The following is a 288,358-nucleotide window of genomic DNA, read 5'->3' as shown; positions in this document are numbered from 1 at the left end:
CTGTGGGTTTGTCATATATGTCCTTTATTTTGTTGAGGAAAGTTCCCTCTATGCCTACTTTCTGCAGGGCTTTTATCATAAATGGGTGTTGAATTTTGTCGAAAGCTTTCTCTGCATCTATTGAGATGATCATATGGTTTTTCTCCTTCAATTTGTTAATATGGTGTATCACATTGATTGATTTGCGTATATTGAAGAATCCTTGCATTCCTGGGATAAACCCCACTTGATCATGGTGTATGATCCTTTTAATGTGCTGTTGGATTCTGTTTGCGAGTATTTTGTTGAGGATTTTTGCATCTATGTTCATCAGTGATATTGGCCTGTAGTTTTCTTTCTTTGTGACATCTTTGTCTGGTTTTGGTATCAGGGTGATGGTGGCCTCGTAGAATGAGTTTGGGAGTGTTCCTCCCTCTGCAATATTTTGGAAGAGTTTGAGAAGGATAGGTGTTAGCTCTTCTCTAAATGTTTGATAGAATTCACCTGTGAAGCCATCTGGTCCTGGGCTTTTGTTTGTTGGAAGGTTTTTAATCACAGTTTCAATTTCAGTGCTTGTGATTGGTCTGTTCATATTTTCTATTTCTTCCTGGTTCAGTCTCGGCAGTTTGTGCATTTCTAAGAATCTGTCCATTTCTTCCAGGTTGTCCATTTTATTGGCATAGAGTTGCTTGTAGTAATCTCTCATGATCTTTTGTATTTCTGCAGTGTCAGTGGTTATTTCTCCTTTTTCATTTCTAATTCTATTGATCTGAGTCTTCTCCCTTTTTCTCTTGATGAGTCTGGCTAATGGTTTATCAATTTTGTTTATCTTCTCAAAGAACCAGCTTTTAGTTTCATTGATTTTTGCTATTGTTTCCTTCATTTCTTTTTCATTTATTTCTGACCTGATCTTTATAATTTCTTTCCTTCTGCTGGCGTTGGGGTTTTTTTGTTCTTCTTTCTCTAATTGCTTTAGGTGCAAGGTTAGGTTGTTTATTCGAGATGTTTCCTGTTTCTTGAGGTAGGCTTGTATTGCTATAAACTTCCCTCTTAGCACTGCTTTTGCTGCGTCCCATAGGTTTTGGGTCGTCGTATCTCCATTGTCATTTATTTCTAGGTATTTTTTGATTTCCCCTTTGATTTCTTCAGTAATCACTTCATTATTAAGTAATGTATTGTGTAGCCTCCATGTGTTTGTAGTTTTTACAGATCTTTTCCTGTAATTGATATCTAGTCTCATAGCGTTGTGGTCGGAAAAGATACTTGATACGATTTCAATTTTCTTAAATTTACCAAGGTTTGATTTGTGACCCAAGATATGATCTATCCTGGAGAATGTTCCATGAGCACTTGAGAAAAATGTGTATTCTGTTGTTTTTGGGTGGAATGTCCTATAAATATCAATTAAGTCCATCTTGTTTAATGTATCATTTAAAGCTTGTGTTTCCTTATTTATTTTCATTTTGGATGATCTGTCCATTGGTGAAAGTGGGGTGTTAAAGTCCCCTACTATGATTGTGTTGCTGTCGATTTCCCCTTTTATGGCTGTTAGTACTTGCCTTATGTATTGAGGTGCTCCTATGTTGGGTGCATAAATATTTACAATTGTTATACCTTCCTCTTGGATCGATCCCTTGATCATTATATAGTGTCCTTCTTTGTCTCTTGTAATAGTCTTTATTTTAAAGTCTATTTTGTCTGATATGAGAATTGCTACTCCAGCTTTCTTTTGATTTCCATTTGCATGGAATATCTTTTTCCATCCCCTCACTTTCAGTCTGTATGTGTCTCTAGGTCTGAAGTGGGTCTCTTGTAGACAGCATATATATGGGTCTTGTTTTTGTATCCATTCAGCCAGCCTGTGTCTTTTGGTGGGAGCATTTAATCCATTTACATTCAAGGTAATTATCGATATGTATGTTCCTATTCCCATTTTCTTAAATGTTTTGGGTTTGTTATTGTAGGTGTTTTCCTTCTCTTGTGTTTCTTGCCTAGAGAAGTTCCTTTAGCATTTGTTGTAAAGCTGGTTTGGTAGTGCTGAACTCTCTCAGCTTTTGCTTGTCTGTAAAGGTTTTAATTTCTCCATCACATTTGAATGAGATCCTTGCTGGGTAGAGTAATCTTGGTTGTAGGTTCTTCTCCTTCATCACTTTAAGTATATCCTGCCACTCCCTTCTGGCTTGCAGAGTTTCTGCTGAAAGATCAGATGTTAACCTTATGGGGATTCCCTTGTGTGTTATTTGTTTTTTTTTCCCTTGCTGCCTTTAATATGTTTTCCTTATATTTAATTTTTGACAGTTTGATTAATATGTGTCTTGGTGTGTTTCTCCTTGGGTTTATCCTGTATGGGACTCTCTGTGCTTCCAGGACTTGATTAACTATTTCCTTTCCCATATTAGGGAAGTTTTCAACTATAATCTCTTCAAATATTTTCTCAGTCCCTTTCTTTTTCTCTTCTTCTTCTGGGACCCCTATAATTCGAATGTTGGTGCGTTTAATGCTGTCCCAGAGGTCTCTGAGACTGTCCTCAGTTCTTTTCATTCTTTTTTCTTTATCCTGCTCTGCAGTAGTTATTTCCACCATTTTATCTTCCAGGTCACTTATCCTTTCTTCTGCCTCAGTTATTCTGCTATTGATCCCATCTAGAGTATTTTTAATTTCATTTATTGTGTTTTTCATCATTGCTTGATTCCTCTTTAGTTCTTCTACGTCCTTGTTAAATGCTTCTTGCATTTTGTCTATTCTATTTCCAAGATTTTGGATCATCCTTACTATCATTATTCTGAATTCTTTTTCAGGTAGACTACCTATTTCCTCTTCATTTGTTAAGTCTAGTGTGTTTTGACCCTGCTCCTTCATGCTGTGTGTTTTTCTGTCGTCTCATTTTGCTTATCTTACTGTGTTTGGGGTCTCCTTATCACAGGTTGCAGGTTTGTAGTTCCCGTTGTTTTTGGTATCTGTCCCCAGTGGCTAAGGTTGGTTCAGTGGGTTGTGTAGGCTTCCTGGTGGAGGGAACTAGTGCCTGAGCTCTGGTGGATGAGGCTGGATCTTGTCTTTCTGGTGGGCACGTCCACGTCTGGTGGTGTATTTTGGGGTGTCTGTGTCCTTATTATGATTTTAGGCAGCCTCTCTGCTAATGGATGAGGCTGTGTTCCTGTCTTGCTAGTTGTTTGGCATAGGGTGTTCAGCACTGTAGCTTGCTGGTCATTGAGTGATGCTGGGTCTTGATGTTGAGATGGAGATCTCTGAGAGATTTTTGCCGTTTGGTATTACGTGGAGCTGGGAGGTCTCTTGTGGACCAGTGTCCTGAAGTTGGCTCTCCCACCTCCGAGGTACGGCCCTGATGCCTGGCTGAAGCACCAAGAGCCTTTCGTCCACACGGCTCAGAGTAAAAGGGAGAAAAAATAGAAAGAAAGAAAGAAAGGAAGGAAGGAAGGAAGGAAAGAAAGAAAGAAAGAAAGAAAGAAAGAAAAGAAAAGAAAGAAAGAAGCTATAATATAGTGAAGTAAAATAAAGCTATTGTAAAGCAAAGCTATACAGACAAAATCTCCCCCAGAAGCATATACATATACACTCACAAAAAAAAAGGAAAAGGGGAAAAATTAATATATCCTGCTCCCAAAGTCCACCTCCTGAATTTGGGATGATTCGTTGTCTATTCAGGTATTCAACAGATGCAGGCACATCAAGTTGTTTGTGGAGTTTTAATCCGCTTCTTCTGAGGCTGCTGGGACAGATTTCCCCTCCTCTTCTCTGTTCGCACAGCTCCTGGGGATCAGCTTTGGATTTGGACCCGCCTCTGCGTGTAGGTCGCCTGAGGGCGTCTGTTCCCCGCCCAGACAGGACGGGGTTAAAGGAGCAGCTGCCTCGGGGACTCTGGCTCACCCAGGCCGGGGGGAGGGAGGGGTACGGAGGAGGCGGGGCGAGCCTGCGGCGTCAGAGGCGTCGTGACGTTGCAGCAGCCTGAGGCGCGCAGTGCGTTCTCCCGGGGGATGTTGTCCCTGGATCACGGGAGCCTGGCAGTGGCGGGCTGCACAGGCTCCCGGGAGGGGCGGTGTGGAGAGTGACCTGGGCTCGCACACAGGCTTCTTGGAGGCGGCGGCAGCAGCCCCAGCGTCTCACGCCCGTCTCTGGGGTCCGCGCTGTTAGCTGCGGCTCGCGCCCGTCTCTGGAGTTCGTTTAGGCGGCGCTCTGAATCCCCTCTCCTCGCGCACCAGGAAACAGGGAAGAAAAGGTCTCTTGCCTCTTCGGCAGCTGCAGACTTTTTCCCGGACTCCCTCCCGGCTAGCTGTGGTGCACTAACCCCTTCAGGCTGTGTTCACGCCGCCAACCCCAGTCCTCTCCCTGCGACCGAAGCCCGAGCCTCAGCTCCCAGCCCCGCCCGCCCCGGCGGCTGAGCAGACAAGCCTCTCGGGCTGGTGAGTGCTGGTCAGCGCCGAGCCTCCGTGCGGGAAGTGCGGGAATCTCTCCGCTTTGCCCTCCGCACCCCTGTGGCTGCGCTCTCCTCCGTGGCTCCGAAGCTTCCCCCCTCTGCCACCCGCAGTCTCTGCCCGCGAAGGGGCTCCTAGTGCGTGGAAATCTTTCCTCCTTCACAGCTCCCTCCCACTGGTGCAGGTGCCGTCCCTATTCTTTTGTCTCTGTTATTTCTTTTTTCTTTTGCCCTACCCAAGTACGGGGGGATTTTCTTGCCTTTTGGGAGGTCTGACGTTTTCTGCCAGCGTTCAGTGGGTGTTCTGTAGGAGCAGTTCCACGTGTAGATGTATTTCTACTGTATCTGTGGGAAGGAAGGTGATCTCCGCGTCTTACTCTTCCGCCATCTTCTCTCCTCCCCCCAGAGGAAGGAATACTTCTGAACTCATTCTATGAGGCCACCATCATGCTAATACCAAAACCAGACAAAGATACAACAAGAAAAGCAAACTATAGGCCAATATCACTGATGAACACAGATGCAAAAATCCTCAACAAAGTACTAGCAAACTGAATCCAACAATACATTAAAAGGGTCATACACCATGAACAAGTGGGATTTATCCCAAGGATGCAAGGATTTTTTAATATCCACCAATCAATCAGTGTGATACACCACATTCACAAATTGAAGAATAAAAACCATATGATTACCTAAATAGATGCAGAAAAAGCTTTTGGGCTTCCCTGGTGGCGCAGTGGTTAAGAATCCGCCTGCCAATGCAGGGGACACAGGTTCGAGCCCTGGTCCGGGAAGATCCCACATGCCGTGGAGCAACTAAGCCCATGCACCACAACTACTGAGCCTGCGCTCTACAGCCCGTGAGCCACAACTACTGAGCCCGTGTGCTACAACTACTGAAGCCTGGGCGCCTAGAGCCCGTGCTCCGCAACAAAGACAAGCCACTGCAATGAGAAGCCCGCTCGCTGCAACAAAGAGTAGCCCCTGCTCGCTGCAACTAGAGAAAGCCCACGTGCAGCAGTGAAGACCCAACATAGCCCAAAATAAATACATAAATAAATTTATATTAAAAAAAAAAAGAAAAAGCTTTTGATAAAATTCAACATCCATTTATGATAAAAACTCTCCAGAAAGTGGGCATAGAGGAAACATACCTCAACATAATAAAGGCCATATATGACAAACCCACAGCTAACACCACACTCAATTGTAAAAAGCTGAAAGCCTTTCCTCTAAGATCAGGAACAAGACAAGGATGTCCACTCTCACCACTTGTCTTGGAAGTCCTAGCCAAGACATGGAAGTAACCTAAATATCCATCGACAGATGAATGGATAAAGAAGATGTGGTACATATATACAATGGAATATTACTCAGCCATAAAAGAGAACGAAATAATGCCATTTGCAACAACAAGAATGGACCTAGAGAGTATCATATTAAGTGAGATAAGCCAGACAGAGAAAGACAAATATCATATGATATCACTTATTTGTGGAATCTAAGATACAAATGAACTTATATACAAAACAGAAATAGACTCACAGACATAGAAAACAAAGTTATGGTTACCAAAGGTGAAAGGGGGTGGGAATAGCAATAAATTAGGAGTTTGGGATTAACATATACACACTACTATATATAAAATAGATCAGCAACAAGGACCTACTGTATAGCACAGGGAACTGTACTCAATATTTTATAATAACCTATAAAGGAAAAGAATCTGAAAAAAATTTTATATATACATATGTGTGTGTGTGTGTGTGTGTGTGTGTATATATAACTGAATCACTTTGCTCTACACCTAAAACTAACACAACATTGTAAATCAACTATACTTCAATTAGAAAAATAAAACTAAAGAGCTATACAATGTGGGACTCACTAGGAAGTCTTACATATCTAATAAAACTCAAAAGTCTGTGTTTGGTTCCTTGGAATGTACTGCAAGACAGTTAAAAAGTGTCTATCTGCAGACACCTGACAGAACACAGAAATTTGAATGGAAGTTATTTCATACGTCATGAGAAGGTTTGCATATCTAAACTAAGAAGTTGATAACATTTGAGTGCTCTTTGAAATGACCTTCATGTCTGTTGACTCTCATTTACCTTTCAACCCACTGGGGAAAAAATTATCTTCATATTAAAGGGTCTAGGAAGTTCTATTCACTCAATGAAGCAGAAGTTATTGGATTCAGAGGATACATATGTAAGTTATACAGAGTTTTAAATAGAGCAAGAAAACAATGTTAGTTAACCAAAAAGGGTTACTTTAGAACACTAATGTTACCATGTTTTTCAAACAGTTTAGCTGGTAATAGATGTCCTCACCATTTGGGGACATTATTGCATGATTAAGGGTATTATTGTAGCTACTCATAACTTATATGAATGATTTGGGACACTGTTTCGTAATGTAAACATCTCATTATTATGATGAAAATGTATCAAGTCCAAAACACCTCTGCAAACACTAAGTGGTAATGATAGTACAGTTGTAGAAAAACACTTCCCAAGAATAAGTTTAGAATGGAAATTAGATATTATAAAATGCTGTGAAGAAGGACCCCAAAAAACGTTAAGCTCAGAGATGCAAGATGAACACTGCTACAATACAGTTGGTCCTAAGTCAAACTATTGTTTGAATTTAGTATTTTGGGGTGACCTGGAAAAAGGCAACAGTAATACCAAAAGTCTTACTACAAGTATTTATTGTGCTTTAAATTTTTGACGTTCCTCCATTTCTGTCCACCAACACATCCATCTTGTCTTATTTTGTGGGGATAAAAATAAGTCTTTAATTAGTTTTGAAATACGAGATCTGCAGCAAGATTGTTTCCTGCCCTCATCCCACCTACAGTGAGGCTATGGCTAGAAATGCCTAGGGCACCACCTGGGGCCACTGAGAGCTTCCCACAGACATCTCCCCTTTCAGAACCAAGGTCATGTCTGGCCCACTATTGTGGTTTTTCTTAGGATTTCAAGATGCCCTCAGCAATAACCATCAGGAAAGTTTGAAAGACAAGGGTTCTTACTCACAGGTCCTGGAGGGTACACAGCATATCTAGGGCCACATAATGAGGTCACAGGTAGAAAGGGAGCCCGGGCCTGGGGTTCTGCTTTTATTGGGGTCCAGGGTTGGGGACCTAGGTTTTTGCAGACACACCCTTTATTGATGAGTTTATAACATTAAGAGTAGGAATTAAAGAGGCCAAATGGTCAGTTATCTAAGTCAATGAGAGATGGGGCCCGACTCTATCTGGTGATGTGTTTTTTTGAGATAGCCATCTTTGAAGTGGATGCATCGGCAATCAAAAGCTTAAGAAGTCAGGCACTTGTATTATAATCCAAAAAACTGTCAGGAGTTTATACTACAAAGATATACCTTATATAATGTAGAGCTAGCCTATGTAAGCTAAGTGGGTGAAACAAAACCAAAAGAAGAGTATTTCATGACACATGAAAATTATGTGAAATTCAAATTTCAGTGTCCATAAAAAAAAAGTGTTATTGAAACACAGACATGCTCATTCATTTGCATATTGCCTATTGCTACTTTTGAGCTACAATGACAGAATGGTTGCAATAGATATCATGATTTACAAGGCATGGCTCACAAAACCCAAAATATTTGCTATCTTCCCCTTTCCAGAAAAAGTTTGCCAACCCAACTGGAGTGTCCTGTATAGAGGATACCCCAAGTACATAAATGAAAACGGAAAACTCACTCTTCATCTCCTACTTTAGTAAATGCCCTCATTCTTAGTAGAAAACCTACTTTTCCCTCATTCTGCATTGTTTGAAAGCAAAATTAGTAGCATAGCACCTTATTACAAAGACAAATTCGGAACAAGTATTTGGACTTTATAAAAGCAAAAAGACAAAAGTGTGAGAAATGCATCCTACTCTTACCTGAATCTCAATCTCACAAGCCATGACAGGGTAAAAACAAAACAAAACAAAACAAAACAAAAAAACCCGCCTCAAATCAGTCTGCCAACTCATGGGTCACTGGACCCAAATATAATTCATTGCCTTATACACATTTTTGAGATTCAATCTCCTCTTCCATAACTAAGAAAGTAAAAGAAGTCACATTCTATCCCTGTTGAAATAGAAAAATATCATGTTGCAATTCTGATCCCCTTCCCCAAAAGTACTCAGGGAAACTCAGCACAGCCAGGTGACAAGAATTAAGAACTATTCCAGTAAAGATGAGTGATCCCCACCCATCGGCACACAATTCTCATTCTTCACACTCTTACTTCTTTTCATCCATTAAACGCTCCCCCTTCCACCAAAAAATTGTACCCTGGAAAAAAGATTCCTTCCCCCTTTTCTGTGTCCATGGCTGAAAATTCCATACAGTGGATGCTCAGTACATGTCTGTTGAAGTGATGAAGCGGTACCCAAGATAGCATAGCCTAACATCAGAACTAAGACTAACACCGGGGTTGTTGGCTTGGTTCAACCTGAGCCCTTGTTTGGCTCCCTCTCTGACTTGTCCAGGATTGTGTATCTATTTGCCTACTTGACATGGCCACTTGTCCAGAATTCATCTTTCTCTGCAAACTGTTCATCATTAAGCGGCATCATAATCCACCTGACTACCCAGGTCCCAAATCCTAGACATTATCTTTGATCCATTTCCTTTACTCCTTCACCCTCCATACCTAGTCCACCAACAACTCCTGGTCACTGTGCTTTTCAAAAAGATCCCAAGTCTGTCCACCTGTGTGGCCACATTGACTTCCTCTTTGTCCTTGGATGGTGCCATGCTCTCTTCCATATCAGGGCTTTTTTTTTTTTTTTTTCATATCAGGGCTTTTGCATTTTGTGTTCCCTTAGCCTGGAAGGCCCTTTCACTGAAGCACTGGTGGCTGGCATGCTCTCATCCTTTCTCAGCTTGGACATCACCCCCTTAGTAGGCCATCCCAGGGCATGCTGCTTCTAAGCCCTGCCCTTCCCCACCCAGTTTCCATTTTTACCCACCACTATCACTTTAAACTACTTGCTGCAATATGAAAGTATCAATTATTTGTTTATGTGTTTATTGTTTATCTTCTATGCCAGAAAGTCAGCTCCATGAGTTCCGTGGCCTTGTGTTTCCTGCCAACTGCATATCTCCTGGGACCTAAAGCAGGGTCTGGCATTGAACAGGTGCTCAAACATTGTTCATTAATATGTGGGAAAGAGAAGAGTTTGACAAGAAAGGAAAAATCACCCTTGTGTTTCCCCGTGTTCAGAGAAGAGAAATAAAAGGCGTACAATATCACTTTGAAGAAAAGGAAAAAAAAAAAAAGATTTTCTTGGTTAGTGAGTTGGTTCTTGAAGATGAAAATCTCTGCTGGAAGAAAAGACAGCCTCTCAAGCTAGACTGGAAATACCTCAAGGCTCAGACCTTTTCTTTATACTCTAGATCTTCATTCTCTGCCCCGCTCCCCTGCAGCATAGACTAGGACCCTCCCCTGCCCACTCCACGAATACACAGGCACACACACAGGTGATCCTGGAGAGACAGCAGTGAGCAGTCCCAAAGAGAGATCTCAGTTCCCTGCCCAGGAATTCAACCTGTGTAGCCTGGATGAAAACCAGGAATCCTAGCCACTAGACCACCAGGGGCTAGAGGCTAGAAGCCAAGTTCCCCTGGCTCTTACCCCCATTGAAAGCAAGAGTGTTTCAAGGAGGCAAAAACTGTAAAAACAGGTCCAAAGTTTATTATTAGAGACACAGCATAACATCTGGGAGAGCACACAGAGAAACTGTTTAAGTCAGAAACAAGGCAGAAAGGATATGGGCGTCCTCTCTAATGAGGAGTGCAGTCCTTCCAGGTCTTTGTTTACATTTGGCCAATTATCTTGTTTCTTTTTCACACCTGACCCGTCCTAGGACTCTCCCCAACATACATGTGCAACTTTTTGCTAAGATGGATCCCACTGCAGAGGCCTATGGGTGCATGTCCACACTTATTATGGGGTGGCACCCCCTCCCCTTTTGTTCCCCAAGGAGCCTTCCCGTGCATGTGCAGACAGGGAAGTTTTCCTTGACCTCAGGAGTGGTCATCTTATCTCTTTATTCCAGCAGAGCTCAGCTTCTGCCACTACCTTTGTCCTTGGAGTGTCTGGGTGAGAACAAAGCTTCAATTTTGCTCCACTTGACAAACACCCGCTGTCCAGCCCAGGGGCCCATCTATCTCCTACCTCACAGGGAAGAAAAACAAATACTGACTTCTCTGGGGACTTCACAACCAAACCAGACATCATGAGCTGCCTTCCCTGCAGATGGCACTGTTTCATAGGATTAGAAGGAGCCATGAGGGCCTTTTGGAGAAGAAAAAAGTCAGGGTGAACTTCCATTCGCTCATTTAACAAATCTTTGAGCATCTGTTCCAGCTGTTTCCTTGAATCTAAGATTCTTCCAACTTTAGATACACCATTATTTTATGGACCACTAAGATTAAAGAAGCTACCAATTAATCTGACACATTTCGGTACTTAATCTTGGAATCATTCTATGCAAATTAAAAGAGCTCTGTGGACATTTTTAATCATATCACTCACATGCTACATACAAAAACAAATGTAAACAAAGTAGCTGGTGAAAGTAAATCCTAAAATATTTTCATCATGAGTCTGCGTCTTCCAAATCGCATCCTGGCTCAGAATCATCAGTCCCTGTTTTCTCACATAATTATCATGCTTTGAGCCATCACAAGCATGGATAATGCAATATCTCTTAAAAGAATGCTCCACTCTTATCTCCAGAATTGCCTGTCCATGGGTGACCCCTATTTCTCAAGTTTTCATGCTGACCCTCTCTGATCTTACCAGGAGGTGTCAACAGAAAATTTCAGATCAAATTCTTCATGTGCAAGTGATCGCAGCTACAGCACACCTGTCCGCCAGCCAACTGGAATGTCATTGATTATAAAGCCTCTAAAATTCGGATGTCTTATTATATGAAAAAAAAATGTGCTTGTTAGAATGAGTGAAATATGTTATATGCCAGGTTCTGTTCTAGGCACTGGAGACACAGAAGTGGGGGAAGGAATCTCCTGGAGCTGATACTATAATGAAAGGATACAGAGAATATGAAATAAATAAGTAAAATATGTATCATATTAGATGGTGATAAACACTATAAAAGGTTTAGAGCTGTACATGGGATAAAATTTAAAATAATTTTCTCAGTCAAGGAAGGCCTCACTGTATAACTGAATCACTTTACTGTACACCAGAAACTAACACAACATTGTAAATCAACTATATGTCAACAAAAATTTATAAATAAATAAATAAAACTTCACAGCACAAAAACAAAAGGCCTCACTGAGAAAGTAACATTTAAGCAGAGACCTGAAGTTGTCAGGTGAGCCAGCCATAGAAGAATAGGGGGCAGTGAGAATTCCAGGCAGATCATCAAGGTGCCAAGGTCCTAAGGCAGGAGCATGCCTGGCCTATTCAACGAATGACAAGGAGGTCAAACAGCTAAAACAGAGTGAGGGCAGACATAGAGAACAGATGTGTGGTTGCCAAGGGAGAGGGGAGCAGGGGAGGGTTGGACTGGGAGTTTGGGATTAGCAGATGCAAACCATTATATACAGGATGGATAAACAACGAGGTCCTATTGCATAGCATAGGGAACTATATTCAATATACTGGAATAAGCCATAATGGAAAAGAATATGAAAAAGTATACATATGTATAACTGAATCACTTTGCTGTGCAGCAGAAACTAACACAACATTGTAAATACTTCAATAAAATAAATTTTTAAAAAATAAAGTAGAGGGCTTCCCTGGTGGCGCAGTGGTTGGGAGTCTGCCTGCTAATGCAGGGGACACGAGTTCGAGCCCTGGTTTGGGAAGATCCCACATGCCGCGGAGCAACTGGGCCCGTGAGCCACAACTACTGAGCCTGCGCGTCTGGAGCCTGTGCTCCCAACGAGAGAGGCCGCGATAGTGAGAGGCCCGCGCACCGCGATGAAGGGTGGCCCCCGCTTGCCGCAACTAGAGAAAGCCCTCGCACAGAAACGAAGACCCAACACACCCAAAAATAAATAAATAAATTTATTTAAAAAAATAAATAAAGTAGAGTGAGGAGGATGGGGTAGCCTGGTAGGAGCTGAGTGCTGGCACTCCCTAGCCCTCTTCCCTGGAATATAATAAAACCAGACTGCAGAGTGCTTCCTGGGCCATAATTAAGACTGGAGCTTTTACGGTGAGTCAGAATGGATGAATAGGCAGAGTACAGAGGTTTTTTAGGGCAATGAAATTATTCTGTGTAATACTTTAATGGTGGACACATGTCCAAACCCATAAATGTACAAGAGTGAACATTAAGGTAAACTACAGACTTCGGGTGCGTATGATGAATCTACGTTGACACATCAACTGCAACAGAGGTGCTACTCTGGTGCGGGATGTTGACAATGGGAGGCTGTGCCTGGGCGGGGGGGGGGGGGGGGGCAGGGGTTTATGGGAAATTCCTGTCCCTTCCTCTCAATTTTGCTGTGAACCTAAAACTGCTTTTAAAAAATTAAATATTTTTTAAAATATAAGAATACATATTATCCCTCTCTATTAGTAGTATTTAAAAAAACACCTTTACACATATTTTTTCCTCCCATTCTCTTATTTTTGTGCATGTGATTAGAACACTTAACCTAAGATCTATCCTCTTAGCAAAATTTTAAATGTACAGTATTGTTAACCACAGGCACTATGGTGTACAGTAGATCTCTAGGACTTATATAGCATTGGGATAACCGGATATCCACATGCAAGAGAATAAAATTGGACCCCTATGGTACACCATTCACAAAAATCAACTCAAAATGGATTAACGACTTAAATATAAGACCTGAAACTGGAAAACTCCTGGAAGAAAACACAGAGAAAATCTTCTTGACATTGGCCTTGGCAATGATTTCTTGGATATGACACTGAAAGCACAAGTAACAAAAGCAAAAATAGACAACTGGGACCACATCACACTAAAAAGCTTCTGCACAGCAAAGGAAACCATCAACAAAGTGAAAAGGCAGCCTATGGAATGGGAGAAAATATTTGCAAACCACATATCTGATAAAGGGTTAATGTCCAAAATAGCATAAATAAATAAATAACCTGATTTTAAAATGGCCAAAGGACTTGAATAGATATTTCTCAAAAGAAGACATACAAATAACCAACACATATATGGAAAAGTGCTCAATATCACTAATCAGGGAAATGCAAAACCACAGTAAGATATCACCTCACATCCGTTAGAGTGGCTATTATCATAAATGAAATATAACAAGTGTTGGCAAGAATGTGGAGAAAAAGGAACCCTTGTGCACTGTTGGGGGGAATGTAAATTGGTGCAGCCATTATGGAAAACAGTAGGAAGAGTCTTCAAAAAATTAAAATACAACTGACATAGGATCCAGCAATCCCATTCTGGGTATATATCTAAAGGAAATGAAAACAGGATCTCAAAGAGATATCTGTCCTCTCATGTTCACTGAGGCACTATCCACAATAGCCAAGATATGGAAGCAACCTAAATGTCCATCAATGGATGAATGGATAAAGAAAATATGATATTTACATACAATGTGATATTATTCATCTTTTAAAAATAAGGAAATCCTGTCATTTGCAACCACATGGATGAACCTGGAGTACATTATGCTAAGTGGAAGAAGCCAGACACAGAAGAACAAAAAATACATGACCCCACTTATATGAAGAATCTAAATAACCTAAGTAATTAAACTCATAGGAGAAAGTATAATGGTGGTTACCAGGGACTAAGGCAGAAAGGAGATGCCTTCGTCATCTAACAAAGAGATGTTGGTCAAAGGGCATAAAGTTTCCCATTGGCCTTTGTTATTGGGAGCAAATACTCCTGTCAAAGCCACCACGCTGAAGGCCCGTCACTGGCAATCATTCAATTAAATCACCATCAACCCAATATTTCTCACCTATTTGGCAACAGCCCAGACCTAGTAAAAATCAAGGGACTAAGGAAAAGCAGCTCTCTTAATCACATAGAGGCCTTCATCTTGATAATGAAGACTGCCAGCAAGGACTGTTCAGGAAACAGAAGGTGAAGGTTTAGGAAGCCTCGCAAGATTTTAGGCCTGTGCCTGTGCTCAGGTGCAAAGAGTTATCCACCAAAGGAAAACTTTTACAGCACGATCACTCAGCCTCCTGAAAGGAACATTTTTATGACCGCTCTGGTACTCAAAAGTGTATGTAGGTCTCATACAATTAAACAGCTCTTTTCCATGTTCGTGGACCTGGGGGATCTCTGAAATTCCTGAGAGTTTGTCCTACATAGGTCAAGTGACTTATAGGGGGCTTTGTGGGATCAATTTAGGGATGCCACAAAGCTTTGTCTTAACTGATGGGGTTCTTTGATTACATACTCGAAGTCATTATTTCAGATTTAAGGTGAATCCTCCAAAAATATTTTGTTAGAATGCAATTATCTCCCTCTGGGGCACTGAGGGGGGCAGCTACAACAGACTTGAAGGCTTTTATCCACCTAGACAGGCAAGTTGAAGGGGATTCAAACCTAGAGGACCATCCTAGCCTGCTATGGAAATAAGCTTGGTGGAATCCCACCCTCCAAAGTGAATTCTTAATTAGCTTCAGATCAACTGAAAGTACTGTCAAATAAGAAATCCAAAACTCATTAGAAAAAAATATTATCAATTTCCCTTGTTCCTAGAATCCAAGAATGAAAATTAACCTCATCCTATTGATCTTGGAGAAAGGTAAAGAAATATTCTTACTACAGCTGTTCCCAATAGGCCTGCAGTGTAGTCAAGCTTTGTATTCTGTCTCCTTGTTGACCCAATGGTGTTCATTTCCACCATGGCTACTAAACCTTTCTTAAAGGACTCAAGCTACCAACAGTAAAGGATTATTATGTTTCTACTGAATTGAAAATATGACGTATCCACAATTCAGAAAACTGCTAAACAGTAGAACACTACTGCCTGCATCTGCCAATATTAATAACATCTGTGGAAGATTAGAGTATAAAAGACACCATTCAGATCTGGCTTTGCTTCTTGCTAGCAAAGTGAACATGGCGATTCCACCTCTTAGGCTTTGTTCTCTGATTTGGAAAGTGAACTTGATAAAGAACACCTTGTAAAAGTGCAGACATACAAGCCAATGTTATTCGGGCTCTATATTCAAGGTGTAATTTATAAGAAAAAGAAAAGAACTTTTCAAACAACTGGAAAATTAAAGGATATAACATTTATATGCCCACCACTCAGCTGTAACAGATTTTAACATTTTTGTGTTTGTTTCAGATATATTTTAGAAATCAAACATTACAGTGGAGATCCCCCCCACCATGTGCCCCTACTTAACGTAATTCTCCTTCCCTCTCCTGAGATAGTAACCATCATTCCCATGCATGGTTTTACACTTTTACTAAATGCGTATATATAGATAGCGTTAGTTTTACAAATATAGCGCATTTGCATATTTTTAAAGCTTTACAAGTGAGGTCATGCTAAAAATATTCTGCAACTCATCTCTAATAGTATTAAACTGACAGACCTATGGCTTATTCATTGTATCTGCTCCATAGGACTTAAAGTTTGAACATAGGTTGTTCTCAAAGTTTTCCATAAATTCATTCATTTAGTCATTAAAACAGTCCTAGGAGGTAGATATTATTTTCCTCCAATTATACAGATGATCAAGTGATACATGGAGGAATTAAATAACCTGCCCTGAGCCACACAGCTAGTAAGTGGCATGTAATGTGCATAGGATCAGACTCTGAGATAAGGGTTCAAAGCTCAAGATTGGTTCAAGAGGAGCACAGTAATACAATAGCTAATATTGAGGAGGGTTCCTGGTGGGAAGTTGTGCTTAATTAAGTGACAGGTGGAACCACTCACTCACCTTTCTGAAAGTCCTTTATCAACTCTATCTTTTCCAACTTCATCTTCACTCACCATAAGAAGTCAAACTAAAAGAATCTGAATGCGTTACCAAACTACCAGTACCTCTGTGAGTGGTTTATTGAATGCTACTAACAGCTGTGTGGGTGACAATGACCCTTCCACACCAACATCCCAGCTTAGGCCGGCCCTATTTTGAGGTTATTATTCAGACATCAAGAAGTATAGCCACAAAGACACAACATGTTTTATTTGTAAAATCATCTCTCCATAAAGATTATATATTTATATATATCTTATCATAAGAGAATATGCAACGGCTACATTGCCACTTGTTTATAAGAAACACTTTTTAAAAACATAAAGCAGGGCTTCCCTGGTGGCTCGGTGGTTGAGAATCTGCCTGCCAATGCAGGGGACACGGGTTCGAGCCCTGGTCTGGGAAGATCCCACATGCCGCGGAGCAACTGGGCCCGTGAGCCACAACTACTGAGCCTGCGCGTCTGGAGCCCGTGCTCCGCAGCAAGAGAGGCCGCGATAGTGAGAGGCCTGCGCACCGCGATGAAGAGTGGCCCCCGCTCGCCGCAACTAGAGAAAGCCCTCGCACAGAAACGAAGACCCAACACAGCCAAAAATAAATAAATTAATTAATTAATTCAAAAACAAAAACATAAAGCATTAGGCACTACCTGAACCCTAACTTCTAGATGACCTCTCAGGACGTGGCACAGAAAAGTTCCAAAATCTATAATGATTGGTTTTAAAATTAAAGAATGCTATCGTAACAGAGTTATCAAGATTGCCACAGAATAATCTAGAACAGAGCTACATTTGGACTCTCATGAACTAAAGAATGAGGCATTTTAAGTGGAAGTGACTGATGGGATGGCTTTACCAGCGGAATAAAAAGACAGGGAGTTAATAAACAGCTGCAGTGTAGTTGCTGACACACTCGGTACAGAAGACACATTGACTAACACTCTGACCACTGAATATTGAGCATCTACTCTGTGCCAGTCGTCAGAGGGAATGGTTGAGGAGATTGAGACCCTTGACAAGTTTTATCCCAGTAAAAGCTATTAAAAGTAAATGGTTTGCTTATCAGATTAGGTTTAAACCAGACTGGAGATTTAATGAATCTGATGTGATAACTGGGGTGAGGGAAGATTTATCAATAAGACCAGAACATATATAAACACATGGAAACAGCATTTTTTTCCAAACATGATTGTAATTAATGCAAGACATCACGTAGACACCATTTAAAACAAAAACCAAAAAACCAAAACAAAAACACTAATTAGCAGAGCTTTGGGCTTTTTCTCTCCTTATATCAAGCCCAGCACCTGCTGCCTGTTCTAAGGATCCTCACCGAGGAGTGTTGGAAGTATGGAATCCAAGGCAATGCAAACAGGCAAGGGCTGGTTAAGTTCCAGGAAGAGCAAGAACTGGCAGAGGGAATATCATTTTTGAACTTTGTAAGATTGTTGTTGATAGTGCTTGGAGTGGTATCCAAAAACGATGAGCTACAAGTTTTAAAGAAGAGAAAATCTGCATGTCAGGTTAAATTTAAAAATAAACCATTGGTGGGGCTTCCCTGGTGGCGCAGCGGTTGAGAATCTGCCTGCCAATGCAGGGCACACGGGTTCGAGCCCTGGTCTGGGAAGATCCCACATGCCGCGGAGCAACTGGGCCCGTGAGCCACAACTACTGAGCCTGCGCGTCTGGAGCCTGTGCTCCGCAACAAGAGAGGCCGCGATAGTGAGAGGCCCGCGCACCGCGATGAAGAGTGGCCCCCGCTTGCCGCAACTAGAGAAAGCCCTCGCACAGAAACGAAGACCCAACACAGCCAAAAATAAATTAATTAATTAAAATAAATAAATAAATAAATAAATAAATAAACCATTGAGTCTCATTTTGGCTGGACTCATTGTTGTCCACCCTACTTTAACAGTCATCGGTTCAAGACCACCACCACGCTGCCCCTACTTGATTTTTTAAAAATTTTATTGAAGTGTAGTTGACTTACAATATAATATTAGTTTCAGGTGTACGATCTATTAAAAATTGCATATTTTTCTAGATTATACTCCATAAAAAGTTGTTATGAAATATTGACTATTTCCCTGTGCTGCACATTACATCCTCGTAAATTATATTATACCTTGTAGTTTGTACCTCTTAATTCCCTTCACCTATGTTGCCCCTCCTCCCACTCCCTCCCCTTTGGTAACCACTAGTTTGTTCTCTGTCTTCGTGACTCTGTTTTATGTTTGTCTTATTTTGCAGAGTCCACCCATCAACAGATGAATGGACAAAGAAGATGTGGTACATATATACAATGGAATATTAGCCATAAAAAAGAATGAAATTTTGACATTTATGACAACGTTGATTTTGGGGGAGGGGGAGTGGGAATAACACTAATTCTTAATAACATTAAGAATTCCCCCTCCGCCTCCCAATGACCCACTATTGAAGAATCTATTCCCCATTGTAGAGAATGTTAGCTCTGATAGCCTTATGAAGAAGTTATCTAAAGACAGCTCTCACTAGCATAAAGTAAGAGTCCTAGATCTTTAAAATTTTCCACTCATAAAATACTAGAACAGTAAAAGGGTTATTTCATTGATCCTTAAAATATAAAAAAAAAGTTTAGGACGTTTTCCCAAAAGCCATAGGGTCATGGTATCTATATTAAACAAGCACCCGAATTCCCTTTTAGAAAAAAAACTTTTTCAATCCAATTATGTGCATTTGGGTGTATAGGATTTATCTAAATTACCCAAATTGGAAAACATTAGGTCTTGTATAGAATAAAGAATTATAAACTGAAGTCAGGATTTAATTTCGTCTAAATGTTTGGCCTTAAAGAGTGGACAATGTGTACTTTGTCTACCATTCTTATTTTTCCAAGCATCTCCAGATCTTTAGAGGCAGCTATATGAGACGGTGTGTTTAGGTCCTGACTTGCCATCTCCTAACTACATGATCTTGAGCGTATCAACCTTTGAGCTGTATTAACCCATTTTACTGTCTTTGTAGTGTTCCCCCAAAGCAGAATCTGACAAAGAGATTTATATACAGGGGATTTATCATAGAAGTGCTCCCAATAAAGCAAAGAGGGAAACAGAAAAGGAAGATAAAGATAACAAAAGTGTGCTATTTCGGTCAAAGTCCTAGCCTCAGGAGAACCTGCAAGAAAGCTTTAAAGTCAAATCCTGCCTCACAGTTTGTCCTTGAATCAGGCAACAGAGCCAGGCTTTCATTAATAGGGGCAGAGGAAATTTTGTAAACTCCCAGGCCCAGCTGGGGTCAGTAAAGGCCAAACTGCACAGAATCAAGGGGTGGAGCACACAGAAATGGTGACGACAATCCAAGGGGATCTGGGCAGAGCATCTGCAATGAACAAATGACATGGATAAGTATTTCCCTGGACTGAGGAACTGTGCCCACCAATCATTCTAGGACTTAAACTGCACTGAGCTTCACTCTCTAAACATTTTTTTTTTTTACCTCTAAATCTGGATTATTATTATTTTTTAACATCTTTGTTGGAGTATAATTGCTTTACAATGGTGTGTAAGTTTCTGCTTTATAACAAAGTGAATCAGCTATACATATACATATATCCCCATATCTCCTCCCTCTTGCATCTCCCTCCCACCCTCCCTACCCCACCCCTCTAGGTGGTCACAAAGCCCTGAGCTGATCTCCCTGTGCTATAAACATTTTACTTTTAACAAGTAGTTCATAGAAAGTAAAATGAGAACCAGCTGGCCCGTGACACTCCCCTGAAAACAATACACCTTAAAGGAATTTTTCCAGTGACTCCTTTGTGCATTATGTTACAATAGAGAACTGAATAAAAAATCACTCCCCTGGAGAAAAGCTAATGGGACAAAAAAGACTTTTTTAATTGAAGTATACCATCTCACACAGGAGTTTTAATGAAATTTGAACAAGAAACAGATCAATTCAAGATGTAAGATCTTTACACTAAAGTCTCTTCCCATGGATTCTGAAGAGACTGTTTCCACAAAGACCACTAAGAAAATGCCAGCTCAGGCTCTGGACCATCGGTGCCACCAGTTAGCGTTTCTGGAGACTGAAATTGTGAAATTGAAATGATGAATGGCCAGGCTAGAAACAAAGGCTACAGCTTCTACTTAATAATTTTACTCTGGAGATTTGGCTTTCAAACATTACCACAGTGCTAGAAAGATTACAGAGAAGCACTTGTATTTAAAGCCATAATTGGAGTTTTGTGTCTTCTGACTACAATTCAATGGGGAGACATTCAAAAACACTGTGTTATGGCAAAATAAAAATTTCCATAATCCTAACACAGGGACAACCTCTGTAAACACATTTAGGTGTATACTTTTGCTATTACTCATTTTTAAATTGTCATACTGGATTACCATTTTTCAACCTGTTAATTTATACAATAAATATTCTCATGTAAATAAAATATTTCCAAGGACATTTAACAGACATATAGCATTCAGTAACATGTGTTGCTATTAAATGTGTTATTTCAGTCAAAATTCTATCAATTGTATATAAAGTATGGAAAATGGATACTATGTGCTCCTTATTTCTCTTATTAATTAAAAATGTATTCAATAGTAAGTTCCAGTATAGCAGAATAAAGATCACCAAAAATTCACTTCTCCAAAAGGGAACCCTCCCTACACTGTTGGTGGGAATGTAAATTGGTGCAGCCACTATGGAGAACAGTATGGAGGTTCCTTTAAAAACTAAAAATAGAGTTACCATATCATCCAGGATTCCCACTCCTAGGCTTATGTCCAGAGAAAACTCTAATTCAAAAAGATACATGCACCCAAATGTTCATAGCAGTACTGTTTACAGTAACCCAGACGTGGGAGCAAACTAAATGTCCATCAACAGATGAATGGATAAAGAAGATGGGGTATATACACACAATAGAATATTACTCAGCCATAAAAAAGAATGACTCATTGCCATTTACAGCAACATGGATAGACCTAGGGATTATCATACTAAGTGAAGTAAGTCAGACAGAGAAAGACAAATATCATACAATATCACTTAACATGTGGAGTTTACAAAATGATACAGATGAACTTATTTACAAAACATAAATAGACCCACAGACATACAAAACAAACTTATGGTTGCCAGAGGGGGAAAAGGTGGGGTAATGGATAAGTTAGGAGTTTGGGATTAGCAGACCCAAACTACTATATGCAAAATGGATAAACAACAAGGTCCAGCTGTATAGTACAGGGAACCAGATTCAATATCTTGTAATAACTACAATGGAAAAGAATCTGAAAAGAATATATATATATACATATATAAAACAGAATCACCTTGCTGTACGTCAGAAACTAACAACATTGTAAATCAACTATATTTCAATTAAAATCAAAAAACAAAAACAAAAATTCACTTTTCTAAAAAATAAAAGACAAAAAAAAAAAAAAAAAAACTGGCAGAAACTGTCAAATTTAACTTTCTCACAATTCTAGGAATTAACCTAAGGCTTGCAACCATCCAAGGAGCATGTATTCAAGACTAACGGTGGAATCTCAGTAAGAACAATGAGCTTTGTGACATTCTAACTTGTTCTATGCCAATTCCTATCTCCCCAGCTCCAGAGTAGTCATGAAAACCCACAGCCTAGCAGAACCCGAGGAACACAGAGCAGTCTGGGGCTCCCTGAAATCCCATCCCCGGAGAATCGTCATTATTTGAGCTCTCTGGAAGTTTTCCTGAAATCCTGGTCTTAATTTGACTTAACTCAAAATATGTTCAATTTGAATAGACCTAGATCAAGTAAGCAGATTGAATTAATAATTAAACACTACCCACAAAGAAAAATCCAAGCCTACATGGCTTCACTGGTGAATTCTAGCAAACATGTAAAGAATTAATACCAATGCTTCACAAACTCTCCCAAGAAATAGAAGAGGACAAAAACTGCTCAACTCATTCTATGAAGCCAGTATTACCCTGCTACCAAAACCAGACATCACAAAAAGAACTACAGACCAATATACTGTATGAATGTAGATATGAAATTCCTTAATAAAATACTAGAAAAGTGACACATAGACAAATGGAAAACAATAGGGAGAGCCCAGAAGTAAACCATTACATATATAGTCAATTAATTTATGACAAGCCAAGAATACACATTAGGGAAAGTACAGTCTCTTCAATAAATAGTGTTGGGAAAACTGGAAAGCCATATGCAAAAAATGAACCTGGACCACTATCTTACACCATATGTAAAAATTAACCCAAAATGGATCAAAGACTTGAACGTAAGATCTGAAACCATAAAACTTCTAGAAGAAAACATAGGCAATATGTTTCTTGACACTGGTCTTGGCAATAGTTTTTTGTTTTGTTTTGTTTTGTTTTGGATCTGACTCCAAAAGCAAAGGCAACAAAAATAAAAGTAAGAATAAACAAGTGAACTACATCAAACTAAAAAACTTCTGCACAGCAAAGGAAGTCATCAATAAAATTAAAAGGCAACCTACTGAATGGGAGAAAGTATTTGTAAATCATATATCTGATTAGGGGTTAATATCCAAAATATGTAAAGAACTCATACAATTCAATAAAAAAAAATCCAATTTTTAAAAACAGGCAGAAGATCTGAATAGACATTTTTCCAAAGACAACATGCAGATGGCCACCAAGTACATGAAAAAATGCTCAATCATCAGGGAAATGCAAATCAAAACCACAATGAGATATCATCTCACACCTGTTAAAATGGCTATTATCAAAAAGGCAAGAAATAACAAGTGTCAGTGAGGACGTGAAGAAAAGGGAACAATTGTGCACTGTTGGTGGGAATGTAAATTGGTGCAACCACTATGGAAATCAGTATGGAAGTTCCTCAAAAAAAATTAAAAATAGAATTACCATATGATCCAGAAATTCCACTTCTGGGTACTTATATGAAGAAAATGAAAACACCAATTCAAAAAAATTTCTGCACCCCACCATGTTCACTGAAGCATTGTTTACAATAGCCAAGACATGGAAACAACCTAAGTGTCTACTGATGAATGAACGGATAAAGAAAACATATACACACACCTACACACACACACACACACACACACACACAAATGGAATATTATTCCAGCATAAAAAATAAAATCTCACCATTCACAACATGGATGGACCTTGAGGGCATTATGCTAAGTGAGATAAGTCAGACAGAGAAAGACAAATACTGCATGATCTCACTTATATATGGAAAGTATATATAATATACTTAAAAAGCAAAAACAAACAAAAAACCCCAAGCTCATACAGAGAACAGACTGGTCAGATTGGTGATTACCAGAGGCAGGGATTGGGGGTGGGCAAAATGGGCGAAGAGGGTCAAAAGGTACAAACTTCCACTTACAAAATCAATAAGTGATGGAGATGTAATGTACAACATAGTGACTCTAGTTAATAATACTGAATTGCATATTTTCAGTATACTTTTAAGTATATCTTGAAAGTTCTCATCACAAGAAAATGAAATTTTGAAGCTACATGTGGTGATGCATATTAACTAGACTTATCATGGTGATCATTTTGTAATATATATATAAATATTGAATCATTATGCTGTACACCTGAAACTAATGTAATGTTATATGTCAATTATACCTCAATAAAAATTTTTAAAAAGAAAGAAATTCATCCTATAAGTACATTAAAAGATACACAATATCATTAGTCACCAGGGAAATGCAAATCAAAACTACAATAATACCATTTCACACCCCCTAAGGTTACCAGAATCCAAAAGACAGAAAATAGCAAGTATTGGCAAGGATGTGGAAAAATTGGACCCTCATACACTGCATGTAAAATGCGACAGTCACTTTGCGAAAGTCTGGCAGTTCCTCAAAAATTTAGCGTTACCACATGACCCCGCAACTTAACTTCTACATATTTACCCAAGATAATTCAAAACTTGTGCACAAATGTGCATAGCAGCACTATTCATAATAGCCAAAAAGTGGAAACAACCCAAGTGTGGTATATCCATACAATGAACTATTATTCAGCAATGAAAAGGAATTGAGTATTGATATATACTACAATATGAATAAACTTTGAAAACATGCTAAGTGAAAGAATTCAGTCACAGAAGGCTACATATTACATGATTCCATTTATATGCAATGTCGAGAATATGCTAATTTATAGAAAGAGAAATTAGATTAGTGGTTTCCAGGAGCTGGGGGAAAGGAGACTGTAGAGTGACTGCTAATGGATACAAGGTGCCTTTTGGGGCTGATTAAAATATTCTGGAATTACATAGTGATGATGATTGCACATCTTTGTAAATATACTAAAACCACTATATTGTACACTTTTTAATTTTTTAAATAAACTCTTCTTCCCTACTCCATGACGTGTAGTTAAACCGAGTGATAAAGCCCTGCTTTTTTTTTTTAATATTAACTAATGGAATTCTAGATGCTACCCTCTGATGGAAAATCTTCATAATAAATAAAAGTAAACCTGAGAAAGAAATGAAGCCACCAAGGAAGAGATCCTTTGTACCATAAAACTTGTTCAAAGAATCTGACTTGGTAAGGTGTTAAACCAAAATCCCCCTCCCCCACCCCTCCACCCACTCCTGGAACTTGAGAATTTTCAAAACCGTAAACCAAATTGTTCCACACATACAAATCTATCCTTGAAAGTATAATTTCAAAAGGTCTTGTAATACTGAAAACTTTAAAAATGGTTTTCATGCCCTGAGAAAATAACCTTTAAAGAAATCTGTAGCTCTGATGGATTGTTTCATTTCATAGTTTTTTGTCCCTATAAAAACATTGTAGTTGATCTCTGCATCGCTCTTAGTATCTCTTATTTAATTGTATAAACTTTGTAAAGCCATGCTATCAATCTTTTAGCCTTTGTTGTTTTTTCCCTTATGCCCATAATAAGTCATGCTTTGAAATATGAGAAAGGTACATGAAGGCAAAAGAAATTAGAAATATGCGTACTTCAAATAAAGAAGTTGAGGGCTTCCCTGGTGGCACAGTGGTTGAGAATCTGCCTGCCAATGCAGGGGACAGGGGTTCGAGCCCTGGTCTGGGAAGATCCCACATGCCGCGGAGCAACTAGGCCCGTGAGCCACAACTACTAAGCCTGCGCGTCTGGAGCCTGTGCTCCGCAACAAGAGAGGCAGCGACGACGAGAGGCCCGCGCACCGCGATGAAGAGTGGCCCCCCACTTGCCACAACTAGAGAAAGCCCTCGCACAGAAACGAAGACCCAACACAGCCATAAATAAATAAATAAAAATTAAAACTTAAAAAAAAAAAAAAGAAGTTGAATTAGCAAGTTTTGTGGATGCAAAGTAGTAAATTGAAGGAAACTGGAATTGTTTATATCACTCACAAACCACACACCTCTCAATAGATAGTTGAGTTATTCTCCACATAATGTTTCTCTACATACATATTTTTTTAGCTCATGTTGTAAAACCACTGCATGTTAAGTGCAAAGTCCACTTTTTCTCCCTCCACCAAAGGTCAATGTTGAATTGCCTGAAAGTTCCTGTCAGAAAATCCAGGTTCATTCCCGCTCTCCCGTTCCCTAGTTCTATTACCTTAGACAAGTCACCTAGACTTGACTTCACTCTAGCTGTATAACCACAAAGAAAAATGAAAAATAGGAGGTTTTACCACCAAGGATCAAAAAGTTACAATCTTAGCCAATAACTCCAAGGAGTATATTTGAAAGGGCAATTATAGACCAAACTCATTCACGGACAGAGATGTAAAAATTGTCAAAGTACTAGCAAATTCACCTCTCATCAAACATTCTCAGATCTTTCCTTCTGAATCCCCCAGTGCTTTGTATCTCTGACATACATTGTGATCCACAATTTTCCATTGCCTCCTTCTTCCAAAGAAGTATGTAAATCTCAATTTACCAATATCTAAGCTTCAGTCCTTCCTCTTTTGGACAGCTGCATGACTTTGGGTAAATTGTTAGCCTTTTTTAGCCTCAGTTATTTAATATGAAAACTGGGAATGATATCTTCTTCTCAGTGTTTCTAGACTTTAGGAGATCTAAGGACCAAAGATGTACGAGTGGTTGAAAAGTCATAATAAAATATACTGCAATGTATTCTCCCCAATGGGCCATGAGCTCTTCAAGGCCAATTCCTGGGTCCCATTGGTCTTTCTATTCTAAAAGTATCAAACTCAAGTGTCATAAAAATGAGCAGGTTCTTCACCTTTGGCTTTGACCTTGACTCCACCCATCTTGCACCAGCTAAGCACAGCAGCCACTGCAAGGTAAGATGGGGGGGTAGTTTGTTATTTTGAAATGGTCACAGCTCTTACCTTTTTCCGAATCCCACACTCAATGACAAGATAATTAAACTCATACCCCTTCTCAGTTATGCTGGTGACAGGAGAGCCAGTTCCCAGAGACACTTCATCAGAATGCAAGAGGTGGCCTTGACCAAGTACAGTCAATGGAACAACAGCCCAGAATGTAGAAGAAGTACACCCTATGGACACTGTTGAAAGAATCCAAAAAAGAAAGATTCAGATAGAAATTTTTGTCCTAGAGGACACTGAAAGAAAATCTGAGCTTCTTATTATAATATATATAGATAGATACATATATAGATTTATCTATGTATATGTATATATACCCCTTAGAGCACCCTTGACAGATGCAGTGTGATTGTTCAGATAAAGCCATAACAGTTGTGAGTGAAAATTAACCTCAGGTCAGATTTGCAGGCTTATCTGGAGACAACCTCCATCTCCTTCACCCAGTGCCATTTCCTTAAAAACTACACACTGAAGCTAAACATGGGATGTTGTCTCTGCTTCACTTGCTGTGTGGGACTGCCCCCAGACTGGGGGAGCCTCAAGCTGGTGTGATGGCCTTGGGTCTACATGACAAAGCCAGTGTACCTATATGGGAAAAGAATCTAAAAAAGAGTGGATACATGTATACGTATAACTGATTCACTTTGCTGTACACCTGAAACTAACACAACATTGTAAATCAACTATACTCCAAAAAAATTTTTTTAACTAAATAAATAAACAAAAAGAAGGGGACAGGGGATGACCAGAGACAGGGGGCTGGATAATGAGTAGATCAGGATGGGACATGGAAAAGAAAGCTGAAACTCCAAGCATGGAAATCTTTTCCCCCAGGCAGGGTGAATGGGGTGGAGAGCTGCACAGTGGAAAATACCTACATCTAAAAGGAAAAATAAAAAATAGCTCTTGACATCCACCCGAGGGCAGACAGCAGAAGAAAGAAGAACTACAATCCTGCAGCCTGTGGAACAAAAACCACATTCACAGAAAGATAGACAAGATGAAAAGGCAGAGGGCTATGTACCAGATGAAGGAACAAGAAAAAACCCCAGAAAAACAACTAAATGAAGTGGAGATAGGCAACCTTCCAGAAAAAGAATTCAGAATAATGATAGTGAAGATGATCCAGGACCTCAGAAAAAGAAAGGAGGCAAAGATCGAGAAGATGCAAGAAATGTTTAACAAAGACCTAGAAGAATTAAAGAACAAACAAACAGAGATGAACAATACAATAACTGAAATGAAAACTACACGAGAAGGAATCAATAGCAGAAAAACTGAGGCAGAACAGCGGATAAGTGACCTGGAAGACGGAATGGTGGAATTCACTGCTGCGGAACACAATAAAGAAAAAAGAATGAAAAGAAATGAAAACAGCCTAAGAGACCTCTGGGACAACATTAAACGCAACAACATTCTCATTATAGGGGTCCCAGAAGAAGAAGAGAGAGAGGAAGGACCAGAGAAAATATTTGAAGAGATTATAGTCGAAAACTTCCCTAACATGGGAAAGGAAATAGCCACTCAAGTCCAGGAAGTACAGCGAGTACCGTACAGGATACACCCAAGAAGAAACATGCCAAGACACATAGTAATCATATTGGCAAAAATTAAAGTCAAAGAAAAATTATTGAAAGCAGCAAGTGAAAAATGACAAATAACATACAAGGGAACTCCCAGAAGGTTAACAGCTGATTTCTCTGCAGAAACTCTACAAGCCAGAAGGGAGTGGCATGATATACTTAAAGTGCTGAAAGGGAAGAACCGACAACCAAGATTACTCTACCTGGCAAGGATCTCATTCAGATTTGATGGAGAAATCAAAAGCATTACAGACAAGCAAAAGCTAAGAGAATTCAGCACCTCCAAACCAGCTCTACAACAAATGCTAAAGGAACTTCTCCAGGTGGGAAATACAAGAGAAGAAAAGGACCTACAAAAACAAACCCAAAACAATTAAGAAAATAGTCATAGGAACATTCATATTGATAATTACCTTGAACGTGAATGGGTTAAATGCTCCAACCAAAAGACACAGGCTTGCTGAATGGATACAAAAACAAGACCCATATATATGCTGTCTACAAGAGACCCACTTCAGACCTAGGGACACATTCAGACTGAAAGTGAGGGGATGGAAAAAGATATTCCATGAAAATGGAAATCAAAAGAAAGCTGGAGTAGCAATACTCATACCAGATAAAATAGACTTTAAAATAAAGAATGTTACAAGAGACAAGGAGGACAGTACATAATGATCAAGGGATCAATCCAAGAAGAAGATATAACAATTATAAATATATATGCACCCAACACAGGAGCACCTCAATACATAAGGCACCTGCTAACAGCTATAAAAGAGGAAATCGACAGTAACACAATAATAGTGGGGAACTTTAACACCTCACTTACACCAATGGACAGATCATCCAAAATGAAAATAAATAAGGAAACAGAAGCTTTAAATGACACAACAGACCAGATAGATTTAATTGATATTTACAGGACATTCTATTCAAAAACAGCAGATTACACTTTCTTCTCAAGTGTGCACAGAACATTCTCCAGGACAGATCATATCTTGGGTCACAAATCAAGCCTCAGTAAATTTAAGAAAATTGAAATCATATCAAGCATCTTTTCTGACCACAGCACTATGAGATTAGAAATGAATTACAGGGAAAAAAACCATAAAACACACAAATACATGGAGGCTAAACAATACATTACTAAATAATCAAGATATCACTGAAGAAATCAAAGAGGAAATCAAAAAATACCTAGAGACAAATGACAATGAAAACACGACGATCCAAAACCTATGGGATGCAGCAAAAGCAGTTCTAAGAGGGAAGTTTATAGCTATACAAGCCTACTTCAAGAAACATGAAAACTCTCAAATAAACAATCTAACCTTACACCTGAAGGAACTAGAGAAAGAAGAACAAGCAAAACCCAAAGTTAGCAGAAGGAAAGAAATCATAAAGATCAGGGCAGAAATAAATGAAATAGAAACAAAGAAAACAATAATAAAGATCAATAAAACTAAAAGCTGGTTCTTTGAGAAGATAAACAAAATTGATAAACCATTAGCCAGACTCATCAAGAAAAAGAGGGAGAGGACTCAAATCAATAAAATTAGAAATGAAAAAGGAGAAGTTACAACAGACTCCGCAGAAATACAAAGCATCCTAAGAGACTACTACAAACAACTCTATGCCAATAAAATGGACAACCTGGAAGAAATGCACAAATTCTTAGAAAGGTATAACCTTCCAAGACTGAACCAGGAAGAAGTAGAAAATATGAACAGACAATCACAAGGAATGAAATTGAAACTGTGATTCAAAATCTTCCAACAAACAAAAGTCCAGGATCAGATGGCTTCACAGGTGAATTCTATCAAACATTTAGAGAAAAGCTAACACCCATCCTTCTCAAACTCTTCCAAAAAATTGTGGAGGAAGGAACACTCCCAAACTCATCCTATGAGGCCACCATCACCCTGATACCAAAACCAGACAAAGATACTACAAAAAAAAGAAAATTACAGACCAATATCACTGATGAATATAGATGCAAAAATCCTCAACAAAATACCAGCAAACAGAATCCAACAAGAGATTAAAAGGATCATACACCACGATCAAGTGGGATTTATCCCAGGGATGCAAGGATTCTTCAGTATATGCAAATCAATCAAGGTGATACACCATATTAACAAATTGAAGAAGAAAAACCATATGATCATCTCAATAGATGCAGAAAAGGCTTTGACAAAATTCAACATCCATTTATGATAAAAACTCTCCAGAAAGTGGGCACAGAGGGAACCTACCTCAACATAATAAAGGCCATATACGACAAACACACAGCAAACATCATTCTCAATGGTGAAAAACTGAAAGCATTTCCTCTAACATCAGGAACAAGACAAGGATGTCCACTCTCACCACCATTATTCAACATAGTTTTGGAAGTCCTAGCAACAGCAATCAGGGAATAAAAAGAAAGAAAAGGAATCCAAATCAGAAAAGAAGAAGTAAAACTGTCACTGTTTGCAGATGACATGATACCATACATAAAGAATCCTAAAGTTGTCACCAGAAAACTACTAGAGCTAACCAATGAATTTGGTAAAGTTGCAGGATACAAAATTAATGCACAGAAATCTCTTGCATTCCTATACACTAATGATGAAAAATCTGAAAGAGAAATTAAGGAAACACTCCCATTTACCATTGCAACACAAAGAATAAAATGCCTAGGAATAAACCTACCTAGGGAGACAAAAGACCTGTATGCAGAAAACTATAAGACACTGATGAAAGAAATTAAAGATGATACCAACAGATGGAGAAATATACCATGTTCTTGGATTGGAAGAATCAATATTGTGAAAATGAGTATACTACCCAAAGCAATCTACAGATTCAATGCAATCCCTATCAAATTACCAATGGCATTTTTTACAGAACTAGAACAAAAAATCTTAAAATTTGTATGGAGACACAAAAGACCCCGAATAGCCAAAGCAGTCCTGAGGGAAAAAAACGGAGCTCGAGGAATCAGACTCCCTGACTTCAGGCTAAACTACAAAGCTACAGTAATCAAGACAATATGGTACTGGCACAAAAACAGAAACATAGATCAATGGAACAAGATAGAAAGCCCAGAGGTAAACCCACACAGCTATGGTCAACTAATCTATGACAAAGGAGGTAAGGATATACAATGGAGAAAAGACAGTCTCTTCAATAAGTGGTGCTGGGAAAACTGGACAGCTACACGTCAAAGAATGAAATTAGAACACTCCCTAACACCATACACAAAAATAAACTCAAAATGGATTAGACACCTAGATGTAAGACCAGACACTATAAAACTCTTAGAAGAAAACATAGGAAGAACACTCTTTGACATAAATCACAGCAAGATATTTTTTGATCCACCTCCTAGAGTAATGGAAATAAAAACATAAATAAACAAATGGGACCTAATGAAACTTCAAAGCTTTTGCACAGCAAAGGAAACCATAAACAAGACGAAAAGACAACCCTCAGAATGGGAGAAAATATTTGCAAATGAATCAATGGACAAAGGATTAATCTCCAAAATATATAAACAGCTCGTGCAGCTCAATAGTAAAGAAACAAACAACCCAATCCAAAAATGGGCAGAAGACCTAAATAGACATTTCTCCAAAGAAGACATACAGGCTTCCCTGATGGCACAGTGGTTGGGAATCCGCCTGCCAATGTAGGGGACACAGGTTCGAGTCCTTGTGGGGGAGGATGCCACATGCCGCGGAGCAGCTAGGCCCATGTGCCGCAACTGCTGAGCCTGCATCTGGAGCCTACGAGCCACAGCTGCTGAGCCCACATGCCACAACTGCTGAGGCCTGCGTGCCTAGAGCCCATGCTCTGCAATGGGTGAGGCCGCCGCGGTGAGAAGCCTGCGCACCGCAGCAAAGAGTGGCCCCCCACTCACCACAGCTAGAGGAAGCTCACGTGCAGCAATGAAGACCCAATGCAGCCAAAAATAAATAAATAAAAAATAAAGTATACAATCTTTAAAAAAAAAAAAAAAAGAAGACATACAGATGGCCAAGAAGCACATGAAAAGCTGCTCAACATCACTAATTATTAGAGAAATACAAATCAAAACTACAATGAGGTACCACCTCACAGCAGTTAGAATGGGCGTCATCAGAAAATCTACAAACAAGAAATGCTGGAGAGGGTGTGGAGAAAAGGGAACCCTCTTGCACTGTTGGTGGGAATGTCAATTGATACAACCACTATGGAGAACAATATGGAGGTTCCTTAAAAAACTAAAAATAAAATTACCATATGATCCAGCAATCCCACTACTGGGCATATACCCAGAGAAAACCATAATTCAAAAAGACATATGCACCCGAATGTTCATTGCAGCACTGTTTACAATAGCCAGGTCATGGAAGCAACCTAAATGCCCATCAACAGATGAATGGATAAAGAAAATGTGGTACATATATACAATGGAATATTACTCAGCCATAGAAAGGAACGAAATTGGGTCATTTGTTGAGACGTGGATGGATCTAGAGACTGTCATACAGAGTGAAGTAAGTCAGAAAGAGAAAAACAAATATCGTATATTAACACATATATGTGGAACCTAGAAAAATGGTACAGATGAACCGATTTGCAGGGCAGAAATTGAGACACAGATGTAGAGAACAAACGTATGGACACCAAGGGGGGAAAGCTGCAGGGGTGTGGTGGTGGTGGTGGTGGGCTGAGTTGGGCGATTGGCATTGACATGTATACACTGATGTGTATAAAATTGATGACTAATAAGAACCTGCTGTATAAAAATAAATAAAATAAAATTTAAAAATTAAAAAAAAAAAAAAGCTCTTTCCCAAGCATGAGGATAAACTAGAGAAATCACTTGCTTTGGGAGGGTGGGGAGGTAGAGGGCAAAAGAGAGGAAGCAACACCACTACAGAAGTCAGGAAAATAAAATGGCAAGTCACTTCTACTCAAAATAGCACAGAACAAAAGACCCAGCAACCTCTACACCTTCAGCAAAACATGAGGGTTGCTCTTGTACCTGACTCTTGCTCAGAAGAAGCCAAAATTATGCAGAAAAGTAAAGTTGATCGTAACCCCACAGAAGCCTTCACGATGTCAGCTCCCAACCAAAGACCCTGGAAAAACACAGGAAATTGACAGCACCTGGCCTGTTTTGAATAATTTTATAGCCAATGCCACACCCAGCTGACTGCATTTACAAGTCACTTTGTGCTGATTGATTTTATTTTCCAGGAATATGGTTTGTTTTTGCTGATCCAAATTGCTTACTATCTGGAAAATATGGAAAGCACAAAGAACGAAATTAAACTCTTTATAAAAGCCAGCATTTTTTATATTCAGAGAAAGACTTCTTTCTACCACCTGAAACTTGACATTCTCCTGATCACTCCATTACCGAAATCAGGGATGCAAAGAAAATGCCACCAGCAAATCTTTGAGAACTGTGACTTCTCCAGGCCCTCTGAAGTTCCTGGGAGAAGATGTTCAGAGCCTCAGTGTGTGTTTATTGAATCGTTGGGGAAAGACATTTAGGGAGATCTTTTAAGCCAGTGGTTTTCAAACCTTAGCAGAATCAGAATCACCTGCAGGGCTTGTTAAAACACAGATTGCTAGGCTGTGCCCCAGATTCTAATTCGGGGCTGCCATGGGGCCTAAGAATGTGTGTTTCTGAAAGTTCCAGGTGATGCTGATGTGCTGGTCCCAGGACCACACTTTGAGAACCACTGACTCAGATAATATTACTTTAGAGGACCACATAGTTCAGTGGCTCACAAACTTTAGGTTAATTATCAAAATTAACAGGAGGGTTATTTAAAAATACAGATGTCTTAGTTCCACTCCAGTCCAATGGGATCTAATTGTAGCTGAAAGCTTTAGAGGACATCTGAGTCACTGCAGGTTCTTCTGAAAAAATGTACATTTCCAGAGTCTAAACCAGAGGGACAAGGCCCAGGAATCTGCATTTTTAACAATTGCCCCAGGTGATTCGTGGAGGTTTCTCATACTTTGAGAAACCTGGAGCAGAGGTCCTCAGGACTACTGATGAGGGAGGGAGGGAGGGAGGCCTCCAATTCTCCTTCAGTGATTTCCATTTCATTTTCATCTGTTTTACGTTAGAGCCTTCTTTTTTAACCACCAACGTTATAAATCCTCTATGTCCTTTGAAGTGTAAGATCTTAATATTAAATTAAAAACTAGATGTGACTAGAGATTGCACCATAAATGTCATCTTTGATACATCAATGAGGAATAAAAAAATGATTCCAAATCTTACTTCCCTTCATATATTCTCCTGGTATTTCCAGCACCTATATAATTTAAATGCTGTAAAACATTTATGTTATTTGTGCTAGTAGTTGTGCCCTTTTGAGGATCTGGAATGATCTAAAAGAAAACAGAGAGACCAGTCCAACCAGCATGATATTGGGCCTAATTCCAGAATCAGCAGTCTGAACAAAGCCTTTCCATAAGAGGAAAAAAAAAAAACCTTCACCCAAGGCAGCACTTCCCTCCTCCCAATTGTAGCTTCTTCTAGACATCCACATATTATAATAGGAAAAAAGGGGTGGGATAAATCAGCATGCCACCAGGCCATTTTGTATCACCTCTAGATCTGGGAAGGAAGGACCGCTGCTCACGACTCAGGCTTCAGAGGGCTTCACTCTGGCCTTCTCCACTGTGCCCTTCGCCTGGGGGAGAAGATGTGTTGGATCAAGATGACAAGCCACCAAGAGCCCAAACCTCCAGAATTTTCTACCCAAATGGCCCTCATTTCACACCGAAGGCCCACATGAGTCTCTCCCCTGAGTCTGTCCTCCCCGGTGTGGGTACCCCTTGGCCCAGTGGGTGACCAAAAGGTAGTTGCCTACTAGAAATATGACCAGAGCTTGGACACGTCATCTGTAGTGTCCACACCCATGCTCTCCATGTGGGGGGGGGCCCTCACAACACAGATCGGAGTGGGATTGGGAAGAGAGGAGAAATTGGGCCACAGGCTATGGGTAGGAGAGTGAAGTGGAGTGGAGATAAATGGTGGTTCTCACCACATTGCAATGTTCCAACACAGAACTCTGAGGACTCTGAAAATTCCAAATTAAAATCTGCCTTTCTATCTCATTATGAAAGTTGGTTCGTCAAAATAGGAGGTCAGAACATATCTTGTTTAACAGTTTCTTTGATTGATTTATAACTTTTATAAGATATCTGGAACATGTGCTTCCATTTGTACCCTTGCTCCTGTCCCCATATATGCTGGATAGGAACAGACCTGGGCCATTTGGGCTCAGCTCAGAGTAGCTGGTCCTGGGCCATATCTACTGATCTCCTTGGAAGCTCTTAGGACCTTGTCTAGCTCAGCCAATGACCTTGAAGGACCTGGATTTTACTAGACATCCTGGTTCACCCCTCAATGTTCACCTCTAGTAAATCAAGCAAATAAACGGAATTACATAAGTCGTGTTTAACAGCATGTACAGAGGCGAAACAAAAGGAGTACAGATTATCTCATAGTGCATTTACTTGATTAGATAAAGAAATACTGAATAATAGATGACTCTAACGTACTTAATACTTGGGTGACCTTGACTTCAGACCCCAGATGCTTAAATCCTGAATTCTCTCTCAATCTTGCTGGAAACCACCTCAATCTTTTACTTTTATTTTCTAGTTTGTTCCTATGTAAACTTCTAACATTTATTCCAGTGTGATTATAGGTCAATACATGTTATTAATTTATTATTTGGTTTAAGCATCTGGGGCGGTTCCTTTCAGCAAATATTTGACCACCTCTCCCGTAGCAGGCATTTTACATGGTGCAGTAGGAGATACAATGGTGAACAAGGAAGATTTACCCTTGCCTTTGAGGAGCTCACTGCCTGGCAGGGAAACAAACATTAAACAAAGACAGTTAAGAAATATTGATAATTCTTCTGCAAATAACTAATTGCAGTTCTCCTATGTGCTACAAAGGAAAGTACAGAGTGCCAAGGGTGTAGATAACAGAGGAACACAACCAAGTCTGGAGGTGCCAAGAGAGTGTCCCTGAGGAAGTATAGTCCCCCTTAACCACAAGGGATGCCTGAAACAGAGGATAGTACCAAACCCTATCTATACTGTTTTCCCTATACGTACATAGCTATAATAAAGTTTAATTTATAAATTAGGCACAATAAGAGATTAAGAACAATAACTAGTAATAAAATAGAACAATTATAACAATATACTATAATAAACGGTAGGTGAATGTGGCCTCTCTCTCCCAGAATACCTTATTGTACGAATGTAATGCCTTTTCCATTTTAACTAAGCACTTTTCATGCACTGTGGCCTTCCCTTTTGCAGTTTGAGGTGTGACAGCCAAACTAGCACGAATTTCTTTTTCCCTCTTGATAATTTCATGGGTAGAAGATTCGTTCTTACTGTAGACCTTAGCAACTTAAGCATACAATTTTTTTTTCTTTCCTTATTAAGTGGAGAACTTCCATCTTTTCACTTAAAGGAAGCACGTATAGCTTCTCTTTGGCGTATGCGAATTGTTAGCATGGCGCTTTGCTACTCTGGCACTTTGGGGCCACCATTAAGTAAATAAGGGTCACGTGAACACGAGCACTGTGATACCACAATAGTGGATCTGATAACCCTGACAGTTGCTAAGTGACTAATGGGCAGGATACACCTGACAAAGGGATGATTCAGGTCCCAGGAGGGATGGAGCCATAGACATGAGATTTCATCATGCTACTAAGAATGACATGTAATTTAAAACTTATGAATTGTTTATTTCTGGAATTTTCCATTTAATATTTTTGGACCACGGTTGACCACAGGTAACTGAAACCACAGGTAACAGAATAACCATGGATAAGGGGGGACTACTGTGGTATTTAAGCTGAAGGATGAGCAGGCCATTTGAGGGAACAGGAAGCATCGCCACCTGAAGACAAGCACTCAAAAGAGGAAAACCACACATGCAAATACTCCTTGAGGCAGGAAGGAACATGGCACAATAGAAGAACTGGAAAGAGTGAGGCTGGAACCTAATATACCAGACAGTGAGGTAACGCTGGAGAGACAGGCCAAGGTCAGAAGGTACAGGTCCTTAGAGATCACATTTAAAATATGGAGTTTTATTCAAAGAGCAATGGAAGCCTGCAAGGTTTTAACTGGGAAGCAAGTAATCAGAATTCTGGCTTTAGGTGTGAAATCGAATACTCCAAGCCCAAAGAATCACAGATATATTTTCAATTCTGTGGGTGTTTAAGTAACTTGTTGAAAACATTACCAGCACAATGATAAAGAATCTCTACAGCAAGGAAAATTCAAAACTGACATTTTCATAGATTAAAAGTCTTAGGAGAGTGGATGTCAAACTGTGTTCCTTGAGAATTCCTTTCCTTTAAATGGGGTCTATGTATTAATCAAGTTTGAGAATTGCTGCTCTAGGAGTTGAATGGAGAATGAATTGGAAGGGGGTACAAGTGGCTAAGACAAAAATTTGGAAGTTACTGTGAGGGTGCAGAAATTATGGTAATTTAAATCAGAGTCGTGGCAGTAACGGCAGAAAGAAGCAGGTTCCAGAAAGTAGAGTGTTTGATTAGATCAGTGATTGAGGGAGATAGAGGTTATCAGGCTTGACAACCAGACTTCAGGTATATACAACTGAGTTGATAGTTATTAGTGAGATAATAAGAGTTAACAATTATGTACTGCCTATTATATACAGGGAACTATTCTAATCACCCTTACAGTAACTCATCAAATTCCCACAAAAACTTAGGGGAGAAGAACTATTATTATCTACAATTTACAGACAAGGAAACTGAGACTCAGAGAGGTTAAGGCACTTTCCTAAGGTCACACAGCTATTATTTAGTAGCAAGGATGGCAGTACTAATGAAGGAGCAAGTTAGCAGCAGAAGAAAAAGATTTCAGTTTTGGATATGCTGATTTTGAGATTCCTATGAGACATCCAAGTAGAAATGTGGAGAAAACATTTGGCCATAAGTTGGGACTGAGAGAGGAATCTAAGACAGGAATAAAAATGTGGAAAATATTAGAATATTTGAAGGCTTCAACCTGGATGTGAGAACATCTAGAGTACGTAGCATGAGAAAAAATAATAGTTTAATACAAAGCCCTGAGAACATACAACATTTAAAGTTTAAAATTATATATATTGGTAGTGAGTACAAAGAAGGAGTAGTCAAAAAAACTGGGAGGACAACAGGGGTGGAGGTTGATGCTGTTGCCACAAAAGTGATGTGGGAAATGTGTCTCAAACTGGAGAATCAACTATATTCAAAGCTTTTAAGAGTTCAGGTGGAAAAGACAACCCACAGAATGGGAGAAGTTATTTGCAAATCATATATCTGATAAGGGCCTTGTATCTAGAATATATAAGGAACTCTGCAACTCAATAATAAAAAAACAAATGTTCCAATTTAAAAATAGGCAAAGGATCTTTTTGGAGTGATGAAAATGTTCTACAATTGACTGTGGTGATGGTCGCACCTATCTGTGAATGCTCATATCTGTGAATACGTGAAAGACCATTGAAACCACCTGACATGGCTGAAATGTATAGGACGCGAATTATTATCTCAAAAAAAAAAAAAAAGCTGTTTTTTCAAAAGGGGGCCAAGTTAAGTGAAAACTGAAATTTGTCCATTGCATGTGGAAACAATTTGTACGTAATGTCAGCTGAGTTTGATGTGATGGTAGAAGCCGAAGACAATTGTAGAAGTTAAGAGAGTCTGCCAGTCACTTGACTACTCTAAGAGCCATTCCCTGCCCTTCCTCTGCTCAGCTCTGAATCAGAGGGCTGATCCCTGCAAACATCTGCCCCACACGCCACCACACCCCTCTCCTAACTGGCTTCCAGTTAGGAGTCATCAGTGGGAAGCCGGATGGTAAGGATTTACAGCTGGGTCTATGGCCTGTCATCTCGCTTTCACGGATGCCTGGGAATCTGACCCTCAGTTAACTCTCCTAACGTTAACTCAAGAAATTGTTATAAATTCACCTATACCAGGTACAAAATAAATGACAATCTAGATAAAGACTACGTATTGCTTTGTTGTTGCTGCCCCCAGAAAGTGAGAGCTAGTCACGTATACCTGAGGAGGTGTATAACTAGGTAGGTATAAAAGGTGAAGAGACCCCAGCACTGCTGGTTTCCTTGAGCCAAGGTTGTCCATCTTACTCAAGCCACTCATGGCCATGCTCATATCAAGCACAGAGTGACCGGAACATCAGAAGCTGTGCCTGGGACTTGTAACGTCTCCTCTATGTTGATATTGTGCTTGCTGGTACTTTCATGTCCTGTATCCTTTCTTATGGCTAGGTAGACTTGATCCTGGGTGAAGCCTACTGTGCCTCATGAGTTTGATCATGAGTCTGTATCCAACCTCACTGGTGTTGGTAGAGCAGAGTAGACATCGCTGGCAGGAGATTGGAGGGTGGGAGAAAAGGAGGATCTCGGGTAGTTCTCCCCCTTAATCTCTCCTCAAGAGACATCTCCAGTGAGGGTACCCCTGCCAGGCAGCCCTACCTTCCACGGTTCCATGGCTTCCGTTGGCCCCTCCAAGTCTAGGGTAGTGACAGTCTGCAGTTGCTAAACTCTGGGGTGCCTCATCTTCTCCTATTTACTTTTTCAGCTCTTCTAAAACCCCTCATTATTAGCAGAAAATGAGATATTAATAATCTGTGGCATGTGGTGGCATCACACTACTTAATTTGTCACCCATTGCTTCTTACGATGATGAGCCAGCTGAAGGCAAGATTTCTGAAGATCAGTTAGCTTCTGCAGTTGGCTGTGATAGCAACAATAATGATGTAGGAGAACATGGGGTGAGACGGCTACTTCTGACATTATGGATCAGCTTACAGGAATACAATGTTAAGTTCAAGATCTTAAGTTCTCTGTTTGACTTATGTTCAGAAAACCAGAGAACTTCTATACAAGCCTGACAAGATGTCATTATTTCTTATACCCACAGGCCAGAGGAGGCTGAGAATTAATGCCAAGATCTAACTGTACAGCTTGCAGAATTACAATGCAAGTATAGCTTACAGCCCACCAAAGTCTCTGTTGTAAGGATTTGATCGTTGACTAGGAAGGAGTGGGATCCTAAGAATCAAGATAGGTATTTTGCATATACTTGAAAGGACCTGAGAATCTTAATCATCTAATCAATTTGAAACTTTCTTGTTAAAGGAATTAGCTTCTCCTATCCTGGCTGAACAGCCTAGGCTTCCTTTGCTTAAAGACCCTGTAACAATCTAATTTGAGGCAGTTTTCCTGCAAGGATACGGCTGTTCTCCTTAAAGCCTAGACCTATGACCACTCATTGTCTCTGGAACCATCACTAGGGTTAGATCCCACTATGCCCAGGAAGACAAATGCAAAGTTTGATCCAACAGGAGACAGCTTAAATACAAAAATAATTACGAGATCTTTCTTTTTTTTTTTTTTTTTTTTTTTTTTTTCACACACAGAGATCTTTCTAATTTACATTTGCAGAAACCTAGGAAAGATATTTGGAATTGGATTCGTGGCATATTAGATCAAAGAAAACAGAATATAATGTTGGATCATGCCAAATATTAATGTAGATGCAGTTACCAGAGACTATGAATTGTGCTAACTTTAGCTATAGGAAGTGACCCCAACATTTTGCTTGGTTGAAAGCAGGACTTAATAGTGACCTACATTAGGAAGAATGAGGGCCAGAAATGCACTGTCAAATGCTTAAGGAGGTGCGAATGTTGAAGAGAATTTATATCATGTGCAACCCACTAACCTAGCCTCTCTCTTCCTTGGGAAAGTCCAGAGAATACTCTCCTAACTATGACATTAGGAAATGAACTAGTGATGGGAAATGGTTGAGAATGATAGTGAGAGACTTGACCATTGAAATTATCTCAGTCAGTCTAATGTGATCCTAAATTAGCCAAGATTAGATGACACTACTTAACCATCAAAGACAAGGTTGGAGCAATTATTATAACTGGTAACAGAACCAGAGTGACAATAGAAGTGTTTTGACTGATAGACATCAGCTAATGAATAATGAGGTAGCTAGAAATGAAACAGATGGTCAGCTTACAAAAGTATTGCTTGAACTATATAACTGGAAAAAATTCTAAGTATCACATGTCAGTTATCGACTGCTGTGTAACTAATCACTCCAAAATCTAGTGGATTAACAATCATTTTCTCACAAATCTATGGGTCATCAATTTGGGCTGGATTTAGCTGGATAGTTATTCTATTAATTTTGCCTGGGGTTATTCATGTTATTTTATTCATCTGGTGGCTAAACTAACGCAAAATGATCTAGAATCACCTCACTCCTTGCCGGGGGTTGGCAAGCTGATGGCTAGACTGTCTCAGTTCTCCACAATATGGCCCTTCCAGCAGGCTAGCTCATGTTCATACACATGGTGGGTCTCCAGATTCACACAATAGAACTCAGTGCAAAAGCAACTTTCAACCTTCCACTTACATCATATTTGCTAACTTCCTATGGACCCAAGTAAGTCACATGACCAAGCCCAAAGTCAAGTCTAGGATTAAGGGGATCTCCTGTATGGAAATATAAATTTTACAAACGTTAGTATACAGGTGTCGCATAAAGCCTTGAGATTTAACGAGATTGCTAAAGGAGAAAGAAGCGTTCCAGGAACTGAACCCTAGAATATTACAACTTTTAGAAAATCAGGCACGTTAGGAGGAACCAGCAAGAGAAAATGAAAAAAGGATCACTCAGAAAGGTAGGAAAAAAACTCCATAAAAGGATGGTGTTCCAGCCAAATAAAGTAAGTATTTGAGGAGAAAAGAGCAATCAATCATCAGGTGAGGTAAATGAGAATTTTAAATTCACAATGAAAGCAGCAGTGTGGAAGTGACTTGTGATCTTGATAAGACCAGTTTCAGCGAAAGGGTGAGGGTATTCAAGTCTAAATAGAATAGTTTTAAGCCAGAAATGAGAAAAGAGTTTTTAGCTGCAGGACATTGCTTCTGATATAATAACTAGGAAAAAATGACACATTTTATATTTTTCTAATTTTTATTGGAGTATAGTTGATTTACAATGTTGTGTTAGTTTCAGGTGTACAGCAAAGTGAATCAGCTATACATATACATATATCCAGTCTTTTTTTAGGTTCTTTTCCCATATAGGTCATTACAGAGTATTGAATAGAGTTCCCTGTGCTATACAGTAGATCTTTATTCGTTATCTATTTTATATATAGTAGTGAGTATATGTCAATCCCAATCTCCCAATTTATCCCTCCCCCCCTTAGATTGGAAAACTGTGGAAGTAATGCAGACTGAATGAATTAGAGGTAGTAGAATGTGACCAATAAATGGATCTGTCCACTGTAATGGACAACAGAGGCAAAGCCATCAGTGATCAACATATTAGCATTAGCGGAGGAAAAGATGTCATAATTAAGCCCATAGCTAAGGTGATATATTCTCTTTTTTCCCAACTTCATTGAGATATAATTGACAAACAAAAATTGTATATATATTAAGGTGAACAACAAGATGATTTGATACACATATATATTATGAAATGATCACCATAATCAAGCTAATTAACATTTCCGTCATCTCACACAATACCATTTTTCTGTATGTGGGGGGAGAACACATAAGATCTACTCTTAGCAAATTTCAAGCATACAATACAGTATTATTAACTATAGGCACTATGCTGTACATTAGATCCCCAGAATATATTCATCTTATAGCTGAAAGTTTGTACCCTTTGTCCAACATTTCCCTTTTTCCCCCAATCCCCAACCCCTGGCAACCACCATTCTACCATCTGCTTCTATATAAGTGATATCATACAGTATTTGTCTTTCTCTAATTTATTTCATTTAGCATAATGCCTTCAAGGTCCATCCGTTTAGTCACAAATAGTAGGATTTCCTTCTTTCTCATGGCTGAATAATATCGCATTGTATATATATACCACGTTTTCTTTATCCATTCATCAGTTGACGGACACTTAGGTTGATGCCATAATCCTGGCTGTTGGCAACAACGTTGCTAAGAATGTAGGAGTACAGATATCTCTGAGATACTGTAACTGTGCTTGTTTTTCCACCAAAGAATGGTTAATAGTTAAAGCTCAGGAGTTTGATGGACTGGTTCCCATTTCACTTTGAGTTTTTTGCTCTGTTTCTGCCTTTGTTCTTATTTTTACAGAAATATATGACCACTGACCCATAGAACAGATATGCTGATCTGGACAATGTAATGACCACACTCAGGTTCTAATATCAGCAAAGCACCTCGTGATTAGGGCACACATCTCCGAAAATAGAAGAGCAGCCTACCCCCAGCAAGTAGCCTGCAGCCGTTTCCTGCTTCCCTTCTTATATAAATCCTGGCTAACACTTGAAGAGTTGGGAGTTGGTTCTTTCAGGCAGTAGTCCACTTTCTCCCCAGGTTGTCGGCTTCCTTAAAATAAAGTTACTTCTCCTTTACCCAACACTTGTTTCTCAGTGTTGGTTTCTTGAGCAACAAGCAACAGAAACTGAATTCCATAACAATACTGATTTCATTTCCTTTGGATATATACCCAGAATTGAGATTGCTGAATCAAAAAATAGATCTATTTTTAACTTCTTAAGAAAACGCCATACTGTTTTTCATGATGACTGTACCGATTTACGTTCCCATCAACATGGCACAGGGGTTCCCTTTGCTTCAAATCCTCACCAACACTTGTTACTTCTTTTCTTTTTGATTATAGCCATCCTAACAGGCGTGAGGTGATATCTCACTGTGGTTTTGATTTGCATTTCCCTGATGATAGTGATTTTGAGCACCTTTTCATGTACTTACTGGCTATTTGTGTATCTTTGAAAAATATCTGTTCAGGTCCTTTGCCTATATTCCAGTGGGATTATTTGGGTTTTTCACTATTGATCTGTAGGAGTTCCTTATATACTTTAGATGTTAATACCTTATCAGGTATATGGTATCTAATAAATATTTTTTTCCCATTCCCTAGGCTGCCTCTTTATTTTGCTGATGGTTTCCTTTGCCATGCAGAAGCTTTTCAGTTTGATATAGTCCCGTTTGTTATTTTTTTTAAATAAATTTATTTACTTATTTTTATTTTTGGCTGCGTTGGGTCTTTGTTGCTGTGCGTGGGCTTCTCATTGCGGTGGCTTCTCTTGTTAGGGAGCACAGGCTCTAGGCACGTGGGCTCAGTAGCTGTGGCTCATGGGCTCTAGAGCGCAGGCTCAGTAGCTGTGACACACCGGCTTAGTTGCTCCGCGGCATGTGGGATCTTCCCGGACCAGGGCTCGAACCCGTGTCCCCTGCATTGGCAGGCGGATTCTTAACCACTAAGCCACCAAGTAAGTCCCCTGTTTGTTAGTTTTGCTTTTGCTGTTTATGCTCTCAGTTCCATATCCGAAAAAAATCATCGCCAAGACAAATGGCAAGGAGCTTCTTCCCTATGTTTTTTGTACATGTCTGTTAGGTCTATTTATTAGTTTCATTTGGTGGTGTCATGTTTGCCTGCTTCTTTGTGAACACAAGTCTGTTTCCTTTGGTTTGCTTTCTCAATACAGTCCTCCTTGATGGCTCCACTGGCGTTTTACAGCCTCCTACCTGGAACCCATAGTTTCCACATAGGAACTTTTGTCCATGGATGGCTGCTAAGATTACTATTGCTGTGGGGTTATATATGAGAGACCTCCTATTCCACCATCTTGCTGACCCAGAGCAAACATTGTAAAGCCAAACAGAGTATTCTCTAACAGCTTTTGGAAGAACTGTGATAGACAACATTTCCTACATGGAGCATGTAGCATGTAGCACCCTTCCTGGCACACCCAAAATCCACATTTGATGTATATCTCTATGGTTTTCCTCCTGGGCTAGAAAACTCTCAGGGCATCTATCTTAGGAAAAAATCATAGGTCAAAAACCACTATGCTTATGGGCTTCCCTGGTGGCGCAGTGGTTGAGAATCTACCTGCTAATGCAGGGGACATGGGTTCGATCCCTGGTCTGGGAAGATCCCGCATGCCGCAGAGCAACTAGGCCCGTGAGCCACAACAGCTGAGCCTGCGCGTCTGGAGCCTGTGCTCCGCAACAAGAGAGGCCGCGACAGTGAGAGGCCCGCGCACCGCGATGAAGAGTGGCCCCCGCTCGCCGCAACTGGAGAAAGCCCTCGCACAGAAACGAAGACCCAACACAGCCAAAAATAAATAAATAAATAAATATATTTTTTAAAAAAAAAAAAACCACTATGCTTAAAATTAAAAAAATAATAATAAATTTTAAAAAAACACTATGCCAAAGACCTTCCCATGTGCCAGGCTCCCCCATCCTGCCTGTCCCAACTTCAGACTTACAACTTCTACTTCCATTTTTATACCTTGTCCCCATCAAACTTAATCTCTCAGGAGACATCAATAAAACACAACCAAAGTGGAATGGGAAAGAGAGAACATTACTGAAAACAGTCATTCACATAATTTATTCTCATTGGGCTGAAGGCAAGTAGGGAATATGAATCCTAAAGGTTTGGGATAGGAAACAAAGAAAAATTATTTCCTCATTCTCCCTGACCATACTTTTCAAGTCTTCTTCCTGGTTTATTACGTTATTTGGACAAACACGACCACACCTCCTGACATTACTCAATATCTGCTTGAGTGAAAGAGACTGAGGCAAACTGAAGGAGCAGCTCTCATTACCCTCTGTCCATCACCCAGTAAATAGCCAGCCATGTCCTCACCATTCCTGTACACTGTTGGAGAGATGAGACCATCACACCAGCTGCCCCTGCTGGGGTTGCTATTGTTTTCTCTTATTCCAAGTCAACTATGCCAGATCTGTGGTGAGTATGCTTTGACCTAAAATTGCTCTAGCATGATAGTCTGAAGGCTACTGACAGGGAGCTTTGTGTAGAGTTACCTGAGAAAAGACCCTATTCCAATTCTGTATGCTGTTGGACTCTATGAGTAATGTAAAGGGTGGCAGGAGATGGTGAGGAAAGTTCCACAATGTATGTTGTTTTAAGAGGGATCATAGATTCAACATTAACTTGCCTAACTCTTCTTCCTATGCTAAGATCCTTTCTACCACAATTGGCCTCCCCAGTAACTGTCTATTCTTATTCATTTTCACTAATAGAAAATTCATGACCCAGAAATTATTCAAGATCATGGAAAGGTATCTTTTGATTTTGAGATGCAATCTATTTTTCTGAAGTTCAACCTATGGGTTTTAGGTTAACTCCTTGTTTAACTACGAAGAAAAAAATAATGTTAATAATCTCTTTCAAATAACGAAGACTGCTCTCTTGTCATTATTGAGTTCAGATATTCCAAGCTACACATCTTCTTTTCAACTCTTTCCCACAGGACGTGGGTAGAAACCCATCATCTCTCCTCTGGGTGTAGGCTCCAGAGAGTATGTGATTCTATTTCAAAAATACTAAGAGAAAGAAAAACTGGGGTCAGGTATAGTCTGACCCCTTAATAGCCAAATGATCCAATGTTTCTGAACTTTTTTAGCTTCATCCATAAATGGAGGATAATCAAGGAAGGGTGTTGAAGCAGGTGATTTCTTAAAGTCCGGTATAGCTCACAGGTGCATGATTTCTCTATTATAAGTCTTTACCCTGGAATTGAGCTTCAAACCAGTCCAAAGATGGTGCCACAATGTGGTGTCAGCTGCGGCTACATGTTCCTGGTCTCTACAGCCCACAAGAAGCGATCCATCCCACAGCAGAAACACTAAAGTTCCGAATCTGCCAGCTCTAATTGTTCTTCCTGGCCTGTCATTTCTTCTGTCATATCCTAAGAACAGGGGGTGTCCATGGAGGCTTTGGAGTTTCATTCATTGTACAAAATAATTAACTTTGTTTTTAGTGGTTAAGGAAGCTGATTTGAGTTGTTGACCAGGAACTAAAAAGTCTACTTCAGTGCCAGAAAATCTGCTGAACTGGATGCTTCCACCAAATCTCAGAGGTGACTCACAATTGTCCAATTGTACCTGTAACAAACCATGACCCTTCTACAATCACTCCATTCAGATCTTCCTGACTCTCTCTTTTAAAGTGAAGAAAGGTGGGCAAGGAAAATAACATTTCCTGGACTCTCTAAGTATAGTGATCCCTAGAAACTCGAGTTGAGCTAGAGGTAATAATATGTACAGTATTTTATAGTTTACTTAGTCGGGTTTTTTTGTCCAATATCCATGGAGTAGGTGTTAATATCCACCATTTCAACTGAAGTCAAGAAAGTTACATAACTTGGGACTTCCCTGGTGGCGCAGTGGTTAAGAATCCTGCCAATTCAGGTGGCACAGGTTCGAGCCCTGGTCTGGGAAGACCCCACATGCCGCGGAGCAACGAAGCCCGTGCGCCACAACTACTGAAGCCCGCGCGCCTAGAGCCCGTGCTCCACAACAAGAGAAGCCACCGCAGTGAGAAGCCCGCGCACCGCAACGAAGAGTAGCCCCCACTCACCGCAACTAGAGAAAGCCCGCGTGCAGAAACGAAGACCCAACGCAACCAAAAATAAATTAATTTAAAAAAAAAAAGAAAGTTACGTAACTTACCCCCAGTTATAAGTTAAGGAGCAAAGAATCCAGCCAAGGTCTGCCTGAACTCAGGGTTCAGATTCTTCTCACTATTCCACAAACCCATGAGATAATCTGGAGATGGGTAGGATTTTCTTAAGATTATGGTCGAAGAATATTTAGAAATGTTTTCAGTGATAGTTAACTCTTCTTATTCTCCAGTTCCTGGGAGGTCCGGATTCTCCTTTTACTTCCACAATGTAATGGGACTCCCTCCATCCTTGCCCCTGGGATTTGGACACATCGTAGGCTAAAACCAGAAGGTTTTCCAAAGGGTCCATAATGCTGAATAATGATCTTGATGCCTGGCCAGTTGGGCAATCAGACAATGCAGCTTTGGGCTCAATCACCAATGACATGTAGAATTTTTGCCTTCTTTCTCTTCTCTCTTCTTCTCTTCAGCATTAACCCAAGTGAATTAGAAGAAGATGGAGAAGGAAATAACTGAATCCAGAAAGTAGATTGGGCTAGGCTCCAATTACCATGGTCTCTTTAAGGATACCCTCTCTAGGCCTCAAATTAGGTAACGGTACTAGATCTACCAGTCAGGACTTATATTCTGCCAGGACACAATGGTAAGGCTGAATAGTTGTTAAAATAGTTAACACTTCCATGCTGGTTGGCCAAAAAGTAATACCTGGCAGAGCGGGGCTCCAGACCCACTTTTGTATTGTTACAGCAACACTGCCAGCGGCTACTGGAAGGGTCTATGTCTGTGCCATATCTGTTACTAAATCTTTTAGTATCATTCTTGTTCCTAGCCCTAATATTTTATGAGTGTGTGTTTCTTATTTCCTCCCTCCCTTGCCACAGAGGTAAGCAAAGAAAACTGCTCCTATCTAAATCCTCTAGTAAACACAATGGTAAATTCAAACTATACCAAAGGAATTCAAAGTGCCAACATCCTGTTGACCCTCAGACTTGTTGGGATTCAGAACCAAAGGCTAGAACAACAGCTGACTCAACAAATTCAAGAAGATATGAACAGGAGAGGTGAGTGCCTATATTCACTGGAAGAGTTAGGAAAAGACTTACCTATCTATAAAGATGATCTCCAGTGAGTTCTAAAAATTGTGTGTCCAAAACATCCTTGATACATCAATCTTAGCTGTAGAAAACTTGAGGTGAACACGGGTAGATATAAAATGTAGTACACATGAAACTTATTTAATGTTATGTTACCTAAATGTACCTAAATGTTACCTAAATTTTTTAAAAATCTAACACAAGTATGTAGTGGGGTTTTTTTTTGATAAAGTTCACATGAAATTCAAAAAAAAATTGAGATGACACAATGGTACCTCAAAACATCAATCCCCTGCCACTTACTCTAGAGCTAGGCCTTCCTTCTTTGAGCCCTGAAAATCATATTCCTTCAAGAAGTTACAAGGAAAAGCAAAAGAAATTATAGACTCTCATCCATTAAGACTGTTATATGAAATAGTTGAGTTCATGACCAGAGAGGGTGTGGACCAGAGAGGGTGTGGACCACAACAAAGAAAGCTGACAGTAGAGAGGCAACCATAGAGCAACAGACATATGTACTGAGTTTGAGACCAGATTCCACTTTGAGCCTTTCATTTCAATATCGAGCTTTAGCTTTCTAATGAGTATAAGGGGGAAATATACCACCCCTACCTACCTAACAATATTATTGTGAGAATTAGGAGCAGCCTGAGAGTTTGGACACTCTATAAGGCAGAACATACAAGTCAATTATTCCTATCCAGGAAAGATGGCACCCACAAGGAGAGAAAATTCCAAGGCTTTATTATTTATCTATTTTTATTCTTTGTTCATTTTTATAAGGATTGCATGATTCCAAAAAGAACCCATAATTTCATGGGAAAGATTAAGATCCCGCTTGCATTTATACAGTACTGCTAGAAAAAGTGCTCTGTTTTGGGGATAAAGAAGAGAACAATAAAATATTAGTAAAGAGTAGAACAGGAGAAAGGAGTGACAACAATATAAGTCACAAGGAAGACAGGAGGCCAAAAATATTATAAGCATGTACCTTGTTTAACTTGAATACTTTTCTTTTCAGAGTCAGAGATAACCTCAGGAGAGCTTGCCTTGGTTATCCTGGCTTTGGGAGCATGTAAAAACCTTGATGAAGAGTTTATACGTGATGCTCATCTGGTTAGCAAACTAGGAGAGAAATTCAAAGCAGAAATTGAGAATATGGGTGAGAATCAAATGTTCAAAAACCCTGGACATCCTTTTCTTCTCCTCCACTGATTCAGAACTGTATGATGTTTCCCCCTACTTTTTCCATCTCCTCTTCACTTCATTCATCCCACTATACCTTTTTTTTTTTTTTGAAAGGTAATTTTAAATTTATTTATTTATTTATTTATTTATTTATTTATTTATTTATTTATTTTTGGCTGTGTTGGATCTTCGTTTCTGTGCGAGGGCTTTCTCTAGTTGCAGCAAGTGGGGCCACTCTTCATCGTGGTGCGCGGGCCTCTCACTATCGCGGCCTCTCCTGTTGCGGAGCACAGGCTCCAGACGCGCAGGCTCAGTAGTTGTGGCTCACGGGCCCAGTTGCTCCGCGGCATGTGGGATCTTCCCAGACCAGGGCTTGAACCCGTGTCCCCTGTATTGGCAGGCAGATTCTCAACCACTGCGCCACCAGGGAAGCCCCCACTATACCTTTGAAGATCACTTTCCCTTCTTCCTTCTTTCAACATGCATCTTGAGTTTTCTTTTCCAATATGTTCAACTGAGCATTGACCTTACGTAGGATGATGAATGCACACACCAACACACAAACATACAGGTCACAGTTCTCTAGTCCTCCAGAAGCTTGGCATTTAGACAAATTACACCAGAAATAGCTGAGCAATACGAGACACTGTGTCATAAGTATCAAAGCATATACATATGATTCTATAATATTACAAGAGCTAAAGATGGCAAAAAGCACTTTATCACTGGGAAAAATAGGTTGACCATCACAGCTGCTAGTGAGGTACATTTGTGCGTTCTAGTCCTAACTATGTAGCCACCTGAACATCAGGATAGTATTTTTTTTAATTTTTATTGGAGTATAGCTGATTTACAATGTTGTGTTAGTTTCAGGTGTACAGCAAAGTGAATCAGTTATACATATACATATATCCACTCTTTTTTAGATTTTTTCCCACATAGGTCATTACAGGGTATTGCCCTGTGCTATACAGTAGGTTCTTATTAGTTATCTATTTTGTATATAGTGGTGTATATGTCAGTCCCAATCTCCCAATTTATCCTTCCCCCCCTTATTCCTTGGTAGCTATAAGTTTGTTTTCTACATCTGTGACTCTACTTCTGTTTTGTAAATAAGTTCATTTGTACCCTTTTTTTAGATTCTACATATAAGCGATATCATATGACATTTGTCTTTCTGTGTCTGACTTACTTCACTCAGTATGACAATCTCTAGGTCCATCCATGTTGCTGCAAATGGCATTATTTTGTTCTTTTTTATGGCTGAGTAATATTCCATTGTATATATGTACCACATCTTTATCCATTCCTCCATTGATGGACATTTATGTTGCTTCCATGTCCTGGCTATTGTAAATAGTGCTGCAGTGAACATTGGGGTGCATGTATCTTTTCAAATTATGTTTTTTTCTGGGTATATGTCTAGAAGTGGGATTGCCAGGAGTATTTTTTATATCTTTAATGCTGAATCTCCTCAGTTACAAAATGAAACGAGTTGAGTTGAATTTGGTGGCCCTTAAGAACCTTTAAATTTCTCAAGTTTGCCGATTCTATGAGCAATATCTCCCCTCTGTTATTCACCTCTCTTTAAATGTAAAGAAATGGAGATAAAGTAAGTAGAAATAAGTTAAAAATGTACTATTCCGGTACCACTTCTGTGAATAAGGTATTTCTTTTCTCTCTGCCAGAAACACACAGTGGCAATCCGCTGACTAACTATTACCAGCTCAGCCTGGCCCTCTTGACCTTGTGTCTGTCCGATGGGAGCTACTCAATCACCAACGTTATTCCTTACTTCACTCCTGAAAATAAAAACTATTATTTTGGTGGCCAGTTCTCAGTAGGTGAGTCATTTAAACCCAATTCCCTTGGTTTCGAGGACATAGGCACCAATAGGCCTTGCCCTTTGAATTTTTCTACCAGTAAGTACTTGAATTTTTTCTATCCTCTTTACCCTAGTCTCCTCAGAAGAGAATTTTTGTTTAGAAGAATGGATATTGAGTAGTATTTAAGCCTCTTTATAGATGTGCAGTATAGTAGAAAGACGTGGTTCCTACTCACACTTTTCTTTGAGTAGCCAACGGATGTTAACTCTTGACTTTAATTTTCCCATCTTTAAAATGAGGATAGATCATGAGACTCTTCAGATAAGACATCTTAGGAAGTATAAATATTAGAGAAAGGGAATGCAGTGGAATTCATTTATCTCAACCCTGCATCTTTCTCTAATCTATTGGGACCATTTGGATGTGTGGGATTACTTGAATAATACAACCTCTCCAGTGGTCAGGCACAATATTTTGATCAATAAAATGTATATCCACCATGGAGAAGGACCAGAAATTTCCCACTGGATCAGCTTACACATCCAAAAAGAAGTCCCCTTTAGACAAGTAGTGTTGTTGCTCAGTCCCTAGGGGCCCAGAGCCACAAGCTCATTTTTCTCCGAGAAGTTCAAAGAAAACCACCATTCAGTGTCTCAGGATAGTAAGGAGAAAGTGAGTTTTTATACTCCTTCTTCTATGAGAGAGGGAAGGCACCGTGCCTAAAGAACATAGAGGAAACCAAGTAATGAGCCAGAAAAAAAAGACCTTATCCTCCATTCTTCCCATCTCTTGCCTCCTCCTCCCCATTAAGAAGGTTTATTGAATAAACTGCTCTTAAGTGCTATTTCTTAATCAGTCTAATGGAAACCTTGGAACTTTACAAAGACATATTTGTTTGGAGTATTATCCTGGGTTTTCTCAATTTCTTTGCCAATATGGCTAAAAGATAAAAAAGATGAGAGCAACCAGTATGTAAAAGCAGACCATTCATGTGTTTGCACCTACAAATCCATATGTGTTTCTATGACCAAGATGTGAGTTTCTGAGTACAAGGTACATGGCTATTCAACATAAGGAAGGAATCTTGCAATATTTGAGAGGTTAGTGCCAGAGGGATGACTGCTGTACCTTAAAATTCTTCTCTTCCATCATTAACGAGCATGACCCACCATCCCAGTTTGCCCAGATTTGTCCTGTTGTTAGTACTGGAAGTCCCACATACCAGGAAACTACTCAATCCAGGGTGAACCAGGATGGTTAGTCACCCTATCACTGGTGTTTTGCTTCCTGACAGATACTGGAGCAATGGCTGTTCTTGCTCTAACCTGTGTGAAGAGGAGTATAGAAAAGGAGAAGATTGAAGCAGATAAAAAGGATTTAAACAAAACCAATGTTTATATAACATCACTGGTAAACAAGATTCTGTCTGCAAAACATGATGGTCTCTTTGGAAACATATTTAGCACAGGAGAATCTATGCAGGTAAGTCAGAGGGTAAACCAGGAGACAGAGAAGGGATTCATGGAGGAAAGCAACATCTTCGTCCTCCCTTACTGGCCTCCTAAAGACTTATTATCCATTCTGTTTCCTATACTGATTTTGATTTTACTCATGTGATTCCCCTCCCCTGCCTGAAATGTATTCTCCTCTCCTTTACCTTTCCATATCCGATGCTTCTATGAAGCTCTTCCTGACTACATTTAAGAAATTCTAGAGCCTGCTACAATCTATCTTGTTGTTTTATCACATGCAGTTTCACACTTTACCATATACCATTGTTTGGCGTTTCACCTTACCTCCCAAATTAGGTTACTGGTATGGAAATAATAAGTGGTAGTGGCAGTAACAGCAGCTGGTATTTATTGACATTAAGTCATTAATGCACAACCACCCAGTGAAGAAAGAATTATTATCTCTATTTCCTAGGAAGTAATAATAATGAGTGTGAATCATGGAGTACCAGTAACTTGCCTAATAGCACAAAGCCAAAGAGTGATGCAGATGGGGATAGGACTGAAATAATTGGTTTCAAAACTCATACTCAATGCCAACACTATCCTGTATATGTTTCTTGAAGACTGAGAATTTATTCCTGCATTTACTCACTGATCTACTCAACTCTAAGGGGTAGATGCAAGAGGAGATGAAGAAAGGTTTATAGAAAAAAAAAAAAGACTTCACCGAGTCTTTGGTATGAATTTGGGTCTGCTAGGCTGACTCAGGGTGAGAGGACTTTCAAAGGGAGAGAAGAAGCAAGGACAAAGGACAAAGGCACAAAAGAACATTCCGTATTTTAGGAAGATCAAAATGTTCAGCACAGGGTGCTTGGGAAAAATTACAAGATGAGGCTGATGACGTAAGCAAGGGTCCAATCATAAAAAGTGTTCATATTATTGTTACTGTTCACACTTGATAAGTTTGAAATTAATATAAAATCGTGGTTTCCCATTCTGGCTGCACATTTGAATCACCTGGAGGAGCTTTTATAAAATACTAATGTTTACACCCCACACCAACCAGTTAATACAGAAATTTAGGGGTGGGACATGGGCCTTGGTCTTGTTTAAAAACCCTACAGGTGGTGTTCATTCACAGCAGGACCAAGAGCTGCTTACCTACCAGACAGTTTATAACAGAAGATATAATATGATGAGTTTTTTTTTTTTAATATCCCACAAATGCTGGTTGACTACTTGGTTATCTTTAAGAGTCTTCAAGAAAAAATGAAAAGGAGAACTGTCCTTCCTTGAGAAACCACAGAGCAACATCTTCAAGTTTAGTCCATTTTAGTCCTTGTCTTACTCACTCTAATACCCTCTTAGTTTTTCCTACCCTGTAATTCTGCCCCTTCAGTCCAGTTTATATCTGCTGCCTGGATAGTTTCTGTTTAAGAACCTGTTAGACTTCCCACTGTCAAGCAAATGATGGCAGACACCGCACCGTGAAATTCAAGAGTCTACCAATCTGGTCCCAACCTCCTTCTCCAGGCTGTCCTTCCGCAATTGCCCTGAGTGTTCCCTCTACACCAGTTCTCCTAAGCCAGGAGGAATCCTCTGGGGATTTTACTAAAACGCAGATACTCTCATCATGGCCAGGCCAGGCTCTGGCCATTCCTACTTTATGCCCTTTGGTCAGGTTGTTGCCTCCTCATGTCACCTACTGAAATGCCATCATACCACCAAGCCTATTCAAGTACTGCCTTCTCCACCAAGTCTTTCCCCAGTCTCACTAAATGTTTATGAGCTCTTCCTCTTTGGAAAGGCCATGCCGCTAGATGCTTCTCCTAGGGCATTCATCTTAGGGACTCCTTTACAAGAATCTGTTCACACTATTTATGGATTGCCTCCTATATGACAAGTACTGTTTCAGCATCAGTGGTACAAGAGTAAATACAGTATAGAAAGTCTGTTCTCACTGACACTATGAGAGATTGCGTGATTTAACAATTCCCACCTCCCCACCCAAACTAGCTTATAAGCTTCTTGATGGTGGGAAAGGTATTTTAGTGGTCTAAGGTGGTTCCTATGTAGTCAATGTCCAATAAAGGTTTACTAAATTAGTTAGATGCAGGCTTTCCCATTATGTGAAGTTTCTCTCATTTATTCTCATTCTCTCTCTGTCTCTGTCTCTCTCTCTCTCTCACGTTAGGCTCTGTTTGTCTCATCAAACTATTACAAAAATGAAGGGAATTGCCAAGAAACTCTGCACACAGTACTTTACAACATTTCTCAGGGAGCATTCCATCTGCCAATTGCTGCAGCCCAGATTTTACCTGCCCTGATGGGAAAGACCTACTTGGATGTCAACAAAGACTGTTCTTCTGTCTGCAGTCCAGGTATAGCACTAATGAGCAAACCGTTTTGCCTTTCAGCATAACACCCAAAGTGTGTGTGACTTAGGTTTCCTCAGGGACCAAAAGTGACCAGTTAAACCTCTAAAGCATAACAGTTCCCAGATAGAACTCAGTCCTCCATATGTGATCATAAGCACCTGAGGATTTGTCCTTAACAGAGTAGTAGATGCTGTTCTTGGTTCAAACACTGATGAACAAGGTAGACTTTATTAAAGGACGTCTATCTCCAAAGGGATGTTTTCTGACTGCTGGATACAGAGATTTTCTGAGCATCATTCCCATCCTAAAAAGTATGGTGTCTCTAACTTTTCATTATGCTCAATGAGTGGTCCCTCAGAGACATAAGACATTAATGTGGAAAGAATATGGCAGTATTATAAGAAAATTGCAGCATGAATCATTAACCAAACAACTGATTTTGCAACAAGGTACAAAGAAAGAAGACTTTTCCTTCTGTCTTGTTCATTTCTGGTTCAGGCACATGTAGGTTTAGGGATCTTAGACAAAATGTTTAGTTTCTAAGCTTCAGTTTTCTACTATAAGAAATGCAAATGATAATAGTATGTAACATAGGTATTTGTAAGGACTGAAGGAGAAAATCCATGTAAAATGATTAGTACAGTGCCTGGCACATAATGTTTTCAATAAATGTTAAGAAATAAAAAGGCCGGGGATTGAGAAAAAATAGGGAAAGGGCACTAAGAGATACAAACTTCCTGTTGTAAAATAAATAATTCATGGGAATATAAAGTACAGCATAGAGAATATAGTCAATAATATTGTAATAACTTTGTATGGTGACAGATGGTTACTAGACTTTCCATGGTGATCAATTCGTAATGAATATAAATGTCGAATCATTGTTTCACACCTGAAACTAACATAATATTGTATGTCAACTATACTTCAATAAAAAAATTAAAAGGCAAAAAAAAAAAAGGGGGTGGGGGGAGCATTATTGTATGCTGCACCAAAGCAAAAAACAAAAATCAGGAGCCTGTGTGGTAAATGGGAGATGGGGCAATTGAATTGCTGAAACAGCTGGAAGTTGACGCAGGCACAAGCCTGCACAAGCCGGTGAGTATGTAGTTTTAATTTGTGCTTTAGTCATATGAGAGATCTGCCCCTCGATTGCTGACCCTTGTTCCTCGTACAAACCTTCCTCTGCATCAAGGGAAAGAGTCGTTGCATAGGGGTTGGATAGGTGTGCAGACTCTAACATCATTTTTATTATTCCTTATAATCATTCTTCTCTGCTTTTCTGTCTCTGCCAGTTAAATTCAACATCTCCACTGACAAGCCTGTGACTGTGACACCTATCATCTCACCCTCGTATATTTCAGTCAATTACTCTGTGCAAATCAATGAAATTTTCAATTCCACCAAAGTCACCGTGAGAAAGGGTTCTGTCTTCCTTGATGTGATGAAGGCAGCTCAGAAACAAAATGAGGCTGCATTTCGGTACGTCTGTACATAACCTAAGGTTAAGGAATTTAATGTGATTATGACTCAGCAAGAATACATCTGCACCTGAATACAATGTACATTTAAAACACCTCTCAGTCAGTACTTTTGCTGTTCACCAACATCGCACGGCAGGGGTTAAAAAAAGGGAGGTGAAACTTCTTCCTCTTCTAGCATGTGGCAAGTATTAAATTATTGCTCACTGAATAGATAAATAAGTACCAGGGATCTCTCTTCTGTCAGTAAAACTCCTTCAATAAATAGAACCTCTTAAGTCAGACATTTTGTGTCTGGAACAGTGGTTCTTAACTATTTTTGAATCACTGACCCCTTTGAAAGTCAGATGAGTGGGATTGTCATCCCAGAAAAAGGAATATACACACAAAATGTGTCACTTGTTTTTTTAATTTTAGTTTATATTGGAGTATAGTTGATTAACAATGATGTGTTAGTTACAGGTGTGCAGCAAAGTGATTCAGTTATACCCATAAAAGTGTCCATTCTTTTTCAAATTGTTTTCCCATTTAGGTTATTATAGAATATTGAGCTGAGTTTCCTGTGCTATACAGTAGGTTTTTGTTGGTTATCTATTTTAAATATAGTAGTGTGTACATGTCAATCCCAAACTCCCAGTCTATTCCCCACCCCCGCTACCCTTTACCCTTTACCCCGGTAACCGTAAGTTCATTCTCTAAGTCTGTAAGTGCAAAACTTGTCATTTATGGTTTTTTTACATGTGCGGGTTTTTTTAAATTAATTAATTAATTATTTTTTGGCTGCGTTGGGTCTTCGTTGCTGCACGCGGGCTTTCTCTAGTTGCGTCAAGTGGGGGCTACTCTTCGTTGTGGTGCGCTGGCTTCTCATTGCAGTGGCTTCTCTTGTTGTGGAGCACGGGCTCTAGATGCTTGGGCTTCAGTAGTTGTGGCACGTGGGCTCAGTAGTTGTGGCTCACGGGCTCTAGAGCACAGGCTCAGTAGTTGTGGCGCATGGGCTTAGTTGCTCCGCGGCATGTGGGATCTTCCCAGACCAGGGATTGAACCTGGGTCCCCTGCATTGGCAGGCAGATTCTTAACCACTGCACCAGCAGGGAAGTCCCTAAAACTTCTTATTTAAATCAGAGGTTTTACAAATGCCCAGAAGCTTCTCCATGCCTCCCCCACCTTTCAGGAGGTTCATGGACTCCTAGATTAAGGTTCCCTGGCCTAGAGAGTTCAAATATTAAAATTAAGATATTGACTTTGCCTCTGAAAAATATGGCTTATTTGGCTCCTTAAACCTAACTGACAATAGCTTATTGTGTTTAATAACATGCTGTAAGATGCAACAGAGAAAATCGTATATATATGAAAATATATGTCTATGTGTATATATATAACTGTAAAGCCTGCTTTCAAGTGTTCCCAGGAAGGTAGAGAAATGTGAGTAAAGAATGTGAAAAAGGGCTTCCCTGGTGGCGCAGTGGTTGAGAATCTGCCTGCTAATGCAGGGCACACGGGTTCGAGCCCTGGTCTGGGAAGATCCCACATGCCGCGGAGCAACTGGGCCCGTGAGCCACAACTACTGAGCCTGCGCGTCTGGAGCCTGTGCTCCACAACGAGAGGCCACGATAGTGAGAGGCCCGCGCACCGCGATGAAGAGTGGCCCCCGCTTGCCGCAGCTAGAGGAAGCCCTCGCACAGAAACGAAGACCCAACACAGCCAAATAAATAAATAAATAAATAATTAAATAAATAATTAAAGGTGCTAATAATTAAAAAAAAAAAGAATGTGAAAAAGACATTGACTATGTCACTTTTTAATAAACAGATATGAATTACTAAGTTATCCTTTCCTGTTCCTCTTTCCTAAGTGCCTCTAGGACAACCAATTAACACTTTCTTGTACTGCTTTAGTGTCTTCATCAGTTACTGTCTTGGGTAGAAGATTCGAAATTGTTGATGGCAAAGTGTCTACTATGGCAGGAAGGAGGGGGAGAAACCAGGGGAATCATTTCACTAATTTTGAATGGATTGTAGAGGGCCTGAATCAGAATGACCTGGAATGTTTATAAAATGTGCAGATTCCTGGTCCCAGCCCAGACCGACAGAATCAAGGTATCTGGGGATAAGGCCAGGAGATGTGTGTATTTTGAAGCATCTTCAAGTGATTCTTAGGTATGTTAAAGTTTGAGAAACGCCCATGGAGAGTTGCCTTCGACCATTCTAAGTTCCTGTAACCCATTCACTGTACCCCACAGTTTCAAAATGGAGGACAGCCCATGGGGGCCCTACATTATCTCTGTTCAGGACATAAGGGCCAACAATAATGACAGAACCTACTGGGAACTTCTGAGCAATGGCCAACCGCTGAGCCAAGGTAAGGGAGAGTACGACAAACAACACTGCAGAGTGAGATGCCCAAAGCATTCAGGTGTGAGGGTGTAAGCTTTGGCAGGGAACGTGCCAAGGATTTGGGAGAGCCATATCCATTATCTGATGATTTGGTGGTCAAATCATTTGACCCGCTTCTCCTTCTTCTTCCTTTTCAGGAGCTGGGAGTTATGTTGTCAAAAATGGAGAATATTTGGAGGTTCGTTGGAGCAAATACTAATAAACCCAAACCATCCTCAGCTGGGTCTAACCCTTTTGTAGTGAGATTCCATGTGGAAATTGATCTTACACCTTCCTTTTCACTTATCTCGATCGCAATAGCATAGTCAATAACCTCTAATTCTCTCTTTGCATGTTCAATAAAAGATCAACAACTATACAAAAAGAGCATGTTCTAATAATTTCATAGCAAAAAGGAATTACTATTAGAGAGAAGACTACCTCAGGAGGAAACAAAGTGAAAGAGATTAGACCCACTTGTCTAATAAACTGAGTTCTACTTAAGGTTCCCCTGCTAACTATCTGGGTGACCTTGGGCAACTGGGGAAAATGGAGATAAAGTCCTAGGTCTAATGGTGCAGCAGCAACCAATGACATCAAGGAGAAAGTTCGTAGGGAGACTGAGCTCTCTGAGACCCAGATGAAAGGGAGGAACTGAGTGGACGTATTGGCCTCATACAGGCAGTGGGTAGAGAGAAAAATATTGCCCTGGAGAAAGGGTAAAATGTGAGGCTTGCACATAAAAGTCAGTCCACAAAGTTTGAGGAACACTTTCATCCCCTCCTCCAGCTGCCTCCCCTGGGCCCCACTTGTCCTCCCACATTTATTTTCCTTTCATTTCACCATAAAAATCACCCTTATAGTCATATCATCAAAATACACATGTAAAAAAAATGACTCCAATGTTCATTTCAGCAGAATTCACTTAAAAAAAAAGTTGAATCATATCTTAGCATGAGCTGGGTTACACCTTTTACTGAGTACCTGAGCTATGTGCACATTCAGTCAGGAACCAGAAGTGCCTTTAAGAAGCCGAAGGACAAAAGGTGCTTCAGATAAAGCATAAAGTAACCCACTTAAAATAACCTCCAAAAGGAAGAGGCCTTGAGGTAGAATTAGTTAACTTATTTCAAAAATGTCTTCCTCATTGCTCCTTGTGTTTTCATGATACTCTTCTCTTCTCCCCCTCCACCAGCAACCCTGATTCATTCATAGTCAGGGTTTGAACCCTCTTCCTACACACTGTTTTCTGGCACTGATCTTCAACTCTCAGGTTCAGGTCTGCCCTTGCCTTCATTAACTGGGTGTGACAGATGCCTTCACAACTACACAGCAAGGGATTCCATCCTCTTGGGTCTGTGTCACATCTTGAAAGCTAAGTGAGAGACAGGGGGATGTCCATGGTGCTGTGAGTGTGCAGTACCAGCTGTCAGATCTATTTGTAGACTATACAATCTATGTGAAATTGAAGGGTAATGGTTTAGGTCACAAATATGCAAAATATTAGGACTGGCATTGCTGTCCATCACAGTGTGACCATACAGTTAATCATCCAACCATAACTCTGTTAAGAGTGAAAGTGAACATTATTGATAAATATACTCAGAAAAAAAAGAGATTAAAAACTGGGATTATCCTGGGAAGACCAGAACATATGGTCAATGTTGTCCAAAAAGGGAGCTCAAGCAAAAAATATAAATACAAATATGTCAAAATAACAGAAAATATTGCCCCTGAAATAACCAATGAAACTGAATCTCAATATAACAAAGTTGGAATAGGTCTCTCCAACATCCCTAACTCTCTCTCAATTATTCTAGCTCATTTTCTGTAATATTCAGTCAATACCAGTAAAGCACCCAATTTGTATTAGACCTATTTTCCCAAATGTGGTACAAGAAATTAATCTCATTGGTATACCAACATGGAGTCAAATAACATGCCATCACAACATTAAAGTCATTTTCTTTTCAATTCTCATTTAATTCTGATTGGATTAAATATCAAACCTCACTTTATGCCACTATGTTTTCCAACACCCCCCTCTAGCACTGCTAACCTCTGTTTCTGACAGAGAAAGATGAGCTTCTCCCAGCCCATGGTCTTTAAGTAGAAGGTAGTAACACTGTTGTCTGATAGAAATGCCTTCAATCTCTGAAACAGACATGAAGGTCAATGGAATAACATTTCTTTAGCATTCCACTAACATTGGCCAGTGAAACCAGCTCTGGCCACACTTGCATTCTGAGAAGATCCTATGGCTTGAGATTATGTCAGAACCTAGACTGAGTCTGAGGGGAGAAACTTACACCTGCAAAGAAGTAATCAACACAAATAAACATTTCAGATGCCCAGAGAAAATCGCAGTGCTTTGATACCAGAAAATTAGGCATAGGAAAAAACAAACAAGGAAATAAATAAGTCCAGTCAAGAGTTAACCAAAGACTGTCAAAACATATTCTTTAAGAAACTATAGAGGAGATTGGTTCAAGATGGCACAGTAGAAGGACATGCTCTCACTCCCTCTTTCGAGAAAACCGGAATCACAAGTAACTGCTGAACAATCATCGACAGGAAGACACTGGAACTCACCAAAAAAGATACCCCACATCCAAAGACAAGGGAGAAGCTGCAATGAGACGGTAGGAGGAGCCCAATCACAATAAAATCAAATCCCATTACTGTTGGGTGGGTGACTCACAAACTAGAGAACATTTATACCACAGAAGTCCACCCACTGGAGGGAAGGTTCTGAGCCCCACGTCAGGCTTCTGAACCTGGGGGTCCAGCAACGGGAGGAGGAATTCCTAGAGAATCAAACTTTGAAGGCTAGTGGGATTTGACTGCAGGGCTTCAACAGGACTGGGGGAAACAGAGACTCCACTCTTGGAGGGCACACACAAAGTAGTATGTTCATTGGGACCCAGGGGAAGGAGCAGTGACCCCATAGGAGACTGAACCAGACTTACCTGCTAGTGTTGGAGGGTCTCCTGCAGAGGCAGGGGGTGGCTGTGCCTCACCGTAAGGAAGGACACTGACAGCAGAAGTTCTGGGAAGTACTCCTTGGTGTGAGCCCTCCCAGAGTCCGCCATTAGTTCCACCAAAGAGCCTGACTGGACTCCAGTGTTGGGTCGCCTCAGGCCAAACAACAAACAGGGAGGGAACCCAGCCCCACCCATCAGCAGACAATCGGATTAAAGTTTTACTGAGCTCTGCCCACCAGAGCAACAGCCACCTCTACCCACCACCAGTCCCTCCCATCAGGAAACTTCCACAAGCCTCTTAGATAGTCTCATCCACCAGAGGGCAGACAGCAGAAGCAAGAGGAACTACAATCCTGCAGCCTGTGGAACAAAAACCACATTCACAGAAAGATAGACAAGATGAAAAGGCAGAGGGCTAGGTACCAGATGAAGGAACAAGATAAAACCCCAGAAAAACAATTAAATGAAGTGGAGATAGGCAACCTGCCAGAAAAATAATTCAGAATAATGACAGTGAAGATGATCCAGGACCTTGGAAAAAGAATGGAGGCAAAGATCGAGAAGATGCAAGAAATGTCTAACAAAGACCTAGAAGAATTAAAGAACAAACTGAGATGAACAATACAATAACTGAAATGAAAACTACACTAGAAGGAATCAATAGCAGAATAACTGAGGCAGAAGAACAGATAAGTGACCTGGAAGACAGAATGGTGGAATTCACTGCTGTGGAACAGAATAAAGAAAAAAGAATGAAAAGAAATGAAAACAGCCTAAGAGACCTCTGGGAGAACATTAAATGCAACAACATACACATTATAGGGGTCCCAGAAGAAGAGAGAGAGAAAGGACCCGAGAAAATATTTGAAGAGATGATAGTCGAAAACTTCCGTAACATGGGAAAGGAAATAGCCACCCAAGTCCAGGAAGCGCAGAGAGTCCCAGGCAGGATAAACCCAAGGAGAAACACGCCGAGACACATAGTAATCAAATTAGCAAAAATTAAAGACAAAGAAAAATTATTGAAAGCAGCAAGGGAAAAATGACAAATAACATACAAGGGAACTCCCATAAGGTTAACAGCTGACTTCTCAGCAGAAACTCTACAAGCCAGAAGGGAGTGGCATGATATACTTAAAGTGATGAAAGGGAAGAACCTACAACCAAGATTACTCTACCCAGCAAGGACCTCATTCAGATTCGATGAAGAAATCAAAAGTTTTACAGACAAGCAAAAGCTAAGAGAATTCAGCACCTCCAAACCAGCTCTACAACAAATGCTAAAGGAATTTCTCTGACTGGGAAACACAAGAGAAGAAAAGAACATACAAAAACAAAGCCAAAACAATTAAGAAAATGGTCATAGGAATATACATATCGATAATTACCTTAAACGTGAATGGATTAAATGCTCCAACCAAAAGACACAGGCTTGCTGAATGGATACAAAAACAAGACGCATTTATATGCTGTCTACAAGAGACCCACTTCAGACCTAGGGACACATACAGACTGAAAGCGAGGGGATGGAAAAAGATATTCCATGCAAATGGAAATCAAAAGAAAGCTGGAGTAGCAATACACGTATCAGATAAAATGGACTTTAAAATAAAGAATGTTACAAGAGACAAGGAAGGACACTACATAATGATCAAGGGATCAATCCAAGAAGATATAACAATTATAAATATATATGCACCCAACATAGGAGCACCTCAATACATAAGGCACCTGCTAACAGCTATAAAAGAGGAAATCGACAGTAACACAATAATAGTGGGGGACTTTAACACCTCACTTACACCAATGAACAGATCATCCAAACAGAAAATTAATAAGGAAACACAAGCTTTAAATGACACAATAGACCAGATAGATTTAATTGATATTTATAAGACATTCCATCCAAAAACAGCAGATTATACTTTCTTCTCAAGTGTGCACAGAACATTCTCCAGGATAGATCATATCTTGGGTCACAAATCAAGCCTCAGTAAATTTAAGAAAATTGAAATCATATCAAGCATCTTTTCTGACCACAATGCTATGAGATTAGAAATCAATTACAGGGGAAACAAATGGAAAAAACACAAACACATGGAGGCTAAACAACACGTTACTAAATAACCAAGAGATCACTGAAGAAATCAAAGAGGAAATCAAAAAATACCTGGAGACAAATGACAATGAAAACACGACGATCCAAAACCTATGGGATGCAGCAAAAGCAGTTCTAAGAGGGAAGTTTATAGCTATACAAGCCTACCTTAAGAAACAAGAAAAATCTCAAATAAACAATCTAAACTTACACCTAAAGGAACTAGAGAAAGAAGAATAAACAAAACTCAAAGTTAGCAGAAGGAAAGAAATCATAAAGATCAGGGCAGAAATAAATGAAATAGAAACAAAGAAAACAATAACAAAGATCAATAAAACTAAAAGCTAGTTCTTTGAGAAGATGAACAAAATTGATAAACCATTAGCCAGACTCATCAAGAAAAAGAGGGAGAGGACTCAAATCAATAAAATTAGAAAGGAAAAAGGAGAAGTTACAACAGACAACACAGAAATACAAAGCACCCTAAGAGACTACTACAAGCAATTCTATGCCAAAATAATGGACAACCTGGAAGAAATGGACACATTCTTAGAAAGGTATAACCTTCCAAGACTGAACCAGGAAGAAATAGAAAATATGAACAGACCAATCACAAGGAATGAAATTGAAACTGTGATTAAAAATCTTCCAACAAACAAAAGTCCAGGATCAGATGGCTTCACAGGTGAATTCTACCAAACATTTAGAGAAGAGCTAACACCCATTCTTCTCAAACTCTTCCAGAAATTTGCAGAGGAAGGAACACTCCCAAACTCATTCTATGAGGCCACCATCACCCTGATACCAAAACCAGACAAAGATACTACAAAAAAAGAAAATTACAGACCAATATCACTGATGAATATAGATGCAAAAATCCTCAACAAAATACCAGCAAACAGAATCCAACGACACATTAAAAGGATGATACACCATGATCAAGTGGGATTTATCCCAGGGATGCAAGGATTCTTCAATATACGCAAATCAATCAGTGTGATACACCATATTAATAAACTGAAGAAGAAAAACCATATGATCATCTCAATAGATGCAGAAAAAGCTTGTGACAAAATTCAACACCCATTTATGATAAAAACTCTCCAGAAAGTGGGCATAGAGGGAACCTACCTCAACATAATAAAGGCCATATACAACAAACCCACAGCAAACATCATTCTCAATGGTGAAAAACTGAAAGCATTTCCTCTAAGATCAGGAATAAGACAAGAATGTCCACTCTCACCACCATTATTCAACATAGTTTTGGATGTCCTAGCCATGGCAATCAGAGAAGAAAAAGAAATAAAAGGAATACAAATTGGAAAAGAAGAAGCAAAACTCTCACTGTTTGCAGATGACATGATACCATACATAAAGAATCCTAAAGATGCCACCAGAAAACTACTAGAGCTAACCAATGAATTTGGTAAAGTAGCAGGATACAAAATTAATGCACAGAAATCTCTTGCATTCCTATACACTAATGATGAAAAATCTGAAAAAGAAATTAAGGAAACATTCCCATTTACCATTACAACAAAAAGAATAAAATACCGAGGAATGAAGCTACCTAGGGAGACAAAAGACCTGTATGTAGAAAACTATAAGACACTGATGAAAGAAATTAAAGATGATACCAACAGATGGAGAAATATACCATGTTCTTGGATTGGAAGAATCAATATTGTGAAAATGACTATACTACCCAAAGCAATCTACAGATTCAATGCAATCCCTATCAAATTACCAATGGCATTTTTTACAGAACTAGAACAGAAAATCTTAAAATTTGTATGGAGACACAAAAGACCCCGAATAGCCAAAGCAGTCTTGAGGGAAAAAAGTGGAGCTGGAGGAATCAGACTCCCTGACTTCAGACTATACTACAAAGCTACAGTAATCAAGAAAATATGGTACTGGCACAAAAACAGAAATATAGATCAATGGAACAGGATAGAAAGCCCAGAGATAAACCCACGTACCTATGGTCAACTAATCTATGACAAAGGAGGTAAGGATATACAATGGAGAAAAGACAGTCTCTTCAATAAGTGGTGCTGGGAAAACTGGACAGCTACACGTCAAAGAATGAAATTAGAACACTCCCTAACACCATACACAAAAATAAACTCAAAATGGATTAGACACCTAGATGTAAGACCAGACACTATAAAACTCTTAGAAGAAAACATAGGAAGAACACTCTTTGACATAAATCACAGCAAGATCTTTTTTGATCCACCTCCTAGAGTAATGGAAATAAAAACAAAAATAAACAAATGGGACCTAATGAAACTTCAAAGCTTTTGCACAGCAAAGGAAACCATAAACAAGACGAAAAGACAACCCTCAGAATGGGAGAAAATATTTGCAAACGAATCAATGGACAAAGGATTAATCTCCAAAATATATAAACAGCTCATGCAGCTCAATATTAAAGAAACAAACACCCCAATCCAAAAATGGGCAGAAGACCTAAATAGACATTTCTCCAAAGAAGACATACAGATGGCCAAGAAGCACATGAAAAGCTGCTCAACATCACTAATTATTAGAGAAATGCAATTCAAAACTACAATGAGGTATCACCTCACACCAGTTAGAATGGGCCTCATCAGAAAATCTACAAACAACAAATGCTGGAGAGGGTGTGGAGAAAAGGGAACCCTCTTGCACTGTTGGTGGGAATGTCAATTGATACAGCCACTATGGAGAACAGTATGGAGGTTCCTTAAAAAACTAAAAATAGAATTACCATATGACCCAGCCATCCCACTACTGGGCATATACCCAGAGAAAACTGTAATTCAAAAAGACACATGCACCCCAATGTTCATTGCAGCACTATTTACAATAGCCAGGTCATGGAAACAACCTAAATGCCCATGGACAGACGAATGGATAAAGAAGATGTGGTACATATATACAATGGAATATTATTCAGCCATAAAAAGGAACGAAATTGAGTCATTTGTTGAGACGTGGATGGATCTAGAGACTGTCATACAGAGTGAAGTAAGTCAGAAAGAGAAAAACAAATATCGTATATTAACGCAGGTATGTGGAACCTAGAAAAGTGGTACAGATGAGCCAGTTTGCAGGGCAGAAGTTAAGACACAGATGTAGAGAACAGACATATGGACACCAAGGGGGGAAAACTGCGGTGGGGTGGGGATGGTGGTGTGCTGAATTGGGCGATTGGGATTGACATGTATACACTGATGTGTATAAAATTGATGACTAATAAGAACCTGCAGTACAAAAAAACAAACAAACAAAACAACTAATACTAATCTTTCATTGGGTTATTTGTATGGAAATATGTTAATATAAATGTTTCAGATATTACATGAAATTTCTAAAAATCTTATATGTTCTGGTATAATGTTATAAGTCATAATTCTAGTTATTACTTTAAAATGTATATCTCAGAAATAACTAAATTTCCTTGTCAATTGCATTATTATGAACTTTCATCAAATCTTTAACAGTGGTCATTTTTAAGTCTTTTGTCATTTACAGACAGTTCTGGGTGTACTCTGATGCTTTTACAAATATGTTCCTATAAAAGGGTTTCATCTTCAAGGAATTCATGGAAAAGACTCTGACAAGTATAGGTTTCTGGTAACTGACCGTACTGCTGAACTGAATGAATAAGCGTTTTCAGAACTCTAATGAAAAACTGATGAACTCATAAAAGTGCTAACAAAAGATCAAGATAAAAAAAAATTAATTACATGGGACTGAGTGAACTGATGAGGATGATTATAATTTTTGTGACTTTCTGTTTGAATTAAAAAAAAAAATCCCACAAGGACTCAGAGGCAAAGAATATACAAATCAATTTTCACTGCAAAGTAAAGGAGCTGTTACAGTGGAGGATTACTGGACTGAATGTCAATATTATGACATAGTATGAGTGTGTTTCGTGTTTGGTAATTGCAATCATTGTTGCTTTTGTTGTGGCATCCATTTACAATGCTTGGTGTCAGTCTATTTATCTCTTGTAAAAATAAAATACAGTGTGTGTGGGAAAAAAAAAAAAAAGAAAAGAAAATGGTATAGCTGAACCGGTTTGCAGAGCAGAAATTGAGACACAGAAGTAGAGAAAAAACATATGGATGCCAAGGGGGGAATGTGGCAGGGGTGGGGGGTGGCGGTGGGATGAATTGGGAGATTAGGATTGACATGTAAACACTGATGTGCATAAAATGGATGACTAATAAGAACCTGCTGTATAACAAAATAAATTAAATTAAATTAAAAAAAAAAAGAAACTACAGCCTCTGTGGTTTCTGTTCTGAAAGTTATTTGCTAATGGAAACAACTGTGTCAACATTAGTCTTGAAGCAACCATGGCTGTAAGAAAGAGTATGTTCAGAGAGCAGGCACACCAAGTGTGCACGGGTTATCTCAGGATGGTTATGAGCAGGTCTGGAACCCAAGGTCAGCGCCATGCTGGTTCCTAATCCTGTATTAGATCCTTACTGCTGCTCTAACAAATTACCACAAATGTACTGGCTTAAAACAAAGATAGATATATTCTCCTACACTTCTGGATGTCAGAAGTTTGAACTGGGACTCACTGGGCTAAAATCAAAGTGTTGAAAGGGCTGTGTTCTTCAAGAGTTTCTAGGGGAGAATCCATTTCCTTGTGTGTTCCAGCTTCTGGAGGAATCCTGCGCTCCTAAGCTCACGGCCCCGCCGCCTTCAAGGCCAGCAATTGTATCATGCTGACCTCTGCTTCCTTCATCACCTCTCCTTCTCTGAGTCTCCTGCCTCCCTCTTCCACTTATGGACCCCTGTGATTATATTGGGTCCATCGAGATAATCTACAATAATCTTCCTATTTTAAAGTCAGTTTAATAACGACCTTAATTCCCTTTGTTATCGACCAGGGTTTTTGGCCTCCTTAGTCAGTAGAAATTGATGAGAGGCCAGACAAGAAATTCAGGCAAGGCTTTATTGGGACCCCTGCTACAGCAGCGGGGAGAGAGAACAAGTAACATGTTCCCTTGCTAGCTCACTCACCGAGCAGGAGCAAGCTGGTTCCTTACATGGGGGTGAAGGTAGGGATGTGTCCGGGGATCGGGCCGGGGGGGGGGGGGGCGTGGCTAGGTGGTCTGCCCACCCCTTTGGCGGTACTGTGCACAGGAGGCATGCACAGTACCCTGCTTTTGCTCCCAGCTTTTCAGAAGTGCCAGTTGAGCTTGTTTGGTCTTTTTGTATTTTTTGTCCAGAATTTGCCCCAACTGCACGTTCATGAAGTTATTTTTAGACCCTTATAGTTTCTTTGTATTTTGTTGCTCAAGGAGACGTTTGTCCAGGTTCAAGCGTTGCAGCTCTGCACAAAGGGTCCCAGGTCCCAGCCTGACTCACCTTTACCATGTAACTTAGCATATTCACAGATTCCAGAGATTAGGATATGGACCTCTTGGAGGTGGGGGAATTATTCTACTCCTTCATATGGCATACAAGGCTCTCTACCATGCAGACCAAAACTGTCTTTCTGGCTTCATCTCCCACCAAATGCTGTGTATTAGTGATATATCGCTGTATAACAAGTCACCCTAAAACTTAATGGCTTAAAACAACAACACGTATTATCTCACAGTTTCTATGGGTGAGGAATCCAGGGACAGGTTACCTGGGTCCTCTCATGGTCTTTCATGAGGCTGCAATCAAGATATCGGCTGGGGCTGCTTTCATCGCAAAGCTCAACTGAGGAAGGATCTGCTTTCAAGCTCATTCTCGTGACCCTTGGCGGGATTCTTTCCTCCCTGGCTGTGGGCTGGAAGCTGCTCTCAGTTCTTTGCTGCGCCGGCCCCTCCATAAGGCAGCTTACAGCGCGGCAGCTGCTTCATCAGAGCAAAAAGCAAGAAGAGCCAGAGAGACTGCAAGCAAGACGGAGCCGGTCTACTGCAACCTCATCCCATCACTTTCGCTGCATTATATTTATTAGAGTCAAGGCCAGCCCGCACGCTAGAGAAGGGGATTGATTACATAAGAGCATGAATGCCAGGAGGTGGGAACATGGGTCGATGTTAGAAGCTGTCTAGCACACCCCAATACGTATCCTGTGTTCTCACCTACGAAACCACCAAATTAATCCAAGAAGGAAAAAAAAAATGCTTTTTTTTAATCACCCATGCTATATATTTGTTCATTAATTCATTCATTCAGAAAGTATTCATTTGATAATGCCACTTGGCAGCAACATGGATGGACCTAGAGATTATCATACTAAATGAAGTAAGTCAGACAGAGAAAGACAAATATCATAAGATACTTACATGTGGAATCTAAAATATGATACAAATGAACTTATCTACAACACAGAAACAGACTCACAGACTTAGAAAACAAACTATGGTTACCAAAGGGGAAAGGGGGTGGGGGAGGGATAAATTAGGATTTGGGGATTAGCAGATACAAACTACTATATATAAAATAGATAAACAACAAGGTCCTACTGTATAGCACAGGGAACTATATTCAATATCCTGTACTAAACAAAATGGAAAAGAGTATGAAAAAGAATATATAACTGAATCACTCTGCTGTACACCAGAAACTAAAAAATAAAATAAAATTAAATAAATAATATGAAATAAACTTTAAAAATAAAAAAAATTTTTAAAAAGTATTCATTTGATTCCCACTGTGAGCTGGGCAGTGTCTCAAGTACCTGGGACAAAGCAGTGAACAGAATAGATTAAGCTCCTGCCCCTTTGGAGCAGACATTCTAGTGGGGAAGGAGACAGACAGTAAGTGAACTACACATAGAGTATGACAGAGGGAGAGGAGCTAGAGCAGGTAAGGGGCACGGTGGGTGTCAGGGGGGTGAGGCTGTCTCATATGGAATGGTCTGGAAGCCTTCTCTAAAAGCTGACCTTTGAGCAGAGACATGAAAGAAGTGAGGGAGCCACCATGAGAGTATTTGGAGTAAGGATTTCCCAGGCAGAGAGGACAGCAAGAGCAAAGGTGGCTGATGGGTTCAAGGAACAAGAAGTGCTGCTGCAGGGAGATCAGCTCTGTGCTTTGTGACCACCTAGAGGGGTGGGATAGGGAGGGCGGGAGGGAGGGAGGAGATATGGGAACATATGTGTATGTATAACTGATTTACTTTGTTATAAAGCAGAAACTAACACACCACTGTAAAGCAATTATACTCCAATAAAGATGTTAAAAAGGGCTTCCCTGGTGGCGCAGTGGTTGAGAATCTGCCTGCTAATGCAGGGGACACGGGTTCGAGCCCTGGTCTGGGAAGATCCCACATGCCACGGAGTAGCTGGGCCCGTGAGCCACAACTACTGAGCCTGCGCGTCTGGAGCCTGTGCCCCGCAACGGGAGGGGCCGCGATAGTGAAAGGCCCGCGCACCGCGATGAAGAGCGGTCCCCGCACCGCGATGAAGAGTGGCCCCCGCTTGCCGCAACTGGAGAAAGCCCTCGCAGGAACCGAAGACCCAACACAGCCAAAAAAAATAATAAATAAATAAATAAATAAAGTAGTTATAAAATTAAAAAAAAAAATAAATAATGTCTTTAAAAAAAAAAAAAAAAAAAGATGTTAAAAAAAAAAAAAAAAACTCAGAAAAAAAAAAAAAAAAAAAGAAGTGCTGCTGGAACAGAGTGAACAAAGGAGAAAGTGGGTGGAGGTGAGGTCCAGAAGGAAACCAGATGCCAGATCTTACAGGGCCTGGAGGTCGTTAAAAGGAATTTGAATTTTTTTTTTGCTTTTTCATCATATGGTATATTTTTTCAATTTTTATCGGAGTATAGTTGATTTACAATGTTGCGTTAGTCTAAGCTGGGAGTCACTGTGAGAATGGCCTCCTAAAAGGAGCTACTTAAAATGCGGTAGTTAGAAAAAAAAGTAGACCCCTCCTTCATAATCTCATTATTTCCAGTTCTCTGTGTGAGGGGGAGATATACTTTGCTTTATTATACAGCTACAATTCTAAAAAAGTTTTTAATATATACATATTACTTAAGATAGTTCATTGATCTCACGCTTTGCAATTACTTACTTTAAAAGATAATATCTGAAAGCCCTGGGTGTTTGAAACTGCTTTCATCCCCAGATAAGGAAAGAGAAATCAAACAAAACAATTTATGGCCCACTGCTTTCCCGACATCAAACAACTTCAAAGAGCCTAGGCCGGAACCCAGGTCATGTCAATTTAATTCATTGCATAAAGCCAGACCTCACCTGGCCGATGCTCACCTGAGAGCCTAAGAGGGCGTATTGGAAAGCAAGTGCCTCAGACTGTAAGTGAGGTGGTGCCTTAGGAATCCCCCAAACCTCAATGAAGTGGTTGCCGATAAACAGCCAAGAGGCTGTCTGGGTGTGCAAAGGCTTAGGAGAAAGTCTGTTATACGCACACATTAGCCGGCCTCCCAGGATTTTAGTAAAGGACACTTGGTCATCGCATATTAAGCCCTGAGTGTCTCCTATGACTGTGCGGCCTAGATGTGACCTTCAGGCACCTTGGAGGCTCTATAGTAGGTAAACTTAGATAAGCAAATGGAAATTAGTTTTATCAGGGAGAGAGCGGTCAGCATAAGTGGTTAGGAGTGGCTGGAGGATGGGGGAGGAGGTCAGACTGTTTTACAAAGAGAAGCGTATATAAGAAAAAGTAGAGAAATACTCTATTTGCAAACACTGGGACTTGTGAACGGGAGACATGGACAGGACAGGGGAGAGTGGGATGGCCCGGGTCACCCTCCAACTCCTGCCCCTTCTCTGGGCTATGACTGGGACCAGCACCCAGACCCGAAGCTCATGCTGTGAGTAGAGCATTTTTTCCAAGGTCAGGGAAGCAGTTACCCTGGGGATAGGCAGAAACCTCAGACACTGACGTCTGCTCATGTGGTAGTGCCTGAAAATAGCGATCACTCTAGGAGTTCCAAAACGGGTGAGTCAGGATGTGAGTGTGTGTGGTTCATCTTTCCTGACTTAATAGCAGAAGTTCTTTGAGAGGCAAGTCTATGCATTTTACTTTAAGAGAAATTGAAATACCATTGCAGGAATGATGGTTGATGATACAGAGAAAGACCCTCAGTGGCCGTTCTGACCAGGTACCACTACTAGTGAGAATGTTGGGTACCTGCTGAGGATAGGTCATATCCCAAATCTTTCATATTTTTCATGTAAGAGGGAGAAAAAAATGGATGCAAGGAAACCAGTGACTTCTAGGAACATGCTAGAAATAGCATGAAATATCTGTGAGCCATAGTGCTCGATGTTACAAAGTGAAAAATCACTTTCTTAAAGATAAGGGTTATTTGGGAAGATGTAGGGACTAATTGGCCTCAAAAGAAAAAGCCCAATGTTTTCCCCATTGCTCTTTAAAAATCACCCCAAAGGGAGCATCCCTGAGGATACCAAGGCTAATCCTGTCTTCTCCTAAGAGACACAGGAAACATGTTTCTGAGACGAGGGAATGAGGATGAGGGGTTTGGTAAATGGCTTTGTCCCTTGCAGCTGTTCCCTTAGCAGAGCAGCCCTTGGTTAATGGCATCCAAGTACTCATGGAGAGCTCCGTGGTCAACTCTGCCTTCCCAAACCCCAGCATCTTGATTGCCATGAACCTGGCCGGAGCCTACAACTTGGAGGCCCAGAAGCTCCTGACTTACAAGCTCATGGCCAGTGACACAGCCGGTGAGAAGCCAGGGCCCCTCTGCCCGCTCCCTGAATCTCCACCCCCAGGGCCCACCTCCATGTCGCCCCACCCCAATGCTACCTGTGATGGTACCTGAATCACCCAAACACTTTTCCCTGCGTACCTGGAAGGACTCATGTGTGAAGTGAGGGCATTCACACAGGAGGGCAGTAAAGCAGAAAGAGCTCTAGATTAAATGTAAAAGAGTGGATTTCCAGGTCTGGCTCTGCCACTTACTAATTCTGTGACCTGGAACTAGTCACAGATCCCCATCAACCACAAGTTCGTCATTTGCGAAATGCAAATAATTCTAATAACAATAACACTAATAGCAATAACAACAACAATAACAATAATAATAAAATCTCTGTTCTGCCTACCTCACAGGAGTTGCCTTGAGGTTCAAATTAGATAAACTTGAGTAAAGTTAAAATTATCTTGTAACTATACATTTTTTATATAGGAATTTGTATGGGTATTCTTGCTGTTTTTCTAAACAGATACCAGGAATTCCTTATGGGGTTGTCAAGTCACATAGAGGCCACTAGATTAATGGCCTACTTAATGTTTTTCCATACTTCTTCAATGTTTTTCCATACTTCTTTCCTTAAGAAAGATCAAAAAACTAATCACATTATTTAAAAAATCGAAATGATCTGGAAAGAAGCAGAGAGCTCAGCCTGGCCCCTGGTGCTCTCTCCCGTGAGAACGCCTTTGTTTAACTATATTGTTCTCTCTTCTACAGACCTTACCATTGGCCAGCTTGCCCTCACTATTATGGCCCTCACCACCTCCTGCCGAGACCCTGGGAACCGAGTATCGATTCTACAGAGACAAATGGAGAACTGGGCACCTGCCAGTAAGACCTCATCAGAAGGGAGGGGGAAGTGAGGCAAATGGCCCTTCCTGAGAATTTTAAATCTATAAAGAAAAAGGAAGGGAGAGTGGAAGTTTAGGCAAGAGACACAAAGTACCTCTGATGATCCCACAAGTGAGATCTCCACTTCCTATCCAATGAACTCGAATAGACCACTATCCCAGGGAAACAGTTCTATGCCATCATTGAAGAGAGCAGCATCCCTTTTATTCTGTTCTCATGCCAGATGACAGTGTTACTCTGAGACACATGGACGTTATCTCTTGCCATATGGTATCTTTCTTTTTGGACAGGTTTTCTAGCAATGTCTCTTTAAAAGGTTTGGCTTTTCCTTTTTCACAAATATCTTCTTTATGGTGAATGTTAGTCTTATGAAGGCCCTCTATCCCTTTCCAAGGCCTCAATACCCATGCTTCATCCTTCTATGGGCCCAGTCTGGCGATCTTGGCGCTGTGCCAGAACAACCCGGAGACGACCTTACCCATAGCGACCCGCTTTGCCAAGAGCCTGCTGGCCAATTCCTCTCCCTTCAACGTGGGTGAGTAGGTCACCACTTTCACACAGTGCCCTGAGCTGGGAACATCAAGGTCACTGAAGGGTAGAGCTGGAGGGAAAGTGGGAGGGGGGGGAGCTTTCCATGGAAGAGGAGCTCAGGACCATGAAAATGTCTGTAGATGAGAGATACTTGGCAAATATTTGTTGGACATGTGAATTAAGGTATAAATGAAAGAGAGAAAATAAAACAGAAACCAGGACAATACTTGACATGTCTGACAGTTACAGACAAATCAGAATCTCCATTGAGAACAATAAATATGTCATCCAAGTCAGGAGTTGTTCCCAGACGAGTGATTAAATTATTAAATCAGTGTCTGGACTCAGTCCCACCCTGAACCTCCTCTTAAATCGCTGCTGTTGTTTCCACACTCTATTCTTCTCGATGCTTCTCCTTACTACATCCAAATATTCTCTCTCTTTTTTTTTTTTTTTGGCTGTGTTGGGTCTTTGTTGCTGTTTGTGGGCTTTCTCTAGTTGTGGCGAGCAGGGTTGGAGCAGGGCTCTAGGTGCATGGGCTTCAGTAGTTGCAGCACGCAGGCTTCAGTAGTTGTGGCTTGCGGGCTCTAGAGTGCAGGCTCAGTAGTTGTGGCGCACGGGCTTCGTTGCTCCGCGGCATGTGGGATCTTCCTGGACCAGGGCTCGAACCCATGTCCCCTGCGTTGGCAGGCAGATTCTTAACCACTGTGCCACCAGGGAAGTCCCCAAATATTCTCTTTATACTAAACAGCTACTCTCTGAACATTAAACCCATAATGCTCCCCTTCAAGGATGCTCTGGAACCATCTTATTCCTTCATCCTGCAAGCACGTGGCTGCTTGTGAATGGAAGCTCTGTCCTCTACCACACCATGTCCTTCTTCTGCACATAACGATCCCTTCTCTGTATGATGCCCTCTGTGGGGGCCACTTTTATGCCCCTCATTGGTGGTCATCTTTTCTCCTCTACCACTATCTAAGCAACAGTATTATCTCAGGTTTTCACCCCTTATACATGCCACATGAGCAACCTCTCTCCTTTCAGGCTTTATCAGACCAGCACACAGGTAGATATTTACTCAAGTACCCTCCCCATGGGTCAAACACAGACTGGCCTCTGTTTCCCATCTGGGACCTCATGCATTGCTGGGACCTCTCTGCCAGTTCAGGAAATTGGGACTTCTTTGCCAACATTGTCATCCTTAATGAGGTGATGAAATTTTGGTTGGAGATTAGGGTGGGGAGGAAAAGATTGATGAAAAAAGTGCCATCTGGCAAGTCTTTGATTTGTTCTGGTCTCGTCGTCATGCCAGAGTTTGCCCATTCAGTTCATACATAATAAGAATGAAATAATGAAAAAAGCCCTTGTGCTGGGTACTATGGGAGATGAAAATCCCCGCCCTCCCCCCATCCGAGAACACACAGGGCACAGTAACAGCAGAGAGTGCCGAGATTGCAAAACAGGTACGAACAACAAATGCTAAAAGAATCCAGAAAAGAGACTACACTTGTTGTGTGGGGTGACAGAGAGGACTTCAGTGAGAGGTGGTGATGGCTGGACCTTCACCACTGCTGACATTTTGAAAGATAAACATTGGGACAAGAGAAGTGGGATTGAAAATGCTGCTAGTTGACTTTCATTCAAAGCATGAGCTGTGGAGTCATACAGATCTGCATTCAGGTGTGTGGCCTTGGGCAGTTACCTAACCTCTCTGAGCCTCCATTTCCTCATCCCCTAAATGGAGATAATTATAGGTCCTATTTCACAGACTGTCCTGAAGGGTAAAGGAGGTAATGAACCTGAACACAATAAGCACACAAATGTTAGTTGTTCATATTGTGGTGGTGGTGGTTGTCTTATCCCGTGCTGTGATTCTCAGACACAGGAGCAATGGTGACCTTGGCTCTGACCTGTATGTACCACAAGATCCCCGTAGGTTCAGAGGAAGGTTACGGAGTCCTGTTCGGTCAGGTACTAAAGAATACTGTGGAGAATATCAGCATGAGGATCCAAGACAATGGCATCATTGGAGACATCTACAGCACTGGCCTTGCCATGCAGGTAAATGCGTCATTGATGCCCTTCGCTGGGTCCATGTCCCTAAGCCTGGATTGTAGGACCAAGAGACCAGGCTTCTGGTAGTACCTCTGGGGAGGACCAGCTACTGTGACTAGAGGTAGATTCCTTACGGCACCTGTGCCTCAGTTTCTCTACTGGTGAAATGCAGGTAAGTGTTAATTCATCCCTACCTCACAGGTAAAGTATAAAACCAAATATGCATGAACTCTTTTCCCTTCCATGGAAAAATAAATAAATAAATAAATCCAAGAAATATATTGGTTTATTATGAATAATGATCAGTTTGTTCATAATAATTATAGACAATTGAAAGTTTGGTGTATTAAAATATAAGGATATTCAAGGAGGTCCTCAAAAAATATTGAATCTTCTGATTCCATGCTGCCAATCAAGTGTTCTTTTATCAGATCTTTACCTTGATCCAAAAAAAGGTGGGATTGTATTCAAAATGATTAATGAAAATAATCTAAAACTGCCTGGACATCTAGTCTTTGTCAAGGTCTTTTACTATCTCAGTCTCAGTTCAACCTCACAAAGATCCCTAATATATGGCAGCGCCAGATGTGTCTGGTCATCAAGTCTATACTCAGTCCTATGCTTCCCTAGTATAGAGTCTCAGGCTTGGATTGTATAAGATGCTGCTTGATATAGCTCCAAGTACAACCACACACACACACACACACACACACACACACCCCTCCCCTTCCATTGATTAGGGCAACATCTTCCCGTGGAAAACACACCAATAATAACGGGGAGAGAGAACCAACTAGAATCAAAAATTAAAGGGTCATCTGTGGCCAAATCCTGTAGTCCAAACTAAGAAATTTATGCTCCAGAGTCTCAAAATGCCCCATGGGATTAATAGAAAAACTACATCATGACCTTCCCAACTTGGAAATCCCAAGAAACAGAGAATCATAATATTATGCTTAGTGAATTAAAACAAGGAAAGAAAGATAAATGCTGCATGATATCACCTATATGTGGCATCTAAAAAATAATACAAATGAATGTATATGCAAAACAGAAACAGACTCATAGATATAGAAAACAAACTTGTGGTTACCAAAGGGGAGAGGGAAGGGGGGAGGGGCAAATTAGGGGTATGGGACTAACAGGTACAAACTACTACGTATAAAATAGATAAGCAACAAGGATATACTGTATAGCACAGGGAATTATAGCCATTATCTTGTAATAATCTATAATGGAGTATAATCTGCAAAAATACTGAATCACTATACCATATGCCTGAAACTAAAATAATATTGTAAATCAACTATACATCAATAAAAAATAAAGAAACAGAACCATGGAGTTACAATGCCAACCCTAAATCTAATTTAGCTCTGGACTAGTGCAGGGGGTTGGAGACTGGTCTGATATTCTATACATTAAAAATTAGTGATGTAATGTACAGTATGATGACTATTGTTAATAATACTGTATTATATATTTGAAAGTTACTAAGAGAGTAAATCTTAAAAGTTCTCATCACAATGAAACTATGTGTGGTGATGAATGTTAACTAGACTTAAACTGTGACCATTTGACAATGTATACAAATATCAAATCATTTGTTACTACACCTGAAACAAATATAATGTTATATGTCAATTACATCTCAATTTTTAAAATATTTTTTTAAATTAAGATTAAAAAATGAGCAAAGGACATAAATAGACTAGAAATTAGTTCATGTTAAACATAAGAGTAAATACAAAGTCCCCACTCCAATGTGCCATAGGACCAACTAATGAAAATAAAGTCAGTTTCTACATCATGTCGTGGTCAATAAAATTTTGTCAGAGAACAAAACACTGCCAGGGCTCAGGTCTAGAAAGCTTTGTCGGGGAACAAAGGAAGTCTTGAAGAAATCTAAGGCAAGTTTTATTCATGACTCACTTAAAATAACCTTGCTCACCTTAGAGCCAGACAGAGAAGTGTTTGCTTTTGCTAATGTGTTTTGTGAATTCTATTTGGGATTTTAGCACCTGCAGAGTACACCGTGAAAAGCTGTACCTGGGAATTAAAGTTATTCTTTGGAAAAAGGCAGGACCTCCATATCCAGATATCATCCATATCCAGATATCAAAGGCCACGTGGATTACTTATCAGTTAGGATACATAACCTCTCCCTACCTGAGTTACGCCAGAGTTTACCCAGGCAGTCTGAAGTCTGAAATCACCAGATATCTACTATATAAACTTTTTCTAATCTAAAATGTTCTGGTGTCAAAAACAAAGGGTTTCTAAGGCTGTAACAACTTGGGTTTGCATCCCAGATTGGCCACCATCTTAGGCAAATATTGAATTTCCTGGAATTTCATTTTCCCCATAATAGCAAAGGTATAAAAAAGTCACAGGCACAATGTGGCATTTAATAATTGTTTGTGATCTCTCCCAGTGGAAGAGAGGTGATATTTAGCTTCCTTTGCAGCCTTCACTCACCCTCTGCCAGCTGTCAGTGCCCTTCAAGTGACCTAGGCCACCCACTTTGTTTCCCAGAGGCATTTCCTCCTCTTTCTTCCATAAATATTCCAACGCTTTCAAGGTTCCTCTGACAAGAACCTAACTTGGGGACATAAACTTCTTCATGCGAAGTTATTATTGACTTCTAACTGGCTAATGCATTACTCCTTTCTAAAGAGTTGGTGTTGTGATGTTTTATCCCAAGGGGATACATCTCACTTAGTGGGATTTGGGATATGAATATGGCAAGTGGACGAGATACAGATACGGTTGCTGGGAAAGCCTAACTGATGCCCTTTAACCAAACTGCCCTGTAAAGGGGCCTCTGGGAAGAGCCATTGTCATGGTTAGGGAGGTTAACAGAGCCTGTCAAAACTGCCTAGTTGCTCACAGTACTGCCTCTAGCTCACAGGCATTTCTGGCTCCCCTCCCTTCTCCCATTTCCCATTCAAAGCTTCAGGTGAATGGGTCATCAGCAACCCCAGCCCATTAACATGCTCTGGTGGATGAGTCAGCACAACCCTAAAGGCAGGGAGGTGCTAAGGACAGCTTCCCAACACACCATTACAAAATGCTTTTGCATAGCATCCCATCTGAACCTCCAATGACCGCCCCAAAGGTAGGCAGGAACTATGATTTCTGTTTTACCCATGAGACAGAAAACTCAGCAAAGTAGAGTGACTTGCTTGGTGTATTCATCAAGACTCATTTTGCAAATAACAGAAACCCAAATAATGTTTGCTTAAGAAAAAAAAATGGAGATTTACTATTTCACATAAACTGGGGGATCCAGGGCTCGATTAGGTGATTTCAGGATTAGTCAGAATAGAGGGCTCAAATCATATCAGGGATCACTCTTTCATCATCTCTCTGCCATAGTTTTTCTCATTCTCTCCTGCTGTATGGCTTCTTCAGAGTGGCTGAGAAAGATGGTCACTAGCACCTCAATGATTACTAACCCCTCAATGATTACTAACCCCAGCAAGGCGGAAGAAATGTTTCTCTCTCCCAATGTCTGTGTATCGTGGAAGGACTCTGATTAGTGCATGTGTCCATCAATCACTGTCACCAACAGGATGGCACTCTACGATTAGCCCAGCCCACAAGTCCACCCTTGTGGCCAGGATCGTGGAGCCTCTAGCTGACAGTACTGACATGATCAAAGAATGTGGGTAGAGTCCACCAAAGGGTGTGTAGAACAACAAAAAACAAAAGAAGTCTACTACTGTTAGCTGGCCAGGTTGTCCTACACTAAATCTGCCCCAGGAGCTTGCTTTGCCAGCTCTCATCCTCCTTCTACATGCAAGAACTGTTAGTAAATACAGCAGCCCTAATAGCACTCCCTGAATCTGAGTGTAGCTCAGATATTTATTGTGTGACTGCTATGTGACAGACACTGAACTAAGCAGTGGGGACACAGCTGTGAATAAGACAGATGTTGTCCTGAACCTCGTGCAGCTTCGGTTTTGGACTCTGGTTGATCACAAAGATTAGTGATCAAGTCTGTCCCTTATAAAGCTAATAAAGGCCAACTCTCAGCTATACCTAATCTGTCTCTCTCTCTCTCCCCACCCTCCCACCCCCACCCCGGCCCCAGGCTCTCTCTGTGACACCTGAACGACCTAACAAGGAGTGGAACTGCCAGAAGACCATGGATTCTGTACTGGATGAGATTAAGGAGGGGAAATTCCACAACCCCGTGTCCATTGCCCAAATCCTCCCTTCCCTGAAAGGCAAGACATACCTAGATGTACCCCATGTGTCTTGCAGCCCTGGTAAGAACTCTTAACATCTGTCTCTCCCTATAAAGTGGCAACTTATGCCAGGAATGATACTTGGACCAATTTTAAGTGGCATAAGGGCTTGTTAAATCCATGACTGCCATGTAGGCAGGGCCAGTTCCTAAGAGTTGTGTGTTAGCACGCAGCCGTGCTGTCCTGCCCTCAGAATTCTGCTCCCACGTCCACTTCATTCAACACACATTTACTGAGCACCTACTACAGGTAAATCATTTTGTTGGATGCTTGTGGAGAGAGAAGATCCATGGTCCTAACAGTCAAATAACATATGACTTCATTCATTCATTTGACAAATGCACCAAACATTAGGCAATATCTTATCATATCTGCTATTTACAAAGTCAGGAGATGGTATGTAGACAAAAACTACAATATTTGGAAGAATGAAATAAGTATTAAGCAGAAATAGAAACCATATACAGTGCAAAAGCAAAGAAAGTATGACCGATCATTGAGTTTGGGAACCTTAGGAGAAGAACAGAGTTGACATTTCAGCCAAGACTTGGAGATATAAAAATGTGCTCACAGCACACCAAAGGGATGTGGTGGAAATCTGGCACATTACCTTTTTATTTGAAATATCTTTATTTTATCCATTTACAAATATAATACAGAGATACTTAAAATTCAAACATGGCAGAAATATACATCTAGAAAGTAGAGTCCTGCAAAAAAATTTATCACCCCAGAGTCTTTGGTATAGAGTCCTCCAACTCTTCTTTCTAATCAAATACTAACATAAAGTATGATTCATCTTATGTTGCATGGACTTCCTGAGATAAGCAGAGATTAGTAAGCTCCTTGTCTATCTCAGTACAGAATCTATAGAGACCACAATTAAGCAATCTGACCACAATCATACCAAACATAGCCACATTCACTAACTCCTTAGGCTGCTTCCCAAAGATTTCCCAACTTGAACAAGGTGGCCATGGAGTCCTTCCTAGGATTCTACACTAGGTGCCCAGGTATTTTGTTAAATGGTCTGAAACTTACTACCTTTGCTTCCAGATTCTTCGGGTTAACAAAAAACCCCAAGTGAACAGAGAGCACCATGTAAAATACATGACTTAGGGCTCACAATACTCCCTTCAGTTTACAAATCCTTTTAACAAAATAAACGTTCGTTATTAAGCTAGCTGTCAGTTCTTCAGCTACGATCAATTCTCTAGGATGGAAATGAGAGCTTCATAGGTCACACCAGTTCTTCAGAACAATCCACAAAGGACACAAAACCACTGTCATCTCTTGAAATGTGTTCTGGTATAAGCTGCCAATAACAGAGATTTTGTACCTATACTACAAACCCCATAATCTTTAACAAACTTGGCCTCTTTGCTCTTCCCAGGTCATGAAGTGCAACCAACTCTACCCAACCCTCCTAGCCCTGTTCCCACCTCAGCATACAATATCACCGTCAAATACACCATAAATAACCAGCTGAGGGGTGTGGAGCGTCTCTTCAATGAGACCATCAATGTTAGTGTAAAAAGAGGATCAGTGCTACTTGTTGTCCTAGAGGAAGCACAGCGCGAAAACCCCACATTCAAGTGAGTGTTAGAAGTGACATGCACCACTCCTCCCAAGCCCAACCTGAATTCCCATTCTCTCTCTCCTTCCTTCATTTTCTTGCTTTTTTCCCTTCTGATAATGTAACAGATCTTTATTTAATAGCCCTTTGAGGAGCCTGCAATCTAGTAACTAGGCAAGGCTCTCATAAAAATTAAATCATTCAAGTCAATATAAGATGGAGTTTTTAAAACAGGAATTCAAAGGAGAGAGAGCACAGTGTGGATTAGAAGAGTCAAGGAACATTGTAAGGAACTGACTGGATCTAAAATGCATTCTCATTCAAAGCAAAATTACAAGTTTGCTGAAAACTTAAATACATTTCTGTTCTAATTTATAATAAGGTACCAAGTTTGTTTGTCAATGGTTTTATTACAGAATATCTCTCTAAAATGATATTTGGCAAAAATCATCATTAAAATACATGTTTTTGAAAACAGCAGCTTACAAACGGCTGTTCTACATCACAATTTATCATCATTTATCAAAATTGTCACATCTTCTGTGACATGGTTCTTTCTCTGCATATTTTATCGCTGCCTGTGTCATTTAGCATTTAGGGGGAAAAAATGTCATGGAATCTGCTTCCTGAGCTGATGATTGAATTCAGATTGTTCTGGTTGACTTTTACAAATAAATTACATGTTAAGAAAAAAAAAAAAAAAAAAAGAAGAGTCAAGGAAGGCTGGTGGCTTTGGACCACATTCAAAGAATAGGTACCATACAGGAAGATATGGAAGGATGGTATTCAAGGAAGAGGGGGATGGTGAGGACAAAGCATTCAAGACAGGACTGAGCAAGGAATTTAAGGTCAATGAGTAGACCAGCTTGACTAGACAAGAGAATACAGGACTGAATTAAATGAATGATGTCTGGAAGGATAGATTGGGTGATATTGTAGAAAGCCTGAAATACCAGGCTAAGGAATTCGGACTTCATGTTGCAGAGAAGGGTTGAAAGTTTTTGAGTAAGAAAAGTCATATTGTAAAATGTTAATTGGTCTGGGGAATGAGTGACAAGGAGGAAAGCTAGGGCATGACTACAGAAATGAAGCTGTAAACTGATGAGGACTTCATCTAGGAGAAACGTACTCATACCAAGGAAGATGCCCCAGGGCTCATGAGTGACTGGATGTGGGGGTCAAGAGCAAGAAGCTTCAAAACTATTGGTAGGAGTGTCAGGAAGAAAGAATGTCCTTCAGAGAAAAACCCAATTCCTTTAGATGATTAATTGTTGGCATTCAAAACAGAAACATTAGGAAGCTTTTAGAGGTATAAAGGAAGTCCTAGAAAAAGAGGTCAGGACAAGCAAAAGAGATTGGGTAGTCACCTGATAGAGTTGACGACTGAAGTTAGGGACAGTGTAGTAGGTGGCAGATACAATGCTTCCAATGAACCACGAGACAGATATAATTATTCCCATTTTACAGATAGAACCACTTAGGCCCAAAATGGTTAAGTAATATTCTGAAGATCACGTAACATGCAACTAGTGGAATTGAGATCTGAACCCAGATTTGACTGACTCTTATGTTCTTTCTACTACCCAGTTGGGAAAGGGAAAGATATAAAAATAAATCACAAAGGAGAACATTAAACTTTGGGGAATGTTTATAGTTTGCAAAAAGAGGGAACAGTAGAGAAATATGGAGAAGCCTAAGCTGTAGGAGGAGGAGGGGGAAGATGCCAGGTCATGGAAAGGAAAAGAGGAGATACTTTCAAAGGAAAGATGGCCCAATCCAAATTCTGCAGACAGATGTCCAGGAGAAAGACTGACAAAGGCCAAGGAATACACGAGTGACATGGGATCTGTTCTCCAGGGTTAGGATAAGTACACGTGTCTGCCGCCCACAGACCAGCTCCATAACTTCCCTAACTTCTGTAGAACAGGTCAAGATAAAGATCGCATTTCGAGAATACTTAATTTTCCAACAACCTGCTGAATATACTTTACTTCTTCTCTAAGCTTAGCTTTAATTTTGCCTGATTTAACTTTTCCTAACTATAAATGTAATAAATACACATAGAAGAAATTTTGAGGGGGGAAAGCATAAAGAAGAAAACAAAGCATCTATAGTCTATCCACAATATAATCACTGTTGATATTTTTTATAATTTTATAGGTATTTTCTCCATGCATATTACAAATAGTTGTGATCCATAATATACGAGATAGATATTTCTGATACAACGTGTATCCCACATTTTCACTTAATATTATTGCATAAGCATTTTCCCATTTCACTGAAAAATATTGAAAATTATGATTTTCATAACTGCAAAAGAGTCAATCTTGGATATTCATTCCATCACTCACCTAATTTTTTTGCCCATTGTTGGACATTTACATTTTAAAAATTTGCTTATTGATAGTTTTTTTAAAAATCTGTTCATTTTATTTTTATTTAATTCCAAGTGAAGTAATTTTATGTTCATTAGTCATTTGCATTTTCTCTTTGAAACATGATTTTTTCTGATCTTTAAAGCATTTAGAAGGTCTCTGTCCCTTCATCTTAACTTCTTATTGCCTGACTTAAAGTGAGGTATTAATCGTATATGATTTTATTCTTACAGATTTGAAACTACAATGACACCCTGGGGACCTATGGTCTCTTCTATTAACAATATCGTTGAAAATGTTAATCACAAGACGCATTGGCAGTTCCTGAGCGGCAAAACACCTTTAAATGAAGGTGAGAGAAGAAAAGGAATGTGGGCATTTTCTCCATCGTTTGAAGGCTAATTCTTTCATTGCCATATTTAATTTATTCATTTATTTAATCGATAAATAATTGTGAGACTGTATATATATACAATAATTGTACATATAGCTGTTACATACGTATGTACATATGCAGATATATTATGAATATATATACAGTGTTGATAGATAGATAGAAAGATAGAACAGATGGGTAGCTCTCTAAAATAGCTTTTGAAAAAATCAAGAATCCTAACTCCACTCCGAGCCAGTGGGAAAATATCCAGTGAACAAGAAAAGTGGATTGACCTAAAGTAGTAAGAGCTAAAGAAGGAAAAAGCAGATGTGAGAAAGATTTTTTTTTTTAAGTGTGTGATCTAAGAAGATGGCCAATTTGGGGTTAAAAAATTAAACATGTATGTGTAAAGCAAAAGAACAGTGAATTCATAGCCAGTGGGAAATAAATGAGAGGGATAAGATAACATCTATTAATGTAGTAACGTTATCTTATTTTATACTCACATCAACTCTGTAGGCATTAGTGACTCTTTTTACAACAAAAAAAACTAAGTCTCACAAATAAAAAAGGGACTTGCCCAAGGTATACACGTAGTATGTGATAGAGCAGATAATCAAGACCACAGCTTCACTCAAAATCCATTCTTCGCCTTCTTTTGTTGTAGTGTTGTTAAAAATCACCAGAAAGAAGAATGTTTGGGTGGGGAAAGTGGGAAGAATAAAACTCAGACTTCAGCAAAACCTTAACAATCTTTAAAATGTTTGTGCAAATACTAAAATATCCTGCAACTTAAAGAGTACTGGTCTATGGTTTTGTCGAAGGATGATGTTACCTAGTTAACCTGATGTTCATTGTCACCGTGCTTTGTCAAGATGCTTCATTATCCAAGACTACAATGAGAGAGACGTTTTTCCTAGAGCCTACCATGGATTTGACAAAAAACTCTGTTCAGAATTTGTGGAATTGAAGCACAGCATTTAAGAAAGATCTTAGAGTCACATAAGCCTTGGTTAGGATACCCTTCTCTCTCTCTCTCTCTCTCTTTTTTTTTTTTTTTTTTTTTTTGCCACACCATACAGCTTGCAGGATCTTAGTTCCCTGACCAGGGATCAAACCTGGGCCCAGCAGTAAAAGCGCTGAGTCCTAACCACTGCACCACCAGGGAATTCCTGAAGCCCCTTCTCTTATTTTCTAGCTATACTAGGCAAATAATGAATCTTCTCTGAGGCACAGTGCCCACAGCCATAATATGGAAAGAGCAATAACCATTTCTTAGGTTATTGTGAGGATAAGAAATAATGTGTTTGAAATGAGTAAATTCAGTACCTTTTGCATGGCATTTGTTCAAAAATGCTAATCACTATTGTTATTAATTCTCTTACCACCTTCATCTCAAGAATTGCCCTGGGAACTTAAATCAGGCTAATTCTCATGTCTGCCAGTTACTTTTCTTCTCTGGGGAAAAGAAAATCCTCTGAGATCCAAAAAGATTTGGGCCTGAAATTGTCATGCTTTCTGATGCCTGGCTACTTCAGAGTTAATCATCGATTATGTCATCATCTGTGTTTCCTGCCCAGAAAGAAAAGAATTCTCAACCCACTGCCCTTCCTCACTTCTTACAAAATCTTCCACAATGAACATGAGTTCCTGCCTTGAATGCTCTAAATTTGGCTTACATAAGCCATTTTAATAGTAACTGCTTTCTTGCATACTTATTATGTGTCAGATACTGTATGAGGCATTTGGCAGTCATTATTTCTAATCCTGAAAATAATTCTTCAGCATAAATACTAGTAGTACAGTAGTGTGTATGAGGGAAGGAGGCTGGCACAAGATAAGGGGCTTGGCCAAAGATGTGCTCCACATGGCAACTGAGAACCTGGAAACAAGGACCCCTGAATCTCAGTTCCATTCTCCCTTCATACTAATCAACTCTTTGGCGATTTTGTCTCTCTAACCAATTTAATGGGCTGGTCCCGTGGGAGGGTGGCGTGGTTATGGGCACCGTGGGCACCTCGTGTTGTTCTCTGCTTGTTTCCAGGAGTTGCTGACTACAGACCCTTCAACCACGAGCACATCACAGCCAACTTCACACAGTACTAAGGAGGAGAAGGATTGAGCTTCTATCAAACGTCCCCAGAGGACGGCTGGAATTTTTTTTTCACCTCATTTCAAATCTGTGCAAAATAGTCGGTATTTACAATGCTACCATATTCCTGGTTAAAACGTGGAAACCACAATGTAAAATAAATGATGCAAACTTCACTGGAGTTTCAACATCTGTGACCCATGAAAGAAAAAGTCCGGCTTCTCAAGACAATGACGGCCAGTCATCATTTAAACCTACGGTGAGGGGGAAAAGGGGGCGTCTCGCTGATATTTTGGAAGGTCATTCTGATCTTTTTGATTAATTAACCAACACACTCTTTTATTCTATAAAGGAAATGATGTATCTTTAAAACTTCTATTTTTATTTCTTACACCAAGTACTCCTTTTCAAATCACCTAGTGTAAACATATATATGTACACACACATTCATCCATACATAAAGTGACCAAAATTATTTCATATGAAGCTCCCAGATGGTTCAGAACTAGGTAAATCATGTTATCGATATATCACAACTCTCCCCTTCCATTTCCAATATTTGTTCTGCGTAAATCACATTTCAAATATATTTTATATAATTTATATATGTATTTAATATATTAATATGAACATAATGTGTATTTAATATTAATATAAATTTAACATATATGTTTTATATATTAAATGTAGATATATAACTGTGTCCCATAAATAATACATATAATATTTTAGATATAAAATATAGATCTATAATCTCACCCTGTCCTACATATGTATATAAATACGGAAGTTACAGATCTTTGGGAGAAAAATTTAAGACAATCAACTGGTAAATTCTGCTTGTTGGAGTCAACACTGGAACAAACTTTCTAGAGAAGAATATGAACATTTGTATCAAAAGACATAAGATATACACTTTGATCCCCAAAAGTCCTAATTCTGAAATTTATAGAAAGGGGGAAATCATAAGAGGACACAGATATATATATAAGAATCTAAATGTCAGCTGGGATGATTAGAGAAAAAAACTTAGATATGCAGCCTCAATACAGTTCCTAAAACTGAAGCCCAGAAGCGGACAGACTTCACGGCCCCATCACAGGCCTCCCCTCCTGGCAACTCAGAGTAAGAACCTGCTCTCTGGTAACAATCTGGCTCCCAGGAGAAAGAGGCGTGAACCACACAGGCCCAGATCCTCACACCCATCACAACTATTAGGTAAGTCACCGTATCCCCGAAAAAGACCAGGACTGTTACAATGGTAGAAACCCTCAGGGAGTGGTGAATAAGTGCTCTCTCATAACATATCATAATGTTTGTAATATGGAAAACATGGAAACAATGTGTATGTCCAAAAACAGAGCAATGCATAGGTAAACCCTGGTGGGTCTGTATGATGGGATTCTTATAAGTCACTAAAATTCATGTTGAAGATAAATACTTGATGACATGAAAAGACATTCATGCATAGCCAAGTGAAGCAATCAGACTACACAACATCACAATATCATCCGTCCCAGGGTGTGACAGTGGTTATCTCTGCATGATAGAATGATTAGTGATTGATGTTTTTTTGTTTATTTGTTTCTCTGGTTTCTAAGTTTTCTCCATTCAACACATAATAATTGAGCAATGGAAATGGGGGGAAATTATTTTAAACAAAGATGACTTTTTCTCCTTTAACAAAAAATTGGGCAACCAAAGGAAGGTGTGTGTGTGTGTATTCCACACCCAGCATTTGCTCTAATGATAGAAATTGAAGGAAAAAGAGGGGCATGAAAGACTAGGGGGAATCTCAGGCTGGTTTCATGTATGAAAACCTCGTTTTAACTATCTACCTAGTAATTAACTGTGTTCATCTGTATTGGCAGGGGTGGGGGACAGGGGATTGAGGTTGACAATGGGTCTGCTATGAGAAGTTGCAATTCCCCTTTGAGGAAGCACCTTAATTAAATGTAGTCTGTGTGGGTTCATTTTTGCGTAATCTGTAATGCCCCAGACTGCATTCCGTTGTTTCAGTGACTACAATAAGTGCTTTTGTGACCTCTAGTGGTCATGGCTGGTAAAGGCTAAGCCTCCTTTAGGGAGTGCTCAGTTATGCATAACCACTTTTGCGAAGATGCAGGAGAAAAAGGAAGGAAGATTGCTACCAAATACTTTTCCCCTATTTAAAAATAGTAAGGAATTAACAAAGTGGATATAGAGGGAACATACCTCTACATGATAAAGGCAAGCCTACAGTCAATATCTTACTCAAGCATGAAAAGCTGAAAGCATTTCCTCCAAGATCAGGAACAAGACAAGGATGCCTATTCTTGCCACTTTTATTCAACATAGTATTGGAAGTCCTAGTCACAGCAGTCAGACAAAGAAAAAAGAAATAAAAGGAATCCAAATTGGAAAGGAATAAATAAAACTATCACTGTTTGCAGATGACATGATACTACATATAGAAATTCGAGACATTACCAAATAACTAGAGCTAATAAATGAATTCAATAAAGTTGCAGGATACAAATTAATATAAAGAAATGTCATGTTTCTATATACTAACAACAAACTATCAGAACAATTAAGAAAACAATCCCACTTATAGTTGCATCAAAAAGGATAGAATAAGAATAAATCTAACCAAAGAGGGAAAATACTTGTACTCAGAAAACTATAAGACACTGATCACAGAACTAGAACAAATTCTAAAATTTGTATGGAAACACAAAAGACCCTGAATAGCCAAAGCAATTTGAGAAAGAAGAACAAAGCTGGAGGTATCATGCTCCCTGATTTCAAACTACACTTCAAAGCTACAGTAATCTAAACAGTATGGTACTGGCACAAAAAATAGATCAAAGGAACAGAATAGTGGATCCAGAAATAAACCACACTTATATGGTCAATTAAGCTACAATGAAGGAGACAAGAATATATGACGGGGAAAAGACAGCTCCTTTAATAAATGGTTTTGGGAAAACTGAACAGCTATGTGCAAAAGAATCAAATGAGACTACTTCCTCACACCATATACAAAAATAAACTCAAAATGGATTAAAGTTGTAAATGTAAGACCTGAAACCATAAAACTCCTAGAAGGAAACAGAGGCAGTAAGCTCTCTGACATCAGCCTTAGCAGTATTTTTTTGGATATGTCTCCTTAGGCAAGAGAAACAAAAGCAAAAATTTTAAAAATGGGACTACATCAAACTAGAAAGCTTTTGTACAGCAAAGGAAACTATCAATCAAGTGAAAAGGCAGCCTACTAAGTGTAAGAAGATATTTGCAAATGATGTATCTGATGAGAGATTCATATCCAAAATACACAAAGAACTCATACAACTCAACATGAAAAAAAAAACACCTGATTTTAAAATGGGCAGAGGACCTGAATAGACATTTTTTTTCAAAGAAAACATACAGAAACCAACAGGTACATGAAAAGATGCTCAATATTGTTAATCAGCAAATCAAAACCACAATGAGAAACAACCTCACACCTGTCAGAATGGCTATCATCAAAAAGACAACAAATAACAAGTGTTGGCAAGGATGTGGAGAAATTAGAACCCTCGTGTACTGTTGGTAGGATTGTAAATCGATGCAGCCACTATGAAAAACCGTATGGAGCCTCCTTTAAAAATTTAAATAGAACTGCCATACGATCCAGCAATTTCACTTCTGAGTATGGACCTGATGAAGATATAAAAAAATATAATTCAAAAAGATATAAACACTGCAATGTTTATTGCAGCACTATTTACAATAGCCAAGATATGGAAGCAACCTAAGTGTCTATCAATAGAAATCTTACCATTTGTGACAATCTAGATGGATCTAGAGGGTATTGTGCTAAGTGAAATAAGTCAGACAAAGAAAGACAAATATTGCATGATCTCACTTATGTGTGGAATCTAAAAACAAACAAGCAAACAAAACAAAATGAAAACAGATTCACAGATACAGAGAACAAACAGGTGATTGCCAGAAGGGGAGCAGTGAAATAGGTGAAGGGGGTTAAGAGGTACAAACCTCAGTTATATAATAAATAAGTCAAGGGAATATATAGCATAAGGAATGTGATCAATAATATCGTAATAACTATTTATGGGTCCAGATGGTTGCAAGACTTATCGTGGGGAACATTTCATAATGTATGCAAGTGTCAAGTCATTATGTAGTACATCTGAAACTAACATAATATTGTATGTCAACTATATTTCAATTAAAACAAGTTTTAAAAGGTACAAATGAACTTATCTACAAAACAGAAACAGAGTCACAGATGTAGAAAACAAACTTATGGTTACCAGGGAGTAAGGGCGGGGAGGGATAAATTGAAAGATTGGGATTGACATATACACACTACTATATATAAAATAGATAACTAATATGGACTTACTGTACAGCATAGGGAACTCTACTCAATACTTTGTAATGGCCTATATGGGAAAAGAATCTAAAAAAGAGTGGATACATGTATATGTATAAGTGATTCACTTTACTGTACACCTGAAACTAACACAACACTGCAAATCACCTATACTCCAATAAAAATTTTTTAAAAAACCAAAAATATTCCAAAACAACTGACTACAATTAAATTTCACAAGTAAATGATTCTTGTTCCTTTGGGTCTGGGTTTGCCAATCAGCGTTCATACAGTTGCCTGCTTCTGGAACCAAGTCCTTGACTTTGTTTGCAGGTACACTCTTTAGAGTTGTCTCAGCGATGCCAGCTTTAAGCTCTGAAACCTATGCTAATAAATCAATTTCCTGAAATACCATTAAATACATAAATAAATAAATAAATTTTTAATAAAAAATAAAATAAAAACAATATGCAACAGTACTTGCCTTTAACCAGCTATCTGAATGACTTGTAGCAAGTTCATGATTGAAGATAACATGCTGATGAGGAGGTAGAACTAAATACTTGACTCCTCTAGCCCCTCCCAACTGAGAGCCTGTAGTTCTTTGAAATAGCAAAAGCCTTGAGTCTTGCTCAGAAGTGCAAATGATTCTGAGATTAAAATGAACACACACACACAAAAATATGAAGAACAACAATTCTGGCCAAGGAAATAAAAATGGAAAGGGAGAGAAGATGGAATTTAACAAAAAGTCTTAAATTTTATCTTGAAGACCAAACATGCAAAACGTGCCATAATGTTTTTTGCAAAGTAAAGTGCAAAAATGGAGACCTTGACAAGACATATATAAAAATGTGTAATAAAGTAACAATGATTAAAACAGTGTATCACTGGTTTCAGAACAGAGAGAACATGAGAACGGAATAAAGTGTCAAAAGGAATCAAAAAAATTATGTGGGAATTTAGTACATTATAAAGTCACATATTAAATGAGAATTTTCAACTTGGAAAAGAATTATGTTAGATCCCTACCTCTGGCCTTTATAAGCATATGATCAGAGGCAAAAACTCTTAAGAAAATTACTGTCAGATTTTTCTGCTTAAAGAAAAACATAATGGGGAATTCGCTGGCGGTCCAGTGGTCAGACTCCTCGCTTTCACGGCCAAGGGCCCAAGTTCGATCCCTGGTCAGGGAACTAAGATCCCACAAGCTGCGTGACATAGCCGAAAAAAAAAAAAAAAAAATCATAATGGTCATGCCTCAAAAAAAAATTAAAAGACATACTGAAAAATGAAAAAAAAATCAAAACATATACAACTGAAGTGGAGTTAATGTACTTATACATAACAAGCAGTTTTGAATTGATAAAAAAATGAACAGTATGATCGAAAAGTACACAAGCAAGCAAATCACACATACAGTAAAACAAACAGACAAAAACATATGAAACCAAAGAGATGAGAAAAAGTTCAACATTGCTAGTTATTTTTTAAAATTTTTATTGCTAGTTATTGCAAACTAAGGGACTTCCCTGGCGGTCCAGTGGTTAAGACTCCATGCTTCCAATGCAGGGACTGTGGGTTCAATCCCTGGTCTGGGAGTTAAGATCCCACATGTTGTTTGGCCAAAAAAATACAAAATAAAAACAAAAAAGCAAACTAAGTATAACCAGATGTAAGTTAGATCACTAAGTAGAACTCAGAGAAGGCTACCAGAAATCAACTTTAGTTTACCTTGCTACTATTTATCCAAACCAACTCTGTAAGGCTGGGGGTTTTTTTGCATTTTCTCATTACTCTCTGATATTAAAAAAAAAAAGTTGTGTTGTCACTTCTAACCACAGAAAACATATTGATTTCAGTAACTAAAATGTCCAAAACTGTGTAAAAATCAAAACTCTGAATTGCATTTGAAGGTAAAGCTGCTCCCCGCTCCCAGCTCAGCCCAACTCCAGATAGAAAGTGGGGAAAACAAAAATGGAGGCAAGGGAAGAGGTCTCTATTTCCTCACTTCTGCACATTTACCAATCACTTAAGATCTTTTCTGCCCCTGACCCCTCACCTCTGACCCCTTTGGGATAGCTTACCATCATGGCACCTGTTATGAGTTGACTTGTATCCTCCTCTCCTCTGAAAAAAAACATAAGTTGGAGTCCTAACCCCCAGCACCTCAAAATGTGGCCTTATTTGGAGAAAGGATCTTTACTGAGGAAATCAAGTTATAGTGAGGTAATTAAGGTGGGCCCTAATCCAATAAGACTAGCGTTCTTATAAAAAGGGGGAATTTGGACACATGACAGACAAACATAGAGGGAAAATGATATGAAGAGACACAGGGAGAAGACGGCCATCTACCAGCCAAGCAGAGATCCTTCCCCACAGCCCTCAGAAGAAACCAACCCTGCTGACACCTTGATTTCACACTTCAAGCCTCCAGAACTGTGAAGCAATAAAATTCTATTGTTTAAGCCACCCACTCTGGGGTACTTTGTTACAGCATCCAACAGTACCGACTCGGGTCCGGGTAGAGTTTAAAGTATACTCTTTCTCTTATGGTGCTTTATGGAGTCTTCAGAGGACACACACACACACACACACACACACACACACACACACACACACACTAACCCTAACTGCTGAGGACATCTCAGTTCCCTTGATGCAGGCAAATTCACCTCTGCTAAACGTTTGGCTGTTTGCATATAATTCTTCTCACAGGCCCTGGACATCCATCATTACACCTCTTCCACCTTCATTCTCCTTGTCTGTCCATTGGGTTCCGTTGGACAGGATATAAGAAAACCGTAAACCCACACACTGCACTGGGGTCCGCATCTGGTCAACAGGATATTCACACCTTTGACCTGCCATCAATAGTAATGTGGCTACTTCTCTCTACTCTGATGTCACAGGCTGCTTTGATCAGCCTCCAAACATAGACTTTCCCAAGCCTGTGTCAACACCAACCCCCTTCAAACTGCAGAGGCCTCATATCAAGCTCTCTGCGTGATCTTGAAGTGTCTCTCACTAAGCTTGATGGATCACCTCACCCCGAACCATTGGAGAGGGGAAGTGAAACTCACAGTATATCAGCTCTGTCCAAAGAAATCTTTATTGTCATTGCCAGTTTCCACTTCCTTTCTTGATTTTTCCAGTGCTTTTTACAGGCTGGAGGAGAGTGGGTACCTAAGGAAAGCAAAGCCACTTCCAACCAGCTCCTTTTTAAGTCCAGCCTAGGAGGCCCAGCTCCTCACTTTGGAATACGGGGATGTCCACATACCTTGGGCCCTCAGGCAAAACTAAGTCAGAAGCAATTCTGCTTTAAAACCCTGTTATAAACATAACATTGGATGTGGTTTTTCACCTTTCATATTGGCAATGCTCTAAAAGAACTTTCATATCCTTCCTCAGAAAGGGTGTATATAAACAGTCACGCTGACACATTGTTGGTGAAGGCCAGTTTCAAGCAATTTTATGAGGTAAAATGATTTTCAATGAACATCCCTTTGATCCAGTGATTTTTCTTTGGAATTTGCTCAAAAGAAATACCAAAACAGTACGAAAATGGTATGTATAAGGATGTTTATTACAGCATGGTCTATAATAACAGACTTGTAAATAACTTGACTAAGCCACAATAGGGAATCATTTATTATGGTGAAAAAATTCATAGGAATACCACGGATCTAGTCTGTAAACGCCAAGACAAAAGCATGAACAGTAGTTGGCATTGTTCCCTCTTCTTGGCCAAACAATTAGGACTAGACCCATTCTTCGTGCCTGTTGACTTACTCCCTGAGAAATGCTGGAAATAGCTCTCTTGTAAAACTCTATTAACTCCCCAAGTTGGGACTGACTCTAATTTAGCTGGAAAGCCTGGAATATGTGTAGACACAATCATTTTCCTCATGGCAGTAAGGTGTGTATGTGTATGTGTGTGTGTGTGTTTGTGTGTGCCATTTAAGTCAACAACCGGACCTGGGACTGGGCTACAAGTTTCTGTTATCTCTGGATGTTTAAATAAGAAGATTAAAAACTGAGGTGTTAGATAATTTTTATACAGATGGGAAAAATATACATCCCAGTGAATACTGGCCTGGATAGTCCAGAAACAATGCCTTGTACCTATACTCTACTTTTTAAATTTTCAAAGTGCTCATAGAGCACTGATTCCCAAACTTGATTGGGCATTAGAATCACCTGTGGGGCTAGTTCACAATAGGACTTCCTGAACCCCACCTTTAGAGTTTCTTAGTAAGGGGGGACCAGATATTTACATTTTTAACAGAGGCCTCAGGAAAGTCCAAAGACCAACTTTTGAGAGATGTTAGCAAATGCATTCCAATAAAAGTAAGTTCATCAAGGTTCTTAATCCTACTTTGCATCATACTACCTGTGTAGCAAATCGTTTAATCCCTGAACCTCAGTTTCCTACAAATAACTGCCACTGAACTATCAGAAGAGAAGAGTAAATAAAAGAGCTGTGAAAAATCGAAGGGAAAAATGATTTTCTGTGATCAGGGAAGACCTCAGGTCCACCCTTCGATTTTTCACAACCCTTTATTTAAACTTCTCATATCTCAACGTTAGCTATTTGTATTCTCATCGTATCATCCCTACATAAATATAAATTCATAAAGGATCACTGATTTTTCATATTTGTATCCTCCATTGTACTTAACACAACTCTTACAAAGAAAAATAGACATTACAGTACTCCTTAAATGTAGAATTTTGAGTTAATTTTTAGTTCTTTTAAAATAAGCAATGAGGTAGAGGTTTTAGGGCACCAAAAGACTTAGAGATCAATCAAAGAGTGATTGTACTGCAGCTTTATTCTCCATCCAAACAATCTTATACAATATTCAGCTTGAGATTTTTAAATACCTGAGTACATTTGAATCTCCCACTTTCGGTGGAAGGGAGAGGGGAGCACAGAAGAGCTGCCCAGAATCCGCCACGGGCTGAGGGGGCGGGGACAGTTTAACCCTTTTAAAACTGCTCTTGGGACAGAAATGACTGGCTGTAATAAAATTCACTAACTCTTTTGATACAGATTCAGTGTGCAAATAATCAAGAAGTACATAAAACTGTGGACAGGGAGAGTTCTTCCAGCAGCTTTGCGAGATTACAGGTTTTATTTGTTGCCATTTACGATATTAATCCTTGGAGAAAGACCACGCACAGATTTAGCATGATTTAAATACAATAGACATCAGCCTCAATTGGTAATCCCATCGGTGTCCTAGAAGCTTGGAAAAAGATACTCCCTCTTTCTAAATGTTAAAAAGCTTCAGGCCCATAAAAATGATTTGCCCAACATTCTCCCAGAATAATTATACCTTTTTTTCATTTTAACTTGATATCGAGTCATATTGTCCGTTCACTGGGGTCTGTGGAGTCACACCGACTGTGCTCAAATACTGATTGTACTGTTTTCCTGCTGTGTGACCCTAGGAAAGTTAAATCCTTTGACCTTCGAGATGGAATCTGCAAAGTGGGTGTAATGACTTACTTATCGCATGGATTCGTTGGGAGGACTAGACGCAAGGATGAGGTACTCATCGCCCGACACATTGCAAGAGCCCAGTAAATGTTAAGACACTGATGAGTCCTTCGCTTTTTTCTAACGTCTTGCGGGAGAGAAAGGGGCTAGAGACGCGGCGTAATGTAGTGAATTTTAAGGAACCAACTTGCCATATGAACCCAGGCTTTCTCAGCATGGTACTTCGCGGAGAGAACTCCCCGCCCTGCCGCCCTCATCTCCGGAGAGACCCCAGAAGGAACGCAGAGCCCCCAACGGCCAAAGGTGCGCCGGGGCGTGACCCGCAGACACCAGGCCGGAACCCAGGTTCCGAGGCTCGCGTTTCTTCCGCTTCCACCCGCCCTCACTGCAGGGGGGACCGGCGCGAACGCAACTTCCGGCCCGACCAGGTAGGGGCCGGAGCCGGTTCCGGCGTGGCTCGAGAGTGCAGCGTTCCCTGCCCGCGTCGAAGTGTCCGCTGCGGTCGCCGTGGGGAGCCCGACGCGACCGCACGCGCGTGACCATGTGGCGGCTGCTGGCTCGCGCCCGCGCGCCCCTCCTGCGGGCGCCTTTGTTAGGTCAGAAGTCCCCTGTTGTTCCCTCCAGGCCTTGCCTCTCTCCACACCCCTCCCCCGCATCGGGTATCTCGCACAGTCCCAAGACTCTGCGCACGGTTGCGGAAGCACGGGGAAGGGGCTGCGCTTTGCTGCCGCCCCTCCCGCCATAAGATTCGTGCAAAAGGGTCAACAGCGTTCGTGCAACCTGGGGATCGGCGCCCAGAGTCCCCGGCTTGTCCTTTGGGGGCGGGGGGCAGTGAGCCCCTTTAGTGGAACCCACGTCCCAAACCCGCAGGACACCTCTGTCAGGAGCATATTTGGCCCAGAGTGTACCAAGCCCTGGCCTTCTCGCCTTCGTCGTTTAACTTGATCTGTCTTTGTAGATTCTTGGGCAGCGCCGCCCGCCAGCGCTGGCCTAAAGACGCTGCTCCCGGTGCCAACTTTTGAAGGTGAGAGCTTATCTGTTTTCCTGTTTGTAAGCCTTTTCTGTGATGGAACCCAGCAGAGGATAGGTTAAGAGTAGGGAGTATTCTTGTGCCCCCTATCCCCATTCACCCATTCAGTAATTACGTATTGAAGGCATACTGATGCCAGGCAGTGTTCTAAGCGCTGGAGAAAAATCGAACAACAAGAGACTCAAAAAGGCTCCTGCTGTCATGGATTATCTCCCCTATGGCCTGCCACTGGTGCGTGGCCCACAGCTGCCCACTCAGCTAAACCTAATTGGCCTCAATTTAGACTTTTGATGTTTGCTCCAAATGAGGTTACACATGTGCAGTCAGTAACAGTATTATGTGAAAAGCATTAATTTGTTAATATAAACAATTAAGGTAAGCCACCATTTGGTATATCTAACTTACCTTTTTTTTTTTTTTAATATATTGGAAATCTCAAAAAAAATGAAAGGGGCCTTGACCTCTGAGGGCCTTATCTTCTACACATAATTGTGAAAGTACTACATGCACTGGAGTACATACGGCCATGGAGGCAAGAGAAAGCATTACGAAGTTTCTCTTTAGCTACATAACAGAAATGGCAGGGGGCAGTTTCTGTAGCCCTTAAAGTCTCCTGTTTGATATTGGACTCCATCACAGAGCCATGCTTGTTTTACTATAGCAATACTTTAGATGACTTACAAGTTGATTTTTTTTTTCCATATTGTCAAAACGTCAGACATGATAAAGACGTAGCATGTCTGGCCCTCCCCCAGCAAGCACATTGTAGTACAGGTCTCAGCATGAAAAGCCCCTGTATATATAAAGAGCACGAGATCAAAGGAGTACTAGGTTGTAAGTTTCCCAACAAGAATGTGGCAGAGCAAGAGAACTTAGGTATTTTGATGTACAATATAGTATCCTTTCCACTACCTCTGTTATCAGAGAGGCAGTGTGGTATTTTTTCTTAAGTGACATACTGTCTAGCTTTGCTGTTTTGACTGGATGACCCGAACCAAATTATAAAATGTCTCTAGGCCTGAAGTTCCTCTTCTATAAAATGGAGATTAAAAATACTACCTGCCTAATGTTCTGTTTCTTGATGTGGATGATAGTTATGTGGGTATGTTTGTGTGTTCACTTTGTGATAATTCACATTTTTTATGGGGCCCTTTGATACATGTGTGTTAAACTTTTAAAGGTTTAAAAATATTAAAAAGGAAGCCCTAAAAGATACCAAGGCTATCAAGTTGTTTTAAAGATTAAATGAGATAATGCATGTAAAGCCTTCAGCTCAATTCCAGCACTTAGTAAACATTCACACACACACAAAAATGTTACCTAGTGTTATTTTGTGACACTCTCATATCTCTATACCTTCTCTAACAGTCCCTTTTTCAGTGTTAGGTACAGAGTAGGCATTTTTAAAAAGCGTTTCGGTTTGAAGGTGAAAACTTTGCTCTCTTAAAAGGTTCAAAAACATTTGCATCAACCACTGTCGTAATCAGAAGATTCCAGTGTCAGTGAAAGCACCCACAAGATAAACCTAACACACTTTTGGAATTGTTGTTGAGTGGTAACTTTAAGACTTTGACCTGATTGTTATAAATCTTTCTAGGAAGAAAATGAATCCTTTGAGATGTGTGGTTTGACTTATTCTTGGTTGTCTGTGCTCCTTTTAGATGTTTCCATTCCTGAAAAGCCCAAGCTCAGATTTGTTGAAAGGGTACCACTTGTACCAAAAGTGAGAAGAGAGCCTAAAAACCTGAGTGACATAAGAGGACCTTCCACTGAAGCCACTGAGTTCACTGAAGGCAGTTTTGCGATCTTGGTGAGTCCAGCGTCAAGCGGCTATAGGATGGAAGCCAGGGATTAAAATAGACTCCTTGAGTTTATGCTTGTCTCTTCCTCCACAGGTTTTACTAGAACTGCCACTAGTTGCCCTTTAAACTGATGAGCAGGACCCAGTAAGCATTAAGTCATAAATGTTTTTTGTTTTACGTAGAGTGAAAATAATGTGAAAGCAGAAGGAAGAGGCTACCTAATTTACCCCATAATCAGACCATGAGATTTTCTCAAGCCTCTGGTCAAAATAAAACTATCCATGTTTTAGTACATGGGACAGACGTTTCCTTACTCATCAGGTAGCTTCCATGAAGCCTTGACGTCAGTACCTACACAAATGGCTGTGGACAAGGATTTAGTTCCCATCAGGCGGCCAGAGTGATGTTTTAACGTCCGATTCCCACAGCCTGCATGATCAGCCCCTGCCAGCCTCTCAGATCTCAGTCTGTTCCCCATTCCTCTCTCTACTCCGGCCACACTGGCTTCTGCTCAGACTCACTAAGCCATTTGCTGCACCAAAGCCTTCGCATACGCCATTCCTCTGCCTGGAACACTCATCTGTTTTCCCTTGGCTGGTTCGTTCCATTCTGGCCTCAGCTATAAAGGTCACGTCCTCAAAGAGGTCTTCCCTGGCTATCCATTGAAGCGGGTCCACCCTTGTTCCCATTTATTACTGTACCCTAGGCTTTTCCTCCACGGTACTTACTAGAACTTATATTTTTACTTTCATGTGTATCATTGAAGCCACAGTTACCATAAAAGAAGAGACATAATAGATCCCATGAAGGATATCTAAATCCCCATATGTTTCTAATTCTTCCATTTACTTTTAGGCACTGGGTGGTGGTTACCTCCACTGGGGGCATTTTGAAATGATGCGCCTGACAATCAACCGGTCTATGGACCCCAAGAACATGTTTGCCTTATGGCGAGTACCAGCCCCTTTCAAGCCCATCACCCGCAAGGGTATGGGACAGCGCATGGGGGGCGGCAAAGGTGCCATCGATCACTACGTGACCCCTGTGAAGGCTGGCCGCCTCATAGTAGAGATGGGCGGGCGTTGCGAATTCCAAGAAGTACAGGGTTTCCTCGACCAGGTTGCCCACAAGTTGCCCTTCCCCGCGAAGGCTGTGAGCCGTGAGACTCTAGAGAAGATGCGGAAAGATCAAGAAGAACGAGAACGGAACAACCAAAACCCCTGGACCTTTGAGCGCATTGTCACTGCCAACATGCTGGGGATACGGAAAGTGCTGAGCCCCTACGACCTGACCCATAAGGGGCGATACTGGGGCAAGTTCTACATGCCTGAGCGTGTGTAGTGAGGATGTGAGCAGGAAACGGACACAGGCTGTTTATTCCCCTCAGCCAGTCCTTCAAGTCTTCGGGTAGCTCTGATGTCATAACCAAGGAGCAGCATATGAGTAGATGCTTTCTGAAAAGCTGTACATTTTCTGTCAGGTTTTTTAAAGTGCATTATATTTATATTAAATAAAGTTTGAGCATCACCTCAAGATGATGTAACTTCTCATTGGTCACTAATTCCCTTAAATGATTAAGAACCAGGCCTGATTGACCGTTTGTTAGGAGCTCTGATTCTCCCCGGCTATAAGATAAATGTCTTCAAGGCTGAAGCAAATGTTTGCATCTCCCACCTCTGATTCAAGTCAGACTTAATATCTGTACTGCCTTTTATATATACACACTTCAGGAGCTAGTTTCTATGACATTTTACTAGTTACAGACTTTTAATGTTTTTTGGAAAAGCAAAGAAAACAACAGTACGTAGGATGATTGATTCAACATATTTATTTACGCCCAGCTACCCATCTTCTCTCAATCTTAGAAGGGGGGATGTTGGACAATACGGCAACAGACATACCCTTGCCTTTCAGCAAAAGGAACTGATAGAAACAAAACCTGAATTGTGTGGTCCTTCCTAGGCCTGAAACCCTCCGGGGATGGGGGGTGTTTGGCTCTATGTCTGTGTCCCTCCAGGTCCTAGCATAGTGCACGGTGCCACACAGCACTCAAATCATGACTGTTGAATGAACAAGGGCCCTGGGTGACTCAAAGCCCCATGGTTCCAGCTCCCTGTTTGCCTTTAACAAAATTCATCTATTTTTCAGAGCTAGCCAGCAATGGTTTCTATCCTGTATTCAAACCAAAGGAAATACAGATTGATAGGAAAAATATTAAACCATTTGCTTTGAAAGTGGGCAGAAAACAGCACACTGACTAAAATGTCAATTTTTTAAATCCCACTTTCTTAAAAAGTAAGACCTCCGGCAAAGAATAATTTACTTTCAAAAGTACAAATTTAAGCAGTGGTGTGGTCCTCGAGAATTGTATACCGTGATTTTTTAATATATTTTTAGTGAACCTCTTGTACTATAACTAATCACTAAATTGCATTAGAACACACCTGAACCTTGAATTGGGGACAGTGTTTGGAACAGTTTCTTGTACACAAGTTACTGGCCAGCAAAGCCAGTTTCAGCTGGCAGCGTGAATCAGTGAGAAGGGGTGTGAGTGACAGCCTCGTTTTTCTGACCTAACTTTGTCACTTCTTCGTTAGGGTTCACAGAGCATGGTATTCGTGACTGTTGGGCATTCAATCACAGCATAATGTGTTTCTTATGGGGTCCACGTTTAATTACTGAACCACAGTCCTGGGGCCAGCCATCTCTGCAAAGTAAGAGGCCGTTGACAGAACTCTATCACCACCTCCCGTAAAAAAAGGACTTTCAAGTGCATGTTGTGAAAGGGGGGCCTGCTGTGCTTCTGCGTGGGTGGATGGACCATTCCCAGGCATTTCTACACAGGCTGTGACACAGACCATTTCCCACTGATGCCTTAAAGCGTTTAAGAGGCAAGTCCAAGGACTCGGCCATAGCAGAAATGAGAGCTTAATTTCAGATAAAGTCAACAGATTCTTGAGCAGCTATAAGCGGCAGGCACTGTGCTACGTACTGGGGACACAGCAGCGAGGGAGACGTGCCTGGGGCCTATCGTTAGACAATCACCTTGGAGAACGTTGGACCCTGAAGAAGGAAGGAGACAGAGCGTTGGTCAAAGGTGAGACCCAGAACTGGAAGAGCAGAAGTGACAAGTGCCCTGATCCTGACTGACTCCCAGCAGTTAAAATCAGATCCTGATGAGCCGGGTGTGCTTCAGCCGTAACGTCAGCCGGGGCTCTGGCTCCGAGTTTATTTCCTAAACAGGTACCTATGCTTTCTCCTCTACCCTGCAGTCTCCTTTAACCATCCTCCTAACCTGCTACACAGTGCTGTACTCCCTGTTCCTTCACTCCTGCCTGCCACCCAAGTCCATATTTTTGTAAATCTCCCTTTTCGTAACTTTTAACTGGTAGGTGGTTGAGGTCCTGTGTCCTAAGAGGTTTCATAATGGAAAAAGCTTTTGAGGAATCTGCAGCGGAGAAGGGATGGCACCACAGAGGTGGAAGAAGAATTGAAAATGCCAGGTGAGGATCCATCTGTGAGGACTGAAGGGGATAACAAAAACGGAGGGAAAAAAATCATAGATTATACAGCAAAACGTGTGGGGCTAGGATCACCAAGCCTGTCTACAGGGGTAAGGGACTACTCACAAGGCTGCAAAAACCTGGCCTAACCTCATAAGGGGAAAATTTTATTGATATTTACATTGGGCTCCCTGTGTGGCCCTCTTCCAAAGAGTTCAGGGTGCTTCTAATGCAGTAATCAATTCATTCTCCTCTGCCGTTCCCACAGGCCAGTGCCCAGATTTCACTACAGGAGATCAACACCCTTAGGCAAAGCATTCTGAACAAAACAGTCTGCTACCAGACCTGCTTATGGGACAGACTGCCACCTTCTGTCTCCCCATTTACCTATTCCCTACCAACTCCCTCTTCACTCATTTTTCTTGGTTTTCTCCAACCTTTATTCCAGCACCCAATCCCACACAGATTAAGGCACCTGGTGACAACCAAAGCCCTCAGGACACAAGCGTCTCGAGCGAAAACAGGCCTGACCCTCCCCACAGACGGCTCACCTGTTTTGTTTTGGCTTTTTTCAGGCAAATATGCCCCCAATAGTAGAAGCTAAGATGATCACAAGGATAACACAGCAGATCATGATCATGATCTTCTTCTGCTCATCCAGACAAGGAAAGAAAAAGCACGTGAGAAACAATGTCACTGCAGAGAGGGTTCCAAAGGAAGGGAGACAGGGGAGGGTCTGGGCATGGAAGCAGATGTGAAGGTAAAAGGAGATGGATCTGGCTTCTAGAACCCAGGGTACTAAGAGAAACGTTACTTCTCGGTGAGAGATGCAAAAATCAGATCAACGGCAAGCTCAGAGGATGTTTCGTATGTAACATGTTCTGCCTTCCAGCTGCCATCCTATCAGATTTACCCCACTTCCCCCCAGAGCGAGATACTCTCAGTGAGTCAGCTGAAGTCTTTTGTGGGGGGGGATCCCTTGAAATCTTAAGACTCAAATACAGTTACACTGCACTCTTTGAGAGTTAAACCATTTTCAAGAATTAGAACTTCTGATCCATCTGATCTAGCACATGGTTAAAAAAAAATCTAACCTCTTTCCAAAACCTAAACAAAAGTCACCACATGGTGGCAGCCAGTCACCAAGTGTTTTACAAGGACATCGAGCCAGAACTGTTTCACAATCAATATAAAGTCATTTATTTTTAAATTAGCAATAAAATAATCAAGTTTACATTTTTAAAAAAAGTAAAAAGAAAGAACAAAAATCCCTTCACTTGTATTCCAAACTATAAGCCCCAGGCCTCAATCTCAGGAGAGCAAAGATCGGTCTGTGATTGAAGCTTGTCTGCCCTGGTTGCGGAGCCAGGCCTGTTGGACATCATAGCCACAGGCAAGAGGGCGTCCCCTGGGCTCCGTCCAAGTGCTGGGCAATGATGAGGAGTAATCATTCCTTTGCAAAGGAAGCCAATGGACCAGGCCTGGGTCAGGGTGCTCGCCCTATCCTAGAATGCATTAAAGTCAAAGCTGAAATATCAATCCGGGAGGCCGGCAGAGACCAGCAGGGGATCTAAGGGGCTCACACTGGCTCAGCACCGTCACTACGCTTAGAAACTTCCTGGCTTTTGTTTGCTCCATGACAAGCGGGGGCGACAAAGAATCTATCAAGCTCGTGAATCTGGGAGCAGGAGGATCTGCTGAGTAGACCCTGGCCTCCCCGAGCTGACTCCGTCCTGGAGACGGGACATCCCGAAGGTCCCATGAATGATAGCAGACTGCTGGGGGATGTTCTCAGGACAAGCCTAGCCCAGGCAGCAAGCGGGGAGAGGTGTTGAGCTTGTCACACCTTCTGTCTGCTAAAAACCTAATGGGGGTCAAGTTAGTCCTCACCCCAACCATCTGTGATTCTCTGAGCACTTGTGCAGAAAACAGCAGGTTTCCCGATGATGTGGGAAGGTCACATTTCTACTATGATTCATTTGCAGGTAAGCAAATGTCTCTTACCTAATTTTTAGCCTAGCTCAAGTTATTTTTTTGAGGTTATAATATCCTCATTTCCAGTTTCCTACTTCCTGAGAGACACATACCTGTATGTACATACATCTCACACACACGATTATAAAAATACACTTGGAAGACATGAAATGGCTGAATACTCATACTCGCCCCGGCTTGAAACATTCCCAGAGCCTGAGACTCAAGCACCTCATCCCTGGCCTAATTTTAGTGCCTGGTTATTCTGGGCCTCAAGGCAATGGCTTCACAAAGCATCACTCTAACAGTAAACAGCCAGTTCCCAAGACTGAGACACGGAAACAGTTACTCCATACGCCCAGCCTTTACAGACGGTAACCTCAGACAACTGTCTCATGGCAGCGCCTCCTTGAGTCAACATGAGGGAGTACAACATAGACAGAGATCGAGTTGGCCATTGAGCTGAACACACTGAGAGCTTAATTTGAGGCTGAATTTCAAACAAGAAGTCAGCTTCCAAGACCAGAACGACCTCTGCCAGTCCCTCCTGCTTTCAGGACAGGGACAACCAGCCGTGAGCACTGGGGTCCTGCCAGGGAGAAGACTCAGGTCCAAGCCTTACTGTTGCCGAACTTGGAAGAATCCCCTTGCTTTGTTAAAGATATCCACCCCCGGCAAAAAAAAAATACACTGCGATTCTGGGGAGAAGAACACTCCATGAGGTAGAAAATACAGCACCTTGGGGAGGTCTCAGGTAGGCTCTCCAAGGTGCGGGGCATAATTTGACACATCAGAGGGGAGAAGGAGAAGCCGGGGCAGTTCCTACAGTCCAGGAGAAGGTGCTTCAGAGCCGGTGGGGCAGGAGAAGGTTCTGAGGGCTGCATCAGCAGTTTAGATTCCTCCTGGGCTAGACTGTTTGCTGGGTCAGGTCCAAGGTTGGTTACAAGAAAACAAAGGAACAGGTCCCACTCTCTCTCAGGAAGGCCATTCACACTCCGTTCCCATCTGAAGACAAGGGCGGCCACACCAGGCTGGGGTGAAGTGGGCTCTACAAGAGGCAGGGGGAGGAGGAGCCGGTCAGCGGCCAGGGTGACGGTGAAGAGCAACAGTAAGACTCAGCCACAAGCCACACACCTAGAAGGTGGAGAGGAAAGGTCAGAACCAGCTGCAAAAAGAGAACAACGGAAGACTCAACACAAACCCAAGGAATCCAACAAGCACACCCACGACAGGGCCTGGAATGAAATACCCCACCGCACCAGAAACAAAAAGCCCTGTTACAAGAGGCAAAAAAATAGGAAAACCCCTGGGCCTTTTACAGCCCTTCCCGGGGGCTGTCGCGTTACCGTGGAAGGACTTATGGGAAGAGAGGCACCACCGCTGGTGGAAAACACCTGTTCTGTCTGTGGGGCTCCCATCAGCACCTTTCGAATACGAGTTTCAGAAGCTTGCTGGCACTAGAATCATCTTCTCCTTAGTCCCCCTATCCCCCACTCATCTTAGAAGGCAGAAAGGCACCGTGAAAAAGATGCAGAAAAGTTCAGGCGTCACACCTGCTCTGCCTTGCGAGCGGTGTAGGCTTTGGGCAAGTTCCTAATTTCACTGAGCTTCACAGAGCTTCCCCAATGAAGATGGGGTGATGATGTTATCCTAGAGCACAACTGGGGAGCATAAACATATTCAGAAAAATAATACTTAAGAAGTCACAGAAGTCTTCACGGTGCCAGTAACTAGATCATTCTTGTCATGCTGCTGCTGTACACATGAAACCCTGATTCAGTGGTCAGCTCTATTCTTTTTACCAGATTTTAAAGAAATTAATATCCTGAATTTTAAAGTTGCTATTGGGACTTCCCTGGTGATCCAGTGGTTAAGAATCCGCCTTCCAATGCAGGGGACGTGGGTTCAATCCCTGGTCAGGGAACTAAGATCCCACACGCCACAGGGCAACTAAGCCCGCACACTCTAGAGCCCACGCGCCGCAACTACTGAGCCCGCGCACCACAACTAGAGAGCCTGCACGCTGCAACTACTGAACCCACGTGCCACAATTAGAGAGCCCGTGCACCACAACTAGAGAGAGAAGCCCGTGTGCCACAACGGAAGTTCCCACATGCCACAACGAAGATCCCACATGCCACAACTAAGACCTGACACAGCCAAATAAATAAATATTTTTTTAAAAAGTTGCTGTCCTCTAAGGTTCTCTAGACTTTGTAGATGATGATAAATGGCCACCTTGTTTTACAAAGAGAAGCTAGGTCCACTATTAGCTGTGTGTTCCAACATGCCCGTTACCTAACTTCTCTAAGCCTGAGCATCTTCATCTGTAAAGTAGGGACGATAATAGCACCTGTCTCACGCGGGTGACGTGAGGACTCAGTGATGCACGTGTAGGTGTTTAGTACATTGTCTGATACAACCCAGCCCTCAAAAATGTTAGCTACTCTTATCGTTCGAGATCCAACCAGTCAACCACAAACAAAACCCTACAGACCCAAATCCCGATTCAAAGCTTCATTTACACTGAAAAGGATATGGAAGGCAAAGCCCAAGATACCTGAAAGCCAGTAAGAACTCACAAGACAAACCCCAGATCCCAGACATAGACTGCACCCAGCTGAGGAGGAGCAGGCTTGCTGGGGAAGGGGATTGAAAATGAGGGATGGTGTTGAAACAGGACAAAGAGTGGGGACAGAACCCACAGAATAGGAACAAACAGGAGACCCAACCCCTGTATGCAGCCAGGACCCGAGAACAGGAAGTTACACAGATGAAAGAACGCACAGGTACTGAAGTCTCAGAGCGCTCGGTGTGTCCAAGGACAACCACGGGGGGAAGAAGCAGAATTTTAAATCCCAGGCTCATTTCTCAAGAGGGAGCCAATCCAGAGTCCCCGAGTACCTTCCATTTACTTACATTTCAGGGCAGCAGCCTTCCGGGCCGCCCTTACTTCAGCCCAACGGAAAGTCCAATAACCAACGCTAAAATGCCCAGCAACACAACCACTACCACAATGATAATTATCAATTTCTGGAGAGAGGGATAAGAGAAATAAAAACAAGTCATTATTACAAACAACCAGAAAGCCATAGTAAGTCATCCAAAACCCAACCCCTCTGCCTCTACATAGGAAGCATCTTATCAATCTAAATAAATGAAATAAAAAGCCAACATCTCTACATAAAGACCCTCTATTAGGATATTTTGTTTCTTAAATTACTTGTGCACTAGCAATGCCAGCAGATGGGAATATGGAGTTTGCATCAGCTCTCAGCTCACACGGCGGCCTTCATGTGCGCACAGATATAAGGGCAACCATAATGGGGTCTCCAAGCAGCAACAGGCCAAGATACAAGTGACTCATTTGTTCCTTTTCAAGGAGGAGTATAAAGACATTTTTGACATAGTCCTAATTACACACGTCTGTCCATCTCTCCCCCAAAGTACATTCCCACCTGTCAAACCCAGTACAGTGACTGGGGATCAGAAAGTATGGTTACGGTGCTGTTGCAAACCAGCCTGGATTCATCATGTAAAATAACTTCCCAGCTCCCTAGATACCTGCCCAAGCAATAGGTAAAGTTGGAAGAAAAAGAAAGAATTGAAGAACAAAAATATCAAGAGCCCAAGAGAAATAGAAAAGAGCAGGCTAAAAAGCAAAACCCACCAGAGCTAGCCGCCACCGTCACTAGGTAGAGAAGCTTACAAGTCCTCAGGCGACAGGGCTACCACAACTAGAGGTGGGGGGCGGGCCGTGGAGACAGGATGGAAACAGCTTGATTGAAAAGCTGAATTTGGGGCTTCCCTGGTGGTGCAGTGCTTGAGAGTCCGCCTGCCAATGCAGGGGACACGGGTTCGAGCCCTGGTCTGGGAAGATCCCACATGCCGCGGAGCGACTGGGCCCGTGAGCCACAACTACTGAGCCTGCGCGTCTGGAGCCTGTGCTCTGCAACAAGAGAGGCCATGATAGTGGGAGGCCCGCGCACCGTGATGAAGAGTGGCCCCCACTTGCCGCAACTAGAGAGAGCCCTCGCACAGAAACGAAGACCCAACACAGCCATAAATTAATTAATTAATTAATTAATTAAAAAAAAAAAAAAAAAGACCTTAAGGTTGTAAATTGACCAGCCAGGAAAGAGAATTTAAAAAAAAAAAAAAAAAAGAAAAGCTGAATTTGAATCCTGGTTCCTATGCTTCCTAGGTGGCCCGAAGCCAATTACTAAACCTCTGATTCTCAACTGTTTCATCTATAAAGGAGAAGTAATAGGTGCTCCCAAGATACAAGATAATGTTCACATAGCCATCAGCACACCACTGGGTTCATGGCAGAGAAAAAGAGACCAAGTGGGGCAGGGCTCGGGCTACCGGAGTGGAAGGCAATGAAGGGAAGGCTTCTGAACAGCAGAGGAGTCAAGTGTAACAGCTGAAGGGACCATGAGCTCTGGCCAGGGGCTTAGCAGCAGCACCTGGGCAATGATGCAGAGCTGCCTGCAAATGTGGGTTCTCGGGTAGAGGGCACGTGAGCCAGATCCATGCGAGGCACACCTGGGAAGGAAGGGAGCTATGCTCTAGGGAAAGCTGAGGTAGGCTTTTGGACGAGGCCAAGACGGAGGGAAGGCACGGGCTCAAGGACACGGGTGGGGGCGACCAGAGAGAGGAGAAGCCGGTGGGTCCAGCTGGGACTAAGGGCTCACCCTCCGAGCTTCACTCTGATACTTGACAGCCTTTTTGGTATCTGCCACGGCCCGCTCCACGAAGCCCACTGACTGGTCCATGTTGTTCTCAATACGATCAATCATGGCTCCCTTTCCGCGGATGCAAGAGGTGGGTCCAGCAGAAAGAGGGACGGGGAGAGGGAGGAGAGAAAGAGCGAGAGACGGCGCGCACAGTGGACTCTCTTCACCGAAGGCAGCAGGAGAGGCTCACCTTCCGGGCCTGACCCTGGTACTTCACGGCTCTTTTTGTCTCCTCCCGAGCCTTCTCCACGTGGTCCACCGTGTGCATGACATTCAACTCTATGTTATCTAACATCTCACCCTGCAAAGGACAGACACTAGTCACACCCAGGAAACCCACCCCAGGACAGTCCTAGCTCACACGAGAAAGGGGTTCTCTTTCTTTTCAGCACCAAGAGGAGCATCTGGAAACTTTAACATGCAGCCTTCTGTGGGGCAAACTTGCACAACTTCCCCGTGATTACCTGTGGTTCCCCAGGCCTTGGTGGCTGTCACTCATTCCAGAAACATTCATATTGGGTTGGCCAAAAAGTTCGTTCGGGTTTTTCTATAACATCTCATGGAAAAACCCAAACGAACTTTTTGGCCAACCCAATACATCTATCTCATGTTCTTAGGGCATTGCCAGGATGCCGGCTTCTTCCTGGTCATTCAGACCTGAACCAAGTTCATTCGGCCTGAACTGAGTTCATTCACTACTATAGAATAGTGCCCAGCACACAGCAGGTGCTCAATAAGTAGCTGAGGTGGGAACAGTTGCTTTCTCTAAGGTACTCCCAGGTCCCGTAAGTGACAGACATTGGTTTTACCTGAGTTATCTGGTTAAGAGACAGCAGTCTCTTAATAAGATTCCTAACCTTTTCCCAGCTATTACTTTCTGACCAGAAGTTTGGTCTCTCCAATTGATTTCTGTGCATCTTAGGATGGGAATTCCCTTCACCCACCTAGACCTTCCTCAACCCAACCCATGGCGTTATGGCAGTCTCTACACAGAGAACAGAACTTACCATCACTTGAATCTCAAACCAGTTCCTCGGCAAGGCAGTGTGGGGAGAAAAAAGAAGAGTAGGGATGGAGGGGCAGGAGAAATGGTCTCAAAGGCCGCAAGGGGGTGGAAGAAAGGCACCCGAGCCCAGAGCAGGGAACTGATGTCAAAACCAGCCAAGTGGTGCTCGGGCTTCAGTTAGGTGTCCTTCCAGAAAGGAAGCAGTTTTCAATCCTCTCCAGGTGGCAGAGCCACTGGGAGTTCATGGTAATAGTGGCACCAAACCATGACACAGTGGCGAATTTAACTGCATCATAAGAACCAGGAGACATGTGACCATGTGACACTGAGACCATGTGCTGGGGACAGGGCCATCCATCCCTGAGCAGGCTTACCCGGGACAAAACAGCCTGTCAAGCTAAGCACTGTGAGAGTTTCAAGTTTTTCTGTAAATATTACTTTGCTGTCCCTTCAATCCTTTTGTTGTCTGCTCTTGTTCCTTAGCAAAAACTGTCAACATTTTTGGAAAAACACACATACAGAAGAAAAAACAAAAATGGAAAAATACAAAAACCTCTGTTAAACCTAACTTTTCGCCCTAAACTGGGGAAAAGGCCCCATGTTTTCAATGTCACCAGTGAAATAGTTCCTATCAGGAGATTGTTTTAAGGCATCACCATTAAGAACCCATATCTCTAATTTAAAAAAGACAACGATCCTGAGGCTGGAGGGAACCAGGTACTTGACAGAGCACATCAAACCCCCTATTAATCAGAAATGACTTCCAGGCCAAAGTAACAGGCATGAATGATGAGGCTGCTATTGCCCAACATGTCAGCATCTACTTCGCAAGTTCCCAATGATTCTCCCACCCCACCCGGCTTTCCAGGAGTCCCGTCTCGCCCTTCTCAGGAAGCCCCGGGCTTCCTCTCCTCCCTGCCCACGCGGCACCCCCTGTGCTACCTGGTTCTCCACCAGCACGGCGATGTCCATGAACATGTCGTGAAGCTCCTTGATGCTGCTCTCCAGCCTCACGATGTCCTTGTGCCGTCCCTCGATCTCACTGAGGGCTTGCTTGGAAATCTGAGAGTCGATGATCTAGGCCCGGCCGCACAGAGACCAACCATCGGCCATCACGCCCGCCGCAACCTCACCCACACCCTGCGGGGCTCCCGCGGCCCCGTCCTCCCTGCCTCTGCAGCCCAGCCCGCCCCCACCATCACTCACCCCCGAGGTGAAGATGGCAGGGTTCCCACTCTCCAGCATCTCCTCCAGCTCCTCATCTGTTGTCTTTCTGCCGGCTTTATAACAAAAGGAGGAGAGCATCAAATATTAAGATCAAAGCTCACCATTTCAGAAGTTCCCTGAAAATGGGAATACAGCAAGTTCACTTTAAAGACCATGGCCTTACAAGCCTCCGGACTCGCCTTTCTCTGGATTTCTCCCCTAATCCAGTCCATCCTCAACATTCTCAGCAGTTACCTTCCTGAAGCCCATGTCTGATTACATTCCTTTCCAGCTCAGAATGTCTCCTGGCCCCCTTCACTCCACCACGGAGTCCAAGGTCCTCAGGACAAGGAGCCAGTTCCTGGGTGAGCCCTCCCTCCATCCGCCTTAACCTCACCCTGCTCCACCCAAATGCGCCCTGTTCCCAGGCACTGGACGGCCTCTCCCTCCTGAACATGCGTGCTTTGTTCTGCCTGCGCCCTTGTTCGTTCGGTTCCTGCACTCAAAGCACTTTCCGCCCTGTGGGGCCCTGCAGTCCGGTTTCTGATTCCTGAAGGGCGTGGCTCTAGTAACTTCTTTATTCCTCATGGCAACTAGCACCATTCTCTGCTGTCAGACAGGCAGCAAAAGATGTCACGAGCCCCACGGAGTGCAGCTGTGTAGCAAGTGCTTTCTTCCATGGATGCAGAAACGCTGGCTCCCACGGCAATCAAACGACTCGGGCCTGGTAACTCCGAGCCATCTTTCAGCCTAAGACGCAACGTCCAGGATGCACCAGTGCTGTGAGGCCTGTCCTCAGCTTGGGCACAAAAGAGAAGGCAGAAGCCACCGGCGGGGCTCCTGCTCCCTCTCCCCGGGCCTCACGACTGGGGACGGACAAGCACGTGGCAGGAAGGGTGAAGGGGCACAGGCCAAACTTCAAACACGCACTGATCTCGAGCTGCCGCTGGATTCGCCCTTTGCTGCGTTCACGGAAGTCCACCTGAGCCTCGTTGTATTTGGTCATCACCTCCACAAACTTCCGGGAGAGGACGGAGTGCTGTGGGAGCAAGGTCAAATGCTGTGAGCCCCCAGGAGGCGAGGGGAGGGAGGGGAAGGTCCACAACTCTTATAGAACCCCAGCCCCGACGCAGGCTCATCTACAGCAGCACTGGTCCTGGAACCAGAAGCCCAGGGACAACTCGTGGTGGGAATGCAAACGGGTGCAGTCACTGGAAAACAGTATGGAGGTTTCTCAAAAAACTAAAAACAGAACTGCCGTATGACCCAACAATTCCACTCCTGGGTATATATCAAAAAAAACCCCAAAACATTAATTTGCCAAGATACATGCACCCCAATGTTCATAGCAGCATTATTTACAATTGCCAAGCAACCTAAGTGTCCATCAACAGATGAATGGATAAAGAAGATGCGGTATAGATATCTACAATGGAATACTACTCAGACATAAAAAAAAAAGAATGAAATTTTGCCATTTGCAGCAACATGGATGGACTTGGGAGGCATAAGTGAAATAAGACAGAGAAAGACAAATACTGTATGATATCACTTATATGTGGAATCTAAAAAATACAGCAAACTAGTAAATATAACAGAAAAGCAGAAGACTCACAGATAAGGAGAACAAACTAGTGGTTACCAGTGGGGGCAGGGAGGGCAATATAGGGGTGAGGGAGTGAGAGGTACAAACTATTGGGTGTAAGACAGGCTCAAGCATGTACTGTACAACACGGGGAATACAGCCAACATTTGGTCATAACTGTAAATGGAAAGTAACCTTTCAAAATTGTATGAAAGCGAAAACAGAACAAAACAAAAAACAAAGACCAGGTACAAGACTCAGTTTTTTGGTTTCCTAACTTTACACCGTTGGAAAAGTCGGCTGACCTTTCCAAAGCATGTTTTCAGTATCTATTAACCTGTCTTGCTGAACTCCTATAGTAATTGTGAGGCCAAAGGAGATACCCTGTGAATCTCAGAGGCCCTGCTTTCTAAAGCTGCCGGACTCCCTCCTACATCCAAAGATCCTTGGGTTGTTACTCAAACTGACCTCCCCAACTTTTCTTGCTTCTAACTCAGTGCCTTCAGTCAATGGCCCTGGTGCCTAAACTCAAATCTTTATCATTTTTTTTCCTTACCCACCTCTCAGCATCAAGCCCTACTGGTTTTTCCTTTGCAAAATCACCAATATCCATGCTTTTTTCAAACCAACTACCACCAGGCAAATTCAGACCAAAATCATTGCAAAACCCAACTAGAGACCCACCTGCCTCTTGCCTCTTTCCCACTCTGATCCAGTTTTCAAATGGTTCCCATATTATCTCCTAACAAACTGCAACCCAAAGTAAATGCATACAGGCTACACAGTCAGATCCAAACTCCCTGGACTGTAGCCAAAGGCCTCTGGAATATGGTGCTATGTTCTCTACCAAAAACTCAACATCCACTATCCCATGACAAACTTTTTTCTCTAGACAGGCTGCTCTCTTCACGTCTGCCCCTCACACCCACCCCCACCCCCACCGCTACCAACCCACCCAGGCACCCACACACACCACTCCTGCCCCCATGCCTCTAAGGAGAACCTCTCCCCGAGCCTGTCCATGTTGGCATCTTGCCCACCAAGACCCAGCCTCCTCTGGCCACCCCAGTTTTTCCCGAGATCGTCTGATGCTGGGAGCACATGCATTTGATCCCATCTTCGTACACGTTCTCCTGTGGGTCTTATGTCATAGTTTCCTTGTGCTACTTGAACATCGTGCCAGTTCAAGGACAAGGATCATATCTTTGATGACCACCAAACAGCCTGACTCCAAACTGGACAACTAATGACCAACAGTCTTCAGAGAGAAGACTTCAGTTTCCTCACCTGTAAACCAAGGAGGCTCACTAAACCCTCAGCAGTGCTCTGGGAGCCTCAGGCACCTCCTTAGAGGACAGTGTGAGAGGGGCCACCAGCTGGACTCGGCCCTGTCCCCCACTTCAACCTGGGCAGCTCCCCTCCACCAGTTCTTCAAATTGAGTTCCAAATAGTGGTTGTCGGTTGTTTTTTGTTTTTTGTTTTAAAGGCTCCACAGCTAGAAAAGGGAACCCTCCTACACTGTTGGTGGGAATGTAAATTGGTGCAGCCACTATGGAGAACAGTATGAAGGTTCCTTAAAAAACTAAAAATAGGGTTACCATATGATCCAGCAATCCCACTCCCCATCATATATCTGGAAAAGACAAAAACTCTAATTTGAAAAGATACCTGCACCCCAACATTCATAGCAGCACTATTTACAATAGCCCAAGACATGGAAGCAACCTAAGTGTCCATCAGCAGAGGAATTGATAAAGAAGATGTGGTACATATGTACAATGGAATACTACTCAGCCATAAAAAAGAATGAAATAATGCCATTTGCAGCAACATGGATGGACTTAGAGATTATCATACTAAGTGAAGTAAGTCAGACAGAGAAAGACAAACGTATCACTTACATGTGGAATCTAAAAAATAATACAAATGAATTTATTTACAAAACAGAAGCACAGACATGCCTCACAGACATAGAAAACAAACTTATGGTTACCAAAGGGGGAAGGGGGAGGGAATAAATGAGGAATATGGGATTAACAGATACACACCACTATATATAAAATAGATAAACAACAAGGATTTACTGTATAGCACAAGGAACTATATTCGATATCTTATAATAACCTATAATGCAAAAGAACCTGAAAAAGAAGCATATGCATATATATATATATATATATATATATATATATATACAAAACCAAATCACTTTGCTGTACACCTAAAACCAACACAGTATTGTAAATCAACTATACTTCAATAAAAACTTTAAAAAGGGACTTCTCTGGTGGCACAGGGGTTAAGAATCCGCCTGCCAATGCAGGGGACACGGGTTCAAGCCCTGGTCCAGGAAGATCCCACATGCCGTGGAGCAACTAAGCCCATGAACCACAACTACTGAGCCTGCGTGCCACAACTACTGAAGCCTGCATGCCTAGAGCCCGTGCTCCACAACAAGAGAAGCCACTGCAATGAGAAGCCTGTGCACCGCAACGAAGAGTAGCCCCACTCGCCGCAACTAGAGAAAGCCCGCACGCAGCAACGAAGACCCAACGCAGCCAAAAATAAATAAATTTATCTAAAAAAAATTTTTTTTTTTAATTAAAAAGACTCCACAGCTAAGAAAAAAAAAATTAAAAGATTGGACTAGATGCTTGTTAGACCAGGGAAAATCTCACCTGGGATTTCCGAATCCGAAGGTCTGCTGACGACCGGACCTCGTCTTCTTCAATATGCCTCTCCATGCCTGGATAGGAGAGGAGGTTATTCTAGCAACGCATCTGCTGCTCTCCTCCAAGAAACACACTGTGCAGTGCGGCCTCCTCTCTCTTTCTCACACACCCGGCCCAGGAGACGTAACAGCAGGCAGGCCCAGCCTCAAAAGGTCAGCTCACACCTGAGCCACGGGACGTGCGTTCCACGACCTTTACTACTGCCGGGTCTTCTTCCTTGGATACCTCTCAGCACAGTGGTTAACAGCATGAGTCTCTGTCACTAAGAGACTCGGACTCAAATCCTTGCCACTGAGTAGCCACGTAACTTTGGAAAAGCCACTTAACCTCTCTTAGTGTTCCTGTTCTCTCGTCTGTAAAATGGAATAAACAGCAGTGCCCCCCTAGCAACACCAACGTGAAAATTAAATGAGAATGCACACAGAGGGCTTGGCACACGATCACGGCTATGACTGGAAGCTGCCACTAACGACTTCCACCTCCACCCGCATGAAAACAGGCAGCACAGTCTGTTTGGGGGGAAGAAATGATAAATTAGGCTGAGCAATGCTGCTTTCACTCTCAGACCAACAGCATGCACTTGTCACCAAATACAGTGGGGCAAGAATGCAGATGATAGCCATGGAACCAAGGAACCTTCTGGGCCCCCAGAGGAACTGAATCTACGACAGTGGCTTCACTGAACAATGCCCTAAATTGAGGGGTGGGCATGGGGGTGATGGGAGGGTGATACCTGGCCCCCAAGAAATGTCTCTAGACTCTATAATGCATCTGGCATCCATACATCACTAACATCACTGTTCAAATGTACGTAGGTGCTGGGGAAGGAAATGGGACCAGGAAGAGAAAAGTCAAGGGACTAAGCTAAAGGACCAAGTCACACAAACATCCAATAGCTGAAAGCACACTTTCATTCCCATCTCCGAACTTCAATTCTGGTCTCTCTCAACCACAGTCATGACTCAAGAGCAGGTAAACTGTGTGGGGCTATAATAGGTCATTCCAGGGACAGTGCCCAGACCACAAGCAAAGATGGCAAGGGTGGTGTCACTCCCATCAGGAAGAGTTTCGGTCCAGAAGAGTTGGACCCCGGATGTGAGACGGATGGTGGGAGTGCTGCCTGCTCCCTTTGTCCCTTTCTTACTCTTCAGTTTGTTCCGGACATTGTTGGCCCTTTTCTTGATCTCAGTCATGAGCTGCTCCAGGTCATCCTTGGTTTCTGGGTAAACAAATGCAGGTAGAGCCAGTTAGAAAAGATTGAAAGCTTAGTCAGCTACAACAATCAACAGAGGAGGTGGGGAACTTTCTCAGGTGCCCACTGCCCAGAGCAGTATGTATCCTGGAGGGCTCTCAAGACATCTGTCCTTAGAATCACAGAGAGCTTATTTTTAAAAGGCATTTTTTCCTGGCATCCTACCCCAGAACTACAGAATAAAAACACCTCATGGAAAAATAGGGGGGTACTGGGGAAGCATTTAAGGCAGAGGAAATAGCACAGGGGCAGTGGTGGGTGGGACAGAGATGAGGTATGTGAGCAGCTGTAAGAGCCACTGCCAGTTATGAGAAGGACTAGCTGAGAAGGAGAGGAAAGTTTGGCTAAATGTGTTAAGTGGGACCATGAAGAGAAGAGGTAACAGTAGCAGAGCAGTGAGCCAGGAGAGGGTAGAGGAGGATGGGAGATGACATGGCACATACGTTAGTGTAAGATAATACACCCCCTCCCCTGCTGCTCACAGAGGGAGGAAACCAAGGCCCAGCCCCAATGGCCAAGGGTCACTGTTGGGTGATTCAGCCCTGAGTCAACACTCACTTGGCTCTGGAATGGGCGCAGACAGGATGATACTGTAGAGCTTCTTAGCTTCCTCCACGTGCTCTGAGATCTTGTCAATGTTGAATCGAGTTTCCTCTATCTATAATTAGAAAGATGATAGCCTTTGTCATCAAGAGGAAGAATACAGCCATGACTGAGATGAAAACAGAGCTCCCTACCCAGAAGGTGGAAGAAGATGGTGACAGGAAAAGTCTTCTGAGGACCAGTGAGCCCAGTGAGTCCCCTTTCCATAGTCAGAGAAACGAACGTCAACAGAGCAGTCATTGAAGACCCGTCCTCATGGCTCCCTGAGAGGAATACGTTTACTCACCTTGGATGGGAAGATCCCAGCCAGAGTCGAGAAGAGCCAGGACAACCCATGAGGAATAATCAGAGGGAAGGGTCAAGAAACCTTACCAGGCAGATCCTCGGCTCCTCCAAAAGTGCAACAGCAGAAAGTGAGGACAGGAGAGAGGGAAAAAGGAAAGAAAAAAAGTGAAAGAGAGAGAACAAACCTGGAGAGTGAGAAACACAGAGAGAAGAATGAGAGGAAGAGAAAGACAAAAACAGAGATGAGGAAGAGAGAAAGAGAGAGAGACGAAGCAATGACCATCTCAGGAGATGCTGAGCTTCTCTTGGACACGTGTTCTGGGGAAATGCCTCTTACTAGCTGATCGCCTTAGACAATCAAGACCCAGGAGCTCAAGCCGTGGACCATTTCTGCCCATTTCTGAGGCTCCTAACCGTACCAGGTGTGTATCAGAAAGTACTTCTAGCCGCGCCTCATTCCCAGATGGAACACCGTCCCAGGACGCTGCTGCTTGAGCATTAAGTTCAGCCTTGGCTCCCTCTTCAAAGGCACCAGCTGTCCTGGCACCACGGCCTTTGCTGTGGTGCCAGTGCATATGCAGGGAGCAGCACATGCCAAAGAGATCTCAAAACCCACCACATCTACCTGCCTCACTTCCACAATGAGGGGCATGTCAACACGGCCACAGTCAACAAACAGAAACCTTGTAAAATGCCAAAGAGTAGGATCTTAACACCTGAGATACAATGGAAATACAACTCAATATGCAGCTTCCGGCAGCCCTTTCTTCCGGTGAATAATTCACTTAAAAAAAAAAAAAAGACACCCTGATCTCAGCTCTCCAAATTACAAAGAAATAAAACTTGAGTTCTCTACCCCTCAAATTAGTATTTTTGACAGTGGGGCGGGGATTTGACCCTCTACAAATATGGGTTGGCCAAAAAGTTCCTTTGGGTGTTTCCCATAAAATGTTACAGAAAACTCGAACGAACTTTTTGGCCAACCCAATATATTGGCTTTGATGCACCACAGTTTGAGAATAGAATTACTTGCTTAAAGATACAGAATAAACAAAACAAAACAAAAAACAAACAAATAAAAAAAACCAAAAAAAATGATACAGAATAAATTTTCAGTCTAATAATATCATCAGAGTGTAAATACAAGTAGCTACCATTTACCATACAAGCTAAACATTTGTGAAGTATTTTCACAGCTGGCAAAACAATCCATAGCACTGCATTCAGACCATTACTGAAATGAGGAAACTAAGGGTTAAAAAGGTCATAGGTCACAGGGTTGGTGGTAGGCACAGCACTCAAATACTGCTCTCCAGAGTCCGACTGGGGTGCTTTTTCCAGTAGAGCTAAGACGACAATGTTTTTGGCTTCTTCATACTGCTTCCCTTTTAGCAGCATCCCAAGCTACCCAATTATCAAAAAGGCCTATGTTATCACCTGTGAACGCCGGTGGCTCTAGGCGTGTAACCACCTCAGACTCAGGCCCTCGGGGGACCCAGAAATTGCCACCTTACCCTTCCCTCTCTCTTCATCTCTCCCATCAAACACTGACTCCTCTTCCAACTCCTAAAGTGTCAGTGCATCACACCGTGTTTCCACGTCCATCACGTGACTGTCTGGCCAGAGCAATTACATTGTATAAAACAGGACTGAGAAAAAAGACTTTCTAGAATAACATGTCCTCGCCATTTTAAAATGAATTTTAACAACGGAACTAATCACCCTATTTTAAGAAGCCAGAGGCCTAAGGTTCTGCATGTTCAATGGATTGGATGTCTTAGAAAATAGCTCCTGGAATATTATTTCATCAAGTGAAGAGCATCCTGACCCAAAGCTGGGTCAGTGGTAGGAAGACGAGGTAGGAAGCTTTTAGGATGAGACTGCTGGACCCCAAGCTTCGAGTCGCTCCAGGCACTTGGAGACCAGATGGTCAATGGCTTATCTGGCCCGACAGACAGGAGCACTGGGCCTCGGGCTCCGTCCTCAACCTGCCCGCAGAACTTTCCAGGTCAGGGGCCTCCACCCCCACCTGCACTCATCCTCCACCCACGGCGGCTGCTCTCTTCCCTCTGTCCTCAACACCCTCACCATTTGGAGGTATTGCAGGCACTCTGATTTAGTAATCTAGTAATTTAGTCAGTTCACCAAATAACCTCAGAATCCCTTCAGGACTTCAGGATGGGCAACTGGCCGATCACAGAGCTTTTTTTTTTTTTAACTTTGTGTCTCTGTTTTTTCTTGGAAGTGTTAGTTTTTCTCGAAGGTGACTTTCTGAGTATTTCATGGTAGCAGGTATACATGCAATTAATTTCCTTTTGTGCATTTGCCAGACAACCAAAGATCGGGGCAGGGGGGGACAGGGCTAGCGGGAAATCTGCCAGCGCTGAATCTAAAAGTTCAAGTGCTATTTGTCTGTGTGTCTGTTTGGGGTTGTTTTAAATAGACTGACATTACCCTGCACAATAATATATTTAAGAACTAAACCCGATTTAACATATACCTGTCCCAGAAACAAGGCCCTTCACTGGATGTCTGGGAAGTCACCATCACTATCTCCTTTTTATGCACGAGAGCACTACGGCTCAAAGAAATTGAGGAAGTCAATCAAGGCCATAACTGCAGAAAGAGGCAAAACCGAGGTTTGAACCAAGGCAACTGTTAAATCCAAACCCTGTCTCCTGAACCAGGTGAAGGTGCAAGAATCACCTACTGGAAGCTCTCTATCTTCTCTCCCAGGTCTGTGTGTATTCAGCCTGTGTCAGGTGAATGTGTGTGATCCACTCACCAGTTCTGTGAGATTGGCTCAGTTACCTTTGACTCACATCATGTGCCTTATTTCTTTGTTCTCCAACCAAGGCTCCCTGTAGAGAGCTTTTTACACAAGGAATGCTCAAGCAAGGTTGCTGACTGAGGGAACCAATCTGCAAGTTTTTTTTTTTTTAATCACCATGCTAAATTTGCAGCTAATACATCCCCAATGCCCACTTATTGTTTGTTACTTTTTAAAATGTAATTTTCAATGATTTGCCAGTAATGGGGCAATCTAGATAGCACAGTTTAAGAAAATAAGTTAGAATCATATCAGGTTCACATTCTGGCTCCACCCCTTAGCAGTTTTTTGACCTTGAACAAGCCACTTACCCTCTCTGAGCCCCAGTTCTCTCATCTGTGAAATGAGGATTATCATATTTCCCACTTCCTAGAGTTTGTGTGGGCATTAAATGAGATATGTCAAAGGCATAACACAAAGTACATGCTCAATAAACGTCAGATGGTGATAAAGACAAAAATAGCCAGCAACTACTACACATTTATTGTGTGCCAGGTACTACGCTGAGCCTTTACAAGCAATGTCTCACTTAATCCTCACAGCAATGCTAATGTTAACAAAAGGTTCTGTGATGTCAGTAGCCACCCAAGGAAATCCAGTAAGGACAGCAAGTCAACCAACCACTCTTCACATTGGGTGTCTGCCTCATGGAACCAACTATAATTACCACAGTATATAGGCTGCCCTCTGTATCCTCAAGTTCTGCATCCATGGATTCAACTAACCCCGGATCGAAAATACTCAGGGGAAAAAAAAAATTCCAGAAAGTTCGAAAAAGCAAAACTCAAATTTACCACACTAGCAACTATTTAACATAGCATTTACATTGTATTTATAACTATTTACATAGCACTTACATTGTATTAGGTATCATAAGTAATCTGGAGATAATTTAAAGTATACAGGTGTGTGTAGATGATATGCAAATACTATGCCATTTTATATGAGACCTGAGCATCCACAGACTTGGTATCCACGGGGGTCCTGGAACCAACTCCCCCCACCCCCGCAGATAACGAGGAAGGACTGTACTAATCGCCATCATCCAACTAAAAGGAGGGAGTTATTTTCAAGGCATGGATGGCCTCTTCCCTCTGGACCTAATTAGCCAGTGGAATCTAATCCAATCTAATGTAATGTAATCTAATCTAATCTAAAAGCAGAGAAAGTACTACTTTGGAGACTGGCAGATGCCGTGGGGTAAGGTGTAAGGCTTTGTCTCTTCTACCTAAAATGTCTCTGCCTCTCCTAAATTCCCATGTGCCTTGTACCTCTAAGTTAGGCATTAAATCTTACATATTTACTTATTGAAAACTTATTATATGTCACTTTTTTAAGGTGACAAAAGTAATGGGGTTGTAAGGGTCAAATAAATGATTCCTGCTTTGCACAATTCATATACCTTTACTTTTCTCCAAAACTAGCAAAATCCAAAACAGTCCTTGTATTAGAAGTTCTTGGTGAAGTCCTCTTTGATTTGTTTGCTTCTTTGCTTTGGAACACAAACATTGACAAGAAGGGACAGAGAAAGGTCTCAGTCAGCCAAGTAACAGAAGTCAAGTCCCTCAAGGGGTTTTATCAAGACTGAGAGTAGTATTTCAACTCTCCTTTAACGAATGAAAAGAAACATATGATCTCAGAGTTATACTGACCAGTGAAAGGTAGTAGTCTTGGACAATCACCTCAAATCAATTAAGTGTATCTGGGCTTTGCATCACTCAAAATAGGGTCAGGAAAATAAAAACCTATCTAGTTATTTTAACCGAAGTAATTGGGTAGTTTGGGTAGCTTTCCTCCCTCATAAAAGGACTTCTGAGCTCTTCTAGCTGCCCGCTAGAAAATACAGGGAATTCTTGACACAGAGATGCAAGAGCTGAGAAGCCAAACAGAGGATGGTGAGGCACTCTGGCAATGAGCAACAGCAGCTTGGAGGGGCGACAAGGAAGGCAGGGTCACCAGGGCCCCTCTGATGGCAGCCAGACGATGGTGGAGTCAACCGGCAGAACAGGACCATGGAGGCAGGGTCTATGGAGTGAAAGGCCGTGGAGGAGACACATCTGGGAGGAAAACCACAGCTTCATCCCCCGACCTTGACTCTTCTGCGGTGCCTCCCCTGGGTCAAACACACCAAAAGCCAGCTGGCAAGGGAACCTGGGCAACGAGTACCTTGCAATACAGAGCAGAGTACAGGGAGGGCGGGGAATGGACCTGAGAGTAAACAGCCAAATGACCGGCAAGGGCTTCCTGCCTGCCTATGGAAAGAGCCCAGAAATGCAGAACCTACCAGCTCGCCTAGTCATCCAAAGATGCTACTTCAAGAACGAGTTGGGGGCTTCCCTGGTGGTGCAGTGGTTAGGAATCTGCCTGCCAATGCAGGGGACACGGGTTCGAGCCCTGGTCTGGGAAGATCCCACATGCCGCGGAGCAACTGGGCCTGTGAGCCACAATTACTGAGCCTGCGCGTCTGGAGCCCGTGCTTCTCAACAAGAGAGGCTGCGATAGTGAGAGGCCCGTGCACCGCGATGAAGAGTGGCTCCCACTCGCCGCAACTAGAGAAAGCCCTCGCACAGAAACGAAGACCCAACACAGCCAAAAATAAATAAATAAATAAACAAATAAAGTGTTAAAAAAAAAAAATCCTTCCTTCTCCCCATCTTTGGCTTGGTTGTGTCTTTAAAAAAAAAAAAAAAAAAGAATGAGTTGGAGAGTATTTAACCTTCTAGATTCAACTTAATGCCTAGATTTCCAAGTTACATCCACTTTGAGGATCTTCGTTTTAACAAAAATCACAAGACTGCTCACCTATCAGTTCCGCTAACCAGTCACGGCTCCACCCGTCTTGTTCCCCTCAGACGCCTGGATCTCCATCACTATGCCAAGCACATGGTGTCCCTCAGTAGAAGCTTGTTCGATGGATAGACAAATGAATACAAGGAACTCCAGGGGTAAGCTTGCTTCATACACCACTGCCAAATTGCCTCATATACCTTTTTTAAGCACATCCAAGAAAGAAAACTTTATAATAGCATTTTCTGAAATCTATTCATTCATCTTGCTAACCGAAGTTACATGTCAGAAAGGGTTCTATGAAAAAAATAAGTGTTGAGATAGGTAAGGTAACCAGGTTTCTTTATTATAGGACTTCTTAGAATCTTTAATAAGTTCATGTGCATTTTCAATCTCCATGGGAGGAAAAGAGTATGAAGTGTTTCTCAAACATGTTTGATCACAGAAGTCTTTCTGCATCTCATACTGCCATCCAAATAGCCATCCCCACCCGCCCCTGCCCTTTCTTGTTAACAGAACTCTGATTTGGTTTGGGCAGCCATGTTGCCAGCCCCAGAGGATGCATCATGATCGGTTCTATGGCAATCCTGACAACCCTGCCCCTTTGCTAAGTTCTCACTTTCCTGGTCTCCATTCTAGAAAAGAGTGGCCATGACCATGTGATCCACTGCCGGCCAAAGAGCCACAGGGGAAGTCAGTGTGGAGGACTTGGGTAGTTTTCCTCCCTGATCAAAGGATTTCTTAACTTTTCTAGCTGCCTGCTCTCTCACTGCCTGTGATGCTGGTGTAGGGTGATGGCATATGGAGCTGTGACTCTGGCGGTTTTAAAACATGGCACAAATTCTTCAATCTCCTCATTGAGAGGTGGTATCTATGTACTGCTCTCTTGAATCTGGCAGGCTTGTGACTGCTTCGACAACAGAGTATGATACAAGTGATGGGCTGTATGACTTCCACAGCTACAATGCTTGTCTTGGAGCCCTAAGCCTCCTCTACCAAACCGATGACCCTGAGTTGGTCATGCTGAGGAGCCCATGCCACAGAAAGAGGTCAAGTACAGGTGCTCCTTTGAGTCACCCTAGTTCAGGCACCAGATGCTTGAATTAAGAAGTCTCTGAGATTCCAGGGACTTCTCTGGTGGTCCAGTGGCTAAGACCCTGTGCTCCCAGTGCAGGGGGCCCGGGTGCGATCCCTGGTCAGGGAACTGGATCCCACATGCCACAGCTAAGAGTTGGCATGCTGCAACTAAGAGTCTGCAACCTGCAACTAAAAGATCCCACGTGCTGCAACTAAGACCCAGCACGGCCAAATAAATAAATAGATAAACAAATATTAAAAAAAAAAAAAAAAAAAAAAAAAAGAAGTCTCTGAGATTCCAGACTCTGGCTATTCAAGGCCCCAGAAACTGTGCAGCAAAAATAACCCACCTCCGGGAGCTCCCTGGTGGTCTAGTGGTTAAGAGATTCGGCACTTTCACTAATGGGGCCCATGTTCAATCTCTGGATGGGGAACTGAGAGACCCCACAAGTCGCGAGGGCACAGCCCCCGCCCCGCCCCCCCCCCCCCCGCAAAAAAAAAAACACCTTCACTGGGCCCTGTCTGAATTCCTAATCCACAGAATCCATCAGTATTACAAAGTGGTTGCTTTACCCCACTAACTGGTAGGGTGATTTGTTACATAGCAGGCAGACTCCATCTCTCAATCCCAATCCTGCCCTCTCAGGCAGGCGCTGTCTCCTCTAAAGCTCTGCACTCTCTGCCGACTGAACAAAGAGACCAAGGAAAATACAGACAACTGCAAATTAGACAAAAAATCTAAGGTTTATCATTTACTAGACCCTGGCTTTTTAACAGCCAAGGAGGCCTAAACACCCAAGGGTCAACTCTTTTCTATAATAACTGGGAGGCTGGAGAAACCATTTGAGTTTTACAGGGCAAAGCACATTTTGAAAACATCCTGATCTTGTGACTTCATCTGCACCTTGCAAATGCCTCTCTGACCAAGCTGTGATTCACACCATCAGTCCTCAGCAAATAACCAGGGGTGACCCACTTGCTGAAAGCAGTCCAAAAGGTACCTTTTATCACAAGAGTGCATTCCCAAGAAATCTACACAGCTATCAAGGTATCCTGCAGGATGTACTGGGTGTATTCCTTAGACACACAGAGAGGGAAACCTTTTCATTTCCCCAAATCCCTATTATCTGGAATGCACTTTAACCCACCTTCAAGGATATTTCCAGACCACATTCTCTAAAGTAAACTTTGCAGTCTATTTATTCACAAATACACTGGGGAACAGAATGGTGATGAGAACTAAAATTTACTGAAGACATACTTACTGTAGGTCAGGCACTGTGCAGGTACATCCGTATACTTTCTCATTTTATGTTTATAACAACCAGCAGGTAATGCCGCTAGGCCTGTTTTAGAGGAAACTGGGGTTTAGAGCAGTTAAACAACTTTTCCAAAGCTATACCACTGTAATGGGCAGAGCTGAGACTTAGACCAGGATCCGTGGGGCGCCAGAGCCTGCACAATCTCTTCCCATGATGGGCTCCCTCCTGCCTCTGCCCCACTCCAATACTGATCCTCTCTGTGCTCTATCTACACGAGTACAGAGGAAGGTAACATTTACCTAAGCCCCCTCTAAGCACTTTCCGAGTGCTGGCTCCTTTCATCCCCAACAAATCTGTCTGGTGAATATTTTTCTCCCCATTTCACAGCTAAACCCACAGAGACTTAGAGAAGTTAAGGCATGTGCCCAAGATCACACAGTTAGTGGCAGGTAGGGAATTATGTCCAAAAAAATAATGCTGTTTCCACCCCACCATGCTGTCCCCTTCTCCACCCTAAATATGATAGGTCTTTTTTTTTTTTTTTCCTAAATGATAGAAAAGCATTTAACTAAGAGAAAGCAATAAGAAAAGCAGCAGCCCTCGAGACCTTGTTAAGTCCCCCAAGATAACTACCATCCGTCTGGTGCTGTTCTGTTCAGATGATGCTTTCCAGATGTACAATCTTCATGTGATCTCATGTGATCCTCACAACAGCCTTGAAAGGTAAGTACTGCCATTCCCAGTTTCCAGAGCAGGAATCAAAACCCAGCTGGGTTAAGGAACCTGACCAAGGTCAACTGCTATTAAAGGCCTGAGGGATAGACTCAGACCAGGTCTTGGAGGCCAAGGCCCACCATCTTCCCACCTCACAAGGAGCACTGCCTCTCGGGGCCCCTCTTACGGGTTAAGAAAAGAGGTAGGACACCGTTAATGGAGAAGAATCCTTATCCTAGGAAAGAAGTTAATGTAACTGGTTGTCTAAGGCAAGTTCAGAGGGATGAGCTACAATGATGTCATGCATCTCCTCAAGTCCACCCCCAGCACTGAACAGAAAGACCCTTTCCTTCCACAGTCCACACCTAGAACAATACTGGACTCACAAAACTCAAGCATTGTTTGATCTCACTATGACTCCTCCACCAAAGGGATGGACCCACCCACGGAGAGGGTGGGGATCTGTGCAGTATTCACAGCCAACTTCCCAATCAGGTCAGCACACACTCAGGTTCGCTCTGAAACCGGCTTGTGACTCTCACAGATGAACTGGCATAAGCCATCAAGTCCCGCTCCACTCCCCTTAGAAAACAACTAGAGGGTGGCTTTTCCACACTCACAATCCAGACGACCGGAAGCACGCACATCTCCCCTGCAAAAACAATATGACGCCTTTTTATATATGCAATAAAAAGCCTAAATAAAGAAACCATAACATGGTGGCAGAAACTTCAGTGCCGGAACTTCTTGTGGTTTGGTTTGGTTTTATTGAAACACATGTACGTCAGTTGCTATGTGGAATGTTTTAGAAACACTAACCCATTTAATCCTCCTAATAGCCCTATGGGGAATTACATTATCAATCCCAACGTACAGATAAGGAAACCAAGCCTGTTAAGGAAACGTTCACAAGATCAACAGCTGTCAGAAGCAGGGCTGAGATTTGAATCCAAATTTCCCTGGCTTCAAAGGCTGTGTTTCTGTCCATGATACACAATGCCCCCCAACCCCCCACCCAAGCTTCCCATCACTCACTGTCTACCACAGCACCTTCCAACAGGACCCTCTACATCAAAGACTATGTGAATCTGTACACACGGGACACCCATGTTCGCCTCTGCTGAATTTCGAAAAAAATAAACTGGTGGTTTCTTGGTTTCTCAGTTATCACCAGAAAAGTCAAAGGGATTGAATTTTTGGAAACAACAATTCTGATCTACCCAAATCACAGGCCTAAAAATGCAATGAAATGCGATTTTTTTTTTTTTTTTTTACACACTTGTGGCTGGGCCCCCAGGGTTGGTTCTGTATTTAAAATATGTAATTCAGGCAAGAAAGGATATCATTAAAATGTTGTCATGTAGCATAAGACTTTAAAAGCATCTCTTTAATATATATAATTTACCTTCTCCTGACTTTCTCAGTAAGATTAAAAATCCTTCCAAGTACTGAAGAAACTCTCCTTGTAACTTCTTGGTGTGTCCATTCCACCCCAGCAAAAGACTGACTTTCCTCTGCTACCCTTGAAAGATCTGGGGGTTTTTATTCTTTACTAAGGAAGTTGTGTTTCCTTATGTCCATTCAGAAAAAAAATACCGGAAGGGCACCTACCTCAGAAAAGAACTCGTCCATGAAAGCTGTGTTGTCAACAGCAATCTCGACCTCATCGGCATCGTCATCCTGTGTCAGCTGCTTCTGTGAGAGACAAAAAGGAGGAGGGTGAGACCAAAAGCACCGGAAATAACGAACAGCACTGAATGCTCGCTAAAGACGAGAAGCTATATCTGTAGTGAACATTTTACATACATAATCTCCTTTAAAACTCAGAACAGCTCTGTGATGTATCAAACTCTGATGTCACACTGTCTGAGTTTAAATCCTAGCTCCACACTTACTGATATTTTACAGGGGGATGAGGGGAAGAAGGGAGCAAGTTACTAAACTCGCTGTGCCTAGGTTTCCTTATCTGTAAAGTGCTAATAAGAACACCACTTACGTCATAGGTTCGTTTACAAAATAAATGAGATAATGAATATAAAACACTTTGGCACAGTGCCTAGCATACTGTAACTACTCAATAAATATTATGTTTTGGTGGTGGTGGTGGTGGTATTGGTGATGTTACTATAACTCATTCCAGTTGGAGAATGTAAAACAGAGAGGTTAAGTAACTTGGCCGAAGTCACACAGCTAAAATGTTGGAGACAGGCAGATTCTAGCTCATCCTTTGGATTTGGACCATATGTTCCTAAAGTCTTCTCCACAACGTTCAGATGCATGACCTACCCTACCGGGGATCTGTATTAAAACAGTCCCAATTCCTCCAAAGCACTAGCTTCAAATCATCACAGTAGGAGCAAACATTTTCCTGTTTTCAGAAACCACCTACTGCAAAGGAAACAGCACTGTGTGCTGTTCCCTGTCAGAGCTCACGTTTATGGGGAAAAGGAAGCTCTCCCGGCAGCCCCCGGGGACCCCGGCTTTCATAACCTCATTCAGCTACCTCTACAAAAGCACAAAACGGCTATCTAAACGAAGTGCTTCCCTTCCCACCCAGCTAAAGGGCCTGAGCGGCTTCTGCATTCTTCCCAGATGCTCCTCCCAGACGACTGCTGCATTACACACAGCCCACCTCTGAGCAAGGAAGAACTGGTTGTTGGGAGTGGAGGTGGGGAGGGGGTGAACCCCTCGACACCTGCTTCTCCACACCCTTCAGTGGCCTATGGCCTCCTAAGCCAAGACATGTCACTCTCAACATGGGAACTCCACCAGCAAGGAAAGCCACCAGGGAACTCTCTCCTTCCCCTGCTACCATCCCCCTGACCTGCTACAGCAGATGGAGTTACCGGGAATTCCCACTGAAATCTGGGACTCTCCAGCCATCCAGGGAGCCTCTTTTGACTGGCTCCTCTGTAATCTCATTCTCTGGCTTGTCTGCAACCATCAGCCACCCAAGCTTAATAGCCATGTTCAAAGGAACTGAATTCGAGGACACTGCTACAGCCCCCAACAATCACCTTCCTAAAACTTAGGACTGATCCCGTCCTTTTGCCACTTAAAGTCGTTCAATGATAGTTCATCTCCCAGGATTGAAAGTCCCAAAGCCCAACAGAGCACATGGGGTCCCTTAAGATCCAGTCCCGCCCACGTTTCTCCCTCTATGATGCACCTCTGGACCAGGCGCCTGGAAACTCCTAGCACTTCCTGGACACACCATTCTTTCATATTGCTGAGCTGTCACACAAGGATTTCTTCCTGAAATGCATTTGTCCAGCTGGCAAAATTTTATTGAGCCTTTAAAACTCCATCTCGAACAAACTTCTCTGTCTCCCTGATCTGACACTCCCCGACCCCCCATGCAAACCCGAAAACCTCCCTGAGTTCCCAATGCATTTTGTGCAAACCTTCCACAGCATTAATCCCAGCCCTCTCTATTAATTATCCCTTCACTTATCTATCCTTCCCCACTGACTGTAAACTCCTGGAGGGTCAGGGTTGCCTTACGTATCCACTGGAGAAGATACTTTGAGTGTGTGCCTGCCCAGAACACCTCCCTTTGTGAAGATAACCCCGACCTTCCCCACATGATTCTGGGAAGGTTATCAATCCCCACCCAAGCTCCCTGAGGATTCTGAATGTGAAATGAACAGAGCCGAGTCAACCTATAGCAGCACCCAACAGAGATACCTGCTTGGTTCCCAGGGCTACCCTTGTTTCCATCCTCCCTAAGCCACCCCTTGGCTTAGAGCTAGTTCTACACATCTTCCCCAGTATTCTTTCAATGAGCCCAACAGTATTCTTGTAATGCTGTTTTTATTCATTTAGCCAGAACTGGCTTCTGTCACTTGTAATTAAAATTACTTGTACTTGGGAATTCCCTGGCGGTCCAGTGGTTAGGACTCGGTTCTTTCACTGCTGAGGGCCTGGGTTTGATCCCTGGTGGGGGAACTAAGATCCCACAAGCCATGGGGAGCGGCCAAAAAAAATAAATAAGTAAAATAAAATTACTTGTACTTGTCATTAATTAACTCATTCCGCATGTATACTGAGCACTTACCATACGCTATATATGTAACGGAAACTTAATCAATTCTAGTTGAATAAATAACGCTTACCAGAGACCAGCAGCCTGGATCCACCCAGCAGTTTCTGAAGTGTGAGATAAAATGCTCCTTTTATCAACTATCATCAATACTTGGGCCTCTCAGCAGCCTCCAGAGAGCTCCATCTCCCAAAAAGGATCTCGGAGATCCTCACTAGAAAATAGGAACCTGGTCTCCCTCCAGGAAGGTGAGTTAACAAGCATTTGTTGAGTTTCCTCTCTTTGGAGGTCTTGTAGAGACCCCCACTGAGGGGATATATCCCATGTCTGTGTGTGTACAGACACACATGAGGGTGTCAACTCAAGTTTTCTTCAAATCAGTGCTATGGAAATGGGATGAGGCTGCCACCCTGGGATGGACTAAGGGAAGGTTTTGGAAGCTGGGAACACGTGAGTCCTGAAGCATGGGCACAGGCCCCTAGCCCTCCATCCTAACATGCACTCGTGAGACCCCTGGAATCTGTACAGGGATTCCCCACCCAAGACGGCCACATGTTGGCTTTGAACAGGCTCTAACAGGGCAGCCTGGGCCACCTCCAGTGAGAGGACATGTGAACTGGGAAACAAGAAGCCTTGGGTCACCCACAACCGAGGTCCAAAACCTGTTATTACCAATTACTGGCTGTGAGACCTCTGTCAAGTCCCTTACTGACCTGAGTTTACCTGCAAATGGTAATAACACCACATACTTTATGACTCTTACGAGGCTTGGAAGAGTTCACACGTGGAAAGCTTCTAGCACAACACAGGGCACACAGTAGTGCCTAATAAGTGACAGTTTCCCCATCACCTAGTCGTAAAGAAGTGATGTCTAAAAGTGTGTGTTCTGGGCTTCTTCCCTTGTGGCGCAGTGGTTAAGAATCCGCCTGCCAATGCAGGGGACATGGGTTCGAGCCCTGGTCCAGGAAGATCCCACATGCCGCGAAGCAACTAAGCCCGTGTGCCACAACTACTGAGTCTGCACCCTAGAGCCCGCGAGCCACAACTACTAAGCCTGCGTGCCTAGAGCCCGTGCTCCGCAACAAGAAGCCACCGCAATGAGAAGCCTGCGCACCGTAACAGAGAGTAGCCCCCGCTCGCTGCAACTAGAGAAAGCCCACGCGCAGCAACAAAGACCCAATGCAGCCAAAAATAAATAAATAAATAAATAAATTTAAATAAATAAAATAAAGGGCCTGTTTAAAAAAAAAAAAAAGTGTGTGTTCTACTCCGCGGAAAGTGCTCACACAAAGAAGTTCAATTCTGCAGCATCAGGACCACCAGGGTTCTATAACTGGCTCCACCTCATGCTAGTCACTGAGCCTTAAATACTGGGCTCAACATCTCTGAGCTTCAATTTCCTTATCTACAAAACAGGAACAAAAGTGTCCACCAGGACTTTTGTGAGGATTAAATAAGATAATAATTTTAAGCTCCTTACACAACAAATAGCACATGATAACATCTCAAAAAAACAACCATACATAAGATCCAGCAAAGTCATCTTCTCTATAGCTTTAATCTGGATCTAAGTACCCTTAAACAGGAAAGAAAAAAAAAAAAGATACAGAACTTTTAGAGCTGAATGCAACCCTACCGACTCTATCATCAAATTCTCTCACTTAAGAGATGGGTAAACCAAGGCCCAAGACCAAATAATGAGTTACTGGAGCAGCCAGGAATAGAACCCAGGTTTCTTGATTCCCATCTTCCCATGCAGAGTTTTTCCCACTGTAGCGTGCTGCCTCCAAAATATAAAATAACAATGGCAACAAAAGCAACAAAGTTTAGTCCAGATCAGAAAATTCCAGAAAGAGGCCATCATCCCAGGTTATCTGAGTCACGTGACGCTGGAACCAGGCTTCTCCGGAAGGGGATCTACCAGATCCCAAGGCAAGGGTCCTTCCCCTCTGACACATCTGTGCTCTTACAGACCAAGAGGCCTCAGGGACCCCAAGGGCAAGGAAAGCACATGATGCACTTTATCTTCAGCCCACATGAGTGGGCACAGCCAAGAAGAGAACTTTGGCATCTTTATCAAAGCATCAAGGCATGTGATAACAGGAACTTCACAGTAGCTGCAACATCAGCTGCAGTAAAAAACGTACATGAGAACCACAAGCCCCACCATCCACTTCCTCTCCCCCGACCTCCTGCTGTCTCTCCTGCCAAGAGATGGGAGATACCACCAATGACTCAGGCAGCACTGAGCTCGAATCTGGGCTCCATCCCCCGCCCCCCACCCCTCACATGCACCCCAACACTCAGTGAGGACAGCCAGGGCTATGACTCCCTCTCTGGACACAGTGGAAAGAGTTCAGGGGCCCAGGACTCAACTCAACCTGCAATTCCTCTCACTCAACCTCACTGCCTTTCTCTCAACTGCCTTCTCGTCATCCTTAGTCTGTTCGACTGTGGGTCCCTCCTCATCAGCTCCTTTAATAAAAATAGTTGCCACCTGCAGAGCCCCTAGGAGGTGCTAGGTGGCCGCCACACTCTGGCTGCTTCACGTACGCTGTGTCAATGAACCCCTCCTAAATTCTGTCACTGAGAACCTGCAGGGCAGAGAAGTTCTCATTTATTCATGGCCTCCCAGCTACTGATGTGCAGAGTTGGGGCTCACGCTTCCGTTGCTGGTCCTGAGCCCCTGTTAATTCCACTGCACCCCACTCACAGCAGCCCAGCCCTGCAGAGAGCGGAGCCGAGAGAAAGGTGCTGGGGGCCTTGGGGACAGCACTTGTCTCCACTAAGCCTTGGTTTTCTCACCAAGTAAGGAGCTTAGCTTTCCAATGCGGCTTTGTGGAACCCCAGACCTCCGGGGTGCCTCAGAAACCACGCCGGGGGGGACTTGCCTGGTGGCACAGTAGTTAAGAATCCGCCTGCCAATGGAGGGGACACAGGTTCAAGCCCTCGTCCGGGAAGATCCCACACGCCACGGAGCAACTAAGCCGTGCGACACAACTACTGAGCCTGCACTCTTAGCCCGCAAGCCACAACTACTGAAGCCCGCGAGCCACAACTACTGGAGCCCACATGCTGCAACTACTGAAGCCCGCGCACCTAGAGCCCGTGCTCTGCAACAAGAGAAGCCACCGCAATGAGAAGCCCGCACACTGCAATGAAGAGTAGCCCCTGCTCGCCGCAACTAGAGAAAGCCCGCGCACAGCAAAGAAGACCCAATGCAGCCAAAAATAAATAAATAAATGTATTAAAAAAAAAAGAAGAAGAAGAAGAAGAAACCACCAGGGGAAGTCAAGCAGGTTGGCCCGCACCCCCCCTTCAATCTGCATAGCTTCATTTTCATCTGCTTTTTACACTGAGGTTGAATATATGATTTCATTTTCAGAACGAGGCCTCTTACCAAGAGAGAAAAAGGAAGGGAGGAAGGGAGGGAGGGAGGGAGGGAGGAATATAGGGAGGGAGGACTATAGGGAGGGAGGAATATAGGGAGGGAGGAAAATAGGAAGGGAGAAAGAAAGAAGCAAGCTTAGCTAGCTGGAAAGCCACCAAAGTAAATGAATGTATGCCTTCTAAAGAAAAGGGAAAGAAGAGGGCATCCTCTCTCTCCTTTACAAGTTAAAACACGGCTGCAACGTACGTTTAAATCATCAGCAATTCCTTAAGGATCATTACAAATCAGAGCGGCAAGATGGAAGGGACAAAGAAAGAGACAAAAAAAAAAACAACAACCGCCATCCCAAATGAAGAGGTCACGTTTACTGGCTCTCTGATGCCCTCCCTGCCTCAGGTGTCAGACCCCAGAAAGATGAGAGGGTCCCCGGACAAGAGGGGAGACCCAGGAGCCCTCGGGAAAGTTTTGGGGCGAAGGAAATAATAACAGAAAGGATGGGACCAGCAGTCTGGACTAGGAAGGAGCATCTGGTCCTGATTTCCCCCTGTGGGGTATTAAAGGGTTGTGGCCGGTGGGAAAAAGTGAGCACAAATTCCCGCATCTCCTCCTCTGAACATGTAAATAGCTCTTTGCTTGGGGGTATAAACTCTTCTTTATAAACCCAGATCTTCACCCAATAAATCCGATTCAAAGAGACAAGGACGCGTGATTTTTCTTGTCCCTGCAGCCTACTTCGCCCACCAGCCTCCTTCCAGGATGAGGGACTGTGGATTCCCAAAGACAAATACCACCACGTCCAAGGATTCCAAACACACACTCATGCCCGTGCACCCTCGGCCCAGCATCTGGTTTTTCCAGTCTCTCTTCTCTAATTAAAAGAGCCAGAAATTCTGAGTAAGTGTCAGCTCTGAATAGGCACTCAGTGTTCTCTGTTCCCCATTTGAGAGTCAGAGGGACCTTCTCCTATGCCCCTTCTCCCTCCTACACTGTGGTCTCTTCCAGCAAAACCCTCCCAGAGGGAAGGTTCCCAGTGGAAAGGGGAAGGTTTGCTTCCCCTTTCCACTGACTGCCTCTTCCCTAACACCTGCGATAGAGGAAATCAAGCGATAACGGTACCCTGGGTAAGCCTCGCACTTTTACTTTCAAGATGTTGTTCTGGCTGAACAGTTTGAGGCAAGAAATGGCCCCATTTGGAAATGAAGACACTGAGGAATAAACCCGAGGCCAGTGAGTCGCTGGACAACTGAACAAGAGCCAAAGTCCCTGATGGCCCTGCTCCTTGCGTTCCGCCATAACAATGATACCACCAGATAATATGTGTATTTTGTTGCAGGCACTCTTGTGGTTTCACACATATTATTTAATTCTCACGGCAACCTTATGAGGGACAAATAGGACTTTCCCCATTGACAGCTGAGACAACTACTTAATTAGATTAAATAACTTGTCCCAGGTGATTCAGTTAATAAGTGGCAGAGTTAGGACTCAAAAGCAGGTCTGTGGGAGCCAAGAGCCCCAGTTCTTACCCTCTACACTCTATTCGAAGATGTCCTTCCCATGCTGGATCAGAAACACGCCCTCACTTATTTCAGGGGATGCTGCAATGTCAGTACAACTAAATTGATCTAATCTATATGCACGAATGAAAAAGACAGCAGTGCCTATAATCCCATGAATGTGCAGGTATGTGGAGATACATCTGACTGCCTGAGTTGAAAACGCAGCTCTGCCACTTAAGTAGCTGTGTGACCTTAAACAAGTGGCTTAACCTCTCTGAGACTTGGTTTCCTTGTTTGTAGCATGAATAATCTGCTCATAGAACTGTTGTGAGGATTAAATTAGTGAATGCATGTGAAGTGTTCAGAGCAATGCTGGGTACATATTAAACTCCCAAGACCACGCCATGCAGACAGTTTTCTCTAAAAAGTGTTTCTGCAAAAGATGCAACTCTAATGCCAATTCTCAGAAGGTGGCAGCAGGACCCTTAGAATGAGCTAAATTGTAGTTCATTTATTTGAATGAAGTCATTTCTCTACTATATGGATTTAAAGAAATAAACCTCCTCCTGAATTTTGCTTCTGCGACATTCTCACAAATTTTGACCTCTACTACTCTCATTATCATTCATTTCTAAATAGTCTGTCATTTCCACTTTGGTTTCTTTTGAACCCAAGTGTTATTTTAAAAGGTGGTTTTAAATTTCCAAAGCGGGTAAACCTGGGGAGGACTCTGATTGTATTGTTAATTTCTAATTTTATTATATCAACATCAGGGAGCATGGCCTATATGACTTAACATTTTGTGGAATTTGACATTTATGTCTTAATACATGTTCAGTATTTTTTAATCTTCTATGTGTGCTTGAAAAGATCTTGCATTCCATTTGTTGCATACAAAAATCATCAAAGTTTCATCCCCACATGCCACGTTAATTCCTCTGCTTTTGTTTCTCAGGACCTGAGCTAGGTCTAGAGAAGGAGCAGTGACAAGGGATGGAAGTTCATCTAGAGAGAGGAAGGAGGAAAAACAAAACAAAAATGCCCTGTGGGCAGGTGTTATCTATACTGATGAGTAATCTGTGGTTAGGGAGGTTAATTCATCCAGAATCACATGGCTAGTAAGGAACAAAGCCAGGGCTGGAACCCTGCTTGGTCCAACCCAGTGTTCACAGTGGATTATTTTGAAGAAGGATCTTGGGGTCTCATAACCAGCCACCTCGCCTACTACATTCTCCTTCTCACTCACTACAAGGTCCCATCCACAATAACAGATCCATCTGTCCATTTACTCAGCCAACAGTATTTATTGAACATCTATAATTTCCCAAGCAATAGTACAGAACGCTGGAGAAACACAGACCAAACTCAGCACCCCCTGCCCTTCGGGACCTCATGGTCTCAAATGGGAGGCAGACAGGCACACAGGTCATTGCAATGCCACACGGTAAGTGATGACAGCACTTAGCACAGGAATTGTACACCCAGGAGAAGATGGGGCACCCAACGTCACCTGAATTCAAGGCGGAGCCCAGGGAAGGGGGAGGTATTAGAAAATGGATGCAAAGGTGACTTCTCGGGGAAATTTTGAAGGTTGCATGAATTTACCCAAAGGATACCTACAGGAAGGCCATTTGGGGCGAGAAGACCACACCTTTTCCTGCTTTCCCTCTCACCCCAGGAGCATTCAAGGAGATTCAAAGATGACCCTCTTCTTCTTCCTCCCCTACCACAGCCTTCTCCACTTTTTCCTGACTTCCTCCCCCTCCTCCCACCCCTCACTGCCCCCTCAGCACCCCACAGTATCCAGTTGCCAAGGATACCAAAAGGAGGAAGGAGCTCAGAGTGTCTTCTCTAGTCCGTCCTCAGCCTCCTCCTCAACTTCCTTTCAGCCTCTGTCCCACAAGCCCCTCGCCCTCAGGATCCTCCCAGAGCACTTCACTAATAGTTACAATACCTAACAGTTACTAAGCAGCACCCTGGGATGAGGATTCTAAGATATGTGCCTTATAGTTATTTCCCAAGGCACTTAATCTCTACGAGAATCTTCTGGGGACCCTCCCTGCCTTACAGCTGAGAAAACTAAAGCATAAAGATGCAAGCAACCTCCCCAAGACCATGCAGACAGTGAGTGCCAGAGCCGGGAGGAGAGCCCAGGCAGTTTGCTGCAGAGCCCTTGTTCTCCACCACCATGGAGTGATGCCTTGTAACAGCAAACCCCACCCCCAGCTGTAGCCTGCAGCCCGCCCCCCTCCACCCCCGCCCCCCCGCAAACATCCAAAGCACTAAGACACAGATGCTGTACCAAAGAGGTCGTGAAAAACAAGGAAAGCCTGAGAAACTGTCACAGCTCAGAGGACGCTGAAGCAACATGACAGCTCAATGAAATGCATTATCTTGGGTGGGATCCTAGATCAGAAAAAGGGACATCCATGGGAAAACAAATGGAATCTAAATAAAGTCTAGAGTTTAGTGAATAGCAATGTACCAAGGTCAGTCTCTCAGTTTCGACAAATGTACCATCATAACTTGAGATATTAACAATGGAGGAAACCCAGTAGACAGGAACTCTCTGTACTATCCTTGTAACCTTTCTGTAAATCTAAAATTAGTCCAGAGTAAAACGTTTATTCCTAAAAAAAGCAATCTTGCCGCCGCACCGCGTTGCCCTGACCCAGGCAGCTAAACATACCCAGATAGTATACACTCCACTAGTCTCTTTGGGTGGGGGCTGAACCTTACTCACGTCTCCAGATGGAGACAGGAGAACGTTGCCATGGACACGGCCCAATGCCAGAAAACAGGCTGACCTAACAGCGGAGACAGTAATGAGGGGAGGAAGCTACAAAGGGGCCTAATACAAAAGGCTGGAGGTAAGGCCCCTTGGGACTACAGAATCTCCCAGCAAGTTCATTTGTAGAACATCCCCGTTCATCCACTGGACAGCAAGGTTTACAGCTTTCTGAGCTGTGGGCTGGGAAGTGAAAACACAAGGGGAATGAGGCGTGTGTGGTCTGGGCCCTGAGAGAGGAGGATTTAACATAACATCACGTGGTTGCTTTTACATATCGACAAAAATAAAGATTTGTGGAAGCCCAGGGAAGGCCTGGTGAATGCCAGATCTGGAAGCTTCCCTGAAGCGATGACACTGGGACTGAGCCTTGAGGGACATATAAGATTTTCCAGGGGAAGAACGAGGCTGCTAGATTTTCACCGTGGTATCCACATCTTCTCCTTCACGGTCTTTCTGAAAAGGGGCAGCCCTCCTTGAGGTGTTGGGCTGGGGTACAGCTAGGAGCCTTGGAACTCATCCATCCTCATCCTGGAGGACGGAACAGTGACCTCTGGCTTCGTCAGCAAATTCATGGGTTCCCTGAGTAAACGCTGCACTTCAAGCAGGTAAAGTTTCACCAACCCAGAGGGGACGGAGTGGGAAGAGCAAGTCCTAGTGATGAATCAGGGGTGTGTAAGGGCCAAGGTGCCGTTGCTCAGTCAATGGACAAGTGTTTACTAGAGAACTACCATGCAGAGTGCTGGCCCTGGGACCCCAGAAGAAAGTCCCATCAGCCACCGCATCAAGGGCATACAGTGTAGTTGGGGAGATGATTATATACAGTGTAGGGTGATATAAATAAGCAAGACAGACTTGTTCAATTCTTGATCTCACCACTTCCCAGCTGGGGAATCTCAATCCAATCTGAGCCTCAATTCCCTTAGTTGTAAAATGGCAATAATATATAACACCATCGTGCCTTGTGGGGGTTCAGACGATTAGAGACAAGGTGTGTAAGGCACCGAACACAAGTCCTTTCCGACAGTAAGTAGCAGCTCAATAAATGATCATTGTTACTGCAGTTGATACGGTGACACCAACAAGTAATAGAGCCATCGATCTTAAAGACAACGGGACCTAGGAGGCAAAAGAGTCCAACCCATAAAAAACAGATGGAAGGTGGTTTCAAGCCCACTCCATGGTAAGAAAAAACCCCGCTGACTTAACAGAAGTATCAATATTTCACTGCAAAGCAACATGCAGCCCATGAGGGCTGCCGGCATGGAGGGGGCATATTCTAGGCTGCGTTTAGGGAGCGTTACCTGTAAAGTGAGTTTCGGAAGATGGGCAGGAATTTTGACAAAAGGGGAAAGGAGCCCTGAAGGGAGAGAAAACAACATGAACAATCGTTTCTCCCCGGGCTCTTGCCAGCCCCCCACCCCCGGCCTCCCCCCACCCCCTCCCAGGAATAAAAATAACACTAATCCCCTGCTCTCAGCCAAGCATTTTCTCTCTGGCCTCTGGCTGATGGGTCTGTAATCCCTACTCAATCCCTATAACTCTCATCTCAGCCCTGCTCATGGCAGAACAGCTCTCCCAGGGGATGAATCTTGCCAGAGAGAGGGAGGAGGTGAGGAAGGAACCACCGACCAGTTAGCTCACAGGGGATGAATCCTGCCAGGGAGAGGGAGGAGGTGAGGAAGGAACCACCGACCAGTTAGCAATCTTATCACCAAAGGATGGAGTCCCAATGCAGAGAGTCTCCAGGCAGGGTGTTACAACCTGGCCGTGATCCAAAGCACCTGGCACGCAGTAGGGGCTCATTAACTAGTCTTGGAAGGAATTAAGCTCTAAAGGGGACGTACAGTTCCATGTTCCTGATGGTTATACTATAACCGTGCTCCTGAGGAACTCAAATGGGGGAACTTCAAATGGGGAAGGAGGCCAAGGACAAGCCATTTAAGATGCAGCAAGACACAAGGCAGAACAGAAAGAGTGAAAAAGTCAGTCTGGTCTTTAGGGCCTCAGGTGGTTGATTTCATTAGCGTGTCCTTAATGGCGCCCGCCAGCTGTGGAGGAACCAGTAAACCCCCAGATGTTTCCAGTTCTCTACAGATCAATCTCCACAGGGATCCAAAGTCCTGGCCCTCCATTCCATACACCTCTGCTTCCCTATGAGCATTATCTACCTTTGATGTTGGGGGTTCTCTTTTCATGGAATATACCCCTTTGTTTTCCCTATATGACCATGTATTCTTTCAGACCAGGACTCTGTATAAGAACTCTGCCTAGAATTCCCTGGCAGTCCAGTGGTTAGGACTCGGTGCTTTCACTGCCGTGGCCCGGGTTCGATCCCTGGTCGGGGAGCTAAGATCCCACAGCCATGCATCGTGGCCAAAAAAAAATAAATAACTCTGCCTAACAGGATGGCCAGCAGGATGCTAGGCACGTAGAGGTCAAAAAGCACCGATCGTGTTGTCTGTGTGAAGCACTCGCCAACGGGAGAATGGCTGAGAAAACCCAGGATCCTTGCCTTTCTTCATAGGAGACTCCCCATGCCTCTGAAGGAATTGGATTTCAGCCTCAACACGGACTTGAGCAGAAGCATCACTTCTTCTGGGAAGAGCCCCCAGGCCCTAATGCCCTGTCCCCAGGGGCTGGCCAGCAGGGTCTTCCTGCGGTTGCTTCTGTCCCAAGGATGGGACACTGTGTCTGTTTCTTGTGTGTCTCCCTAGCTGACTGTGACCTCCCTAAGGCCCAGGAGTATGTGTTCATCAGCATTACCATCCCCATCCCCAGCACCTATCAGAGGGCTTAGGACATAGTAGGCGCTCGGTTTTTTTGTTTTGGGTTTTTTTTTTTTTTTTTGGCTGCGTTGGGTCTTCATTGCTGCGCACCGGCTTTCTCCAGTCCCAGTCGGCTTTCTCCAGTCCCAGTCGCAGCGAGCAGGGGCCACTCCTTGTTGTGGTGCACGGGCTTATCATTGCGGTGGCTTCTCTTGTTGTGGAGCACGGACGGGCTCTAGGCGCACGGGCTTCAGTAGTTGCGGCACGTGGGCTCAGTAGTTGTGGCTCACAGGCTCTAGAGCGCAGGCTCAGTAGTTGTGGCGCAGGGGCTTAGTTGCTCTGCAGCATGTGGGATCTTCCCGGACCAGGGCTCAAACCCGTGTCCCCTGCACTGGCGGGCGGATTCTTAACCACTGCGCCACCAGGGAAGTCCCTCCGTAAACATTTGCTGAATGAAAAGAGGGCCAGGCAAGAGGTTCCTGGATGGGAATTGTCTGGACTCAGCGGATCCAAAGTTCAGCTGGTGAGAAATCAGGAGGAACCGCCTTGTGAGACAGGCTGGGTGTAGGCACCGCACATTCCTGGCAAGCCTGTCTGATGTCACTGAAAGGGCAGGCTGCTGGGATGGCCAGCCAGGAGGAGCCATGCAAGAGATAAGATGAGTCCGGGCTTGTGACTGTAGCCTCAGGAAGGTGCGCCCTTCAGTGTGGATGCTGCTCCCAGCAGGTCAAGTTTGGGGAACTCGAATTTACTGTGGTGGGTGATTATCACGGATTATCTCGTTTCACCCTCAGTGACCCTATAGGGAGGGTACGACGATCCACTTTACAGGAGCAACTCTGAGGCCTCAGTCCTATGGACTTCAGAGCCTCCCAGTGCTTGGGACAGGCTCACAATGAAGCATTTCTAGAAACTCACATCCTCAGAGTTGATGGAGGCCTTGAATCTCCTCATGTGCTTCCCCTCCCTCCAAGAACACTCAGATTCCTACAACATTCAACATCCCAACAAGCTTCTTGCCTCCCTCCCATGTCCTGCCAGCCCAGCCCAGCCCATCCTCGTGCAGCTCTGACTACCGAAAACGCTTTCTACAGAGACCTCACGTCTGCCCATCAGCCTCGCTTCTTCACGTCTTCTCCTCCTATCTGCACGGAGCAGAGCTAATCCTCTGCACGTGACAGCTCTCCAGCTATCTGGAGGCAGTTAACGCCTCGCCTCCCCCAGAGTTTAGAAAGAGCCCCACAGACGGAGATTGCACCAGTGCTCAGGGTAAAGTTGGTTTCATGCAGGTTAGCAAACGTTGATAAAAGGAATCAGAGAGACAAGATGGTTATTTTGTTGCTGGGGGGGGGGGGGGGGTGTCTCTCTCCCAGGGGAAGGAGGGGCTGGTTAGGGGAGGTGGGCCAGAAGCCAAAAGCCATCTAAACCTTAACAACAAACAGTCTTCAAGAAAAACGTTAATATTGCGGGAAGGGGCTTCTGAGATTAACCAAACTCCTAGCATTCCAAAGGGGGATTGGAGGAGCAGAGAGGTAAAGTGACACCAAGGAACACAGCTCTTAAAGGGCACAGCCACAATTGGAATCCTTTGAACCCACAGCCGGGGCCTCTTGCACCGTGTTACCACCCGTCTCCCTGCTCCACAAGGCTGGAACAGCACCTGTGATGTCAGAACAGCACTGCCATCATAACGGCGCCGTCTACAATCTCACTTCCACCACATCCCCAAGAGGGAAAGGGAGAAACACAGCATTAGCTCCACTTTACAGAAGGTAACAGTGAGGCTCGGAGAAGCAAAGGGACTTGCTTGGGTTCCCCGGCAAAGTGAAAGTATACTTGGAACTCAAAGCTCAGTGAAGGCTCTGTGCTGTTTGTTGGCAATGGCCTTTGAAAGGGCCGTGGGAGGGACACTTCCCTGGCGGTCCAGTGGTTAGGACTCCACGCTCTCACTGCCGAGAGCACAGGTTCCATCCCTGGTCGGGGAACTAAGACCCCGCAAGCCGGACATGGAATGGACTTCCTAACGCAAGGAAGGGCGCCACCTCCACCTGCTGTCCAGTTCTGCATTGTTTCGGGACCGCCGGCTGCGCGCTCCAGGAAGATCTTCAAAACCACGCTCTTCTTCCCTTTCTGCCGCCCCAGTCAGCGTGCTCCAGGGCAAGAGGGGTCAGCGGCCTGGGTTCCTCCCCCGGCTGAGCCCTCACCAGCTCTGTGACCTGGGGCGTCCCTCCTTCCCAGTCTGAGCTCTAGCTTCCTCATCTTTAAAAACAGAGGCAATCAATTCTGCCCTGACAGTAAACGGGATGATATGAGGCTCAAATGACAAAGAGCAAGTAGGAGGCTGGGAGGCTCACTCCCACCACCAGCGGCTGCCCCTTGGCCTCCGTCACTTCCCCATCACCCCCACCTCCTCCGCAGCCCTACTACCTAGAGCAGGTGAGAGGGTCAAGAAGGTCTCAGCCAAGACAACGGAGGAGAAAGAAAAATAACTGTGACATCAGCCCAGAAGTCCCTCACACTTGTACAAGGCTTTATTTTTCCGAAGAGCTTTCGCAGGGACGAGCATAAGATTTACCGTTGCTTAGTCCTGTATGTGCCAGGCACCATACCAAGGGCTCTGCATACTCTCTTGGGTTCAGTCCTCACAACTACCCATTTGACAGATGACAAAACTTCGGCTCCAAGGTTAAGTAAGGGATGGCTGGTAAGTAGTGGAGCCAGGAGGCAAACCCAGTTCTATCCAGTCCCCTGTTCCCCAACCTTCAATGTGCTCATGATCACCCGGGGAGATTTATGAATAATCAGATTCTGATTCCATAGGTCCAGACTGAGGCCTAAGCTTCTGCGCTTCTGACAAGCTCCCAAGTAGATGGACTACCTTGTATCTCGGGCTAGATTTTAAATTCTGTTAAGACAGAGCCTGAGTCACCCAATCCCCGGGGCTTAGCACTGGGCCTGCCCCATAGAATACACTCAATAATTATCTATTCAATGAATGTTGGACTTAACCCATGCTTTAACACTTCTCTATACTAAGCCCCATTATATCATTTGATCTCATAACAAATCTCTAAGGCATATCACTCTCCCTTTGACAGATAAGGAAACAGGCTCAAAAGAGTACGTAGCCTAAGGTTTTACAGCTTTTGTGCAGCAGAGCTGGACACGATCTACCTTCAGATCCTTGGCCCTGACCACAGCTGTCCCAAGGATGGGGGTGGGCGTGGGAGGGGGAAATTAATAATTACAGACAGCTGGGTAGTGAGGAGCTGGCCCCATCCAGGCACGTGACCAGCTCACAGCTCGGGAGGTCACCCACTAGAGCTGCTCTCCGGGGGCGAGGGCAGTCGTCTCAGCGTCCCCCAGGAGAGAAACTAGGAGGAGCGTGGGAGGAGGCGGGTGCTGGGCACAGTGCCAGGCAGCACTGGGCAGGTGGTGAGTGACCCCTGACCTCAGAGAGAGACCCGCTGGGCCCAAGCACCCACCACCTCCCGAGGATCCCATCTCTAGACTGATGCTGTCCAGCTTGGGGGGCGGGGGTGGGAGGAGACTAGAGGCATCCAGGGAAATTGCAGCCTAGCGATGAATCACCCGGCACATGACCCCAGAGAGGAGGGGTGGGTGCGTCTGGAGCTTGGGGAGGACAGGCCTTGCGCCCGCCCCACACTCCCCCCCCCGCCCGCCTCGATTTGGGGGAGCGAGGGAAGCCCCTCTCCCGCGCAGCTCCACCCCCGCAGCCCCCGGCCCGCCCGCTTCCCGGGTGCGGCGAGACTCACGGCCTTCAGCTGCTCCAGCCGGTCCTTCATCCTGGTGCCCAGGCGCCCGGAGGCAGGTGAGCACGTCCCAGGTGAGCGGCCGGAAGTGGCGTCCGGGCCCGGCCAGGACGAAGGAGCAGGAGGCGGGCGGCGGCGGCCGCGGGCGAGAAGGAGCGTCCGAGGCCACTGGAGGCTCCGCCGCGCCGCCCCCTCCGGCCCAGCCGGCGCCGCGCGCTCCAAATCCGGCTCCCCGGCCGGCGCCGGCGCGCAGCGCTGATCCGCCCGGCGGACCCGCCCCTTACCTGGGCCGCGCCCCGCGCTCCTCCTTAAAGGGCCAGTGCCCCCGCCGCCGCCCGGCCACCCTCCGCGCCTCTCACTGCACCTCCCCTAGCTCCAGGTCCCCCGATGGACCAGCACTGGGAGATCTCGCCGCGAGTGGGTCTGTCTGACCTCAATTCCAGCCTTTCCATTCAACAGCCATTCACTACCTGTGCCGGGCTCTGTGCTAGGATCCAGCCCTCAACAGACTGATTCATTGCTAGGCGGCGCCAACATCCCGTAAACGAGGAACTCTAAGACAAAGTGATTTGTGCTATAACAGGTGGGGGAACTCTAAGACAAAGTGATTTGTGCTATAACAGGTGGGGGAACTCTAAGACAAAGTGATTTGTGCTATAACAGGTGGGGGAGAGAGAGCAATTAATTCTGCCTGGAGGAAGGGTATTCCAAGTAAAGGAATGCGCACGGTCCGGCGGACTGCGTGCTGGAGCTGAAAGAGTGTGCTCCTCGTGGAAATAACTGGAGGTGAGGCGGGGTGGGGAAGGCCGGACGAAGAATTTGGATTTTATGATGTTGGCAATGGGGATCCTTAAGAGAAATGCAAGCAGTTCAGTGATGAAGTCAGAACACCTGCCACTAACAAAGTGTATACCTTTGGAAAGTTATTGTTTCTCTAGGCGACTCCGTTTCTGTATCTGTAAATCAGAGATATTACCCACTTCCCAGTTTGCTGTGAGGCCTTGTTGACAGAGGAGGAATGACTGATTCGTCACCTGTGGAGCAGAGCTGTAAGAGGAGGATGTGTGTATTGGAAAGCTTAAGCTTTCCGACCTGATCCCCTATGTGAGTAGTACCTGATCCCACTTTCTGAAAAGTGGGCGGTTTCTTCGCACTGCCCCTCCGTCTTTCTCCCCTCCCCTGCCCCACACCTCCACCCTCTCTTCCGTCTTCCCTATTTATCTTCCTTCTTGGGAACAAATGACATATCCAGCAGATATGGAGTGGAGCTCAATAAATAGGACTGACAGGCCTAAGATTCAATCCTCAAATCAGGGAAAGAATCTGAGCTATGCATCCAGATTAAAGGGCTGTAGGACTTCCCTGGTGGTGCAGTGGTTAAGAATCTGCCTGCCAGTGCAGGGGACACGGGTTCGAGCCCTGGTGCGGGAAGATCCCACATGCCACGGAGCAGCTAAGCCCGTGCACCACAACTACTGAGCCTGCACTCTAGAGCCCTCGCTCTACAACTACTTAAGCCCGCAACAAGGGAAGCAGCCACCGCAATGAGAAGCCCGTGCACCACAACGAAAAGTAGCCCCGCGTGCCGCAACGAAGACCCAATACAGCCAAAATTAATTAAATAAATAAATATATTTTTTAAAGGGCTGTAAATATTTTCATAATTCTAACAGAACTTTGCCCTGTTCTGCAATCTTAGCGCTTGCTCCGTGCTGACTTCATCGCCTCCCATGAAGATATGGTCTGTAATCCTCGCTGTAGTCCTGCACACTTCCTTCTACCCCAGGCGTTCGCTAGGTGAATTAATTTCCAGTCTTTGGTAAAGGGAAGGCTCCTGCGCCCCCTGGTGGTCAGAAATGGAAACGGTAAGCTAATGAGAAATCGCATTCCACCTCCTTTCCTTAACAAAAAAAAATTTTTTTTAAAGTTCTATAGATGGATGATGGGGATGGTTGCACAACAATGTGAGGTTTTTTGTTTTTGGGTTTTTTATTTAATTTATTTATTTATTTATTTTTGGCTGTGTTGGGTCTTCATTGCTGCATGTGGGCTTTCTCTAGTTGCGGCGAGCGGGGGCTACTCTTCGTTGCGGTGCACGGGCTTCTCATTGCGGTGGCTTCTGTTGTTATGGAGCATGGGCTCTAGGCGGGCGGGCTTCAGTAGTTGTGGCACGTGGGCTCAGTAGTTGTGGCTCACGGGCTCTAGAGCACAGGCTCAGTTGCTCCGCGGCATGTGGGATCTTCCGGGACCAGGGCTCGAACCCGTGTCCCCTGCATTGGCAGGCACATTCTTAACCACTGAGTCACCAGGGAAGTCCCAACAAAGTTTTGTTAATGGGGATAGCTAAGTTTCCGCGCTTCAGGAAAAGACAGTCTTCTGAGGAGACAGATATGTGAACAACTCTTCACATTAGACGTCTGAAAAGGACCACAGGAAATGATCAAGGATGGCCATTCAGCCTCTGCCTGAATGCATTTTAATTTTTTCAGTTTTTTCAAACACTCTCAAGCATCTTCTCTGGTTGAACAGTTCCAACTGTTGTTTAAAAGTGTTTTGTTACATGAAACAAAAATTTTCCTTCCTGTAACTTCCACCACTGTTTCTTGCTTTTTGCCTTTGTCCAAACAATTAAGAAATTTAATCTGTCCTTCACAAGACGGGCTCTCCATGAAGGGACAGTAGCTATGGAGCCACGGAACAATTGCTGACACATAGCCAGGAGGACTGAGTTCTAGACACAGTTTCTGCCACAAAACAGCTGTCACTTGACATCGCACAATCTATTTTCTCATCTGTGAGGTAAGGAGGCTGATCAAAACTAGTGATTCTCGAACTTTTCAAGGTCAAGAACATCATACATTCTTTATTTTTATTTGTGGATGTCTTGTTTTGAATGATTCCATATCCCTTAGAAAATACATTTACTAGGTAGAATTTGGTTTCCTCAAACTCATAGATACAGAGAACAGATGATTGCCAGAGATGGGGGGCTGGGAGCAAAATGGGTGAAGGGAGTCGAAAGGTACAAACTTCAAATTATAAAAAAAGTAAGTCCCGGGGATGTAATGTACAGCATGGTGACTATAGTTAATAATACTGTATTGGGGGCTTCCCTGGTGGCGCAGTGGTTGAGAATCTGCCTGCTAATGCAGGGGACACGGGTTCGAGCCCTGGTCTGGGAAGATCCCACATGCCACGGAGCAGCTGGGCCCGTGAGCCACAACTACTGAGCCTGCGCGTCTGGAGCCTGTGCCCCGCAACGGGAGGGGCCGCGATAGTGAAAGGCCCGCGCACCGCGATGAAGAGCGGCCTCCGCACCGCGATGAAGAGTGGCCCCCACTTGCCGCAACTAGAGAAAGCCCTCACACGAAAACTAAGAGACCCAACACAGCCATAAATAAATAAATAAATAAATAAATAAATAAATAAATAAATAAATAAATAAATAAATAAATAAATAAATAAATAAATAAATAAATAAATAAATAAATAAATAAATAAATAAATAAATAAATAAATAAAGTATTAAAAAATAATAATAATAATACTGTATTGTATATTTGGAGTTGATAACAGAATAGATCCTAAAAGTTCTTATCAAGGGTCCTCTCTGCTATTGTCAAACTTGTTTTTATAAACTCCTATTTTATATTTTATTTTGGTATATCAATCTTGAGTACTTTATTGTCAGGTCTTCATTGGTAAACCCCTTCCCTATGACAGTACAGTGTGTACTCAATTTTGGAGCATGGAAAATACATGTACTTGTTCTGTACCTGTAGTTTGGATATATAATTGACATCTTTGTGCTTTGGTCTTTCAAAAATTTTAAGGCTGTAATGAGGAGTCACATTTACAATCATCAATATATTCTCTACAGTTCTCTACAATGAATATGCTCCCTTAATTAAATCATGATGCTGGGAAAAAAAAAGAAGTTCTTATCAAAACAAAAACAAAGTTGTAACTATGTGAGGCGATGGATATATTGTGGTCATCATTTTGGGATTAACATATACACACTACTATATAGAAGATAGATAACCAACAAGAACCTACTGTATAGCACAGGGAACTCTATATTCAGTGGTAACCTATATGGGAAAAGAATCTGAAAAGGAATGGGCATATGTATATGTATAACTGAATTACTTTGCTGTACACCTGAAACTAACACATTATAAATCAACTATACACGAATAAAATCTTTTAAAAAATCATTATGTTGCACACCTTAAACTAATGCAATGTTATATATCAATTTATATCTCAATAAAACTAGGAAACAAAAAAGAAATTTGGTTTCCTATGAGAGGATGTTTCCATGAAGGGAAAAAAAAAAAAAATGACCTTTTGGTTAGCCTGTGTGGCCATAACAGAAATGACCATTTGATTTTCCTTAGCTTTTTTACACATTGAAAACAGCATAAAGAGCGCTCTTAACTGCACGTGGAGCCCAGGAACCCAGGAAGGGAAGCATCAGCAGAGTTCTCTTCTTATGACGTTCTATTCGAAGGGAGTTGTCACAGACTTCCAGCCTTTTTTTTAAAAACTCCTATTAGGTATGAACCCTATTTTGTTCATTTTCTATGAATATTTGCTCTTCCATGACAGGCAGAAGTCTGGATGGCAGCAGCTAGTTGTGTAAAATAAACTGAAGAAAGTCGAGTTACTGAGGGACAAGGGACCTGGGTGAGGAGAGGCCATGGGCTGGTGAGGAAGACTCCGACCTTGTGCCCAAGTGGACTGTAGGGTCTCCACGTAGACCGACAGTGACTTAAGGTTCCAGGCATAGTAGGATCCCCTCCTCTCTGATGTATTTTTATTTTTCTGCTCTACCAGGGTACTTGGTTTCCCACCATGTCTAGTGTGTAGCTGTTTCCCCACTAAACAAATATAGCAAGATTAAATCAAGTGTTTGCATTTTGCCTATAGATAAGTCAGCCAACACTTCATTTCACCTTTACAAACAAACCAAAAAGAGGATCCTGGGGTTTGGGGCTCCGCTTCCCTCTCTCTGTCTTTCCTCTAAGCCTGTATCTTTCTCACTGGAGAAAAGCACTGAGCCTTACCCCACCTTGACCCTCAGGGCCTGCTGAGGAACAGGTGAGACCACTTTCTGGCTATTGTACCTGGAGGCAGTGTCCCCAGGGTGCGGTGTTCAGTAGAAAGAGATAAAGGAGCTAGAAAATGGAAGGGGAAGGTCCTTTCTGTTCCCCACAGCAATTCTTCCCCACTGCAGGGAGGATGGAGAATATACTTCCTGACTTGTAGTTTTCACCCCCCTTACAGTTTGTATTAGTTATCTATTGCCACATAACAAATTGCCCTAAAACGGCTTGAAACAACATTACCCTCTGGTTTCTGTGATTCAGGACTCCAGGTGCAGTTTAGCTGGGTGCCTCTGCCTCAGGACTGCAGTTAAGGTGTTGGCTGGAGGCTGCGTCTCATCTCATGGCTTGACTGGGAAAGGATCTGCTTCCAAAGTCACTCACATGGTTGCCAGCAGGATTCAGTTCTTCAGGGGCTGTACTTCACCCCGTGGGCCTCTTCATAGCGCAGCTCACAACATGGCAGCTGAATTCCATCAGCCCAAGCAGGTGAGAGGGATAGAGAAAGAGAGAGAAAAGCCAAAGTGTTTTTGTAACCTAATCTTGTCTGTGACATCACTTTTGCTGTACTGTATCGATTAAAAGAGAAGCGCTAGGTTCAGCCCCCACTCAAGGCCAGGAGATTACACAAGGGGATGGAGACCGAGAGCCATCTCAGCAGCTGCCTAGAACACAGTTCAAATCCCAGATTCATGCCAGAGTTATGCTCTTTCACCTACTTAGAGCTCTCTTCTCCCCTGTATCTGAACTGGACAACCCTCACCCATTCTAGGATTAAGTGTCCCTCAAGCATGCTTCCCTGACAGCCTGGACTTCATTATAGCCCTACCACACTGTGTAACCCGGTCTACCTCCTGTACCTTCCGTGAGCTCCGCGAGGTCAGCAGCCTGGTCTCTCCTTTTCACTAATGCGAACCCAGACCCCAGCCTCGGCCCCAAAACGTCGTTGTAGGCACTCAGTTAGGGTTTACCAAATTAATTAAATGAATCTTCTTGTCCTAGGGCTCCATTATGTCTTTCTTCTGATTAAAATTCATCAGTGGCTCCTTATTACAAGATTAGGGAGTCCAGACTCTTCTTAGGATGTCATTCAAGCCCTTGCACAGTCTGGCCACAGCCCCAGGTTCTGTCACTCCCTGACACACACAGCCCCACCTTCAGCCTCCTCAAACACTCACCTCTTCTCTGCATCTAATATGCCCAGGATTTCCCACCCAGCTCTGCCTGATTTGTCCTTTTTCCCTTTCATGTCTGACAAATCCCTACTCCTCCTTCAAGACCGAGGCCTTCTCCAATTCACTCAGGTGGTCTCCTTGGCCCTCTGCCCTCCCGCCCCAAACAGTACTTGTTCAGATCTATTTTAAAAGCAAACCCTGGGTTGTCTTATACCTCGTTGCTTACATATCTGTTGAGAGCGACGACCAGGTATTATATTATTCACCTTCCAGGGGTACTGTGAGGTAGGTGCACTGCAATTATTTGGAGGATAAATCAAAGAATAGTTGACTACTATTCTTATGTAGTGTGTGACTACACATACACACACATACACACACTCACACACACTCACACGCACACTCCCTAGGGATTCTCCTCTCCTCTCCCTAAGGAGGAAAGAAGATCCTTCCTGGATCTTAAAACTAAATGGAATTTCAACTCCCTGTGTCACTGAACGGTGTGTTTAAAATAATGTATTTTAAAGACATAGAGAACAGACTTATGGTTGCCAAGGGCGGGGGTGGGGTGGGGAAGGGATGAAGTGGGAGTTCGGAATTAGCAGATGCAAAATATTGTATATAGAATGGATAAACAACAAGGTCCTACTGTATAGCACAGGGAACTCTATTCAATATCCTGTAATAAACCATAATGGAAAAGAATATGAAGGATGTATATATATATATATAACTGAATCACTTTGCTATACATTAGAAATTAATACCACATTGTAAATCAACTACACTTCAATAAAATAAATTTTTAAAAAATAATGTGCTCTGTTTATAAAGATGTTTTATATCATGTTGTTCAGATGTTTTTCCTAACACGAATCTCCCTATACCACATACCTATGCCTATGATTTAACAATATAAATAATTTGCACCATATTCATTTGTTTTTGTGTTTATACAAACTCCTCAATCCCTGGAACCCTTAAGCATATAGTTCTCCGAGGAGCCTGGTAAGGTAAGTGGGAAGACTCAGTGAGGAAGCCTCATGCAGAGAAGCCTGCTGTTACTTCTGAGCTGCAGAAGACATGCTTGTTTCTTACAACACCTGTGAAACACCTAGCAAGAGTAACAGGATAAACATAGGGAAACCTTAGGTGAAAGGAATTGAACACTTATGTCTTTAAACTTTTGGTATTTAAAAAAATGAGCCATCTAGTGTATTCCTCCATGTCGATGTTTGAATAACCGTGCTGCATCTTTTATTATCCTTTTACAGTTTGGGGGTTTTTTTTCCTTGGAGATCTCACAATAACTCGGGGAGACAGAGTAGATAGTATTGTCCCCATTTTATTATGCAACTGAATTGTCAGAAAAATGAAGCGATTTTCCCAAGCTCTAATTGGACAGTCATAGCATGTTGGGAGAGTGGTTTTTTTGCCCAGGCTTTGGTGACCACGCTGCCCAGGTCAAATCTCAGTTTTATGTTTACTGGCTATGTGACCTTGAACAAGTTACTTAGCCTCCTTGTGTCTCAGTTTCCTTATATGTAAGCAGAGATAATAATAAGACACATTTCATGGGTTACTATGATGATAAATGGGTTGATATATGGCAATCATTAATTCCCTTATTCACTCACTGGAAAAGAAGCCTGCTAACTCCTAACTACACTGTTTTCTCAAAGAGCGTGGGGAATTGAAAAGTGCCTGGAATATTTCAATCACTAGTGAAATCTCCCTCTTTTTATCCAGTCAGCCTTAGCCACGGCAGCATTTTCCAAAGTAGATTCAACACGATAAAATATTTCCTAAGAGATTCCAAGGAATAAAAGAGTTTGGTGGTGACAATTTAGAAAACATGCAACATGCGTCCCTCATCTTGAAGAGTCATGACTGCACGTTTGCACAGTACAGGCACTGAATAAACCTGCAGTAAACCACTAGTTTTATTTTGATCAGCACAGTATTCTTCACATTTGTTTGACCGTATAATGTTTATTTCCCCCAAACACCTATTATTCAACAGGATTGGTGTCCTACAGATAATAACACTGACCCATTAGAATACTGCAGTAGAACATAGGAGGAGAAGCAAGCCTCTGTAAGTGAACCAAAGAAGATCCTTTTGGGTTCTCGTCTTTTAAAAGAGTAAGGTGACATTTCAGCTTCATGTAATATGACTTCTGGTCATTGTTTCTACCCTATAGGCCTGTGACACACGTCAGAAAAAATAAAAATGTCATGGCACACGTGTTATGCTTTTCCAGGTAGGGAAACAGGTTGTTTCCCTATGTAGCTGATTCCCTTGTTTTTGGGCCCTCACAGTTCCCTCCTCCAGAAATGCCCTTCCTGCCCCTCTGCATACACGCAGACCTGAAGACCTGGCATGGTGCAGCTCATGTGCCACCTTCCCCAGCAAACTAACCTGGATTCCCTTCACTGACCGTCCTTTGGTGGCTCATAGCATTGTATCACTTGACACTTGGTGTAATCGTGGTGTATGTTCTCATATACTGCTAGACTTTTAACTTCCTTCCAGGCAGGAGCTGCCTCTTACTTACCTTTCCATTTCCTGTTCCACCTACCACAGGTGGGAGCGTAGTACACAGTAGAGTTCAATAAATCATTGCTTACTGTCTCTCCAATGTTGTTGAATAAATAAATCCCTCAGTAATCAACAGGTAGAAGAATGAATGAGCTTCCTCTGCCTTACAGAAAGATAGTAAAGCATCTATGTTCTGCTGCCGTTGCCTTGAGACAAATGATCATCGTCAGAACAATTATCATCCTACTGAGACGGCTCGGAACCGTATGAATGAGTTCTTTCACCTCCTCAGTGTATCCAGCCAGTGTTTGTCTTCACAGAATTAGCTCTGTTTTACCTGAATCCAGATTTGAACCAACACTACCTCTTTTCTCCACCAAGGGGCTTAGTGAACAAAGCAATTTTTCCATATTATGCATGCTTAGCATAATACATACACTAGGCTTAGTCCATTTGGGCTGCTGTAACACAATACCACAGACTGGGTGGCTTTATAAACAACAGAAATTTATTTCTCACAATTCTGGATGCTAGGAGTCTAAGATTAGGGTACCAGCATGGTTGGGTAAGGCCCTTTTCCAGGTCACAGACTTCTCATTGTATCCTCACATGGCGGAAGGAGCTAGGGAGCTCTGAGGGGTCTCTTTTATAAGAGCACTAATCCCATTCGTGAGATGACCTACCCTCATGACCTAAGCACCTCCCAAAGTCCCCGTCTTTTAATGTCATCACACTGGGCATTAGTAGTTCAACATGTGAATTTGGAAGGAACACAAATATTCAGACCATATCAACTAGGGGTAGGCAGAAAGGGAGACTATGAGATAAATGTGTATGCGTGTGTGTGTGTGTGTGTGTGTGTGTGCAAGAGAACGAGAACGAGAGAAGAAAGGGACAGAGAATGGGGAAGAGAACAAATGGATAAAGGGAGAGGGATTTGGAAGCAGACTAATAGAATCAGAGATTGAGATGGAGACAGATTAGCTCCAGGTATAAAGTTAAATAAAGAGAACCTAACAAAACTTTAAAACTCTAGTGCTTTCCCTATCACTTTTCCCTGGAAGATAATTTAGGATGAAAGACAAATAATTCAAAGCGGCACAAACTCAGCATTTACATAATGGGAATCATGATTGGGATGGTCCTGGTTTGATCTGCCTCTTACTCTTGGCTCTGCCCCTGCCCATATGTGCAATGCTAAGAACCTGAGACCTACATCTGGAGAGAAGTCCAAAGCAGGACACAGACTTTTCACTTGATGCTGAGGTTAGTGATAATGATGTACAGTGCTACATCTCCCTCTAAAAGTCACAAAGTAGGGACTTCCCTGGCGGTCCAGCGATTAAGACTCCATGCTTCCACTGCAGGGGGCGCAGGTTCAATCCTTGGTTGGGGAAATAAGACCCCACATGCCCTGCAGCAAAATAATAATAATAATAAATGGAAGTCACAAAGTATTTCCACTTAATATATCTTTTGATCATGATAACTATCCCAGAATTTAGGTCTTGTGGGCATTTTAATCCCTATTTTAGAGATGAGGAATCTAAGAATGAGAAAAGGACAATGACTTTTCAAAAATAATATAACCACGAAGAAGTAACAGTGTAAAACCAATGACCTCTTAGCCCCTGTCTCCCGTCTTACAGAGAGCATACCCATTCGTCTCTACTCAGCAATGTTACACAGGAACATCCAGGGTGTTTGTTGCGTTTAGGATGACAGGACCCTCATCAATGCTCTCTTCAAAGCATCCTTAAGCTCTCCGTTCCTCATGCTGTAGGTCAAGGGGTTCAGCATAGGGGCGATGAATGTGTAAACCACAGACACTACCTGGCCCCTCCGTGGAGAGTAGCTGGAGCCGGGGCACAGGTAGATGAGGCTCGCACCTCCATCCTGGAGGAGAACCATGGCCAGGTGGGAGGAGCAGGTGGGGAAGGCCTTGTGCTTCCCCTCCACAGAGCGGATCTTCAGGATGGCAGGATGATGGACACATAGGACAGGGTGATAAGCAGGAAGGGGATGGTGAAGACAGTGCCACCGACCACAAACAGAGTGGCCTCGTGGACCCGGGTATCTGCACAGGCCAATCTCATAACAGGAAGGACATCACAATAGAACACACCGATTTCTTTGCTCCTACAGAAGGGGAGTTGGAAGATGAGCACAGTCAGCTGCATGGCCAAGATGAACCCCAACACCAGACAGCCCAGGGCCAGTCGGGCACAAAACCACCAGTTCATCGCGAGGGTGTAACGCAAAGGGTGGCAGATGGCCACGAACCTGTCATAGGCCATGACGGCCAGCAGAATGCAGTCAGCGCTGCCCAGGAATATGAAGAACATCTGGGCACCACAGCCAGGCAGGGAGATGAGGGTTTTCTCCATGGACAGGGTGCTTGCCAGAGTCAGAGGGGCAATGGTGGAAGAGTAGCAGATCTCCAGAGCTGCCAAGTTTGGCCAGGAAGAAGTACATGGAGGCGTGGAGAGAATGGTCAATCCAGAGGATGAGAGAAATGGAGAGGTTGCCGCTGATGCTGACCAGGTACATAATCAGGAAGGTCACGAAAATCAGCATCTGTACCTCGGGGAGTTTGGAGAAGGGGTGGAAGTGGAGGTGAATCATTCCGGTCTGGTTTGCATCCTGCATGGATTCAATGCATCGGGCCTGCTGATGGCACAGGCGCTGCCCCCTGAGGATAGATAAATGTCAGGACACAGGGCTCCTGCTGGATGACCCGTTCAGCTCCTGGCCTCTCCCTTCCTTCCTCAACGAAAACCATCTTTACCTCCAAATTCAGCAACTTACTTCTACAACAGCTTTTTTGTTGTTGTAATCACCCAGAAGTAGCTCCCCACTGAAATCTTTTTTTTTTAATTGTGGTAAAATATACATTACGTAATATTATCATTTTAACCATGTGTAAGTGTACAATTCAGTGACATTAAATACTTTCACAATGTTGTATAACCATCACCCCTATCTACACCCAAAACTTTTTTATCATCCCCAGCAAAAACTCTACCCAATAAACTAATGATCTCCTCCACGATCTCCTCCTCCCAGCTCCTAGCAACCTCAATCCTACTTTGTCTCAGTGAATTTGCCTATTCTACGTACCTCATGTAAGTGGAATCATATAGTATTTGTCCTTTGGTGTCTGGCTTATTTCACTAAGCATAATGTTTTCAAGGTCCATCCATGTGGTAGCTTATATCAAAATTATGTTCCTTTTCATGGCTGAATAATATCCCATCGTATGTGTGTATGCCACATTTTGCTATCCATTCATCTGTTCATGGACACTTGGATTGTTTCCACCTTTTGGCTATTGTGAATAATGCTGCCATGAAAATTGGTGTATGAATATCTGTTCAAGTCAGTGATGAAATGTTAACCCACAGTATACTATTCCTAGACCACAAATCTCTACGCCCTCAATCCCTTGTCTGGTTGTCATTGACCAACAGTATGACCTTGAACAACTTGCTGAAGCCTTCTGCTTCAATTTCTTCATCTGTGAAGACAACAGTAGGACACAGCAGGTAGGATTGCTGTGAGAAGTAAATGTGTCTGGCCCCTGGGAAACTCTCCATAAATGTTAGCAATCATCATTAATACTATTCTTCTTCCACCTTTTCAAGACCACCTTTGATGCCTCCAGTTCCCTCAAATAAGCCTCCTTTGGGCTTTCCTCCCTGCCCCATCCAACCAAGATCTATGGTCCATCTCTTCCATCAGTCTTTTACCAATACTGTCACTGTCTTTGGCTCCTTGATCTTCTGCCAACTCTGTTACCTTCTATAATATCCAGCATCTTCATTCCAGGCTGAACATGACTAAAGAAGATCACAAAATTCTGCTGACTGGTGCCACGGTAGGGATAGAGAGGTATTATCAACCCCAGTGCTGTCCCCAAGACTCTGAGTCAGCTGCTCCTTTGGGTCCCCACCAAGACCGGGGCAAATTTCCCTGGTCTCTTTAAGACCTCTCTTCTGCTACCTCCTCTCTCACCAACAGTAATGACCCAGCCTCCAACTTCACTGAAAAAAATAACAGAAGCCACCTGGAGGCAACTCATCAACATGCTCACCAGCTCTAGACCCACAACATTCTCCCTCCATATACCCATAGCAAATCCCCATATGCCTCTCTAGAAGTGTCCCCTCTCCTCTGCAAAGTTGTGGTCTCAGTCCGTCCTGCTTCGTCTGTGATCTTGCTTCACAATCATTCAGTCTGTCTCCAGTATCTGCCTCTGCTCCCTCATGGCAAAAAGCAACTTCCCTCTACACCTCATGGCAAAAAGCAACTTCCCATAATCTTATATCATCCTCTAAAGGCTCCCTGTCTCCTTTACATTTCAACCATTTCCTATTCTTTCTTTAGCACAGTCTGGTTCCAGTCTTACACCCAGAGACCACTCTAATGAAGGTCACCAATGACTTCCAAATTGCTGAATCCAGTGGCTACTTTTTGACTTGGTCTCTGTTGCACTGGAGGCTCCCTTTTCCTTGAAATTCCTCACCCAAGGACTCTGTGATGCTATTCTAGCCAAATTTTTTTCCCACCTCTCTGGACACTATGTTTCCATCACTTTTGGAGACTGCTCTTCCTCTTAGTGATACGCAAAGGGAAGGTTTTGTTGGTTAATCTAGGTCTACCCCCCCAGATCCACGCTCCACCCTGATCTGCCACCTGGGAGGCTGGTCTCTAAGGACTGAATCATCTGAGTTCATTCACCCTATGGCTTCTGGTTGGATGTGGTCAATGAAGGTACTTGAAGGAAAATAAAGAGTAGCACAAAGGTCTGTAGGGTATTTATCCCTCTTCCCATACACATACCACTACCCCCTTCTCCCTCTACCATGATGGTTCTATGACCACAGCTCTTGTTGGGTGGCCCATCTTCCACAGCTCCAGTTTTTGCTGGGCTCCAGTAACAGTATTCTCTCACCTTGTCACTTCAGGCCCAAGGATGCAAACAGTTTCCTACCATTGCTAGCCCTGAGTGCCTCACCATCCCTTACAGTGTAACAAGGAAAAATAAATCTGAGTCCATATTGGATCTTTTTCTTTTCATTTAACCTTTGTTTTCTATTGTTTTTGCTACAAATTAATCACTAAAGTGTTGCCTATACGCTTAAAGTATACATAATGGCCCATCTCTGGGAACCCTGCCTCCCATGCCTGAGCTTAAGCTAAAGTACCTTTGTTTAGCTCACAGGAAACATCCTGACCAGGCCCACCCGTGAATGGCTGCAGGAAAGAAGAAATTAACACCTTCTTGGGAACCTGGCTGGAACCAGGAAATATTTGCAACAATTTATTGCCTTTTTTACTTTATCTCCTCATCTTCCCCTCTTTGTTCTATAGAAGAAACTGGCATCCAAACCGTAGCAAGATGGTTCTTTGGGACACGAGTCCACCGTCTTCTCTGTCTGCTGGCTTTCTGAATAAAGTCACTGTTCCTTGCCCCAACAAGTCATCTCTCGATTTATTGTCCTGTCTTGCGGTAAACAGTCCGAGCTTGGACTTGGTAACAGTAAGTGCCCTTAATTCTGTCCTCACTTCTATAAATGGTCCCCAAATTAAATGCCAAGTCCTGTCCATATGACTAGCATAGAGAACGTTTTAACAGATGATTGTTGAATGCATAAAGGAAAAGAATCTTATTATTTTAATTTATTTTAGAATCTCTTTATCCAGTTTTCTTTCTGCTGCCCATGATAGGTAGGAAAGAATTTCAGGGCAAGCGTACATGGTATCCAAAACAACATACCCTGACTACCCACACACACCAACACATCATATCTACTGTAGAAACAAAAGCTGATACTTGGCCTTGCGTCCAATGATTAAGTGTCAATACTTCACATGCCACAGTAAGTGGGGTCGGGGGGGGACACTTTGCACCCTGAGTTAAACCAAAACTAACAGGATCACCTGACTGGTTTTGTCCCCCCACCAAAGAATGTATTTTTGCTTACTTTTGCTGTGCTGATGTCTGAAGATCTATCACAACCTTTATGAATATGATAATCATGTAAGGACATTGTTGTTTTCCACCACAAACAGAATAATGCAACCTTAGTATTCTTGCTGATTTGCAATTTTTTCCTTTGAATGTTTGTTGTGTTTTTTATTCTGGCAGGCCGGTACTTTTAAAGTCTGGCTCCCTGCATGTTTTGCAAGTTTTTCTTTCCTTTTCTAAATGCTTCTGCCTCTGTACTGTCATCTGTTGGGCACAGCCTTGTGTGGGTAAGAGGGTTGGAAGATGGGTGGAATCATAGTGGGAAATTTTTCACTTGGAAGTTTCTAAGACTATTGTTCCTTGAGAATTTTAATTCCTTTTCTAGGAGCAGCATTGGAGCACACACCTGCCTGCCTCTCTTTCTACTTTGGGTAAAGACGACCAACACACCCTCTACCCCAAATAATCTTCGTGAATTAGACATTAAGGGGACAAGTCAGGCACAAGAAAGAGAACTATTATCTATAACCAGGGATCTCACCACTCCTTTAATGATGTGTTTGCCTCTGTGATCACTTGTGTATCTCTGTCCCCTCCTCATCTCCATGAGGGCAGGGACTGACTGGATTCTGTTCTTCACTAATACCCAGGACCTAGCACAATACTGGGTACCATGTAACTCTGTACTGACATGAACACTGGAGAGTTACTGAGGTTCTATCAATGTCAACGACTGCTCCCCAGTACTTTTGAAGTAGAAGTAATAATCTTCAGTTTAGTACTCTGATGCTAAAAGAGCATATCCCTTCTAGAAAGAAAATCAGCAATTTTCAAGAAATTATATGTATTGAATCACTACCCTCACATTGAAGGATCTGTCCTGAGGTAATAATCTGGAATATAGAGCCAAATACACAAAGATATGTGCAGTGTGCTTTGATAATAATTTTTATAAGGAAACAAAACAAATGCTTAACAAGAGGTGACATTCTAGTCACTTGAGGTGTATTAATATGATGAACTGTTGTATTGACATTAAAATTGTTATAAGGTTTAATACAGTGAGAAAGTGCTTACAATATAATGTTAAATGAAGAAAATGAAAAGGCAACATTGCATGCGGAACATGACACCAATTCTGCTACCAGTCTAAAAGGAAACAATAAACTCTCAATGGTGTTTTAGAGAAAAATGGGAGATGACTATTTTCTTCATGCTTTTCTCCATTTTTCAAACTTTCTGTGAAGAATATGTGTTTATTTTTAACATTACAAATGTTATTGCTTTTTAAAATGCCCATTTGAAAGGCAAGGACACTGAAGTACATAACATACCCCTAGTTATACAACCAGAAATTGTCAGAACGAGGATTAACACCTAAATATAGCCACAAAATCTGCACACTTGCCAATGATGTTGTCCAAGATTGTGCTAAATCTAGTCATTTATTTATGTGCTTGTTCATTTCCAGACATACCACAACCTTGACTTGGGCTGAGTTTGTTGTTAAGTAGTTAACCTTCCTTCCTTCCTACCTTCCTACCTTCCTTTCTTCCATTCTTCTTCCTTCCCTTTCTTTTCCATCCCTTCCCTTTTCTTTCTTCCTATTTTCCTTTCCCTCTCTCTTTTTTTTCTTTACCTTCATCTCTTTTTAAAGTCAACCTTTCAGACTTAGCTCATCATTCTAGCCCATTGAGATCTTATGAAGAATGACAATTCTTTACTCCAACAAATAATCAATTTCTCCCCATTGTCATCTACGACTCTAATGAACATGCTTCCCAAAGCTATAACTGTGCATTAGACCATAGCTCAAGGAAGCCACATCCCTCAAGCATACTGCCCTTAATATCCCTCAAAATTTTCTTCAGAATATCAGTCAGTTTTCAAATCAGTTTAAAAATACAAGGCTCTCTGTGTGGAATATCTCTGGAACACTTAAAAACTACAGTGAATTCCACTGCAACAAACAATCACATTGTTTATACAATGGATGTTCAACATACCTGGGATAAAGACTCACCTGACTTCTCAATGCATTCCCCACACCCTCACCCAGACACATACATTTCTCTCTTAATGAACACACATAAGTCATCCTACTTGTCTGTGAGAGCTACAAAATTCATTTCCCTTTTTGCCTTAGCTGCTAGGAAGCCCAAAACTAAGTTTTATATTCAATCGCTTAGCATTTCTCAGCCCCAATATCTTCATTTCTATTTAACTTTTGTCTTTTATACAGCCTTTTATAAGTTGATCTTGATCTCATTGTAGCTAGGGTTTTACTGTAAGGCACTCTATTTTTAGGAGCATTCAAAGAATAATAAATATATTATACAAATAAAAAATTATTCTTGCCTTTTGTGTCTTCATCCAAGGCATTGATGAGTGAGTGAGAAATCTCTCCCCTCTTCACTCCCAAGTTTACTCCTCCTCTGGGGTCTTCTCAGTGGGATAAAAATAACAATACTGTGAGCTTTGGTTGTGGTTAAACGTTCTCTTCCACTGTCTGCTTTATCCTGCCTTTGCTATTGCACAGTTCCTTGCTACGTGAATCAGGAAACGCCAGACCTCTTCTTACCCAGAACTATAAACCCTCAGTAACACTGCATGCTCTTTGATGAGTCTCTTTTGTGGCACCAGCACTGCCTCCAAAGACATGGCATTCTTCACACAGAGAGCCCTTCCTTTTCCGCAAAGACCTTTGCATACTCATCTACCTTCTCCCCTCACTGAGTGTAATTAATAGGACTGTTCATGCATTCACTTATTTGACAAGAATTTATCTAGCAGCTACTATCAACTAGGCATTGGGTGTGTAAATTGAAAACTCAGCAGATTACACTATGTTTTCTGGGTGTCCCAACAAAGCACGTAGTCCTCTTTGAACAACTCTCTCATACCCGTCTCAGACAACCTGGGAAATGGGACACATTTCTGTCTCTCTAGGGAGAGACAGAGTTCCTTCTCTCACCCTCAGCAGTGGAGTGTCTTTTGAAGATCTGCTTGTTGTTAGTATATTTGACATCAACAGTGTCACATCATTAGCTCCAGGAGGTTAAACTAATGTTCCAATTCATTTGTATCTATCTCCACATGAGGAAGCCCCTCACAGGATCAGGAAAGCCCAAGGTCAGTAGGGTTCATTGGTTCATTCCCCAGGGTCTAGACCACACAACAACTCAATCAGCCTGGTCTTCCCTTACCCTCCTTACCTTCTGCCTAGAGAGGCTGGCAGCCACATCCTTCCCTGAGGCTGAGTGAAGCCCAAGGTGGAATCCTCTTCTTAATACCTTGGGAACCATTGAGACTGAATCTCTGAGAAACTACCCAGAGAACTGAGGAAAGCACACATCTAGATACTGTTAATCCTTCCCTGCTGCTACATCTCAAGGGAAGAACATGGGACTTTGGGATTTGCAGAGTCAGAATTCTGGGTTCTTTCTCAACTCTCACCCCTTCTCATCTCATTTCTGGAGAATTCCCTGCCTACTTTGGTTCAACCAAGCCCCAAGAGGCTATCTTGGCTTTTAACTTGACCATCCTCTGTAGGTCAATATTTGAACACAAACAGGAATTGTTTAGGGACATGATATTCTAAACTGGTCTAATTGTTGCTAGACTTAGCTATATTTTAATTATTGCCTAAATTTTTACTCTCCAAGTTTGAGGTAGTTTAGAAAGACATACAGTTTTTTTTTTAATTTATTTATTTTATTTATTCATTTTTGGCTGCATTGGGTCTTCGTTGCTGCACGTGGGCTTTCTCTAGTTGCTGCGAGTGAGGGCTAATCTTCGTGCGGTGTGTGGTCTTATTGCGGTGGCCTCTCTTGTTGTGGAGCATGGGCTCTAGGCGTGCGGGCTTCAGTAGTTGTGGCACGCGGGCTCAGTAGTTGTGGCTTGCGTGCTCTAGAGCGCAGGCTCAGTAGTTGTGGCGCACGGGATTAGTTGCTCCGTGGCATGTGGGATCTTCCCGGACCAGGGCTCGAACCCGCGTCCTCTGCATTGATTGGCAGGCGAATTCTTAACCACTGCGCCACCAGGGAAGTCCAAGACATACAGTTTTAATTTATTCAATTAGAGGTTAATTTTGTGTACCTAGACAAATTCTACGGATCCTTCAAAACTCAGCCAAGTGTCACCTGTTACATGAAGCTTTATTGTGATGCATACACCTTCCCCCACACTCCTCCAAAAACGAAGAATTACTCCCTGCTCCATGCTCCATGGTGGCTTTGGGCCCACCCCAATTATGGCATTTATCACTCTGCATTGTGTTTATACACTCATTTTTCAACCTCTACTAGGATAGGTCCTCAATGGGAGTGACTAGTTCAACTCAGTTCAATTGCATCTCATCACCTAGTATGGAGCTAAGCACCTAATGGATGTCTGGTATTCACTGATTGCAGAATGTTATAGCACTGAGCATTCCTTTATTTATTCACCAATATCATCCAAGACCCTATCACACTCCCTATAAATTATGTGTTTTATACCAGCGGCCACTAGTGCTTTTGGTCAAGGCCATTATAAAATGTAGAAACAAAATTTTTTCAAAGTTTGGCCATTCATGAACAACCTTCATGATTTATGTTTTATCTAACTTATCAGTATAATTTACTTAATGTTTTTCTTTACTTAAATTCAGCTCACTCACTTTTTAAAAAAAATTTATTAGGGCTTCCCTGGTGGTGCAGTGGTTGAGAATCTGCCTGCTAATGCAGGGGACACGGGTTCGAGCCCTGGTCTGGGAAGATCCCACATGCCGCGAAGCAACTAAGCCTGTGAGCCACAACTGCTGAGCCTGCGCGTCTAGAGCCTGTGCTCCGCAACAAGAGAGGCCACGATAGTGAGAGGCCCGCGCACCGTGATGAAGAGTGGCTCCTGCTTGCCGCAACTAGAGAAAGCCCTCGCACAGAAACAAAGACCCAACACAGCCAAAATAAATAAATAAATAAATAAATAAAATTAATTAATTTAAAAATTTTATTTATTTTTGGCTGCATTGGGTCTTCATTGTGGTGCGCAGGCTTATCACTGCAGTGGCTTCTCTTGTTGTGGAGCACAGGCTCTAGGCACGCGGGCTTCAGTAGTTGTGGCATGAGGGCTCAGTAGTTGTGGCTCACGGGCTCAGTAGTTGTGGCACACGGGCTTAGCTGCTCCGCGGCATGTGGGATCTTCCCGGACCAGGGCTCAAACCCGTGTCCCCTGCATTGGCAGGCGGATTCTTAACCACTGCACCACCAGGGAAGTCCTTCACTCACTTTTTTTTTTTAATGTAACAGCATCATTGTACTGGCTATATTTTTTATCCCTCACTTTTAAATAAATACAAAAAAAAGGTTTAAATGCTCATGTATGTATCACCAAAAACTTTCATCTCAAGGACAAGTAGCTCTGAAAACTCTGGAAATATTGTTGAAATGAAGGCCTACAGGTGTATGTGTGTGAGAGAGAGAGAGATTGAGAGAGAGAGAGAGGAGAGAGAGAGAGAGAGAGAGAACTTGGCAGGAGTTAGTCAAAGCAATCTTGAAAGAAAAATGCAAAACAATTCCAGAAGAAACAATCACCAGCCACTTGAAAGTCTAATTGTATGTGTACTGAGCTGGGACGTATTTTAGCAAGTATCAGTGGTTGACTCAGAGAAGAACAAACAAAGCCACTCTGTTGCTCTGGAGCAGAGGCTGCCAGCTGCTGACCCACACGCTACACATAGGCGGTGGATGGCTTTTCAGACGCTTTGTGTTCAGCAGTTTTGTTACACTGCTCAACACTTCAGAATGCTATATAACAGAATAGCTGCCGTGCTGGGGCTGGAACTCACTTTATTTGGAGTCTAGACCCTTTCCACTGCAGCCAGAGCCACAGTCATCTCTGACACCGCAGGCCATATCTGGCAGTCTACTTTTTAATTCCAGCCACACAAAATTTTTTTAACCTTTCTTCTTTAAGTTCTCCATTTTTGCCTCCCAGTTCCATTTCTCCCTCTCTCCATTTCTTTTGCCTTTCTTTCTCTTCTTTTTTTCCTAGTCCCCTATGATTTTCTATTTGCTGAATTTAATGTGCCTATACCTTACAGGTGCTAAGTAATTATTCATGTTTAAAAGGCTGCAAGGAGAAAAATCTACTGACTCTGAAACCATGCCCCATAGGGTTAACAGAAATTGGTGACTAACAGAAATTCTTGAACCTGTCTTAAAGCTTGCTAAAAACCCCTCTGCCTGGTGCCTGCCTTCACTGAGCAAGTTCACCTTAATTATTTTGTTGCAAATTGCGTACCCTCCAAGCTTCACATAGCCTAAACAGTAAGATGTTTGCCCTAGGAACTTGGAGTCAGCTGTGTGTAGTTCTACTTCTAGCTGGCTAAGACTGGTTGGGACCACTGACCCTAAAACTGGGCCTGTGCAGGTGTCTAATGACCTTTTAACATCAGAAGGCCAAAAACTCCACCCTCAGATCATGCTTAACACCACCATTTTGAACACACATCCCATGAAGAAGCATGTAACTCAGATATGCCTGCACAGAACACCAATTACTTCACCTTTTCCCTACCGCAAATCGCCTTTCCCCATGTCTTAGACCACCTTGGTTCTTTTCTCTTTTTTTTTTTTTTTTTTTGGCTGTGTTGGGTCTTCATTGCTGCACGCGGGCTTTCTCCAGTTGCGGTGAGCGGGGGCTACTCTTCGATGCGGTGCGCGGGCTTCTCATTGCGGTGGCTTCTCTTGTTGTGGAGCATGGGCTCTAGGTGCTTGGGCTTCAGTAGTTGTGGCACACGGGCTCTAGAGCGCAGGCTCAGTAGTTGTGGCACACGGGATTAGTTGCTCCGCGGCATGTGGGATCTTCCCGGATCAGGGCTCGAACCCATGTTCCCTGCATTGGCAGGCAGATTCCTAACTACTGCACTACCAGGGAAGTCTACCTTGGTTCTTTATCCCATAAATATGTCAGGCCCCTGGGCTTCAGGGAGATGGAGTTGAGACTGGTTTTCCTGTCTCATCTCCTTTCTTGGCTGTCTTGTGAATAAACCTTTTCTTTGCTGCAAATCTTGGCATCTCAGTGTTTTGACTTGCTGCATGTCAAGCAAACAACCTGGTTCGGTAACAACTCCTTAGTGACACTAGCTTTTAGTCATCTTCTGATACTTCTTCTAGAATCGGACTCCACGGAGTTTAGATGAGAAAATGGCTGTACCCAGTGAGGCCACGAAGCTATTTCTATGACCAATGCATCATTTTCCCCCAGGATGCTCTCTCCACATTCCCCACTGGTTCACTGAGTCTTTCCAGCTGTTACCGAACCAAAATTTGGGTCCGCTCGCCCACACACAGTAAAGCCAATCTACTGACACCAGGTTGTGGTGAAGGAAAGTGCAACGCTTATTGTAAGGTGCCATACAAGGAGTCCAGGACAGCTAATGTTCAAAAAGCCAAACTCGCCGATGGGTTTCAGCAAAGTCATTTTTTTTTTTATAAATTTATTTATCTATTTATTTTTGGCTGCGTTGTGTCTTCGTTACTGCACGCGGGCTTTCTCTAGTTGCGGTGAATGGGGGCTGCTCTTCACTGCGGTGTGCGGGCTTCTCATTGCAGTGGCTTCTCTTGTTGCGGAACATGGGCTCTAGGCGCGTGGACTTCAGTAGTTGTGGCACAGGGCTCAGTAGTTGTGGCACACGGGCTTAGTTGCTCTGCGGCATGTGGGATCTTCCCGGACCAGGGCTCGAACCCGTGTCCCCTGCATTGGCAGGCAGATTCTTAACCACTGTGCCACCAGGGAAGTCCAGCAAAGCCATTTTAAAGGCAAGGTGAGGGAGGGGAGTCCCAGGGTATGTGATCAGCTCGTGCACAATTCTCTGATTGGTTGAGGTGAGGTAACAAGGCAGTGTCACAGGGGTTAAACATTAACAATCCATGAAGACATGAGGCTACGTGCTCATGGTCATCAAGTAGTTAATTTCTTCCATTTGGTGGTGGGTTTAGCACCTGTAAAAAACTCAGGAAATGTGCATCAGATACTATTATCTAGGTACTTCAGAAAGGAGCTAAAGCAGAGGATATGGGGGAGAGGTCTGCCCTGGGAAGGCCCCCTAGGGTCCTGCTCAGGTACACAGCTGACCCCAACATTCAACCTGGTTCTCCCAAATGCAATTGAAAACCACAGTGGACATAGTTGACAGGTACGTGCAGTGTCTCTGTGGGCTGAAGGGGGCTAGTGAATCCTGCTGTTTCTCAGTGAGGCCTTGACCTTTATCCTGACCCACATCTCACCTCTCCAGGAAGAGGAAGCGGAGACATGCTCCAGCAAAGGCTGTGTGGCCCCAAAGATCTTTTTTTTTTCCTAAGAGGAAAGATCAATAGTGGCGAGGTCTGAATGTCACTACAAAAAAATCGTTTCTTCTATTTGTTCTTGAAGTTTTTTTAGTTCCCAGGTCAAACTTATCTGGGTAACAATCAAATCTTAAAATATATCTGAAAGGATTTGTGTTTGGTAATGTGAAGAGGGTATGGGTCCTACTGGCTGCATTTTCTTTCTTTTTTTTTTTTTTTGACTCAGCAATTTCACTGCCAGGAATTTATTCTACAGATTTACAAGTATGCAAAGATTTGTGGACAGGGACACTCATTGCAGCATTATTTATCACAGTAAAACAAATGCCCAAGGGGTGGGATAGGGAGGGTGGGAGGGAGACGCAAGAGGGAGGAGAAACGGGAACACATGTACATGTATAGCTGATTCACCCTGTTATACAGCAGAAACCAACACACCACTGCAAAGCAACTATACTCCAATAAAGATGTTTTAAAAAAAAATGCCCATCAACAGGGGGACCAATTGAGTAAAATCAATACTCTGCATCTATTAAAAAGAATGAGGTAGATCTACGTGCTGATATAAAAAGATGTACAAGATACATTAAATGAGGAAAAGGGCAGAAGAGCCTTGTAACACTATCCCATTTGTGGATTTTTGAAGGAAATTGACTATACCTATATCTGTACTGTAATAGAAAATCTCTGGAAAGATATACACAACAAGAAACTGTGAATGGTGGTTACCACTGGGGGAAGCTTTATTTTTAATTTTGCATTTTTCTCTACTGCTTTGAATTTCTTTTCATGAACACGTATTATTTTTAAAATGTAAAAGAAAACGTTTAAAGAAGGAATAAGGGACCAATGAAAGGTAACGTATCAAAAATTAAAGAAGAAATTTCTCAAACTTACCATTAGAAGGCAAATTCAGCAATAGGACCTGAGGTCAGTAAGACATGGTAGCTCACTGGTGAACCCTTCCTGACCCAGCTGACTTGGCAGTATGAACATGCTGCCCTCCCTCATTCAATTTGCTCACCTGTTTTACTTCCTCACAGCCTGGTGTCTGTTACAACAGACTCATTTCATCAAGACACTACTTGAGTAAAATAGTGTTTGCGAAAGCGCTTCTGGAAAGACATGCTTGCCAATCAGGTTCTCATAGTTTTAGGTTTATTCCCTAAGCTAAAATCAAGTTAGAACATCAGAGAGCTGTGTTCTTTAGTTGACTGTGATCATTCCTTCCAGAACTGTGTTAAGTGACTTGAACGTCAGTGTCACTCCATCCATTTACATTGAGAATTAGCCCTAGAAAATTCACTTCAAATTTACTATATGTTATACTGGTTAAGGTCACAGTGGAATGAAACTGTGCCAGCACTTACTGCCTGTGTGATCTTGGGAAGATGACTTAACCTCTCAGAACTTCAGTTCTTTATGTGTAAAATGGGGATAATAATGGTACCTATCTCCTAAGACTTTGTGGAATTCAAGTAAGTTAATGTGTACTAAGCACCTAAAACAATATCTGGCTCATACTTCAGGGCTCAATAAATGATAGCTAGTGTTATTATTATAATTGTTGGTATGTTGTTAAATGTGCTGTATTCGCTTTTGAAAAGCAGTAAGAAAAGATTCTTTTACATCTGAGATTTAACCCCAAAACAGTGTTAAATTTCTCCCTATGTCTAGAAATTATATGACCTTTCAAACTCAAATTTGATTGTATTTTATTTTTTACTTTGGCTACTAGGAAGCTCAGATACCTGTAGGTGACCACTATTATAAACTGCAGAGAAGCACATGGTTTACATTTCTTTTTTTGTTTGTCTGTTTTTTGTTTTTATTTTTGGCTGCGTTGGGTCTTCATTGCTGTGTGCGGGCTTTCTCTAGTTGCGACGAGCAAGGGCTACTCTTCATTGCAGTGTGTGGACTTATCATTGTCGTGGCTTCTAGGCACGCAGGCTTCAGTAGTTGTGGTGCGCAGGCTTCAGTAGTTGTGGCACACGGGCTCAGTAGTTGTGGCGCATGGGCTTAGCTGCTCCGCAGTATGCGGGATCCTCCCGGGCCAGGGCTCGAACCCGTGTCCCCTGCATTGGCAGGCTGACTCCCAACCACTGCACCACCAGGGAAGCCCATGGTTTACATTTCTGCATAGAAATCTTACTACTATATTCTTCCTGAATTTTGCCTTCACCCTGATCTTCTTGACTATGTGGGGGGTTTTTGTTTTGTTTTGGTTTTGTTTTTTTTATTTTTGGCTGCGCTGGGTCTTTGTAGCTGCACGTGGGCTTTCTCTAGTTGAGACAAGCGGGAGTTACTCTTCGTTGCAGTGCACGGGCTTCTCATTGTGGTGGCTTCTCTTGTTGCGGAGCACGGGCTCTAGGTGCTCCGGCTTCAGTAGTTGCAGCATGTCGGCTCAGTAGTTGTGGCGCACTGGCTTAGTTGCTCCACCGCATGCGGGATCTTCCCAGAGCAGGGATCAAACCTGTGTCCCCTGCATTGGCAGGCGGATTCTTAACCACTGGACCACCAGGGAAGTCCTGACAATGTGTTTTTAACTTTTGTATTCAATGTATTTCTAAGCCGCTTCACATGTTTTGTATAAGGATATTGGGAATAGAATAAATTAAAAATAATTAGAGAAATAACATTAATTTCAACAAATACCATTGTTATCAGTAAAATATTTATTGACTCTCCACACTAGCACTATTCAAAATTCTGCATGCTCCTGTACCTCTTAATGTTGCTGTCTGGCCAAGGGTCCCAAGAATTCTTGTCATCAGGTTTTCATACTGTTTTTCCCCTTTTTCCCCTTTCTTCTGTGTAGCACAATCAGATATGGAATAGGGTGGCTTTAATCATCTATTGCATTTGCAACATCAAGAGAAGAATGGGATTCTTTTCTTTTTCTCTTTAAGGATGGTATCTTGGAAATATCTTTCCCTGCTCTCAGTCCTCCTTCTGGTCCTCTCCACCAGTCTCCACGACAGCCCTGCTCATTGGCTACTGCTGTTTTGGGATTCTCCTGCAAGGATCACAGGAGCCAATCTCCTGCCATGAGAAGCAGATGACTCTACTGAGATAGGCTGGGACCTGGGACCCTTTACCAGAGTGCTTGCACCTGGACAAACATCTCCTTGAGCAACAGAATACAAAGAAACTATAAGGGACTAAAAATAACTGCAAGCATGCACAGCTGGGGCAATTATGAACAATAGGATACAAAAAGGCCACAAACCAACTGCCACTTCTGAGGTGCTGGGAGCAAAAGCAGGGTATTATGCATGATCCATGGGCATGGCACTGCCAAGTGGGTGGGCAGACCACCTAAGCTACACCTCCTGCCCAACCCACGGACCTGCCCCCCCTTGTTACCGCATTTAAGGACCCAAGCAGCTCCTTTCTGGAGCAAGCAAGGGCACCTGTTACTTATTTTCTCTCCCTCATGCTGCAGCACAAGCCCCAATACAGACTTGCCTGAAATTCTCGTCTGGCCTCTTATCAATTTCTATTGATTAAAGAGTACAAGGGCCTGGGTCAGTAACACTACTGTTACAAAGAAGAACAAACCTGACTCCATATTGAATCTATTCCTTTAGCTCTAAACTTTGTGCTCTGTTGCCTGTGCTTAGTCATGCTGGCTCTGCACCTTTGTAAGAGAATGTTACCTATAGCCTGAAATATACATGATGGCCCATTCTCAAAACATCTACTTTATCAACTGCTGTCATCATCTTATCCATCCATTCAATCATTCTCTTCCTCACTGACATTCCTGAGCTAGTCCTTATGCTAAGCACTATGGTGAGAGAGGAGGCTGGTTTTGTAGGCAATCCAGGGTTTCATCATCGGAATCTAATACAAAGTGGATAAATTAGTACTGATTAGCATTTCACAGGCGAGACAACCATGGGACAGTCATCTCTCCACTCCCTCCTTTTTCCTTTTGAGCTTCCTGTCCTTAAGATCATGTCCCTACTTCTGATTTGAGGAATATTTTTTCTAAGAAGGATTATTTCTGGCTCCCTGATCAAGTACATTCTTGCCATAGTCTCCTCACTGCATTAGTCACTTCTTGATTCCTTATGCTATAGACCAAGGGGTTCAGCACTGGTGAGAAAAAGTTGTAGACAACAGACACTGCCTGGCCCTCTTCTGGGGAGTAGCTAGAGTTGGGGCAAAGGTAGATAAGGGTACAACACCCATACTGCAGGAGAACCACCATGAGGTGGGAGGAACAAGTGGAGAAGGCCCTGCACTTTCACTGGGCCGAATCCATCCTCACGATGGTGGCCACAATGCAGCCATAGGAGAGGCAGATAAGGAGCAAGGGAATGGCCACAGCGGCCACACTGATGGCATAGAGAGCTGCCTCGTGCCTGTGGGTGTCTGCACAGGCCAGGCGCATAACGGCAGGTGTGTCACAGAAGAAGTGATAGATTTCATTGTGGCCACAGAATGAAAGGTGGCAGATCAGAATGGTCAAAGTCAGCACCAACAGGAATCCCAGACCTAAAGAACCTAAAGTCATCTGCCCACAGAGCTGCCAACTCATGATGAGGTTGTAATGCAATGGATGACAGACTTCCATGTACCTGTCGTAGGCCACGACAGCAAGAAGGACACAGTCAGATCCCCCAAGAAGGATGGAGAAGAACATCTGGGCTCCACAGCCAGGGTGAGAGATAAGCATCCTCCCCATGGAAAGGATGCCAGCCAGAGTCAAGGGAGCAAGGTTGGTGGAGTAGCCAATCTCCAGCATGGCCAGTGCAAAGAGGAAGAAGAACACTGGGGTATGGAGGGAGTGGTCTCACCAGACTGTGAGCCCAGTGGTGACGTTTCCAATGAGGCTTCCTGGGTACAACAGCAAGAAGGCCATGAATATGAGGGACACCACTGCCTGGTCTGTTGAGAAGGGGTGGAAGTGGAAACGGACCGCTCCCGTCTGGTTGTGCTCTTCCATTAGCCCTGGTACCAGGAAGGACATCATGGGCAAAGTGTTCCTCCTGTGTCCTTGAGCTTGCCTGTGTTAGAAACACAGTTTGCAATCATTGATTCCTTACCTTCATTGCTTCCTTTGGAGTTCAGTTCAGGTGATCTTGCCTCCTGCACTGCTTAATCTACTAGCTGTGTGACCTTGGAGAAGTTATGGACATCAGCGTTCTCCTTTTAAACATGGGAAGGGTGTGACACACACCTCGGAGAGGCGGTGTCTGAGAGTGCCATGCCCCATGCCAGCCATGCAATAGAACAGTTCTCAACAGGGTTTCCTTCCAATTGCATTTTTTCCTTGATCTCCATTCCTCTTTTTTTTTTTTTTAATTTTTATTTATTTATTTATTTATTCATTCTTGGCTGTGTTGGGTCTTCGTTTCTGTGCGAGGACTTTCTCTAGTTGTGGCAAGCGGGAGCCACTCTTCATCGCGGTGCGCGGGCCTCTCACTATCGCGGCCTCTCTTGTTGCGGAGCACAGGCTCCAGACGCGCAGGCTCAGTAGTTGTGGCTCACGGACCTAGCTGCTCCGCGGCATGTGGGATCTTCCCAGACCAGGGCTCGAACCCGTGTCCCCTGCATTGGCAGGCAGATTCTCAACCACTGCGCCACCAGGGGAGCCCCCCCTCTTTTGTTTTTTAAAGCAAACCTTCCTGAACATTCTCATGCCTCTTCATTACTATGATTGTCCAATCACCCCCAGGACACCTTAAAAGTACATATTTGTACAAAGAGCATATGATTCTCATATCAAACCTAAAAGGCTGGCAACACAGGTGTTTCCTTTACCTGTTTTACAAAGGTGGAAACCAGAAGCCCAGATAAGTTAGACAGCTCACACTGCTCTCCTCCCCATTCCCAAACTGGCAATTTTGGTATCGTATTTTTTGTTTTTTTGTTTTTTCTTAAGCTTTGAACAATCCAATTTTGTTCTGTTTTGTTTTACCAAATACTAACCCTACTCTTGTTTTACCTTCTTTCTCATATCTGCCTTCATTTGCATCATTACGGTGTCCACCCTAAATAAGGCTTTCATCCCCTCATGTTTAGCTCACTGCCCACCAACCCAACTTATCATACTTTTAGATTAACCTCCCTTAAACACTTTTAAAATCATATTACTCTACTCTGACCCTAAACTTAAAAAGCAAAGGAATCTCAAATTTATTAGTCAATTATACCTCGATAAAACTGAAGAAAGAATAATAAAGGAATCTCTTATTCTTGTGATATCACATACAATTATCACAAAATAATTTTATAAGTGAAACTAGCATAACTTACCTGGGGTATAACTTCAGGAAATCCCTCAATGACCAAAATCCACTGTCCCATCTCACCCACCACACCTTTGCTCTAAATCGCCCAGTCCTTATGCAAGACTCTTAAATTTTGTTTTAATTTGCTGCAAGGTAGACTTGCATATACGCAAAAATACTTTCTTGTGTTTATGGATTACCTTTGCAATGATATTCAAACAGCCGAAGGTAGCAGCCTACAGAAGGGTCTTTGCATTGATCTTCTCAGGGGGATTCTCAGAGAGGCTGGGCCATGCCAAAAACACTTTCCTGCTAAAATAGAGGGGTAGGGCCAAAAACATAGGCAAATTACAATGTTCAACCACCACTGTTTTTTTGGTGTAACAAGTGAACCAAGTTTTACCATTGTGTTTTCTTTTGGTTTAGTTGTTAACAATGATCCCCAGCACTGGCAAAGTTGTGGACAAGTGAGCATTACCAAGCTCACTGGTGGAGAGGTGAGAGGTTCAACACTTTAGGAAAATAATAATATTTTTAAATGCTTATATTTTGTCAAAATATTGACAGTTTTCCAAGGTGAGTAATGCATACCTAAGTATTCATAGTACTATCCTCTTAATTTGTGTAGATTTGAAATTTGCCAGATAAAAAATTAGCATTTGAGTTTAGTTATCACACTTCGGGAGTCTAAAATTAGAAATTAATCTGAAATTAGAATGACAATGACAACAACAAAAACCTTTATATACAAGGTAAAAATCATAGCATAATTTTAATAGGGAATAATGAAGACAACTTAATATGGAATGCTAGATTCAGTTGATGAAATACTATGCAATTGTTTAAAGTTATATTTATGAAGACAATGTAATAACATGAAGATATCTGTGATAGAATACTAAACAGAAAATGAGATTTAAAAAATTAGGATCACCACGCTGTAGAAAGAATGTACTCTGAGTGATGAGGCTGAAAAGTGTTTTTCCTGTTCTATATTTTCTAAGATTCTTTAATAAACATCAATACTGTTATCATTTTAATTAATTGCAAACTTATAACACGATAAAAGGAGAAACAAGCAGTGTTGTCCTCAAACTGTGGAGTACAATATTTTGCAAATTTTTAAAGCAAAGTAAACAATTTATACAGAAATTAAGAAAAGAGTTTGTCTAACCACAACTGATCACTATATTTTCGATAAGAAAAGTGTCATTCCATGAATGCACAGTTCATCCTTCATTCAGGTAACTTATCATCAATCACCCCTGGAACGGAATTGGAGGAAGTTTGTTTTTCTAGCCAGGCTGCTTTCCCGGAATGCTTACTGCAGAACAATCCCTGTGCATCAGCTATTCTGTGGAAACATCTGAACCAAAGCCATCATGGCCAGAAGCACCAAGCACCTCAAAGGAAAGTGCTGATTTGGAAGCTTGAAACTGGCTCTTTCACACTTGGTACATGGTCAACACATTCCTTTCACTCTACCCTGTTCACTCTTGAGTTATCTGTGTATATGCCTGTCTACCTGGCTGCACAATACACTATTAGCATCTTTGAGGGCAGCTATATTTCGTTTTCCTTAACACACATACTCACACATAATTTGCATATAGTAAATGCCACTCAATTTTTTTAAAATAATGAAGCCAACTTGACAAAGCCAAGTATCCTGAGTCACAGCAGGGAAAACTGTAAAACAAAATAAAACTAAAATGCCAGCTAACAGGTATTGAGTGCCTCTTAATGTCCACTGCATTACAAATAATAATGACTGACATTTATTGGGTGTCAGGGACTACTCCAAGCACTTTATGCCAATTAACTCATTTGCTCCTCAAAATAAACTTATGAGGTAGGAGCCATTATTGTCCTTATTTTACAGATGAGAAAAACCAAAGCATAGACTCCAACCTTGGCCAAATACTGCAGATTGTACACACTTAACCACTACTCTGTGTTGGCTTGCCATGAACATGTCCTCATATTTGTCTCCTTTGCAGGTTTCAGCTTTGTGTATATGGACTTGGGGAAGAATAAAGATTTGCTATATTCTATCTATAGGAGACAGTACATCATCTCCTAGTTGGGAATCTTTTTAAAAAAATTAGACACAATATTCCTACTGCAGGGAATTAATTCTAAAGAAGCAAGTCAAAGGGATGAAAAAGGTATTCATATAAAGCTATTTCTAGTAGTATTGTTTCTGTATCTAAAAGAAAGAAGCAGATCACACAACACATAGGGAATAAAAATATCTAACTGTTCTATAGTCATTAAATAATACAGTGTATGAATTCAGTGCATTAAAAGGCCTTCACTAAGAAAAGAATCCAGAAGTAGTGATGAAAACCTTAATGAGGAGGTAAAAGACCCATACACTGAAAACTATAAAACAATGATGAAAGAAATTAACTATGACACAAATAAATGAAATGATAACCCATGTTCATAAATTGGAAGAATTAATATTTTCAAAATGTCTGTGCTACTCAAAATTATCTATAGATGCATGCAATTCCTATCAAGATTCCAATGGCATTTTTCACAGAAGTAGAAAAAACAATCCTAGAACTCAAATAGAAGGAACCACAAAAGATCCCAGAGCAAAAGCAATCTTGAACAATAAGAACAAAGCTAGTAACTGACTGTACTGCTGAACTGAATGAATAAGCTTTTCAGAACTCTAATGAAAAACTGATGAACTCATAGAAGTGCTAACAAAAGATCAAGAAGAAAAAAAAAATTAATTACATGGGACTGAGTGAACTGATGAGGATGAGTATAATTTTTGTGACTTTCTGTTTGAATTAAAAAAAAAAAAATCCCACAAGGACTCAGAGGCAAAGAATATACAAATCAATTTTCACTGCAAAGTAAAGGAGCTGTTACAGTGGAGGATTACTGGACTGAATGTCAATATTATGACATAGTATGAGTGTGTTTCATGTTTAGTAATTGCAATCATTGTTGCTTTTGTTGTGGTCATCCACGTACAATGCTTGGTGTCAGTCTATTTATCTCTTGTAAAAATAAAATACAGTGTGTGTGTGTGAAAAAAAAATACTAGATGTGAAGAAAAGATAACTAAGATAAACTAACAAGAAGATCTTAATTTAATTCTCAATTAATATACTTTCCAAAGTCTGGACACCCTTCCATATAAATTAACTTTAATAAATTTAAATGGTCATATCTTGTAAAAAAAAAAAAAAAAAGAACAAAGCTGGAGATATCACACTTCCTGATTTTTTTTTTAATCAGTCATCAATTTTATACACATCACTTTATACATGTCAATCCCAATCGCCCAATTCAGCACACCACCATCCCCACCCCACCGCAGCTTTCCCCCTTGGTGTCCATACGTTTGTTCTCTACATCTGTGTCTCAACTTCTGCCCTGCAACCCGGTTCATCTGTACCATTTTTCTAGGTTCCACATACATGTGTTAATATACGATATTTGTTTTTCTCTTTCTGACTTACTTCACTCTGTATGACAGTCTCTAGATCCATCCACGTCTCAACAAATAACTCAATTTCGTTCATTTTTATGGCTGAGTAATATTCCATTGTATATATGTACCACATCTTCTTTATACATTCGTCTGTGGATGGGCATTTAGGTTGCTTCCATGACCTGGCTATTGTAAATAGTGCTGCAATGAACATTGGGGTGCATGTGTCTTTTTGAATTACGGTTTTCTCTGGGTATATGCCCAGTAGTGGGATTGCTGGGTCATATGGTAATTCTATTTTTAGTTTTTTAAGGAACCTCCATACTGTTCTCCATAGTGGCTGTATCAATTTACATTCCCACCAACAGTGCGAGAGGGTTCCCTTTTCTCCACACCCTCTCCAGCATTTGTTGTTTGTAGATTTTCTGATGATGCCCATTCTAACTGGTGTGAGGTGATACCTCATTGTAGTTTTGATTTGCATTTCTCTCATAATTAGTGATGTTGAGCAGCTTTTCATGTGCTTCTTGGCCGTCTGTATGTCTTCTTTGGAGAAATGTCTATTTAGGTCTTCTGCCCATTTTTGGATTGGGGTGTTTGTTTCTTTAATATTGAGCTGAATGAGCTGTTTATATATTTTGGAGATTAATCCTTTGTCCATTGATTCGTTTGCAAATATTTTCTCACATTCTGAGAGTTGTCTTTTCGTCTTGTTTATGGTTTCCTTTGCTGTGCAAAAGCTTTGAAGTTTCATTAGGTCCCATTTGTTTATTTTTGTTTTTATTTCCATTACTCTAGGAGGTGAATCAAAAAAGATCTTGCTGTGATTTACGTCAAAGAGTGTTCTTCCTATGTTTTCCTCTAAGAGTTTTATAGTGTCCAGTCTTACATTTAGGTCTCTAATCCATTTTGAATTTATTTTTGTGTATGGTGTTAGGGAGTATTCTAATTTCATTCTTTTGCATGTAGCTGTCCAGTTTACCCAGCACCACTTATTGAAGACACTGTCTTTTCTCCATTGTATATCTTTGCCTCCTTTGTCATAGATTAGTTGACCATAGGTGTGTGGGTTTATCTCTGGGCTTTCTATCTTGTTCCATTGATCTATGTTTCTGTTTTTGTGCCAGTACCATATTGTCTTGATTACTATAGCTTTGTAGTATACTCTGAGGTCAGGGAGTCTGATTCCTCCAGCTCCATTGTTTTCCCTCAAGACTGCTTTGGCTATTCGGGGTCTTTTGTGTCTCCATACAAATTTTAAGATGATTTGTTCTAGTTCCGTAAAAAATGCCATTGGTAATTTGATAGGGATTGCATTGAATCTGTAGATTGCTTTGGGTAGTATAGTCATTTTCACAATGTTGATTCTTCCAATCCAAGAACATGGTATATCTCTCCATCTGTTGGTATCATCTTTAATTTCTTTCATCAGTGTCTTAGAGTTTTCTGCATACAGGTCTTTTGTCTCCCTAGGTAGGTTTATTCCTAGGTATTTTATTCTTTTTGTTGCAATGGTAAATGGGAGTGTTTCCATAATTTCTCTTTCAGATTTTTCATCATTAGTGTATAGGAATGCAAGAGATTTCTGTGCTTTAATTTTGTATCCTGCAACTTTACCAAATTCATTAATTAGCTCTAGCAGTTTTCTGGTGACATCTTTAGGATTCTCTATGTATAGTATCATGTCATCTGCAAACAGTGACAGTTTTACTTCTTCTTTTCCAATTTGTATTCCTTTTATTTCTTTTTCTTCTCTGATTGCCGTGGCTAGGACTTCCAGAACTATGTTGAATAATAGTGGTGAGAGTGGACATCCTTGTCTCGTTCCTGATCTTAGAGGAAATGCTTTCAGTTTTTCACCTTTGAGAATGATGTTGGCTGTGGGTTTGTCATATATGGCCCTTATTATGTTGAGGTAGGTTTCCTCTATTCCCACTTTCTGGAGAGTTTTTATCATAAATGGGTGTTGAATTTTGTCAAAAGCTTTTTCTGCATCTATTGAGATGATCATATGGTTTTTATTCTTCAATTTGTTAATATGGTGTATCACATTGATTGATTTGCATATACTGAAGAATCCTTGCATCCCTGGGATAAATCCCACTTGATCGTGGTGTATGATCCTTTTAATGTGTTGTTGGATTCTGTTTGCTAGTATTTTGTTGAGGATTTTTGCATCTATATTCATCACTGATATTGGTCTGTAATTTTCTTTTTTTGTAGTATCTTTGTCTGGTTTTGGTATCAGGGTGATTGTGGCCTCATAGAATGAGTTTGGGAGTGTTCCTTCCTCTGCAATTTTTGGGAAGAGTTTGAGAAGGATAGGTGTTAGCTCTTCTCTAAATGTTTGATAGAATTCACCTGTGAAGCCATCTGGTCCTGGACTTTTGTTTGTTGGAAGATTTTGAATCACAGTTTCAATTTCATTACTTGTGATTGGTCTGTTCATATTTTCTGTTTCTTCCTGGTTCAGTCTTGGAAGGTTATACCTTTCTAAAAATTTGTCCATTTCTTCCAGGTTGTCCATTTTATTGGCATAGAGTTGCTTGCAGTAGTCTCTTAGGATGCTTTGTATTTCTGCAGTGTCTGTTGTAACTTCTCCTTTTTCATTTCTGATTTTATTGATTTGAGTCCTCTCTCTCTTTTTCTTGATGAGTCTGGCTAATGGCTTATCAATTTTGTTTATCTTCTCAAAGAACCATTAGTTTTATTGATCTTTGCTATTGTTTTCTTTGTTTCTATTTCATTTATTTCTGCTCTGATCTTTATGATTTCTTTCCTTCTGCTAACTTTGGGTTTTGTTTGTTCTTCTTTCTCTAGTTTCTTTAGGTGTAAGGTTAGATTGTTTACTTGAGATTTTTCTTGTTTCTTTAGGTAGGCTTGTATAGCTATAAACTTCCCTCTTAGAACTGCTTTTGCTGCATCCCATAGGTTTTGGCTCGTCGTGTTTTCATTGTCATTTGTCTCTAGGTATTTTTTGATTTCCTCTTTGATTTCTTCAGTGATCTCTTGGTTATTTAGTAACGTATTGTTTAGCCTCCATGTGTTTGTGTTTTTCACGTTTTTTTCCCTGTAATTCATTTCTAATCTCATAGTGTTGTGGTCAGAAAAGATGCTTGATATGATTTCAATTTTCTTAAATTTACTGAGGCTTGATTTGTGACCCAAGATGTGATCTACCCTGGAGAATGTTCCATGCGCAGTTGAGAAGAACATGTAATCTGCTGCTTTTGGATGGAATGTCCTATAAATATCAATTAAATCTATCTGGTCTATTGTGTCATTTAAAGCTTCTGTTTCCTTATTTATTTTCATTTTGGATGATCGGTCCATTGGTGTAAGTGAGGTGTTAAAGTCCCCCACTATTATTGCGTTACTGTCAATTTCCTCTTTTATAGCTGTTAGCAGCTGCCTTATGTATTGAGGTGCTCCTATGTTGGGTGCATATATATTTATAATTGTTATATCTTCTTCTTGGATTGATCCCTTGATCATTATGTAGTGTCATTCCTTGTCTCTTGTAACATTCTTTATTTTAAAGTCTATTTTATCTGATTATGAGTATAGCTACCCCAGCTTTCTTTTGATTTCCATTTGCATGGAATATCTTTTTCCATCCCCTCACTTTCAGTCTGTATGTGTCCCTAGGTCTAAAGTGGGTCTCTTGTAGATAGCATACATATGGGTCTTGTTTTTGTATCCATTCAGCAAGCCTGTGTCTTTTGGTTGGAGCATTTAATCCATCCACGTTTAAGGTAATTATCGATATGTATGTTCCTATGACCATTTTCTTAATTGTTTTGGGTTTGTTTTTGTAGGTCCTTTTCTTCTCTTGTGTTTCCCACTTAGAGAAGTTCCTTTAGCATTTGTTGTAGAGCTGGTTTGGTGGTGCTGAATTCTCTTAGCTTTTGCTTGTCTGTAAAGCTTTTGATTTCTCCATCGAATGTGAATGAGATCCTTGCCGGGTAGGTTCTTCCCTTTCATCACTTTAAGTATATCATGCCACTCCCTTCTGGCTTGTAGAGTTTCTGCTGAGAAGTCAGCTGTTAACCTTATGGGAGTTCCCTTGTATATTATTTGTCATTTTTCCCTTGCTGCTTTCAATAATTTTTCTTTGTCTTTAACTTTTGCCAATTTGATTACTATGTGTCTCGGTGTGTTTCTCCTTGGGTTTATCCTGTATGGGACTCGCTGCGCTTCCTGGACTTGGGTGGCTATTTCCTTTCCCATGTTAGGGAAGTTTTCGACTATAATCTCTTCAAATATTTTCTCTGGTCCTTTCTCTCTCTCTTCACCTTCTGGGACCCCTATAATGCGAATGTTGTTGCGTTTAATGTTGTCCCAGAGGTCTCTTATGCTGTCTTCATTTCTTTTCATTCTTTTTTCTTTAGTCTGTTCCGCAGCAGTGAATTCCACCATTCTGTCTTCCAGGTCACTTATCCGTTCTTCTGCCTCAGTTATTCTGCTATTGATTCCTTCTAGTGTAGTTTTCATTTCAGTTATTGTATTGGTCATCTCTGTTTGTTTGTTCTTTAATTCTTCTAGGTCTTTGTTAATCATTTCTTGCATCTTCTCAATCTTTGCCTCCATTCTTATTCCGAGGTCCTGGATCATCTTCACTATCATTATTCTGAATTCTTTTTCTGGAAGGTTGCCTATCTCCACTTCATTTAGTTGTTTTTCTGGGGTTTTTTCTTATTCCTTCATCTGGTATATAGCCTTCTGCCTTTTCATTTTGTCTATCTTTCTGTAAATGTGGTTTTTGTTCCACAGGCTGCAGGATTGTAGTTTTTCTTGCTTCTGCTGTCTGCCCTCTGGTGGTTGAGGCTATCTAAGAGGCTTGATGGGAGGCTCTGGTGGTGGGTAGAGCTGACTGTTGCTGTGGTGGTCAGAGCTCCGTAAAACTTTAATCCAATTGACTGTTGATGGGTGGGGCTGGGTTCCCTCCCTGTTGGTTGTTTTGCCTGAGGCAACCCAACACTGGAGCCTACCTGGGCTCTTTGGTGGGGCTAATGCCAGACTCTGGGAGGGCTCATGCCAAGGAGTACTTCCCAGAACCTCTGCTGCCAGTGTCCTTGTCCCCACAGTGAAACAGAGCCAGTCCCCGCCTCTGCAGAAGACCCTCCAACACTAGCAGGTAGGTCTGGTTCAGTCTCCCCTGGGGTCACTGCCCCTTCCCCTGGGTCCCGATGCGCACACTATTCCATGTGCGCCCTCCAAGAGTGGAGTCTCTGTTTCCCCCAGTCCTGTCGAAGTCCTGCAATCAATTCCCACTAGGCTTCAAAGTCTGATTCTCTATGAATTCCTCCTCCCGTTGCTGGACCCCCAGGTTGGGAAGCCTGACGTGGGGCTTAGAACCTTCACTCCAGTGGGTGGACTTCTGTAATATAAGTGTTCGCCAGTCTGTGAGTCACCCACCCAGCAGTTATGGGATTTGATTTTACTCTGATTGCGCCCCTCCTACTGTCTCACTGTGGCTTCTCCTCTGTCCTTGGACGTGGGGTATCCTCCTTGGTGAAGTCCAGTGTCTTCCTGTCAATGATTGTTCAGCAGCCAGTTGTGATTCTGGTGCTCTCGCAAGAGGGAGTGAGAGCATGTCCTTCTACTCCGCCATCTTGGTTAATCTTCCTGATTTTTAATTATAATACAAAGGTGTAGAAATTAAAATAGTATGGTACTGGCACAAAAACAGACACATTGACCAATGGAACATATATACATTAGTCAGCCTAATAAAGAATGAAATCCTGCCATTTGTGACAGCAAGCATGAACCTGGAGGAGATTATGCTAAGTGAAATAAGCTAGACACAGAAAAACAAGTAGTGGTATCACTTACACGTGGAATCTAAAAAATAGTTGAACTCATAGAAACAGAGAGTAGAAGTGTGGCTACCAAGGGTCAGGGAGTAGGGGGAATAGGGAGATGTTGGCCAAAGGGTATAAGCTTTCAGTTATAAGATGAATAAATTCCAGAGACCTAATGTACAACATGGTGACTAAATTTAACAATAATGCATTGTATACTTGAAATTTTCTAAGCGAGTAGATATTGTGTTCTCAACACACACACAAAAACAACTATATGAGATGAAAGTTATACTAATTAGCTTGATCGTGGTAATCATTTCACAATGTATAACAAAATGTCACATTGTACACCTTAAATACGTACAAATTTTATTTGTCAATTATGCCTCAACAAAGCTGAAAAATAAAATATTGAGCATAAGTATCTGTATTGGAAGGAAGGCTGAATAATCGGTAGCTCTTAACATTCTCTGCACCATATGAATTTTACAGTGTTTTCTCCATAAACCCCACAATAATCCTTTTAAAGCTAATGAAGTGTTATGTAACATAATGAACACTGCATGTGCATTATCTCATTCAATCTCCACAACTTCTCTATGAGAGGGAAACAGTACTATCATTGCCACTTTACAGATAAGGTAACCAAGGCTTAGAAAATGTAATTAATGTACCCAAGGGCACACATATAGTCAGTGGCTGAGCCAAGGTTTGCATCCAAGTCTGTCTGAATTAGACCTACTCTTTTAACCGTTCTTATGTATTGCCTCCAACCCCCAAGTTTTGAAAATTACTATCTGCCTAACTCTATCTTTTAAACAAACAAAAAACAAAGAGTAGTAGTGATAATAATAACAATACATGTATAGATGTATCCCAAGAAAATGTATGACATATGCTAGGGCTTTTGAAATATTAAAATTACCTTGAAAACTCCATTAATAATCTTGAAGGCCCTTTGATATATGGAGATCCAAGATATGGTCACCCACTACATGACCTCTAAAATCCCTTCTAGTTCTATGATTTCATGAAAAACCTTAAAAAAAAATTTTTTTTTTAATAAAAAAAGACGCTCTAGATGGTCCCCATTTCTCCAAGAGACACTGAAAGAAAACCATCTCTTCAGGTGCTTTACATGAAATTGAACGAAGCATTAGTTTCATCAATGTCAAGTAAAATTTTTTTTTGGCTGCGTTGGGTCTTCGTTGTTGCAGCAAGCAGGGGCTACTCTTCGTTGTGGTGCACAGGCTTCTCATTGCAATGGCTTCTCTTGTTGCAGAGCACGAGCTCTAGGGCACGTGGGCTTCAGTAGTTGTGGCACACGGGCTTAGTTGCTCTGCAGCATGGGGGATCTTCCCCGAGCAGGGATCAAACCTGTGTCCCTGCATTGGCAGGCAGATTTTTAACCACTGCACCACCAAGAAAGTCCCAAATGTCAAGTAAATTGAGAGACTACCATCAGGATTTGAATGGTTCAATACAGAACACCTAAGTAGATGGTGGGTGAAAAGTTCTGGTTTTGATATGTTAAATGTGAGATACTTACTAGGATCCAAATAGTGATGTCAGCTAGACAGTGGATATACTAGTCTGGAGTTCAGGGACAAAGTTAGGCTGCAAATAACATATCTGAGAGTTATCAGCCTGTTTTTGTATTTAAAGACAAACAACTAAACTGGATTACCTACCAAAAAAATGTAAATAGAAAAGAGGGCCTAGGGCCAAGATCCAGCCTGAGTGGGAGTTAGGGCAAGTATAGAAGCTAGCAAAGTAGACTAAGAAGGAATATCAGAGATATGAGAGTAAAGTCAAGAGGAATTAATTTCCCAGAAGCAAAGAGAAAAGGGGATATTGCAGAATATGGAAAAGAACAAAAAAACAATGAATAATGTAGACTAAGAAGGAATATCAGAGATATGAGAGTAAAGTCGAGAGGAATTAATTTCCCAGAAGCAAAGAGAAAAGGGGATATTGCAGAATATGGAAAAGAAAAAAAAACAATGAATAATGCCACATGTGGAAATTTTCTTTTTTGAATATTATTTCAAGGTAAATCAAGTGAAAATAGTAATTTTTCTTTTCCCCAACTGACCGCATCACTGAGTTCATCAACAAGTGACTAAAAAATAATCCTTAGGGAAGCTGTACCAATGGAATAATCCTGATGCAATTTTAACTCTTAGGAACACTGAATTTAATCTTGTTGTTTTATGCTTCCCAAGCAGACCTTCCCAAGTCATCTCAGGGGACCAAGAGCGTCACTTTAGCCAGCTTAGTTATTATGAATGTCATTATTTGATGATAATTTCAAGTCCAAATATCAAGGGAACTTCAAAGGTAAGTTCCAGGTTACAGAGATATAAGTATAGACAGATGTTACCTTATACAAAGAAGAGGCAGGATGGACCATACTCTCAGTCCCAGAATTGATCAGATAGGAATCAGATCTAGTTTGAGAAGAGCTTTAACATAGTGCCCTGAATCAGTGAGATACATGAATCTAGAAGTGGTAAGCATGCCAGCCCACAGATCTTCTGAGGACAGACCACTGGGGCCCTCAGCATTTAGCAAAGGATTCATGTAAATCTGCAATGGCTTACAGTCCACAGGAGTACATTAAAAGGTAAGAATCTCCTTCCAGACTCCAGATTTTAGAAGATTAGGAAAATCCCTAGCTTGTAACCAGGACAAGGCTTGCTGTGGACATTGGCCAAGGAACAGAAACTAAATATGGAGTGGAGCTTTTCCCAGAAAGAGTCAAAGTTCAGTTTTGACTCAGAACCAGCGTCCTTTACTAGACAGTTTAAGGAGAATTCAAGAATGCATACTGTGAAATCCATGTTCTTCAAAATGATTAATGGCAAGAAGGAGGCTCTGTCCAAAATAGTCAAGGGATCATGCTCTAGATCAGATTGAGTCCGAAATTAACTGGCCTTGAAATATAATGTCAGTACTTTCAAGGTTTCTCCAGTTTAAAAATATATCTGTCATCCCAAATGTCAATAGAAGCTGAAGAATTAGAAAATATCTACTTCTGTTATAAAAGGAATGGCTAGAAGGTTTCTTCTCATTAAGAATCCCCCATATGTTCCGGTACATACAAAATGAAATTTGATTTTCTCCTGTTAAAAAAAAAAAAAAAGAATCCCCTGTATGCATTAAAAAATAATTCTAATTACATGCAATTTTTCAAAAAGCATTTTTGGAAAAGAGAGATACGCCTGCACTTTCCTAACACATTGTCCTTTTACAACAGCCCTTAGCTGAATTTGACTTGTATTCTTTTTATTACTCTATCTCTCATTCAGTTTTGGCCTCTTTGTGTATTGACACCCCCTCTCATTCTCTACACTTTTCCCTCTTCTCTAGAGCTATACCTTACATAGAGAGGGGTCTTAATAAATATTTTTTAAAGATTTATTAAAATAAATATTGATTAAATGAGTAGTTGGTGAGAGAGGATGAAAAGAAGGAGCAAAAAGGAAAGAGAGAGAGATTACAAATCAGGGCACTGAGCACTGACTTTGTAAGGATCTGAGAAAGGCTTGTGGCATGTCACTTTACAGTGAAATAGTTTGTAGATAAAGGACAATTAGAATGAAAGGATTTGTCTTTCTAGGACACCTATCAGTCAGCCTTATACGCAGTGCATTGTTCAGTGAGGTACAATTTATTTTTGTGATAGAAGCTTAGACTTGCTTCTGACTGACCTAGGAATTGTGTTACTTTGCCATTTACTAGCTGGGCAAGTTGGTTAAAACTTTAAGCCTGAGTTTCTTCATCTGAAAAAACTACGGACAATAAAGGTACATGTTGCATAGGACTGAAGGACCCCTTAAGTGAAAGGATGCCTGTAAAATGATTAGCATGGTGCACAGTACCCAATAAATGTTACCTATTATTATGCAGTAGGAGAATAATAACTTTTTGTTGAGTGTCTGAATATGTCATTTGATATACTCAAACTATGCTTGTAAAAGTATTATGTTGAAAAGTATTATGTGCGATTGCCTATATGCTACCATTATTGACTTTCAGAAGCAAATTCTATATGACTCAACCTATTAACAGTAAAGGGAATGATCCAGCAACCCCACTCCTGGGCATATACCTGGACAAAACTATAATTCAAAAAGATACATGCACCCCCATGTTCATAGCAGCACTATTCACAATAGCCAAGACATGGCAACAACCTAAGTGTCCATCAATAGATGAATGGATAAAAAAGATGTGGTACATATATACAATGGAACACTACTCAGCCATTAAAAAGAACAATTCCCCCACATTTGTATGCTTTTTTTAATGAATGCATTCTCCTAAAATCTGGTTGTATAATCAAAGAGACAGTTTACTGACTTAGTTAAAAGATCACCTTTTCACTACCTTTTTCCCCTTGTTATTAAATGTTGTGTACAATTTAAATTGAGAGAAACTGACAAGAGAGGGTGGAAGGTGTTGCAAACAGAACAAGAATAAGGGAAAATCTGGCTGACAGTCTTGTCTCTATGACTCCATGAAATAGACGGCATCTCAATCATCTTTGCATCCTCTACAGTACCGTGTATATTTAAATAATGAATTAAAAAATGACCTACTGGGGCAACCTTGAACAAGTCAGGCATTCTCTTTGGACGAGATGGATCATATAACCTGGCAGAGCTCCGATTCTGTGGGTATGTGTGATCTTTCATGTCCACTAGTCAACCTGTACAGGGTTTATGTGAAGGACGAAGAACTCATGAAGCTTTGTTCTTGGTCGCATGATTGTAAACAGTCTCAAGAGATGATAAACCATCTTTCCAAAGACTAGTTATCCCCTGGGAGTTTTCTCTAGGCATACTGATCTTAGAAAGTGTTGACTACTACTTTAGTTGTGTTCTTTGGAATAATAAAGGAGGGGGTGTTCCAAGTCAAGATTTTATATTTGGGAAGTTTGGGGAATTATATATTCCACTGAGTAATAGCCAATCTAGGGTCTAAATCTGTACTTTTAGATCTTTTCTACTTAGGTAATCTAATTAGCACGAGAGACGATTTACATTCCTAAGGACTTGGTGATCAGCCACCAAGAAATCTCTCGGAAATCTTATGTTTTTATCTCCCAAAATTCACGCAGATCTTTTTTCTATGCATACTATTTCCACGTTTTTATTTTTTTATATCCAAAAATTTTCACATTAAAATTGACTTTTTAAAAAAGCAGTGCTATGTTGATCCTAGGACTTCACTTTGTTCTGGACACAGCTCTGTACCGTCTAGATTCTAGAATATATACATTCTAGTCTAGGAAGCACAACATGGATTCAAATAACCCCTACCATCCCTCCAGATTTACATAAAGAATGAAGTAAGCAAAGCACTCAGTTATTTGTTTGCATGATGCCCGACATTTGGTTCAATATTTTGGCATCATTTAAAACAAATATGTTCCAGACCATCTTTTGAAACATGTGTCTAGTTGGTTTCTTCTTTGCAATAACAAAAGCACTTCATATAATCTAAAGTTGAGATACTTTCCAGATAAAACATAACTTACAGCTTTATCTTGTCACAATGAAGAGACCACAATGAGTGAGAAACTTTCTTTTTAAATAAATTTATCCATTTATTTATTTTTGGCTGTGTTGGGTCTTCGTTGCTGCGCACAGGCTTTCTCTAGTTGTGGCGAGCGGGGGCTACACTTCGTTGCGGTGCATGGGCTTCTCACTGCGGTGGCTTCTCTTGTTGTGGAGCATGGGGCTCTAGGCGCACCAGCTACAGTAGTTGTGGCTCTCGGGCTCTAGAGCACAGGCTCGGTAGTTGTGGCACATGGGCTTAGTTGCTCCTCGGCATGTGGGATCTTCCTGGACCAAGGCTTGAACCAGTGTCCCCTGCATTGGCAGGCAGATTCTTAACCACTGCGCCACCAGGGAAGTCCCCATCGTTTTTAACCAAACACTTCCCCTCTGCTCCTTACGAGAGAAAGAAGGGAGATTGTTTTTGTTGCATTGGCAAGGGCAGTATTTACTAGATAAACCACAGTCTAAATTATAATTATGCTTCTCTTGCCTGGAAATACTGTAATCAAACATTTTTGGTCTCAGATCTTAGGTGCTCTTTTTCCAATAGACCATCCAGAGTTCTACCTATGGCTGAACTATAACCTATCAAATAACAAAGCCACTTAGGAGATATAAAGTATAGGCGGAGGCAGTGTAGTGTAAACAAAGATTAAGGACAAAAGCTGTATAGACAAACTTTCAAATCCCAGCTCTCCCATTTCCAACTTATGTGACTTCAAAGCACTTTTTAACTTTTTAAAATCCTGTATGTCTTCATCTGTAGAATGGGGATGATAATAGTACATGCCTACTAAATTGGTTTAATGGATGAAGTAAGCTAACGCATTTCAGTACTTTCACTTTGCCTAACACTTAGCATGGAATAAATGATAATTTGTCATAAGACTGAGCCCTCGTCCTCCAGGAACCTAGAATATAATTTGGGACAGAACATACAGATACAGTAAAGACAGTATGTTAGCTCTAAAATCATAACATTATGAGTGACATAGAATTTCAGAGAAAGGAGAGAGAGATTTAAACTGGAGTGGCCTAGAAAGACTTTGCAAAAGAAGAACATAACCTAGAATTTTAAAAGTGGGCAAGATTTGAATCAGACAACAGATAGAAGACTTCTAGCTAGAAGGAAAATAGAATTATATGAAGCAGAAAGGAGAATGATGGATAAGAAGCCAATGAGTAGACCATATGGTATATAACAGGGATAATTGAGGGCCATAGTGGGATTAGCCTAAAAAAGTCTGATCCAGGAGAGACTGGAATAATCAGCAGAGGAGTGAGAAAGCTGTCATTTAATAATTAGGAAGGCATTGAAAAATTTTAAGCAGATGAATAATATGATAATGGACAGCAGGATGTATTATAGAGAGAAACAAAGGGAAATGGAAGATTAGATGGGAGGCGATCACAAGAATCCAAATGTAAGGTAACAATGGATAGAACTGATAGGGCAGTGGGAAGGGACCAAAGTAATAGATATGAGAACTTTAAAAATTTTTTATTTTATATTGAAGCATAGTTGATTAACAATGTTGTGTTAGTTTCAGGTATACAGCAAAGTGATTGTTATACATATACATCTATCAATTCTTTTTCAAATTCTTTTCCCATTTAGATTATTACAGAATATTGAGCAGCGTTCCCTGTGTTATACAGTAGGTCCTTGTTGGTTATCTATTTTAAATACAGCAGTCTGTACATGTCAATCCCAAACTCCTAATTTATCCCTCCTTCCCCATTCTTCCCCCCCGGTAACCATAAGTTCACTCTCTAAGTCTGTGAGTCTGTTTCTGTTTTGTAAACAGGTTCATTTGTATTATTATTTTTTTTAGATTCCACATATAAATAATATCATATAATGTTTGTTTTTTGATATGAGAAAAATTTGAAGGACCAACTATCAGTATTTAGGGACAAATAAATACTGGTATTTATTGGATAAAGGAGAGGAAGCAAAATGAATCAATAAAGTCTCTAGGTTTTGAGCTAAATTACAGAGCTTGTGATGCAATATCACAATGTACCTCTAGCACAATTTTCTTTAAACTATGACACACAGCTATTTATACATTCCTAAAATTTCACATTTCAAGTTTCCCATAATGAATTGATACCCTATTTTATCTATTTTGTAACTTTGAACTTTAAATTGACTTTATTCATTAATTCATTCAGCAAATACTTCTTGGAAAACTTTCTCTATCAGGGACTATGCTAGGCACTGGAATTAAAGCAAAGATCATCAAAATCCCCACCACTGAGGATTTCTCAGTCTTCAGTACTTGAGGGTAAAGGTGGCAAATGTACAAATTTTAATGTTCCATGATCTGCTTTAAAATGAAAGTGTGCACATAATTGCCAAAGTACTTCCGTCAATGGAAACGTTGGGAAAGCATCGTATTAAATGAGAGGTACCTAGAGACTGTGCCATCTTCCCTTTTCGTAGGTCCAATGCCGTACCCATGGAAGAAATAAATAAAACTGCAAAGATACAATTCTTCTTTCGTCCATTCTCAGCTGACCCAAAGGTACAGGTGGTGATTTTTGTGGCCTTCCTGGTGATGTACCTGACCAGCCTCAGTGGAAATGCCATCATTGCAGTTATTGTCAAGATCAACCACTCTCTCCACATCCCCATGTACTTTTTCCTGGCCAACTTGGCAGTTCTGGAGATCTTCTATACATCTTCCATCGCCCCACTGGCCTTGGCAAACCTTCTTTCAATGGGCAAAACTCCTGTTTCTATTACTGGATGTGGCACCCAAATGTTTTTCTTTGTCTTCTTGGGTGGGGTTGATTGTGTCCTGCTTGCAGTCATGGCTTATGACAGGTTTATAGCAATCTGCTACCCTCTACGATACACCCTCATCATGAGCTGGCCCTTGTGCGTGGAGTTGATGGTAGGATCCCTGGTACTGGGGTTCCTGCTGTCACTACCACTGACTATTTTAATCTTCCATCTCCCATTCTGCAACAACAGTGAAATCTACCACTTCTACTGTGACATGCCTGCCGTCATGCGCCTGGCTTGTGCAGACACGCACGTTCACCAAACTGCTCTGTATATCATCAGCTTCATCGTCCTAAGCATCCCCCTCTCAGTGATCTCCATCTCCTACGTCTTCATCGTGGTAGCCATTTTACAGATCCAGTCAGCAGAAGGGCACCACCGAGCCTTCTCCACCTGCTCCTCTCACATCTTAGTGGTCTTCCTGCAGTATGGCTGCACCAGCTTTATATACTTGTCCCCCAGTTCCAGCTACTCTCCTGAGATGGACCGGGTGGTGTCTGTGGTCTACACTTTTATCACTCCCATTTTAAACCCCTTGATCTATAGTATGAGGAACAAGGAATTGAAAGATGCCCTAAGGAGGGCACTAAGCAAGTTCTAGGTAGGATGGTTCTATGACTTATTTAAATCAGGACACTTCTGAGAATGAAATGGGATGCGATTAATAATTATGCTGCGATGATATACATGAGCCAGGACTGTCCTCAACAAACTGAGACATAGTATTCTAGAAGAATAATGAATGCACTGGAGGAAATGAATACTACTAATTGAAATAAAGCTTTATCACATAGGGCAACATGACATCTTGGGCATGGATGGAGGAGCTTCAGCATTTATTTATTGGACCTCTACTGCGTACTAGGTACTTTATGTGGGTTATCTCACTCAGCCTATAATAAGTATCATTGTCTTCATTTTTAAAAAAGAAAACTAAAATAGCTAACAAAAGACATATCCAGGATGAGAACACAAGTATTGGGAAATCTAAAGACTAAGCTGTCTTCACACAATGACGCTCCCCTTGTTCTAAGCTCGCTCTGCCAGTAGGAATATACGTTACCTCGTGCAAGTTTCTCCATCTCTCTAGGTTTCAGTTTCCTTATTTCTGAAGTGGCAGAGATGTGTTCTTTCCAAGGTCATAACATTATGTTTTAAATATTGGCCCAGCAGATCCTGAATGGGAAAAAAAAAAAAAAAAGAGGCTTTGCAGTTAGCCAAAGGAAGGAGGAATTTTTTTTTACATTTCCTGTTTTGTTAACCAAAATGAAAACTCATGATTCTGTTCATAACGTTTAAAGAGCACCCCAGTAATAAAAAGCATAGTAATAATGGAGGAAATGTTGTTTAATTTAATAAGTGAAAACATAGGAGAGGAAGAAAGTGGGCATCATTGAATTTGGATTCCTTGAGGATCTCTTCTATCTCAGAGAGTGTTACAGACTCTGCTTGAGCTTCCAAGGAGAGAGGTCATTAACTTGTAAGACACTCCATTCCTCGCTGGACAATTCCAGTTATTAAAGTACTGTACCTTATTTGAGCTAAAGTCTATCTACAAACAACTTCCTCCCACTGATCCTGTCTTTCCCCTCTAAGAGCTCTCTTCTACATGACAGCTCTTCACATGTATTAGGACCGATTGTGCATCTTCTATAAGTTTTCAGTCCTCTTTTCTCTAGAGCAAGTACTCCATCAACTTTTCCTCCAGGAGATTACATTATTTTTTTGAATTTTTGAATTTTATTTTATCTATTTTTTTATACAGCAGGTTCTTATTAGTTATCTATTTTATACATATTAGTGTATACATGTCAGTCCCAATCTCCCAGTTCATCCCCCCACCCCCACCGCTCCCACCACTTTTCCCCCTTGGTGTCCATACATTTGTTCTCTACATCTGTGATTCTATTTCTGCCCTGCAAACCGGTTCATCTGTACCATTTTCCAGGAGATTATATTTGAACTCTCTCATCATACAAGTCACCTTCTAGATTTTCTCTAGCTCCATATTCTTCTACAAATTTTCAGAAATAAACAAAATACACTGGGAATATTTTGTTCTGGGGAACTGCTACTTTTACCTGTGAACTATATTTCTATTAATTCATCTTGATCATTTTAGTCTCATAAATATGGTATCAAATATAGTTTTCATATGGCTTTCAATGCTGCCTGACCATAATTTATTTTACTAACATACATGGAGGACTTTTCATTTAACACTGATATATTGTGTTTTTATTAGTTTTGGCCAAGTGACTAAACTGACAAGTCATCTTCAGGATTTATTTTATTCATCATAATTTTGTGTCATGGTCAAAATTGCGATCATATTTCATTTCCTTTGTCTAAGTCATTAACAAATATCTAAAATAGGACAGGATGAATGCAGCATCTATGGTAGTCCTCCTCTTTGAGAACTGTTGTCCAACTAGATAGAAACCTGCTCAGTTAACACCATCTGTGGTACACTGTCACAATTATGAGCCCCACCCCCTGTCGACCCCATCATCCTGTATCCATGTTTTTAGGTGACCCCTGTCACCCACGGATATGTGACTTGCTTTGCTGCAGGCAGAGGCTTTACCCTTACCCTTTGGTGCCTGTCCTCTCTTCCTGCCCTGAGACTGACATGTGAAGAAACCAGGGCTAGAATGACACCTTGTAGAACACAAATTGGATGTCAAGTTGAGGCTCCCTAGACCAATTCCAGTCAATCCACCAATGACTGCAGTCACATTAGTGACCCCAGTAAGACCAGCAGAAGAACTGCCCAGTTGAGCTAGGCCAAAATGCTGACCCACAGAACCCTGGGCAAATAAAATGATTGATATTTTAAGCCCTTAAGTTTGGAGTGGTTTCTTTTGCAGCAAAAAATAACCAATTCGCCATCCAATCTATAATAAACCATCTCTCCAAGAAGGACATCATAGGAAGCATATCAAATCCTTTCACACAATCAAAATACACTGCAGCACTTGTATAAACTTAACCATTTAGAAGCCTTATTTTTAAATTGAGGTGCATTTGTCATAATTTGTCTTCAGTAACTTCCTATGGGCTCTTAGTCATCACCAGGTTTTTCAAATGCTTACAAGTTATCTGCCCAATCATGTACTTCCAGAATTTTACTAGAGATTGGCATTGAGATAGCTATTTTATTGTTTGGAAACCCACTAGTAAAATAAGTCAGAAAGAGAAAGACGAATATTATATGTTATCACTTACACATGGAATATAAAAAATAAAACAAACTAGTGAATATATCAAAAAAGAAGCAGACTCACAGATATAGAAAACAAACTAGTGGTTACCAGTGGGGAGAGGGAAGAAGGAGGGGCAAGATAGGAGTAGGGGATTAGGAGGTACAGACTACTATGTATAAAATAAATAAGCTACAAGGATATATTGTGCAGCACAGGGAATATAGCCAATATCTTATAATAACGAGTATAATCTATAAAAATTGTGACTCACAATGTTGTACACCTGAAACTTAAATAATATTGTAAATCAACTATATCTCAATTTTTTTTAATTAAAGGAAAAAAGAGAAATGAGCGCTCCTCTTGCAGCACATACACTAAAATTGGAATGATACTGAGAAGATTAGCATGGTCCTTGTGCAAGGATCCCATGCAAATTTGTGAAGTGTTCTATATTTTTAAAAACAAAAAAGCCAACTCATAGATACAGAGAACACATGGGTGGTTGTCAGAGGTGGGTGGGGCGGGGGGAGAGGAGGCAAAATGGGTGAAGGGAGGGGTCAAAAGCTACAAAATTCCAGTTACAAAAATAAATAAGTCCTAGGGATGTAATGTACAGCATGGTGAGTATAGTTAATAATACTGAACTGTACATTTACAAGTTACTAAGAGAGTAGAACTTAAAAGTTCTCATCATGAGAAAAAGAAATTTGTAACTATGTGTGGTAACAGATATTAACTAGACTTGTTGTGATGATCATTTTGCAATATATACAAATATTGAATCGTTATGTCTCATACCTGAAACTAATATAATGTTATATGTTGATTATATCTCTATAAAAAATAAAGAAAATTAAAAATTAAAGAAATGTATATGATAGCAATGTGGACAGCAGATAACCAGCTAGGCTGTGTGTGTGCATGTGTGTGTGTGTTAGTTATAAATTACAAACTTGAATATTCTCCATGTGTTTGACTTGTATGGGACAATTTTCTGATCTGTATTTTGCCAGTCCAATTAGACAGCCTACCTACCCAGGGGTACGGTACTAGATGGTCTTTGACTTTTGCAGTCGATGTACAACTTGTGGAGGCAACTTGGCCTGTACATAATCTGTCCCAACCACCATCTGGTGAGTGTTCACAAACTTCAGAACCTAAAAGGATTTAGACTTCCCAGACACCCTAACAACTTAGGATGTTATTTAATTTCCACCAGTCAGATGCAATCCCTCAAGACATGAATTAAAACTGAGTAACCTGGAGAAAGAAGTGCCCTGAGCATGAGGCTTCCATTTTTGCTGCTGGGAGTCTAGCAGATGAGGTGTGGCTCTGGAGCCAAAAATTCCATCAATGGGGACTCCTTGATCACCCAGACTCTTTCAGATAAATGTCATGTTTCCTCTGGGTGTCCAGTTCTGTGCTATAAAGTCTTTCCTAGAGTCCCAGCCTAGAGCCTGCTTCTCCATCCCTTTCAATGATTTGGTAAGCACACATCTCACTACATCCAATCTTTTCTGTTTAAAATACAGAGGATTGTTAAAACCTAAACAATATACCTCCATGCTTTCCTATTAGATATCTTGTAAGGATATGTATTTTTATTGAGCTATTTAGCCCAGCAACATGTCATCTAAAAAGGCTTTCCTGACCACGCTTCCCATGCCAGAACAAGTGACCACACTCTCCCCCATGCTCCCTCTGTACCTTGAGTATAACTACATCACAGCATCTGTAACATTGTAGTGCTCATGTACACTCTGACCTCTTTGGAGGAAGTAACTATTTATGTTAGCTTGGTGTCTAGAGATTTCAAAAACATCAAATTAATCCATTAATCATTAATTCACAGTCATTCTTTCAGGGCCAGCTCACCTCCACCGTAAAGCTTTACCTGACTCTTATTGTCCCTCTGTCCTCAACTATGATAACATCACTTTCAAGGGACAGTCTCACATTGGACTTCATTATTAGGGAAACATTCCTGGCCTGTGTGTTTTATCTCCCAAGTCAGATGCTGACCTCACTGATTCCAGAGACCCTACCTAATATATCTTCAAATATCTCATAAATTTGCCACAATGAATGGGTGACACTCAAAAAAAAAAATCATCTGGAGAAGTACAGGTTAAATAACCTAATGGAAGAAACTGAACACACCAATCAAAGCACAGAAATACTCCAAAGACTAACACAGACCATATAAAATACTGTCTTTCTTAGTTATCCACCACTGCTCTTTATTAAACATGTAGGAAGATGCACTATGCTCAGGGTCTAACATCCAACTCTTCTTTTGTGACTGTCTTTCAAGATTCCCAGCCTCTTTGTCATCCTTGCTTTCAGTGATCCCAGCATGGGGAAAGCCCCCAGCTGTGCACAGAAAGAGACTTTCTTTATCCTTAGTAGCTAGGTGCTTGTGGTTCAGTGACAACCTTTCCATAGAGAAAGTCTGAGTCTCCTAGAAGTAACTTCCTAGCAATATACATTACCAACCTATTTACACATCTTCCAAGATGAAACTCCAGGCAATATCATTTTATTCACACTTCACGGGATGCTTGGGGATATTATTGTTTTTATTATTGAAAGAATGGAACTAGGGAAGGAAGGAAGGAAGTAATGAAGGAAGGGAGGGAGGGAGGAAGAAAAGAAAGAGAGAAAGAAAGGTGGGAGAGAGGGAGGGAGGGAAAATGAAATAGAGCCCAGGTCAAAGGCACTTTCTCTACTACCTCTCTTTAGAGAAAGCATAAAGTATATTCTATTTATAATGTAATGTAATGAGTTAGTTCTGCTCCAGTTGCAATGATCCTCTGAGTCTTGGTTACAACAATCAATAATTCCTTCCTTCATTCATTCAATGGGTATTTACTGAGTATCTACTATGTGTGGCATCCTGGAACATACTGGGAATGCAGCAGTGAATGAACAGAGAAGATCTTTGCTCTCATGGAGTTTACAGTCTAATGGGAGAGACATAGAGTAAACAAAGTAATTACATTTCAAGATGGAATCTCTGTAAAGGGTTGCTCAGTTGAATTAAGGTGAAGGATTACATAAGATGCTATTAAAAGGAGTTGGGGTTTTGAGCACAAGCCACCTGTTCTCCTTGCTTGGCCCTGCAATAAACCTTTCTCTGCTCAAAAAAATAAAGAAAAAGAAAAGATGCTATTAAGAAACAGGCCTATATGTGATGCTTCATTGTGAGTTCTGGGAAGAAGCAGTGGCTCTAAATTTTAACCAGGATCCCCTGGTATATAGAGAAGTAAGGAAATGAAAGATGCAATGAAAACAGTCTTTGCCTACTGTACATTTTGGTGTCAATTTGCTAATAAATTAAATTCTGGTGTTAAAACAACAGAAAAGATAATTATAGACTGTGATAATTGCCATAAAGGCAATCAACATGATAACACAATAGGAAATAAGTGAGTGAGGAATATCTATTTTAGATAAGAATGAGTATGTACACACTGTACTCAGTTTCCCCTATTGTTAACATGACTAAAGTACATTTGTCATAACTAATTAACCAATATTGACACATTCTTATGAACTAAAGTTCTTACTTTATTCAGATTACTTTATTTTTAACCTAATATCCTTTTTCCGTTCAAGGATCCCATCCAGGATACCACATAACATTCAGCTGTCATGTCTCTTTAGGTTCTTCTTGGTTGTGAGTTTCTTAGACTTTCCTTGGTTTTAATAACCTTGACAGTTTTGAGAAGTTCTGGTCAGGTATTTTGTAGAATGTCCTTCAAATTGAATTTGTCTGACAGTTAGACAAGGGGTTATGAGTTTTGGGTAGAAAGACACGAAGGTAAAGCATCATTCTCATCACATCATGTCAAGGGTACATACTGAAAACATGACTTCACTGTTGACGTTGACTTTGATCACCTGACAGAGGTAGTGTTTGTCAGGTTCTCCAGTGTAAACTTACCCTTTTTTCTCCCTTTCCAAATTGTATTTTTTGGAAGGAAGTCACCACTTAAGTTCACACTTAAGGAATAGGGAGTTATTCTCCCCCAAACTGAGAGGGAAGTATCTACTACTTGGAACTCTACTGTATGGGAGATTTTTCTATTCTCCCCCTTTAATTTTATTCAATTATGTATTTGTACAAGCAACTAATCATGAATATTTATTTTGTCCTTTAGGTCATAATCCATGTACTGCTTTATATTTTTACACTGTGGATATTTTTATTTATTACAGGTAAGAATAGGGGGAAGATAAAAGAAAGGAAGGAATGGAGAAATGGGGAATGGTAGGAAGCAAGAAAAGAAAAGAGATGAATAATAATGAAGAGACTTCTTGGCTCTGTCTTTTGAGCATACATCCATTTCAGAGAAGAGATGCAGGTCAAAAATTAGACTAAGTGTTCAAGCACTGAGTTCCTCCCCCTCTCTTCTGATTTCATCCCATATCCAACATCAGATATAGTATGAGATCTTGAGACCAAACTGTGGAAAAAGACATGCTCCTCTCTTTAAAGATCTTATAGTCCAGAGGGGGTAACAAACATGATAACAAACCACCATGATTTGATGCAACAAAGGCTAAACTGAAACATGCATGAAGTACTATGAGAGGCATGGTGGGGAGTGAATTACAGTCTGGGGTAACCAAGCAAGCCTTCACAGAAGATGTGGCATTGGAGCACCTGAGGAAGGATGAGCTGGAGTTTTCTAGGAAAATATTTGGAGAAGCGCACTCCAGAGAGAGAGATTGACATTTGGACTGCCGTGAGGAACTAATAGAATTGCTTAATTTACCATTAGGGGAAAAAGTATATTTATTTCCCCAAGGCATCAAGATTACAAGGAATGAAATAATCAGGATACTAGGGCTTTGTAAGACATGAGAAAGAGGGAAAAGAATATAAACTGTGCAGTCTTATAAATGAGTTGTGTCAGTGCATGAAACAAGAAAATATCTCTGAACTATTGGCCCCAATATTTGAGAACTGGCATACTTTATTTAGATGTGTGCTAAATCTTTGTTTCCAGTTGTTATCAGAGTTCTCTTTGTTAGAGTTAATTTAATACAAATTCAACTTTATTCTTGAGTCAGATAATTATGCCTTAAGGTGACACAGTGCCATCAGAGAATTATTATAACATGCCCACATATATATCCCTAAAGGTTCTAACTCCATTTAATAAGCCTCAGGGTAATGAATCCAGGGAGTGGATAATCACTGAGCTGAAGCCCTGGTCTCCTGACAAATCTCTTGCTCCAATGTCAACCTTCAAAACTCCAGCTTCCATTTCTGGTTCTTCTCCAGGTTTTGAAACTAATTATTTCTTTTATTTACTTTTTCTTTTTTTTTTTTTAACACCCATGGCCTTTGGTTATTCCCTTTACCAGCTTCATTCATTAAAATGAGTGAAAAGAGGCAATGCTATACTTTCAGATGACTCAACCCTGATCATCAAAGTAGAGACTTTGCATGTGTACAGTACTTTTCCATAAGCAAGGTTCTTCCAAGAATATTATCATTTTTATCCTCTTAACAGAATCCCTATGAAACGGACATTATAATACACATTTGTCAAATTGGGAAATGGAGCATCAAGACACTTAAGGGATTAGCCCAAGGTCACCCAGCTAGTAAGAGACAGGAGTAGAATACCAACTTAAATGTTCTGATTAAGTCCAGCTCACATTGAAGGCAGCAATACAAGTTCCCAAAATGATGTTTCAGTATATTGTGTGGTTCTAAATATGAAACTCCATGATCTACTCTGTCATCTACATTATGAAAACTTGGATTCCACATTTTAATTGGTCCATTTCCTCTCACCAGAACTGCACAGATTTGCATGAATATCAACCCAGCAGACAGTAAAAAAATCAACCTAATTACTGTAAGCAAATGCTGACATTTTGCCATCAGTTGTCTGTCATAGATAGAGGACCCTATAACATCATCTAACCCAACCTCCTAATTTTTACAAAAAAAAAAAAAAAAGTGGAAAGGCCTCTCAGAATGTTACAAGTCTAGTTAATGACAACAACAGACCTAGAACCCAAGCCAACCCGGTCATCAGCCAAGTACTCTTTCCAACTGACCACATGAAACGAAAGAACAAGACAACTTCCCACAGCCTGCTGTCTAAAACATGTTATCATGGTTATCAACCTTCAGATTCTAGCTGAGAAACTGGTCTCAGAAATAATAATAATATCTTACAATTGTATGGTAAGTTTCCATTTACAAAATGTTTTCACGTGCACTTGATCCTCAAGACCAAAATGTTCCTAGTTTGCTATTATATTATCCTCATTTGGCAAATGGGGAGTACACCTAGGTTCTGTGAGTTTGAGTGATTTGCCCAAGGTCTTCTGATGGCAAGTATATGCTCTTTCTAGTTTTTTATGCTTCCTTTTCAGTAAACTAGTAATAAGAATATTAGGGAAGATTGCATATCCAAATAGGTAAGATGCCTTGCCCAGGAATTTAAGTTTATGTCTAAATTTGAATTTGGCATCATTATTTTCATTATAAATATAATCCATAATTATTAAAGAAAGTGTTTAAGGGGATAAAAATTAAAAGTTCTTAAAAATCACATTTATTCCCACTACTAAAGAAAAACTGTTATTAACATTTTGTTAAATTTCCATTTGATCTCTTGTTTAGCATGTTTTTAATGTACCTGTAGTCATACATTATCCTCTTTCACTTAAAGTTATATTCATTTCCTATGTCATTACAGACCTATTGTAGACATAGTTTTTGATAACTAAGATTCTATCATGTTCTTAAGAAATTATTTGTTCAAGGGATTATGGCTAATGCTTTTTAAAAAAAATTACCTCTTAGAGGTAGATCCTAAAGTATGTGGTATCTAGGAGTTAAAATAGCCCAACTAGGGGAGTGAATGGAAATATAGATGAAAGAAGGGAAGCCAGGAGTTGATGACTGCTGAAGCTGAGTGATGGGCACCCAGGGATTCATTGAACTCTTCTTGCCACTTGGGTATTTTGACATTACCCACAATAAAAAGTTTTTTTTTAAAGAAAACATCTCACCATGTTGCAGGGAAAAGTGGGGGTATCAGAGGACGGTAATGTCCCAGGTCTCAGGCGAGTCCTGGGACAGCCGCCTAGTGTGGATTCTTGGCTTTGCACAGGAAAGAATTCAAGAGTGAGCCATAGTAAAGTGAAAGCCCGTTTATTTAGAGAGATATAGATTCCATAGACAGAACGTGGTCCATCTCAGAATGTGAGAGCGGCCCTGGGAGAAACACATTCCCCAGACAGAGTGTGGGTCATTTCAGAAGGCGAGAGGCCCCGAAATATGGCGTAGTTAGTTTTTATGGGCTAGGTAATTTCATACGCTAATGAGTGGAAGGAGATTATTCCAACTATTTTGGGGAAGGGGTGGAGATTTCCAGGAACTGAGTCACCACCCACTTTTTGGCCTTTTATGGTCGGCCTCGGAACTGTCATGACGCCTGTGAGTGTGTCATTTAGCATATGCTGATGTATTACAATGAGTGTATAATGAGGCTCAAGGTCTAGTGGAAGTCGACTTGTCTGCCATCTTGGACCTAGTTGGTTCTAACCAGTTTATGTTTTGTCCTCAATGGCCATGTCATCCTTTTAAGGACTGTGCCCTGCCCCCTTTCTGTCTCAAGCATGTGATTGTAAAAGTGTGCTGTAGATTTAGATTGTCATTCTCAATTCATTACTCTCTCCCTCTGCCACGTAACCTGGCTGTACCCTAAAGGAGGCAGAGTAAATTGGCGGGCTCCATTGACGTCGGTCTTGGTCATGTGACTCTCTCTGACCAATGGAATGTTAGCACACATGATGGAGCACAGATTTCAGACATGCTTGCTTGATTTGACTAATCCCCTTACCTTCCTGTATCACAATGAGAAAACCATGCCCCAGGAAGCATGACCCTTCAGTTTGGTCCCAAAACAAGACATGTGCAGAAGATCTAAACACAATCTGAAGCCTGAAGCCAAGTCTATCCAACCTTCATCCTGAAGCAGAGCTGCCCAAGCTGGCACACAATCACCTGCACAATTTTTTTAAGTAGATAAATAAATTCATGCTTATAAGTCACTAGGTTTGGGATTGGTTTGCTATACAACATCTTTGTAGCAATAGCTGATTAACAAAGAGTCAAACCATTCTCCCCAAACTAAACATTTTAGGTATTTCCAGTTTTTTAATAATACAAATAGTGGACATGTTTTTGTACATAAAACTGCTCCACTTTTTCTGATCATTAAGTTCAGATATGCTGTTATGATGCTGTTTATGTGGGTAGGTTGAGAAAGTTTTGTTTGTGGATATTTTTCTAAAAAGGACAATTATGAAAAGAATTAGAACAAACTCATACTTTGTTTCTTGATGTCAGAAAGATTGTAAATATAATTTTGTTTTCTTTCTTGACATTCAAAAAGATTCTTTCCTCTTTCTCATGGAACTTGCTAAAACTAGCTCATCTGTAATCTTTCTCAAGTTCTGTCTCTTTCTTTCCAAATTCCAAGAACAAAAAAAGTACAGAGGCCTGATTGTGTAATAGTAGCATCCAATGTTGATGTGGGTGGGCTTCATTGCAAATAAAAGGGCCCTTTAGTTTGATTTTCTAGAGATTGATCGATCTTAATGGATATATGTCATAAGTTCAGTTTACAAAAACTGGAACTGAATCAGTGAATCCCACCTAGATCCATTTTTCACCTGGAAAATTCAGGAATATGTGGCTAACTGCTAAAGGGGCCAAAAGGTATTATAGTATCTATGGGCAATGGAACCCAGTGTCCAATGTTGCAACAACTTGTGAATAATTCTTTGGAGAGAAACTCTGTGACCTCCTCTGAGTCATCACTCTGCTGAGAATTCTAATTGTTCTCATGAAAATTCCAACTATGTTTTGTTACTGTATCTAAAATAAGGAGGGAGTAGAGTAGGGAGAGGGGAAGGAGAAGAGGGAAGGGAAAGAGGAAGAGGGAGGGGAAGGAGATAAAGAGGAGTTGTTCCTGGAGGTCAGGGAAATTATACATATTCTTTCACTACTGAATACAATAGTTGCTAGAGAAGAAGGAGAAGGAAGAGAATGAGGAGTGAAGATGGGGGGGGGTGGGGGAGAAGCAGGAGATGAAGGAAAAAAAGGCAAAGTTGAAGAAGGAGCTGTTCCTGGAGGTTAGAGTTAGGGTTAGGGGTCAAACTGTGCGTGTGCGTGTGTGTAATATCAAACACATAATTGCTAGACAAAAAATGTTAAATCACAGAGGAGTCTTTCTGGCTTCTCACTTATTCCAATTAATAATATGCACCTGGGGGCTTCCCTGGTGGCGCAGTGGTTGAGAATCTGCCTGCCAATGCAGGGGACACGGGTTCGAGCCCTGGTCTGGGAAGATCCCCCATGCCGCGGAGCAACTGGGCCCGTGAGCCATAATTACTGAGCCTGCGCGTCTGGAGCCTGTGCTCCGCAACAAGAGAGGCCACGATAGTGAGAGGCCCGCGCACCGCGATGAAGAGTGGCCCCCGCTTGCCACAACTAGACAAAGCCCTCGCACAGAAACGAAGACCCAACACAGTCAAAAATAAATAAATAAATAAATTTTAAAAATAAACTGTAAAATAAATAAATAAATAAATAATATGCACCTGGAACCAAGCTGGTTCCTCTGCAATGCTACTTTACAACAGCGATCCTCAAAGTGGAGTTCCCAAGGCCAGGAGAATCCACATCACCTGGGAACCTGTTACAAATGCAAATTCTCAGGCCCTCCCTCAGACCTACTTAATCAGAAACTGGAGAAGGTGGGGTCCAGCAACCTGAGTTTTAACAAGCCTTCCATGTGATTCTGATACATAATAAAGTTTAAGATCCACTGCTCTAGAAAGTGGCCCAGCTGGGACATGATCAACATTCACAGCTATCCCCAAATTTTTACCATCTGTTCCCCATCCTCATTCTCTTCTGGGAGACTAGGGTTGGCATGGTTACTATCACCACAAGTCTCAGTAATTTCTCTGGTTATTAGAGTCAAAGCATGGGAAATTCTCTTTCCACCACTACCCCTCTACATTGCAGTTTCAACGTCAGTTCCATTTTCAGCAATAAGTGATATTTCAAAACGAAAATGTGATATTCAGATACGCTCCACATGTGTTCCACCCAGTGGCCAATCTGGCACCTGAAAAGCGATTTATCTGTTAGTTCAGTTCTCAAAGTCTTTAGTATGCTGTTTGGAATCATTTCCACTAGTATGTGGCTCAGGGGCGAGCCCAGGAGTTCATCAACAACCTTATCAGGTCATTTTCCTAAGTTCCTCCCTCTCCAAAATCTCCCTGGTACTTTCCAGTTCCCTAAGGTTCTCCTATTTGGTCAGAAAGCTGAGGCTTTATTTACCCTATGCTGAAGGGAGTTTCCCTTGACAGCACCCAAGTCTGAGTCCAAGCAGCAGGAAGATGGGAGAGGAGAAATCGACAGGGGTTCACCTACCTTCTAGGACAACAGGTCCTTTGATTGGAGAAGGAAGTACCCTCCCTCGGAGTTTTAGGTGCCTTTGGTTCCCACTGCTGCCATTGTCACCACCAGCAGCTCCCTTCTCACTCCTCAAGTCTGCACCAGATGGTTTCTCTTGGAGCCCTGTCTATCCTTGTCAAAACCCACTTCTGGGTTTCAGGCTGCCTTGAGTCCAGGCCAAGGAATACTGGAGAGGGAACAAAATGGGATAAACCAGCCACCAGTTGAGTAGTACTTAATTCTGGTCTTCTTCCCCAAACTGCCTGCATCTATTTGCTTTTCAGAGTCCCCAAATGGCTGCTCCTTGCGTTTTGTCCAAGTTTTATAGCCGCATTCAGTGGGAGGGACAGGGTAGATGATGCTTACTTTATTTTGCCCAGAATCAGAACCAATCTAGACATTCCTTTTTTATTGAACTAAAAGCTATCTCTCCATAATTTCTTATTTTTAGTTTTTGTCTTACATCCTGGGGTCTCACAAAATAAAGCTTACTTTTCTTCCCCCCCAAAATCCCTATATCTTCAAGTTTCCTCTTCTCAAAGCTAAAATTAAAAGTGTAATGGTTTTATAAAACTTAGATTTCTTATTTTAGGGTAAATAAAGTCAAACCACAGATGCACTTGGTAGGTACAACTTGTGGAGTATCCAGCTTCAGTTGCTTGTTTGATCTCCATTTGAAATTGAAAAGTCGACATTGCACAAAGTTTCTTTTCTATCATAAGATATATCAGGATTGGCAGATCTCCTGCATCTGGAGATAACCTCTGTCCCCCCCACCTGCACACCGCAAATCTGCTTCTTATCTTGGTTTCAAGATGAACCCCAAGAACATCCACTGTGGTCTCAGTCTTACTTCACATAAGTTCTGCAGCAGCTCTGGTCTCTGGTTCCTGGTCTTCTGGAGAAAAAGATAGTTTGCATTCTTTATGGATTTTGGCAACTCTCTATTGACCTTATATTGACTTTTCTCTCTATTGAAAGCTTCAATGGCTCTGAGCTCGAGAAAATCCAGTTCAGAACCCTGATTTGTTCAATTTGCCTGAAACATATGTACTAACAGGTTTCTTTTTTTTAAGTTGTTCTAATTTTTACAGTAATTTGACATATTCATCTTTGGCTCTTCTGCAGCATCTACACCTAACCTGCCTAGGTTTTCTGTTGTTTCTTATGCTCTCATTAACTGATGCCATTTTCCCATGAAGTTTACTTCTTTTAAAATCTCTCCTCTCACTAAGAGCAGTCCCCAATTTTTTCTGTTTCAAAGTTCTGCTCCTTTGAGGGACAGTTCCTCTAGGTTCCTGTTTATTGTCTCCACTTCTCAGGTCAATTGCATTCTTAAACGCTTATGTATCATCTAGCACAAAGAAGATACTCAAAACAAATATTTGTTGAACAAAAATCTACTGTGAGTCTCATGAAGGATCAAGGCTTTCCAGTCTAAAGTAGTTCTTCCCATATCATTAGACCTTCTTTGATGTCTCATTATTTATATGCCCACGAAGATTGATTTAAATTAACTCAACAAATATCCATTAACTACATGTGTAGAATTTAAAAAAAAAAAAAGCTCACCATTGTGTTTGACTTTAATCAGACATGTAGTCTAATAATTTTTAAGTACATAATATTACCTATAATATGAGACAGAATGCCATAAGAAAGGTTTATATAAGTTTAAAGAAAAGCCTGTTCCTGATTATGCTATAAGGAACGACTTTATGGAGAAAATACCTCTTTAAGAATGTTAGGATAGGTTGGAGTTTGACAGGAAGTGACCATGGGGTATGTTCTAGTGGGGTGGAATAATGAGATGAACAAAGGCATGGAGGTGGGAAAGAATAGGACCAATGTAGGAAATAGCTTGATTAGCATGCAGAGCAAAATTGGAATTCTTCTGGGAAATCTAATGGAATTTAAGACGCAAGAAAAGAATTTATAAAGCGTCTTGAATGGCAAGTAGGGATTTTGTTTTTAAACAATAGGATAACAGTGAGCCACAAAGCAGAAAAATAACATAAACAATTAATATTTAATACATGAGTCAGAATATGGAGAGATTTTATAATTGGATAATAAAAGGTACTACTTACTGGGGACTTACATATAATAGACATTGTACTGGATGCATTGAGTTTTTTTTCTTTTTTGTCTGCCAAGAAGAGCATACTCCAGGGCTTCCCTGGTGGCGCAGTGGTTGAGAATCTGCCTGCCAATGCAGGGGACACGGGTTCGAGCCCTGGTCTGGGAAGATCCCCCATGCCGCGGAGCAACTGGGCCCGTGAGCCACAACTACTGAGCCTGCGCGTCTGGAGCCTGTGCTCCGCAACAAGAGAGGCCGCGATAGTGAGAGGCCCGCGCACCGCGATGAAGAGTAGCCCCCACTTGCCGCAACTAGAGAAAGCCCTCACACAGAAACGAAGACCCAACACAGCCATAAATAAATAAATAAATAAATAAATAAATAAATTTATTAAAAAAAAGAGCCTACTCCAGATAAAAATGATTTGAGTGGATGCAATATATGACAACTGTACAAATTTGAATGGAATACATAATAGATTAAAATAGAAGATCTTCTACAAGTAGACAACATAGCAAAACTCTCTTTGATACCACTGAACTTTTATATCCACCAAGAGCTATAACAACTATTTTTCAATTCCAACAAAATCCTGGAAACTACTGAAGACACATTTACCAAATATAAATTCAGAGCTATTGTCAAATACATAATAGAAAATGTGAGTTTGCTGCCATGTTTCTAAAAACACAGTAAAGGCAATATACAATGCTCTTTAGAAAATTGCTGATGATATAAATAAGAATACAGTTTCCAGAATGCAAGCCAAAGATATGCCTTAGAAAATATCTACTTTTAAATTTACTTTTCCAAGTTATAATTTGACATAATATTTTATGTATATTAATCTTTTAGGCAATATGAGGCAGGCACTAAAATTCATTATACATAATGCTCTTGGAAGCAATTGAAAGGACAAAATAAGTTCTTTCAAAACAAACAAACCAGCGATACTACAAAAAAAATACATCACACACACAGGTATATATATATATATATATATATATATATATATATATATATATTTGATGTCCAGTAAATTTTCAGAGACTCTGAACCTTATGCCAACTTTGCCGATGTAGAAAAGTAAAAGAAAAAAAAAAGAGCAAACTCATTTCAACTGTGAATTGTGAATCCCACAGTTAATCTCTTATCTAAAATGTAGTGTCAAATCAGTTTATTGTTTTTCTCTATTGGATACAGCAATATTATTTTTCAAAGAAAGATTTATACTACTAAGAAAACTTTGTGGCCTTTTCAGTATCCTAGTTGACTTGCATAATTTAAAGAATTATGAAAAAGTAAACCACTGTACTCATATATAAAAATTTATGATTGAAATTGAATGATGAACACAATAAAGAATGTGATGCTGAAGTAAACTCAGTATATGAGGAGTTAGAACCTTAAATACTTTTCTAAACTCTGGTATGAAATTTGTTTTAACAGTGCAATAAATTTACTGTAATAATTTACTAGACACCTTTTCAAATGCTACATAGTTCTCAGCATTTTTTAACTCTCATGTTTAACTTTGTCAATGCCAGTTGCTAGTAGAGAGCATAGCTTCTCAAATTTAATATTTATTAAAAATTTAAGGTCTACAATGGCACAAGAAAGAAGACTGTCAAATCTAGTGATGACTTCTATAAAAAATGAGATAAAAAAAAAATGAGATAGAACCAGTAAGCACTGAAATAATCATAAAAATTTCATCTCCATGAAAGCAAGATGTGTATTTATAAGAAAGTATTATATCCTAGTAATTTGAGTAGTATTTATTGTAATTAAAAATTCAACTTTTCTGGACTTCCCTGGCGGTCCAGTGGTTAAGGCTCCACGCTTCCACTGCAGGGGGCGCGGGTTCCATCCATGGTCAGGGAACAAAGATCCCACATGCTGCGTGGCGTGGCAAAAAAAAAAAATTCAATTTTTTTATTATTTATGTTCAATGATTGTGATCTGCATACTTTATACAGAAGGAATTCATGTTTGTTCTAATTCTATTGAAAAGCAAATAATTTGCTAGTTTAATTTTTTAACTTGAAAAAGAAGCATCTTTTTCTAATTCAAAGATGCTTTATAAGCCAAGCAACCTTGGAAATGATCCTCTTCTAGGGGTTATATGACCAAGAGAAACATGTAATGAAAAAGAAAGTTTTATTTGAAAGAACTTTTAATAAAATTAAACCTATAGTGTTTAATATCAATAACAAGTAGTAACAATCATCATAGCCACAGTAATACAAATTAAAGGCAGCTTAATATAATAAAAGAAAAAGGACCTCAAGTTATGAAATCTGGATTTCAGTCCTGTCTCAAGTACCATACATTACTTAGCCTGGGTGAGCTTCTATTAATTCATGTGTAAAACAGGAATGATAATCTCAACTTCACAAGATGGTGTTTAGAATAAAAGAGTAATGCAAGAGAACCTGGAAAACATTGCATATTGTGAAATATGCATATTTTACATATACTTTATATTATTTTTAAATGAGTATTTTTTTAATCCACAAGAATTTGTTCACCTTTTTTTCCTCCAACTTACTCCTTTTATAATAAAGTAAATTTTCGAGTCCCTTGAAAATAATGGTGGCATCCCGCTGTGGTAATGGTGATATCAAACCAATTCTTGAGAGAAGAAACAGTAATGATTTCAGAAGTTGAAAGACATACCCTAGAGTTGTGTCTACATAATTTAAGAATATCTGAAAAGCAATGAGATATTCTGTTAATCCAAAATCTTGCCTTCATCACATAAAATTTCAAAGGGCTTGCATCAAAATAATCAGGTGTTTGACCCAGTCTCTCAACCATCTAGGTAACTAGATATTGTATTATTTAATTTTTTTTTTAATAAAAATGACAGATGATTCTGGTTGTTGCCTTCTGGCTTAATGACACTATCAGACTATAACACCCTAGGAACTATTTTTTTATAGCTTTTTCATTTTTTTTAAATTTTATTGGAGTATAGGTGATTTACAATGTTGTGTTAGTTTCAGGTGTACCTAAGAACTATTTTTAAAACAATAAGGGGGATGACATCATCAAGGCAAAGTACCAAAGAAAAGTAAGTCAACTAGGCTCTTTAAAAGCTACTAAACAGTGACTAATAAAGGCTTTTTGCTTTTCCTGCTTTGAATTTCTAAGGGCTATCAATCACTGTTGGAGATGTAAATTTATCTGTGGACTGTGAAACACTTTCAGTGACCCGGCTCTGAAGGGGGAATGCCTCACTCCAACTAAATCAGAGCAAGATGCAAAACTGCTGAAGAGGTGCTTTGCCTTAACAGAAATTCCTGAAGGTGAGCCTGACTTCTGAGCTGGAGCAGCAGTGACAAGGTGTATGCCACAACCTGGCACTTGTTTGTGGGCAGGGATCTGGGAACATCTGCGAGATTAGTGCCAAAGATCCCTGCAGGAGCTGTAAAGGCTTGAGGACTGTGGGAAATCGTTAGAAATTATGCTTGGATTAGAAGATAGGTGCATCCTTCTAGAGGAAGGTAAGTTCTCAGCCAAACCCAGCATCTCTTGTAGCTGCCTTTTATGGTGTCAGATTCCTTACCTGTGTGCTTAAGATCCAACTATGAAGATACAGATTATAGTAAAGATACAGATTATACCATTCAGAGTTCTTTATAATAACAAAATGATCCTAATTACTCCTTAGAATAATAAAAATTATGTCTTTCTCTGGTTTATGTAATATTTTCAAAAATCTGGAAGACTGGCAGCACCACAGAATTTTGACGTAAGTTTTTTTTTTTAATTTATTTATTTTTGGCTGTGTTGGGTCTTTGTTGCTATGCGCAAGCTTTTTCTAGTTGTGTCGAGCAGGGGCTACTCTTCGTTGTGGGCTTCTCATTGCAGTGGCTTCTCTTGTTGCAGAGCACAGGCTCTAGGCGCACGGGCTTCAGTAGTTGTGGCACTCGGGCTCAGTAGTTGTGGCTTGCGGGTCCTAGAGCGCAGGCTCAGTAGTTGTGGCGCACGGGCTTAGTTGCCCCGCGGCATGTGGGATCTTCCTGGACCAAGGGTTGAACCCATGTTCCCTGCATTGGCAGGTGGATTCTTAACCACTGTGCCACCAGGGAAGCCCACCCATGTAATTTTTATTTGAATCAGTAGTATTTTTAGAGTAGCCCTAACCATAGACATCTTGTAGATTCAGGGAATTAGCTAGAAATTCTGGGTGGAATTCTATTTATTTTTTCCTCTAGTATCTTTAAGGTCATGCTTCCGTGTATATGAGAGCCATGCCCTGGGAAAAGCCATTCACCAGTTTGTCCTGCGTTCCCTCGGAGTATTCAATGACAAGATCACAGATGGTTCATGGTCCTGTGACAAAAATCAAGCCAAGATTTATGTAATCATTGCTACGTACAAGGTAGATCTAAATGCTAGCCTCTCTTCCACCTTTAAATCCCTGCAAGATAATGAGTCAAGTTAATTACACTTCCTATACGGCAACCACAAGATGGAGGTATTAATAGCTATCCTCCTACCTGCTGAACATTTTAACAAAATTAAATAAGCTAGTGGAACATAAATATGTTGACAAAGTATAAAGTGGTCTTTGACAAATTGTCACTGAGTTGCTGGAAGACATCTAGTCATTCACCGAGGTTTACGCCAGGTTTACGTCACTCTCTTCCCCCAAATGCACAGTGCTCTAAAATGTTCCCTCTTTCCAGGGCCTGAAAAAGAAGCTGAATTGATTCTGGCAAATAAGATCAGGTAAGGTGCTGTTGACCAATACAACGGGATCATATCTGACCCTCTTAATGTACACCCCACCCCCATCCATCTTAGCTCACATTTTTATTTTAGCTGGGTAAATTTTCTTTTTACCAGGGAAAAAATTAATTTTATGAATGAGAGTCTTTACAAGGCCTTTAGAATCCTACCCTTCAGGTAAATGTCTAAACTTCCTTCCTGTGAGAATGACCCTGACCCAGGTCCAAGCAGTAATGAACAAAACACATGAGAGTTTGGATGACTTGTTATGTGATGATTTCTGAGTGGGAGGAAGGTTTGTCTGTGTGACAAAGCACCTGAAACAAGACCCTTGTTGTTTTAAATTCTCTAGTTTCCCTTTGAGAGTCTATTCTAGCCTAATCTACTCCCAGTAGTCTAGAAAATGCCGTACATTCAGTGTTCAGTCCCTTTTAGTGGTGCAGCCCAGAGCAGGGCAGTGCCCAGACCAGAAATGCACATCAGCCTGATTTCCTTCAAGCAGAGATTCAGGGAGATGGAGAGGGCGGTTATTTTCCTCATACAGGAAAACAGTTGGAGCTTTGAGCACTAAATTATTTAAAGTCTAACTAATGAGTGCTAATAAGATGGGCACATTTTTAGTGACCATATTTTCTAAACACAAAGGAATTAAGCTGTAGCAGGCTTGTAAAAGGAAGGTTTTCCATCCATGAACACTAGGTCACACTTAACAAGACCGTGTGCTCTGCCTAAATAAAAAACTACCCAGGCCGTGAAAAAGACATGAATTACTTATGCATTCAACAAACATTTATTAGTCACCATAGTAGGCATTAGAGGGGGAGGAACAAGATACAGTCCTTATCCTGCAGGAGATTATATATCTAGGAGAAATAAGACATATATAAAACAAATTATCATAAAAATAGAATGAGTTTGTTTTAGAAAGATGTACAAGACATTGTACTTGATTTACCATCTAGAAGAATGTGGGCATTGTCCAGTTGTGATGGGGAGAAGAATTTTTAGAAACTCCCCAAAGCTAGAAGTCTGTATTGGTGCTGTTTCCAAAACTGCTGTACTTTGCTTTACTCTTGGTGAGAAGCATGAAGAAAGTTTATAAAAGCTATGGGAGTGTTATGCCTATAGTTAAGGGCCAATGTACTAGAAGGCTCAGAGCTTTCTCTGAAACCACAAAACAATAATGAAGCCATCATGCTCAGTGCTGCTGAATTGGCACAAGCTGACCTCTTTTTCTCTCTAGGAAAATAATCCTTCAGAGAAAAATGAAGCATCTTTTATACGGGACAATATGACCCTGATGTATATTATAGGTCTTGGAATCAAGATCATTACGACCTTATATTTGATGGCCAGTATATTAATGCTAGGCAATGTATACGTTTAGAGGCTCAGTGTTTTTAGCTCAGCTTGTCCTTGCAAAACAAAAATGAAGTCAAAATCCTGAGCTCAATTGCCACATGGGGCAAATTAACTTGACTCTTATTCATAGTGATAGACTTTACAGTTAACCTCAGCCAACTCTCTTGAAAATGTGAGCTGACCAACACAAGCAAAGATAGAGAGTGGCCTGCCCAGCATAAACTCATCTTCAAAATTATTAAAGCTTTTTGAACTTCTCTGGTGGCGCAGTGGTTAAGAATCCACCTGCCAATGCAGGGGATACGGGTTAGATCCCTGGTCTGGGAAGATCCCACATGCTGTGGAGCAACTAAGCCTGTGCACCACAACTACTGAGTCTGCGCTCTGGAGCCCGCGAGCTACAACTACTGAAGCCCGCACACCTAGAGCCCATGTTCCACAACAAGAGAAGCCACCGCAATGAGAAGCCCGTACACCACAACGAAGAGAGCCCCTGCTCGCCGCAACTAGAGAAAGCCCGTGTGCAGCAACGAAGACCCAACGCAGCCAAAAATAAATAAATTTTTTTAAAATTATTAAAGCTTTAGGATAAATTAGGAGTTTGGGGTTAAAATATACACACTACTATATATAAAATAGATGACCAACAAGGACTTACTGTATAGCACAGGGAACTATATTCAATATCTTATAATAACCTACAATATAATGGAAGAGAATGTAAAAGAAGAATATATAGATATAGAGAGATATATAGAGAGATATATCTATATATATCTGAATCACTTTGCTGTACACCTAACACAACACTGAAAATCAACTATATTTCAATAAAATTTTTTTAAAATTATTAAAGCTTTAGGTGCTGAAACAGTATCATCGCCGTCATCCTAAAGCACACAGCACTTTCCTTCCTAATATATTTCTTTCTTTTGTCCTAGAAAACCCAATGTGCCACTTTTATGGGGGATGAAAACCAAACCATAGAGATCCAGTTCCACTTTCACCCATTTTCACCCATCCTGGAGGTGCAAATGTTAATTTCTGTGGCTTTCTTGCTAATATATATTGGAAGTCTCATTGGTAACACCACCATCTTTCTCACTGTCTGAGCAGAGCATTTGCTCCACACACCCATGTACTTCTTTCTGGCCAATCTGGCAGTTCTGGAGACCTTTTACTCTTCCACTGTTGCCCCTCTGGCTTTGGTCAGCTTCCTGACCTTGGGGAGAATACTCATCTCTTTCACTGGCTGTGGCACACAGATGTTCTTCTTTGTCTTTCTGGGCAGTGCTGACTGCATCCTCTCGGGGATCATGGCTTATGATCGGTTTGTAGCTATCCAGGATCCCTTCTGTTACTCCTTCCTCAGGAGATGGCAGCTGTGCACCCAGCTGGCTATGGGAGCCCTGGTCCTTGGTTTCATTCCAGCCTTACAACTGACAATTCTGATCTTCCTTCTGCCGTTTTGTGGCCACAGTAGAATCCCTCACTTCTATTGTGACGTATTCCCGATCTTGCGGTTGGCATGTGGAGATACTCGAATGCAGGAAGCCATGATCTTCATTGTCAGTGTCATCATCCTTACCATTCCCTTTTCCCTGAGCTCCATCTCATACCTCTTCATCGTGGCTGCCATCCTGCAGATCTACTCAGCAGAGGGACGGCCCAAGACCTTCCCCACCTGCTCTTCTCATCTGACTGTGGTTCTCCTCCAGTACAGCTGCTGCAGCCTTATCTATTTACGCCCCAGCTCCAGCTACAACCCAGAAATGGGCTGGGTGGTGTCTGTTGTCTACATCTTTGTCACCCCTGTCTTGAATCCCTTGATCTACAGTATAAGAAACAAGGAGCTGAAAGATGCACTGAATAAGGTAATGTAGAGACATTTACTGAAGTTGGAAACGTGGGAGTTTCTGGGCTCATGTAAATGGCAGGAAATAATTCTTCAGAAAATGATAAACTCAGGGATTAGATGACATAAACATTTGGGGAACTGGATTTACTACTTACTTTCCTTTACTACTAGGAAATAGAATAGTTCCTATATCTAGCTCCCAAGTATAGTGTAAGCTCCTGAAAGTAAGATAGTATCATTTAAAATAAGAGTGAGTAGGGGAATTCCCTGGCAGTCCAGTGGTTAGGACTCAGTGCTTTCACTGCTGAGGGCCTGGGTTCAATCTAAGATCCCTCAAGCCACGTGGTGTGGCTAAAAAAATAATAATAATAATAAGAGAGAGTAAACTCTTGATGGGCAGGTATTTCTGTTTTGTTCACTGATCTATCCCCAGGGCCTAAAACAGTGCCTAGCTAAACACTCAATATATATTTATTGAATTAATGAATTCATTCAAGTGATGGCAAATAATGTCTCTATTTCCTTGTATCTCCCCACAATGTTATTCAGAGATTTGCATACACTGGGTATTCAATAAATATTTGTGGAGTAACTAAAAAGAGATTCCCTCTAAGAGCAATAATGATTCTTCAAGTTTCCACTCATAAACTCTTATTTTTCTCCTTTCTATTGACTGAGTCTTGGGAAATGTTTATTGTGAGACCAATCAGTGTTGAGAAGTTGTAAAAATATAAGACATATATATCTGGTATGTATTGTAATTTTAAAAAGTGTAAATGGTGACTTTAAAATTAGAAACAATATCTCCATTCCACTTTCTTCTCATTACAAATGGGAAATTTCAAGAAGGGGATGAAGGGACCAATGGTTGTTTGGGAGAACTGATATGAGACCTTCCTTTCTCCATTCTTGCCAATCTGTCTTCTTATAGTTCTACTTTTAAAATAACATTTTTCCATTTTTAAATATAGTGACATCTATTTTAGAAAAACTGGAAAACATAAAAGTAGACAGAAAAAAAATTAAAAATCATTTCTAACCCCACCAATTAAAACAAACCTCAGGGGGCTTCCTGGTGGCGCAGTGGTTGAGAATCTGCCTGCCAATGCAGGGGACACGGGTTCGAGCCCTGGTCTGGGAAGATCCCACATGCCACGGAACAACTGGGCCTGTGAGCCACAACTACTGAGCCTGCTGCGCGTCTGGAGCTTGTGCTCCGCAACAAGAGAGGCCGCGACAGTGAGAGGCCCGCGCACCGCAATGAAGAGTGGCCCCCGCTTGCCACAACTAGAGAAAGCCCTTGCACAGAAATGAAGACCCAACACAGCCAAAAATAAATAAATAAAAATTTTTTTAAAAAAAGTCCTAGGCTGATTCCAATAAAAAAAAAAAAACCACCTCAGGTAATATTTGGGTACTTTATACATTTCATATATTATATTATGAGGAGCTTTTATACCCTGCTTCATTCTCTAACTTGTAACACAAACATCTGCCATGCTGAAGTAGCCTTCTAAAACATGGCTCTCATAACATATCTATTTATTTGTATTGGCATTTAGATGGCTACCAATTCTTCACTATTCTAAGTATCACTGTGATAAACAGCCTTATATCGTGCGTAATAAATTGTGCGTAACTCTGATTACTTCCTTAAGGTTAAAATATTTTAACCCCCTACTTACACATCACCAAATTGCATTCCAGAAAGACTACTAATTTGTACTCCCACAGACTATTCACAAAAGTACTGGCCTTATAATTTTATGGTCAACACTGGACTGGTTTCCTTCATTCTTTCCTTCCTTCCTTCCCTCTCTTCTTTCCTCCTTCCCTCCTTCCCTCTTTCCTTCTCTTTCTTTTTCTTTCTCTCTTATCATTTGTCAACTTGATGGTTTTACAATAGCAACTATCTAGTTTACATTTGTTTATGAATTGATCTTTTTATATATTTATAGCCATTTAAATTTTTGTGAGTTTTTCTAAGATTCTTAAAGAATTTTAAGATTTATTTTTAAGTCTTTGTATTCTATGTCAACACTTTATCATATGTGTGGAAAATATTTCAAAATTTTGTTAATGCTTATACATATACATATACATATATAGATTTATTATTATGGAGTTCAGTATTCAAATTTTGCTTTGTGATTTTTCCATTTTTATAGTAAATCCTGAAATTATACAAATGTTCACTCATATTTTGTTCTTGCTGCCTTTTGTTTAAAATTTCACATGGAACTTATTTATTATTCCATCGTGTGCTGTGTATTTATTCTGCTTTACACTGTGCATTAACTTTTCTCCCCAAATAAGTAACCAGTTGCTTTAGCATAATTTTCAGACCCTTTACCCACAGAATTGAGATGTCATCTTTATCACATACTAAAGGCATGTTTATGCTAAGTTCTTGGCTGTTTACTCTGTTCCATAAATCAGTCTGTATATTCCTGCACCAATATCACCTTATTTGCATCATTGGTATTTTATAATCATTTACATCATAATATTAGAATCTGTTGATCTTTCCAGAAAAGTACCATGGTTAAAAGGTCTGGAGTTTGCCTTCACCTAGGCTGTGGTGGTTTTAAAATATATCCATAAATTCATAATATATCTCCCTTTACAAGGTGGGGCTTAATCCTGCTCCCTTTGAGTGTGGACTGTACTCAATAACTTATTTCTAGCAAATAGAATGTGGCAGAATTGATGACATATGACTTCTGAGGCTGGGTCATAAAAGATATCGTGGCTGCAGCCTTGCCCTCAGATTACTCACTCTGGGAGGAGCTGCCATGTCCTGAGGACAATCAGGAAGCCCCATAGAGATGAACATCCACACGGCAAGGAACCACAGCCTCCTATGAACAGCCAGGGAGGAACTGATGCCTTTTGCCAACAGCCATGTAAGTGAACAATCTTGGGCCCAGATCCTCCAGCCCCAGTCAAGCTTCAGATGACTGGAGCCCCAGCCAACACTTTGACTGCAACCTCCTGAGACACTCTGAGCCAGAGCCACCCAGCTAAGCTGCTCCCAGATTCCTGACCCGCAAAAGCTCTGTGAGATGGTAAATGATTTTTGTTTTAAGCTGCTACATTTGGGGGTAATTTTTATCCAGCAATACATAAGTAACACACCATTTTAGTGAACATAGCCCCCATTGTCTTGGAAGTGATTGCAATGAACACAGCAGCCACTGACAAGTTGAATTTTAGGGGGATTTTATGTGCACTTTGCCTACACTCCACCGTGGAAATCAGGGCATGTCCTTACCAGAGATTTAATAAGCCCCCAAATTACAAAGATTTCCCAAGCCTCCTCCAACTCTATCCCATCCTCATACACCATTATAATAAACACAGGTAGTGGTCATGGTGGTGATGACTTCTTAAGGGGAGAAAAATATTTACCTTGTGAGATTTGACTTTTGTTTCCAGAGGTTTCTGAGCCTTTCTTATCCTAAAAGCCTTATCTCCTACTCCTTAGCCGTCGTGACAGACTGTATTTTCCAAAACGATCTTGATGTCATATTCCTTCCCATATGGTCTCCTCACATTATGATGCTGACACTCTTCCCATCCAGAGGTGAGGTCCATCTTTCTTTCCCTCGAATCTGGATGGGCCTATAACTAGAGCAGAAGTGATGCTTTGTGACTTTCTAGGCTAGGTCATAAAAAAGAGACACCCAACTGACCCTTCTGGGACACTTGCTCTTGGAACCCAGCCATCATGCTGTGAAGAAAGTAAGAAACCACATAGAAAGCCCACATGTAAGTGCTCTGGTTGAAAACCCCACTGGGGTCCCAGCTGGCAGCTAGCACCAACTGTCAGATAGTGAGTGAAATGTCAAATGCTTCCAGCACCCAACCGTTGATTCACTCCCAGCCTTCAAGCAGTGCCAACTGATGCCACCTGGAACAGAGGTGAGCTGCTCTCATTATGTCCTAGCCAAACTGCAGATTCAAGAGCAAAATAAATCATTAGTGTTGTTTTAACCCACTAAATCTGGAATGGTTTGCTATACACATTATTTAATCCCAACTTCACCCTCAAAGTCCTAAATCTCTTGTGTTTTATGTTATAAATATCCTAACTCACTTAATAGGGAAGAAACAAAAGAAAAACATAATGCAGGCATCACCCTGATCAAAATTTTCCTGTCTTCAATGTCAGCTAATAGGTGAGGAAAGCAAGTGTGCCTGAGTGCTTAAGCACCCTTGTAATTTCATCAGGCTTCTACATGATTGTTAATAGAATACCTCCAGACTTTCAATAGTGTTCATGGAATACTGACAAATTTTCAGACTTTATTGAACAAGCCTCTCTTCCTTTTGTGAGTTTTGCCCCAAGAAACAGATACAGCCAAGGTCCCTCCAGTACAACAGGCTCATGAAAGCATCTGAATCTCTCTTTGCTTCTCCCAATTGCCCCAGAAAAAGGCCAGAAACTAGAAGCTAACCTATCCTCCCTCACTTAGGTGTGAGTATGGGAGTCTGACTAATGCCAGAAACATAGTACCATTAAGCCTTAGGGATAGGGAATGCCAAGGTATTGGACAAAGAGTTAGGCAGTAGGAGCTGATTAAGCTTTCATAGGATTTCCTTCCTTACTCCTGATCCTTCCCATCCTCATTCTGTTAGCACCAGCTATTGCCAGTAAAATGGGCAAAGATGTATTTTGAATGGGATGCTGCCATCCAACCCTTTTCTGATGATTCTACAGCAACCACAAGAAATCAAGGTAAGGATATATACTAAGAGGTACTTGAAGAGGACCTGGACCTATAAGGTATAGCACGTGAAGACATTGCTTATGAACCAGTAGATAGAGTTATTTTCCCGTTTCTTTTCTATACATTGGTTTGTAATTAAAAGAAGAACTCAGAAATGTTTGAACAATTACTATTGAGTGCTGAAGTAGGTGTTGCGGAAAGAATGAAATGCTGAATAAGAAATAGTTTCTGAGCCAAAGCAATCTTGAGAAAGAAAAATGGAGCTGGAGGACTCAGGCACCCTGACTTTAGACTATACTACAAAGCTATAGTCATAAAAACAGTATGGTACTGGCACAAAAACAAAAATATAGATCAATGGAACAGGATAGAAAGCACAAAAACAAAAATATAGATTGATGGAACAGGATAGAAAGCCCAGAAATAAACCCACGCACCTATGGTCAATTAATCTACAACAAAGAAGGCAAGACTACACAATGGTGGAAAGACAGTCTCTTCAACAAATGGTGCTGGGAAAACTAGACAGCCACATGTGGAAAAATGAAATTAGATCACTCTTTAACACCATACACAAAAATAAGCTCAATATGGATTAAAGACCTAAATGTGAGACCAGACAGTATAAAACTCCTAGAGGAAAACATAGGGAGAACACCCTCTGACATAAATCGCAGCAATATCTTTTCTGATCCATCTCCCAGAATAATGGAAATAAAAACAAAAATGAATAAATGGAACCTAATTAAACTCAAAAGCTTTTGCACAGCAAGGGAAAGCATAAAAAACAAAACGAAAAGACAGCCCACAGATAGGGAGAAAATATTTGCAAATGATGTGAATGACAAGGGATTAGTCTCCAAAATTTACAAACAGCTCATGAGGCCTAATATCATCAAAACAAACAACTCAATCAAAAAATGGGCAGAAGACCTAAACAGACATTTATCCAAAGAAGATATGCAGATGGCCAAGAGGTACATGAAAAGATGTTCAACATCACTAATTATTAGAGAAATGCAAATCAAAACTACAATGAGATATCACCTCACACCAGTCAAAATGGCTATCATCAAAAAATCCACAAACAATAAATGCTGGAGAGGGTGTGGAGAGAAGGGAAACCTCCTACACTGTTGGTGGGAATGTAAATTGGTACAGCCACTATGGAGAACAGTATGGAGGTTCCTTAAAAAACTAAAAATAGAGCTACCTTATGACCCTGCAATCCCACTTCTGAGCATATATCCGGAGAAAAACATGGTCCAAAAGGATACATGCAACCCAATGTTCACTGCAACACTGTTTACAATGGCCAAAGCATAGAAGCAACCTAAATGTCCATCAATAGAGGAATGGATAAAGAAGATGTGGTATATATGTACAATGGACTATTACTCAGCCATTAAAAAGAATGAAATAATGTCATTTGCAGCAACATGGATGGACCTAGAGATTGTCATACTGTGAAAAGTAAGTCAGACAGAGAAAGAGAAATATCGTATGATATCCCTTATACGCGGAATCTAAAAACAAATGATACAAATGAACTTATTTACAAAACAGAAACAGACTCACAGACTTAGAGAACGAACTTACGGTTACCAGGGGGTAAGGGTGGGGGGAAGGGATAGTTAGGGAGTTTAGGATTGACATGGACACACTGCTGTATTTAAAATGGATAACCAACAAGGACCCACTCTATAGCACAAGGAACTCTGCTCAATGTTATGTGGCAGCCTGGATGGGAGGGGAGTTTGGGGGAGAATGGTTACATGTATATGTATGGCTGAGTCACTTTGCTGTGCACTTGAAACTTTCACAACATTGTTAACTGGCTATATTCCAATATAAAATAAAAAGTTAAAAAAAAATAAAGTTCCCCAAATGAGTTCATTGTGCGGCCAAAAAAAAAAGAAAGAAAGAAAGAAAGAAAGAAATAGCTTCTGGGGAAGAAGAACTACAATCCTGCAGCCTATGGAACAAAAACCCCATTCACAGAAAGATAGACAAGATGAAAAGGCAGAGAGCTATGTACCAGTTGAAGGAACAAGATAAAACCCCAGAAAAACAACTAAATGAAGTGGAGACAGGCAACCTTCCAGAAACAGAATTCAGAATACTGATAGTGAAGATGATCCAGGACCTCGGAAAAAGAATGGAGGCAAAGATCGAGACGATGCAAGAAATGTTGAACAAAGACCTAGAAGAATTAAAGAACAAACAAACAGAGATGAACAATACAATAACTGAAATGAAAACTACACTAGAAGAAATCAATAGCAGAATAACTGAGGCAGAAGAACGGATAAGTGACTTGGAAGACAGAATGGTGGAATTCACTGCGGAGGAACAGAATAAATAAAAAAGAATGAAAAGAAATGAAGACAGCCTAAGAACCTCTGGGACAACGTTAAACGCAACAACATTCGCATTATAGGGGTCCCAGAAGAAGAGAGAGAGAAAGGACCCAAGAAAATATTTGAAGAGATTATAGTCGAAAACTTCCCTAACATGGGAAAGGAAATAGCCACCCAAGTCCAGGAAGCGCAGCGAGTCCCATACAGGTTAAACCCAAGAAGAAACACACCGAGACACATAGTAATCAAACTGGCAAAAAATAAGACAAAGAAAAATTACTGAAAGCAGCAAGGGAAAAACGACACATAACATACAAGGGAACTCCCAGAAGGTTAACAGCTGATTTCTCAGCAGAAACTCTACAAGCCAGAAGGGAGTGGCATGATATACTTAAAGTGATGAAAGGGAAGAACCTACAATCAAGATCACTCTACCCGGCAAGGATCTCATTCACATTCGATGGAGAAATCAAAAGCTTTACAGACAAGCAAAAACTAAGAGAATTCAGCACCACCAAACCAGCTCTACAACAAATGCTAAAGGAACTTCTCTAAGTGGGAAACACAAGAGAAGAAAAGGACCTACAAAAACAAACCCAAAACAATTAAGAAAATGGTCATAGGAACATAAATATCAATAATTACCTTAAATGTGAATGGATTAAATGCTCCAACCAAAAGACACAGGTTCGCTGAATGGATACAAAAAAAAAAAAGACCCATATATATGCTATCTACAAGAGACCCACTTCAGACCTAGGGACACATACAGACTGAAAGTCAGGGGATGGAAAAAGATATTCCATGCACATGGAAATCAAAAGAAAGCTGGAGTAGCTATACTCATATCAGATAAAATAGACTTTAAAATAAAGAATGTTACAAGAGACAAGGAAGGACACTACATAATGATCAAGGGATCAATCCAAGAAGAAGATATAACAATTATAAATATATATGCACCCAACATAGGAGCACCTCAATACGTAAGGCAGCTGCTAACAGCTATAAAAGAGGAAATCGACAGTAACACAATAATAGTGGGGGACTTTAACACCTCACTTACACCAATGGACAGATCATCCAAACTGAAAATAAATAAGGAAACAGAAGCTTTAAATAACACAATAGACCAGATAGATTTAATTGATATTTATAGGACATTCCATCCAAAAACAGCAAATTACACTTTCTTCTCAAGTGCGCATGGAACATTCTCCAGGACAGATCACATCTTGGGTCACAAATCAAGCCTCAGTAAATTTAAGAAAATTGAAATCATATCAAGCATCTTTTCTGACCACAACGCTATGAGATAAGAAATAAATTACAGGGAAAAAAATGTAAAAAACACAAACACATGGAGGCTAAACAATATGTTACTAAATAACCAAGAGATCACTAAAGAAATCAAAGAGGAAATCAAAAAATACCTAGAGTCAAATGACAATGAAAACACGATGATCCAAAACCTATGGGATGCAGCAAAAGCAGTTCTAATAGGGAAGTTTATAGCTATACAAGCCTACCTTAAGAAACAAAAAAATCTCAAAAAAAAATCTAACCTTACACCTGAAGGAACTAGAGAAAGAAGAACAAACAAAATCCAAAGTTAACAGAAGGAAAGAAATCATAAAGATCAGAGCAGAAACAAATGAAATAGAAACAAAGAAAACAATAGCCAAGATCAATAAAACTAAAAGCTGGTTCTTTGAGAAGATAAACAAAATTGATAAACCATTAGCCAGACTCATCAAGAAAAAGAGGGAGAGGACTCAAATCAATAAAATTAGAAATGAAAAAGGAGAAGCTACAACAGACACCGCAGAAATACAAAGCATCCTAAGAGACTACTACAAGCAACTCTATGCCAATAAAATGGACAACCTGGAAGAAATGCACAAATTCTTGGAAAGGTATAACCTTCCAAGACTGAACGAGGAAGAAATAGAAAATATGAACAGACCAATCACAAGTAATGAAATTGAAACTGTGACTTGAAATATTCCAACAAACAAAAGTCCAGGACCGGGCTTCCCTGGTGGCGCAGTGGTTGGGGGTCTGCCTGCCAGTGCAGGGGACACGGGTTCGAGCCCTGGTCTGGGAGGATCCCACGTGCCGCGGAGCGACTGGGCCCGTGAGCCACAATTGCTGAGCCTGCGCGTCTGGAGCCTGTGCTCCGCAACGGGAGAGGCCGCGATGGTGAGAGGCCCGCGCACCACGATGGGGGGTGGCCCCCGCTTGCCGCAGCTGGAGGAAGCCCTCGCGCAGAGACCAAGACCCAACACAGCCATAAATAAATAAATAAATAAATAAAATATTAAAAAAAAAAAAAAAAAAGTCCAGGACCAGATGGCTTCACAGGTGAATTCTATCAAACATTCAGAGAAGAGCTAACACCCATCCTTCTCAAACTCTTCCAAAAAATTGCAGAGGAAGAAACACTCCCAAACTCATTCTATGAGGCCACCATCACCCTGATACCAAAACCAGACAAAGATACTATAAAAAAAGAAAATTACAGACCAATATCACTGATGAATATAGATGCAAAAATCCTCAACAAAATACCAGCAAACAGAATCCAACAACACATTAAAAGGATCATACACGATGATCAAGTGGGATTTATCCCAGGGATGCAAGGATTCTTCAATATATGCAAATCAATCAGTGTGATACACCATATTAACAAATTGAAGAAGAAAAACCATATGATCCTCTCAATAGATGCAGAAAAAGCTTTTGACAAAATTCAACACCCATTTATGATAAAAACTCTCCAGAAAGTGGGAATAGAGGAAACCTACCTCAACATAATAAAGGCCATATACAACAAACTCACAGCAAACATCATTTTCAATGGTGAAAAACTGAAAGCATTTCCTCTAAGATCAGGAAAAAGACAAGGATGTCCACTCTCACCACTATTATTCAACATAGTTTTGGAAGTCCTAGCCACGGCAATCAGAGAAGAAAAAGAAATAAAAGGAATACAAATTGGAAAAGAAGAAGTAAAACTGTCACTGTTTGCAGAGGACATGATACTATACATAGAGAATCCTAAAAGTGCCACCAGAAAACTACTAGAGCTAATCAATGAATTTGGTAAAGCTGTAGGATACAAAATTAATGCACAGAAATCTCTTGCATTCCTGTACACTAATGATGAAAATTCTGAAAGAGAAATTAAGGAAACACTCCCATTTACCATTGCAACAAAAAGAATAAAATACCGAGGAATAAACCTACCTAGGGAGACAAAAGACCTGTATTTAGAAAGCTCTAAGACACTGATGAAAGAAATTAAAGATGATACCAACAGATGGAGAGATATACCATGTTCTTGCATTGGAAGAATCAATATTCTGAAAATGACTATACTACCCAAAGCAATCTACAGATTCAAAGCCATCCCTATCAAATTACCAATGGCATTTTTTACGGAACTAGAACAAAAAAATCTTAAAATTTGTATGGAGACACAAAAGACCCCGAATAGCCAAAGCAGTCTTGAGGGAAAAAAACGGAGCTGGAGGAATCAGACTCCCTGACTTCAGACTACACTACAAAGCTACAGTAATCAAGACAATATGGTTCTGGCACAAAAACAGAAACATAGATCAATGGAACAAGATAGAAAGCCCAGAGATAAACCCACACACCTATGGTCAACTAATCTATGACAAAGGAGGCAAGGACATACTATGGAGAAAAGACAGTCTCTTCAATAAGTGGTGCTGGGAAAACTGGACAGCTACATGTAAAAGAATGAAATTAGAACACTCCCTAACACCAAACACAAAAATAAACTCAAAATGGATTAGAGACCTAAATGTAAGACCAGACACTATAAAACTCTTAGAGGAAAACATAGGAAGAACACTCTTTGACATCAATCACAGCAAGATCTTTTTTGATCCACCTCCTAGAGTAACGGAAATAAAAACAAAAATAAACAAATGGGACCTAATGAAACTTCAAAGCTTTTGCACAGCAAAGGAAACCATAAACGAGACGAAAAGACAACCCTCAGAATGGGAGAAAATATTTGCAAATGAATCAACGGACAAAGGATTAATCTCCAAAACATATAAACAGCTAATGCAGCTCAATATTAAAGAAACAAACAACCCAATCCAAAAATGGTCAGAAGACCTAAATAGACATTTCTCCGAAGAAAACATACAGATTGCCAAGAAGCACGTGAAAAGCTGCTCAACATCACTAATTATGAGAGAAATGCAAATCAAAACTACAATGAGGTACCACCTCACACCAGTTAGAAAGGGCATCATCAGAAAATCTACAAACAACAAATGCTGGAGAAAAGGGAACCCTCTTGCACTGTTGGTGGGAATGTAAATTGATACAGCCACTATGGAGAACAGTATGGAGGTTCCTTAAAAAACTAAAAATAGAATTACCATATGACCCAGCAATCCCACTACTGGGCATATACCCAGAGAAAACCATAATTCAAAAAGACACATGCACCCCAATGTTCATTGCAGCACTATTTACAGTAGTTAGGTCATGGAAGCAACCTAAATGCCCATCCACGGACGAATGGATAAAGAAGATGTGGTACATATATACAATGGAATATTACTCAGCCATAAAAAGGAACGAAATTGGGTCATTTGTTGAGACGTGGATGGATCTAGAGACTGTCATACAGAGTGAAGTAAGTCAGAAAGAGAAAAACAAATATCGTATATTAACACATGTATGTGGACCCTAGAAAAATGGTACAGATGAACCAGTTTGCAGGGCAGAAGTTGAGACAGAGATGTAGAGAACAAACGTATGGACACCAAGGGGGAAAGCCGCGGGGGGGTGGGGATGGTGGTGTGATGAATTGGGAAATTGATTGGGATTGACATGTATACACTGATGTGTATAAAGTGATGACTAATAAGAAATGTATAAAAAAGTAAATAAAATAAAATTTAAAAATTAAAAAAAAAAAAAAGTGTGGGACACATAGCCGAGGCTCAGGTACACGTGCTGGTGTATAGTCAGATGATTACAGGGAGAAGTAACATGGATATTGGGGTTTGTAGGCACAAGCAGAATCTGAAATAAGTTTAGAAGGGAATATTGAAGGTTTTTTACATCTTGCTCTTAAAAATATATTCATTTCTTGAGAAACTGAAGAAGTTTTTTTGTCTTTTTCCATTAATAATCAAAATAAGATTATATTTAAATATATTTTTATATATAGTCCATGCATTTAAACTCCAGTGAGTTAGCTGTCTGTTTTGATAAACTGAATAATCTGTTGTAACTTGTCTGGTGTTCTGTTAATTTGGTGTGAAGATGCAGACAGTCTTCTGTTCTTTTGTTTACAGGGTCCCTTTAATTTTGTGGCTCCCCTGGCAGTAATTCATATTTTTTGCTAAAAGGTAACAGAGTTACAAGTGCAAAACATTTACTTAATTTGTTTAGATTTATTACACCATGCCCATTCTCTAGGCCTTTGGGGCATGATCTAGATAAGAACATATGGCATAATTTATTATTTTCTCAACTCTAGTTATGTGGTAAAGCATTGTTTAACTGTCAATGAGAAAATCTCAGATTGCTCTCCTTGGAAAAGTGATTTTTTGGATAATGTTCAATTAAATTTAACAAAGGAACATTTTGTTTTCTTTAAAAAAAAAAAGCTACAAACAATAAATGCTGGAAAGGGTGTGGTGAAAAGCGAACCCTCCTGCACTGTTGGTGGGAATGTAAATTGATACAGTCATGATGGAGAACAGTACGGAGGTTCCTTAAAAAACTAAAAATAGAACTACCATATGACCCAGCAATCCCACTACTGGGCATATACCCTGAGAAAACCATAATTCAAAAAGACACATGCACCCCAATGTTCACTGCAGCACTATTTACAATAGCCAAGACATGGAAGCAACCTAAATGTCCATCAACAGATGGCACATATATACAATGGAATATTACTCAGCCATAAAAAGAAACAAAACTGAGTTATTTGTAGTGAGGTGGATGGCCCGTCATACACAGTGAAGTAAGTCAGAAAGAGAAAAACAAATACTGTATGCTAACACATATATATGGAATCTAAAAAAAAAAAAAAAAAAGGTACTGATAAACCTAGTGGCAGGGCAGGAATAAAGACACAGACATAGAGAATGGACTTGAGGACACGGGGTGGTGGGGCAGGGGGAAGGTGGGGGGAAGTGAGAGTAGCATCGACACATATACACTACTGAATGTAAAATAGATAGCTAGTGGGAAGCAGCTGCATAGCACAGGGAGATCAGCTCGGTGCTTTGCGATGACCTGGAGGGGTAGGATAGGGAGGGTGGGAGGGAGGCTCAAGAGGGAGGGGATATGGGGACATACGTACGCATATGACTGATTCACTTTGTTGTACAACAGAAACTAACACAGTATTGTGAAGCAATTATACTCCAATAAAGATCTAAAAAAAAAAAAAGTAAACCCGAAAAAGAAAAAAAGAAAAGGAAAGTAGTACTTGGAGAATTAATGGAAAGAAACAAAGTATCACTGGTTGAAAACATTTTCATTGATATCCTAGCTTCCTTGATGCTATCATTAAATTTTTATTCGTAATTAAAAATAGCAATTTTTAATTACTTAATATTTATTCCTAGTTTTTTTCCATTTCCATGTGAATAAAAGTATTCCATATTATGTGCAAAAAAAAAAAAAAAAGAAATAGTTTCTGGGAATTCCCTGGCAGTCCAGGGGTTAGGACCTGGTGCTTTCACTGCTGAGGACCTGGGTTCAATCCCTGGTCAGGGAACTAAGATACCACAAGCTGCACAGCCAAAAATTATCACTATCATCATCATCATCATCCCTTTCCCAGACTGTGTAAATGATGAGGGGAATAGCTCCCAATGCCCCCACCCCCGCTCTGCAATGCTCAGAGAGTCAAAAGGAAATAAGGGGGGCAATGGCGCTGTAAGCTCCCCGTTCTCTCACCAGTTCAGTAATAGAAAAATGTGCAACAAAACTGGCTTTCTGCTCTTATCTTCCAATGCCATGATCTAACCCAACAAACCATCGTATTTCCTCACCTCTAACTGACATCCAATCACATACTCATACAGGAGAGATGTCCCTACAACCTGTTCTTACTGTCAAGGCCTGGTCAGCACGGAGCTGCCCCTTCTGGGATCCATGGCAGGAGTGGGGGGCCTGCATGTTCTCTTACTCATTCGTTTTTTTTTTTTAAATCTCATTAACAGCTTTTTAATATGATTTTTTAAAATTTATTTATTTATTTTTGGCTGTGTTGGGTCTTTGTTGCTGCATGCGGACTTTTTCTAGTTGAGGCGAGCGGGGTCTACTCTTCGTTGCAGTGCGCGGGCTTCCCATTGCGGTGGCTTCTCTTGTTGCGGATCATGGGCTGTAGGGCACGCAGGCTTCAGTAGTTGCGGCATGCGGCCTCAGTAGTTGTGGCTCGCGGGCTCTAGAGCGCAGGCTCAGTAGTTGTGGCGCACGGGCTTAGTTGTTCCGCGGCATGTGGGATCTTCCCGGACCAGGACTCGAACCTTTGTCCCCTGCATTGGCAGACGGATTCTTAACCACTGCGCCAACAGGGAAGCCCTCTCACTCCTTCTTGATTCTCCTTTTAATGGCCCTTCATAGTTTCACCTAGTAAATCTTTTTTCACCTTTAAATAGTATAGGGATGTCCCTGGCAGTCCAGTGGTTAAGACTCTGCACTTCCACTGTAGGGGCGTGGGTTCCATCCCTGGTTTGGGAACTAAGATCCCACATGCCACACAGTACAGCCAAAAAAAAAAAAAAAAAGTATACAAAACAAACACTTAAACTTTAAAATGTTTTCTCATTATACTATCAAAAATCATTTTGGATACCCCCAATGGTTACCACATACCACATGTGATAGGCTGAAAAATGGTCCCCCAAGTCCTAATCCCCAGAAACTGTATGTTCCTTTATATGGTAAAAGGGACTTTGCAGATGAGATAAGGGTCCTGAGATGAGGAGATTATCCTGGATTATGCAGTTGCCCCCACTGTTATCACAGATTATTTATAAGAAGGAGGAAGGAGGATAGGAGAGAAAAATGTGACAACAGAAGGAGGGTGAGAGAGGGAGAGCTTGGGAGATGCTATGCTGCTGGCTTTGAAGATGGAGGATGAGGCCATAAGCCAAGGAATGGAAGCAACCTCTAGAAACTAAAAAAAAGAAAGAAAACAGATTCTCGCCTAGTGCTTCCCTAAGGAACACAGTACTAGAACCCATTTTGGATTCTGACCTCCAGAACTATAAGAGAATAAATTTGTGTTGTTTTAACCCACTAAGTTTGTGGTAATTTGTTACAGTAGCAATAGTAAACTAATATACTACCATTCAGCACTTAACTCATACCTAATAAACTACCCCCATCCTGCTCAAGACATTTTACACAACAGATTCTCAACTTTTTACATAATAGAGTCTAAAATATATTATTAGCTGTTGGAGGCTGTCATTGAAAGGACATGATCGGGACTTCCCTGGTGGTCCAGTGGTAAAGAATCCACCTTCCAATGCAGGGGACGAGGGTTCAATCCCTGGTCGGGGAACTAAGATCCCACATGCTGAGGGGAAACTAGCTCCATATGCTGCAACTACTGAGCTCGCGCACCTCAACAAGAGAGCCCGCCGCAAACTACAGAGCCCATGCGCCCTGGAGTCCATGCCACAACTAGAGAGAGAAAACCCGCACACCACAATGAAAGATCCCGCATGCCTCAGCGAAGATCCCAAGGGCCATAACTAAGACCCGAGGCAGCCAAAAAAAAAAAAAAGAAAAGAAAGAAAGAAAAGATAAACAAATAAATAAATAAATAAATAAAAAATTAAAAAAAGGACATGATCATCCATGGAGCCATGAGCTGGACCCTGGCAATTGGACACTCCACACCCCCTCCTCTGTCCTTGTAATGTACACTTTGCCCACCATTCCCACAGTGGGAGCTATTTTCAAGGACAAGAGAGTAGGATGTTGTTGAGACCACCTGGATGGTAAACGTGACTGGCCCTGTTCTGGGCTCCACATAAACTTTTAAGATTCTGGCAGGCGGGTAAGGAGACCTACTTGCTTGCGGCTGTCCAAGACAAGTCCGTGTGTAAGTTCTCTTGCTCTGTAGGTACTTCCTACCACCTACCAATCTGGAGTGGCTGCCTCTTTCTTCAGTCTCTCCTTGCCCTCTATGTATGGGGGGCCAGTTTGTGAACCAGCATGAGCACGGGCCATTTATTTATCTTGTTAATGACAGAACCGGCAGGATGTTAAGGCTGATTCAAAAGAGATATAAGAAACTATGAACTATAACTAGTGTGGAGAAGAATGCTGGAGTGGGCTTCCCCGGTGGTGCAGTGGTTAAGAATCCGCCTGCCAATGCAGGGGACACAGGTTCGAGCCCTGGTCCGGGAAGATCCCACATGCCGTGGAGCAGCTAAGCCCGTGCACCACAACTACTGAGCCTGTGCTCTAGAGCCCGCGAGCCACAACTACTGAAGCCCACACGCCTAGAGCCCGTGCTCCGCAACAAGAGAAGCCACCGCAATGAGAAGACTGAGCACCGCAACGAAGAGTAGCCCCCGCTCGCCACAACTAGAGAAAAGCCCGCACGCAGCAACAAAGACCCAACTCAGCCAAAAATAAATAAATAAATAAATAAATAAATAAATTTATTTAAAAAAAAAAAAAGAATACTGAAGTAAGACTCAAATGTTAAATATCATACCAGTTAATATCCGGCAAGGCAATAAAACTGTCCCCTGTGGGATTATCTTTTCTATCAAAATGAAATCATCTCAACTGGACAAAATTAATTTGCAATTTAGCAATCTTCTACAAATTAACATCTAACTTCACTGAGTCTGGTACCTCACTAATAGTAAATACTAAGTCAAATAAAGTTGCCTCCCCTAGAACTTCAAATTATCCTGAAGCAGGCTCGTTAGACAACGTTCTTGTTATAACATAGAAAGGGCACACAAAAACCTTTTTTCCTTATTTCCCAGTTTTGTACAATTTTTCTAAACACACTTGTCCCACTTACCTATTAGTGAGTAATAAACTACTCCAAAATTCTGTGGTTTAAAACCACAACCATTTGATTATAATACCACAACCATTTGATTATAATACCACAACCATTTGATTATAATACCACAACCATTTGATCATAATACCACAATGTTATGGGTCAGGTATCTGGGAAAGGCTCAGCTGAGTGATTCTCCTGCTCCCCATGGTGTTGAATGGGGTCACTTGATGACATTCAGTTGCTAGCTGAGCTGGTCTGGACAGCTTCATTCACGTGTCTGGTGTGGCTGGTAAGCTGGGTATAGCTGGACCCCTCTTCCTCTTCACGTAGCCTCAGGGCCTTTCCATGTGATCTCTTCAGCAAGGTAACTGGACATCTTACACGGACTTACACCATCAATCTTCTTAAAGACCAGACACAGAACTGCCATAGCATCACCCACCCCGACCCCTACTCCATTGGTCAAAGCCATCATAATCCAGTCCAGATTCAAGGAATAATGGAAGTAGAACCCACCTCTTATTTATTTATTTTTATTTTTGGCTGTGTTGGGTCTTCGTTTCTGTGCGAGGGCTTTCTCCAGTTGCGGCAAGCGGGGGCCACTCTTCATCGCGGTGCGCGGGCCTCTCACTATCGTGGCCTCTCTTGTTGCGGAGCACAGGCTCCAGACGCGCAGGCTCAGTAGTTGTGGCTCACGGGCCCAGTTGCTCCGTGGCATGTGGGATCTTCCCAGACCAGGGCTCGAACCCGTGTCCCCTGCATTGGCAGGCAGATTCTCAACCACTGCGCCACCAGGGAAGCCCCAGAACCCACCTCCTGATGAGAGAACAAAGAATTTGTAGCCTTGTTTAATCTACCACAAGTTTCGTCTTATACATTTTTATTTTCATTATATTGCTAATCCTTTTGTCTAAAGTCTGCTGCACCAAGAGTTCCCATAGCTTTCTGGGATGTCCGTCACAACTTTGTTGGCTACATGAGAAATGACCCTCTGGGCAGCCCACCACTCTTTTTCTCCCTCTCTGTAACCCTTTGCAAGCACTCATGGACAATATCTTAAAGCAGCGGTACGCACTTGAAGGTCCTAGAACCAACAGCATCAGCGTCACCTGGGAACTTGGCATAAATGCAATTCTCAGGTCCCACTTCAGACCTACTGAACCAGAAACTCCAGGGATGGGGTCCAGCAGTCTGTTATAACAAGCCCTCTTGGCGAGGCTGGGAACCACTGTTGCAGAGCTGTACATTACTTAATGAAAATGAATACAACATCTGAAACTAGTCTCACAAGAAAGTACATTTTATGTTCTTTTACCATGATCTAAAAAAAAAGAAGCATGTATAGAATCTGTAAATACCACAGTGGATTATTTACAGCCTCTGGAGAAAGGACAGACAATGCCAAAGCACGGTGGCTTTCACTAACTGATGTTCTCTCTCAGCTGTGAAGAGCCTTTTCCGTATGCCCGGGCTCGCAGGAAAGACTTTTCTTCCACCCACTCAAGGGACACTCTCCAGAGGCCTCGTATCTTATTTCTACAGAATTACTTGTGAAAAGAATTTGTATGCTCTCCATCTTAATAATGGGCCTATTACACAGCTCAAAAAAATACATTATTCACCTAAAGGGACTCTCATTAATCTCCTTCAAAGACAGTTGGTGCATGAGAAAAACAGGTAATTTTATTGATTGTCTATATGACACCTTGTTTTCTGTTTCCTTCTCTGCTCTGTATTATTTCTTTCCTTATCTTTTCTTCAAAATTTTCCTATAGTTCATTTATATTCAAGCTTTCCTATTTTCTTATATAAACTGCTTTAGCTGTATCCTAAAAGTCTTTATATGTTAATAAGTTTATCATTCAGTTCTAAGTATTTTCTACTTCCCATTATGTTTTCTCAAGCAGTCCATTAATTAGAGGCATGGAATTTTTTTTTTTTTTTTTTTAATTTCTGATCTCTAACATAATGATCAGAAAACAGTATCTGCAACATCAGGAATCAGCAAACTCTTTGTGTAAAGGGCCAGACAGTAAATATTTCAGGCTTTGCTAGCCAAATGGCCTCCATTGTAAGTATACAACTCTGCCTTGGTTGCCCTAAAGCAGCCAAAGACAATATGCAAATAAATGACGGTGGTTGTATTCCAACAAAACTTTACTTACAAAAACAGGCAGCTGGCCAGATCTGGCTGTGGGTCACAACTCGCCAACCCTTGGCCTACATGGCACCAATTCTTTGGTCATTGTGCTGTTACCTGTACTACAGGAAGTTTCGTAATGTTCCATGAATGCTTGAAAACTAATTATCATCTTATCCTTGGCCTGCTCCACTTTAAGCTTTAGGCCTGGCCCATGCAAACATTCGCTTTTGTAAAACCATCACAGTGATTAAGAGATTGGATTTTTGGAATCAGAGAGAACTGGTTGCCACTTTCCACTGGGTGGTTTAGGATAAATGAATTAACATCTCTAATCCTCAGGTTCCACATCTCTAGGGAAAATAACAGTACCTACCTCACAGGGTTGGCATAAGGCAGACTTCAGTCATTAGTAGAAGTAGTATTAGAATCATCACTGAACCACTACTCTGTGAGGCAGGTTTCATTAAACCCATTTTACAAAGAGATTAAGCCTCAGACGTGTTTAGATAACCTGCTCCACATCTGACAGCCAGTGACAAAGTACTGATTCCCACCCATAACTTCTAGTTCCAAATCCAAAGTTTCCACTACTCAGACTCTGATTAATCAATCTGGTCATACTAACATGTAAGGAATTTATGCCACTCCTAGGCGAGGCTGTATTTTAAGACACCGGGAGAAAGGAGTTGAGAAACCCACTCCTTAATTCTTCGAATTAATTCTTTGTGGTCCAAGTTTAGTCCTTACGGGGAAAGAAAGAGTTCTCCAGGGCCGAAAGGGCATGCAAGGCGCTAGCGGAGGTATACCTCCCAAACAGACTTCTGGAAGCAGGCTGCCGAGGCTTACACCCAGGACAAACGTTTTTCTGGGCTTGATCCTCTAAGCAGGTGGTGTCACCCAGCGGCGCACTCAGCCTCGATGACCTTGCTGCCCATGGCTGTGCTGCCCTTCTTCACCTGCCTGGAGCGCCTGGGACCTAAAAATACCTCCCTGGTGGAACCTCCCGGAACATGCATTCGGCTTTTTTTTTTTTTAATCGCCCTCATCACTTTGAGACACATAAATCACAGCACTGACCCGCTGTCGACTCAGCAGATGACGTGCCGCCGAAAGTGGCGACGAATTCAGCCCTTTTCAATGACCTGAACTTTTATTTTCTTCCCTCCACTCGGCGCATATTGTATGTCGTGAGGACTGCCAAGCAAAACCCGCGAAGACCGTGTTGGACGCTGGCAAAACAGTCTAGAAATCTCCATTTCTCCCAGTCCAGGCTAATCCTGGGACTCTTCAAAGCCTTACCCTGTGACAATCACAAGGCTTTTCTCCGCCCCGTCGGTGACGGAAAACTCGTGACTCGAACCTGAGCGCCGGGCGGGCGCAGAGAAGCCAGGGGCGGAGCTACAAGTCCAGATCGCGAGGACGCCCCCCGACGGGCGGCGCGTGCGCAGTGTCTCGCCATGGGACCTCCTTCCCGCCGCGGAGACTAGGAAGCGGGACGCCAAATCTGTCCCCGCGCAGCCGCCGCCGCCGGGCGCCGAACGGGGCGGCCGCCCTCCCCGAGGCGCGCCTGCGCACGTTCCCACGCACGCTCCGGCGTACGGCGGCGGCCAGGGGTCGCGAGCCGGTGGAGGACCCGCGCGCGGAGGAGCGCGGATAGTCAGCGCTTCTTCCCTCCCTCCCCCATTCCCCTCCCCGCTCCCTCCCCCCCCTCCCCAAGAATGTTCCGCTACGAGGTGAGTTGTTGCGACCGGAAGTGACCCCTCCCTCCCTCCCTCCGTCCCGCACGCGCCCCTCTTTCTCTCTCACCCCCCGCGCGTCTGTCCAGCGCTCCTGGGGGGAGGGGGCGGGCGGCGGGACCCGCGGGACCGAGCGGAGTGCGTCGGGTCTGGGGTCGCGGGTTTAATCTGAGGGCTGTGAGCTGGCTTCGGGGGGCGGGACTGTCCTATCAGTTGCCACCGAGGAGAGCTGATCTCTGTTTTGGGGTGGAGAGGGCCCCTTACGTGCCTTAACCAGACCACTCCCCCACCCCCGGAGGAGCGAGGAGTAGAGAGCGTTGCAGCCACCCTCGGTGGCTCTTGAGGAAGCGTCACTCGAGAAAGCCCAGAGACGCGTTTCCCGCCCTGGACCCGGAACCATCTCCCCTCCAATTACTTATACACACCCCCTTACAAACCGGCGACCGTCAGGTCCCGGGGGCGTGGACTCGCCCTTTGACTGGGGCCGAAGACCGTTTACTAAAGAGGACTCCGAGTTGGGAAGGGGCGTGTCCAGCAGAAGTTCCTTCTGGGAGAGTGGAGGGGGACGTGGGTTTGGTGACGGTCCGGGTATGTAGCAACAGTCGAGAGCCCTGACAGTGTCACTGGTTCGCTCTATGACCTTTAGCGACTCCTAATCATTGGACAGGGTTTCTGGATTTGTAGAACCAAAGGGTTGGTTTAGATGACCCCTAAGAGTCTTTCCAATGTAAAAAGCAGTGATTTGGTTAAGTAGATCTTTGTGATTTGGGAGTGCTTCTGGAAGTTGCCTGTGATGGGGAGGCAGTTGCATGCTTGCTTTGTGTAAGTTTGGGAGACTTAAGATGGGTAGGATGGCCCTTTGACCTAACCTTTCATTTGGGAACAGCCTGGCTAAGAGGTAGCCAGTCAGGGTGTATCAGAAATGTGACTGCAGAGAGAGTGTGGAATTCCGATCCTGAGTCTTTGAAAACTGGGGACACATATACTTGGTATTTGATAGGAATGGTTCAAGATCAAACTGCCTTTATGTAAACATGGAGAGAGATGATGAGATGCAGTAGGCAAAGTTTCCAAAAGAAAAGAAAACTTGGAAAATAAATCAGTTGAAAACTGAAATGGGGGTGGGGGGGGTATGTTTAAGATAGTACACACCTAAGTTGTTAAACTGGTGATATCTAGCATTGTTTAGCAATACCCAATGTTTGCCTAAATCTTTGCCTCATTTGATCCTCACAACAACTTTCTGAGGTAGGTGGTATTGTCCCTGCATTACCACTTAAGAGATTGTGGCTTAGAGGCTAACACAACCTGAGACAAAATAGATGCTCAGGGGGTATTCATGAATTAATCAGAAAGGATGTGACTTGCCCAAGTTGGTATCACTTGTAAGAGTAGAGACACAACTTAAACCTGTCACATCACAGCTTTTCAAAAGTCCACTTAATTGTGATTGAACACTTAGCTTTCTCCTTTATCACCAGAGTTTGGGCCTGTAGGAAAACAGAAGGGGAAAAGGAAAATGAAGAGAAAGCTTTAAAAGGGAATAATAAAATAGTTGAAAAGGTGACATGAATATGGGGAAGATGAGAATTTCATTGGAAAATATGGGTAGAACTCAAGCAAAATAATAAAGTGTTCATTTTCAGTTGTCATTATTATTGTAACCAGTGATGGAAAGGAAGTTGGCAGGCCTCATTTCTTGGTTGCATGAGGAAATGCTATTATTAGATTCCTGATAAATAGAGAAGTGGAAGTTTGGGGGAAGAGGTTAAATAAGGAATAGGAACGAGAAACTGAAAGAAAAGGTACTGAAGTCTTCCAGTGTCAGGGAAATTGGGGGATAGAAAAAATGCCATCTGCACAAAAAGTCATAATGAAGCTATTGTGTTGATCGGGAAGATAAAAACATTTTTTTAGAACGAGGTTGTGAACTTCATGAATAGCTGATCTCTTTTTTCTCTTTTTTTAGTCTTTGGAGGATTGTCCTCTGGATGAAGATGAAGATGCATTTCAGGGCCTGGGAGAGGAAGATGAAGAGATTGATCAATTCAATGATGATACATTTGGGTCAGGTGCAGTTGGTAAGTGACGTCTTTCTTTTATAATGTCATCTTGGTCTCTTGCTGTTTTCAAATGCTCTCTTTTATAAGTACTTTTGTCTAAGTAGGCGTAACCTCATTCACAAAGTTGGCAAACTGTTCTGTTCTTCACTCCAAGCATCTACCCTCCTCCTCTGGGCTTCCTTTTTGCCTCACTTATAAAACCAGGTGTTTTCTAAGCCCTGTCCCTTCCAGCTTTATGATCTATGGCTCTAAGTTGACACTATAAGGAATTCAAATGATTAAAGAAGTGGACATTTTACAAAGGTTTAAAATAATCCTAAAAGAAGGAAATTTTTATTTGTGGAACATGGAACTTAAGGAAAACTAGTGGACTAGGAGAAAACTCAGATTCAGGTGTATATGTTTTAAAATTCAGTTGATCAATAATATATTGCATGACCCTGCTATTGCCCTATAGTATATTCAATAAATAAAGCTTTTCATTCCAAGAATTTTGGTGATAGAAAGTCTTCATAAGTTAAAAAAGTGTTGTGCACAGATGAAATTTTCTCATCCTTGGGTATAGATAAATATTCCTGGTGTTGGAAGTGGTTAAAAAATTAAAGAGCCAAACTAAACTAGAGGCCACAGTTGTAATTACTGAGATGAAAGGTTTAGGGAGCAAGCTTACATAATAAAGTTTGAGAGTTAGAGATCCTGGAACAAGTATACTAATAAGTTAAAATTAAACTGTACTTTGGAAAGATGAATAGGTAAGGGAAGTCCCTGGCGGTCCAGTGGTTAGGACTCTTCGCTCTCACTGCCAAGGGCCCAGGTTCATCCCTGGTTGGGGAAGTAAGATCCTGCATACCCCGTGCAGCCAAAAAAAAAAAAAAAAAGAATATGTAAGGCCAGAAACTATAAAACTCTTAGAGGAAAACATAGGCAGAACACTCTATGACATACATCACAGCAAGATCCTTTTTGACCCATCTCCTAGAGAAATGGAAATAAAAACAAAAATAAACAAATGGGACCTAATGAAACTTAAAAGCTTTGCACAGCAAAGGAAACCATAAACAAGACAAAAAGACAACCCTCAGAATGGGAGAAAATATTTGCAAATGAAGCAACTGACAAAGGATTAATCTCCAAAATATACAAGCAGCTCACGCAGCTCAATAGCAAAAAAACAAACAACCCAATCCAAAAATGGGCAGAAGACCTAAACAGACATTTCTCCAAAGAAGACATACAGATTGCCAAGAAACACATGAAAGGATGCTCAACATCACTCACTAATCATTAGAGAAATACAAATCAAAACCACAATGAGGTATCACCTCACACTGGTCAGAATGGCCATCATCAAAAAATCTACAAATAAATGCCGGAGAGGGTGTGGAGAAAAGGGCACACTCTTGCACTGCTGGTGGGAATGTAAATTGATACAGCCACTATGGAGAGCAGTATGGAGGTTCCTTAAAAATCTAAAAATAGAACTACCATATGACCCAGCAATCCCACTACTGGGCATATACTCTGAGAAACCATAATTCAAAAAGAGTACCACAGTGTTCATTGCAGCTCTGTTTACAATAGCCAGGACATGGAAGCAACCTAAGTGTCCATCGACAGATGAATGGATAAAGAAGATGTGGCACATATATACAATGGACTATTACTCAGCCATAAAAAGAAATGAAATTGAGTTATATGTAGTGAGGTGGATGGACCTAGAGACTCATACAGAGTGAAGTAAGAAAGAGAAAAACAAATACCATATGCTAACACATATATATGGAATCTAAAAAAAAAATCATGGTGCTAAAGAACCTAGGGGCAGGACAGGAATAATAAACGCAGACGTAGAGAATGGACTTGACACAGGGAAGGGGAAGTTGGGATGAAGTGAGAGAGTGGCATGGACATATATACACTACCAAATGTAAAACCGATGGCTAGTGGGAAGCAGCCACATAGCACAGGGAGATCAGCTTGGTGCTTTGTGACCACCTAGAGGGGTGGGGTAGGGAGGGTGGGAGAGACACGCAAGAGAGAGGAGATATGGGGAAATGTGTTTATGTATAGCTGATTCACTTTGTTATACAGCAGAAACTAACATATCATTGTAAAGCAATTATGCTCCAATAAAGATGTTAAGAAAAAAACCAAAACATTGTATAGAGGTAACATTTTAACCACAATTCTGTCAGTATTGTGGTTTTTTGTTTTAGTATTGTTTTAAAATCATTTCTGTAATTGCTTTAAAATATTATCTCGTAGTTTTAATTTTGTCCATTCCATTTCAATAAGATTTGACAAACACATTTGAAAAAAAAAAAAGATGAATAGGTAAGAGTCCATGCAACTCTCTTTGCTTTGACTGTTGGTGTTGAAAAGCAGCAATGACCACATTTATGTTGGGATGTGTGAATATGTGGGATTTCAAATATTCAAGTTAAGTAATAAGAGGAAATTTATCAGTAGTGGGTAACCCCAAAATGTTCAATATCAAAAACAAATAAGAGGTCTTAAAAATGTTGTATTAGGACTTCCCTGGTGGTGCAGGGGTTAAGAATCCACCTGCCAATGCAGGGGATGGGATCAATCCCTGGTTGGGGAAGATCCCACATGCCGGTGAGCAGCTAAGCCCATGCTCCACAACTACTGAGCCTGCACTCTAGAGCCCGCGTGCCACAACTACTGAAGCTTTCCCGCCTAGAGCCCGTGCTCCGCAACAAGAGAAGCCACCGCAGTGAGAAGCCCGCGCACCGCAACAAAGAGTAACCCCTGCTCGCCTCTACTAGAGGAAGCCCGCGTGCAGCAACAAAGACCCAACACAGCCAAAAATAAAATAAAATAGTTGTATGGGTTACTGGTTTTGCACTGACCTAAACAGCTTAAGTTTATTTAAGCTTAGACTGAGTTGAATGAACCGGCAAAAATGAAAGAGCATACTATTTTCAATCAGGGTTTACAAAATTCCTTGGAGAGCTAAAACTGCTGCTGTTGGAAGCAGCAAGAGAAGCATTTAAGGTAGAAGCTAGGCTTATTACAGAAGGGAACCAAAGACCTTTTGGATTACAGCCATAGTTTAGGGGATGAGATTGTCCAAGAGGATGACGTGATCTCAGATGCTGTTCTCTCTCCATGGAGATCACAGGGAAAGGGACATAGAACAGAATGACGAAAGCAGGGAACTGATGTGAATTGCAAATTATATTTGAAACTTTAGTAAAAACCTATAGAATACAATAGAAGCTACAAACAGTGTGTGCTTGTTTCTGGAACTCTTTTTCTCTTAAAATATTGTACTGAATGTTACCATTTTTTAGCAAATTCATCTGTATTAAAATGAAATTTATTAAAATGAAGTATGTTGAGGTTAGCCAGCATAGTAAATGTCCTCAGTTTTTAACCTGGACAGAAGAGGAATAGTTTTGCCTTCTCATTGACTTCCAGAGTGCTAGTCTTTTTTTCTGAGTTTTCTATGTTTCTCACAAGATGAGGAAAGTATTGCCTTAAAAGAATTTTAGTGTGTGCAGAACTGCATTTTATGTGGTGGAAAATGAAAAAGCCCCTGGGGTTACACAGTAAAAGAACAGGTGATAAAAAGTAAAGGCAGTGAAGTAGCATATGGTTAGCCCATTTTGTACCCTGAGGCACAAGGATGATTAAGGACTTCTTGGTCAACAAAGTTTATAATGGAGAAAAGATTTCCCAGTGTGAGCCCTTTCCATTGAGAGTATAATATACTTGAATTGTGAAGTTAAAACCTTAGTTCCTCATCTTGATATAAATACTATACGGGTTTATAAAAAGAAAATTGCTTTCTAAGTCGACCTGTGACTTGTTTAATATACTTCTAAAGGTGGATATACAGCTGGTGTAGAGAATTTAAACCAGGAGGTAAAATGTCAGACCTATGACATACATTTTGGTTTGTTGGTTTTTAACTCAAGGAGTATCTTGAGTAATACCTGTTAGTACAGTAGTTATTTTAAGTCACTGGCTACAGATGCTCTGATGTCACCTTTCCTTAAGAAACTAGTCACTGTCTTCTGCATGGAAAAATGTTTGCATCATCTTTGAGCAATAAATGGGCCACAATAATCTCAACTCGTTCTCTAAAAATAAAAGCTTACACTTAAAAGGTGCTTATTACATGCTAGGGACCGTTCTAAGTGTTTCACGTATATTGTTAATCCTCATAGCAACCTTGCAAGGTAGGTACTATTATTATCCTCATGTTAACAAATGAAGAAGGAAAATGCCAGAGATGTTAAGTAACTATAAATACAATCAATGTAAGCTACCAGTTATGTTTTAACAGTCTTTGGGGGCTCTTTGGGGATCTCCTGCCTCCACATGGAAGGGCTCCCCATTCTTTCTACTTCCTTTTTATTGATAGCTGCTGAAATCTTTAGGGACTGAGATTGCTCTACAATTAAATCACCTCTACTTCCTGTTCATTTTGTTTTTATTCAAAAACAAATATCCCTGAGACAGACTTGAGGGGAATTACCACAACAAGCATACATTTATAAAAGCAACCAGGAATTCAGTAACCCACATCAGGGTATAGGTTAATTAGTTGAAGGAAAACAGTTACCTCTTTCCCTTCATTTCTCTGTTATTTTTTTCCCCTACCCTTTATCATTTTGACCAATGTGGGTTGAGGTCAAGCATTGGCATAACTAAGTATGTTTCTAGGTCATTTGAAAAAGATACAGAGTGAAGTATCCTTTTATACTAAGGACCTGTGATCTCTGACACACTGTTTCAGATGATTTTTCGCAAGAGCAAGAAATACCTAAAATGAACATGATGGTGTTCTGTGGCATAGGTTTCTTTGCTTACATGTTTGAAAAAGTAACAATTCACAGCAGAGCTTTTCTCACAGAATATGGCTACTTAACCAGCATTTTTTAAATTAATTATTAAGGACAAATAGATTATCATCTTTGGTGGGACCTAGTAAAGTTAGTAAATAGGATTATGAGAAGTGAATGAAAGCAATGCAAATTAGAACTCTTTTGCATTAGAATCAATCTTAACAAATCAGTTTCTTAAATTTGGGAAATGTTTAAAAAAATCCCTTAATTCAGGATTATAGACTCCCTTTTTTTTTTCTGGCATTGTTGAGTCAGTAAAATTGCAAAAAGCAGTTAGTCCTTCAAAACATGCTTAGCTTACTCTTCCTTAGCAAAGATGATACAAATATTAATATCACAATGGATTTTTAATTACACTGTTCTTTAAGCATATTTTTTAAATAACTGATAAATTAGTGCTGTAATTTTCATCTAAAGTAGACTTTTCCCTTTACCACAAGTAGTACATTCACATCTACCACAGTGCTCAAAGACTAGACAGTGGTTCTGATCACTAGACAGTGGTTCTGATAATTATAAATTTGGGAGTGTCACTTACCTCGTTTTTTTTGTTTTTTGGCCGTGGCATGCGGGATCTTAGTTCCCTGACCAGGGACCGAACCCGTGCCCCCTGCATTGGGAGCATGGAGTCTTAACCACTGGACCGCCAGGGAAATCCCTTACCTTGTTTTTTTTTTGGATCACCAGTGTTATATGATACATTGTTATGTAATAAATGTAGCAATTTTAAATGTTTATGATCTGACCCTGAAAGGGACTTAGGCTACTTAAATTTGTTATACACCTGAAACTAATGTAATGTTGCACGTCAACTATACTTCAATAAAAAAATTAAAAGTTGCAAATAATCCAAATTTCCATCAGTAAGGGATAAGTTAAATTAGTTTATTAGTAGAGTAGAATCTTATATAGGTATGAAAAAGAATGAGATGATATTATCAGTAGTTATGTGTTCCCACTTTAAAAAATTTAACATTCCTGAAGAATTATGGGGAACTTTTACTTTCTAAGTTACATATTTGTGTAATGTTTAAATTTTTTTTAACAAACATGTATTTTAACAAGTTGCATATGAGCCCCTCAGAAAGTCTAAATCTTTTTTTTAAGTGGCTACCATTAATTACACCCTTAGTATATACCAGGCACTTTTTTTTTTTTTTCTTGTCATGGTGCTTCCACTTTTTCCTTCTCCTTTCTTTAAATGAGGTATATAGAAAAATTATATGGGGAGGATTGTCATTAAGGACACTTTTTCAGAATTCTGTGTTTTTATGTTAGTCATTACCTGTTATCTCTGTTTTGAATTTTGCAGGACATACAAAACAAAACTAAAATAAGAATAAAAATATATAACATTTACAAAAGAATACATGGGGTTTTGGTGGGTTAGAAAGTAGTGCATGTTCAGATGAGGTGAAGGTAGAATTAAAATGAAAAGATTATTTAAGGAAAGCTTCAGTGAGGGGGTAAAGGTATCTGAATTTGAATGCTGAAAGGAGCAAAATAGTAGAGCTTTTATGCTGGAGTCAGAAGGGAGTGATGAGTGATGAGGTTGAGGAGCACTGGAATGAGAGAAGCGATGGAAGTAAGGTCTGGTCCTAGAGGAGCTGATAAAAGGTTCTGAAGATTTTCATCTGTGCTGTAGCTGGACTCAAAAATAATGCTGTGTCTGCATAAAAAACAAAAAACAACAAAATAACCTAGTGTCAGTGCCACAGATTATATAGTAGTATGTAGAAATAGACAGTTAAAGCAGGAGAGGACTGACGCGGGTCCAAGTCACCATCACCTTTCCTGTGGCATACTTGTAGTAGCCTCCTAACAGGCCTCCATGCTTCTAATAGTGCTGCCCCCTTCTCTGCAAATCTGTTTTCAAGACAGCAGCCAGAGTGATTCTTTCAGTCAAGCCACATCCAAACCTGCAGCAGCCCCCCTTTCAGAGTGGCTCTAAAGGCCCTGCAGGAGCCCTCCCACTTTGACCTCATTTTTCTTCTGCTCTTCACCCCTGTTCATTCCAGTCCAAGCACAGTCCTTGCTGCTTCTCAGAATCGTCAGTCTCTCATCTTAAGGCCTTTGTACTGACTGTCCCTCTGCCTGAGACACTCTTCTCCTAGATATCCACATGGCTAACTTATTCTTGATATTTTGCTCAAATGTCACCTTCTCAATGAGACATACCTCTGACCATCCTATTTAAAGTTTTCAATTTGTTTCTCTTCCCCCGTATTCCTGTAGCATATCATCTTCTAATACAGTATCTAATTTACTTATTCATTATGTTCATTATCTATTATCTGTCTCTTCCCTGCTTAAAAAGCCACAGGAGGGCAGGGATCCTTGTCTATTTTGTACACCAATGTACCCCATGCACCTAAAACAATGCCTGTCACATAATAGATGCTCAAAAAATACCAATTGAATGACACGAATGGATTTAAAAGCTTGTAAAGAAGATGACAGTTACCTAAGAGAAAGTTGTACACTAGCGCGAGTTTTTGCCTGAAATGTCACAGAATCTCAAACCAACGGGTTGTACTATATCACCAACTTCGAGATTGGTTTCAGAATGTAGTTTGCACATCATTGCTAATGTATTAAGCTATTAGTCTAAAAGTTTGAGTTTATTCCTGGTAGGATGTTAGTTGTTCTCAGTGGTGAAAAGCCCACTTTAAATGTGCCCCTTAGTTTAAACCTTATTTCATGTCTCTAGATGGATAACAGAAGAATTTTATAAAACTTTTTTATTCCAGTATGAACTCTGTTTCTTTTTTATGATTTCCTTATAGATGATGATTGGCAGGAAGCACATGAGCGCCTGGCTGAATTGGAAGAGAAGCTGCCTGTGGTAGTTAATGAACAAACAGGCAATGGAGAAAGGGATGAGATGGACTTGTTGGGTGATCATGAGGAGAATCTGGCAGAAAGGCTCAGTAAGATGGTGATTGAAAATGAACTAGAGGATCCAGCTATCATGAGGGCAGTACAGACCAGGCCAGTGTTGCAAGTAAGTTACTGTGATCTGAGAGCTATAGCAGACTGATAATTAAAGCAAAGTATTGGGCTTGGCTATTGTATTTCATCTACTATACTGAGAGAATTACATGTGTTATAGAAATTTGGTAGTATAATTCCTGATGATAGCAATTCTAGACATGAAGTTGGGAAATAAGGTATATTCTAGAACACTGTAGTTTCTATTCTCAAGCAGTTGAGGCTCTTTGGGAGCTTTGCTCACCGAAAGCTGGTAAGTTGCCCAGCGAGCCCGCACTCTTCTAGACTTTGTGTGTATGTTTTCCTTTTTTGTTAGCCCCGACCAGGAAGTCTCAATTCCAGCATCTGGGATGGATCTGAAGTTCTGAGGCGAATCCGAGGACCACTGCTTGCTCAGGTATTAAACGTTTTCTCGTTATATAAAAATCCTAATACCCGAAAGCTGGCTCCTGTTGCTATCCTTTCCTTACTGGAACGATGTATGGATGTATATCCTTTGCCAGTCTTACGTTGATTATGTCATCCAGCACCCATAGCTGGCTGGACCTGTTGACTGTACCCTCCCCCAGACTCTATGGTCATGCTCACTTGACTGTGCTTTCTTTGAAATGGTTGAAAGGGAGCCATTGGAACTCAAATTTGACAGCTTATGATTTGAATTACTTAAAGTCATTTTTAGGCAAAACTATAGGGACAGAGAACAGATCAGTGTTGGCCAGTGGTTGGGGGTGGTAGGAGAGGTTGACTACAAAGGAACAATACAAAGGAAGTTTGGGGAGTAATAAAACTTCTGTGTCTTGATTTTGGTGTTAGATCCAGGACTCTCTGCATTTATCAAAATTTACTGCTATACACTAAAGAGGGTAACATTTTTACTGGATGTGAAATAAAACTAAATAAAAATTTTTAAAATAATTTCTCAAGATATCTGGCATCTGTAAAGGTTATTAAAACATTTCAAGGTAGCTAATTTTTTTAACACTACTTCCTCAATTAGGAAATGCCTACAGTGTCTGTGTTAGAATATGCCTTGCCTCAGAGGCCCCCACAGGGCCCAGAAGATGATCGGGACGTTTCTGAGCGTGCATTACCGAGGCGGTCAACGTCGCCTATCATTGGGAGTCCTCCTGTTAGAGCTGTCCCCATAGGCACCCCACCTAAGCAGATGGCTGTACCCAGCTTCAACCAACAGGTACCTCTCATTAACAGGCACTCAGCCCAGGATATTGGGAATCTGGGCAAAATTATTTGGGAAATTGGTGATGCTGGGAGGAGGGTGGAAGTTTGGGGTAGGCATTAGATTAGAGAGAAAAGTAGCCAATTAGAGGAAAAGTTAGTACAAATAAGAGACACATTCCCCAATGCCCATTGCTGGTGCTACTACTGTTGCTGCTGCCTTTTAATTGGGGGAGAAAAAGGGTAGTTAACCACATTTAGTGTAAATGTCCTTTTTAAAGTGTTTTGCTGGCTGCCCAAAACATTGGCAGAGAGGTAACTGAAAGCTGGGGGGAGTGGGAACACACAGCATTGTCCACATCCCTTTTTACCTTTAAGATATCCCTGCTTTCCCTAGAGCCTGTGCAGTCCTGTTCCATAGACTTTCCTCCTCCTGAAACCAGCAGCTGAAAAGGAAGGCCAATTTGGAAGGTATGGGGGGAGGGTGGTATTGGTATGGCCTAGTTAGGCTCAATATCCTATGAAATGGTGGAGTCACAACGTACACGACAGAGCTGAGCATGGCGGCCATATCATAGGGGCTTCAGAATAGGACTTAGTTAATCCTCCAGCTTTCTTATCATTCCATCTCCCTCACTGCTACCAAAATATATCCTCTTGGAGAGAATTTGCAAGTCAGAATATCTGCTGGTACCTCCCTCAGATAGCATGGAAGGGTGGGGATAACTGGAGAATTAGCTAAATCTTCCTCACTTAAAAGTGGCACATTGCTTGATATTTGTGAGAGGAAGTGACCAAAGGTTCTGTATGTGGACCAAAGCCATAGCAATTTGCTTAGAAGTAGGGCTTTGCATTGAGTTCTGTGTCTCTGCCGGTACTCGAGGGGAGGAAGAATAGGTAGAGGAAAAACTGACTTCACTGAGTGTAGTTGTATATATGTTTGTCCTGATAGATTCTGTGTCCGAAGCCTGTCCATGTTCGACCCACAATGCCACCACGCTATCCTGCTCCCTACGGTGAGAGGATGTCTCCAAACCAGCTCTGCAGTGTCCCGGTATGTCACTTTACAATCTAGTGAAAATATTTTCTGATCACTGCCTAGTATATAGACATCTCCTAAATCTTACATGTTCTTTATAATCTCCATACTTGAATTTCTGGATCTTATAGTCCCCGGGTCAGAAGACATAGTTCATCATGTTCAGCTATTTCTTACCTCAACTCTTTTCTTATCTTAAAAATCTAAACTTGACATGATCTGGTTTCTTGCTATTATAGTCCCTCATTCTACTTTCTCTTTCATGTTGAATGATCATAGTGCTTTCTCACTTCTAGCATTACTCTTTCGTGTTCCTTCAGTGGACCGCTCAGCTCTACAATTTGAGAGTTTTTCTATCCAAGTTAATTCTGTATTTCTGTTGAGTTCCCCTGTTATTTACCTGTTTTCATGGTATAAATATATATATATATTTTTTTTTTTTTAGAACTCTTCCCTACTGGGTCACCCTTTCCCTCCTAGTGTTCCTCCTGTTCTCAGCCCCCTGCAGAGAGCACAGCTTCTTGGAGGAGCACAGGTAAGCCTAGGGTTAGCTCAGCCCTTAAAGAACTTTCTCACTTTCCTAAGGTTCACTAGCTGATATCCCCCTTTTTTGCTGTTAATCAATCACTGCCGCCTCTTATTTTTTCCTTTACTTTCTCAACCAAAGTTACTGATGGAAGCAGTATTCACTTTTCTGTGGATAAAAGTAAGGGGACTTGCTGACCAACTAAATCTAAGATCTTGTCCCTCTTGTAGCTACAGCCTGGACGGATGTCTCCCAGCCAGTTTGCACGGGTCCCTGGATTTGTTGGTAGTCCACTTGCTGCCATGAATCCCAAGTTGCTGCAAGGGCGAGTTGGGCAGATGCTTCCCCCAGCACCAGGCTTCCGTGCCTTCTTTAGTGCTCCAGCCCCCGCTACACCGCCGCCTCCTCAGCAGCACCCTCCTGGCCCAGGGCCTCACCTGCAAAACCTAAGGTACGCAAAACAAATGCCTCCGTTTATCCGTTGTCATCTAAGTCTCTTGATCATTGACGTTTAGTGATATAACACAGAAGTCTGTTGATATTTGCAAGTGATACATTTTGAGATGTTATTTGATCCTCAAGTTGCCAAACACAGAAATGTTTGACAGTCTCCAGGCTTTCTTATGAATCACATTTCCCTCCAGTCATATGCTTCCTGTGTACATTTGCACATTACTAATCACCTTTTTTATTTCTCCTGAAGTTTCTTATGTCTCACTTATTTTACAAACACACACATACTTACGTATGCACAAAGTGTTTGTCATTTAACAAGAAATATCATATACTAAGGAACAGAGAGGAAGTTCCCTGGCGGTCCAATGGTTAGGATTCGGTGCTTTCACTGCCATGACCAGGGTTCAGTGCCTGATCGGGGAACTAAGATCCTGCAAGCTGCACGGCTCAGCCAAAAAAAAAAACAAAAAGGGAACAGAGATACAGATGTTGAGTTGTCAGCTAATCTCAGTGCTGGCTAGTTGCTTGCTTCCACTGTGATTTTATAACAAGAGGGGTTTTAAGTTCCTGCTTCAGTGAAATTGTGTTTTATTACATATCGTATTGTATCAGTTAGGATTCTCCAGAGCAGCAGAACCAGTAGGATATAGATAAATAAGTAAAGAAGAGATTTACTGTAAGGAATTGGCTTGCATGATTGTGGGGCTGGCAAGTCCAAAATTCATAGGGCAGGCCAGCAGGCTGGACATTTTGGTAGGAGTTGAGGTTGCAACCTTGAGTCTGAATTTATAGGGCAGGTGGGCAGGCTGGAAATTCAATCAGGACTTCCGTGTTCTAGTCTTGAGGCAAAATTCCTTCCCTGGGAAACATGTTTTCCTTTCAACTGGTTGGGCAAGGCCCAACCACATTATCGAGGGCCATCTCTTTTTTTCTTAAGGTCAACTAATTGTAAATGTTAATCGCATCTACAAAATACCTTCACAGCAACATCTAGATGAGTGATTGTCCAAACAACTGGCTAGCTTAGCCAAGTTGACATATAAAATTAACCATCACACATATATGTTTCAATGTCATTCCCAAATAGTTGAAACTAAGTACATTAAATATATTAGAGACTTCTCTTTAACAGTAGCAAAAAGAAAAAGAATTAAACTGCTTTACTGCTGATTCGTTCTAATTTTATGATTGTCCTCTTAGGAGTTGAGAATTGGCTTTTGTGGGAGACATAAAAATACAGTGGTGTCTTCCTTCTGAAAGATCTTAGAATAGACTTTAGCATTCCCTTGGGTGAACCTGTATGAAGTTATCCTGTACTGACCACATTGTTAAAAACTTCAAGTCATCCGGATGACAGAATTGCACATCTTTTCCCTTTTTGCTTAGATCACAGGCCCCAATGTTTAGACCAGACACAACCCACCTTCATCCACAGCACCGTCGACTCTTGCATCAGAGACAGCAACAGAATAGAAAGTAAGTACTTATCCTACTCCTTTGTGGTTTCTTAATTTAGCATTCATTTTTGACTGATTTAGTTTACTTTTTAAGTAAATCTGATCAGTATTGCACTTATTTTAACTGGTTAAGTCAGATCATATATGCTGTTATTTTATGTTTTCAATGCACAAATTTTTTTTTTTGAATTTTTGAATTTTACTTATTTTTTATACAGCAGGTTCTTATTAGGTATCTATTTTATACATATTAGTATGTACATGTCAATCCCAATCTCCCAATTCATCCTGCCACCACCACCCCCCCCCCGCCACCTTCCCCCCTTGGTGTCCCTGTCCATATGTTTGTTCTCTACATCTGTGTGTCTATTTCTGCCCTGCAAACCGGTTCATCTGTACCATTTTTCTAGGTTCCACATATATGCATTAATATACGATGCTTGTTTTTCTCTTTCTGACTTACTTCACTCTGTATGACAGTCTCTAGATCCATCCACGTCTCTACAAATGACCCAATTTCGTTCCTTTTTATGGCTGAGTAATATTCCGTGTATATATGTACCACATCTTCTTTATCCATTCATCTGTCGATGGGCATTTAGGTTGCTTCCATGACCTGACTATTGTAAATAGTGCTGCACTGAACATTGCGGTGCATGTGTCTTTTTGAATTATGGTTTTCTCTGGGTATATGCCCAGTAGTGGGATTGCTGGGTCATATGGTAATTCTATTTTTAGTTTTTTAAGGAAACTCCATACTGTTCTCCATAGTGGCTGTATCAATTTACATTCCCACCAACAGTGCAAGAGGGTTCCCTTTTCTCCAGCATTTGTTGGTTGTAGATTTTCTGATGATGCCCTTTCTAACTGGTGTGAGGTGATACCTCATTGTAGTTTTGATTTGCATTTCTCTTATAATTAGTGATGTTGAGCAGCTTTTCATGTGCTTCTTGGCAATCTGTATGTCTTCTTTGGAGAAATGTCTATTTAGGTCTTCTGCCCATTTTTGGATTGGGTTTTTTGTTTTTTTAATATTGAGCTGCATGAGCTGTTTATATATTTTGGAGATTAATCCTTTGTCCATTGATTTGTTTGCAAATATTTTCTCCCATTCTGAGGGTTATCTTTTCGTCTTGTTTGTAGTTTCCTTTGCTTTGCAAAAGCTTGTAAGTTTCATTAGGTCCCATTTGTGAATTTTTGTTTTTATTAACATTAGGAGGCGGATCAGAAAAGATCTTGCTGTGATTCATGTCAAAGAGTGTTCTTCCTACGTTTTCCTCTAAGAGTTTTATAGTGTCCAGTCTTACATTTAGGTGTCTAATCCATTTTGAGTTTGTTTTTGTGTATGGTGTTAGGGAATGTTCTAATTTCATTCTTTTACATGTAGCTGTCCAGTTTTCCAAGCACCACATATTGAAGGGACTGTCTTTTGTCCATTGTCATAGATTAGTGTGTGGGTTTATCTCTGGGCTTTCTATCCTGTTCCATTGATCTATGTGTCTGTTTTTGTGCCAGTACCATATTGTCTTGATTACTGTAGCTTTGTAGTATAGTCTGAAGTCAGGGAGCCTGATTCCTCCAGTTCCATTTTTCTTTCTCAAGATTGATTTGGCTATTCGGGGTCTTTTGTGTTTACGTACAACTTGTGAAAGTTTTTGTTCTAGTTCTGTGAAAAATGCCATTGGTAATTTGATAGGGATTGCATTGAATCTGTAGATTGCTTTGAGTATTATAGTCATTTTCACAATATTGATTCTTCCAATCCAAGAACATGGTATATCTCTCCATCTGTTTGTGTCATCTTTGATTTCTTTCATCAGTGTCTTACAGTTTTCTGAGTACAGGTCTTTTACCTCCTTAGGTAGGTTTATTCCTAGGTATTTTATTCTTTTTGTGTGATGGTAAATGGGATTGTTTCCTTAATTTCTCTTTCTGATCTTTCATTATTAGTGTATAGGAATGCAAGAGGTTTCTGTGCATTAATTTTGTATCCTGCAACCTTACCAAATTCATTGATTAGTTCTAGTAGTTTTCTGGTCGGGTCTTTAGGATTTTCTATGTATAGTATCATGTCATTGGCACCAGTGACAGTTTTACTTCTTCTTTTCCAATTTGTATTCCTTTTATTTCTTTTTCTTCCCTGATTGCTGTGGCTAGGACTTCCAATACTGTTGAATAATAGTGGCGAGAGTGGACATCCTTGTCTTGTTCCTGATCTTAGAGGAAATGCTTTCAGATTTTCACCATTGAGAATGATGTTTGCTGTGGGTTTGTCGTATATGGCTTTTGTTATGTTGGGGTAGGTTCCTTCTGTGCCCACTTTCTAGAGACTTTTTATCATAAATGGGTGTTGAATTTTGTCAGACGCTTTTTCTGCATCTATTGAGATGAGCATATGGTTTTTATTCTTTAATTTGTTAATATGGTGTATCACATTGATTGTTTCGCGTATGTTGAAGAATCCTGCATCCTGGGGATAAATCCCACTTGATCATGGTGTATGATCCTTTTAATGTGTTGTTGGATTCTGTTTGCTAGTATTTTGTTGAGGATTTTTGCATCTATATTCATCAGTGATATTGGTCTGTAATTTTCTTTTTTTGTAGTATCTTTGGTTTTGGTATCAGGGTGATGGTGGCCTCATAGAATGAGTTCGGGAGTGTTCCTTCCTCTGCAGTTTTTTGGAAGAGTTTGAGAAGGATGCGTGTTAGGTCTTCTCTAAATGTTTGATAGAATTCACCTGTGAAGCCATCTGGTCCTGGATTTTTGTTTGTTGGAACATTTTTAAACACAGTTTCAATTTCATTACTTGTGATTGGTCTGTTCATATTTTCTATTTCTTCCTGGTTCAGTCTTGGAAGGTTATACCTTTCTAAGAATTTGTCCATTTCTTCCAGGTTGTCCATTTTATTGGCATGGAGTTGCTTGTAGTAGTCTCTAGGACGCTTTGTATTTCTGTGGTGTCTGTTGTAACTTCTCCTTTTTCATTTCGAATTTTATTGATTTGAGTCCTCTCCCTCTTTTTCTTGATGAGTCTGGCTAAAAGTTTGTCAATTTTGTTTATCTTCTCAAAGAACCAGCTTTTAGTTTTATTGATCTTTGCTATTGTTTTCTTTGTTTCTATTTCATTTATTTCTGCTCTGATCTTTATGATTTCTTTCCTTCTGCTAACTTTGGGTTTTGTTTGTTCTTCTTTCTCTAGTTCCTTTAGGTGTAAGGTTAGATTGTTTATTTGATATTTTTCTTGTTTCTTGAGGTAGGTTTATTGTATTGCTATAAACTTCCCTATTAGAACTGCTTTTGTTGCATCCCATAGGTTTTGGATCGTTGTGTTTTCATTGTAATTTGTCTCTAGGTATTTTTTTATTTCCTCTTTGATTTCTTTAGTGATCTCTTGGTTATTTAGTAACGTATTGTTTAGCCTCCATGTGTTTGTGTTTTTTATGTTTTTTTTCCTGTAATTGATTTCTAATCTAATAGGGTTGTGGTCGGAAAAGATGTTTGACATGATTTCAATTTTCTTAAATTTACCGAGGCTTCAGTTGTGACCCAAGATGTGATCTATCCTGGATACTGTTCCATGTGCACTTGAGAAGAAAGTGTAATCTGCTGTTTTTGGATGGATTGTCCTATAAATATTAATTAAATCTATCTGGTTTGTTGTGTCATTTAAAGCTTGTGTTTCCTTATTAATTTTCTGTCTGGATGGTCTGTCCATTGGTGTAAGTGAGGTGTTAAAGTCCCCCACTATTACTGTGTTACTGTCGATTTCCTCTTTTATAGCTGTTAGCATTTGCCTTATGTATTGAGGTGCTCCTATGTTGGGTGCATATATATTTATAATTGATACATCTTCTTCTTGGATTGATCACGTGATCAATATGTAGCGTCCTTCTCTTTTGTAACATTCTTTATTTTAAAGTCTATTTTATCTGATATGAGTATTGCTACTCCAGCTTTCTTTTGATTTCCATTTGCATGGAATATCTTTTTCCATCCCCTCACTTTCAGTCTGTATGTGTCCCTAGGTCTGAAGTGGGTCTCTTGTAGACAGCATACATATGGGTCTTGTTTTTGTATCCATTCAACGAGCCTGTGTCTTTTGGTTGGAGCATTTAATCCATTCACGTTTAAGGTAATTACTGATATGTATGTTCCTATTACCATTTTCTTAATTGTTATGGGTTTGTTTTTGTAGGTCCTTTTGTTCTCTTGTGTTTCCCACTTAGAGAAGTTCCTTTAGCATTTGTTGTAGAGCTGGTTTGGTGGTGCTGAATTCTCTTAGCTTTTGCTTGTCTGTAAAGCTTTTGATTTCTCCATCGAATGTGAATGAGATCCTTGCCGGGTAGAGTAATCTTGGTTGTAGGTTCTTCTCTTTCATCACTTGATATATTCGGCCACTCCCTTCTGGCTTGTAGATTTTCTGCTGAGAAGTCAGCTGTTAACCTTATGGGCGTTCCCTTATATGTTATTTGTCGTTTTTCCCTTGCTGCTTTCAATAATTTTTCTTTGTCTTTAATTTTTGCCACTTTGATTACTATGTGTCTCGGCATGTTTCTCCTTGGGTTTATTCTGTATGGGACTCTCTGCGCTTCCCGGACTTGGGTGGCTATTTCGTTTCCCATGTTAGGGATGTTTTCGACTATAATCTTTTCAAATAATCTCTTCATCTCGGGTCCTTTCTCTCTCTCTTCTTCTGGGACCCCTAATGCGATTGTTGGTGCATTTAATGTTGTCCCAGAGGTCTCTTAGGCTGTCTTCATTTCTTTTCATTCTTTTTTCTTTATTCTGTTCCACGGCAGTGAATTCCACCATTCTGTCTTCCAGGTCACTTATCCTTTCTTCTGCCTCAGTTATTCTGCTATTGATTCCTTCTGTTGTATTTTTCATTTCACTTATTGTATTGTTCATGTCTGTTTGTTTGTTCTTTAATTCTTCCGGGTGTTTGTTCTTTAATGCTTCTAGATCTGTGTTAAACATTTCTTGCATCTTCTCAATCTTTGCCTCCATTCTTTTTCCGAGGTCCTGGATCATCTTCACTATCATTATTCTGACTTCTTTTTCTGGAGTTGCCTATCTCCACTTCATTTAGTTGTTTTTCTGGGGTTTTATCTTGTTCCTTCATCTGGTACAAAGTCCTCTGCCTTTTCATTTTATCTTTCTGTGAATGTGGTTTTCCTTCCACAGGTTGCAGAATTGTAGTTCTTGCTTCTGCTGTCTGCCTTCTGGTGGATGAGGCTGTCTAAGAGGCTTTTGCAAGTTCCCTGATGGGAGGGACTGGTGGTGGGTAGAGCTGGCTGTTGCTCTGGTGGGCAGAGCTCAGTAAAACTTTAATCCACTTGTCTGCTGATGGGTGGGGCTGGGTTCCCTCCCTGTTGGTTGTTTGGCTTGAGGCGACCCAGCACTGGAGCCTACCCGGCTCTTTGGTGTGGCTAATGGTGGACTCTGGGAGGGCTCACACCAAAGAGTACTTCCCAGAACTTCTGCTGTCAGTGTCCTTGTCCCCACGGTGAGCCACAGCCACCCCCATCCTCTGCAGGAGACCCTCCCACACTAGCAGGTAGGTCTGGTTCAGTCTCCTATGGGGTCACTGCTCCTTCCCCTGGGCCCCAATGCACACACTACTTTGTGTGTGCCCTCCAAGAGTGGAGTCTCTGTTTCCCCCAGTCCTGTTGAAGTCCTGCAGTCAAATCCCACTAGCCTTCAAAGTCTGATTCTCTGGGAATTCCCCCTCCCGTTGCTGGACCCCCAGGTTGGGAAGCCTGACGTGGGGCTCAGAACCTTCACTCCAGTGGGTGGACTTCTGTGGTATAAGTGTTCTCCAGTCTGTGAGTCACCCACCCAGCAGTTACGGGATTTGATTGTATTGTGATTGTGCCCCTCCTGCCGTCTCATTGCAGCGTCTGCTTTGTCTTTGGATGTGGGGTATCTTTTTTGGTGAGTTCCAGTGTCTTCCTGTCGATGATTGTTCAGCAGTTAGTTGTGATTTCGGTGCTCTCACAAGAGGGAGTGTCCTCCATCCATTTCCACCTTCCAAAACCCGGAGCCCTGAACTTTATGTTATTAGATTCAATACCTGCCTGCATACCAATGCACAGGCTTTAAATGACAAGAGCTTATCAACTTATTTCCAAGTTACTATAATTCTGAAATACAATTTAGATCTAGGGGGTGGGGCATCAACATTTTATATTCACTGCTTACCAAGTTCTTACCGTACTTTTAACTACCTTTTGTTGACCATCTCAGCTCAGACATAATCTTGAATATAGTCTCTAGCATTACATTTGGGTCTTATGTATAGCCAACAGTCACTCTTTATCTTTGCCTCTGTTTAATCCTCATTCAAATATATATTTATATATGTGACCTCAGCTGTGTACCAGGCACTGTAGTCAGTTTTGGGGATTGAAAGAAGAACAAGACATATCAAACCCTTGCCTTCATGGAGCTTATATTCTATCACCATTCTTATATATAAAATAAGAGAATTAAACATAATTTTGAGGGGTTTTTTCAACCTTCCATTTTATGGTTCTTTGTGTGTAATTTATTTTTTCTTTCAAAAAAGTTCCAGAATATTTTTTTCAGGGGGAAAAAAACCAATATGGGCTCTTAAGACACAAAAAGTACAAACCATAAAGGAAAAGATTAATACATTTGACTGTTAAAATATGAAACTTCTTGTGCCTGCAGTTAACATTATGGTATTGTGTACTTCAGAATTTAAGAGTGTAGATCTCATGTTAAGTGTTCTTACCACCACCAAAAAAAGAGAAAGAAAGGGACACAAGGAGTAGGTGTTGGATATGTCTATTACTTTATTTATGGTGATGATATCACAAATGTTTGCATATGTCCAAACTTACCAATTTGTACACATTAAATATGTGCAGTTCTTTGTATATCAGTTATCACTTAATAAAGCAGTTTAAAAATATTTTAATAAAATTGCAAAAATATATTAAACTTCTGTGTAACAAAAGGCATCAAACACATGTAATTTTCAATAGAGGAAACCTACATGGCTCATAAAAATGAAGAGATTTTTCAGATTCACTTGTAATCAGAAGAGTGCAAATTAGATAGCCATTTTATATCCTCAGGCAAAACGTGAAGTGCCTCAAGTGTCATTGTCGGCAGGAATGGCGTGCACAGCCTTTCGAGAGAGAATTTGGCAATAAATAATAATGTCGACAATGTGGATACACTGCACCCTAGGAGTTCTGCTTTCCAGTATATACCTGTGTATGTTATCGTCAACATGGAGAAATATGAAAGGCGTAATGTTGAATAAGAAACAAGGAGCAGACCTGTATAGACAGTACCAGTTATGTAAAATGGAATAATACTGTATAATATTTAAAGGTGGATGTACAGGAAATAAAAGTATAACAACATTTCATGGAGGTTGCATAACAAAGTCAGGATAGTGGTTCCTATAGGAAGGAAGGGAAGATGGAAACCGTGATCCGGAGGGGTATAGGTGGGCCTTCAACTGTAAATGTAACACTGTATTACTTCAATATTACTTTTTAAAAGTCTGAAGCAAATTTGACCAAATAATTTTTTTTTCATTAAGTCTAGATGGTGAGTAAATGGATTTTTTTTTAAATAGTATTTGCTGGGCTTTTCTGTATGTTTGAAGTATGTCATGATTTTCATCAAGTTTTTTTTAAAGTATATAGACTTGGGGTCAAATTGGCGTGTGTTCAAAATCTCTCACTCTGCTGCCTGGTGTCCTGCTTTAGGCAAGCTACTTGATCTCTTTTGGCCTCGGCTTGTTGTCTTAAGTGGAGAAAATAAATCTACCTTATTACCTCATAGGGTTATTGTGGGGCTTATACAAAAGTCCATAGGTGAAAGTGCTTAGCTTATGGTAAGGCACTTGGATCTTAGTTTTATTTCCTTAATTATGTATTGCACAGCTCTTTCCTTTCAAATTCTGTTAAGGTTCGATTCTTTCTCACTCCTCTTTTAACAAAAGCAAAGGGGAACCTTTTTTTCAGTTGGCCTGGTTTACTCCAGTGCTGTTACAAGGCATAATGCATGTATCCACTTGGAGTGAATGTGGCGTATATTTCTTTCTCAGTCAGCATCGGAATCTCAATGGTGCAGGAGACAGAGGAAGTCACCGGAGCAGTCATCAGGATCATCTCCGAAAGGATCCGTACGCCAATCTCATGTTGCAGCGAGAAAAAGATTGGGTCTCTAAAATCCAGATGATGCAGCTGCAAAGCACTGATCCCTACCTGGATGATTTTTATTACCAGGTGAGTACTCTGTGCTAGTTTTGAGGATAATAGTTTAGTCCCTTACCCTGGTGAAGGTACTCATTTAAATATTGGTAGAATTAAATATTGATAGAATTTTCTTTTGAGGTAGTCTTCAAGTGGATAAGAATTGACTAAGCAAATTCTGTCCTCTTTTCAAGCTGAAGAACCTGTCACACTATTCACTCAAAGGTTTGCATATATGCCTTTTATTTCTTACCTACGGAGGCTCTCAGACCAATATTTTCAAATCTTTTCGGCATCGATAATCTGGTTCTTTCAATGAAGAATATTGGCAGTCTAACTTTAAAGATATTTCCACTGATGATTATTTTGAAGGCTGGGATTTTTTGATAAAGTAAATTCATAGCAATCTAACAAAAGTTAAAGATCAATATATTTATAGAGTACGAGTAGTGTTGCTACCACTAGTATAAGTTAATTATTTCATGATAAAGAAAGACCATATTCTGTGCTTGTTGCAACTGAAATCATCTTCTCATGTGGTAGAATTATTTTGAAAAACTGGAGAAACTGTCAGCTGCTGAAGAAGTGCAAGGTGATGGCCCAAAAAAGGAGCGCACCAAGCTCATTACCCCTCAGGTGGCCAAACTGGAGCACACCTATAAGCCAGGTGAGGTCCTGGAGACCATAATGGAGAGATAATGGAGAGATGGGGTGCTGCTGATAGGATAGAATAAAAATAACTGTATAGATGATTGGATAGAGATGTTTGAAACTGATGTATAAAGTATCATTGTCCTTGACAAACGCACAGGTCAGCCTTATTCAAGCATGGAGTGAATGGTTTGACAGATGGCCTTTTAGATCCTTTTCTACTTGAGAGTCCATGACTTTTTAAAACCTGTTATAATTTCTAGTATCCATAAAATAGATAAGGGGGAAATACTTCAGATTTTTATTTATTATTACAACCAAAAAAATGGGAAAGGATAGATGTTGATAAGAGATTGCTTTAGATAATACATAGATTTTTGTAGTAAATTGTTAGGCTCTGAGTAAAGAATAGACAATATAAAGATCTTCTTTCAAAGCTGTCTGCCTGCATTGCTGAGTTTTTATTTGTTGGAAATTTTTTGTCCCTGCAGTGCAGTTTGAGGGCTCTTTGGGAAAGCTTACTGTCTCTAGTGTGAATAATCCCCGAAAAATGATTGATGCTGTTGTGACGTCTCGGAGTGAGGATGATGTAAGTGTCTGTAGAATTGTGTGTTTAAAAAAGTCTGGGTCATCACTACTTCTTTGGGGGTCAGTGGATTGGAATCCTAAGGCAGCCAGGCAGGACCTGGGTGGCAGGAGTCTTTGAACTAGGTAACTCTGGCTGCAGACAGCATCAGCTATTTACTCCAGTTTTTAAAACTATGATTTTCTCTGTCTTTTAAGATTTTCCTATGATATCTTCATCTTCCACTGCATTGTGCAATTACCTTTTGCCTATCTATGAATTCAGTTTATGTGTGGGTTGATTCAGTCAACTCTATGACCTTTGTCCACATTAGTTTTGTTTTAGAGTATTAACTTTCAAAGAGTCAGTATTCTCAAAGTATTGTTACAAATGGAATTACCTATGTGCCAGTAAATTATTTTTAACATGGGTAAAGAGTTCACATTGAATAGTCTTGTCTTTTTTTAGGAGACAAAAGAAAAACAGGTTCGGGACAAAAGACGAAAAACCCTTGTCATAATTGAGAAGGTAAGTTTTAGAATTTGTTACTGTCGTTAGTTTCAAATAAGGAACTATTTAATGTATGTGTACTCAACAATGGGAAAGTAAACAATCAGTGTTCCATGATTTTAATTAATGGATATATTTGTGTAAAGTGCCTATTGTGTACAGGGCACACTAGAAAGGAATGTGGTATACCTCACCTATGGCCTCATGAAAAGAACACTGCAATTAGAAGTCCTGGGTTTTTGTCCAAGCTTGTTCAGTTAACAACTGAATGTTTTGGGGCAGGTCATCTTCCTAAGAAAATGAGAATAAAAATTACACTGTTCTGCCTATGAATTAATTCAGGTCTATTCAATCAGCTCACATATATTTATTGGACATTCCCTGGGTGCTGAGCACTGTCCTGGGTTCTAAGGAAAATCAGGTAATATATAAGCAGTTAGTGTTAAAGCATAAATACATATTGCAAGGCATAGAGCATAGGGGTTAGGAGCACAGACTCTGGAAACAGTCTACAAATCATGTCTTTTCCGCTTCTCAGAGCTGTGACTTGAGGCAAGTTATTTAACCTTTCTATGCTGTCCTCAGTTTCTTTATCTTTAAAAATGAAAACGATAAGAGTCTCTTTCTCACTGGGCTGTGGTGAGTGAGTATTCAGTAAATGAGTACTTGCAGAGTGATATGCCTGGCACCCAGTAGTAAAATTAGCTGTGACCATTTTTATTAATATAAGGCATTACTTGGAGCAGTGGTACACATTGTTTATCTTACAGTGCTGTTGCTGCTGCTGGAGAATTTGGAAAGTGTGTAATCATTTCACTGTCTGCCTTCTGGATTAGAGGTCAAGGAGGTACAGGGAATGATGTTCGAAGAATTTTTTAAGTTATTTCACTATGTTTTTCTGGGTTTAAAAGAGCACTTTTTTCCTCTCAGTCTTATTACAATGTGCTCTCACTCTTTTTTCTTTATCTGGTATTCCTAAACTGTGAAGTTGTTTATCTAATACTCTGAGCTTGCTGAGGCCTGCTTTGTCTCTCACTTAGACCTATAGTTTACTCCTTGATGTGGAGGATTATGAAAGGCGTTACCTCCTAAGTCTGGAAGAAGAGCGACCTGCCCTGATGGATGAAAGAAAGCACAAAATTTGTAGCATGTATGACAACTTAAGGGGGAAATTGCCTGGACAGGAGAGGTAAGAGTAGTGTACTTTGGTAAAAACATAGACTAGCTAGACTCCTTCCTCTGCTACGTTGAACTTTATACGTTCTACCCTTTGGATATCCTTCTTACCCTCTCAGTAAGCTCAAAATCTTTCCTTTTGGCCTCAAATGCCACTTCATATAAAACATTTCATAATTCTTTCCAGCCAGGAAAAAAAATCTATTTATCCAGAATTCATTTTTCAGCAAGTACCTCTTCAGGTATCAGCTGGGAACTGTGCTGGGCACTGGAGACACAGTGGGGAGCGTTACTTAGCCTGTGTTGTTGAGCTTACAGGTTGCATCTGGCTTATGCTTACCAATGGTCAGCCTTGTGATCTTTATGTATTTTCTTTCCTACTAGGAGGGAGAGTATTAACACTTACACTTCCTTGGGATTTCCATACAATACTTACTTGCTATGGAAACCAGTTGGTTTTCCAGTGGAGACTAAGCTCCTTAATATAACTTCTCTATATCTCTCTCATCTCTCTCCCACCCAGTATCTGGAACAGAATCTTGCTAATGGTAAATGTTCTATAAATCACAATATTTATTTGATGAATGCAAGAGGACTGTGTCTCCTAATCACTCCCTTTCTCTTTGCCCATTCAAGAGAATTGATGATTCTTCTAAGCCAGGACATGCGCAAAACAGAACTTCAAAAAAGGACCTTCTTTTCGACACACCTTTTCTGGAGTCGGGCTGACAGGGAACTGGTTGAATAAATTTGGGTTTATCCATAGATTTGACTGTTATGCAGCCATTAAAATGTATGTAGTTAAAGTATTATTTACTGCCGTAGAAAAGTGTTCACAAGAAGTTGTTCAGTGAAAAAAGTCAAGTAACAAAGCCATATAAATTATATGGACCCTTTCTTTTAAATGAAAGATAAAAATATACAATAGACAGCAAAAATGTCTTCAAAATGGTAACACTAATAAATTGTCTCTGAGATTATGAATATTTTATTTCTTTTTTCTTATATATATTCAGATTTTGCTGTAACCATGTCATTTGTGTAGTTACTTAAAAGTTAATAAAGGAAATTAACGCATATAGTTTGATCAATTCTTTAACATAGTTTTTGAAATGATGATTTTCAGTATTTATGAAATGAAGAATTACTTTTTTTTTTTTTTTTTGAGACTATACCAAAACTCCACAGTAGCTTCTTTATTTATTTATTTTTGGCTGCATTGGGTCTTCGTTGCTGCGTGCAGGCTTTCTCTAGTTGCGGCGAGCAGGGCTACTCTGTTGCAGTGCGCGGGCTTCTCATTGCGGTGGCTTCTCTTGTTGCGGAGCATGGGCTCTAGGCGCGCGGGCTTCAGTAGTTGTGGCGCACGGACTTAGTTACTCCGTGGCATGTGTGATCTTTCCAGAGCAGGGCTCGAGCCCATGTCCCCTGCATTGGCAGGTGGATTCTTAACCACTGCGCCACCAAGGAAGCCCCGAAGAATTACTTTTTATTATTTGGTTGAGAGTTGGAAAAGTAATTCTATTTTGTAGTACAGATAATTGTAGAGTGAAAATAAATGCAGTGTATTCACTCAGTAACATGTAAGAGGAAAAAAGGGATTTTTTACATTGTTCTTGCTGACCTAAGTTAGCATTTTTCTTTCCCTGCAGGCCCAGTGATGACCACTTTGTACAGATCATGTGCATCAGAAAAGGGAAGAGAATGGTTGCCCGTATTCTTCCTTTCCTCTCCACAGAGCAAGCAGCTGACATTCTCATGACAACAGCCAGGAACCTCCCTTTTCTTATCAAGAAGGATGCACAAGATGAGGTGATCCACTTTATGTGGGACATCTTTCCTTTGGGTTCATAGTTGATAAGATTTCTAGAGTCCAGATTTCTTTTTGTCCCCTTTTCCCTTTTGTATTCTTTTATCTTTGGCAGAGTGATATGATTATTTAAAGCAAAACTTTACTCCAGGCCTGTATTTTTAATGTCACTTTTTATCCAACAGACCATGTTCCTAAACAGGAGGAAAGCAGTAATTCCGTCTTACTTGACGTAGTTGTAAAAGCTGTGGTCTATATCAGAATTGCTTGGGAAGCAGATAATTCAGCCCTACGCCAATCTCGCTGAATCAGAATTTACAGAGAGATGATCAGGGCTTCTGGGTTTATAACAACATGCCCAGCTGAATCTGATGCTCACTAAATTTGCAACTTATGATCTTGGTTACTTTGTTGGATATAAAGTATCATTCATTGGGCTGTTATTAGTAGCTAACATTGACCTGTAGACTTAGTTGAATGGTGTCCCACAGGAATTGGGCCAGTGCTTTTAAATAATTTTATCTAACCTAAACTGGGCTGGAATTTGAAACATGATTATCAAGTTTATAAGTTAACTCTTGGTAAGAATTGCTCTCTGCTTATGCCTGTCGTAATACTTGAAAGATTAGCACAATTGAAAATAGTCTTAGAATTTCAAAACAAGGAATTGATAAGGTTAGCACAAAGGGCTAGTATTACTAAATGTGAGATTCAGAATATATGTACCAGGCACTGTTTAGGTCCTAGAAATATAGAACCTAGTTCTAGGTGCTGAGAGTTAGGAATCCAAAGATGCCTGCTTTGGTAGAGCTTATCTGCTAGTGGGGAAAACTTGTAGATGTAAATGTAGAGGCTAAGTTTTTACCTGTATGCATTGAAGACTAATAGACCACATCTCTAAACACCATTTCTTTGAAGTAATAGCGTGTTCCAGGTCCTGAGGCATAAAATGTACAAGATAATTCTGGAATATCTTGTATCAGAAAGCAAGGAAGCTAAAAGATTACTAGGGTCCTGTGTAAAAGATGCACAGACCAATTTGAAGGGGTCTCTTTTTGGTCAAAATGGGATAATTTGCATCAGAAAGAAAAATTATAGGAGTGGATTGAAGTAAATCAAATATATTTAATTTAATGAGTTCATAATGGTATGAAAAAAATATACTAATCACCTTCAGAGATTGCTAGGCTATCAACTCATTATTCTGAAAAGTGGTAAATAAAGGAAAAGAAGCATTTATCCTGCCGCATTACAACCAGATGTCATGGTGACCAGAGAGTGATAATAGAAAAGTTCTTCTTTATAGAAGATATATCAGCTAATAAATTCAAAAGAAATGATAAAATTAGAAAATTGCAGTTTTACAGCTCCTAATGGAAAAGCAATCAATCTGGGCAGCAACCATTACTGGTGCTACAAAAGCATTAGGTAAAAGGTGGATGGGGACCTTTACGGTGGTTGGAGCAGGCTGGCGACACCTGAACCCACTGATGACTGTTTTTGGTTTTATTTATGTATGTATGTATTTATTTATGGCTGCGTTGGGTCTTCACTGCTGCGCGCGGGCTTTCTATAGTTGCAGCGAGTTGGGGCTACTCTTCATTGCGGTGCACGGGCTTCTCATCGCAGTGGCTTCTCTTGTTGCGGAGCACGGGCTCTAGGCACGCGGGCTTCAGTAGTTGTGGCACGTGGGCTCAGTAGTTGTGGCTCATGGGCTCTAGAGCGCAGGCTCAGTAGTTGTGGCGCACGGGCTTAGCTGCTCCGCCGCATGTGGGATCTTCCTGGACCAGGGCTCGAACCCGTGTCCCCTGCATTGGCAGGCAGATTCTTAACCACTGTGCCACCAGGGAAGTCCCCCACTGTTTACTGTTAACACCACTAAGGGGAACAACCGGACACTATGTGCACCTTGATGTGATGCAGTAGAAAACACACAGTTCTCTCCATGAAGTTTCCTTGCCATGCACCACCCTGACCCCTCCATTGAACTTAAATTGAACCAAACCTCTAATTATCAGTTTTTATGGGAAAAAACAGAGGATGGTGAAACCTGTTAAGTGACACCACAGAGGTGCAATTAGCCAGATCCAAACTATGGGACAGATGACCCAGTTTCTTCAACAAATAAATGACATTAGAAAAGGAGATGGACAGTGACAAAGGAGCTATTAACAGATTTTAAAAGCCTTGCCAGCCAAATGGCAGTGTGTGGATTTATTTGAATCGTGATTAAAATAAATCAGCTACTGGGACTTCCCTGATGGTCCAGTGGTTAAGACTCCACTCTCCCAACGCAGGGGGCCCGGGTTCGATCTCTGGTCAGGGAACGAGGTCCCACATGCTGCAACTAAGAGTTCGCATGCCGCAACTAACGATCCCGCCTGCTGTAACTAAGACCCAGCGCAACCAAATAGATAAATATTTAAAAAATAAAAATAATAATTCACATTGCTGGTTCTAGACTGAATGTCCTTCAAGCTAGGATGGGCATGTACCGTATTGGCCAAAGCATTGAGGAAAGCCTTTGCTGTGTTGGACTATATTAACTGATGGCATTTAAAAAAAAAAAAAAAAAAAGAATAAATCAGCTGTTAAAAGACATTTTTCAGACAGTTGGACAAACTGAATTTGGAATAAATATTGGATGATAATTAAGGAATTAAACTTTGTTAGGTGTGATAATATTGTGAGAGATTTTGTTCGCAATGCCAATTAAAGTATTTATGGATGGAATGATCTTATATGGGAAGAACATAGATTTAATAAGGTTGGCAACCTGTTGTTGATTGAATTGTTGTTGAAGTTGGGTTATGGGTATGTGGACTTCACTATACTGGTCTCTGTACTTTTGTACATTTTGTGTATGTTTAAGAATGGTTTCATTTTTAAAGCTCTGTTTATTTAGAGTAGTAGATCATGAAAAGGAGTCTTCTGCATCCTTGGATGCTGTTTAAAGTAGAACCAGCCATCACTTTTTATGCCATGGGCATTGAGTGCTGGAAGCACCCTCAATTTCCTTTCAAGTGTCATAGCCTAGTTATACCAGTAGCTCTGTATTTTAACTTCCCAGTCCGGGCTTTAAGGCACAACGGAATGAGTGGACAGCAGGCTGGAATCCAGCAGCCTTGGAGTCTGGTTGTAGCTCCTAGCTTTGTAACCGAACACTGAGTTTCTGATCGCTTAGCTTCTCTAATAATCTATAAACATTGGTTAATCATTTCTCCATTTCCTCATTGAGTTTTTATAAAAAGATAAAACAAGATACAGTTAACTCTGAAAATACTTCTCAATAACTCTGTAGCACTGAAAATTTTACCTGTGTTAGAGTCCCTCTCACAATATATTAAAGTTGCCAATTTACTCATGGCTTCTCCTTTATCCTTGAGACCCCTGAGGGTCTGTGCTGTTCACTATTTGTTTTTAGCTCACACGCCTGGAACACTGTAAGCATCTAAATATTTGTGGAGGGAACACTGATGTTTTATCCTGAATCTTGCTATGCATTTGAGAAGTGATTTCTACACCCTTGGTTCACACAAGGAATGCTGTTTCCTTTACAAGTTGAGTTGAAAAAGTTCTCAGTAGCTACCATAGAATCCGCTGTTAAGATGCTGGTAGTATCTGCTAGGCTTGTCAGCCCTTCTTGGTTAAATCTCGCCTCGGGAAGTTGAATGTACAGCTGAGCATCCTTCCATCCATGCCCACCGACGGGGTGTGACTGAAGTAACAGTTGCCAAGATGTAATGCCTTTTTTTTTTTTTTGGTAGGTGCTGCCATGCTTATTGAGTCCCTTCTCTCTTCTCCTCTATCATCTTCCATCAGTGACTGTCACCAGCCTTCTGCAACAGCTAATGAACCTACCTCAGAGTGCAGCTGCACCAGCACCCGCCAATCCTCACCTCACTGCTGTGCTCCAGAACAAGGTGGTCTTGCCCTTTTGTGTCCCTGAACTTTGAGAGGCGCATTTAAATTTGAGTTATGAGTAAAAATAATGACTGCTGTGGCAATTGTAAAAAAAAAAAAAAAAAAAAAAGGCTTCCTTCAGCCTTTTACATTAAGCTTATAGTGATAAAAACTAGAAATAACAGTGGTTTCAACACATGGCTGTATCTGTTCTGTATCTCATGTGGAATAAATGTGGTATGGTGACTGCACGGTGTCAGGGGTGCAGGCTCCTTCAGTTTCCCTTCTTTGCCATCCTTAGCAGTGGCTGCCATGCTTGTGACCTCTAATGGTCCACGATGGTTGTGGAATTTAAGGTTCCACTTTGCATCAGGGAGAGAGGTGTGTTTAGAAGGCCAAGAGGTGTGGAGTAGCCGTCTGCCCTCCTTATTTGGACGTTTTCCAGGACCTCTAACCACCAGCTTCTGCTTCATCTCAGTGGCCAGATCTTAGTCACACGCCTTGCCTAAACTGCAGGGAAGGCTGGAGAGCATCTCTTAGTTCACGCCATTGCCACCACAAATAAAATCAGATCTAACAGGAGAAGGAAAGCATACAGAATTAGGTAGGTGATTAATGGTCCCTGTCATAAGAGACCATTTCATATTTCATCTATATCAGGTTAAAGATCCAGAGACTCCTAGGGGAAGCAGGATACAGAAGAAGAACATGAGCTTTTAGAGAGAGCAGGTTTCCACTCCTTGTCTGCCACATCCTAGCTTTGTGACCCTGAACAGATTATTTCACTTTGCTGAGCCACACTTTCCTGATCTGTCATGTGGAGGTGATGAGGTCGATGTCAGAGCTGTCCTGTTTCTTAGATGAGAAAGCAGCCGTGAACGGTTCAGTATAATGCCTGGTACGCAGTGAGCACTCACGAAGGGCCGTCTGTTACAGTAGAGGGAAAAGGAGACCCAAGGCCTCTTTCTTCGTATACCTGAAAACCTGCCAAGCGTGGCTCGGAAGGGCCGTGAGTACCTCAGAGGCCGAGAGGGTGATGGCGCCTCAGGGGACCTGAGACAGGGGTTCTGGGGTAATCAGTTGTGTGCCTTCCATGTTATTTGGTCTCTTAGCTTTAATTTTGATAAAGACAGTAGAAAAGCATGAAGTCAGACAAGGTTATGTAACCCGTTGTTTTTCTGACAATGACATGAAGGGAGCTGTTGTGGAAAGGCAAGGTTATCCTGTGTGAGGTGAACTCAGAAAGGAGGGATGGAATCCCAGAATATCCCCAGCTTCTCTTTGTGGTCCATTATGGCTGTGATTCGTACACTTAACCTAGGACTTGGACATCCTCTCTAAGCCTTTATATTCCCAGATATGTGTGTCCTTTTTAAGGAAATTTTCTCTTCATACCCTGATCATCCCAGTTACCTTTCTTTGTATGTTTTCTCACAGGTCTTAACACCATTTTTCTTAATTCAGATTCTATTTAATGTTTTTTGTTCTATGAACTGTAATTTTCTGTATCAAAATTTGTCTTCATTTAACTCTTCTTTTTAATCCACTTCTGTTCTAGTAAACAGGAGAAAAGCTAAATCCCACATTACCCATGGCAAGGAGAAATTATCTTGTCCTTTCAGGGTGGGGTGGGGTGTAGAGGACTGCTGGGCCCTGGGGCTTCCTGTCCCCTTTGAGTGAGCTCGCTGCTGCTGTGCCAGGAGGACACAGCCTCTCGGCTCGGCCCGATTCCACAGAGCAGCACGGCAGTGGGGTTGTTGTGATCCGGCGCCGTCCCCCATCTAGTGCTGCGGTCCCCTCAGCGGTGGTCCAGGAGGACTGCGTGCAGTGTTGTTTGACACCCTCTGTCTCCTCTTGTAGTTCGGCCTGTCACTGCTTCTCGTCGTCCTGAGCCGTGGGGAAGACCTGCAGAGCTCAGACCCCACTTCAGAATCAACGCAAAGCAACCAGTGGTCAGTCTGCACTGTGTTTCTTCTCTCATTTTAAGTTCTTTTAGGTCACCTTTTCATTCTTTTTCTTATATTGTTATTTTCAATTTTCCCTTTCAGGACGGAGGTGATGTTCATGGCAACCCGAGAACTTCTGCGGATTCCCCAGGCAGCCCTGGCCAAGCCAATCTCTATACCCACAAATCTAGTATCCCTGTTTTCTCGTTACGTTGACCGACAGAAACTGAACTTGCTGGAGACAAAACTGCAGTAAGTTGGAAACAGGAGAGTTCCACAGCTCACTGAAGTTGGCACTTTAGAAGTTATGTTGAGGAAGCTGGGGAGGGCATAAAACTGCATTTGGTGGAAGAGATTAAAGATTTCTGTCAAATACATGAGTATCTGCGAGATATGAAAGACTGTATTGGATGCAACAGAACCCTCATTGTTAAATAAATGATAAGGGTACAAATATCTTAGGTGTTTTGTTACGAGAGTTCATACAAGGATGTAACTCTAATACAAATGACTGACTTCTGTTTTAACTCATTTATACAGGTTTCCTTTCTCTCTTTCTTTGTACCGTAGGCTAGTTCAGGGGATACGATAAAAGATCTCCACATGTGTCCTGTACCTCCTTTTGGCTGCCACCTGCACTGCTGCCATCACCAATGGAGTGTTGTTTTTAATGAGGGAGGGAAGGTAGCTTATTCCCCAAAGCGTCTTGTGGGACCGATTCCTGTTCACAGGGGTTGTCTCTGAATGCCAGGTATTTCCCCACTGGTCTGTGAAATTTGGCTGGGTGATACTTCTGCTGGTTTCTTCTTACCTTCTATGTTACAATTCTGCATGTCCTACTTTTACTCAATTCTTCTCAATTTTGCATTTTCTTTGCCCTAGAAACACAAATATAATCTCTCCCTTTATCCCACCACCACTACTCCAGTTCAGAGTAGATTGTAGCTTGCCAAAGGATTCCTTCCCTCATCCTACTGAAGTCTTTTTTCATTGCCCCATATTAATATGACTGTAGGAGAGCCAATTAAGTAGACGTCTATATATATGCGCACACACACACCCCTATACACACACTTATGTGGTCTCCAAAGGATGCTTAAAGAACGAGTTTTAGATTGAGAAATATTTAGGTGACACATCCCTTCTTTAACCACAAACCAGTTGATGTATTTTTAATCTGTTTCTCGCCCCTCTTGTAATTAATTTGGTGGGTTCTACTTGTTTTAATATAAATATAGGGTATGGAGCACGTTTAATAAAATCAGAACTCTTGATTGGCTGACGCCCAGCTCTAGGCTGAGAAGTTCTTTATCTCCTCCCCACTTGTATTTCCTTTGGTTCTGTCCACCTCAGTGGAAACAGCACACGGTTAAGCCTTTTTCCTGCTACAACTGCAGTGTACTTGAGCCTGTGCCCTCAAGTGCATGGAAGATTGCCCAAGATGACCCTAACCTAGAGCCTGCTTCCACAGTGTAGCTTTTACACACTCAGTCTGTCTTCCTGAGACTACTTCAGTAAGCCATGCTTCTGCTTCTCTCTTTTCTGTTTTTATTTGGTGTCATGGGGAGAAACCCCCCACACCTATAACCATGGAAGCTGGGTCCAGCCTGTGCTGCTCTTCAGTCTCCTCCACGCTGTGGGCAGAACTGCTGTCCTTGCTGCTTCATCCCACCCAGGTCCCATTCCCAGGCAGCCAGGGGCCTGGGTCTGAATGCTAGCAGGGACAAGCCTGCTGTGACCCTAGTCACTTATCCCTCTCCCATTCAGCAGTCAACCAGGATAAGGGGTTTTGGTCCCTGGTGATGATAGCCCTCAAGAAAATTAAATCTGAATTAATTTCACATGACTGTCCTGATGCACATTTTGCTGTTCTCGCCTTTTCGAATGTAGTGGGGGGACAGGTTGTGATATTTAATGAGAGTAAACATTTTGCACATAGATGTACAACAGTAAGGTCCTCCGTTATATCCAGCTCTCCTTGTTCTCCACCTCCATTTCTTCCCATGCGGTGGCCCTAGGTTCCGCCAGCTGTTCCCCATGACATTCCCTAGCTTCCCCTCTGCCATCATTTTCCACTAGGCGCCTTTCCTACCTTCCCTTCACAACCGATCAAGTGAAGGCTTGATTATTATTTCTTCTTTTCTGTGCTTTATCTTTTTTGTTTGGTTTTAATTAATAAAAATTAAAGTTTCTAAATTTACATTTTTATAGGGTATTGTAAATAAAAACAAATTGTATACTTGAAAAAAAATGTGTGCCTCCATTTCTACTTATTACTTCTGAACATGCTTTTTAATGTGTTTCTAGCATATTTAGATAGACCTCTTGGTGTTGGGGATTGGTAAGGATATTATTACCTAATTTTTTATCTTCTTTATTTTGTCATGAGGGAGACAACATAAAAAGATCTTATGTTTACATGATAACTTTCCTTTAAAAACCTAGGATGCTTTCAGGACTTCCCTGGTGGCACAGTGGTTGAGAATCCGCCTGCCAATGCAGGGGACACGGGTTCGAGCCCTGGTCCGGGAAGATGCCACATGCTGCGGAGCAACTAAGCCTGTGCGCCACAACTACTGAGCCTGTGCACTACAGCCCAGGAGCCACAACTGCTGAGCCGATGTGCTGCAACTACTGAAGTCCGTGCACCTAGAGCCCATGTTCCACAACAAGAGAAGCCACCGCAGTGAGAAGCCCGCGCACCACAACGAAGAGTAGCCCCCACTCACCGCAACTAGAAAAAGCCCGTGCGCAGCAACAAAGACCCAACACAGCCTAAAATAAATAAATAAATAAATAAATTTATTAAAAAAACAAAAAGCCTTTAAAAAAAAAAAAACAAAACAAAACTAGGGTGCTTTCGGCCATTGTCGTTTGCCCGCAACTTTTTTTTTTTTATAAATTTATTTGTTTGTTTGTTTTTGACTGCATTGGGTCTTCATTGCTGCTCACAGACTTTTCTCTAGTTGTGGTGAGCAGGGGCTACTCTTCATTGCAGTGCACGGGCTTCTCATTATGGTGGCTTCTCTTTGTTGCGGAGCACGGGCTCTAGGCACGCGGGCTTCAGTAGTTGTGGCTCGCGGGCTCTAGAGCACAGGCTCAGCAATTGCAGCACACAGGCTTAGTTGCTCCGTGGCATGTGGGATCTTCCTGGACCAGGGCTCGAACCCGCGTCCCCTGCATTGGCAGGCAGATCCTAACCACTGCGCCACCAGGGACGTCCCTCTTCTCCAACTTTTAACTACAAAGCAGAATTATAAATTTCAGTAGATGGACTGCAGTTCATCTTCATCTCTAGGCATATGAGACTTTTTTTTTAAATTTTTGGCTGCGTTGTGTCTTCGTTGCTATGTGCAGGCTTTCTCTAGTCGCAGCGAATGGGGGCTACTCTTCGTTGCGGTGGCTTCTCTTGTTGCTGAGCACGGGCTCTAGGCTCACAGGCTTCAGGAGTTGTGGCTCACGAGCTCTAGAGCACAGGCTCAGTAGTTGTGGCGCATGGACTTAGTTGCTCCGCGGCATGTGGGATCTTCCTGGACCAGGGATCAAACCCATGTTCCCTGCATTGGCAGGCGGATTCTTAACCACTGTGCCACCAGGGAAGTCCTGGCATATGAGACTTTTTAAAGAAACTTCACATGGCCCAGTTTGGCCTTAAGCTGCCCTCATGGTTAGTATTTCCTTAGCTCTCATTTATATCTCCTCAAAAGAGGTGGAAAAAAGTTCGTCATTCTTTGTAGTATTTCATGTTAATTATTTCAAACTTATCACAGCATTATTCATAATAGAAAGATTAGAAATAGCCTAAATGCCCAAGATCACAATAATGGCTAAGTAAATGATAATCTGTGTCATGGACAATTAGAATATTCAACCATGGAAAGTGTTTATGATATAGTATGGGGGGAAAGCAGAAAGTATATATGCTTTGAATCCAATTCTTTTTTTAAGAAAATGTATATATGATGAGAAAAAAATTGGGAGGATATGCTCCTGCAGGTTACCCCTAAAGGTGTCCATCTGTAGATGGCGGGATTATGGGGAACTTTCCTGTCTTTTGCTTTCAGTATTTTCCAAATCTTCTATAGAGAAAATGCATTGCTTATATTCTTAGAGGAAATATTGTCTTTGAACAGCTTAGTTACATGGGAAAATACTTAAAAATATAATGTTAAGTATAAATAGTTTTTATATATGTATATGACTTAATCTGTGTGGGGAAAAAAAAATGGGAAAGGAATGCAATCAAGGGTGATCAGAGAGCAGTGGATGCCTTTAAGGGGAAGGGTTGTGGAGGATTTTGTGTGTAGTTGATTGTTCCTGCTTTTCCATTGTCCAAATTGTCTTCAATGAGCATGTATTGCTGTTACAACCAAAAGGGGGTTATTCTCTAAAAACAGCTAAAATTAGTAGCCCTCTACTTTCTGGTGAGAAAATAAGTTCTAGTGGGACAAAATTGTCTGATCTAGTTGTGCTTGATTTCAGAGCCAGTGCATTTGACTTTGTAGCAGATGAATGTGCTGAAAAAAATACGTGAAAGCAAGGCAATTATCCTGTGAGATGTGGTCAGGTATTCCACTGTTGAACATTTAAAATGATATACTAGGGACTTACCTGGCGGTCCTGTGGTTAAGACTCTGTGCTTCCACTGCAGGGGACATGGGTTCGATCCCTGATTGGGGAACTAAGATCCCACATGCCATTCAGCATGGTGAAAAAATAAAATGATGTACCAGTTGAGGGGGTCAAAGAACCACTCTGATAAGTCCAAGCCATATCTCCCAGTACGCTTCCATATGTACACGAAATTGCATTTTTTCCTGACTGCTAAATCAAGATGGATGGATCCCAGCACCATCTCCAGAAAGATCTGCTCAAGTCCATTTTGGTCTAAGTGCCAGTCAGCTGGCTTTCACCAAACCTGCCCTATCAATCGTCAGGAAGGCCAGGACAATCTTCTGAATTTGACAGAGGTCACTGGATGCCCTCCACCATCTACTTTTGGAGAGCAATAACGTCCATTGTGTGAAAAGTCGAAGTGGGAGATTGGAAGGCATCTTATACTTTCCTTCACCCAGCTATGTTTAAATATATTGATACTGTGATCCTTAAGAAATTTATATATGGGTTTTTAGGCAACAAGTCTTTAATCTGAGGAATCCGTATCTTAAAATCACCATTTACCTTCTTGAAGCAGAGGCACAGTTGTGAATAGATTGCAGTTCTCATAACAGCCTCTACTTTGCCTTTTATTATGTGAATGTTGCATGTAAGGCTGTTCCAAGGAGCTTGTCATTTATTATTCAGCGTGACTCTCTAAGCTCCCCAATTTAGCCAAGTTCATTCTCCAAGGCAGTATTAACCTAAGTCAGACCTGAGAGCTGGGAAACATCTAGAAGGGGGCTAGGTAATCAGTGATGTGTGCACTTTGCCAGTTGTGAATAGAATCTCTCATAAGTTGCTTAGATTTTACCAATCTAAAAATAATTCCATCACCACCACCACCCCGGAAAAACCATGGCTAACAGTTTGGCATATTGTCCTCTAAGTGATTTTTCTATGCAATTGCATACATAGATAGAATGGTAGATATTTTTACTTTTTTTCTCAGTACATCATGGATATCTTTCTGTGTTAGTATATAGAGAGGTACCATGTTTGTTTTAATGGTTGTATGGTGTTCCACTGTGTGCCATAATTTATTTAACTGCTCCCCTATTAATAGATTCAATCTCCAAATACTTTTTGTCAGTCATTATTGTTCATCCAACAGTGAACAAAAGTAAACCCACAATATCGCCGTACATTTCTACAGTTTTTTTTTATAGTGTAAAAAGAACACTAACATTCATTTACTAATTCAGATCTTCTCTATAACTTTTTGAAATAGAATGGGCAACTGTAATTGTACAGTAACAAAACGAGATCAGCAAGACCATCCAGCTAGTAAGGGCTAACACTAGGATTTAACCCATAAAGTTTCAAGCTCCACATCTAGCGTCCTGGCTACAAGAAGGCTTCTGTTCCTGGACCCAAGTTTCATGTAAGAGCCACCTGAGAAGCTACAAGCATTTAAGGACACATCTGCAAACCCTTTTGATTGGGTTTTAATGCCTTCATTTTCAGTAGACAGATTAAATAATTCCCTCTCAGTAATGTCCAAAAAAGGTAATTCAGGTTTTAACTGTTGGAGCCAATTGCAATATAAAAGGATCTGAATTACAGAAAGGCAGCTGTCAGGCATCTGTATGATCCTTTTGGTTTAAGCATCTTGAAAAGGAGATTTAAGAAAAGATTTCCTTCCACACCACTTCATCCCAATATTTTGAAATGCATTTTTTATATTAGATATATTCGGTCACAAGTGGTTGGCTCACTCATTAGTTCACTGCGTTAATACGTGAACTCCACAAATGCAGCAATTGCCTTGTTCACAGCTGTGCCCCAATTCCCAGCACAAGGGCAACACCTAGCAGGCATCCAACAAATGTCTTGTTCATAAAATAGTTGGGCTGTGAAGAAACAGCTTATAAAGGGGTTATTCAGAGCACAGACCTTAATGGAATAAATTAATCTGTGTGTGCAAGGCCCATTCCACACTACATTGTCACTCATTTTATCACAACAACCCCTAGGTCAGGAACAATTTGATAAGGTAAATCAGACAAACGTTTGTGAATGTCCAGCATTACTCCAGGTACAGTGGTGACAAAAACAAAGACTCTGCCCTGGGAGGATATTTGGTGATAAGTGCTCAGAAGAGAACAAACGAGGGTAAAGGAATGAAGAGTGATGGAGGGATTTGTACTTTAGACAGAGAGGCCAGGAAAGGCCTTGATGGGCATATGATATTTAAGCAGGTACATGAATAATGAGAAGAGGACGGCCATGCGAAGGTCTCAGAAGAGCATCCCAAGTAAAATGCAGGAGATGGCCTCTCCCTGAGATGAGAATGGGTGAGGAGTTCATGGGACCACGGCAGGTTAATGTCGCTAGAGTGAAAGGAGCTGGTAGAGTGACCACACTACCTTAAAGGGATTTATTCACATTGCAACGGGAAGCCTTTGCAGAGTTCTTAAGGAAAAAGTACAAAACATCTGATTTATGCTTTTAAAAGTCACTTAGCTGGCTGGGGGGTATAAATTAGGAGTTTGGGATTAACAGATACACACTACTGTATAAAATAGATAAACAAGGACCTACAGTATAGCACAGGGAACTATATTCAATATCTTGTAATTATAAGGGAAATAATCTGAGAACAATTAGATAGATAGATAGATGTATAACTGAATCGCTTTGCTGTTCACCTGAAACTAACACAACATTGTAAATCAACTATACTTCAATTTTTTAAAAATCACTTTGCTGGAAATTCCCTGGGCTGTCCAGTGATTAGGACTCGGGGTTCTATCCCTGGTCGAGGAACTAAGATCCCGCAAGTCGTGCTGCATGGCCAAAAATAAAATAAATTTAAAATAAATAGAAAATAAAAATCACTTTGTTGTATGGAAAAGGAAATAGGCAAAAGAAAGGGCCACTTATGAGAAGGCCTCACAACACTGTTCCTGCTCTACAGGATGAGGAGAGTGAGCCTTTAGAAGGCAAAGTGACTGAGGGACTAATTTTTTTTAAGTAGATTTAGGATGGATGTTACCTTGAGGTGTGTGCGGGCTGTGGTTAAGAGAATGGGATTGGCATAAAGATGTAGGAAATTGGTCATTTATATTTCTTACGTTGAGTTGTGGGTTGACAGGTATTCACTTTACTTTTGTGCTTCATCACTTTTATATATCATGTGTTCTGTGAATGTTATGGGCTGAATTTTGTCCCTCATAACTCAAGTTGAAATGCCATTTGCAGCAACATGGATGGACCTAGAGATTATCATAATAAGTGAAGTAAGTCAGACAGAGGAAGACAAATATCATGTGATATCCCTTATGTGTGGAATCTTAAAAAATGATACAAATGAACTTATTTACAAAACACAAATAGAGTCACAGATGTAGAAAACAAACTTACGGTTACCAGGTGGGAAGGGGGGAGGGATAAACTGGGAGATTGGGATTGACATAATCATACTACTATATATAAAATAGATAACTAATAAGGACCTACTGTATAGCACAGGGAACTCTACTCAGTACTCTGTAATGACCTATATGGGAAGAGAATCTAAAAAAGAGCAGATATATGTATATGTATAAGTGATTCACTTTGCTGTACAGCAGAAACTAACACAATGTTGTAAATCGACTATACTCCAATAAAAATTAAAAAAAAAACAAAACTCAAGTTGAAGTCCTAACCCTTAGTACCTCAGCATGTGACCATATTTAGAGACAGCACACTTGAAGATGTATTAAGTTAAAATGAGGTCATTAGGGGAATTCCCTGGCAGTCCAGTGGTTAGGACTCTGAGCTTTCACTGCCGAGGGTGCAGGTTCAATCCCTGTTTGGGGAAGTAAGATCCTGCATGGCATGGCCAAAAAAAAAAAAAAAAAAAAAATGAGGTCATTAGGGTGAGTTCTAATCCAATATGACTGGTACTTACAAAAAGTGGTAAAAAAAAATAAAATTAAAAAAAAAAAAAAAAGAAGTGGTGGTGAAGACACAGGCACAGACAGGAGACCATGTGAAGATACAGGGAGAAGACAGCCATCTAAAAGTCAACAGCTCAAGACTTCCCTGGTGGTCCAGTGGTTAAGACTCGGCACTTCCACTGCAAGGGGCACAGCTTTGACCCCCTGTAGGTGAACTAGGATTCTGAATGCCGCACAGCCAAAAAAAAAAATTAAAAATAAATAAGTCAACACCTCAGAAGAAACCAACCCTGCCAACACCTTGATCTCAGACTTCTAGCCTCCAGAATTGTGAGAAAATAAATTTCCATTGTTTAAGCTACCCCATCTTTGGTACTTTGTTATGACAGTCCTGGAAAACTAATAAGTTTAGGTGTCAAATATTTCATCATTATTTTTTTTTTAATTTTTAAAAATCCATAGGATAGTAGAAAAATATGTATCAAACTGTTAACAATGGTCATTTCTGGAAGGTGTGATTATGGGGAATTCTGATTTTCTATATTTACATTTCTGAACCCTTTATATCTTTTATAATGAGTATATTTTGGTTTGTATTTAAAGGAAGGAAGAAAAGGGAGAGAGAGCATGGACATGATTTGTCCAATATTGTAGTGAGTGAGTGGCAGAAAAGAAAAACTGGATTACATTTACAATCATTTTCCAACATTTCTCCATCTAACAGAGAAGCAGACATGTTGTATGGGACTTCCAAAAATGTTTCTTAAAAGAAAGGAAATTCCCTTTTGTCCTCGTTCCTTCCCTCTTCTTGCTGCCTAGAATGAAGCTGTAATGACTGGAGCTCCAGCAGCCATCTTGGGGCAAAAGATAATCTCAACAATAGTAACAATGCACAGTGGAGGAGAAAGACGGAGGCTGTGTTTCTGAAGACTTCAGTGAGCTACCATACCAACCCTGAGCTTCCTACCTCTGGATTTCTTTTCGATGTAAGAATAAACTCTTATGTGTTTAAACCAACATAAATTGGACCTCTGTTACTTGCAAATAAACCTAGTCCTAATTATTACAAAGGATTTTTTTTAGTCATTCGATATTAGAGCTCATTAAGTGCTATTGGGGAAAAGTTCTTTGGGGTAATCTTTTAAAAAAATTATTACAAATTTGAGGGAATTCTCCACCCACAACCTCCATTTTCTCTGAAGTGCAATGCATGATTATCTGATGTGAAATAGGAGGGTTTGTGTAGCCTAAAGAGGGTGGTTAAAATGTTGGTACAAGTTCCTGGGAGGAACAAGAACAGGGGCAGGGCTAGTGATACTTTTTTTTTTTTTTTTGGCTGTGTTGGGTCTTCGTTTCTGTGCAAGGGCTTTCTCTAGTTGCGGCAAGCGGGGGCCACTCTTCATCGCGGTGCGCGGGCCTCTCACCATCGCGGCCTCTCTTGTTGCGGAGCACAGGCTCCAGACGCGCAGGCTCAGCAATTGTGGCTCACGGGCCTAGTTGCTCCGTGGCATGTGGGATCCTCCCAGACCAGGGCTCGAACCCATGTCCCCTGCATTGGCAGGCAGATTCTCAACCACTGCGCCACCAGGGAAGCCCGTGATACTTTTTAAAAATAAAAGAAACTAATTCTATTTTCTGTTATCAATTTTAACTAAACATCAGTTCATTGTGTGGATGACACATGACTTAACTATTTGAATAGTTTCTGTTATTAAGAAAAAAAAAAGATTCCAAGCCACCAGCAGTAAGAAGCCTGCCAAGGCTGAAGGCCTATTCATATCTGTGTTTGAATGCTGGCTTTGCTTTTATAAGTTATTTTACTTGTTTGAGTCTCAATTTCCCCATCTGTAAAAGGGATGGCAAAACAACTGGGATTGTGACAAAGAATAAATGAAATTACGTTTGTAAAAGTGCTTAACACTTAGTAAAAGCTGTTCCCTCACTTTATTAATCCATTTGTGCCTCATATAAAGTTCCAGTATTTCTAGGCTTGTCATACCCTCAAGGAAGACCTGTGGGTCCCACCTGGATGAGTTATGTTGTGCTGCAAATATAATCTTAAATAATTAATAATTGCAGTTAGCGTTTATTGATTATTTACTATAGACCAGGCACATTTCATGCGTTTTTACTTAATCCTTCCCCAAAACCTTGAGAAATAGATGCTATTAATATGGTCATAAGGAAACTAGGAGAGGTCAAGTAAACAGTCCAAGATTTTTTTTTTTTTTGGCCATACGGCACGACTTGAGGGATTTTAGTTCCCCAACCAGGGACTGAACCCAGGTCTTCGGCAGTGAGAGCTCAGAGCCCTAACCACTGGACAGCCAGGGAATTCCCAACAGTCCAAGATTGCATTCACTTAGCAAAAGCAGGATTTGACCATGGAGACAGTAAAAAGATAACTGGTCACCAGGGGTTCAGGGAGAAGGAGGGAGGATTTTTAGAGCAGGGAAACTATTCTGCATGAGACTGTAATAGTGGATACATGTTATTATACATTTGTAAAACTCACAGAATGTACAACATCAAGAGTGAACCCCAATGTAAACTATAGACTTTGGGTGATAATCAATTATAACAAATGTACTACTCTGGCTCTTGATGGTAGGGGAGGCCGTGCGTGTGTGGGGATGGGGGATATTAGAATTCTCTGTACTTTTGGCTCAATTTTTCTGTGTACCTAAAACTGCTCTTAAAAAGCCTATGTTTAAAAAGCATGAAAGCGAAAATGTCCAAAGCATTGGTGATTGGCAGGTAAACCAGTCTGGACTGAACAGAGGAGTAAAACAATGGGGTAGGAAAGGAAAGTTTGAACCAGTAGTGAAGGGCCTTAGACAGTCAGGTGGGTAATTGGGACTTTAGCCTGTAAGTCAATGGGGGTTGTTGAGGATTACTGAGCAGGGAACTCAGGTAAAGAACAGACTTGTAGGAATAAACCTCTGGCTGCTATTGTGTGAGGAGAATTCGGGAAGATAGATTGGAGGCAAATAGAGTAGTGAAAAAGCAGGTAAAAAGCATAAGTGGGGGGATTTCCCTGGTGGTGCAATGGATAAGACTCTGCCCTCCCAATGCAGGGGGCCCGGGTTTGATCCCTGGTCAGGGAACTGGATCCCACATGCATGCCGTAACTAAGAGTTTGCATGCCACAACTAAGGAGCCTGCGAGCCACAACTAAGGAGCCTGCGAGGTGCAACGAAGACCTGGCGCAACCAAGTAAATGAATAAATAAATATTAAAATAACTAAGTAAAATAAAATAAAACACCAGACCATAGGGTAGAAATCTAAATGATATTTTTAAAAAAAGCACAAGTGGACCTGTAAAGAAAGGGGTGCATAGCTGTTGGTGGGAATGTAAATTGGTGCAGCCACTATAGAAAACAGTATAGAGGTTCCTTAAAAATTAAAAATCGAACTATCATGTGATCCAGCAATCCCACTTCTGGATATGTACCCCAAGGAAAGGAAATCAGTACATCAAAGAGATCTGCACCCCTCACTGCAACGTTATTCACAATGGCCAAGACATGGAAACAACCTAATTGTGTGTCAATGGATGAATGGATGAAGAAAATGTTATATATACATATGAATATTATTCAGCCATGAGGAAGAAGGAAATCCTGCCATTTGTAACAACATGGATGGACTAAGTGAAATAAGTCAGATAGAGAAAGACAAATACTGTATGATCTTACTTATATGTAGAATCTTTTTTTTTTTTTTGGCTGCGTTTGGTCTTCGTTGCTGTGCAGGGGCTTTCTCTAGTTGCGGCAAGGTGGCGGTGTGCGGGCTTATTGCGGTGGCTTCTCTTGTTGCAGAGCACGGGCTCTAGGCACGTGGGCTTCAGTAGTTGTGGCTCGCGGGCTCTAGAGCTCAGGCTCAGTAGTTGTGGCTCACGGGCTTAGTTGCTCCGCGGCATGTGGGATCTTCCCGGACCAGGGCTCAAACCCGTGTCCCCTGCATTGGCAGGCGGATTCTCAACCACTGCGCCACCAGGGAAGCCCCTTACTTATATGTAGAATCTTAAAAACCCAAATTCACAGACTTTCCTGGCGGTCCAGTGGTTAAGACTCCACGCTTCCACTGCAGGGGGTGCAGGTTGGATCCCTGGTCGGGGAACTAAGGTCCCACATGCCACATGGTGGGTCCAAAAAAAAACAGGCTCACTCTCCTAATCCCTTCAATTGCTTCCTGTTGTACCTATAATAAAACCCACGCTCCTCAGGAGGACTTGTAGGCCTTTCACATCTACACTCTCCACCTCTAATCCCTCTACCTCAGGTACTGCCTCTCTTTTCCCCCTCAGGTCTTCACACAAGAAAGACTATCTCCATCCTTTCTTTTTTTTTCTAACTCCTCCCCAGTTGCTTAAAGTGAGTTTAATCCCTATTTGAAACAGTTTACACCGTCATTCTCTTTCATAGCACCTTGGTTGTTCTCCATGTTACCTTAGGTATATCATTACTGTACATATTTTCTCTATGCAAATACTGTATATATTCGTTTGTATGCTTCTAGTTTAATACCTGCCTGTCCCCAAGATCCTTTACGTTCCATGAGGAAATAGAGCCTATCTGTACATTCACTACTCTGCCCCCAACACTTGGCAAAAGCCTGGAGATTGTATAGGAGATGCTCAATTCATATTTGTGAAATGAATGAATATGCTAGGCTGTGTGCTGTCATGAGGGAACCAAAGATGAAACAGGTATGGATCACACACTGGAGGAACTCACCCTCGAGTAGGGGTGATATGGCAGGAACATAAATAACTATAGAGCAAGACAATGAACATCACAGGAAATTCTATGAATCGCGAGGAAGGGGCATTATTCTAGGCAGGGAATTCAGAGCAGACTCTACGGAGGGAGAGTATTATGTTGGGCCAGAAAGGAGGGAAAGTGGAGGGCAAATGTGGATAAGACATAGGGATCAACTTAATTGGAGAGTGGAGTATATCAAGACAAAAGAGTCAGAGAAGCTGGGAAAGAAGTGACACCAGACTGTCAAAGGGCTCACTTGCCAGGCTAAGAAATCGGGACTGTATTCTGGAGGCAGCGGTGGGCAACAACATTAACTCAACTCAGCCTTTGAAAACCTTTTAAAAATGTTTTCAGGTATACAGTAAAAGTAGAGATACTAGTACAAAAAATACCTGCATGCTTCTCACCAACATTCAACAACTAACATTTTGCCTATTTGCTTTATATATAGATATACAGTTACGCAGATGTAGATATATAGATATGTGTGTGTGAGCATTTCAAAGTTTGTATTACTTTTCTCTTTCTTCCTGTCTTTCCTCCTTCCTCCCTCCCTCCCTCCCTTCCTCCCTCCCTTCTTTCCTTCCTTCCTTCCTTCTTTCTTTCATTTTCTGAACATTGCAAAAGAAATCAACAGACTCCTAACATTTCTTCGAATTTTTTTTTTGTTTTTGTCTTTGTTTTTATTTATTTATTTTCTTCCAGGTTTATTGAGATATAATTGACATACAGCACTGTGTAAGTTTAAGGTGTACAGCATAATGATTCGACTTACATACATCATGAAATGATGACCACCATAAGTTTATAACCCATTTGTCATCTCATATAGATACAAAAGGAAAGAACTAGAACAAAAATATTTTCTTTCCTGTGATGAGAACTCTTAGGAATTACTCTTAACTTTCATGTATAATACAGTATTAATTATATTGATTATGTTGTGCATTACAGTTTCTAGTACTTATCTATCTTGTAGCTAATCGTTTGTAACTTTTGGCTGCCTTCACCCAAGTGCTCCTCCCCCAACCCTGCCTCTGGTGACCTCAAATCTGATCTCTTTTTCTACGAATTTGTTTATTCATTTGTTTGTTTTTGAAGTATAACTGACCTACAACACTATGTTAGTTCCTGTTACACAAGATAGTGATTCGATATTTCTGTATATTTCAAAATGTTCACCACACTAAGTCTAGTTACCATTTGTCACCATACAAAGATATTACATAATTATTTATTCCCCACACTGTACATTTCATACCCATGACTAATTGATTTTGCAACTGGAAGCTTGTACCTCTTAACCTCCCTCATCTATTTATCTCCTTCCCCCAGCCCCCTCCCCTCTGGCAACTGCCTGTTTGTTTTCTATCTATGACTCTGTTTTTGTTTAGTTATGTTTTTTTTTTTTTTTTTTTTTTTTTAGATTCCACGTATAAGTGATAACATACTTTCTTTCCTGCCTTTCTCTGTCTGACTTATTTCACTAAGCACAATACCCTCCAGGTCCATCCATTTTGTTGCAAATTCAAATTTTCATCCTTTTTTTTTAAGGCTGAGTAGTATTCCATCGTGTGTGTATACCATATTTTCTTTAGCCATTCATCCATCAGAAGACACTTAGGCTGTTTCCATGTCTTAGCTGTTGTAAACAATACTGCAGTGAACACAGGGGTGCAGATATCTTTTTGAATTCGTGTTTTCATCTTCTTCAGATAAATACCCAGAAGTGGGATTGCTGGATCATATGGCAGTTCTATTTTTAATTTTTTGAGAAACCTCCATACTGTTTTCCATAGTGGCTACACCAATTTACATTCCCACTAACACTGCACAAAGGTTCCCTTTTCTCCACATCCTCGTCAACACTCGCTATTTTTTTGGTAACGGCCATTCTGACAGGTGTGAGGTGACATAACATTGTGGTTTTGATTTGCATTTCCCTGATGATTAGTGATTTTGAGGATCTTTTCACGTGTCTGTTGGCCATCTGTATGTCTTTTTTGGAAAAATTTCTATTCAGATCCTCTGCCCATTTTTTAATCGGGTTGTTTGGCTTTTTGATGTTGAGTTGTACGAGTTCTTTGTATATTTGATATTAACCTCTTATCAAATATATTGTTTGCAAATACCTTCTCCCACTCAGTAGGCTGCCTTTTCATTTTGTTGATAATTTCCTTCCTTGCGCAAAAGCTTTTAAGTTTGATTAGGTCCCATTTGTTTATTTTTTCTTTGTTTCTCTTGCCTGAGGAGACATAGCCCAAAAAATATTGCTAAGACTTATGTCAAAGAGCATACTGCCAATGTTTCCTTCTAGAAGTTTTATGGCTTCAGGCCTTACATTTAAGTCTTTAATCCATTTTGAATTTATTTTTCAGTATGGTGTGAGAGGGTAGTCCAGTTTGATTATTTTGCAGGTAGCTGTCCAGTTTCCCCAATACCACTTATTTTTTACCACTTATTTTTTATAGTACTCTTTTATTTATTTATTTTTATATTTATTTTTGGCTGTGTTGGGTCTTCGTTTCTGTGCGAGGGCTTTCTCTAGTTGCGGCAAGTGGGGGCCACTCTTCATCGCGGTGCGCGGGCCTCTCGCTATCGCGGCCTCTCTTGTTGCGGAGCACCAGCTCCAGACGCGCAGGCTCAGTAGTTGTGGCTCACGGGCCTAGTTGCTCTGTGGCATGTGGGATCTTCCCAGACGAGGGCTCGAACCCGTGTGCCCTGCATTAGCAGGCAGATTCTCAACCACTGCGCCACCAGGGAAGCTCCCCAATACCACTTATTAAAGAGGCTGACATTTCTCCAGATTCT

The 288,358-nt window shown here is 41.4% G+C and overlaps 8 protein-coding genes, 1 non-coding gene and 2 pseudogenes across 20 annotated transcripts; 7 read left to right on the top strand and 4 right to left on the bottom strand.

Annotated features, from left to right (window-relative positions):
• Positions 1 to 17,150: 17,150 nt before the first annotated feature.
• On the bottom strand, positions 17,151 to 39,519 carry OOSP3 (oocyte secreted protein family member 3). Its single transcript, XM_059929958.1, has 6 exons — positions 39,415 to 39,519; positions 33,318 to 33,414; positions 26,718 to 26,896; positions 20,125 to 20,228; positions 17,709 to 17,862; positions 17,151 to 17,225 (listed from the first exon to the last, which is right to left on the bottom strand). Exons 1-6 carry the CDS (start codon positions 39,517 to 39,519, stop codon positions 17,151 to 17,153), a joined length of 714 nt encoding a protein of 237 aa, XP_059785941.1.
• A 6,548-nt stretch (positions 39,520 to 46,067) lies between these two features.
• TCN1 (transcobalamin 1) lies at positions 46,068 to 59,872 on the top strand. Its single transcript, XM_059931665.1, has 9 exons — positions 46,068 to 46,179; positions 48,741 to 48,920; positions 49,975 to 50,115; positions 51,830 to 51,985; positions 53,262 to 53,449; positions 55,616 to 55,802; positions 57,095 to 57,281; positions 59,520 to 59,638; positions 59,811 to 59,872. Exons 1-9 carry the CDS (start codon positions 46,068 to 46,070, stop codon positions 59,870 to 59,872), a joined length of 1,332 nt encoding a protein of 443 aa, XP_059787648.1.
• Positions 59,873 to 73,448: 13,576 nt separating this feature from the next.
• CBLIF (cobalamin binding intrinsic factor) lies at positions 73,449 to 88,557 on the top strand. Its single transcript, XM_059929736.1, has 9 exons — positions 73,449 to 73,527; positions 74,225 to 74,401; positions 75,148 to 75,261; positions 75,677 to 75,817; positions 77,693 to 77,874; positions 81,965 to 82,142; positions 83,515 to 83,716; positions 86,309 to 86,427; positions 88,496 to 88,557. The coding sequence occupies exons 1-9, from the start codon at positions 73,449 to 73,451 to the stop codon at positions 88,555 to 88,557; spliced, it is 1,254 nt and encodes a 417-aa protein (XP_059785719.1).
• A 10,266-nt stretch (positions 88,558 to 98,823) lies between these two features.
• MRPL16 (mitochondrial ribosomal protein L16) lies at positions 98,824 to 102,777 on the top strand. Its single transcript, XM_059929735.1, has 4 exons — positions 98,824 to 99,008; positions 99,371 to 99,436; positions 101,104 to 101,252; positions 102,100 to 102,777. Exons 1-4 carry the CDS (start codon positions 98,954 to 98,956, stop codon positions 102,583 to 102,585), a joined length of 756 nt encoding a protein of 251 aa, XP_059785718.1. The 5' UTR covers positions 98,824 to 98,953; the 3' UTR covers positions 102,586 to 102,777.
• Positions 102,778 to 103,054: 277 nt separating this feature from the next.
• Positions 103,055 to 147,274, bottom strand: STX3 (syntaxin 3). Of its 9 annotated transcripts, none has more exons than XM_059931669.1 (11): positions 147,064 to 147,274; positions 130,411 to 130,494; positions 119,800 to 119,899; positions 119,134 to 119,208; positions 117,936 to 118,003; positions 114,603 to 114,711; positions 113,673 to 113,746; positions 113,409 to 113,543; positions 111,651 to 111,761; positions 109,641 to 109,754; positions 103,055 to 104,307 (listed from the first exon to the last, which is right to left on the bottom strand). In XM_059931669.1, exons 1-10 carry the CDS (start codon positions 147,091 to 147,093, stop codon positions 109,671 to 109,673), a joined length of 870 nt encoding a protein of 289 aa, XP_059787652.1. In that variant the 5' UTR covers positions 147,094 to 147,274; the 3' UTR covers positions 103,055 to 104,307; positions 109,641 to 109,670. The 9 variants fall into 9 exon arrangements, with proteins under 9 accessions (XP_059787652.1, XP_059787654.1, XP_059787658.1 ...); XM_059931671.1 differs by lacking the exon at positions 109,641 to 109,754 and adding an exon at positions 105,299 to 105,396; XM_059931672.1 differs by lacking the exons at positions 103,055 to 104,307; positions 109,641 to 109,754 and adding exons at positions 104,314 to 104,768; positions 105,299 to 105,396.
• A 10,114-nt stretch (positions 147,275 to 157,388) lies between these two features.
• On the bottom strand, positions 157,389 to 238,663 carry LOC132370834 (olfactory receptor 10V1-like; annotated as a pseudogene).
• On the bottom strand, positions 173,382 to 175,336 carry LOC132370833 (olfactory receptor 10V1-like; annotated as a pseudogene).
• Positions 193,731 to 194,660, top strand: LOC132370836 (olfactory receptor 10V1). Its single transcript, XM_059931664.1, has one exon. It carries the CDS (start codon positions 193,731 to 193,733, stop codon positions 194,658 to 194,660), a length of 930 nt encoding a protein of 309 aa, XP_059787647.1.
• LOC132371194 (U6 spliceosomal RNA) lies at positions 197,620 to 197,725 on the top strand. Its single transcript, XR_009504815.1, has one exon. It is a non-coding gene; the product is annotated as a U6 spliceosomal RNA (small nuclear RNA).
• On the top strand, positions 216,920 to 217,840 carry LOC132370013 (olfactory receptor 10V1-like). The gene is given in 1 exon segment (XM_059929734.1): positions 216,920 to 217,840. A coding segment is annotated over 1 exon segment (921 nt).
• Positions 238,624 to 274,487, top strand: PATL1 (PAT1 homolog 1, processing body mRNA decay factor). Of its 4 annotated transcripts, none has more exons than XM_059931659.1 (19): positions 238,627 to 238,850; positions 240,823 to 240,934; positions 248,580 to 248,797; positions 249,101 to 249,181; positions 249,782 to 249,976; positions 250,913 to 251,014; positions 251,445 to 251,534; positions 251,756 to 251,976; positions 253,368 to 253,457; positions 261,531 to 261,711; positions 262,222 to 262,345; positions 262,821 to 262,918; positions 263,363 to 263,422; positions 264,445 to 264,593; positions 266,230 to 266,389; positions 270,155 to 270,310; positions 272,151 to 272,242; positions 272,339 to 272,488; positions 272,807 to 274,487. In XM_059931659.1, exons 1-19 carry the CDS (start codon positions 238,836 to 238,838, stop codon positions 272,826 to 272,828), a joined length of 2,316 nt encoding a protein of 771 aa, XP_059787642.1. In that variant the 5' UTR covers positions 238,627 to 238,835; the 3' UTR covers positions 272,829 to 274,487. The 4 variants fall into 4 exon arrangements, with proteins under 4 accessions (XP_059787645.1, XP_059787643.1, XP_059787642.1 ...); XM_059931663.1 differs by lacking the exon at positions 238,627 to 238,850 and adding an exon at positions 239,423 to 239,441; XM_059931660.1 differs by lacking the exon at positions 251,445 to 251,534 and having other exon boundaries at positions 238,625 to 238,850.
• The last annotated feature ends 13,871 nt before the right edge of the window (positions 274,488 to 288,358 follow it).

The sequence above is a fragment of the Balaenoptera ricei genome, chromosome 8, assembly GCF_028023285.1.
Source record: "Balaenoptera ricei isolate mBalRic1 chromosome 8, mBalRic1.hap2, whole genome shotgun sequence".
NCBI lineage: Eukaryota > Metazoa > Chordata > Mammalia > Artiodactyla > Balaenopteridae > Balaenoptera > Balaenoptera ricei.
Note: the sequence above shows the minus strand (reverse complement) of the source record. Positions and strands in the feature narration are given on the sequence as shown.

Coding starts and splice junctions, on each gene's coding strand:
- OOSP3 (XM_059929958.1), bottom strand. CDS start 39,519: ATGGCCATGAGTGGCTTGAGTAAGATGGACAACCTTGGCTCAAGGAAA. Junction 33,415..39,414: donor CTAGTTATACACCTCCTCAG/GTATACGTGACT, acceptor GTGTTTTTCCAG/GGTCTTTGGTTGGGAGCTGA. Junction 17,226..17,708: donor CATACTTCCAACACTCCTCG/GTGAGGATCCTT, acceptor CCGCTGGTAAAG/CCATCCCATCAGTCACTTCC.
- TCN1 (XM_059931665.1), top strand. CDS start 46,068: ATGTCCTCACCATTCCTGTACACTGTTGGAGAGATGAGACCATCACAC. Junction 46,180..48,740: donor TCAACTATGCCAGATCTGTG/GTGAGTATGCTT, acceptor CCCTTGCCACAG/AGGTAAGCAAAGAAAACTGC. Junction 51,986..53,261: donor TGGTGGCCAGTTCTCAGTAG/GTGAGTCATTTA, acceptor GCTTCCTGACAG/ATACTGGAGCAATGGCTGTT.
- CBLIF (XM_059929736.1), top strand. CDS start 73,449: ATGGCCCGGGTCACCCTCCAACTCCTGCCCCTTCTCTGGGCTATGACT. Junction 77,875..81,964: donor GCACTGGCCTTGCCATGCAG/GTAAATGCGTCA, acceptor CCCCGGCCCCAG/GCTCTCTCTGTGACACCTGA. Junction 86,428..88,495: donor CAAAACACCTTTAAATGAAG/GTGAGAGAAGAA, acceptor GCTTGTTTCCAG/GAGTTGCTGACTACAGACCC.
- MRPL16 (XM_059929735.1), top strand. CDS start 98,954: ATGTGGCGGCTGCTGGCTCGCGCCCGCGCGCCCCTCCTGCGGGCGCCT. Junction 99,437..101,103: donor CCCGGTGCCAACTTTTGAAG/GTGAGAGCTTAT, acceptor TGCTCCTTTTAG/ATGTTTCCATTCCTGAAAAG. Junction 101,253..102,099: donor AAGGCAGTTTTGCGATCTTG/GTGAGTCCAGCG, acceptor ATTTACTTTTAG/GCACTGGGTGGTGGTTACCT.
- STX3 (XM_059931669.1), bottom strand. CDS start 147,093: ATGAAGGACCGGCTGGAGCAGCTGAAGGCC. Junction 113,544..113,672: donor CTGCCATCTTCACCTCGGGG/GTGAGTGATGGT, acceptor GGCCGGGCCTAG/ATCATCGACTCTCAGATTTC. Junction 111,762..113,408: donor CCGTGCTGGTGGAGAACCAG/GTAGCACAGGGG, acceptor TGTCCTTTGCAG/GGTGAGATGTTAGATAACAT.
- LOC132370836 (XM_059931664.1), top strand. CDS start 193,731: ATGGAAGAAATAAATAAAACTGCAAAGATACAATTCTTCTTTCGTCCA.
- PATL1 (XM_059931659.1), top strand. Junction 249,977..250,912: donor TACCCAGCTTCAACCAACAG/GTACCTCTCATT, acceptor TTGTCCTGATAG/ATTCTGTGTCCGAAGCCTGT. Junction 251,977..253,367: donor CCTCACCTGCAAAACCTAAG/GTACGCAAAACA, acceptor CTTTTTGCTTAG/ATCACAGGCCCCAATGTTTA.